The sequence below is a fragment of the Onychostruthus taczanowskii genome, unplaced genomic scaffold, assembly GCF_017590055.1.
Source record: "Onychostruthus taczanowskii isolate IOZ18803 unplaced genomic scaffold, ASM1759005v1 scaffold51, whole genome shotgun sequence".
Lineage (NCBI taxonomy): Eukaryota > Metazoa > Chordata > Aves > Passeriformes > Passeridae > Onychostruthus > Onychostruthus taczanowskii.
The window spans coordinates 2,753,967-3,042,324 of NW_024502680.1; the positions used below are offsets into that span (position 1 = coordinate 2,753,967).

Consider the following 288,358-nt stretch of genomic DNA (forward strand, 5'->3'; position numbering starts at 1 on the left):
GAAACAGTCTCCAGAAATAATGATTTCACCTTATTGGGCAAACTGGAAGACATGGAAACATAGAGACACTCATTCCTGTGAAAATGAAGAGCAAGTAGACTGCTTGTAAAGGAGAATCAAGGGGACAGAAACCTGGGTTGGGGTGGTGGCAGAATGAGCCTCAGGTCCTTTGTGCTGCTCTGTTACTTTGGAAGAATTAATTGGCCTCTATTTCTGGAGCTCTCTCTCTGTATAGGGGTGACAAGAGCATGTGACCAGGGGGGACCAGGACCAGGTGACCACAATTAAAGCAGAACAGAAGTCTGACATTCCCTTTCAGAAGCGGGCTCTCAGCAGAATCTTTCTTTTCCCAGCAAGCTGGTACAAAGTCAAGAGTAAGAGGTTTATCCAGGAGTTCAAACTTTACCTGAAGGTGGTTCTCACCATCATATCCAAGTCTGTGCAGGATGTGGCAGTCCTTAAATATGAAATCCTGATGGTTATAATCTTGTGTGCTACAGTATTTGCCCAGTAGTCTAAGAGGACACAGCTACGAGTAATAATCCATAGATCAGAAAATAGATGGATGCCTAGTAACTTCATATTTTACTAGAAGATTACCATAAGAGGCTTATCCTGGAGTTCCACCTGAAGGTGGTTCTCACCATCATATCCAAGTCTGTGCAGGATGTGGCAGTCCTTAAATATGAAATCCTGATGGTTATAATCTTGTGTGCTACAGTATTTGCCCAGTAGTCTAAGAGGACACAGCTACAAGTAATAATCCATAGATCAGAAAATAGATGGATGCCTAGTAACTTCATATTTTACTAGAAGATTACCAAACTATTCTTTTTCTCCCTTCTCCTCAGCTTTAAACATATTCTGCTGAGGTTTGTCTGGGAGAAGTTCTTCTGTTTATCAAATCTACTATGCCACCTTTCACCCCCTCATGCCCCTCCCTTTAAGCTGCCACAAGTAGAATGTTATTTGTTAGGTTTCAATGTTGTGTCTGTCTCTCCCATTGGCTTACAGGCCCCACAAATAATTTCTAAAAAGCAGCCTTCTCAGGGGAGGCTTAAAATGCTTGTGTTCTTCCTTTTCAAGTTCAATTGCATCGGGATAGTTGAGTTTTTATAATCTCTTTAAAAAAATAATCAGAACACAATTAGGCTGTAAAATAAATTCACATTGTCCAATATATCCCATGTTTGATGTCTTTTTTCAACATGCTCATAAACCAGAATGCAGTGGCTGACTATTTAATGTCACGTGTGATGACTTGAATTTAACACCGAGTCCTTGCCATGATATTTCAAGCTTCATTTAAAAGCTGAGGAGAACTGAGAATCTTACTTTATAGTCTCATCTTTTACTTTAATTCTTAGAGCGAGCTAGTGATGATTTGAAAGAAATATAAGTCATAAAAACAGCCTTCTCCTTCCTGTTTAAACTGTTTCAGCTTTTGTTTTGACTGGACTTTGAGCCAGTGAATGAAAAACACAGAAGAGGAAGTACAGGGGAAAAAAAAAAAAAGGTAGGTAGAAGTGCTTGGTAACTTGAGACTGCAGAATACAGGATGTACACGTATGCAGAGAGAAGGGCTTTGAAAGGAACTGCTGGTGAGGCAGGAAGCAGTCATTGCAGGCTGTCTCTTCCCCATTTCTGAGGGCAGCAGCCGTAGGGTTCTGTTTGCCAGTTAAACATCAAGGTGGTCTCTGACAGTCACGCTGGATCGCAGCAGTTGCTCTTTTGTTACATCCTACACCACCGGTTGTGCTTACTGAGTATCTTCAGCTGGGATCTGCTGCATCTCTGCAACATGAGCTGGGTGCATGCAGCTCTAATAGATGGCACTGAGATGCCTCTTTCTAATGTATTATTGTGAAATACTGACAACTGCTTTTCTCCCTCCTCCCCCTTCCTCTTCTGCTCACTAGATTAAGCAACAATGGCATTTGTGAAGAGTGGATGGCTGCTCCGGCAAAGTAAGTCATGGGTCTTTCTCTTCCTTCTCTCCCTCTTCACTGGGATTTCTTCAGAAAACATCAGAGCAGCTGATGTTGGAGTAATTCCTAGGTTTTCTTAAAACAAGTAGTTCTGTGGGTTGTTTTTGTTGTTTTTTTCCTTTTTACTTTAAGGATACGTCACACAATGACGTGTAATGACGGCATTCCCATGTGACCTTTGGGTGCTCCCAGGATATATTCCTGTTTATATCCTGGGAAACAGGATATAAACATATCTGAGGTGTCTGACTGGCATTCAGCTTCAGATGCTGCTCTGTAATTAGTGCTGTGTAAGTGGGGACTTGAAAACTTTACCTGACACCTCAACTTTGTGTCTTTCAATTAATCATGCCCTCTGCATGTTCCTGCAGCAAGTTAGAACTCAAGCATTAGGTCATACACTTAAAATAAAACCAGCTTTGCTTTGAATTCTACATGAAATATGGCACCCAATTCCCAAGTGGGGATATTGTAATACAGGATTTTGCTTGGCACTTTTGGAATGTTGTTTGGGGCAACTGTGAAGGATTTCTTGGTTTATTAACTTTAGGACAGAAATATTTCCTGATATGTGCCCTCAAGAGTGACTGTCTGATTTTTAAGGTACTATTTTACGGCGTTGGAAGAAGAACTGGTTTGATCTGTGGTCTGATGGCCGCTTAATATTCTATGATGATCAAAGTCGCCGTGATCTAGAAGATAAAATCCACATGCGAATCCACTGCATCAACCTCAGAGTGGGGAATGAATGTCGAGGTAATAATGAAACTTTCAGGATTTGTGTATCCAGAGATGCTTTACAACTTCAGTGCCTGCCCAGCATACCACATAGAGCACTACTGCAGATGTAAACGTGTCCAAAGTGTGTGCAACTTCACTGGTCTTGAATCCCCCACCTTCCAAAAAAACTCAACCCCACCAACTCCTAAATTGCTTTAGAGATACCCAGGGTGTGGTATCACCATGTGATAGGTTAGGTTAGGGTTTGATACTTCCTGTTAAAACTCAGTGAGGACAGTGTACCATGCATGCAGGAGGATGGGATGTTCCCAGCAGGACTGTGTGTCTCGTACAGAGCTTTCCTGGCTAACCACAGTGCTGGCTGGACAGAGAGGCACGGCTAGAAATGGGAAACCTCAGCAGATGTTTTTCCTAAGTTCCTTCTGGCATTTGTTAGTGCTCCACTTGGTGCTGACACAAGGGAAGGACACAAATGCTGGAGAGTACCTGCTGCTAAGAATGGATTGGTTTTGCTGTGAGACACTTGCATTTCATAGGGAAGGTGTTCAGAGCTGCTTACTTTCAGGACACTCTGCAGAGTAAGAACAGGTTATTTCATTCTGGGGCTCATTCTGATGTTGTGGAAGGCAGCTACAACTGGCCCTAGTTTATTTTGTCCAGACTTGCTTAAACTTGCCTCCCTTCTTGTACATGTGCTCATGTAATGCTGTTTATATTCATAACTCATCTCTGTTTTCTCACTCAGATTTCCAGCCTCCAGAGGGGAAGCAGAGAGACTGTTTACTGCAGATTGTTTGCCGTGATGGGAAGACAGTCAACCTCTGCGCAGAGAGTGCAGATGACTGCCTGTAAGACAGCCAGAGAATAATGGCTTTGATGCTTCTCCCTCTTTTATCCTTCTTTATCTCCCTCCCTAGTTATTTTCCTCCCTCCTAACTTTCAGAGAAATGTTTAAAGAAAGTTTTCAAGCAAATAAAAGCAGGTTTTCAGTGACCAACCCAATATATCTCCTAGAAGTTGTCTAGCTCATGCAAACTAACTGCAAGTTAAGTCACTGAAACACTGAAGGGTGAGGAGGAGTAGAAGAATATGATTACTATGATTAATGCAAGACTTGTAGAACAGATTTTTTTAAGCTTTTGCCATTCTTCAAGAGCACATGATGTGGCATTAGCCCAAGGACATCCCAGCAGCAATAGGAGGAATATTCCATGATTGTGAACTCTCAGCTGAACTGGGCTGTGTAGAATTAGGTAACTTCTGTGATCATTGTTTGCCAAGAAGTGGCCATGTGGAGCATGGTCCCAGCCCCGTGGCAGGGGAGGAGCTGGGTGAGGTGTTCCTGCCTCCTGGGAACAGCAGCAAGGCCTCTGCTCTAATCAGCACAGATGCGCTGTTCTGCTGGGGTGCATCTCTTCTCATTACCTCATCCTAAGCAGGATTGCATATTTCCCACCTGTTGTGCTTGCAACAAGGACTCCAAAACTGCATCCATTCCTCCTCGGTTCCTGCCTCCAGCAGGAACTCTGCTCTAATCAGCACAGATAAGCTGTTCTGCATCTCTTCTCATTACCTCATCCTAAGCAGGATTGCATATTTCCCACCTGTTGTGCTTGCAACAAGGACTCCAAAACTGCATCCATTCCTCCTCTTGCTCCTCCTCATTCTTTCTCAGCTCTGCAAAGGCAGTAATTATTTCTTAGTCTTGATGTAACGCTTTTGTGCATTCATTTGAGTTCTCATTAGGCTTTGACACATGCAGTACCTAAAAGTCTGCTCCTGCAGTACCTCTAGTTGCTAGCCTTGTTTGTGTCATTGACCTGAAAGAAAAAGGTGGCATTAATTTTTATCAGTGTTCCACTAACCAATGGGTTTTTATTTGCAGGGCATGGAAAATTGCTCTCCAGGATGCCAGAACAAACACAGTGAGTGTCCTACCTAGACTTTATAGTGATAGAGAAGCAGCACATCAGTGTTCTGTGTGGTCCAGCAGTTTAGTTCTGAAATCATGTTCCATTCTTCTCTGCTACAGAAAAACAGGGTCATGAGCATGATAGTAAAGCTTGTGGGTGGGGAGGAGAATGATTCTCTGGATCACAAACACATCCTTGCAGCCACGTCCAGGCAAATACATGCTGTGTGGAAAATAATGATTTAAAGGAATGATTTCTCTAGGTGGAAGTGAATGTTTGGAAAGCTGGTCTGTGGGCATTGAGGCTGTGGGCAATAAGCAAATCTTCTGCAACCAGCAAAAATGAACTTTTCACTCCTAGTGTTTGTTGCCTCCCAGGTGGGTGCAGTGCTAAAGGAAGCTTACTACACAGCAGCTGTTTGTTAATGTAGATCCATCCCACTGTGGGATGCTTCTTGGCACCAACATGGGGAAGAGTGAAATGCTTGGAGGGGAGTGCAGGCATGCTGAAGAGGAGTGTATTACCTCTGCATTTTCTGCAATTTGTTTTTCCTTTAGGCTGCCTTCCAGAGTACTCTGCAGCTTTCCTTGGATGACTAGGCTGAACCAACCCGAGGTGTTTCTGTTCCAGGGGAAATGCTGTGTTTTGTAGAAGCTTATCTCAGTTTCTGATGGGTCACATAAACATTGCCACTCTGCTGGGGCATCTGTCAGATGATATAACTTAGATTTGTAGATACCCAAAGCAAACACATGTCGTGGCACAACTACCCCAGACATGACTGCCTCTGTCTGCAGCCAGGCTACACTGCCTGTGGCCTTAAATGAGAACTGAAGGATTTGTCCTCATGCAGAGGACACAACACTCATGCTCTGTCTGCTCTAGTTTTAGGGGATTTATCTCACCTGTGTGTGAGATGGTGGCTCCTGGTTTCAGGAAATGGGAACTGCTGTTTTCATGCCTCTGACACTGGTGCCAGCCTTGATAGACGGCTCAGAACGTGGCAGTGCTGACCTTGGTCAGCCAAGGCAGACCCCAAGGCTACTCAGGTAGCCCTCTACACAAATTAATACACGTATTACATAAATTAACATCTTCCAAAGCTATTAAAGATGTCCAATGAGGACTTGGACTAACTGGGGAAGTGGGTTTGAGTCTGTAGGTGTGTCACACACTTTTCAAAAATTCCAAGCATCCAGCAGTACCTCCTAACTTCACTGGAATAGTGGGGTGATCACCTTGGCTTTGAGAACTGTATCATTTACAGGTTTGCAGGCTTGTGCATTGCTTGTACAGAGATCCTTGTGGCAGGGCAGAGCACATTTACTGCTAAGATATGAGCAGATTTCTCAGGTGATGGAAATACCACTTCATATAATATTTTAACAGTGTTTCAAGCAGTCCTTAGAATCTTCACCATGAGTTTGACTTGGGATATAACCATATTATGTCCTCAAATGCCATGATTTCATCAGTCCAAGAGACAATACAACATTTGCTGTTGATTTATTAAAATGTTCCCTTGTGAATTAAAGAATGGGAGCTGGCTTTTCCCTTGGAAAAGGGAATAAGAGCATCACTGTAGATTTTGGATATTAGGGGCAAGAATACAAAGCTAGTGTAAGAAATCTTAATTGTCTTTGAGAACTTATTCTAAATGGACTCAAGTGTTACCACCTCTGCCTCAGAGGTACCACTCAGGTACCACTTTTGGCTACTGCATTTGTTTCCTTTACCTGCTTCTGCAGAAGTTGGTGATACCAAGTCATCACTTAGTGATACAATAACTCTAGGGTGCCAGGAAGCAGCCAGTTTAGTTGTGAAGATTTCTTTATCTGAAAACAGAAAATGAACAGGAGGGTAATTTCTAGATCTGAGGCTCTGGAATTGTGGAAGGAGCCAGGGTGCTTGCATGTACACATATGTGCATATTTCCCTGTCTGTGGCACACACACAAGGAAAAATTTGATGGCTCCTTTCTGTGGCTGATCAGGAATTTGTATTCTCCCAGGTCTAGTCTCCAGGTACTTTCTTTCTGCAGCCTTTACAAGGTACTCACTGCTTTCTTAACATGCAGTGTGGCTAAAGGTTACTTTTTCTTTGGGGTGATTAAGTTTTAATCCTTAGACTGCTCTGTCTGTCTGTAGGAACAGGTGATAACTGCTCGCTCTCCTTGGTGTTTAGGGCTACGTGGGATCTGATGTGGTGTATGATGAGACAGCCATTTCCTCAGCCCCTCCTCCCTACACAGCTTATGCCACACCATCACCTGAGGTAAGAGTTGCAGTCAGGAAGCATTAACATGAGTGAAGCAGCAGGAGCAGCCTCCTTCAAGCACTCACAAAGTGCTCTGCAATGTACTCTTACACCCAGCTTTAAAGTTTTTTCAACAGCAGAGAGTAAGACACTATCAGTCTATTGCTGCTCTTATTTGAGATGGATTTCCTTTGAAAAGGATGAGACACATTTGGTTGGGAGGTGTATAAAGGTGTGGCTGCTCAGAGCTTGAAAAATAAAGCTTCTGAGAGACAGAATTTATTTGGCTGATCTTCAAATATATTGGTTGTGCAGCTTCTAACATAAGGAGGTGTAACTACACTTTGATGTTGTGCAAGCACTGGAAAGGTGTAAGATCAGGAGTTTTAGAAATAGGGTGTACTGGAATAGCCACTTTTAATATGTAAGGATTTTGTACCAAGATGTCACAGCAACACAATAACTCTAGTTCCTGGATACACAGTTCTTTTGCAGTGAAGGAGTAAGCTTTGGCACCAACCAGAATATGTTGGGGAATTCTGGATGTGCTTAGTGATGTGCAGTAATATGTTAGGGGATAGTTTGGAGCACTATTGCTTGTTGCACTAGCTGCTCCAGCCTCTCATTCTTGTTAAGAATGAGTTGTGGTGGAAGCTTCCTCTGTGCAGCCTTCTCTTTTGGAGAAAAAAGTGAAATACAATGAGAAAAAAAAAACGAAAAAAAAAGAGAAAAAATGTATGCTTCTAAAGCATACAGCTCTAGAGCATTTATCTTTAATCTGACATTTGCTTGCAGTGTACCCTCTTGGAGGGCTGGCTGGATTTTTTTGGGATTGGCTGCTGCCTTCCTGGCACTTCTGAGCTCCCCAGAGAGCTGCTGTTGGCATGAGGGCAGAGAGGAGAAGCTGGCAGGGCTGCTGTGCCTCTGCCTGATGATCCAGGCCCTGCCTCTGCTGTTGCCTGTCCAGGAAAGGAAGACAGCAAATGCTGCTTAGGAGTGCCTTTTTTTTTCAAGCAACTGTTCTGAATTCATTCCAGGGAGTAGATTGGCTATAGCAGGACAGCCTGAATAGTTTGGTTAAATTTTAATTACATTAGACACGAAGGCAGATTGAACAGGGTGCTTGATTGGATCCCTAGCAGAGTGCACTTGTGTAACAGCCCTTTTTAATCTCCCCAGGTTTATGGCTATGGCTATGATCAGTACAATGGTGCGTACCCCCCTGTGGGCCCTCAGATCTTCTATGCCTCCAATGGACAAGCTTATGCTCTGCCCTACCAGTATCCATACCAAGGTAATCAGCCACATCCTCCACCTTTCCAAAGAAGCTATTTGAGTCAATATTTCTTGCTTCAGCTCTATTAATCACCATCCTTTACCAGCCACCAGTCCTGCACACAGAGAAAAAAACCTGACCTGGAACTGGAAGCCAGTCCACTCACCCTTTCACAACAAGGGGACTGCAGTGAAATTGCTCTTAAGGGATTTAACCTTCCCAATGTGATCTCAGCATAGTTACATTGCTTTATAAACTCCTTTTGAAGCATACAGCATGTTTCCTAAGGAAATGTATAAGAGCCAGAAGATGTGATTCTGTGATTCAGTACTCCATATTGGGCATTGATGGAGATTTTCATTCATCTGTTGCTTTTAAACCTAGTTTAATTATTTAAACACAAGTTTCAAAGGTAAATTCACTCCCAGAACAAGGTTGTAGCTGGTTCCTTCCCCATGTGCTAGAACTGCTGTAAGGCAGCATTTCAGCCAAATGATATCTTCTGTTGCTCTGTCCAGGTTTGTATAGCTTTAAATCTCAAAACCAGGAAGCAAAGAGTAAAATTGTAGGGTGTGCTTTTAATCAGTCACCTTAATTTAGGGTTAGTTTTGCACAGAGCCCCCGTCCTACAGAAATGGGGCTTTAGAGTCGTATGGTAATAAAAATGAGAAAATGAATTGTTTATGATCTGACTGCAAACAAGAATCTCTACTGAGAATATTTTATTTATTACATCTTTTGAGGGAGATTTTGTTTTCCATTTGGCATTTTTCAGGTTATTTCACTTGCCTTTTCCATTTTTTTGTTATAAGGGAGGTGCATCAGCCTTTAAAGCTTTTAAAGTTTTCTTCATGTAAGTTACTGAAATCCTAAGGTACAGATGATACATATTCAAACACAGAGGAATGTGTGTCCTGTTGGCTCTGAAAAGCAGTAGCTTTTTAAAAACCCAAGAACTGTTTTTAAAAACTTCCAGCAGGCCAAACCCATATGATAACAATGCAGCATCAAGCAGCCATGAGCAGTTTGCAAGTGCAGTGTGTTAAGGTACTGGTTACTGGTTGGGCATAGTAACCAAGGCTCAGTGGTTTCCTTCACCAGAGTCACAACAACTAAACCTTAGGGCTCAGATTCACCACAGCACCTCACTTAACCCTGTCCCTTCAGCTCTGCTGCTCCTTCTCTGCAGTGACATAGTCCTTCTCAGGGGGGAGAGTCATGCATTGTTGAGAGTCAGTGAAAGCCTTTCCTAGTTGTATTTAGTTGGATTACTTAAGAATCTGTTACAAAACACCATTGTGAGATTTTCAAGGATATTTAATCTCCCTGAAATGTCTGGAAGGGAAACCAGTACTGTTATGTTTGCTTTGCAATTAGGAGTTGAATCAGAAAACATGACAGGTGAAGCTGTTACAAGGCTGTTACAGAGCAGGGGTCAGTTGGTGGCTTCTTGAGTCCAAGTTAATTTCTTACTACTGGCTAATCTTCATCTGAACAGAAATGTAGCAGCCGTCACCACCCCACAGATCAGTCCAAGGTGTGAAGGCTGAATTGCAGTAGGCAGTAAATGTAAATAACTGATGCAGTTTCAGACAAATGACTGGCTTGAGACCTGCCAAAGATTTTTTCAGAGGGAGGGGGTAAGGGGGAAGAATTAAACTATTTGCCTTAACTTCAAGGCTGAATCAATTTTTAGACCCATTTCTTACATTAAATCCACAAAGTGAATACAAGTAATTCATAGGGTCTTTGCAGAACAGTGTTCACTATTACATTTGTGATGAGTTTTCCTCACAGATATTAAGCTGTTACAGGGCTAGAAGTGTTGCTCGGATTTAATTAATGTGGAGGCTGAATCCAAGGCAGAAATGTATCCTACCTGTGCAGCTGACAAAATACTAGTATTCATTTGAAGGAGGAAGGTGAAAGAACAGCCTGTTTTGAAATTGCAGCGCATGCATTAAGATAAACATTTCTTTTGCCCTTCTCCCAACAACCTCTTATTTCCTAGGACCTTATGGGCAGCCCCCTGCAAACCATGTCATCATCCGAGAGCGTTACCGTGACAGCGATGGAGACCTTGCACTGGGCATGCTGGCTGGAGCAGCAACTGGAATGGCTCTGGGGTCACTCTTCTGGGTCTTCTAGATTCCCCTTTCCTTATCTCTGTAGTTCCAAACCCCTTTATTGTGTGCAATAATATATTGGCAATGTTGTTTACTGTTAAACTTTGAAAAATGCAATAGTTATTTTTCAGTAGTGACATCTTAATAACTGATTCTTAACTGTCTTAATGAGAGTTTGAAGGCACCATTTAGTTACGTGGTTGGAAATGGCACGTGCTGCTCTTGAATTCTGGTCTCATGTTCAGGATCAACATGAGCACCAGTGTCACGTGGTAGCAGTCACTGCTTTATGAATAGACTGTTATTGTAAACACCATAGGAAAAAAGATTTTTTTTGGAGGGGGGAGGGGTCTAAGGTCTAGTTCAAATAAGAGATTAACAGGAGTCCTGCATTAGTATACACATACTACTGGCTTTTAAACATTCCCTGGAAAAACATAGAGCTCAGCAAAGATTCCTTGGCATTAGACAGTCTGCCATGCTTGAGGTTTGTTTTTTTTTCGTTTTCAGACTTGCCTGCAGATGGTAGTGTGTTTTCTTAGGTGCAGCCCTGTACCTGCCCCTCACACCATCCAGGTGAAGTTGTCTCTGAGAATGTATGAGCAAACCACTAAGAAGCAGCAGCACTCCTCAATTCTTTTATTCTCCCAGAAATGTGAATGACCAGTGGCAAGGAAGAGCAGTGTTTGTTGTTCCAGCTCCCTCTTTATCCTGGATGACTCTTCTCTGGTCAGATGGAAGTACTGGATCTTTAGCTTTGCAGGTGTCTGCAGAAAGCAGCTTCAGACACTGCAGCAGCTGCATTGTTAGGAGCTAGCCATTGTCTCTGCTCCTTACTGCCAGGGCTCTGCAGAGGCTGCAGGAGGAGAAGGAAAACTTGAACAGCCCTTGCTCTGTTGGCCCTGCCAGCCCCTCTGCAGGCAGGAACAGGAGGGGAGAGACAAGCAAAACAAGTAGACCTTGCACACAGGCACTTTGATATCAGCTGCCTTGCAGGGCTAGGATAAGATGGCTGCCTCTTAGCCACCAAGGTTTGCTGAACCAGGTTCCTTATTTGCAACTAATTTTCAGCACAGCTGAGCCTGGGTTTGTTGTATGTACATTTCCCCCTCACATTCAGCAGGTCTCCTCTTCCCTCCATGACTTGTTGAGGAAAACACTCCAAGGAACCTGTCTGGCTTTGCTTGTATGTGTGGTTTCTCTACACAGCATGCTGTCCCGTGGAGTGCAGCTGTTTTGTGTGTGTTACATGGCCTGTTTTAATCCATGCTGAGCTGTGCTTGGCAAGGAAAGAAAGCTCTGAAGAAATGCATGGGCTTTCTTGTTCAGGTAAATGAGGCAGGGTGCCTAAGCTGAGCTCTTATAGTAAGAGGACTTATTTTTATACTTCCACTTTTAGCTTCCTGTATTCGCATACTGGTTTAATGTTAAGTCTTACTTATGCTTCCATTTAGAAGAAGGTTAATTTCCTTATGGTTCACAGGGTTTCATGTCAGGAAAGATGAAAATAGATGAGAACTTGCACCCATATAAATTTAGCTGAAGTCCCAATCTTCTCTATTTCATCCTAAAATTCTCTTGGCTCTGTCCCACTTATTTAAGCAATAGAGGTCCTGGACAAGAGTTTGGGTAGCAGCACTAGGCTTTCATGAGCCTTAGGACTAATTCAAACAAGTGGAATCACTGGAAGTAAACAGACAAATGTCATTGTGGCTGCTTTACTAGGAGTGGCCTAATCCAGGGAAGGTAAACTGCCTTCAGGATGCTGGTTCTGAGCTGTACACCAGTGTGCAAGCATGTCCTTTCACAGGTTAACACAAGCTGCACGTGTTCAGCCAGTCAAACGTACTGAAAGGATGTTCTGGAAGTGCAAAAAAGGACTGAAGTGAAAGTTTCCTATTGCTAGTCCAAACCAAAAGAAATTGCAGTACACTACTGAAGCTCTCTTAGAGACCCTGAGGTCAGAAAGGGATGGAATGTAAGTGGACAAACATGTCTGCCCTTTTAAAAAGCCCTTTAAGAGGTGAGTTTGATTACAGGTCTATGCTGCTGTTTGGGTTGTTCTGCAGAACGCCTCCATCTCCTCCTAATCCTCTGTGATTCTTAACTTGTAAGGAGTGGGGGAGAATAAAACCACTGGGCATCATATGACTTTCTGAATTTCCTAGTGCCTGGGAAAGGATAAGAAAAAGTGAATGAGCTGGGTTTTTTATTTTGGTTTGGGCTTTTTTTTCAGAAGAACAGTTAGTCACAGCAGGGGAACATGTCTTTTGTGTTTTCAGGAGATAACTCTGTCTAGGTCCCTAGTTTCTTCAAGTGAAGTATATAAAATAAAGATTGTTGATTGCAAACCATTCCTGGGTTGAAAACAAAAAAAAAATAGTATTTTTAAAAGTTGAAATTGTAAGTAATTCCCCATTAAGAAAATAACCTTACATTTCTCAATGGAAAAATACACTACAATTAGAAGCCAAAGATTGTAGTTTCAGCTTGGAAACAATAGGTTGCTTTTATACAACAGTCATGAACTATTTTCTATCTCAGAAGCACAGGCATTTAGAACCCAGAAAGCAAGTGTACAAGCTTGTGCTAGAGCCTGAAATCAAGAGCACAGTTATCTCCCTGCAGGTGCTTGTAGCCTTTCTGATCTCACTGCAGAGACAGAAGTGGCAACATCCTGGTGCACAAAGCAGCAGCATGGATTGCCATCTTAAGTCCCTGGTTGCTGAAGCTCAGACTTGCTTCCTGAAGACAGGCCCATGTCTCCTGTTGCTCAGGAACAGAGCAGAGCTTTGGTCAGATGCACAGGAATGTCTGGCTGGATGCACAGTTGTGACTCAATAGCCTTTTTCTGCACTTCATGTATCTGCAGTTGATGTGGGTGATGCTGTGAGATGAAGGAGATGGGATCTGGGGCTTGCAGGGACAACCATGCCAGGTTCTGCAGACCACTGATACCACAGTCATGGGAAGAGGCTGCAGGGGTGGCAAGATAATTTTCAAAGCAGATTGAAATGATTGTTTCTGAATGGTGCTATTCATTGCTCTAATTCCAGTTATATTTGCATAGTACACATTCCTGCTTTGGGCCCAATAATGAAGCCCCATAAAGCTATGGGAGGTTCACAGGTACCACAGTGGCACTGTTTTTGTGCAGTGGACACTGTCAGGCAAGGATAAATCTGTTGTACAGCAGTGCCAGTCTGTTCAGAGTTGAGGAGGTCATGAGTCCAGATGTTCATGTGGGACTTGTTACTTTTGGGATCGCAGTTATGGACAGCTGGACAGAGCCAGGTTTCCTGAGAGCAGGGTGGGAATGCTCAGCTCTCTGATAAGTCTGACCACATTAAAGAGGTCAATCAGGGTTATTCTGAGTTATATGTGAAAACATAGCTGTTGGCTCCTTTTGTATGAATTTGAGGGAGAGCCAGTCTCTTCCAGTGAGTGGGTAAAGGCTTATGGACTAGGGAGGAGGGGTTGGGCAGAGTTTCTGTACAGAACAACTGCACTGACTTCCAGCAAAGACATACCTCCCCCAGTGCTGAAGCACATTCTGAGCAGTGTCCAGATGGAGCTACCCTGCATGTCATCCAAGCCTGGCTTACTTTGTTCTTCAGTGAAGATTCAGTAGGTGATGGAATCAGCTACGCAAGAGGGGTGGAGGAGAAAATTCACACCCATGTTCCTGAGATGTGTTTGTGCTTCTCCTCCTCAGCATAAGACTGTGCAAATCATGGAGGGTAGCATGCAACAAGTTTCCCTTCCAGAACCTTTATGTTCTTGTGCACTCCCTGTCTTTACTGCAGCTTTTACTGTATGTCCTCATTCTCATTGTTAATTTATAGCAAAATAACCATAGCAATAAAAGTCATATTTAGTGTAATTATTTTGTCTTGACGTGTTTACTAGCCTTCATTCAGCACTTCTCATTTAGCTGGAGTGCAGACAGCTCAGGCTGACATACCTTGGGCATCTCAATTGCCATTTAATAAGCATGATGTAAGGTCTGTGAAATCAGCAAAGCAACTCCACACTAACACCACTATACCAATATTAGAATTAAGACCTATTTCTTTCTAATGGAGTTGAAGGCTTTGACTCTGAAGTGTTTAATCCTGGATATATGCAACACTGATCCAGATTTACCATTTGACATTGTGTTATCAACAGATTTGTACTGTTTAGTGTTAGACTAAGCTGCTTGGAGCACAGATGTTGCTCTGGGCAAAATGCTACTGGTTGCTGTATTGGTATTTCCTGTTTATGAATTGCTTCAGATCAGTTGGGTACAATCAATAAGTCTGCTTTGACAAAGATACTAAATGACCACAGCTAGCCCTGCCTCCTAAAGGCAGACAATCTTGCATGTTTGCAGGGAATTAAACTTCTAGTCCAAAGGATCACAGTACATTTTGTAAAACAGTATCCCTGCTCTGTGCACATTTAATTTTTACTGCTGTGGGGTGGGGTGCGGTGGGTTTTTAGCCTCTAAACTGGGGAAGGAATGAAAACAAAACTGCTATTTCAACCCATCAGCTAATGTCAGAGTATGCAGTGCTTTTCTCCACAGCACGCTACGTTGACTGTGCCTGTTTTGTCAGTCAGCAGTTCCATATGATGGATTTACTAGCACATCATGTATACCTAACCCTACACATCCGAACCCACTTGTACTGAAATTCTCTGCACCACAACAAGTTAGGGAACTAGATTTGCTGTGCAAGGCTTAGCAGCTGCACACCTTTCTGAGCTTCCAACAGCTTAGAGAATGGGCTTCGCCTCTGCTCCTGCATTTCCTCTCCTCTTTGTGGTTGCAAAATGCCACTGCCATAATTAACTTTTGGTTGTATTCCTAAAAGCACCTGCATTTGTCCCTCTCTCCTGTTGCAGTTCTACTGCACTGCATTGCAGTGAACTCAGTGTTCCCTGAATTTCAGTGGAGCTGAGAGTGTCCCTCCCACCCCGTATGCCGTGAGCAGTCACTAACCAAAATCCAGAGCTGGTCCCAGCTGGCTGGCACAGGCCCAGCTGGTTTGGAGCTCCCATGTGCCACAGAGCATCTCACTGGGTTTCAGAGTTTTTCATGCATCTCTAAAAGGCTCCAGGACTCACAGGGCATATAAAAGCTCCAGTGTATCTGCATTAATAATTTCAAGTTTAAGAGCCATGTGATGATTTTTAAGGTGCAGGTTGGGAAAGTTTCAGACCAACAATGCCGAGCTTCACCTGACTGACTACGGTGGATGCAATACTGATTCTACCCAATCCTCCATGTACTTTATGTACCAAGATTAGCCATGCATTTTGCAAAGTATGACAGCTAAAGTCAAAAAGAGTGACCCCTGATAAGCCCCCTGGGCTTTCTGGGGCCAGGTACATGGGGGCTGAGGTGAGCTTACCCCAAGCAGCAGCTGCATCTCCTGCCATCCATCAGCTGTGCCCCTGGATGCACCCAGCCAGCAGGCCACAGCCACCTCCCAGGTTTGGAGACCAGCAGAAAGTCCTGTACCTAACTGAGTTTACCCTTCCTGAGCTCATGGATGACACCAAGCTGGGTGGGAATGTTGATCTGCTGGAGGGCAGGAAGGCTCTGCAGAGGGATCTGGACAGGTTAGATCTATCAACTGAGACCAGCTGTATGAGGTTCAGGAAGGTGAAGTGCCAAGTTCTACTCTTACCCCCTGCAGCACTACAGGCTGGGGACAGTGGCTGGAAAGTGGCCCAGAGGAAAAGGCCTGGGGCTGCTGGTCACTAGTGGCTGAACGTGAGCCCAGGCACCTGGCCTGTGTCAGCAATGGTGTGGCCAGCAGGACCAGGGCAGGAATGTTGATCTGCTGGAGGGCAGGAAGGCTCTGCAGAGGGATCTGGACAGGTTAGATCTATCAACTGAGACCAGCTGTATGAGGTTCAGGAAGGTGAAGTGCCAAGTTCTACTCTTACCCCCTGCAGCACTACAGGCTGGGGACAGTGGCTGGAAAGTGGCCCAGAGGAAAAGGACCTGAGGCTGCTGGTCACTAGTGGTTGAATGTGAGCCCAGGTGGCCAAGAAAGCCAACGGCACCTAGCCTGTGTCAGCAATGGTGTGGCCAGCAGAACCAGGGCACAATTTCCCCCCTGTGACCAGCAGTGGTGAGGCCACACCTTGTGTAAATGTGTCCCATTCTGGGCCCCTCAATTCAAGAAGGTCACTGAAGTGCTGAAAACAGTCTAGAGAGGGGAATGGAGCTGGGGAAGGGTCTGGAGCACAAGTCCCATGAGGAGCGGCTGAGGTAGCTGGGGGTGTCTAGCCTGGAGAAAAGGATGCTCGGGGGAACCTTATGGCTCTGCACAACTCCCTGACCAGGAGGCTGTAGCCAGGAGGGGGCCGGCCCTGCTCTCAGGGAACAAGGGACAGGATGAGAGGACATCGCCTTGAGCTGTGCTGGAGGTTCAGATTGGACATTAGGAGGAATTTCTTTCCAGAAATGGCGAGTAGCCTTTGGAACGGGCTTTGCGGCGGAGAGCCTGTCCCCGGCCTCACAGACGACTCCGGCAGCCGCGCTCCCCTCACGCGGCTCCGCCCGTAGATGGCGCCGCGGCCCCGGCGATGGCGGCGCTGGGCCCGGCCCTGCCCGGCGCGGCTCCGCAGCGGGGACGGGCACGGGCAGCACAAGCCGCGGGGCTGCGCAGCCTTTCCAAGCCGCCTGCTGATCAAAAGCAGTTTTTCATGGGTATGCTCAGGCACACGAGTGTAATGAAAGTCATTTCCATGCCAGATTTCCCTGCTCAAATCCCTAGCTGCAGCTGTTTATGATAAAGTGACGGCGTTTTTCTAGTGCGGGAGGTGAAGGGGTATTTGGGCTGTTCTGTCTGTCCTGCCAGGCCAGCGGATGACAGGTCCGGGCTATGGGCAGCCGCCAGGCACGGAGCCCCCCAGAACAGCCCCCCAAACAAACAGGAGCAGCCCCCAAAAAACAGGAGCAGCCCCCAAACAAACAGGAGCAGCCCCGCGGCGCTGGGCAGATGCTGGCAGGCCTTGAGCAGCCTGGCAGGGGCAGCTGGCAGAGCGCAGGAGGTAAAGGAAAGCTGGTGATTGATGATCGGGGATCTGGCTTTTCCCTGCCTGTATTTAACACTGGAAGACGGGCTAGAAGCCCTGGCCTGGGATTAGGATGCTCTGGGTCAGTTTTCCCAGCTCTGTCACAGGCAGTTTGTGTGATGTTGGGAAGAGCCACTTTACGTTGTCACATCTTACTTTTCACTTCCTCAAAAGAGAGACAGCGATGCAAAAGGAACAGACAAGTTCATGAAAAGCTGTAAGCTGTTCCACTCTGTGCATGCACTGAGGACACAGTGATATCGGCCTGGGCTGACATTTTCAGAGGCCTTTGATATGATCATAAAGAACAACAATTAACAGTGTTTAAATTAGAAACAACCTAGGATGCAGAGGGCAAGGGCTGGCAATTCAAGAACAGCACCATGTTTCTTTACACACAGAATATATGACATGAGGGCTGGAAAAGGTTTTAACACATACTGATCTAAAGCAGGCTCAGCTCCATCACCTTGCAGCACATGCAGGAAACCCAGAAGTCCAAGCCCCAGTATGGTCCATGGTGCACAACCTCCCCCTGATGCAGGCAGACAGGGCCAGCAAGACTGAGCATTATTCCAAAGCAGGGAAGGAAAAGTAAAGAAACAGAATTGTCCTTAGACAGATATTTTTTAAAGGAAATGCTAAATTTCAATCCATGTTTCAAGTTCACTTTATCTATCTAGACAGGAAGGATCAATTTAGAAAGTGCCTTCCTTCAATTCACAGCAGCATAAGCAACATCAGCATTTCACTTATGGTGCCATCTTTCAAACCTGTGCAGAGCACAGCAGATGGAGATGCAACTGTGTCATTCACATCAGACCATGCATGACTCTGAGTACATTGATTGTCTGGAACTTGAGTCTTTACAGTACTTCATGTGTTTTTGCAATGACTGGCTGACAAAGAAGGGGAAAAGGGAGACACAGTTGTTCTTTAACTACCCTGAAAAACACTGAGGTCGCCATTTCACTACCAGAAATTTCTCCTGATGTGCAAGTTCAGTATAATGCCATGGGATGGCATGTGGCTTGTAGTGAACCTGCACATGCAGGCTGGTAATGAGAGGTCTGAAGAAAACACATCTGGGCGAAAATCCCTCCCACCAGCATAGGACAGTTTGCCTGGATCTAGAACAAATCCTAGTCCTGATTTCTCAATCAGCTGCTCAGCATCACAAACCACTTGCCATTTCTGTGTGCCTTGGTTTGTAAATGTGACTTAGCCATCTCCCAGTCCCAATACATTTCCTATTCCCAGGAACATGATGAGCATATGGCCTTTCCACACTGGTTCTGGCCCTTTTTACATCTTCCTCATTAAGTCTAGGCAATGCTTTCAATCTCAGACTTGGATGGCTGAAAAATAATCATGAAAAGAACCTTGGCTTCCTATACTCCTCCATAACTTTTCTGAAAGATGTTCAATCATGCCAGCATAATTTTTTTTTTCCCAAAACTTTCTTGAAAGCTTATTCCCAAAGTTCACACCATAGCATCCTGCTGAGTTCAAGCAAAATTGTACATATACAGACCAGAAGAATCCTCTTGAGTCAATCAATAGCTATTTTTTTTTACTGTTTTAAAATTAATTGTTTCAGATGTCACTATTCCAAACCAGGTTTTGTCCTGATCAATACCTTTGACAGCTGTTCAAATAACCTACCAGTGGAACTAATTGCTGATAAAGCTATGCACCTATGCTCAGTCAGGCTAGGATGTGTTTTCCTTATGTAATTGCAATAGAAGACCTCACACGAATTCAACCCATGCCTGCAAAGCACAGCTGCTTTCTGGGATGGGCATATTTCAGTTTAACAGAAAAATCATACTTTGGTGCTTTCTTTGTCCTTACCACAAAAACGAAATCCAGAAATATTTCCATTATTTCAGCTCTGTCAGTGTGCTAAATTGTAGGCACGGAAATAACTGCATTGACTTGAGTGGCATGTACTGTGCACCCTGGAATTCTTGTGTTGTTGGATAGGACAACAGTTTTCTAAAAACACAAAGCTCCCAAGAATACATTAGTAATTTGTGGGGGAGGTGGGGGAAACTCTTCAAAATGCTATGTTTGTCAATATGTGGTGTGAAAGAGGCCAAAATCTGCATCAGTACAAATAAGCAGAACACTAATGAACCCACATGCCAGCCCACTCCCTGGTTTTGCATCTGATGAAGGCTTCCAAAGAGCCATTTTAAGTTAAGGAAATGCCTGTGCCATTAACAAACCAGTCTGCTGCTCCCTTCATCAGAATTATTACCAAATGCTTCAGAAGTGACCCAATCTTGTGTTTTGCAAAGGCATCAATATACTCCTGCATGCACAGAATCACCCACAGATTGTACAGTGGTACAGGGGGAAAGGAAGAAGTTCAGAAGCTGTGGTAGATGGTCTCTGTTACAGACACTGTGGGCAGGAAGGAGAAGTCTTGGTTATGATCATATTCCTGATGCCTTAGGATTTTAGCTTTTATATTTTTCAAGTGTATAAGTCCAAAACTGTCTAAAACTGTTAACTGTCTTCACATTTTGGTCAGACCAAACAATCCCTTCAGGCCTGAAGCTAAAGGACACCTACAGCCTCAGGCATCAAAAGCACAAACAAAAGTGAATTGGGAGGGAGCAAACTGGGGTTAAATGATTTCATTAGCTGAAGATCTAATTGGAGAACCCCTGATATGTAAATGGACCAAACATACAATTGTCTAAAAAACTGGTGCCCATTGTCCACCTTGGGTGCAGCCTCTGGGAGGCTTCTGACTGCCCAAGGTGTGGCTGTTTGAAGGGCTTTAATAAATACTCACTTTATTCTCTGAATCTTGTCTAGCCTCTGCTCTAGGAAGCCTCTCCAAGGCATCATCCCAGTAAACCTGGCTAAATGAGACATGGTGAATCAATTCCAGGGAAGGGAAGTGTCCTGTCCCAGCACTGAAGCAACTGTGAGGTTCCAGATATTGCTGGTATAAGCACTTGCAAGAGCATTTTAGCTGAGATCTCACTGCAGATGAAAGCCTACTTTGTTTACTAAAACTGACCACATTAATATTCAGACCAGAGCAGATTAGTTTTTCTGTGGATTGTTCTCAGAGGACAGCTCTCATGAGGACCTTGCCTGCATTTCCAAGCAGGAGCCTTCACTCTTCTGCTGAGAATTTACCATGAATACAGCAATTTCTTTCCTCTCCTCACACCCCAGAACTGAAAACACCACTCTTCAGTACAAGGCAGACAAAGATGAGACTTGAATGCACCTATGTGAAACAGCAGAGCACTTCAAGCTGCCAGGGACTACAGCCAGCACCTCAGAAGAGAGAGCAATTTTAGTCTTGCAGAGTTAGTGTTAATAAGATTGCTATTTGTATAAAATAGTTCATTTCACACCCTGAATAAAACAGAGGCAGGAGCAGCCCCAAAGCTTGGTGGAGCACCTGTCTGAGTCAAGTATGACATGGTGAGCATGTTCAGAGAAACCAGATACTGTCCACAACACTACAACTGGAGCTCAAGTGCTGGTTCAAGCTCCTGACACATGCACCTTGCAGTCATGGTTTTACAAAATGTATTAATTAGTGTGAAATCTTTCTGCATCCCACTCTCTGCAGAGGTTCTCTTTAGAGTGGAATTTTTTACCTATCCTATATGAAAATTTAGGTAGTTGGGTTAATACTGCAGCAATTGCTGTATCTGAAATAAAACCCGTAATGTAATTCATGTAGAAAAAAAAAAAAAAAAAAAAAAATAATAATAATAATAATAATAATCCAGCTGTCTACATCCAAAATCTGATCCTGTTTCTGTGACATCCAAGTCTTACACTGACATATCATGAGCGGCACACCAAGTGCTTTACTTTGCACAGAAGTATGCTTGGTATGCTACCAAGGTCTGCAAAACTGCAATTACATCAGCCTTTAAATCGAGAACAACGCTTTACATTAAGTGGTACCAATTACAGAGTAAGTACCTGATGCTAAGAAAAGTGACTGTTATATTTATGTGCTTATATAACTAACAGATTGAGCGAGCTCTTGCCCTTTGCTTATCTGTTGAGCTCTTATCATTTCAGGAAATGAAATCTACCTCCACGGGTGATCTCATAAGCCAAGAAATGCAGATTTTAAAGTTAGATTGCTGATAGGCCTCTTGGAATAGGAGCAGTGTGGAGTTCTGTTGTGCTAAAGACAGTGTGTCTCAAACTACTGTGCCTGCACTGAACCTCTTTTCAAGGAATCTGAAGAGGTTCTGAAGGGACTCTGAAGGGAATCATGAAGGGCTGAGGTTGGAAGGCATCTCCAGAGATCATCTGGTCCAATGCTCAAAGCGGGGTCAATTAAAGCAGGTTCCTCAGGACTGTGGCCAGTCAGGTTTTGGCTAGTTGAAGCTGGAGATCCTACAACCTCTCTAGGCAATCCTACTTCAGGATTTAATAATCCTCATATTAAGAGAGTTGTGTCTGTGTTTAAAGAGCTCCTAAAATCAGCAACACGAGCACCTGTGCTTTGCCACCAGCCCGGAGAAGCTACCTGAGCTACTGTGTTATGTCAGTGGCAGTGGCACTTTACCAGTGCAGCAGAATTACAACCCCAGCATGGACCAAGCTGTTTGCAACCCTGGGCCTGTTTTACTTTCTGCACTGAATGAAAACAAATGGCTTCCAGAGACAAGTAATGCATTCTGGCAATATTTTAGACCAGTGGTAGCTCAGCAGAGCTATAAAAGCCTCCAGACTATACAGAGTTCTCAGATTTTAAGTACTGGTGGTCCAGTCTCAAACCACCAGAGCTTCAACCCATCCCTCTTTCCAAAAGATACTTCAGGGGCTGGATTAGCCTCCTGCAGAAGGGATTGAAGCAGTACAGAAGCAACTAAGGTTGTAAAAGCTCTTTAAGTATAGCTAGGGGGTAGGGACCTTAAAATGCCACTCTGATTAACCCATACCAGCTCAGGGCCACTTTGCTAAGCCCTGCTCCATCACAGGAGTATGACAAGCAACAGCACCCACTTCCTCCTCTCAGCTCTGCTATGAGGCAAATCTTGTTTGTTCTGCAGTTCTTTGTGACCACTGGGTATATGACTTTGATACTGAGGTTTTAAACCCTTTTTTTCTGAAGATTGTTTGAAGCAGAAAGATGGTTCAAAGAAGGAGGAAACAGAAGCTTATGTGCTGTGTTGGTTGCATGCCAAGAGTTGGGATATTTCTCTGCAGAGGCCAGCCAGTGTTTGTATTATTGTCAGCAAGCTTTCTGCAAATTGCTGTGCAACTACTCAAAGTCACAAGACACTGAAGCACCAGGACCAGCTCGGTGGTCAGGTCTGTGGCCACGGGTATGCCAGTTCTTTGGAGATTATGGGCAGGCTTTCAAAACAGAGCAGGAGTCCTGCTCTGCAAGTCCCTCCCTCTGCGTCTTAGGTTACAATGGAAGATGTCACCAAAAGTATGTATTCTGTCACCATCTCCCTAAGCTGTTAAAACCAGGTGGGGCAGTGTTCTTTACCTCTTCCATGATCATTCCTGATACCTCCCTCCTGGGGATACCTTCTGTTCATGAGCCATCAAGTCTCATTACATGACTGATAAAATTCCATCATCCCATTGTGAGCCACTCCACCAGGGGGAGGAGCCAGGCATTCCTACCTGGTTATAATCTGAGCTTTGGAACACCACAGCCAGCCCTCACCTACTGCATTCCCAGGGACCAAGAGCTACATAACCACCACTGGACCTTCAGAGGAACACCAGACCCTTCTACAGAATCAACTGAACCACATCTATCCCTCCACCATTTAATGGGACTGCTACCGCCACCCTGACCAACAGGGTGCCAGGTTGTATCCTGACTCTGTCACTTTAAGCCAGTGTTTTCTGCCTTTATTTTTATTTTTCTATCAAATTTTACTGACTTGGAATCTCCCACTGGTTTGTTTTCAAACTAGTACACGCAGCTACAACAGGGACTGAGAAGATCCAAAAACCACCGGGAAAGTTCTGAACATCAGTGTGACACCCACAGAACACCCCCAGCAGCAGGGCATCCTGCAGGAATGATCTACACCTGTTCAGGGAGGGCTGTGCAGGATGCAGGAGGCATGATGGTGGCAGGAGATGAGGTGCAAAGCTGCAGGTGTCCCACTGACACAGGAGGGGCCTCTGAAGCTGCAGAGGCAGGCCAGGCACATGCAGAGTTTGTGCTGTCCTGGACGGGCTCCTGAGGAAGGTACACTCCTCCCTTTGACTTCGCTGGGCACAGCTTTTCCTCACAAACATTAGAGTTGTGTCAGGTTGTACAGTGATTTGTGTTGGGGTTTCAGTTTCCTGGACTATGACATGCATCAAAGCCACAACCAGGCATCCTGGGGCCGTCAGTCAGAGCTCTGAACCACATGTAGTTTAAGATGAGACATAAGGAGAAGGGAAATATCCCCGATGGCCTGTAAAACCAAAATCAGACCAGAATAATAATGAGACCAGAACACAGAAGAGCAAGAACAAAAGGAGACTAGAAAACAGAAATGATCAGTGCTCTCAGAAACAAAAGCACCAGGGGCAAAGGCTGGTGTTGGTCTGTTTGGATGGTGGTCAAGGAAATGAGTCAGCCTCACAGCTCTGCATTTCACATGGCTGGGAAAAACTTTCTTGGATTCTCAGTAGTCTCACTCATCTTCTTCATGTAGGAAACAATCTAACCATCTCCCTCTGCAAGGTTTTTGATTCTTTTATTTGGCTTTCCACAGTTGTAACTCATTAAAAATAAGAAAATGCGAGGTTTGACTGTGGTGGGTGAAGGGAACAGCTGGAGTGCATGTGAAATAGCAGGTCTCTTCTGATCCAGAATGCTGCACCACAGGAGAGCAACATAATGGGAGCTACTAATACAGTACTTTAATGATGAGAACCCCCATGCAACATCTGACTGTGTCGGTATCTATACTTTATGTGCTTTGGCAATTCTTGCTTATAATCCCACCTACAGCTGACACTGTGCTGATACTTTAGTTATAGACTGGAAAAACACAAACTTAATTTGAAATGAAAGGAAGAAAATAATTACCTTGCATAGCAAAATCATTCGACACTGAAGGGGAAATCTGCTTTACTAGACCAGATAGCACTGTGATAGGTGATTAATGGTAGGGTTGCTGCTGTCCTACAGTCACCTGATGCCCAAACTGCTGAGGATATCTCAAAGAAGTCAGAATCTCTGTCCCTAGAAACCATGTCATTAATGCCAGTTTTAGAAAAAGACTACAATCAAGAGATTCTCAGAAGACCAAATTATTTATCCTGTCAAGCAGAGGAACATGACTGTATCATGGATAACTAATATAACTACTATAAATAATACACTTTCAAATTTAGTCTACAAGTCTAGAGGTCCTTTTGCAACTACTAATTCAACAGTCCATTATAAACAAGCTCAGTGTGTTCAGGGCAACAGCAATGAGGCAGCAGTGTCCAAAGTTGGGGCAGGCAGACCACAACCAACTTCAATGCCAGTTCAAAAAGTAAATACAGAGCAGTGGGAACTGCCCTTTCCCCCCAGTGCTAGCCCATTCCTCATCCTAGCAGGATATCAGGAGCAGCAGTGCTCACCTTCTAGTAACCCCATCCAATGTGATGTGTGGTACAACACCAAAATTAAAGTACAACTTACAATAGAAGGCAGTGTTTAGAAGTTTCCTTGTGCAAGAAACTCACTTATCCATTCCTGAGGCTCGCTGGTGGACTTGGGTGTCGTTAGCCTGAAGACTCCGTGCTGATGCTCAGGGGTGCAGATCCTGCACGGGTTAGCTGTAAACAAGTTTCTATCAGGGCTACTGTAGGAAATGCAAAACAGCTTTGCACCAGAATCCAGTGTGGAGAAGACTGGATCCCTCTCAGTCTGTGCTGTGGGAAAGCCCTGACTGAGTGCTTGACTAAACCATTGCCTTTCATGAGCAGCAGACACTGCCATATGTTTTCCTGAAATACTGGCCCAGAAAACTGTGCTTCCTGGTGCCTCACTCAAAACACAGATTGGTCGATGCTGACATCCCTGCTGGGACCCAGTGGCTGCCTCTGTAGGAGTGATGGTAGAGCAAAGCTATTTGGCTTATTTCCCTTGGAAGGGATTTTCTTGAACCTATTACCAGCAGGAATTTCAGTAATGACCCCTGTAAAGTGTATACACATGCATATGACTCATTTTAGCACGAGCTATAGGATGAACCAAATTATCTTATTTTTATGGTTTGGTTGAGAAGCAAGATGAAGATTTACACTCTCCATTACGTTTGCCACATGAAGTTTAAATCACCGTGCAGGACTGCATGCAGACAAACAATCAGTGAAAATCCATGCATGTTCAAAAAACAGCCCTGTATATTTAGCCCGAGTCCTGACACTGCTCCCCTATGAAATAAGTGAAGTAGAAGACCATTCACAGGATCAGTTCTGCAAACATTCTCTGCTTGCAGCAGCTCTCACTGTGAAGCCAAGGCCAGCCTCACATTCCCTGAGAGCAGGGGAAGTTCGAGTGGGTCCAGCCTGGGTTTGGCAAGCTGCAGACCTTTCCCACAGTTCATACTGTGCTATTCACAATCCCACAGTCACTCCTAGGGAAGGCAAGTTACTAAAAGAAAACTTTCTTTATGATCACAGTTTTACTTTCAAAAGTTTTCAGGAAAGCTCTCAATGTCCATTACTCACATGCTTTAGAGGCTGTACTGCTATTGCACAGCTGTCAGCAACAGAATATACTCCAAAGCTGCTTTTAGTAATTCCAGTGTCAGTAGCAGCCCAAGAAAGAGTCAGTTCCTAGTTCCTGGCCCTAATTTGCAATACACTAGCTTTTATCAGTGAGCCCTTTGGTGGTCTTACAGCCCCACACCTGTGCCATCACCTCCACAGCAGAGTCTGAACTGCCTCCATACCATCTGGTAGAAATTTGCTTTCTCCTTGCTGACAGAAACTGTGGGGAGAAAAGTCATGTCACAAAATAAGTTTTTTCATATATATGTATATAGAGTAAGTCAATACAAGCAATTTCTTCCATGATAATTAAATTCCTGAAAGCTCTTTATTAATCATGTTTCCAGAACATGTGATGTTGCAATAAAGGTTTTGCTATGAACACTTTCCAAGTGAAAGGAAAAAAAAAAAAAAAAGGCAGCTGTAAATTTAAACAAATAATACTGCAAAACACCTTATCCAGGTGTGAGTATTAGGCCTGAGCACATTCAGACATTGATTCCTGCCCCTGCTTCCTCCTTTGAGCTGTGAGGTAAGGCCTTAGGAAAGGCTTTACAACAAGAGAAGAAGGATCTTTTAGGGGAAAGAAAGACAAAAAATACCTGGAAGAAGTTTTTTTAAAAAGAAAACCTCAAAAACCCTGCAAAGAGGAGTCAATTTGTCCAAAAGAAGTGTTGCCCTAAGAGCTAAACCAGCATCTTGGAAATGATCTTTAGTTAACATCTGTCTTTTCTTCTGTGGTTTTTCTGCATTTTAGAAAAGATTAAAGGAAAATGACTATGTTAACACTAGGAGACTGTTACTCTGATATTTCCAGCACACATGGAATAAAAAAGGCCCATGAAAGACTCCTGATTTCACAGAGCAGCACTGAGCTAAGGACTGCAGCATGTGGGCCTGTGTGCTCTGCTGGCACTGCTGGTTAAGACCAATCCAGCAGAGCAGCTGTTCAGCCAGGAGAAAACATTTCTTTCTTTATATTTCTGAGGCCCTAGCAATTAAAGCTTGAACACAATGCAGTTCCCACCTTGTGCTGCAGCACTTTCAGAGGGACTGGTGAGCACAGTCACCCCATCTGCACCTGCAGGCTTTGGGACAGACCAGCTCTGCCCATTCCACAGGCAACAACAATAAATTCCATTTCAGAGCTCTGGAAGGTGTGCACAGAACACTGATTTATTTGGATGTAACCACAGTGTTACATCCAAATATACAAATCAGTATTTAATAGATACTGATTTAATATTTAATAAATTAATCAGCCTCCAGTCTTGAGGCTCTTCCCAACACCAGCTTGCTTTAGACACCTGCCTGCACCATGGAATGTGTTTTTACTTGGTTTGAGTACAAGGGGAGTTGGCCAGTAGGAAGGTGTAGCTACTCTGAGACCAAATAAACAGGTATCTACAGCAATACTTTATCTTAAGTTTAAGGAAGGGTAAATAAGTGTTAAGAACAAGATTACGAAAATACCACCTTAATCAATACATTGTGTTCAGTAAAGTTCATAGCTCATTAGCAATCCAATACCTACCACTAAGCCATTTCCCAGCTTCAAAGTCTCAGCTGAGTTTTCCCAGCTTTCATTTAAAAAAATAAAATCTTACTTTATATGTAACAATCCCATGATTTGCAGCTCTCCTTCTCCCTCATCTTTATTGAGAGACTTCCAGTCAGTCACAGGCCCTTTTCCAGACACCCTTTCCTGTGCCAGATCAGCTGTACCATACTTGAGGGCAAATATTTCTCCCTGAGCATTTCAAAGTTCAGCTGAATGGTGTAACCACACTGAAAGCACAGTCTAGCTCACCAAATGCTTCCTCCCTATCTGAGCTTTATTAGTCTTCCTGTAATTCTGCAGAGACTAATTATTTGCTCGGGTTTACAGTGGGTCAGTGGGTTGAGGTTCAGGTGTGGTCAGTGCTACTTTAATAATGCTTCAAATTACTTTCTCAAAAGACAATTTTCCATGCCCTAGCCTGGCATTGCAGTTATTTGGCATACAAAGAAATTCTGGAGAGGCAGTTTTGACACTTTGCTAATATCTACCAACAGAAAATAATAATAAAATCCCCTTTTTACCTTGACTCCTTGATGTGAAAGCCAGATTTCTAAACAATAATTTACAACATTCATTTACCTTCCTTTTAAATACAAAGCAACACAGCCATTGACTGCTGCTTGATGCCACACAGAGCCAGAAGTTCATCCTACTACAGAGCAGTAGCTTCCCAGGGAGCACTGACCACCCAGGGCACTTCCTTCATCTCCACTCAGAGCAAATATTCTGTAAGTTTTCACAGCAGAAGGGCATTTCTCACATGAAAGAGGCTTGAATCTCTGTGTTAAAATACTTGGAAACCCAAAAAGAGGAAGAAAAAGTATTTTAGGAACCCATCCAGCAACCAAGAAATACAATTTGAAAGTAATTCTTAAAACATGTTATTTTCCTCGCTGATGAATTTCCAACTGAATCACACAAAAAGTCTCAAGAAACATAAGAGAGCACAAACAAATCAGTAGACTTCAGGAGACATAGATGAAGAGGGCTTTAGCTTGGAGAAGCTGAAGCTGTTTTATCAGAACAACTGGCAGAATAGGAACACACACAGCCTTTCCTACTTGGAGCTGTGCGTGAGACAGCTTGGCCCTCCTGCTTCCTCCGTCCTTGGGTGGAATTTCTTGGTGTTCATATGCAAACCTCAGCAGTGCAGCATTAAATGTGAGGGGAGAGGCCAGGGCAGGCACCTAGAAGCAACACATGAGCAGGGCCCCAGAGCTTTCAGCCCAGCTGGTTTGTTCTAGTCTGAGTGGTTTGCTCCAGGCTGATGTCCACAGAAGGTGTCCCATCTTCCTCTAGGAATAATTTCTACCTCAAAGGTCTGAGTGCAATTACCAAAATCAGCACTTTCCACAGCTTCCTTCTGGAATAAGACAACAGCACTGGGAGATGACTTGTAGCACAATGTCAAGAATTCCTCTGAACAAAAACATTCCATCTGACAATGGAGGAGGCAAAAAGTAACCAATACTGTAATAAATACCATCTTCAGCCTGACTCCCTATATGCTGTGAGGATTTTCCAACACCCTGTCCAGACAGTGGGATCAAACATACACCAACCAAAGCAAGCTGGGAAAACCTTTCCAGGCTTGTAGCCCTGGTAGCAATTGATGCCTTAGGATTTTAGCTTTTGTTTTCCATGTATTTGTAATCCTGCAGTTCTTTAGTGCATAACTCCAAACTCCACATGCAGTGTGAGCTGCTGCTTTCCCGTTTTGGGCAGACACACCAATTCCTCTCCAGGCCTGGCAATCAAGGACACCTCACTGCCTCAGACCCCAGAGATAGAAACAAAAGTAAGTTGGGGGGAGCAAATTTGGGGTAAATGACTTCATTACCTGAAGCTGTAATTGGAATATTAACCCCAATATGCAAATGGACCAAACTTGTAAAAGTGTGAAAACCTGTGAGCTGTGGTCTATTTTTGGGTGTAGCCCCTGGGGGGCTTTGTCTGCCTGAAATGTACCTGAAGTTCCTTCAATAAATAGAACTGCTTTTTATTGCCTTAATTTTGTCTGGCCTCTGTTTTTACATAGCTGAAAAATGCGTCACACTGACACGCAGGTGAAGGCAGTCAGAAAACCAAAGTCTAATTAATCCCCTGCTCCCACCTGCTGGAGCCTCCTGCTCGGTTCATAATCCACCTTTGCCTCAGGTGTGGAGACCCAGCTCAATTCCAGGTGCCAGAATTCAGCTTCATGCTGTTCTCACTGCTTGCTACATCCTGAGCAGCCTCCCCTCAGACCCCCTCCCTGCTCTGCTCCCTCTCTGCGGGTGACAAAGGGACTCTGGGCTGCTTGGCGGGCCAGCGTCCACTTGTTGGACACTGCGCGCTGCCTGCCATGCCTGCAGGGGTTAAATTCCTGAGCAAGGGACATGCTCAAACCAAGTAAAGCACTCAGGCTGTGAGCAGGGGCCAGCCATGAGCCAAGAAACACCTCCTTGCAGTGGGGGTGGCAGGAGGCACAGCCGAGCCTTAGGAGGTGTAGGAGCAACGGGGTTAGGATGGTCGGGACAGACTGAGATCTCTGAGGGCAGGTCTTGGTACTCGTGGTTTATGGCAAAGGGCCTGGGTGCAGGGGCCCTCCCTGCTGGAGCTGCAGCCACAGCTTGGAGCAGGCCCAAAGAGAGAAAGAGAGGTAAAGAGAGTGAACCAATGGATGAGGGAGAGCACGAAAGAGTAAAAGAGAGAGGATGAAAGAGTAAAAGAGAGCAAAAGAGAATAAAGTTCCCGTTACCATACAATAAATCTTCTCTGTGTTGAATATTCTAATTCTCACTAACCAATCTAATACAAGATACAAAACCTATAGCATTTACATACAGCCCATACTGTGTTACATTTTAAACCCTAAAAACTGCTCTTTGGACCCCTTCTGCCAAGCCACTAGGATCTGCTCTGACCCTTGGGCCTGTCTGCAAGCAGAGGGTATTGTTTCATCAAAAGGGGATTACCTTCAGCTGGCCATACCATTGTTTTCCAGTTGTTCAGTAACTAAGGTATCTCAAAGCTTGCTTTCATTTCAATCTCGCTTATAGTTCCCATATTCTCAAAATCTATTGCCAGGCAATCATATTTATAAGGCTTTCCTGTTTCATCTTCCCCAACACTTGGGGACAGTGTGGCATGAGCTCCATGCCATCTCCAAAAGGCAAAGCTGGGACAGGTGTGCTGTAGCCATCATAAGTACAACCACAGCAGCCCTGTGCTGCCCAAAACCTTGGCTCCTGCTGGGCACTGACAGTGGCACCTCTAATTTGGCCTTAAATGGGGACTGCCTGTTTGCTGTCCTGCACTGTGTCAAGTGCAATGTCCAGGGGGCTGACAGGGGCCTGTTTGCTTGTTGGTTTTCCCAGCTTTTACAGAGATGGGGTAACTGAGAGGTGTTTTAAAAGATTTTATTCCATTATCAGTTTCGATGAAGAGTGAGACATAAGAGATGTAAAACTCAACATCATTTTATCAGAAGCCAGCCCATTTCCTGGTTACAATACCTTACAAATGTTTTTCAGCTTATTAGCTTTTGCCACACAATGCTACTATTACTTCTAACACTAATCACTTATGTTTTTACCCCATGTAATTTTACCACATCTCTCACAATTTAAATTTTCTAAAATACTTAGTCATCTTACAAAGCCATATTTTAAAACTTGTTAAAACTTATGTCTAGTTCAATTTCTCTTGCAACATCATCTCTATTTCCTAAATCAACACACCTTATCTCAGTATTCACATTAAAATGTACAAAACTATGTAAGCTTTCTATTAAGTTTTAAGAATTCTTTACAAATCTATTTCTCACATTTGCTGTCCTCCACTGTGTCACCAAGGCAGTGTCCAAGGGAGTGACAGGGGCTGCTGTGCTGCCTTGTTGTGCACTTGGGAGACAACTGCTGGCTAAAGTGTGGGTGAGGATGGGCAGAGAAAGCCCCAGTGTAAAGACTGGTGGAATAAATAACCAACCCTCAGGTCAGGATTGAAGAGAAAGAGAGAAATGCATCTCTGATTATGTCTGACTAGTTTAAAAGTTTCTCTCTGCACATGCTCTTCAAAATAAAGCATTTCTGAATAGGTCTTGTGTGTTCTGGGGGTGAGGGGGGGAAGAGAGGAGGGAAACCAGGTGGAAGAGAAAAATGCCTCAGCTGACAATGACTGAGAGGGAGAGAATTGCACAGTAACGTGCCATCCATCTACTGGGCAAGATTCATTATTCACAACTCGGTCATCTGGTTCTAAATTTTAAATGTCATCTAAAGTGCTTTTTGAATTCATCAGTTTAAAAGATATTTACTAAGAAGCAAAAACGTTGTGCTGTTGCTCAGAGGCACTGGGGGCTGTGGGACGGGTGTGTGTTGGGTGGTGGAGAGAGCAGCCAGCTGAGCTGGAAATCGCTCATCTGCCATCTGAGGTGGATGCAGGCACGGTGCTGGCTGGCCCTTCAGCTGCCCATGGCTCCATCCTACAAGGTGCTCCTCCTTTCTGGAAGGTATCTCACAGATTTCAGACTGGCACGAGCGAAGAAGGACATCGTACACCTCGTTTGCAGCCTGTGCACCATCACTGCCAGAACCACCAGTGCCCCCAGGACACCTCACACACCCCCTGCCACACAGGGCTATGAACTGATGAGCAGATTTTACATCTGCAGGGCTCTCTTAGACAATAATAGAATCTCAGCCACAAAATGTGGTTAGCAATTAGAAATCAGGCCTGAAAGAAGACACAGTACTGTTCCCTACCCCCAAATGTTGATGTCCCCCTGGCACAGTGCCCTTAGCATGATCCCTCCCACTCTAGTATCTTCTACTCTCACAGTCCTTTCCTCACTAGCAAACCCATGCATATCCTCAGGATATTTAAGCTATGCATTTCGTGGTAATAGCTTTGTAATGGTGTTCATCTGTCACCCATTTTAAATATCCTTGCTCTGCCTACTGACCCATCTCCAGTGGCTGCACTGCTCTACAAACACTGCTGAGAAGTTTTAGAGAGGCACACTTAGGAAGAAAAAGGAGTGCAGGGAAAGAACCAAAACGAAAACTTCCTAGCCCATGCTCAGGGCCACATGACTCAGGTGAAATTTGACCTGACTCAGAGCTGAGATGCAATGCCTAGCTCAGAGAATAGCATCAGTACTTTTGTGGGAACTACATTATTCCCTTCCCATGTCCATGGAGATTGTCAAATACAAAAAATAGCAAGAAGCTTTAAAGAAATCTGGGCATAGTGAACACTGTGTTGGAGAATTGGAATTAGCATTCTAGGGATTCCTCCTCCATTTTGTCTGGCTTTCCTGTCTCTACTGAACCTATTTAAAGCACACTGGCATAAAGAAAGATCCCCACAGTCTTTGGCTAACTCAAAACCCCCAAAATATCCTACAGTTGAGCTTAATTTCTTCCACTATCTACAGATACAAAATTTTGGTTCTGCTTTGACTCTGGGTCAGCATAAAAGATCCTTCCAATTTTATTTGAATCACTTCACTCATGGAATAATAGAATTATAAGGATTATAAAGCAATAATCCTCAGCACTCCGTGGGATCAAAGCAGTATTGAAATATTAAGCAACACTCACAGAAGATAGGTCAGGTATTATCCTCATTTTTCAGAAGAAAGATGGGAAGACATTACTTTTAAGCACAGGGCTTCTTCCCAGGATGATTTATGTTGGGAATCATGTGCCTCAGACCAGCTGGAGGAGGCAGTCCCTCCCTCCTGAGTGCTGTGCTCAGAGCCTCAGCCCTGCCTGCTCCCTCCTCACCTCCAGGGCACTGCTCCTTAGAGCTCTTCCTTCCCTGCCTACTGCAGCATCCACCACTGCTCCTGCCTGTGACAGATGAGTAATGCCATGGTTGACTCTCACAATTAAAAGGCAAATATCATGTATCTATGTTAAGAGAAGTTTTATAGAGTTATAACAACTCCTTGCGTTGCTCTCAGGGAGTGCCTGCGTTTGGGACATTTGGGAGGGGGGGATTGTTACTGTGGCAGCACCTGACCTCCAGTCAAGATGTCAGGAAGTGATCTCCACCACTGGACAGTGAAGAAGGACATGGACAGAACTATGGGGGAGCTAAAGGGTTAAAAGGCCAAACCTCCATTGTGTGATGAGCACATGCTGGGAATGATCCTCTGCTCCCGGTGCTGTAACATTTTCACTATTCAGTCCCCTGTTGTATTTTTGATAAACCTTCTACATTTTTGGAAGTGAGTAGCATTTCTCACAAGCCTTTTTCAATAACAAATGAAATATGAAATATCAGCATCCCAAAGCCTGCAGTCCCTCTCCCACCCACCCTCCCAGCACAAAGTTCTCCCAGCCCTGCCAAGCCCAGCTGAGCTCCATGTGCCAGGAGCAGCTGTGACCACACACCTGCAGCTGCCAATGCCACCAGGCAAAGGGGCCCCCAGGCCACACAATGACCACAAACACGCCCCAGGGTGGGAACTCAGCTGTCCTGCTCTGCCCAGGCCCCAGTTTCCCCACCAGAGCAGACCCTTTGTCACTGGTTTAATGAGTTCTGGTGCCCAAGGCACGTGCACAGGAGCCCCACGCTGCTGCTCAGGGGCCTCAGGTGATGCTGCTGAAGTAAACAAGTGATGATCACAAGAAGGAGGGAGAAAATAGAAGCTGGCCACGGTGCTGCACTGTGTTTACTTAAATAGAACTCTTGAATAAACAAGTTCCAGGAACCAGAGAGCAAGGACTATCCAATTTTCCGCACCGAAGTGCACAAGATCATATGCATTAAGGAAAATAAAGAAATATAGCTGAAAGCCAGATACAGGTTATAGTGGCTGGAGATCATCTTCAGGAGATGAAATATTCCTTAAATGATGAAGACAATAATTCACAAGAATGAGACTCTCCAGTGAATTATGGGAGCCCTCTTCCAGTAAGTTAGAAGAAATGCAATTCTAAGATTTAAACACACTCATTCATCACTGATTGTGCTTAAATAGATTTATGGAGATATACATATTTTACCATTTGTTATATTTTTATATGTGTGACATTTTAGTTCACCTGTAGGTGATACTGGGACATGAAATGCACCAAAAACTTCCCTCCACCCCTCATGTATTACAGGCATAGAGAACGTTTTTAAGCTCAAGGACCACTAGAGCTGGCAAAATCATAAAATAAGTTACAAAGGAAGTTTGATGTTCTTGTGTTGCTTTGGGGATGGGAGAAAAGAAAGCTACTGGCAGATTAACCTTGGAGCCCTGTAAAAACTTTCTGTGACCAAATCCAAGCAGCAGACATTTGGAGAAGTTAACACAATGGACTCCAATTGAGCAAGGTACCTACAATCAAGTCCCTAACTTTAAAAGCAGTATCATTTACTTCAGTGGTGAAAATTCATGTGCACAAAGTTACAAGGTCTTACTAGAGCACTTTACAGACAAATGCACTTCTTCTCACACTGGATAAATTCCTGGCCTTAACAGTTTGCTCAGATATAAATACACATCAGATGTCCAAATATTCGGTCTTTTGACCTAAATTGAGGGCACCTTTTCTGGTGTTTTTCTAAGATTTTCTCTGATTTGCTTTTTTATCTTATCCAGTGATTATATGTAATATCTAGTTTGCAAGGAAAAGGAAGGAAGGAAGCAAACCAAGCCTGGACTGGCAGCCTGGTTCCCAGTGCACAGCCATCTGTGTTGGTACATGCACCTGCACAGGGAATCACCCACTGTGCACCAGTGGCCAGAGATGGTATTTCACAGGTGAGTAAAAATCTCTGAGCATTGATGTATCTGTAATTTGAGGCTAGGGCACTGGCTGGGCTAGAGAGCCCATGTTAATGGACAGAAGGCTGCCACGTGGCTTTGTGCTGCATTTGACACTGGAGCTGTATTCCCTGTTTAGGCTACAGCTCTGGGTTTCACTGCAGCCAGTCTAGCTGTTGAGAAAAGAGGGGCTGCTCTCCCTTCTCTCCTGCTTTGGCAGCCTCCCTCACCCCAGATTGTGAAGTATGTGGTGCATGATCTATCTCACTGAGCTCACAGAAACCTCGCCAACATAAAAATGGCATTTTGTCCTGGATCAGCAAGCTGACCGCTGTGTGTGTGGTCACAGCACTGCTGGACAGGGCAGATGCAGAGCATGGAGTGGGAGGCTCAGACACTCTTCCCCCTCACCTGCTGCAGCCCTCTTCACATCTGATCCAACCTAGCAAATGCCCTAAAGTAGGGAGACCTTTGTCCAGAAATCACACCCCTGACTCACAAATGTCAAACCTATCAGCCAGCTGCAGAGCACTGAGCACTTTTTTTAATATCTGAGTGCTTAAGTTCATAACCTTTGTAAAACCCTTGGGCTTTCCTTTCCAGTGCAGGTGGTTTGCACATGGACTCAAATACGTACTCAGCTAACTGTGGGACTGTGGGCACAGGATCATAGGCACTTTTACACCCACACACACCCCTCAGAAAAAGCTGGCACATCTTTCAGTGCAGGCCAGTACCTCCCTCCACTCTTTCTGACCAGAGAGTTACCCCTGACCCTTGCAAACACACATGCAACTGCCCAAACTGTGCCACCAGACACATCAAAACCCTGTATCCATCACTGCTTTCCACTGACAACCTTTATTGCTAGATGCAGTCTCAGCTAGAGCTCACAATCACGAGAAGATTTGTTTAGCTGTATCTGTATTGATATTTATGGAGTTTGAGGCACATTCTAAACCAGACCAAATGTATTATTTTATTCTTTATTGAATAGTTACTGGTAATGCAAGTTGTCAGGAGAATACATTGCCAAAAAAAAAAATAAAAAAAAGCTCTCTTAATGTTAAATCAATGATTCATTTACTCACTTCATGATTAATTGCAAAGTATTTGGAACTCTAATGACTTTTGTGGATGCAATATCATTTAATCTAAAGGAAAAAAGATCCAGTCTGCATGGCTATACTGATTTTTCTCCTATGTCAGTAAAACAAGGAACTATTTACTTCCACTGCTCCAGGTGCTAGGGAAAGCTGTCAGAATCAATATGGAAGCCTGGATACCTCAGTATGGGAAATTCAAAGCTGTTTTTCTTTTGGAAAGGGGGATCTGTGCCTTTGATGCTGTACAGGTTAACACATGACCAAAACAATGGACTGATTCACACCAATGTGCTGGACAGAGCTGGAATCACAGATATTTAGCCAGGTAAAAACCAGACCACAATCTAGTATGTGCCCCCAGTCGTTTGCAGGCTGACATTGAGTTTAGCACCTCTACAGCTACTACTGTCCTCCTGTGGATCCTCATTTCCAAGGGCTGGATCAGCCCCAAGCAAAGCACCAGCATGGCCAGATGTGAACTTCCAGTGCCAGGAAGCCCTTCCAGATGCAGAGATTTCGGAAGAAAACAGCAGGCCGTGCTTTAGCTATCCCCAGGAGCACACTGGCCCCCAGCACTGCTCACCCATCTGCTCTCTGTCCAGCACTGCTTTGCTTTGCTTCAGTGTGTGATCCCTGTGAGCTCAGCAGGCTGCTCCCCATGGCAGCAGCTGTGGGATAGCACAGCACCCCACTCCTGCCCAGACCCATACACAGGATTTTGAGGAATACACCTGACTCCCACCTGGCATCATATTGTTATTAATGAAGGAATGAGACTATTGTTGGGTTAAAAACAATTTATTGCTCAAATAAACATCAGTCTCAGAGGCCATGAGGTTTAAGACAGCAAGCATTCAGCCACAGCATATAACACACATATAACATTTAAACTCTCAGCTTACTCTGTGCAATTACACCTCTCCATTATAAACCCTTCACCATCTCATCAATGCAGTTTCTCACTTACTTAAGGCATATTCTTACTTACAACTATAGAAACATATCTTTATGATTTTTCTGCCTAACGTCTGTGTACTTTATATTTACATCAATCCAAGCTTCTTCCAAGGCTGCAGATCAAACCCTCCTGTGTCTGCAGATCAAACCCTTCAGTGTTTTATCAATTCCCACATTGGAATGGCCACACAGGGAAGTTTCCTTTGCAGCACCCTCACTGCTCCTGCTGAGCTGGTGGGCACTGCGGAGGCGAGTGAGGGCAGTGAGCCCGTGGCCCAGCACGGCTGCTGTGGGCAGTGTGGCAGTGCCAGGCCCTGGCAGCCACACACTCTGTCCCTCCTGCTCGCCCCGAGCTGTCAGCAGGGCTGGCAGCTCCTCACAGGCAAAGCCCTGGCCATGCTTCAAGGAGAAGAGGGGAAAGCAGGGAGTTTAAGGGATGCATAAAGGACGTTTAGACTGGCTTTTCATGCCAATTTAACCCTTAACATGTAAATGAGAAGCTAATCCATTACAGAATTCCCAGAATGACCAAGTTGGAAGAGACCTTCAAAATCATTGAGTCCAACCCAGCCCCAACCCCTTAACTCAACCCTGGCACCCAGTGCCACATCCAGTTTTTTTTTTTTTTAACACATCCAGGGATAGTGACTCCAACACCTCCCTGGGCAGGCCATCCAGAACTTTATCACTCTTTCAGTAAAAATCTTTTTCCTAATATCCAACCTATATTTCCCTTGGCACAGCTGGAGGCTGTGTCCTCTGGTTCTGTCAGTGCTGCTGGAGACAGAGCCCAGCCCCAGCTGAGCACAGGCACCTTTCAGGAGCTGTGCAGAGTGAGGAGGGCACCCCTGAGTCTCCTTTTCTCCAGGTGAGCACCCCCAGCTCCCTCAGTGCTTCCTCTCAGGGTTTGTGTTCCCAGCCCCTCTCCAGCCTCGTTGCCCTCTCTGGACACATTCATTAATGTGCTGTCTGCCCTTCTGCAGTCTGATCACACCACCAGGAGTGGAGGGCACACACAGAAAGCACCCATGGTGCTGCTCCTTGTTAGCAATGGTTTTATCTCCTGGCAGATCCTGGGGTGGTCACAGCTGGTCCCCAGGGGTGATCCCATGGTGCTCACCAGCTGTGCACGTGGTCAGCAGCATTTCTGCAGGGAGTGCAGAGCTGGAGAGGTGCTTGGAGGTTGGGTCCCCTGCCCTGCTGTAGCAACTGAAAAGTTTCTGCCCATCCACCATTTATGTGGCACCACGTGTCCAACAGGAGACCTTTGCTAATGTGACATAGCATGGAATAAAAATGCTGGTAAGAAAAAAAAAAGTAATACAGGACAAGAAAAGCTGCTTTCAGCAGCAAGGGACTTGACTGCCTCAGTCCAGTCCCAATGAGAGTGGAGAGAGGACACAAAAACACCTGGCAAACTGCAAAGCTTGAGACTGGGACAAGAGCTCCAGCCTTGGGTAACACTCCCCTCACGTTAAATATTTGGCTTTTCTCCTTGGCTTTCTTCCTTCTGGGATTTCAGCAGGGAGGAGGCTGAAAGAGGGGACAGGGAGAGGCTGAGGGCTCTCAGCTGGCCAGGGCGGCTACAGCCCACAGTTTTCCTCAGAACTAAAGACCAGCTAGCCCAAGTGAGAAACAGAGATCAGAGATCTTCTGCACACAGAACATCCTGCACATCCATGCCTGTACATACTCCATGCCACTTTACTTCAAGGCAGGGCTGCTGGGACTTTTCACTGCCTGCCCAGCTCCAGTGATGCCTCAGGTTTCAGCTTTTATATTTTTTAGATTCTGTGCTGCTTTAGTGTGTACTTCTGAGGTTCATGTTAGAGGATTGTATGCTCTTTTCACAGAGCAGGGAGACAAAACAATTCCTGCTCTAGCTGGGGACCAAGGACCAATGATCCAAATCTCAGGCCCAAGAGCGCAAACAGCATGGGCTGGAGAGAGAAAAACAAGCAGGATGGGACTGCATGGGCTAAAGCTGGAATTGGACAATTAACTCCAATGTGCAAATGGAGCAGAAGTGATAAAAGTGAGAGACCCTGTGAGTGCTCGTGCATTTTGTGACCATTTTGGTTCATCTTGGGTGCAGCCCTGGCTGGGCTCTTGACAAGGCACCACCAGGATGGATCCTGTCCAGTGTGCTGCAGCAAGCACACCTGGGGGATGCTGCCAGAGCCTCCACTGGGGTATCAGACATTCTGCCCAGGGTGCATGAGCACAGGAGACCAGATTCCTTCTCAGCCTTGCAGCCTCCTGAAGCTCTGGGGCTCTCCAGGACAGAGCTCAGAACTCTGCCTGCTGTGTTTAAACAGAATAGTCCCAACACACATTGCAGATTGCTTCCAGGAAGGCATGAAATGAGCAATGTTCTGTTTATAAATAGCTCTGTCCCATGTTTGCCCACTGCCAGCCCATGCTGGCAGGTGAGAGGAGCAGCGAGTGAGGACTTCATCTGCTGCTGGAGCCCTGAGCTTGGCACTGCACCCTCTGGCAGTGTGGTGCCACTTGCAAAAAGCAACTGAAAAAATGCCAGACATCTGTGCCCTCACTGTGTGAACTAAAATGGAAAAGAACCAAATACTTTTCTTCACACTGTGATTTATAAAAAGCCCCTGTGTGATCTAAACTGACACACAAAATGACTGTCTCCTATTGATTATTTTTAACCTAATTTAGCTGACACTAATTGTACTGGACCTCTATAATTGTGCACAGCACTTGGATAGAATTATCGTCAGCTTCCTGGGGCTGATGTTATGCCAATATCATATTTGACCCATGTTTGCAAGACACTCAGGCATTCAATGAGTGTCAGAATGTAGGCATTTCCTTTTTTTGGGAGCTTATTTTTTCTTTTCCTTTCACATTTCCTTCCACTTTAGTTACACCACACACAACTGAAAGTATCACAGGTTCTCCCTGCCCACCTGGCAGCTCTTCCCCAGAGCAGTGATCCCATCACCTTTGGTCAGCTGTCCCCAACACTCAGGTTCTGCTCCTTGCAGCCTTGACCAAGCTCACCCCTTCCCTTCTCCAGACATGTAAAAGGGAAGGGAGTTTTCTTATGTGAGGAGGATGAAAATACTGAAGCTTGGGTTTGAGAGGGGGCAGAATCTCTTACACCTCGTAGCAAATTGATCACAAAGGCCTCAGTAACTTCTGGAACGTGGCACTGTGTGGCATTCATATTCTTTGAACATGATTCCCTCACCCAGGGTTTTTCTCCTGGGAAGCTGAAAGGCAGACAGAGGCCTCAAAGAAAAGGAAAACAATTCTTATCTCATTTGCTTCTTCTGTGTTGTGCTCATGTGGAATGTGTTTGCAGATTGTTTACCCACAGGTGAGTGTGCCATTGGATTCTGCTGCGAGTTGTTTTCACTCTTTGGCCAGTCAGGGCCAGGCTGTGTCAGGGCTCTGGAGAGAGTCACGAGTTTGCATTATTATCTTTTTAGCCTTCTTTAAGTATCCCTTCTGTATTCTTTAGTATAGTGTAGTATAGTATTCTTTAATATAATATAGTATCATAGAATAATAAATTAGCCTTCTGACAACATGGAGTCCTCCTCATCATTCTCTCCCCTCGTCGGGGCTGTCTGAATTTACAATAGCACTGAGGTCTCACGTGCCTCATGATGGTACCATGAGGCAGGATAGTCAAACATAGCCCAAACATTTAGGGCTTAATGAAGCAGAGTTAAACTCCATCTGGCAAGCACCAGCAGGAGAGCAGAGACCAGTGAGTCCAAGTGGAAAAGCAGCTCTAAATAAATGATGGCTACACTGGGCTGGAGCTGAGGGGTACAGATGGTGGTCCCAGGTTGGACTCCTCGTTAGGAGCCATGCATTGCTCTAAAAGCATCACATGTACAGAAACAGTGATGCCTCTCTGCATTTTGGTACATTTCTAATTAGAAAGAATTATCTTAGCTGTACCTGCTGTTTCCACAGGTATTTTAGAGCCTAGCACATCTCTGCACTGTAAAGTGGAATAATAAACACTAAGTCCTTGCTCTTACCAGACCTGTGTAACCTCCATCACCTCTCCCAGCAGAATCTCCCAGTTTACCCAGCCCCCTCCTCCTCTCCAGGTCCACTTCAAAGAGATCAATCTTCTCCTTCCCCCACCAGCCCAGACTTTTCAATTACAGCTGTGCTCAACAAGCTGAACTGAAATGTATCTTAAGGCCCTTAACTCAATTTCTTACACTGTGAAGATAGCAAAATGGGGAGACTGTGAGGAAACAGAGGAGGGGAAATGTCTCTATTTCAGTGATTCTTTCAACCCTGTGTGCCTTGTACTTTTTCATTCCAGTGTTTTAAATACATCTACCTGTTGCAGTCACCTGTGAATTGCCATTTACAGGCAGTGCAGTGAGGGAAACCAGTGACTGCTGCTCAGAGTGAACATGGGGAAGCTTTATTTGGGCAGCTTGACCACTTCTCAGTGCATGGCCTGCCATGGGAGAGCTGCTTCATTCAATATAACTTTGCACCACCAGGATATTTCTCTAGGATTCATACAAATAGGATCAGTTATATTTAAAAAAACCCAAAACCAAAAAACCAAAAAAAAAAAAAATCCAAAAAAAACCACCCCAAAAACCCCCCAAAACAAAACCACCAAAAATGAAACAAAATAAAATAAATCACAAAAAAACCACCAAAAAGCAAAACAAAAGACAAGACAAAATAAAACCCCCAGGCTGTTAAATTGACTCAAAAATGTGAAGAAGTGAATCTTGTGCTGTGCCAGGATCTCGGTGTGGGGGTCTTGAGCAAGGGGTTTGCTGCTTGTGGCATCACTACACAAGGGACTGACTGAGGGTCTCCAGGAGCACTGGAATTCAAAGTCATCACCAGGTCCCACACCAGTAGTGACAGAATGTCCAGAAGGGCAGAGTCAGGAAGAGAGAAAGACGCCCTTTTCCCCATTTACTATTAATTATTTATTTTTATTAGAGACCGCTTTTTAGGACAGTATGTTATGCTTCACAAAACCCTCTAAACCCAGATTTTAATCCAAGTCTTTGCCATCAGAGTAGGAGATTACCTTGCCAGGGCTGCAAAGCCTGCAGGGTGAGGCCTTTGGTGAGCTGGGGAGGGGGCACTCATACCCTGGGCTTCCACAAATTGCTTGTTAATGGACAGTTAATTGCTTGCTACACTTAGTGAACCCAAGATTCTGGATTAAAGGAGCAGTACTTACGCAAAAAGTGTTATTAGCCCTCGGAAATCTGAAGTTAACAACACATCCATTCAGCTGACCACTACCTACTGACTACCTTAGCACTTTAGTAGGAGTTGTGTGTCTCCTCTTCATGAGATTCTGGCCATAAAGGATCATTACAGGAAAAAAATGAACCACAGCACATCACATCACATCACAAAATGCATGTTCTCACAATGCTGCATGAAACCTTGTCAGCCCCTCTGCAGTCTTGTGTCAGAGGGAAGTTAGAAAAACCCTAACAACAGAGCCTGTCCAGTTCTCCTCTCTGGAAATAAAAATTGTGCTTATTTTGAAATAATATTTTTTTAAATTTGATATTAAAAGGTAGATTATGATATAATTTCCATCCTCTGCAAAGTTGTGAAGAACCATTTCACTGGCTATAGAAACCAGCCTATGAATATAGATGTATTTAATGAAAATGTGACAATCCTTTTGTAAGGACAACCTCAGCTGATGCTCCTGCATTCTGGTTGGTGGAAGTAATGCCTGCATTTGACTGCAAGAGTGATATAAAGGAATTTTAAAGAGAGCAAATAAATTAAGTAATTTTTATGTTAGTATTTACTTAAGTCCTGAAGATGACTTACTCAGAATGTATTCACATAAATTTTTTGAGAAGGTAGCAAAGATTAATTGAAATATTAAATCAATTTTATGACTATAGGGGAGAATGCAGTTCATCCCCATTTGTCACTGTATTCAATAAAGAACTACAGCTTAAGACTTTGATTTACAAATAGTGGAGCAAAAAACCTGAACACTAGAATACTGCTGGGTGTCTCTAAATTAAAGGATCTGTGTAAAGAAAAAAGTAATTCTTATCTACTGCTCTTAGACTGGCACTGTATGTTATATGTAGAAGATGTAAATAATAAAAAGAACATTCATAATGAGATTTTCAGGAACTTTCAGCCTCAGCCTGACTCTGTTCCCATCGTACTTCCAGCACAAGCAGAGCTAAGTCATGCTCACCACATTTCTACAGCTCACATCTTATTTTCCTGCAGCTCTCATGTTTTATCCTGCTCATCTGCTGCCCTCTGAAATAGCCTGCCAGGCTGAGCCCTGGCTGCAGCTGTGTTTCTTCCTTTGTGCTCAGTTCCAGCCTTTGCAGAGAGGTGAGGAATCCTCTCCAGGATGTGAAGGCAAGGCTCACACTGGACTCAGCCTTCACGGAGATGACAGAATGGTTTAAACCATAAGCTGTGGGCACACTTGTGTTTTACTGCACTGTGCTCTGTATGTGTTGATGGTGTCTCGTGTCTCAGTGCCACCCTACAGAGCAGTTTTGTGTGAAACCATTTCAAAAATTTCTATTAACCTTCAGCCACTTTGGGGCCAACCTGTGGCTGCAGTTTGCTTGCTCTTCCCCTGGGCCTTTTCCTCATCTTTCCCCATTTTGCTACATGTGTATTTAGCTGCTTTACTTGAGCCTTGCTGCAATCCATGAGTTTTCCTGGCGCATTACAAAATTGGGATTGCTATGGATCCTAGCACAGAAAGAATGCATCCAACACCAGTGGCAAAAGCACACAAATTAAGGTCAGAGATAAAACCTACCTAATATTACAAATAGCTGTTAACTTTTATTAATTTGGATGCTCTTTAATAAAAGACAGTTGTCCAGTGTGTCACTGACTGACCTCACATTCAGAAGAGCTGTTTAAGATATACTGAACATACTGAAACACAGCCAGGGATGAAATTTGTGATAAAACAATAAAGATCCTGAAGACCAACACAGCACAAATGCCTTGGCAGAGAACACTGAGCTTGAATCTGGATATTTTCCAGGTTCTCAGACAAAAAAAAGCACCCTGAAAGGTACACAGAATAGAAGCACAGAAATTGATCTTATTTATCAGACACATATTTCCCTGTTCTTGCCACATTTTCCTAATAAATGTTTCTAAGTCTGGCCCTGGTGGGCAATGTTTCTTTTGAAGGGTTAGGTAGATCAATGGGTGCAGTTTTTCAAACACCTCTGCTTAGTTTAAAGCACCTTGGCTGAGCCTGGCTTTGCACCAGTGGGGCAGTCTGCAGCTGGGGTGGATCCATGCAGCTCCATGGATTCCAGACTTTGTTACAGGAATGGACCTGGCCCTCGATTATATCCATGGTCTAAGCTCTAAATGCCTGAGTGAACTTTCCTGACAGCTCTGAGGAAGTCAGGGGAAAAGTCTTTGATGGCAGAAGATTGCTTAACTTCAGTGCAAACCACTACACCTAGAAATGCATTTGAAACAAATAATTCCTGTGTTTTGCCTGCCATGTCACGGTGTTGGCTAATGCAGGGATGAATTAGGCTGGTGGAGCTGTGTGCTCTCAGAAGGTGCTGCTGTTGGAGACTGAGCAACTTCTGTGACGTGCTTAAAACTCATATTTGTTAGCCAGGCTGTGCAGGCAGGTGGTATAGATCAGAAACCCTCTGCAGGGTCAGGAGCTGCCTAGCTGGCCATACACCAGTGATTTTTGCTGAAATGTGGGCTGGAGGGGGGTCTGCCTCCTGAGCAGGCAGCATGTGGGTTTGTGCTTTCCTGGCAAGCCAGGAACAGAAGCTTTGGCCACGCTGACGATCAGCTCAGTCTAAGCACCTAAACAAAGGACAGGTTTCCAAGGTTCTTGGTAATTTCAACACCTGGATGTCGAAGAGCTGATAGTATAGGAGAGTATATTTATTTTAGATCTAATCTTCAGCCAGGCATCCTGCCACAAACGTCTCTCCTTCAGTCGTACACAGATCAGCTTTGAATGGGGGCAGGCTGACAGCAGGCTGACAATTCCAGGCACTTGGAAAAGACTCACATTTCATTTCTAATGACCTGACTGCAAAAGGCTGGCATTATTTTGCCATCAGACTTAATGAGCAAACAGGTTTTTGATCAGCTGTTTTCTCATATCCCAGTGTATGAGTAGCTTATGAGGAGAGAATAGAGAGGTCCCGGTACTTGTTTCTGTCTTAGCTGGATAAACAGATTCTTAGAATCCTGTTTCTACTTGAATATTCAGAACTACAACATTTCATAGTCAATATTCTTCAGCAGACCTCAAGGACACCCCTTGAGTGATTAGAAATTTTATATAAAAACAGTGTAAACAAAACTGTTGTAAAGTCTTACTTATTTCTACAGCTCACCTGAACATATTAATGGTGATGATGCAGCCGTAACATGCACATCACTTTCATAAGCTGTTCTACAAACAAAGGGCAATATTCAATTTCTGAATGAGCTTTTTGTATATTTCACTGCCTGAAGTCTTTATCACTCCTCATGGTATATACTTATTTCAATATGATTGTCTCTTGCATGAGCTGCTAATTACATGGTAGTGAATTACTTTTTGGCCAAAAAAATGCTGTTCCATTACCTTGGAGATCTCAGGGAAAGACAGTAACTTTTATTAGAAGGGATTATTCTGAAAATCTGAACCCATCAATGGGCCTGGTGTTGAAAGCTTAAAGCCTGAATGATTAACTCATGGGATAAAGTATATTCCAGGTTTTTTTATGAAGAAGATAAAAAACCCCAGTTGATTAGGGTGAGAGGGCTCAGGGGACCCTAAAACTCTCCTGACTTCATTTAGGAGCAGAACCCAATAGTTTCTGTTTTATGGGAATCTCTCGGGCAGAGATGGGAGCCAGTTTTCCTGCTCTGTCCCAGATGCAGTCTCACACATCAGGCTGCCCCAGGAGGAGCCACCCCACTGCCAGCAGCTTAGAGGCAGCAGCCCCAGCAGGAACAGGCAGCTCTCTGGGACAATCTGCTCCTCCACAGGAGGGAAAAGACGACCTCAAATCTCTTCAATAAATACAAGCAGCTGGCACTCTCCCTGCTGCTGCTCTATCAGAAAGCTCCAGGTCTCACTCAGGGGAGTGAGGTCAAGGTCACACCATGACCTTGGTGTGCACAGAGCCCCTGGACACAAACACAGACAGAGGGATGAGCTGCCCAGGGGAGCCCCAAAGCACCCTAGAACAACCCCCAGAACAGCACCCCAGAGCAGTCCCCAGAAGAGCCCCACAGCACCCTCAGTACAGCACCCCAGAAGAGCATTCCAGAACAGCCCCTAGAACAACCCCAAAGAGTTCCAGAATAGCACCCCCAGAACAGCCCCAAAGCAGCCCCAGAAGAGCCCCACCACCCTCAGAGCAGCACCAGCCCCCCAGAACAGCCCCAGCACCCCAGCACAGCCTCAGAGAGCAGCCTCAGCACCCCAGAAGAGCATCCCTAGAACAGCCCCTCAGAGCAGCCCCAGCCCCCCAGAAGAGCCCCAGTGTCTAAGAACAGCCCCCCCTCAGAGCAGCCCAGCACCCCAGAATGGCCCCATCCCTCCAGAACAGCCCCCCAGAACAACCATATTCCCCAGAACAGCAACCCTAGAACAGCCCCTCAGAGCAGCCCCAGCACCCCCAGAACAGCCCCTCAGAGCAGCCCCATTCCCCCAGACAGCCGTATCCCCCCAGAAGAGCCCCAGCCCCCAGCAGAGCAGCTGTCCTGGCTGTCCTGGCTCTGCACGGCCCCGTGGGGTGGGCAGGGCACAGGAGAGACCTCCAGGGCTGGGCAGCTCAGGGACATTTCTGGATAGCTGTGCTGATGCTTAGCTCTTGGAGAAATCCTGCTTTAAATCTCTTCTTTGCTCCTGCTCTCTGGGCTGGGTGTGTAAATCCCTGTGAGGGTCTAGCCTGGATCTAAGATATTTTAAATCCTTACTGATTATTCTCCCTTGAGATATTAAGCAAGGTTGAAGTAGACTTGAAAGTGACCATTAATCCTCAGGTTTGGGTACCAGCCCAGCAATAATGCCACTGTGGTGTTCGTGCAGAACAATTCCCATTCATGCCAGCTGAGAATTCAGTTCAGGACAGCAGAAATGTTTATGACACTAACAGAACCCTGTGGGGACACAGCCCACATATAACCACACACAGGATTTTTGGTCTTCATGCATCTACATGAAGCACTATTCTATGTTAACAGTATTTCAACTAAAAATGGAGTAGAAATTTTCATGGAGCGGGTCCAGCAGAGTTAGAAAGAAAAATGAAAATCTCTTCCCTGTCTTTGGCTTAAAGCAGCTCCAACTACATTTTAAAATAATAGCTTGAGATGTAATGCATGGAGAGTATGAGAAATGCTCCTCAGTGAAGTGATCTATCAGAGGGAAACCTTGAATGAAAAGGAGGGAAAACAATAAATCCCCAGAATAAATATTGAAAGGGGAGAAAGAAGGAAAGAGATTTCATTTTATTACATCATTTGATGTCATGAGCATGAACCAGGGAAAAGATTTATTTATTTATGTTTCCCTGAGGGTCTGGTTCTGTAAACAGATGGAAGGAGGGCTGGAAAATCCAAATTCCAAACAGAAAAGGTCAAGGCACAACGGAGCTGTATTTCCAGATACAGTGATATAGTGGCCATAGCTGACACTGGCTTGATTCCTTATTAGATTTGCAGTGGTTTATGGATGGGTTATGAAAATCCCCAATCTCCTGGAGATATGCAGGCAAAGCCTCAGGTTTGCTGCAAAGTGCTCCCCTGGCACAGTGGCACAGCTGGGACTGCCCTGCAGATCTGGCACCTGCATTTGAATTCCCCATGGTCAGTCACCCACAGGTCTCTCAAGAGAGAGAAGAGTCCAGAATTTGGACTTTTAGATTTAAAGAAAAACATATCTGCTAATGTAACTGTTATATAATATTACACACATGTTTCCAGAATTGACATGCCAGAATGGATCTATCCATGTTTTTTTTTTAACTGTCCTATATCAGCAGTAGATGTCAGTTCAGACATCTACTGCAGCAAAATGTCATTTTGAAATGCAGACTTAGGTTTCCTTGGGTTTTGGCCAGAAGAGATGGGCACGAGGTGTGTTCAGTTAGAGCACCAGGCTCTGCTCAGGGCACAGAGCTTTTACAGCTTCTGAATTTGTTGCAGCAGCTCCTGGAGATGCAATCAAACACCACACAGTGGAATTGTCTCTTCAACACCAGTGACAGAGAGATTGCTTTGCCATTTTCCCAGCTTTGCTTTGGTTTTTCCCTACTTTTAAGCCTGGTTACCTGCATCTCTTCTGTTTAAATGCTAAATTCCTTTCAGGAATCTCCCAATTCAGTAAAATGCTAAGCACAGCAGAGCCATGGTGTCAGCCATCATCAGCCATGATCCTAAATGGTGAAGAGTGAGCATTCACAGTGCTGGGTTAATCCATGGACACTGAACCATCCATCAGTTTTGAGGATGTTGCATGATCAGAACATAAGTACAAGGATACATTAATTCAGTCTGTTCTGCTGTGGGCATATCTGAAGTTTCACAGTCCAAATCCAAGAGAACCAAACCATAGTGAAAATGTTTATAAGCAGCTGTTTTCTCTGATCCTCTATAATGCTATTGTGAAGTACTTCTATTAATAAAATAGGTAATAAAGGACATATTGTATAAGAATATATAATGCCAATAGATAACACTTTCATTAGTATTTTATTAGATTTTTAATCATTGTGGTGTCTTATATCAGAGGATATATTTGGTCTCTTGGTGAGTTATTACTGAAGCTCCTCTTGCAGAATATGCTGGAGTTTAAACAACCTCTGCTCTCAGAGCTGCCTGTTGAAATTCTGCTGTTATTTTTGAACAGAATGCTATGTTGGGGTCCCTCACTTTAATTACACAGCTAATAAAGCAGGCAGTTTGCCCTGGGTTAGCCCAGTGGCAAAGCAATGCTCTGGAAAAGGCTCCAAGGCAATGCATCACCTTCTGCTGGGCTGCCCAGAGAGGAGCTGAGGGGCTCTGAAGGGCTTGTGGAGAGCAGCAGGACGGGGCAGCTGCTCCTCTGTGCACAGGGAGAGAGCAGAGCACCTGCACTGCACATCTTGGCTCCCAGCTCCCTGCCTGCTCTCACATTTTCAGGTGTTCTTTCAGTCCAAAGCTTAACTGCTGGGGCTTCAGGAGTTTCAAAGGCCTTCAGACTTGGAGAGCTGTTGCCAGCCTCATTAGGCATTATTTATTAGTAGGGAGGTATCCAAGGGCTTGGTTCAAAGCATTCTGTGTTCAATGGAAGGCTCTCAATGTGGCTTTCAGCAACTGTGGGCTCTCTGTACTAAAAATTGAATAGTAATAAAAGGAGGAAATGGCTTTTGCTATTACTACACCAGTCACATAGACACAGATCATCTTTCACAGTGCTGTCAGGTAAAGTCAAACTACTTCTCTGGGAGATTAGGGATTGATTAAAGTCCTTGCTCTCAGGGATATATATCTGTATTAATCTTGGAATTATTTGCCAAACACCCAAGATCTCTGCTCTGATTTGTGGAATATATTCTGAAAGTCAACACTTCAAATGAGTCAAGATTTTTAAAATTATTTTTATGTTTTTAAAGCAAATGCAGGAGCTGCTTCTTGCCCTGAAAGCAAGCACTGCTATTTTTAACATGGTGCTCTTTTTGCTTTGCAATGTGTGTTGCTGATAGTAGAGAATGCAGCTGGGAAGCTGCAAAGTAGGAGATAATACACTCTCAGACAAGTCCATAAAGCACAAACCACTGCCTCAAACCATGAGGTTTGAGGTCTGACAGGTTAGCACTGACAGCTTCTGCTGTCCAGCCAAGAAAGTCAGGGATGATGGTGAAGCCAGCACTAAATCCACTTCTCCAGCTTCTCGCACTGCACTGTAACGGTTGATCCTGTCCAGGGAGGCTTTTAAAATGCAGCTTTGGGTTGTATCAGAAGCACCAAAATTGGGCTTGCTGTGCCTGGAGTCTGGTACTTAGAGGGTTCTCCACACACCATTCCCCAGACTCCTGGGGATCCCGTGTGCCCTGGGCTCTGGAGCAGGGACTGTGCCTTTTTGTCCTGATTGAAAGATAAGTGTGTATTCTATCAACATCTGTCAGAGCTGGGCAGTTCTCTACACTTGTGCATTGCAGCAGGCAGTGAGGAGATGCAGGGGATGCAGCTGGGCATCCCTGTGCCAGTGGCACAGCCCCTCAGAAGGAAGCAGAGCTGGAAGGGTGTGGAATCACAGCGTGCAGTACAGTACAGACCTCTCCAAGCCCTCCCTAATAACAGAGGTCAGATTTAATTTGGCCTCAGCCTCTATCTGAGATGAGATAAAGAACCACACTATGATTATTTTTCCCAACTTGCCATGCCCGAAGGCAGTCATTCTTTCTCACATATAACAGAAAAGTGTTCTGGATAAAGTGGCTGCAGTTCAGTAAATAAGTTGTGATACATGCTTTCATTTGAGAGATCCAAATTTTCTGGTTTAGCAACCCCTGGCAGAACAATCAATAACTTACACTCTGAGAGTGATGGGACGAGGGAAACAATGAAGATAACAGACTGCAGCAGTGCATCAGAACTTGCAGGGGGTCTGCTAACTTGCTGGGATAAGGATGTTCTGGCCTCTTGCCATTGGAATATTAGGGCTCATTGGCAAGGCAGGGAACCCTTCAGGGGAGTTTGCTGAGACAGAGAAAATCACCAGGGCACAGCTCAGCACACCTTTCAGTCTGGTCAGGAAAAAACTCAGATCTGGAGCACCAAGTAGTGATTAGGTTCAGCCTGCCTCCATTCCAATCCTGTGCAGGAGTGAAGACAGTGTGAGCCCTTCAGAGATGATAAATTACATCCCAGATGAGAACCACAGACCAGAAAGCCCCAGCACAGGGGGAGACGGCTGGAAAAAAAAAAAAAAAAAAAGAAAGGAAAATTCACAGGGCCTTGTCATCAGCCACAACTGCCCAGTTTCCCCCCAAGGTTTCCACCTTGCTGCATAAATTGTGTTTAATAAGCAGGGGAAGAAGGCTGCCATAACAGCAACTCCAGCTCCTGTCTGTTAGGTGCTGTCCAGGCTGTGGGACTGGGGCTGGGAGGATTCTTGGGCTGGGAGCCTCTGCTTGGGGCTGGGGTCATACTGAAGAGGCTGCCAGTGAAGAGGCCAGGAGAAAGTCAGGGTGGTTTGTTTTTCATTTTGTCTCCTAAACCATAATTCAGAGTCAGTTTGAAAGCAATTACTTTTCATATATTTTCTACAATTCCACACTGGCTAATAGCCTATATAGCCTCCCAGTCAAATTCTGTGAGCTGCTGAGACTCTACAACTCAAGCAGAAGTGATTTGGGGGCATAGACACAGAAGAGTTGGTATTTATGATCTTGCCTTAAGGTTCACAGCAGGGCTGAATGTGGCCTGCTGACTTGGACTGTCCAACTGTAAACTAAAGGAGAGCCTGAGGAACAATAATGGAAAAGCCAATTAGTTGATACAGTAGGTAATGGACTCCCTGGAAATAACTGTTGGAATCAACTTTCTTTAAAAGAAAAAAGAAATAAATCTGGGGCAAACTCATGCCTTTTGAAGGCTGACCAAGAACAGAGGCTAGACAGAGTTAAAGAATAAAGCAGGGATTTATTAAAAGGCCTCAATGGATCCACCTTGGGCAGCACAAGAGCCCAGCCAGGGCTGCACCCAAGATGAACCAAAATGGTCACAAAATGCACGAGCACTCACGGGGTCTTTCACTTTGATCAGCTCTGCTCCATTTGCACATTGCAGTTCATTGTCCAATTCCAGCTTTAACCCATGCAGTCCCATCCTGCTTGCTTTTCTCTTCAGTCCACATTGTTTGTGCTCTTGGGCTTGAGATTTGGATCACTTGTCCTTGGTCCCCAGCTGGAGCAGGAATTGTTTTGTCTCCCTGCTCTGTGCAGAGAGCTCACCATCCCCTGATATGAAACTCAGACCCATACACTAAAGCAGCACAGAATCTGAGAAATATAAAAGCTAAAACCTGAGGCATCAAAACCAGAAAGTTCCTAATTTCGCCAGTCACTAAGTTAAAATAATATATATGCAGAGTCTGCTATACAAGAGTGTGATCAGCAGCCCTGATGTGACCAGGGAAGGGTGAGGATGTGCAGGGAGCCTGGCTGGTGTCTGGGAGATGCCAGTGCAGCCCCAGCCTTCCCCTGGCCCTGCTCCATCTGTGCCTGCCCACGGGAGCTCTGAGCCTGAGACCATCGGGGAGCTTGGCTCTTGTGCATGAGCCACATTTAACCAGGCTGATTTCCCTGAAGTTACAGAATCCTGTCAGAATACAGTGGTTTAAATGACTGAATTCTTGTTATTTACTCAGATTATCTACATGGTTGGGTTATGCATCTTGTGCTTTCTAGAAGGGCTGTTGGCTGCTACAGAAAACAAGGAATTTTCACAAGATGTTGATAAATTATTAAAACACCAGCAACTCCCCTCGCTCTCAGGTTTAGAAGGCTTGAAAAATGTTTCCTTCCTGATCACTTTAAACTGCAGCAATTGTTTTTAATGAAGTGATACAACCAGAGGGCCAGAACTTTACTGAGCAGAAGGGGAATCATTCCAGCCCCTCTGCACCAGGTGAAAAGCTGCTCTGTCAGGACTAAGGCTCCTTGTCAGACAAACTTTTTTTTAGCAAAGGCTTCTTGTGTTTGTCCAAATTGTTAGTTGCCATTGCATGTTAAAACTGTTATAAACTCCCTGCAACTCCTTCAATTTGTAAAAATTAAGATGTGTGTATGCAAACATGCCGAAGAAGAGAAGGTGGATGGTGGAGCTTTGAGTGCTGCTCTCTCCTGCCATGAGTGAAGGGAACCCAGTGCAATTCCACAGCACCACAGTGTAATTCCACAGGTCTCTGACCTGATGCTGCTGCCACAGAGCAGACTATGAAGCCAGGGAAATATCCAAAGTCAAATCAGTTCAGCAGAAAACAGAGCAAGTCCTTTATCACCAACAGATAATAAGAATCCTATGGATTTGCCTTAGTGCCTGTTTGTTCTGGGGAATTCAGGCCACAAATTATGGATGATTCCTTAATTGGAAAGGATTATGATTAAAAAATTACAATACTTTTTCTTTAATTGCTTGTAAAAATTCATGGATATTGTTAAGGAGTATCATTTTTCAGACTGCTTTTGGACATTATTTTTACTAGGTATTATTGTATTATTAGTGCCAGCAAAACAGCAGTGGTGTCCTGAAAATGGGCTGGATTCCTCTGGCCAGAAGAAGGCATCCAAGACAAGCTGGACTGCAGAGGAGCTTTCTGCAGCACAGGAGTCTGCCTTCAGTCTTAGGCTAATGAGCTTAACTAATAATACAGTAACTAGATTGCTGGCAAAACATAAATAGTCCTATAATACAATAACACCTAGTGAAAATAATGTCCAAAAGTAGTCTGAAAAATGATACTCCTTAACAATATCCATGAATTTTTACAAGCAATTAAAGAAAAAGTATTGTAATTTTTTAATCATAATCCTTTCCAATTAAGGAATCATCCATAATTTGTGGCCTGAATTCCCCAGAACAAACAGGCACTAAGGCAAATCCATAGGATTCTTATTATCTGTTGGTGATAAAGGACTTGCTCTGTTTTCTGCTGAACTGATTTGACTTTGGATATTTCCCTGGCTTCACAGTCTGCTCTGTGGCAGCAGCATCAGGTCAGAGACCTGTGGAATTACACTGTGGTGCTGTGGAATTACACTGGGTTCCCTTCACTCATGGCAGGAGAGAGCAGCACTCAAAGCTCCACCATCCACCTTCTCTTCTTCGGCATGTTTGCATACACACATCTTAATTTTTACAAATTGAAGGAGTTTCAGGGAGTTAAAACAGTTTTAACATGCAATGACAGCTAACACCTTGGATAAACATGAGAAGCCTTTGCTAAAAAAAAAATTCCCAGACTATCCTGACTGATTTTATACTCTGACATGGTTGGTGTTGATATTTAAGAAGTGGGAGTTCATTGTGCTGGGTGCTGTACCAATAAATGGACATGTGGAGCTTGAAGGCATTTTGCTGTGATTTGAAAGGTTATTAAAATCTTTGATATTCATTATGTAGCTGCATTTCTGTCCAAACTGGATGCAGTGAGGTGTCCCTGTCCCATGTGTTACCTGTCTGTATGCCACAGAGTGACACTGTTCCACAGACTATGAAAGACACACGTTACCACAGAGGCAGGAGCCTTCTACACACACACCCCGACAGGTACAGGACTTCTCCCCAGAGTCTGGATGCAGATTCCATGGTTACTTTCCTGGGAATTGAAGGACAGGATCTCGATGAGTGCCCCACCAACAACTGGATAGTAAGGTATATTGAATCCTAAGGTATATTATTTCTTCCCTAGCTGTAAAATTAATGGTACCTTTAAGCCCATGCTGTATATACCTACTATTAGTCTCTTTTTGTCGTTATTCCTGTGTAATATGAAGTTGTTTTAAATCCTATGTCTGTTGGTTTTGTGTGTATTAATAAATAATTCATTCTCTAACAGACCAAATCAGCCCTTTTTAAAGAACTCCCTGCCCACCTGCTACTGATGACAAAATGGCTGTGAAGCCTGGGTCACCTGTTTTCAGCTGCAAGAACAGCTCCAAATATGCAGGAATCTCCAAATATGCAGGAATTTCCAAATATGCAGGAATCTGTCACGAGTGAGGAAGAAGACACTATCTAGACAGCTCTGCAAGGCACAGGAAACCTGAATCTATGCAGCCTCCTTGTAACTGCCTCACTTTATAATTGATATTTTATTGTTTGCTTTGCAGGCTTGCGTTTATCAATGACACTTTGCTGCATGAAACAGCTGGAAGGCTTCTACCTCCTTTTCCAAATCCTGGGGCAAACTGTGGTGATAAATGAGCCCTGAAACAGCATGATTTATAGCTCTGTAGCCTCAAGGTGCACTGCAGATCCTTTTGTACAAATTAAATCCTGCTTAAGTCTCCTTAAATTTTTCAGGGTGACCTCTCTTCTTCCCTGTCACAGTTTTTGTTATGAATCACTGGAAATCTACCTTCCTTTTTAAAATGTTATTTTAACTAAGGGTCATATATTTCCATTTATTTTCCCTTCAAGTTGCATTGGGCCTCAACCACTGTCAGCTCAAATGGGACAGTCAATGTCTGGTCAAAGAAAACACTGATTGTAAAGAGGAGAAGGCTGATGCCATCATGGCAAGTGCACCCCCATTTGGGGTTCACTTGGGTTAATTTTGGGTTCTTCTTGGGTGGAGCCCTGGCTGGGCTCTTGTGCTGCCCAAGGTGGATCCATTGAGGCCTTTTAATAAATCCCTGCTTTATTCTTTATCTCTGTCCTGCCTCTGTTCTAGGTCAGCCTTCACAAGGCATCAGTCTGGTCCCAAAATGCACGAGCGCTCACGGGGTCTCTCACTTTGATCAGTCCTGCTCCATTTGCACGTTGGAGTTAATTGTCCAATTCCAGCTTTAGCCCATGCAGTCCCATCCTTCTTGCTTTTCTCTCTTCAGCCCACGTTGTTTGTGCTCTTGGGCTGAGATTTGGATCACTTGTCCGGGGTCCCCAGCTGGAGCAGGAATTGTTTTGTCTCCCTGCTCTGTGCAGAGCTCACCATCCCCTCATAGGAAGCTCAGACCCACACACTAAAGCAGCACAGAATCTGAAAAATTGAAAAGTTAAACCTGAGGCATCAGTAATTCTTTTGTCATAAACAACTGTCCCCATAACCAACAGTTCCACAGACTGTCCCACACCCTGAGTGGTGTTTGTTGGCTGCATTGTGCAGGTGGTGCAGAGTGTGTCACAACTCCACTCCCCTGGACCAGAATCTGCACTCTGCTCACATCCAGCTCTTTCTGTGGCCACCCTTCTCAGGGGTGTTTTTCCCAGCTTGAGGAACCTGAGCAGCTTCAGTCTAAATGGTCTTCAGGTCTGGGATTGCCCATCATGAGCGTGCAAACCTTATGACTGTTAGGAAGCGTTAAATATCTCAAAAGTAGAAATGTGGGGCTACACAACAGACACCCTGTTGAATCCCTGTAGGATATTCCAGAAGAAAAGGTGGAAAGGGAGATGAAAGAGAAACAAGGTTTTTGAGGCTGCCAGTTCCTTATTTTCTGTGTGGGGCTGAAGGTGACAAAGAGAAGTTTGGCTGATACCATTTGTACATTTAAGGCAAAGCTGGTTCTGCAACTCAGGGCCTCTGGCCATGACATATGGGAAAAAGAAGGTGATAAGTGAAACAGCCCAGTGAAGTCAGGAGCCACCTTGTCAGCAGGACTTGGACACTCAGCAAGAATGAAGCTGAAGGATGCTGTAATGTTTGTTTTAAAGGAAGATCTACAAGTCTTGACTGTTGTAAACATAAAGGATGCTCAGTAAGGTCAGGATTTGGCCATGGGGAAAAAAAGTGATGCTTTTAGATCTATCAGAAATGCAGAGAATCTCAGTTAATGAGAGCTAGACATTCCACAGTGATATGTTAAACTCGGGGACTCCTAACTAGAACATATGGAGCACATATGGAGCACATGATGGGAACTACAGACTTTAGGAGGACCTCACCAGAGTTCTCATACATTTGAGATACACATGTAATACTCTGAAAACAGATTTTGAGGTAGAGAAAAAAATGGTTGAAGAGCCATTGAGCTTGATGCCCTTATAAAATTGTCCCAGCACTGTATGCTTTTTTTTTCTCACATAAGAAGTGCTTGGTTTCTTTCCCATAAGCATAGGTTATTACTGATGAGTAGCAGAAGTAAAGGAGCAATTCCAAACTTGAATCAAAGCAATCCCATTAGCAGGTGTTTAGCAGGACACTGGTGAATTATGGGCAGCAGCAGTGCATGACTGTGCCGTGGCACTCCTGAAGATAAGGTGTTGAACTGCAATATACCACTGGTATTAGAATAATAATGTTATCAGGAAAGATAGATGGGAAGCATTTGGATGCAGTGGCCAAATTCTCATCTAATTTCCACTGGGTACCCATGGTGCAAGTCATGATAAATGCTGCAGGCCTACATTTCCCAAGGGAAGATTCTGGCCCAGCTCTGCAGACAGCGCAGAAGAGTGAATCCTCTAAGAGGAGGGAAGGGCGTCCTTCTTTCCATGGTGCTGCTCCCATGTCCTTCTCAGACTAGAAAGTAAAGAGACAAATAAATGATGAAGCCTTTCAGTGGATAATAGGTGAAATAAATCATACAGTGTTCTAGGCCATAAATGTACAATCAGGGAATTTTGAATATTTAGCATTTTTGCCAGCAGCCCACAACACATTCTTATGACAGCATAAAATCTTCAACAGAAAGAGAGAAATGGGGTATTTATAGAAGGATAAGAACAACATCCAGTTGAATTTACTATTTAGTTAGTTAGTTACCTAATCATTTGTTTTAGAAATAATACTATTTTGATGACTTGGATGAAATGGAATCTTTGATGATTTGGAATTAGGGTGACTTTTCTTCTGGCAGATTCCTAGCAGTGCCATGCTGGCTATGCAGTGCCATGAAGCTTTAGCCCCTTTAGGAGCTTGGAAGGATGTATTGTGTCTAACGAGTTCCTGTTCCTTGGAGGGGGCTGAAATCCAGTGTGACCTTGACCCTTTCCATTGCTGTTATTTTATTTTATGCTTTGTGTTCAAGTCCAAGCCAGTTTGCATCCTGATAGAAATTTCCAGAGCTCCACAGCACGTTACACAGTCCTTTTTCCATTTAATTCTGCTGTTAAGAGAACACTGTGTGTGTGCCAAGTGCAGAGCTGTTCTCCAAAGCCAACCCTTCCAACTTTGGACTTCACATCCTCTGTCTCCCTCCCCCCATGACAGAAACTTGGGGCTGCAACCTCACGGAGCCAGCAGGGTTAAAATCTGGTGCACTGTGGTAAATATTTGGCAACCAACAGTGACTGCAGGGTTCTGCCTTAGCTCTGCCCTCCTGGAATAATGCACTGCCATGAAACCTTTCCTGAGATTAATGCCTGGACACGCACCTCGGGAAAGCAGGATTCAGAATACAAAGCAGGGAGAGCTCCAAGGTCTCCTTTTGTCTTAGGTTATTTTTGCAAAGAAAAAAAAAAAAAAAGAAAAGAAAAGAAAAAAGAACTGTCAGAATGAATTTCTTGGGTTGTTACATGCACATCACACGGACACTCACTCCAGCCCAGTGCAATTTGGCATGAGTTAAATGTACCATTAAAGTAAAGCCTTAGCTAAAAGGCTCCTCAGTAACTCTCCACCCTTGAAAAGCATTTACCAAACCCATATTATGTTCTTGATTGCCTTGACTGTATTTTCTGTGCTGGTTTTTTTCTTTCAGCTGATTGGAATTCTGAGATATAACAAAACCTTCTTTGGAGTGTGACCTTGAGAGTTGAGCTCTTGTATGCTATAAATAATGAAAAATTAGCTATATAGGCTAAAACAGTGAGGAAAGTATTTTATATGATTTTCAAGTGCTGTAAGCCCAAGAAGAGCTGATGTCTATCAGAGCGTTATATAAATAGTCTTGTAATGAGGAAGAGCATATAAGATCCAAGATAGATTTCTGCTTTTTAATGAGATGGGAGAATATATTACTTCAGAATTTAAAGGCTATTTTTCTTTTTGAAATTCAGATCTGGCTTTATGAATATTTTATTTAAAAAATCCAGATGATGGTAATAAGTTTTCTAATGCTAAGACATTTCTCTTTAACATGTAAGTATATTGTTGACAAGCCTGATTTTTCCAGAAAAATCACTTTAAAGTTACTAATATACATTTTAAAACTAAATTCAATCTCAGCCCATCCCCAGTTTTTCCAGTACTGAAGCTTTCTGCCGCCGTGAGGAGTTACAGTAGAAATTACTAATTGCTCTAAAAGAATAATTGCTCCTACAGTCTCTGCTGGGAACTTGTCACAAGGATAACCTTGCTCCAGACCTGTATTTTTGGAATAAGCTTGTACCTGGCTTGGCACTGGAGTTTCTTCAAAGAGGAAGCACTAGCTCATTTAAAAGGTACCCTCAAATCTGTTCCATGATTGAGATAACATTTTATTGCATTATCAAGTAAGTTTTGCACTGTAAACTTATTAAGCAGCAAGTTTTACTGCTTCATTGGAATTTCATTTCAAAAGGATTTCTCTGGTTAGAGCCTGATCAATACCTGCATTTTGCAGAATGTGAAGATTTCATTTTTATTTGGAAATAGGAGAAATTGCCTCAAGATTAATTTCAGCTGCAGTGGAAGGAGGATGTTGGAACATAGAGGTACAGGATCAGCACCAGCCACTGTTTTGCCAGATGTGAGAAGGAGGAACATATTGAAGATATTTCCCCACTCCACTGATACATTGTGGGTAGATCAGTAAAAATGTTCTCAGCTGAGAGATGCACAGTTCAAAAATGGTTGAGGACAGGCTCATGCACAGAGACACAAATAATCAGCCATTCTTCAGGATGTTCTTCCCCAGGAAGCCAGACTCTAAATCCTGTGATTTTGCTAAAAGCTGGAACGTCTTCTCAAAGCAAGTTAGAAGTTCCAGTTTTCATTTCAATATGCTGTCTCATCACCAAGTGCCCACACAAAGTAAATGTGATGTTTTGTTTCAGGTCAAATATTTCATAATGGATAATTTGCTTGGTCCCCTTTAGAAATGTTGATGTCGTAAGGGAAAAGGAATAATGAATATTTATCTGAAAATAATTAGCCCTTTCCCTAAACAAACAGGAAAAACACCCAGGTGCTGTAATTGCTAAGCTGCTGTTTTCCAACTCTGGTTCTGGCCAGAGGCATCCTGGAATCAAAACTCACACTCTATCCCCCATTCATCCACTGATTTATTACTTGCAGTTGGAAAATTGCTTTTTTGTAAGCCTCTCTTTCCTCATCTAAGAAAGAGAGATGATGTGATAAATCCTTGTGCAAAGCTTTGTAAGTGCTGTTGATGAGTCTTACTATATGACAAAAAGGCTTTTAATAATAATAATAATAGTAATTATTATTATTATTATTATCATTCTCTTATAGTCTTTTCTGCTTTTTCAGCCATTCACTATAACACATCACGTTTTAGGCCATTTACTCACATTCTGGAGGAGCTGTAGAGGTCCTCTTTCCAAAACCACAGAGATTAAAAACTCCTTCAGAAATCTTGGATTTATATGACACACCAACACTGCTGCATTGCACATGATCACCATCAACAATATGGAAGGGAAGATAAAAATCCCTATATTTTTAGGCTTTCAGTGTTGCTAACTAGACAAATTTGAGGTATAAATTACATTCTGTATCCCTGAAAATCTTCCCAGAGGAAAATCCCAGATTTTCCCCGTCCCCCATGGGAAGCAGGGCGTGTTCCTCTCTGCAGATGTAACACAGGGACTGTGCTCTCCTTCTCAGGGAGAAGTGTTTTACTGCCCCTCAGGGAAATCAGCTTTGCAGCCATCCCTGCAGGGCTGACCTGCTCCACAAGGCAGCTCCAAAGCTTTTCTGTCTGGCCTCTCTTGCCATGACAGACTTGCCTTAAGTCAACTCATTAATTGCTTCTCATAGAGAAAAAGTGCTTAATAACCTCTGTTCCAAGCCTGCAGTTCTTTCTTTTCCACTTGTGCTCCTGGAACTATCATCTGGTAGAAATTATCTACAACAAATTAAGAATTTATGTACTTGAGGAAGACGTTGGCTGGAAGCTCATTGGGGGAGGCATTTTCATGGCTTTTTTCAAGGCTTTTTGAATGGGGGCTTTTTCGTTAAACTTTTTCATTTCACCTAAAGATTGAAAAATGTATGAAACAGCTTCTCTGGGGAAGGAGAAATTTCTGACTCTTTAATAAGCACTATTTATCAAAGACAGACAATGTGAGCTGCCTGCCAGATGTAGAGTGCATGGCCTGGAAATTCTTGTGTATGAGCCGCCTCAAGGCTTGGTTCCTCATTTCTCCGTGTGTTCTGCGTGCCACACTCACTTCCCGCTGACACCCACTGGGAAAGCTGCTCACACACACAAACACTGCCAAGGCCACCCCTGCCCTGCCCTCCCCAAAGCAGCCACAGTGCCCCCATTCCACCAGGAATGGCAGTTCCATCAGGAATGGCAATTCCATGAGCCCATGGCAAAGGGGAAACCAATGGCACTCAGTGGAAGAACACCACGTGCCAGGTGACCATTGATGCCTTAGCATTTTAGATTTCATGTTTTCCATGTATTTGTAATCCTGCAGTTCTTTAGTGCTAACTCCAAACTCCACACACAGTGTGAGCTGCTGCTTTCCCATTTTGGGCAGACACAACAATTCCTCTCCAGGCCTGGCAATCAAGGACACCTCACTGCCTCAGACCCTGAGAGATGGAAACAAAAGTGAGTTGGGGGGAGCAAACTTGGGGTACATGACTTCATTAACTGAAGCTGTAACTGGAAGATTAACCCCCAATATGCAAATGGAGCAAACTTATAAAAGTGTGAAAACCCATGATCCATGGTCCATTTTTGGGTGTAGCCCCTGAGGAGTTTTGTCTGCCCAAAATGTACCTGAAGGCCATTCAATAAATACATCTGCCTTTTATTCCCTTAATTTTGTCTGGCCTCTGTTTTTAGGTAGCCCAAAAAAAAGCACCGCCATGACTAAAAATCACAAACATAAGCACACTTGATTGAGTCAACACGGGTTTTAAACCTAGTTTTGTTTAAATTTTCATTTCTACTGGCTGTATAAATCTGTTTCTATCTTTACAGCAGATATATTAATGGAGCTGACTTACAATAGAGGAATGAAACTTTTCAGTATCCAGCCACGGTAAATATTTGTATAGCTCACTTATAATTAAATTGATCCATAAGAGTTTCATTATATTTTGAGAGTCAAGGTCTCACTGTAATGGAAAGCTCCTTCCATGACTATTACATTCTAATCAGATTACTCATCTAATCCCTCCAATTTATCAAGTGCATCAGAATTGATCTGCACCATACAGGAGCTCTTAGTAATTTCTGAGTTTTTTTGGGGGGAGTATTTCTGCCTGCTCTTCCCCAGTTCTTTATTTACTGAGACATAGAAAGAGCACTGGCTTTGTACAAATCTCTGATACCCACTGAAAGGGACTATGAGGCAGAGTCACTCTTAAGCATCACTGTCTTTCTAGACATTAAAGTTGGAAAATGGAACAATTATTTTTGCATTAGCTAGTCACACTGACAAATTCCCTCTGCACCCTCTTCTTGTCATGCCAAAATGAATCATCAGCATCTTATTAAGGTGCCCAGGCTATTCCATAACAGTAATAAAGTGTAAATGTATCCCAATTATTCATTTAATGACTTCATGAATATTCAGTATTAAGAAGCAGTAGCTGAGCTCACTACAGTAGGTTATTAAGGACACATGCTGCATATCCCTTATTATTTCTGAGATGTCTTAAGGTTTATTTTATTCAGATCTGTCCAGTGTTCATAAATGATAATTCACTGGGACAACACCAATTCTGTGACAGGCACCAATCCGTACAGTTTTAGTCCTCTCGTTTACATATTTCTTGGGAGAGGGTCTAATTTGATAATAAAAACAGATTTCAGGGAAAATCCAATTTCTATTTAAGCAGTGGATCGTGGCCCAGAGTGACATGAAGTTAGATGTTTACAGTGTTTTTCACCTGGATACCAAAGCAGCAGGTACCAAACACCTCCTTACACCCACGGGTGGTGCAGGGTCAAGGTTTGAAGAATGAGTTGGCACAAAACTGCTCAGAAATTCAGTTACCCCAGAAAACTGCTTCTATGAAAGAGATGCTCCTCTTCAGGAATGCTTGCCAGGGCGGGTGAGCACAGTGACTGCACACTGATGCATGTGCATGCATTGTTGTCAGTCTGCACTGCTTGGTGCTGCACCTTGCCCTGTGCCCAGCCACCCTTGAGAGCAAAACCTTCTCCACATTTCCACCAGAACCTCTGGAAATCCCTCTGGCCAGAGATCCCTGGCAGTGTCAGGAGAGACTCCCCTGCTTGCAGAAGGCTCACAGAGGAGGGCTGGACAGCCCTGATAAGCTCACAGCCACAAGGACACATTTCTGTTCAAGGAACTGGCTGGTGCCCAGAGCAAGTCTCAGGTGAGGGAGTGAGCAGCTAATCTCCTGACAGAAAATGGAATTGCCAGGCTGGGAGGAGACAGCGAGAGCAGATTTTGACAGAGCAGACCCCTTCTCTTCACTAAGGGGTCTGCTGCTATTGTGGAATCCTGAACCCAGCCCCAAAACTGCACAGAAGAAAATGGGAGCAGAGAGGACATGTCCTAGTGTGCTTAAAGGATAAGGATCAACTCCTGATGGATCTGAGTAGGGAGGAAACAGAGACAGGGGTTCACTCATAGAGCCTGCATTGTTTAAAACACTAAAGGGAAAGCTTCATATCTTCTGCTCAGCCTGTGGCTTATTTTCTCCAAAACAACAAACTTGTGAACAAGTGATCTGAAGGTAGCCTTAGGAAGGAAAGGAGCCAGTTTCTGCAGATTTGGCTAGAGAGACTGTTTGGACCCAAACTGAACCTAAATCGTGATCTGAAGGTAACCTTAGGAAGGAAAGGAGCCAGTTCTGCAAATTTGGCTAGAGAGACTGTTTGGACCCAAACTGAACCTAAATTAAACCTGATGGCTTCAAGAGCAAGAGTGCACTGACCAGTCCTGGAGAGGTGAAAAGCCCAGGGTCTCACAGGTGTAGAAAAGCTCTTTGCCACCAAACAAGCCACAGTACACAGAGAATGCAAAGATGAAAAAAACATTTATAAGCTGATTTATGGTTATTTGTTGGTTTGACTTTGTCAGTCCTACAGATACACAAAAAGTAATGCCTCTGTAATGCTGTAATGCTCTTTCCAAACACGTAAGTTGTCATCCTGTGAAATTGATGCTGGTTTTGGACGAGTTGTCCTTGGGTTTCTATTTTCTGGTTAACTGGAGAAAATGTTATTTTTACTAGGCATGCTCCCATGAGGATGCCTGAGAGTCTTTGAAAGCAAGGAGCAACAGCTCTGGATGCATAGTTTGACTGCATTAGCTTTTATGAAATAATCTTGCAACTTGAGACATGCCAAGGAAGACTTCAAAGAAAATATTTATTTTTAACTCAACTAAATCAGGGAAAAAGGCTTTCCCTACCCCAGCCACATATTCAAAGCACATAAAGTTCAACGTCTACTTTCCTTCTCTTCACGAGAAGTGATTTGCTTTGCTTTAGGCCTCAAATAAAGACCAAATAAAGAGCCCCTAGTATGGTTTGGTGGCAATCTGATTCCATCAAGGTTGCATTGACAATGATTCCATCATTCACCTCCTTGTGCAGACCTCCGGGGGCTCTTTTGTTGAGGAGGGAAATTATTAACTACACTGTGGGAATCATCACAACATCACCAGTGCAAACGGGTTCATAATGAGAAGCTAAACTTTAGGGCCATGCCTTTGCAACATGGATGTTGTGTATCCACAAATGGGGTTTGGCTTTCTAGGATTTATGTTGCACAGAGATCAATGACAGCTTTGGGATGTAAGGAAGCAGGAAAATCTGCTGTAGGCATTTAGGTGCTTAACTGCCATTGTCTTGGTATGCAAATCCAGCTCTAAGGAGTGACTTATCCTACCTAAATTTAGCCATGTAAAAGCAAGCACTTAGTCTAAGTAGTTCTTTAGGTTTATGATTTTGTCAGAGAAAGATAATTCAAGAATCTGATCGCTTTTCCTGTTGGAGGCATTAGAGTTCCAGTGAAGAACACATTTTCATGGTAATTCTTTTACATAAATGCATGAATAAATGTATGTGTGCATATATATTTTTATATGTTTTAAGGACAAAATCTATGCTTTACTCTTCAGTTTTAAATAGGAATGTGCAAAAAAAGCAGGATTAAATCTGAGAAAGTCATCTACTTGCTTGGATGCCATGATACACTGTCATTCAAGGGGCTGCTCATTTCTAACCATCCTGTCCATGACATCTCTCTCTTTTTAAATGATTATGAAGACTGAAAGATTCTGTTCTCTGAGGATGTGCTCTAGTTTTTCGGTAGTTGGGATGTTTGTCATGAGCAAGCTTAAAAGTCAAAGGGTTTAGGTTTTACTGAAAATACTTTACGCTCCTATAAGCTTTCCATGTAATTTATGTGCAAGTGGCTCCAAACACACAGCTGAGGATGTCGTCTGGGAATAGACTGAAATGTTATTTCTGGGATATTGCATCAATGACTTGAGCCTTAACCTACGGGAAAAGGGATGAAGAAGGAGCATGATAAAAGCTATCACTGTGATCAGTTTGGACACTCTGCTCCTACCAGAGATATTTCTTCTCTTTCTGTGCCTTTGCAACCAAGTCATGTTTGCTCCCTGATATATTTGTGCACAACACCAAGCAACAGCGTGAGGAGCATAATTCAAATGAAATATTTCCTAATTATTGTTCCAGCTCCATAATAAATATGTATGGCTGGCTTTTGTGCACGCACAGATGCCCTGGAAAAAGGCTGGGATGCAGAAGTCAGATGTATTTATTACTGAGCTGTTGTCTTAGGTTGGAAATGGGGGTGTGGATTCTATCTCCCTATGTCAGGGCTGGGCAGTTATCCTCTGTTCATGGGGCAGTTTTCTTGATCTCTCCCACAGCCAATCCTCCCTCCAGCAGATCTCTGCTGTCCATGGCCACTGAGTGTCCCTGCATGGCTGATCAAATTCCAGCATCCCATGGGGAGATGCTCCGCCCAGGGCAGGAGCCAGGCATTCCTACCTGGATACAATCTGAGCCGGGAACAGTACAGCAGCCTTTGCCCACTGCATTCCCAGAGGAAGAGCAGGCCCATCTCCAGCAGCCCTGGAGCTGCAGAGGAAAACTGCAGCCTTGTGCAGGATCCCTGCTCCAGCAGAAGCACAGCTGGCACTGCAGGAGGGCTGAGCCCCCATGGGATGGGACTGTGCCACCACCCTGACACACAGGGGTCAGGGCATGTTCTGGCTCTGGCAGTGTTGGGGTTTTTTCTGTTTGTATTATTGCATTTGTATTTTTAGTTTTCCTAGTAAAGAACGGTTATTCCTATTCCCATATTTTTTGCCTGAGAGCCTTTTAATTTCAAAATTACAACAATTCAGAGGGAGAGGGTCTACATTTTCCATTTCAAGGGAGGCTCCTGCCTTCCTTAGCAGACACCTGTCTGTCCAAACCAAGACAGTGAGGGCGTGTGCCACATCACCAGCCCTGCCTGGAGCAGATTCTCTGCACAGAAACTGCTGGAGAGAGGGAGGATCTGCTGGCACAGCCTCTGCCAAGGACAAGAGAAGGAGGTCTCAGCCTCACTGAGTGACAAAGCACTCTGGAATTAAGAACTAAGGGGACGTAGCCATGAGAAGAAGTCTAGGGCACATTAGCTAGCCCCCCAAAACTCAATGGAAGTACTAGTGTATTTAATGGGAAACCAAATGATTTCTAAGGCATTTTGCTGGTTTGAAGAAGTTTTTGGAACTACAATTCAGAGAAGCTTCTAATCTTTCTCAGAGCCTCTTTGTGACAAAATAAAGACAAGCTACTCTGTGGATTTTCTGTTTTCCACAGATTTTTTGCCTCTCATATCCATTCTGTCACTCCTTGGCTGAGACCTGTGCTGCTGCTGATGGATCCTGACAGAGCTGCTGGGATTTACCAGCCACCCTCACTGAGACTTGCAGATGAAGGAACATGGTGCTTCAAAGCAGGGCTTGTTAATCACTTTCACCATCTTCTGTGTGTTGGCTCCAGGGAACAGTGCAAGCACTCCTTATAAATAACCCACACAGGGCAGTTCAAAAATACTGCAAATGAAAGGAGATCTTTACCCACTCTAACATCCTGCAGTGTCACAGAACCCTGCCCAGGGCTCACCCAGGAGATTCAAAGTTCTTTGCATCAAAAGTCCCTACCCAGTCTCAGCATTTCCCACTGACCACTGCGGGCAAATATCCCCAAATTTAAAACTGGAAATGCTGTAAATGTGATGTGCTTCTCCATACCAGCTTTGGGACACACACTGTGGCCAAGTTTTAGAAGCTAGGTCATAGGAAATTAAACAAATCTAATTATTAGAGAGGGCTAGGAGGACTGTGGTGCACATGAAAGTAAAACACAGCTCTGTCTGAGACTGGAGGCACCCAGGCAGGAGTTCCTTCAGGTATTACAGCAAGTTTCAAAAAAATCCATCATCACAAACAGTTTTAATTATTTCCAGCCAAATGCCTGTAACCTTGGCAAAAAACAATTATTGAGCAGGCTATTGATCTAGTCAGTAAATAAATACACTTATGTCATCAGTAAGCTAGAATCCTCCTGGGTATAAAACCAAAATCTTAAGGACGACTAGTTATCTGACATATGATTTTAATTAGGATTTATTGATTAAGGGCTTTTTAAAACAAAGGGACTTTCTTGATAAAAGTCCTAGCACAGGATTTTCTGCAAAGTTAAATAATGTCTGGCTTGCTGTATAACAACCTGTGACCCACATCCTAATTACTTTACTACGGAAGTTTGCTTTTTATTTCAAGAGAAGAATGCAGACAACATTAATTCCAAACACCATGAAAGCTGAAGGCAGAGGGAGAAGGCCTCAGCCATCAGAACCACACAGGGAATTGTTCTCAGGGCCTGGTCCTTGCCTGCTAACCCAGGTGTTGCAGTCAGGTAAAAAAGAGTGACAGGAGAAAGAAGAAAAGCACAAGAAGTTCTTAAATGCTCGTTCTTCCAACGAGCTGGACATGAGATCAACCATAACATCTCTTGGACCTACTAGAGTTCAGTGCTTAAGGACTCTCCAGAAAGTCCCACCATTCCCAGGAGGTGAAGTTGAAGGTTGTTCATGTGTGTGGGCTGAGGTCAGTCTGGGATTGATTTTCCATGCTCTAGGTCAACCTGAACCCTTGAGCAGACTCATTTCAGCCCTGGTGCTACTGTGGATGGCAAAAACACGTCTGGGTCCTGCAGGTGGCAAGGAGAACTGCCTGTGGAGGAGAAGCTCCATCAGAAGAAGATCCATTCTATAATTTAATAATAATATATAATTATTAATAATAATACAAGTATAATATCAATATATCAATATATTCATATAATATACTAGTATAATATATAGTATATACAGTATAATATATAGTATCATATACATATATACAACAATATATACGTAATATACATACATACATAATATACATAATATACAATATATACATAATATACAACAATACTTAAGAACAACAACAACAACAATAATAATAATAATAGTTCCATTATTTTCCATTACATGATTGTTCAAATCAAAGTCCAACTCAGGGTAAACTATATGCACTCACATTGCTCCTACTGTAAACTGTAACCTCCACATTTCTGCAGCCAAGAACCTGGCCCTATTCACCAGCAGCTGAGGCAATTTTCCACACCTCAGGTGAAAGCCACAGCATGCCTCCCCTGCTCTCCCTTCCCCACTTCCTGAGCAGCACACAACATGATATACATACAGCTCTCCCCATCTAAGAAATAGATTGTTAATTTGTTAGTGTTACATTAAAGTTATATCCCCTGAGGAGGAGATATTTTCTTTAAAAGTAACCATTTGTGTAATAATCTTTTATCCACCCCATTCAGGAAGAATCAGCATTTCCTGAGATGCCTGTGGGGAGTCTCACGACTCTGCCTTCCAGGTAAAACTAATCCTGTTTGTTTGTGTCACACAAAAAGCATATGAACACCCAAATCTCTCTGCAGCTCTATTGGAACTATTTAGTCCAGAAAATGTCATTTGACATTTGATTTTTTCGGAAGTATTTAAGGAAAGGGAAAAAAAGAACAAAACTCCAAACCCCTTCAGAGTTCTCCTGATGCTTGAGTGACATAAATATTCACTAGACCATGGGAGACTGCAGTCTAGTTTGTTTAAATTCAATTATGTCATTGTCTGCACCAGAGTGACAGGGGACTAATACATGCAGGGCATACCTGGATGAGGGAGAAGAGGAGCTGGGTGCCTCCCTGGCAGTGCTCTGCAGCATGAAATGGGGCTCTGTGAGCTGTGTGCTTGCCTGATTACTGTGCCTTTAGCAAGTGTAACCCCACGTCTGAATGTCACCAGGAGAGAGTGAAAACCTCACTGCTGTCACTTTAATTTCCTTCCCACTGGGTAATTATAAATGAGACTGTAGGCTGGTTTATTGTCTTTTTCTCAGTTCAGCTGAAACTGTGTAAACATTCCTGACAGTCTCTCACAGGGGTAGCTCCATCCCTCTGCACTGGGGAGCAGAAATGTGGAGCAGCAGCAGAGCAGGGCAGTGACCTCTCTGCAGCTCCAGAGGGGATCAGCCAGCAATGACTGTGTGAAGTCAAAACTGCTTTAAAACCAGAAAAATTATTTTCTTTCAGAACAAACCAGAAGCTTTGATCTCTCCCCCAGCAGAGAAAAACCAATAAATTTCACTTCCAAACCAATTTTTCAATTCTGAAAATGAAAGCACAACCCAAGACTTATCTGAGACCTGATTTCTGGATGTCAAAATCTGAGACAAGTCCAGCAGAAGAGCGGCTCCAATGCTTGATGGAAGTCAGTCAAGCCCAGGGCAGGTTTGGGATTTCAGAGGTTGGCCCAGCTCGGAGGGGACAGCCAGCACAGCCCTCCCTGGGGTCACAGAGCCTCCAGAGCTCCAGTCCTGGCCTGAGGGGCCAGGCAGGGTGTGGGGACCACCAAGGGTCTGCCCCAAGCTGCACAGCGCCCGAGAGATTCCCTGATGGGATGCACACCTAGAGAACTGTGGAAGAGGTTGTACAGTGAGCCAGAGCTCTGTGAGCCAGAGAGAAGTTTGATCAGAGGATCCATGATTACCCCTGAAAGAATTCTCTACCAAGGTTGTTGACACAGAAACCAAGAAAGAAAGAAAGAAGGATAAATAAGAGAAACCTGCAATGCCTATTCCAATGAGCACTTTGTCTCTCCTGACCAATGAGTAAAGTGTAAACTTCTGAGTTCTATAAGAATGGATAAAAAGCATGCCTGCTAGAATAAAACCAGTTTGAAACCTTCTGAAAATGGAGTGTGTTTATTTGTATTGTCTCCATCTCAACTCAGTTTAGACAAACTTGTGCTTTCAAGTTCAGATGCTGTTTCATGGAACAGCTCCCATCTCTGGCCCTTCCCACTCCAACCTGCAGGCAGGAAGGTCAATTAAAGTCTCAGCAGTGACAGTGGGACCTCCATAATAAACAATCTGAGTGTAGCAGAGGCAATTTCCAGCCTGGCCCAGAGCCTGCTGTTTTTCCAGGAGACCACGGTGATCGCTGGCAGCTGCATGGTTTAAAAATTACATTTATCCTGGTCATGGCAATAATAGCTCCTTAACTGCTGGCAACTGGTGTGTGGGTGCCTGGATGCTTTTCTATCCAACAGGTTTGCCCTTTTAAGCAATTTATATGTTTGCTTCAGAGAGAAAACAAATAGCAAATGATAATGCTGGGGAATGGTTGCTAATTCCCCACACCAATGAAATACACCTTTGAATGGTGTTGGCTTCCAACCCATACATAAACCAGCAGCTGACTTATTTATTAGCTCTGAAAAGGAGCTGAGGATCAAAACACAATGATTATTGTCTTCATTCCCTGGGCTGGCTGCTGTGCAGGTGCTGAAAGATATTAAACACACTAAAAAATAGGAATGGGATTGGGAAGGAGTGACCCCAAACCCAGCCTTAACAGACTAAATTTAGCCCCAAAAATTTACACAAATAATTTTTTAACCTCATTGCAAACCACAGCAGCTGCCTCAAATGTATCCTGCAGGAAATGATGGGGCAGAATTATTCCAGCAGAACCTCCTGGACCTGGTGCTGATGGCAAGAGCAGAGACACAGAGTCCATTCTCCTGTTTGCCTTCCGTTTGTCACAGAAAGTTATGAATATTTTAGATTGTCTCGCAAAGAAAACCCAAATGGCATGTGACATTCCAGTTAAAAACCACTAAGCAGTGTGATTTTTGGTTCAAGAGGTGGAGAGAAGATGAAGAGGCAAAGAGGAGTCAGCTGAGAAACGTGAGCTGCGACAAAATGGAGAGTGGCCGTGGTGGGCTGGGGCAACAGCCCTGCCAAGGCAGCAGAGCAATCCTGAGACATCCCTGCAGTGATTCTGCTGCTGGGAGAGGAGGATAAAACCTTGCTGCTGGCTTAAACTGCCGGGAGACTCCTGTCCTGGCTCCTGTCCTGGCATGCACCCAGAGGGTGCAGAAGGGACAGCCCCTGCTCCCCCTGCAGTCACCCACCTCCATCATCACCTACCCCAAAATGAACCAGAATGGCAGAGGTGGCCACAGTGCATGACTCTTAAAGCAGAGAACAGGCAAAAAAAACCCCAAAAGACCAAACCAAAAAAAAATTTCTTTTTTAACTTGGTTCTGAATTAAGAACAGAATAACTCTTTGATTATTACTAGTGCTAGGATTTCTATTCCAATGATTTCCCACAGCTCTCTTATGGGCAATAGGCAGGAGAGAGAAGAAGGAAAAAAAGATAATAACAATAACAAAAAAAGCCAGCACAGGCTGTTCTAGTCATTTCAAAGCACAAAGTAATCAGATGGCCATCTTTCTGAACAGGTGTGATTGGTGAGAGGAAACCAAATGTCTTTGCTTTTCCTTTTTAAATTGTAGGATATAAAATTGTATCCTTTGTTGCATACAGGTGCTCCATCCCCCCTGCTTTAAATCACATATTTATGCTTCTTTCCAAATAGCTAAGGGACCAAGCCTTAAAATAAAAATGTGGACAGTCAGAGTGATTAATACACAAGGTTCCACAGGCTTTGGCACAAAACATTTGCATTACAAAAAGCTGTAAAAATAAAAATTTAGTTTTCTCTGAAGTACCAGAGCATCTTTATTGGAAAACTTTTTTTTAAATTTTTTTTTTTTTCAGCAGTCTTTCTATAAGTTACACATCATCTTTACCACTTTCTCTCCTTGTTTGTCTCTGGGTTGAACTAGGGGCTCAGACAGAGAGATTTTAATAGGAGTGAGACAGCAGGAAGATGCCCATGCAACATCAAGAGGAAGCTTGATGCTGTATGTAAATAATGATCTTTCTTCTCTTTGGGACTGCAGTAAAGAGAATATTACAGAATTCTGTTCCCATTTTGAATGGGTAAATGTGAGGATTATGGACTCCCATCGCTCCCTGAACAGGGGAGGGCACAGCCTGTGCCCAGGTGATGGGGATAACATTCAAATCACACAGAAGCCACAACCAGCCCTATGTGAGCTGCAATTCTGTTCAACCTTTGATTTTTATATTTACAAGAATGCTGCCAAGTTATAATCAGGCAATGTGACTGACAGCAGCACTGACACTGTCACAAAGGTGTGCTAATGTTAAATTTCCTGAGGGAAAGGGGCTGGGTAGGGGGCACGATGCTGGGCTGGGCTGTGGTCTGTGACATCCCCAGGGGATTAATCCAGTGGCTGCAGCCCTTTTCCTGGGCTGTGAGGATGTGTGCCCAGCCCCCAAATGACAGGATTTTATAGAAAAGGTGGGATTTGGTGGATAAATGATGTCTGAGGAGAGAGATGTTCCTGCAGATGTCCCCACAAGAATGAGGGTGACACAAACTCTTGCTCTCTGTGGCCCTGGTGCTCCCAACCAGGGCTGATGGACACTGCAGAAGACCTGCAGAAATGTTTAGTCTCAGCCTTTCCCCCTCCTTTTTGTTAAAAGTACAAATTAAACACCAAACCACACTTTGATGTTGGGTGAACTTTCCCTTTGTTTAATGATCTGTGAGTTTAACTGCTTGTTAACCAAGAGCAGCACTACTATTTAATTCTACAGCTGCCAACCAAACTGGCCTTAATAACAACCTGCCATGGACCTGTCTCCCTCCCTCCCTCCCTCCCATTAGAGGCTGTTCCTTACCAAGAACACACTTTCATCAGGTTGGCTAAAAATAACAGAGTTCACAGCCTGTTTTCTAAAAGCAGACATGATTTCAGAATATATGAAATTTCCATGTGTCTGCTTTCACCTCCCTTACTTTGTATATACTTCACCTATTTCCTGCTGGCCTGTGGTGGCTGTGGAACATGAGTTGCACCACAGGTGGGAAGGACATGGAGTCCTGTTGTATTTTCGGGGTTCCCAGATGAAGGAAGGAATGATGAATCTGACTCCATGTTCTCAGAAGGGTAATTTATTATTTTATGATACTATATTATATTAAAGAATACTAAACTAAACTATACTGAAGAATACAGAAAGGATACAGATAGAAGGCTAAAAAGATAATAATGAAAACTCGTGACTCTTTCCAGAGCCTCGACACAGCTTGACCAAATTGGCCAAAGAGTGAAAACAATTCACATGAAACCAATGGAACAATCACCTGTGGGTAAACAATGTCCAACCACATTCCAAAGCAGCAAAACACTGGAGAAGCAAATAAGATAATATAGTTTTCCTTTTTCTCTGAGGCTTCTCAGCTTCCCAGGAGAAAAATCGTGGGCAGAGGGATTTTTCCAGAAAATATGACTGTGACAGAGTCCAGTCTATTCCTTAAACAGCACAGCCTGGTCAGAGTTGCTTCTTGCCAAAGCCAAAGCTGAGTGCTCAGTCTGAAGTGCTCCCACACTGACCCCAACACATCCAGCCAGACTGTGGATGGAAGTTAATTAAATTTCACCACGACAAAATCCAGAGTTAAGGTATATTTCCGTCACTTTCTGATGTTAAGCTTAATATGAATGTGCTTCATTGCAAGAAAAGGTGAAAAAAGGCTTGAAATCTGAGCCCTGGTTTTCTATGTTACCCACGTTTTTAGTGTTATCAGAATGATTTAAAGAAACCTAAAGAAGCCCACAAGGTGCCAGCTGTGCCAACAGGTGCTGTAAGCACTGCACAAAAGATGTATTTTCAGAGCTGTTGGGAGGTTTGCCATGTTCTAATCAAACTGGTTCTCTATTCCTTTAGAAAAGTTCAGCTTTCCCCTAACCTTAAATTACAAAATTGCTGCAGCAGCCTGCAGAGGCTTTTAAAATAAAATTGTATATTTGGATAGAGAAAGAGGAGATAGAGGAGGGAACCATTTCCATGGGATAGCTTGGCCTTAAAAACTCATTGAATGCTTTGCTTAGGCCAGAATATTGTTCTTTTGTTGCAAAAAGAACAGGTGAAAGGGTGGCATTCTGGTTTTGTTGAGCCCAGTGAGCAGTTTGCCACCAGGATTCAGAGGGCAGGCACTCCTGTCCACCCTTGGATATTTTCAGAGAAATTTCTACATGAAGTTTAGTTGCTGAAAGAAAAAAAAAAAAAAAAGAAAAAAAGATGTTTTGGGTGTCGTCCCCCACTCTGAGGCTTTAAGACCTTCCCAAGCAGTGGCCAACATCAGTAACAGGACAGGTTTCAGAGCTCTGCTCCCCTTCACAGGCATCCTGCACTGGCTGCTGGCTGGAAATGATGCCACTGGTGCCTTGTGCAGGCTGACCTAGAACAGAGACTAGACAGAGTTAAAGAATAAAGTAGGCATTTATTAAAACCCTCCATGGATCCACCTTGGGCAGCACAAGAGCCCAGCCAGGGCTGCACCCAAGATGAACCAAAATGGTCCCAAAATGCACGAGCGCTCACGGGGTCTCTCACTTTTGTAAGTTCTGCTCCATTTGCACATTGGAGTTCATTGTCCAATTCCAGCTTTAGCCCATGCAGTCCCATCCTCTTGTTTTTCTCTCTTCAGTCCACATTGTTTGTGTTCTTGGGCCTGAGATTTGGATCATGTGTCCTTGGTCCTCAGCTGGAGCAGGAATTGTTTTGTCTCCCTGCTCTGTGCAGAGAGCTCACCATCTCCTAATATGAAGCCCAGACCCACACACTGAATCTGAAAAATACAAAAGCTAAAACCTGAGGCATCACCACCAAATGGCTTGGGCTTTCTCAAGCTGCTGGATTTGATAAATGGAACTGGAAGGCCTCCCTGACCACTCTGGCCTGCCACTGGCTGTGCTCCATCCCTATATCCCTGCCTGCCAGATTTCCTGAAGAGCGCTTTCAGCACTGCTCACAAACACCATTACTGAAGCTCAACCTCCTTTCTTTTTTTTTGGCTCCATCTCCCAGGAAAGTCTTACTTGTATTACTTAAATGTGTGACTTACAGAACCTTAAAACAGGAACACTGGTTCAAATATTGCTCCATGTTCTGCCATGTGGTCCAAAGGAGCCTCCTGAAAACCTGAGATGCTACAGAATCACTGAGGGGGTTGGGTTGGCAGGAGCCACCATGGGTCACCTGGTGTCACCTGGTGTCACCTCCTCTTTTAACACCTTCTCCAAAGACCTGCCTGCCAGCTGCTTGCAGCCCTAACCCTGTCAGTGCACTTTGGTAACACCACAGCTCACTGAAGCCATGGCAGCTCTGTGCTGGAGACTCTTCAGGGAACCCCTGGAGCGTTAAAGCCCGCGAGGGATGGGCTCACGTGCAGCCAGAATCCTGTTTATTCTCTGGCTGTCACACCCTGTTCTGAGCTCAGCTCCTGGTGCTCAGAGGCATCACAGCTCAGAGCTGCAGAGTGCACAGCATCCCTCTGCAGACTGCCCCAAAACCTTTTTCTACTGGATCTTAGCTGACTTTAGCTTCCAACATTACTTGTGCTCTGCTCTTCTCTGCAAGATCAGAGGTCTCATCAGCTCATGGTTTTCTCCCTTGTTTTAGCACACAGTGTAATAAAATCTCTTCTCATGTTCTTTCTCTCAAGGTCGATTCACTTCTACCTTCTAAATTCAATCACATTTCAGTCTCCTGTACCAATGACTCTTTTCCTATTCCACTGGCATCTTTATATGGGTAAAACTGCATCCACATGGGAAATGGTCCTGGGAAAATTACCACAGGAAAGATCAACCTCTCCCTTTCTCTGCTGATCCATACTAGCCCAAAACTGGAAATAAAATTGTTCCACACATAACTCAAATGTGGACTTCCTCAGACTTTCACTCGAAATTGTAAAGCACTCAGGTACTTTGTGCTTGTTTTGTCTAGGAAAAAAAAAGGACAGGGTGCCTTTTCACCCAGATGAGCATCCACTTCATAGATTACTTGAGTTCAAAATGAGATTTAAAATAGCTCTCAGCTGTATCACCTATATAAAATTCTCCCATCTTATGCTCAAGGAAGGGAAATATCCTGCTAGAGCAGTTTCACAATTTTATTCAAAGGACTCTAAAATACATTTTTCAGCTTTCCAGAAGTATGTTTTGCTGCTGCTGCTGCAGCTTTCCAAGACTCAACTCAATTACTTGTTAATAAAATCATGGTTTAATAAGTTGGCAGAAAAATTGATACCACTTCCATTCTCTGCCTTAAAACAAATGAAAAGTAGGAAGGAATTGAGCTGTCTCATTTCTGAAATGGGAAGCAGATATTTTTTAAAGTTCAGATCATTACCAAGTGTAATATTCATATAACAAGTTTAACTGACCTTGTGCTATTACTTCTCTGGAGTTAACTTTGTGAGAAATGTATTACAAAACCTAAAAAGAGGAATACTGTTTCAAATTCTCCTGCCCTGCACACCAACCAAAGTGAAAAATATCTCCAGTGGGTCACTATGTGTGTCATTCACGTTCTCTGAACATGATTCCCTCACACAGGATTTTTCTCCTGGAAAGCTGAAAGGCAGGAAGAGAGGCCTCAGAAAAAAGAAAAAGAATTCTTCTCTCATTTGCTTCTCCTGTGCTGTGCTCATGTGGAATGTGTTTGGAGATTGTTTACCCACAGGTGATTGTTCACAACTCTGCTGTGAGTTGTTTTCACTCTTTGGCCAACCAGGGCCAGGCTGTGTCAGGGCTCTGGAGAGAGTCACCACTTTTCATTATTATCTTTTTAGCCTTCTGTAAGTATGCTGTCTGTATTCTTTAGTATAGTAGAATTTAGTATTCTTTAATATAATATAGTATCATAAAGTAATAAATTAGCCTTCTGATAAGATGGAGTCCTCCTCATCATTCTCTCCCCTCATTGGGGATGCCTGATTTACAATAATTATGGACCAAATTTGTGTGGCAACAGGAAGCTGTGCCCACTGCAGGAATTCCCACTGTGCAATGAGAAACCTTGGACCACTGGAACTGACTCCAGCTGGTGCCTTGGAGTGGCTCCCTAGAACAGAGGCTAGACAAGATTCAGAGAATAAAATGGGTATTGTATTCACAGGGAGCCCTGTGGCAGGGCTCCCTGTGAATACAATACCCATTTTATTCTCTGAATAGCATCTGACTCCATGTTCTCAGAAATCTAATTTATTACTTTATGAGACTATAGTATATTAAAGAATACTAAACTCTACTATACTAAAGAATACAGAAAGGATAAACAATCTCCAAACACATTCCACACGAGCACAACACAGGAGAAGAAAATGAGATAAGAATTGTTTCCCTTTTCTCTGAGGTTTTTTTTTTTTCAGCTTCCCAGGAGAAAAAGCCTGGGCAGAGGGATTTTTCAGACAATGTGAATGTGAAAAGTGGGTGTTTATTAAAGGCCTTCAATAGCCAGACCTTGGGCAGCCAAAGCCTCCCAGAGGCTGCACCCAAGATGGATAATGGTCACCAGTTTTTCAGACAATTTTAACTTTGGTCCATTTACATATCAGGAGTTAATTCTCCAATTGCAGCTTCAGATAATGAAGTTATTTACTCAAGTTTCCCCCTCAACTCACTTTTATTTATACTTTCTGGGGCCTGAGGCTGTAGGGTGTCCTTGAGCTTCATGCCTAGAGAGGAATAGTTTTCTCTGAATAAAACAGTAGCTGACAGGCTATGGAGTTTAGAGTTGTACCCTAAAGCAGTACAGGATCTGAAAATATAAAAGCTAAATCCCAAGGCACCCCAGGCAGTGCAGGCCCTGAAGCAACTGTACTGTCCCTGTCCCCCAGCAGGGATGGGGGGGACAGGGCTTGTGCACAGCTTTGTGCAGACCCTCTTATCTGCACTTCATGGGACTGAGCAGCAAATCAGCAGAAAGTCACCTGTCCCCTGTGGCTGTCAGAGGATAAAGAGCCAGGGAAGCAGAGCTGGGCACTCTACTTTTCCCACCTTTTCAGTCCCCAGTGCATCAGGCCTAATGACCCTAAACAAAACGCAGCCCAGGCTGACCTGAAGCTGTTCAGTGCAGCCACTCAACTGCAGTTATTCTTTATGCCATCAAACTGAGAAAAAGCTGTTTACTTGGATGCAGCACCTGCCTTTCCCTTGGAATAGGGAGAACTGAGCTTAGTTCCTGCTTCTGCTTCAGGGAGGAGGAGGACATGTGTACCAGGCAGTTCCCCAGGCAGTTCCAGATTTTGTCTTGCAGGGGGGGGAAGTGAGTCTGTCCTCAGTTACGGGAGCACTGACACAGGGAAGGAAAGAGAATGACTTTCCTAGCCTAGTGCTAGAGACTTGGGGCAGTGCTGTGGGATAGAGCCACTCCATTTTAACTTTTGAGATCTTCTACTGAGGGCAACAGAACCTACAGGTGACTGGAAATATAAACATAAAATATAAAATATAAAAGTCTTATGGCTAGGTGTCTGTTTGGAGTGGAATAACTGCTGAGATTCAGAAGGGAGCTGACCTTGGGCCTCCTGCTGAAGGGATTGCCTGGATGAGGAGCCACCTGAAACACCATTTCTGGTCACCCCACCTGGGCAATGACCTATTCCACCTGCAGAAGGTGTGCAGAAGCGCTCTCAGCATCCCACGGGCTGGCGAGAGGTGAGCTGGTAGGAGAGTGCTGTTGTAGAGACACTGAGCAATATATCAAAGGCTTTTTTTTATTGCTCCATGTTCTCCTTTTTATACAGTTTTACAGACCTCATGTGTGACTCTAATTGGTCAGTATTCTTGCCAATTACTTTATTGGTTAGTAAAAGGTATTTTACTTGTTTATCAAATCTCTCTATTCTTAAATGGTTTACTTGTTTTCTTCACTGTTCTCATGGGAGAGATTTCATGTTTATGCAGGTGCTAGTTATTTTTCACCCAGGAACAGACTGTTGTGTTAATGAACTGCTCACACCAGGATTGTTCTCACATGGGATCTTGCAAAGTGCTAGCTTTGCTTAGAAGAAATGACAGGCCATTGATCTAACAGAGCAGGCCTGATTTTATGAGGCCTTTCTTTTCTATTTTTTCTACCTTCATGCAACAGGAGAGCGTGTAAATAAACATCCTGCAGCCTTGCAAACCACAGATCAGCCTGCTGCCAGGAAACCCAAAGAGACACTGGGAAAGAGAAGGGCAAACACAAGGGAAGGAGAAGAACCTGGGCTAAAGGACAACACTGGCAGAGAGCAAATAAGAGTGAATAAACCATGGATTTTTCCTTGAACCACCTCCTTTGACATCACAGAGGGGAGAGAAGGCGGTGACAGCTTTGCCACTAGGGATAAATTCAGTTTTAAGGTGAGGCCAGGAAAGTTTCTGGATGGGGTTGGAGGGGATGGATGGCAGTGGGATAGGGCTGGACACAGTGACCCAGAAGGTGCTCTTGCCCATTTCTGAGTCGCCATGGGGCAGACTTGAGAGGTGCAAGCTCTGGGATGGGAGTTTCCTTGTTTGCTGCCCTACAGAGAGCCTGGCTGACATTAGATTTGGACCCAGATTGAAAGGGAATCTTTGAATCTAATACTGCAGTACAGTGCTTATGCCCACATTTTTAAAAGGGAAGAATTAATTTGAAATTCTGATCCCTTTTCAAGGCCTATACAGATCTGTATAATAAAGAAATTAGAGTCCTTACATTTGCTTTTCATCACTTTTCCTAAAAACAGGGACAGAAATTACTCTTTTTTCAGTCTTCACAGAGCTGTCAGCCCTGTGGGACAATGACTACTTCCTCTTCAATCTATATAGTGGGACTCTGACCTCTCATGGGTCTGTTATCTCCCACTGTTATTTCAGTATAAAACATATATATGCATATATATTTAACTATATATATCCTAATAACTATTTTCTTTCCAAAGGCATTCCTCTCATAGGGGCAGAGGACAAAAATTAAAAAGAAAATTCAGATAAAGTGCCACAGAGGGAATTAAAAGGGTGTTATTCAGCAGAGGATACACGGTGAGTCCCCTCATTGCCCTGCAGCTCACCTTCCTGCCACATTAGCCTTCACTTAATCTCAGGAAGTGGTTTTATGACAGTCAAAAAAGAATTCTGGACACTGCAGGTAAAATGTTTTGTCTCATCAATATTTTTTTTTCCTCCCAGTGAGTTCTGCCAGGTTTGATTTTTTAAATTATTTTTTATTTTTTTTGCTTTACCTTGTAAGGGCTCAATTATGAATGTGCAGAGCTTAAATGAGGAATTTGAAAAACTTCTTAATATTAAGCGTTTCCAGGAAATAATTTCTAAAATCCTGTAATGCTGCACTTGGATGGTTCAGAAGAGAAGTGATCAACCAACTCAGTAAATGTCAAGGGGAAGATTAGCCTTTACTTCTGATGAACACAATTCAGCAGCCACATCAAAAGGTGCCTTTGCATGTGGAACTAAAAGGACTATTTCCTGCTTTTGCTTTGACTTTCCTGTAGCTGCAAATTTATCTCATTCTCTGAACCAAACCCACCTTGATCTAAAAAGCTGAAAAACCTTTAAAGCCCATTTAACCCCTTGCTGAAGTTGATAGAAGAGTGTTTTGGCTGAGTGTTTCAGATAAGCAATTGCAGAAAGGGGATTTTTACTTTGATTTTTGTTTGGATTACAAGATTAGCCCACCAACTTTGAAAACCACCCAGGAGGAGCCTGACTCTGAATGTCACTTACCTTGGTGTGGATGTTTCTTGCTGTTCAGGAATGTGAAGGGTGAAAGCAAAGCTTGGTGACCTTAGATGTTCCACACAACTACGAACAGTAAGGAAACACTGACAGTCACAATGATACATTCCTTGTCACCTGTGGAAAGCCAGAGCACTGGGAATATTTCTCTGTCTGCCCTGGGGTGCCCTGACCCCCAGGGGAGCACTGACTCTGACCCTCATTCATGGAGAAAGTTTTCTAGACTTCAAGATAGACTAGAATCCACAAAAGTGTGGAATTGATTATAGAGAGTAGTGTCGGCGTATCACCTGGAGTGAAATTTTGGTTTTGGGATTTTTCGTATGTTGAGGATGGAAGCAAGATGGAGGGCACAAGGGGTTGTCCTGGGTTTCTTCTTCATGCTTCTTCTTCCTTCTTCTTCTTGGGTTTGGGTGGCGCTCTATAAGTGGGCAGAAAAATCCACATTGTGGGCTCTTTGGGATCAGTTATTGGGTTAAAAGGGACAATAACCTAGGAGTCAGTTCTTAACAGGATAGTTTAGTCTTAAAAGACCTTGTAACAAGAGATTGTTAGCCATTCTGTGCCTGCTAGTGAAAAGCTGCCAAACTCATGGTTGTGAGGCTGTTTCACTGATAAGAAATAATAAACACCTGAGTCCCAACATGAACTGGAGTCTCCAGTGCCTTCAATCCAGACCCGGAGAAACCAATAGCCACTTTTGGTCAAAAAGGAACTTACACCTCCCTGTTTGGCAAGGAGTTGAGGAGCAGAAGTCCCCTAAAGGCTCCTCTGAAGATGCAGGCACTGAAGCTCTGCCCTGGGTCACGAGCAGAGCCTGGCAGTGCAGGACTGAGCCAGGCAGGACCCACGGTGCCCTGGAGCCAGCAGCCAGCTGCAGAGGCACAGGACAGCAGAAGCAGCACAGGCTGAGGCTGGCTACTGATGCCTTAGCATTTTAGCTTTTATATTTTTCATGTATTTGTAATCCTGCAGTTCTTTAGTGTATAACTCTAAACTCCACACACAGTGTGAGCTGCTGCTTTCCCATTTTGGTCAGACACACCAATTCCTCTCCAGGCCTGGCAGTCAAGGACACCTCACTGCCTCAGGCTCCAAGAAAAGTAAACAAAAATGAATTGGGGGGAGAAAACTTGAGGTAAATGCCTTCATTACCTGAAGCTGTAATTGAAGATTAACCCCCAATATGCAAATTGCCCAAACTTATAAAAGTGTTAAAACCCATGAGCCATGGTCCACTTTTGGGTGTAGCCCCTGGGGGGGCTTTGTCTGCATGAAATGTACCTGATGTTCCTTCAATGAATAGAACTGCTTTTTATTGCCTTAATTTTGTCTGGCCTCTGTTTTTAGCTAGTCCCAAGAAGGCATCACAACCCTGGCATGCACTGACATGTGCTGTTGAAAACAAAACGTCTCCTTTATGGGCTGAAATACTTGATTTACCACTTCTTTCATGTACAGATTTTATGCACAGAGTAGCATTTTAAAAATATTAGGTAATTTATTGAGAAAATATTAATCTATTTGAGTATAATTACACAATCCTCCCTGGTGTCAGTGGGCTGATCTGCCAAGATGAGCATCAGCAGAGCAGCAGGGCAGTGCCCTGCCCAGCCTGGCACAGCCCTGGGATGCCCAGGCAAGGAGGGCAGGGTGGGCTGGGTGCTGGTAACGAGGGTCAGCCACGAGCATCAGACAAGCCCAGAGTGATGAGGGAGGTCCAAAGTCACCCACAGCACATCAGGGCTGGTGGTGAGATGAGAAGGCACAGCCAGGGCAGGAGAGGAGGATGTACAGCCTGTGGCACAGGCAGTGTGTATCTGCAATGTGACTGCAGGTGCCTTCTCAAGGTGGTGAACGTGCTGGTGGTTTCCGTATTCCAACATTCTGGTGGCATCCATGGTGGAAATGAACTCAGCTGTAGCAGAAAGGATTGAGTGATCTGGGAAAAAAATTCAACAATTGTATAAGATTAAAATAAATTTGCTTTTTAAAAAAATAATAATTAAAATGCCAGGAAATTAATATTACAGGGTTTTTTTGGGTTTTTTTTTTGTTTTGTTTTGTTTTTTTTTTTTTTTTTCTTTCCAGTCATGATCACACTGTTTCTGGCACTTACAAGAAGCAGAGACACAAGAAACAAGTTTCTGTTTCTTGCTCATATGTAAAACCAAAGGAAAGGAAAAATGCAATTATGAGATTATAAACTACTTGAGAGAGATATTTCCATGGTAAACTCTTGAAAATCTTTTGTAGCACAGATATTTCAAGGCACTCAAATAGTACTGAGCTCTTTATTTGCCCTATAAACAGTGAGACAGTAATTTCACAATCCGTCAAATGCAGAAGCAAACAAAACCAAACTGCTTGTTGAACCAACAGAGAAATTGACTGTGAACATCACTGATTTTTGGCCTCTTTATTCTATCCTCAAGTGATCCAACACTGTCAGTGTGATCACTGTAATATGTGATCAGTTATTGCCTAGCTGTTTTATAGCAAAACATAAGGAAATCCACGTTATCCTGTCTGTGGGATAGCAGAAAGCTGTGCAGGATCCTGAGGAAGAGTAAATGTTGGTTGTGGAAGTAAATGCGGGCATTAACTGGGCTCCACACACACAAAACCCTCACAGACAGGGACAGGGGAGCACATTCATGAGCACCTACAGCAGATCTATTGACACCAATTGGTGCTTCCTTTTTAAACCATTCCTGACCTGTTCCAGTCTCTGATTTGATAAATGCCCCTTCCTCCACATCCTCCACCCGTCTTGACCCTTGGGTGGAAGATTGTTCCTTTTGGCAAATTAAACATGGTGTGGGTTAAGACATCCTCAGTTTTCCCAAAAACTTTCTATTTGCAGCCATTACAGGTTTTGGAGCTGGTAGTTTGAGCCCTGAAAAGTGAGGGCTGCTTTCCCCTGGCATCAAGGCTCCCATGAAATTTTCATTCCTTTCCAAGTGTGAGGTACCATTCACTCACAAGATGGAGGTTTATCAAAGAAGGGGTTTGTGGCCACAGTTCTCTTCACAGAGAGCAGCAGGCACAACTCTCTCCCAGGATTTTTCCTGGAGAAGGCAGTGAGAAGCTCAGAGAAGAAGAGAAAACAATTCTTATCTCTATTCAGGGCTCCTGTTTTGCACATGTGGAATGTGTTATGGAGATTGATTACCCAAAGTGATTTGTTAACTGGACGCCGGTGAAGGTAATTTTGTTGCTTTGGCCAATTGTGTCAAAGCTGTGTCCTGGCTGTCTTCAGACAGTGTAGTATATATGTATTTTCTTAATATTTTTATATATATTTTCTTTAGTACTATTTAGTATTCTTTAGTATAGTATCTCTTTAGTATGTAATTTAGTATTGTATTAATGTAACATAGTATAGCTTAATAAAGCATTTGTTCAGTCTTCTGAATCATGGAGTCAGAGCACATTATTCCCTACACTGGGGTTGCCCTGCATCAATAAGGGTTAATTCCCCAGAACTATTTTTGTTTAAAGCAAGTCAGTCAAATGTAGAACTAACCCCTGACAGATTCGGAGTAGCTTTACAACACATGAAATTTAAATACAGAAATTTTTATTTAAAAAAAATTCCCATGAGCCAAGAGAGGTAAATTTTGTTGTCAGAAGCTGTAACTAATGCAGCAAAAAATGGGAGAGCCTCAGAGGGAGTGCATGGTCCTTGGCAGCTGTTTAATGGTGCTCCTCTGCTGCTGCGCTCAAGGCTGACCAGCACTGCCTCTGCTCCTGATGTGTCACTGCCTCTGCTCTGTTGTGACTCAGACCCTGACCCTGAGGCAGAGCTAATTGTGATTCACTCACTGGCACCCAGAAAACAGGCTGAAAACTTAAATATTGTAAAAATATTCAGCCTTAGCCTGCAAGATCCTTTGAGGTGAAGTTCCTCCTTTGGTGTCCCTCTCTTTCCCCCTTTCAAAATGACAGCCACTGAGAAACAGAAGGCTAAGTGTCCTTGGGAACACCCAAATCTAAACATGGTTAAATTAACTCTTGAATGAATAATTTCTTTTCTCTGGACTCTGCCTTTTAATTTATATCTTCATAACCCATTCCTAATATTTGTAGCCCCAGTGGTTTCTCGCCCCAAATCTGATGAGCAGGAGCTGATGTTTTATTCTACATGTGCTGGCTGACCTGCAAGATCTGTGAGTGTTTTCCCGCTCAAGGCTTGCTTTGTTGGAATAGTTTATTTCCTGGGTTATAACCACATTTCTTGGAATTTTTTAAAATTCATCAGGAGGATGGCTGAAGCATGAGTTCTCTGCCCCTGGCCATCAGGTCACAGCCTCCCTTCCCAGCTTGCAACAAACAGTCCCAGTGGGGAATGGACCTGTTTGGAAATGGTGATAGGAGAGGAAATAGGTGTCTTTTTTAGTCATCACTTTTTTCATTTACTTCAACTTCCAGAGATGATAAACAGGCCAATACCCCACCAAGGTGAAGGAGCTTTTAGGCTGCCTGGGGTCTGGGTGTTTCTCAGTGGGTTTGGGGTTTCTTTGGGGTCTGGGTGTTTCTCAGTGGGTTTGGGGTTTCTCTGGGGTCTCAGTGGGTTGGGGTTTCTCTGGGGTCTGGCTGTTTCTCAAGGCAGGAGCCTGTGCAGGTGGATCCACAGCAGGGACATGGCCCAGTTCTGCAGGACACTGTCATACCCCCAATGCTGCTGTGCTGGAGGGGAGGAAGGTTTTGGTGGTGTCAGTCACTTCCAGCTGTCCGAACTCCCCCATGTCCATCCTGGGTCTCAAGCTTACTAACAATCAGTTCAACACCTTCCTCTTGCCCCTGGGTCTCTCCCTTTCTCTGGTAACCTTTCCAGAAGTTGTTTTGCCAACCTTCATGCAACAGGAAAGCTTCACACACCTCATCTCCTGAAAGGACTCCCTGAGGCACTCATGAGACAGCAGCAGAGCCCTGATCCAGAGCAGGGAAAGGGCTCTGAGAGGCACTAAACAGAATGGTCAGGCAGGGCCAGGCTGCAGCCTCCTCTGCTCCTCCCAGCCACCAGGAATGCTGGGCTCTGTGGCACTCACATTCTCTGGAAAAATCCCTTCCCCCAGGATTTTTCCCCTGAGAATCTGAGAAGCCTCAGAGAAAAGGAAAACAATTCTTATCTCATTTGCTTCTCCTGTGCTGTGCTCATGTGGAATGTGTTTGGAGATTGTTTCCCCACAGGTGATTGTTCCATTGGATTCTGCTGTGAGTTGTTTTCACTCTTTGGCCAATCAGGGCCAGGCTGTGTCAGGGCTCTGGAGAGAGTCATGAGTTTTCATTATTATCTTTTTAGCATTCAGTAAGTATCATTTATGTATTCTTTAATATAATATCATAAAATAATAAATTAGCCTTCTGAGAACATGGAGTCAGATTCATCATTCCTCCCTGCCATGGGGATCCCTGCAAATACAAATAGGGTCAGCTGTAATCCCCTGTGGGGACTCACAGTGACACTGCCCCAGCCTCACACCTCAGGAAGGGTTTAATGGTCCCAGGACAGCACACACCTGCTCCATCCTCTGTGGATACTTGTGGGAAATGGAAAGATAGAAACTTCCACAGACACTGAAGGGTTTGATTTAGAGCCTTGGAAGAAGCTTGGATTGATGTAAAAATACAACACACAGTTATCAAGCAGAAAAATAATAAACTTATGTTTCTATAGTTGTAAGTAATATGCCTTAAGTAAGTAAAAAACAGTATTAATAGGATGGTGAAGGGTCTATAGTGTAGTAATGTAATTGTACAGAGTAAGCTGAGAGTTTAAATTTCATAATAGAAGCATCTGTGTGTATGTGTGATAGGAGCCCACTGGATAAAAGTATCCACAGAGCAGAAGAAGTGAGGAAAGGCGTTAGGTTAGAAAAGCAAAATAAACTTTGTGGCAACTGTCCACTGGATTAGAAAGTTCTGTATTGTCTTGTAATGAAGAACTTGCGACCACTTTGAGCTGCGGCTGAGTGCTTGCACTCTTAAACCTCACAGCCTCTGAGACTGATGCTTACCTGAGCAATAAGCTGTTTTTACCCTGACTGTGGTGCCATCCCCTCAATTAAAGTGGAGGATCGAATAAATATTAAAACCCACAATAGTTAATCCTAGTTGCCAGAGGACTTTGCTGTCAGCACTTTGGGGATTTAGAAGGGACTGGGTGCCAAAATTCTTCAGGCTGCCTCAACAACATGGTCAGTGTTTAAGCTGGCAGAGCACAGCTCAGACACAGAGCCAGGGGCAGTCCCCAGAGCACCTTGGCTTTGCAGGGCTGCCCCCTCCAACCCTGTTCTCTGCTCCTGCTGCCTCAGATAAACTCAGCTGGAACATGGGGATATTGGCAACAAGAGCTGTTTAGGACAGCAAGCTGATTTCCTTGTCAAAACCACAACTGGACCTCACAATGTCTTAAAGGCCTGCCAAAAAAGTGCCATTTCCCCCTGCTCCATCTAATTTTTAAGAGGGAATTCCCATTTGCTATTAGAGTTTCTTTATATCACATAGAACCTGAGGAAAAGGGGTATGCTTCTGGGTAGCATCTGGTATTAACAAAAATGGAATCAGCAAAAGTGGGCACTGGATCTGCCACCATGAGCAGGATGGAGGGAATGCAACAGAGTAAGGCAACAGAAAGGGAACATAATGAGGAATGCAGATGATAAGTTTAGGAGTTTAATTTTGGTGCAGTGGAAAAGGAGGAGGCATGAGAGAAATGCATTGAAAGGAGGTGGGATGATCTTTGGAGGCTGCTGAAAGATGCCAGCAGAGGGGAGGGAGCTGGGACAAGCAGGAACTCCAGCTTTCAGCAATTTCAGCTACAGAAGAGGAAAAGACATCAATAGAGAAAAAGGAGATGCAGCTGCCCTGGCACCATATTTCCTTATCATGATAGAAGAGAAGCCTTCATACTTATTAAACAAACTTATATTCATAAAAATATCGTAAGCCTTTCAATTTTTATTTTGCCTGTTGTATTTTTAAATCATGAGATCAAAGATTTTTTTCAATGGCAACATAGAAAATTATTAAAGAAATATATAAGGACTGTAAATTAACAACAGAAGACATTTAAAAAAGCTGGCTGTGGAAAACAGTCAAATAGGAATCAGAACAGCCTTTCAGCTGAGTTTAGATTATAGCAAGCAATTTCTTATAGCTCCTTTTTGCTCAACACAACCAAAGTCTGTGAATCAGGCATTTGCCAGCTCAGATCTGGGCTTTGCTCTGCAAAAGAGAGCACAAATTACCAGAGCTACTTTCACAAGGAGTCTGGCAGCTTGCCACAGACAGCAATGTGAGAACAGAATCACTCCTGGCATACTGTAATATTTCAGCTTTTATCACCACTACAAAAGCCTATGAGTTTAACTACCCTTTATCAGCAAACAGCAGTGTTTGAGAACAAGAACTGGACCTCAGCAAACAGGCTTGGCCACTCTCATTTTTTTGGTACCTTAATTCAAAACTATCCCACTAAATCCCACACTAGAGGTGTCCCCCACTTCTTTTGCTTAGTGTAAATATCAGCATGATGTCCTAAATCAAAAACAGCACAGCACAGTATACAAATTCAACTCTCTTTAGTCAGACAACTGCCTTTATATATTTTCATAAAATGTGCTTTAAAACCTAGATGCCATGAATTATATTTCTTTTGATTCATTGCAAATTGATGTTCCATACTTAGAGCATTAGCTCCATTCTTAGCCTTATATATCTGAACAACCTCAAAATGCCTGTGTGTCAGTCTGCTTTCTGGAGTGCATTTTTGCTGGACACCTCTCTAGTGTTTTTGTCTGTTTGTAAAGCTCAGTATATATCATTAAAAGCACTGGCATCTGATGTTTACTTCAAACACAGTGAGGCAACATGAGGCTTGTTCAGAGGACTGCAGGAACTGGATTAAAGAGCCCTCTCCTCTCCTCTCCTCTCCTCTCCTCTCCTCTCCTCTCCTCTCCGACTCAGTTCTGGGGATTCAATGTACAAAAATGCAGCTTTTCTTTGCTACCTACAAATTCTTGTGCCTTTGATCCCTAGGAAACTTTCCTGAACAAAACCCATGGGTGATTTGTTTGCCTCCTAACACAATGCTGCCACAAAGAACATCCAGCTAAGACAGCAGAACAAGCTGTTGCTCTCTCTGCACTCCTGTGTGTCCCAGACCCAAGTCTCCTTGCCCTTTTTACACGTTTATTTGTTGCATTTCAGTTTGCTCATGCTCTCTGGCCTGCTCATGCTCTCTGGCCAGCAGAGCAGCTGTAGCCTCAGAGCCACCTCAGGCACACTTTGTTCAGCCAGCTTTGGCAGGCTGCCTTCATCTCCCATCTCCCAAAAAGAGCATAAAATCTGGGGTTTTTTTTCAAGGAGGTGAAATTGCAATAAACATAACGTGATGATGAGAGATGTGCCAAGAGAGCCTTCTGGGCTGAAGTTGGACACTGAAAAATTAGGTGCATTAGAAGTTCATAAAGGAACATTAATGGAGACAGAAGGGGGAAAAAAGGGGATTTCATTTTCTCTGGCTTGCTGAGCCAGTCCTCATCAGCAGAGGTTTCTGTACCAGAGAGGTGTTTGGTACCAGAGTGATACTTTAGGATTTAAACTTTTATATTTTCCATATATTTGTAATCCTGCAGTTCTTTAGTGCATAACTCCAAACTCCATACACAGTGTGAGCTGCTGCTTTCCCATTTTGGTCAGACACAACAATTCCTCTCCAGGCCTGGCAATCAAGGACACCTCACTGCCTCAGGCCCTGAGAGATGGAAACAAAAGTGAGTTGGGGGGAGCAAACTTGGGCTAAATGCCTTCATTACCTGAAGCTGTAATTGAAGATTAACCCCCAATATGCAAATGGCCCAAACTTATAAAAGTGTGAAAACCTGTGAGCCATGGTCCATTTTTGGGTGTACCCCCTAGGGGGCTATGTCTGCCTGAAATGTACCTGAAGGCCCTTCAATAAATAGAACTGCTTTTTACTCCCTCGATTCTGTCTGTCTCTGTGTTCAGGTAGCCCAGAAGGCAGCAGGAGAGCTGAGCCCAGCTCGGGCTGCTGGCCAGCCTGGCAGAGGGAAGGTGCCTGCCAGGGCTGCTCTGACACAGGGCAGCACCAGCAGCTGCACAGGCTCTGCAGCCCCTTCAAAGCGCTGCTTTCTCAAGAGTTGCAACATGTCAAAAAAGCAGAGATTTAACATGTGCAAAAAAGTTCTGACAGAACTGAACGTCTCTAAGTATCTGAATACACTAAAAAGCTGCTATAAAAGCCCTGTAACTCAGGGACAATGTACCATGAACACAGTGGGTTTTCATGCAAATCCTTAAAACATTACATCTCAGTTTATGCATCATTACAGACAGCTTAAAAAGGTTTTACAGACATATATTTCCATTTGGAAGTGCTAGTAGTCAGCTATCCAAAGAATGATGAGGTAGGAGAACTCCTGGCTGCTTTAGTGTCATTTAGGGATGACATAAATGACATTGAACCATAGAGGGTTTTTTTGGGAATTTAAATAGCTGGCATTAGCAGAAATAGTCTCTATGGTAAGCACAGGATTTTTAACTTTATTTCTTCAAAAAGGAAGTTGTTGCTGTTTCACATTAGTCAAATCTATTTGCATTAAATGCAAAAAAAAAAAAAAAAAAAAAATTGAAAAACCCATGCAGAAAGTGGGAATTCTATTTGTTAAAGTATCAGATATCTGTATAAATGAAAGGGGTAACACCAGCTCAGGAGGGCCAACAGAGTAAAGAAGGCATTACTGAATAGACCAAAGGAAGCTAATGAAGCCTTGGATATGACTGGGGGGATTAATGGTATTTTATTCCCCTCATCACTGCCACTACAACATTTGTCCACTGTTGCTGGTTTGGAATATGCCTGGTTGACCACTTGCATTTAATTCTAATTAATTAATTCCATTAATTTTAATTCCATGGCTTCTGGAAAAAAAAACCCAAAAACTGATGCAGAACTTTGGTCAACAGAATTATGAATGTACAAAGGTAGATGGCAAGACTGAAAGCCAGTCAGAATTTATCATAGTGGAAGGTGAAACAAAAAGACTTCCCAACAAAATGCCACTAACATTTATATTAAAGGGGGGAGAAAAGCCCAGATCTGACATTTAAATATAATGCCACCTGTGTAAAACCTAAACCACATTTTTTACAGGCAGTGGGAAAGCTTCAAGGCAGCTCCCCTTGTCCATTTGTTAACTGTGCAGCCTTTCATCATAAAAGGTTTTACTTTTTTCTGCCTTTTCACATTCTTTAAAAGGGATATTGGACAGTGACTATGCAAAAGGCAAGGCACGAATTAAGTGAGTTGAAGAGGTCTCAGCACAGGTAGCACAGCATCACATTTGATTCTTTTCATGCCCATTTTAATAAAGTTTATCACGATGAACTCCTAAGTCATTACAGAGTATAAAATATGCAGTGCTGTGCTTTGCCATTTAACATATAATTTATCTCCTCGTTGCTGTGATGAAGACATTATTACTTTTTTAAAATGACTTCTTATCAGGCAGGTTCAGCCACATACCACTGGTTTTATTTCAAAACTCTGCACAACAGTCATAATCAGCAACTGATGCCCCATTTATTTTCTTCACTACTAAGAAGAAACCCCAGGCCACTTGTCAGAGTCACTAATCACCAAAGTTACCTGCAGGTGAAAGGTAGGGAAAGGAGATCTCACTTATCACAGACCTTGTTGCCAGGCTTTTTGTCTGTCCTCACCTGGTTAAATGCTTCACACATCCACAGGGTGAAGGGACATTTCTCCAGGTCAGAAAGGCTGCTCCTCTGACAGACTGCATACAAGACAAAGAACTGCACCCTGTCACCCCCATATCAGACCCACCCATTTGTGATCAAACCAGAGTTCATTGTCCAGGTGGATGTCTGATCTTGATCTGAAGTGACTGAGCACTTTAACCTCTGAATACATGGCTTATTTATCTCCCTGTGCAGGTACTTTCATTTCCCTTTAATTTCCAGCTACTGGACTTTGCAGGGAGGGAACAAAGAGCCCTGGGTCAGAAATCTCCTAATGTGTACTTGCAGCTTTCTGCCTCCAAGCCCACCTTGGCAAGGGAACAAGGACTGATGTCCTTTAATGTCTCACTGAAAAGTTTGCTGGAAAGTCCTCTGCAGAGGATAGTGGAGAGTACTGCTTAATGTTCCTTAAACCACTGTAATCCCAAAATCCCTGTTTCTTGGTATTGCTTTTAGTGTGACTCGCCCAGGGGGAGCACCAAACATGGTCAGAAAAGCTCCGTGCCTCAGCAGGCTTCCAATCCACTTCCAGAGGGGGAAGCAGTGCTGGCAGCAGGAAACAATCAGACCAGAAAATGAAAGATGAGAAGGAGTCAGAGCTCATCAGCTGCTGTGGCTTGAAGCATTTTATGGGCATTTTGAGAGAACTTAAGAGTTGAAAAGTGTAACAAATACAAGTTTGTTGCAGAGTGGTGGTGTTGTCATCACCATCACCATCATCATCATCATCATCATGTTTGTTCACAGATTGCTCCTGTACTAATTTTGATGATCACATTTTCAGCAAAGTACAGGCTGAATGACATGAGCTACACAAGCACTCTGACATGTCCTAAAACCAGGGGCAGTGGCTCAGGAGAGCACAGGTGGCCAGTTCAGCACTGGGATCAGAGGCAATTCATAAAAACATACTGTACACATAAAAAAAAATCATCAGGAATCTACAGTTTAAATGGGCACCATGAACTTCATGTAATTTAACTGCCTGGCTGGAAGTCTGAGTGTCTCATCCCATGATGGAAAGTTGGGAAGTGCCTTGAGGACAAGGAGCCAGAGTCCAACTGCAAAGCAGAGGGGATTAGGATAACTGGGGCTAGACTAGACCAGACAGAATGGGGTTCCTCTCTACATCCTCATGGAGTTTAAGATTTCAAAATAATGAGGAAGAGCTTCTTGATTTCAGCTGTGCTGATTTTAGTCCCAGGTGGTGTAAAGGCATATAGATTTTGATGACTCAAAGTAGACAGTTTGTGAGATAAACTAAAAGGCATCACCTTGCTCTCTACAGATAATTTGTTGAAACAGCTGAGAGGTCTCACTTTATGCATCAGGTTTGGCTTTGCAGGAGAGCTGAATTACAAGACCTCAAGAACTTCACGGTCTATTGGCTTGCTCAGCCTGGGAACAGCTCCAGAACCTTCTGGGGGTGCAAACTGCATTTATTCCTCTTCCCACTTCACACACAACAGGCTTTAAGCACTCCCTGCTTTACCAGCTTTTAACCCCCACACCTGACAGATATTTAAGAAACACAAACTTCAGTTGTATCTCCTTCTATAGGCAACTAAGTGGTTGGAAAAAAAAGCCTTCAGTATTAACTTCCTTTTTGCACACTGGCTCTCACCCAAGGGTACTTGGGAAACTGTTCTGTTTGTCACAGTACAGTAACCCAGCACTTTGGGAGTCATAATGTATCATTCCATAGCTTTGGTGGATAAATAGCTGTAATTTTCATTAGTCCTTCCTGAACAAGCTTTCCTAGAGTGAGAGGGTTTAACTAAAAACGTTTGACTTTGTTCTGCTAACTACTAAGAGACGATGAAATGACAGAAATTAGAAGAAAGTCAATCAGTACATTACTCTGTATATGTACACAAATTATATAGAGCAGAGAACAATCATATAGAGCAGAGGAAGGACTTCATTGATAAGAGCTTGTGGGATTTGGTCTCTGTGTGCCTGAAAAGAGAGGTCCCACCTCTAGAGATGCCACCGTGGGTCCCACCCTGGAGGGGCAGCCTGGCAGTCACAAATTCATTAGGGAAGGAGTGGAACTCTCCTTCCTGTGGATGTGAGTGATGGCCAGGTGACAGAGGTGCAGTTGTGCAAGAAATGAAGCATCCAAAACTAAGGTGCAGGAAGGAGTAAAATGCTACTAAGCCTGTGTGCTGTGAACACATGCAGATACCCTTCTGTCAGTGATGCTCTTTTCTCTAAAACAGTAATAACTGTGAAAGAATTCCAGTACCTCATTCACAGGAAAAATTTATAATGTCTTCATTGTTTTCATGGAAGGAGTGATAAAGTTCTGGAATGGTCTGCCCAGGGAGGTGGTGCAGTCACCATCCCTGGGTTTAACAAAGCCTGCATGTGGCACTGGGTGCCAGGGTTTAGCTGAGGTGTTGGGGCTGGGTTGGATTCCATGATCTGGAAGGTCTCTTCCAACCCAGTGATTCTGGCAATTCTGTGAATTCAAGTGCATTTTTCCTCAATTAAAAAGAAAAAGTACACGGAGACGACATGGAAATGAAACACTGGTGAGGTTATAAATTTCATTCTAATATGATTGTTTATTCTCTTAACATGAGTTAGTCCTGCTCTCAGGGACTAGAGCAACCAAAGTTATTCCATCCCTTTCTGAACCAGTATTGAAGGTTTACTTATAAGCATTTTCCTTGGTATCCTTTACTGATCCAGAAAACATCAATTTATGCCTATACAGTGCTGGTAAAACTTATCACCCATCTGTTGCCTCTACACAAAACCACCTTGATGCTAAATGTAACCCAAAGCCTACAAATACAGCAAATAGGAAAAAAAAGAAAAAAAAAAAAAAAAAAAAAAAAAAAAAAAAAAAAAAAAAAAAAAAAAAAAAAAAGAAAAGAAAGAAAGAGAAAAAAGTTAAGTAAAGGCATTTTCTTTCCAGACACGTTTGAAAGCACAGAAAATGGATCCTTCCCCAGCTGGAGCAGATTTCATCTCAAGCATTTGTTATCTGATAGAGCACTGTAATTGACAAATTATCATGGAATAATTTTTGCCACTAAATATATCTTTAGAGATTTCTCAAGTCTTGCTGTGTTTCTAAGGGAATTAATGCAATCTCTTAATATCTCAGCTATCTCTAAACAGAAGGCAGAAGCCCTTGATTAAGTAATTAGTTATGTCAGTAGAAGAAATCATCAGCAACATCATACCTTCTTTTGGTATGAAAGAAATAAAATCCCCATAGACCAGATTTATTGTACAAATGAAAAAAAAACATCATTCATCAATAATTCACCTTGACTGCTTGTGCAGAGGGGGAATGGCTCAGAGCCCCTGGCACAGCAAGTGCTCCCAAAGTGGGGAAAAAGCCCACAAGCAGATGGCACCTGCACACAGAGGCACCCTGAGACCTCCCCTGCTCCTCCTGTGGGAACAGGGGAAGTGTCCCTGCCTCCCTCCCTGCACAGAGTGATAATCCAGAGACTCTGCAACACTGTGTGGTCGTGTTTACCCAATTAACTTCTCCTGGGCCAGAAGGGAAGGTGTGGTCTGGCCTCAGAATCTGTACCAAATGAATTCTCAGCAGGGTAACAGAGCCCTGGGAAGGCATTGATCAGCCAGCCCACACTCACAGACAGGGGGAATCACTCAGTGCTTCCCTCTGCTGAGGAATTCACCAGGAAGAAATGCAGCTAACCTTGGTGGTTTTCTCCATTTGCTTATGGAAAGCATGACAACCACATCTTAAAGGCTGAATCACTGTGAGAGCAGTCTTGAGAACCAATAACATGAAAGGCATTATTGATGGGAGTGGGGTGAGAGAACAGCTCTGCAGCTGCTCTTCCTGCAAGCACAGGGAGCAGCAAACCTGCTCATTTCCTTCCAGGCCAAAAAGGATGCTCAGGGGATACAAACTCCACCAATTCCAAACCAGAACCAGATCACATTGGTTTAGAATCCCTTCTGCTTTCAGAGTGAGTACTGCAGCAGTATCACTTCACTTCTTCTGCAATGTCAGTTTTATTTCCAACCACATAGCAGTTGATAATTCATTGCATATTATTTTGACTCAGTTCATATGCTCCCACACTGTGAACATACTGCAAAAGCAGATCTTCACCTTCCCCTCTGCTTTGTGCTTTTCTTACTTAGCATTACTTAGCCTTACAGAGGCTGTGAGTAGGTTGCTTTCAAAATGCACTTTCCAATGCAATTTCTAATAATTCAGCTCCTGGCCCTGCACACGGACAAAGAATTTGTGCTTTAACATGGCTGCTTCCAAATAAAGCTGTGGTTTGTCTGAGATCAGCTGCATCTGATGATCTGGTCACTGCTATTTTGTAGTCTCATAACAGTGTCATAGCTGAACAATGAACGTTTATAAATCTGATTGTGTTCCTCACAGCATCCTCCAGGAGAAAGTAATACACTAATGGGCAAAGGTGCTGATCTGAACCTGACAGTGTCCCTGAAGTTGGTGGGCTGTTCTCAAACTTGGCTTTGCTGCCATCACCACGAAGTGAGAGGGAACAGACCTGCCTCCTGCTCAGCCATGAACCAGCCTGCCCTGCTGTCATGGTTTGACCCCGAAGTACAGTTTTGGGAAGTTATGGTCAAACCAATCAGTGGCCAAATTTTAGATTGGCACGTGGTGTGGCCACTGGGGATGTAGATACTCCCACTGGGAGCCAGCTGAGGAAACCTCAGAGCCCCATCAGCCCTGTGCTCTGGGAAACCTCTGCTGCTCCCCTTGGCAAAGGAATCCCCAGTGAAGCAGTATCGCCTGTGCTGCAGTTGAAATGAAATGTTATTGACTCCATTGGGCTTTAAAACTTTACATTCTGTGAGTTTCCTTTTCCTTTTTTGCTGGATTAATGCTGCGGGCAGCCTTTCACAGAGGTCACAGTGAGATGGTCAAGAGCACCTCGAGTTCTGCAAAGACCCCTTTTCTACTGGACAGCAGAAAAGAAAAAGAAGAGACAGAGCTGAAATAAACGTTTGTCTAAATTCTGTACTTGGGATATTTTCAGTATGGTTGTGGAATGGTTTTAGAATTGGTTTCAAAGGAACATAAAATGGCTTTGTAATTACAAAATAGATTTGGAATGACTGAAATCAAGTACATGTTCTGAAAAGCATCCTAAAATCTTCTGGCATTACAGAGCCTTAGATGTCTGTTTTATGTTCTATCTTGGGAGCAGATAAAAATCTGGTTTTTTTTCTAGACATTAATGCTTGCTATAAATTGTAATGAGCAAGTTAGCAGGACACAGCAGAGGAAGCATCATCATGCTCATAAAGAAACATTCTGAGCAGCAGCAGGCGACCTTCCTGCTTCAAGAGCTGCTGGGCAGGGAGTACCACAGCAACTGAGGAGAAGCAGGAGCATGGGAATGCAGCCCTGGGATTCAGGGAGGCAGGGAAGCCATCACAGAACAGGCTGAGTTGGAAGAGACCCACGAGGATCACAGAGTCCCCTCCTGTCCCTGCACAGGTCACCCCAAGAGTCAGGGGTACTGTCAAATGAAGAATCATAAAAACAAATTAAGAAGTTATTTGTGTCACCTAACTTCTGTGACCTGAGCAACTCTCAGGTAGTGTTCACCCCTCCACTGAGCCCAGAGGGGACATCATCTTCTTCACCAAGGAGAGTTCAGTTTGATGTCTAAAGCTGATGGTAAAAACTGTGCTGCTGCTGGAATGCAGTCACTTCCTCACACCCCACAGATCTGCAGATGCACACCTTTGCTTCTCACTAATTAATTCCTGCCCTCCTTTGGCCAATGAGTTCTTTTTCCAGCTTAGGAAGAATTTGCAATATCCATGCCTTGGTCATTTGAACCTGATTGGTTTGGACAGCTGATAGGAGAACTGGGGAAGCCCAAGCTCCAGGCCAGGAAATATTTCCATCTGTTTCAGCAGAGAGCCCATTGGATCTTGGTCTCAGTGATTTTATTAGTCAGACTCTGGGGGGCACTAGGATCTCATGATGAAAGGGAATCACTGCTGTTTCCCACACTCGTATTTGCAGCTATTTGGATTCTGAATGTGAAATCGGGGCCAACAGTGATTAAGTTTCAGATGAGTCTCATCACGCTTCAGAATTCCCCTGCTTCCAGTTCCACAAAGTCTCTCTGGACCTCTTCAGCTGGGAAACCAGCAAGGACATCTCAGGAGAAAATTGCTTCTCTTCAGCTCTGAAGCTGAACGTGCAACATGATTTTGTGACGTGTTAAATGCTCGAGAAGTCCTCCATGACCAGCTGGCATAGCAGGAGCAGGGACATGGGCTGAGGAACTGAACCCCAGAGCTGCTCCCTCTGACTGCTTTCCCCTTCCCCCTGCCCCTCACAGTACACTGGTTTAGCTCTGGATCCCAAACAAACCTAGGGAGCACAGGGAATGAGCAGGTTGCTGGTTTTCCCCCATGGCTCCTGCTCAGCAGTGACTTCTCTTCCCTCAGAGGCACAGGGTTGGGTTCATGTTCTCTTAAAATCCTCATCTTGCTCTTCTCCTTAATCATCTCATCTTACAGGGCTAAGCAATATCCACAACCTTGATTAACTGCAAATGAGAAAATTGCTGCTGAAGAGAAGTTCAGAAGACAGGGCAGAAAAAGCATGACTTGAGGTGGGTGCAGAGAAGCCTTGAAGGATGCCTGGAACACCCACACAGTCGTCTGCCCTGCTCACAACACCAACAAGGAACCACTGCCATGAAAATAGCAATAATAAAGAGATCCAATTGCAAAATCCACATTTTAGCCTGCTACTTATAAGGATTATGGGATACCATCTCCTCTCCCTGACTATCTGATACGGTTACCCAAAATGGCAAGAATGGCAAACATCAGCATCAAACATGTGACTTGCAATTTAAGCAACAAAACTGTTTTCATGAAACTCCCTATAATGTAAGGCAAAAATATCACAGAATTTATGGAATTTGTCTATATATGGAGGATTTCAAATGACAATTGCCTGCAAGCAGTCTCAAGACCAAACAATTACAGTGAAATATGTTTAAATAAACCATACTTATGGTTAAATGTACGGATTTTCAAAGAACACTGAAAACCTTGAAAATCTCTTCAAATTAATCACTGCAAATTATTCAGTCAGTTACAAATCTAGTCATCTGTGCTTGGGAGAGTAACAAGCATGTAATTTATTTGTCTGACTCTCACAAAGTGTCCACCCATTCCTTTAAGCTCTATTTTCACCATGCTTTATGGGGACTGTTAGACAGCTCTACAAAAGCATTTTAACATTAAACTGAGCTTCCCAACATACACTGGGCAGAGACCAGAACTTCCAGGTGAAACCCCCAAGAGGGAATATTATGTGGCATCCTTGATAATTGCAGTCCCTATTGTCTTTAATTTCCAGATTAAATGCAGAAGGAGGTGGGGAAAGAAAATCCTTTTCACAGACTGGTATTGTCATCTGAGGATATTATCTAACCGTAATTTATGCTTTAAAACACTTCAGAAGGAACTGATATTTTTACAGATGCCTGAACTCTTATGATCTGTAAAGCTGCCAGCTGTTAATACTCTGGAGAAATAGAAATTCAGTTATTTAAAACCACAAAGAAACAAACCAGAAATCCAACCTACAGAGCATACAAAGAGAATTCTAATTTGACCTTTGTCTTTAATCCAAAGTCAGAAACTCCTGGGCTAAAAATGGGCGAAGTGCAAGACTCAATTTACACCCACTCAGAGGCTGGGAAAACTGATGTGTATGTGAACCTCAGCTAAGTGCACAAACACCCACCTTCACAAGCCTTGGAACAACCTTCATTGTGGAAGGGATCCCCAGCCTGTTGTTCTCTCACAGCTGGAGCACATCTGTGCTGCCCCTGCCACCACTGAGGGCTCCAATTGTTCAGTCTCTGCTTTTGATGCACAAGAAGGTGCCAAAATTTTGCTTGTCCCTCTCTAGAACTATTTTGGGTCCTGAAATAAAGTCGAAATTATCAAGAGCTGGGTTTTGCTGCCCTCCACTCCCCTGGGCAGCCCAGCCCACCACCAATTCTCGTGCAAACCAAAGGGGTTTCTCAGCAGGTGGGGTGTTAGTCAAAATGGGGAAGGGTGACAGTGCTCTGCCCACGGAAGGGATCCCACCCTGCCCCCCGTGACTGTGGCTGCAGGAAGACTTTGTCCCTTGTCCCACTCTGCTTTGATGACGTCCAGATATATCTGATTTTTCCAAGGCTTTGTCTTGAGATTTATCCATCACTGCTGTTATTTTTGTGGGTGCAGCTGAAACTCAACCTCTCTTGAAAGAACAGCCCACTAAAGGAGCCCAAGCAAGCAAGCTCCTCTGCCTCTGTCCACCACACACCCATCCCATACCTGCTCCACATTTTTCTGAGCCTTCCTGTTGTTTCTACTCCCCAAGGATGATGCAAAAGCCAAGTACCACATCCATCTCAAAACCCCGCAGCTCGATGCCTCTTTTTTCTGTCAAGGATAGGAGAGAAAAGCCCATATTTCTTACACCCAAACAACATCACTCTTCAGTAAGCCCAAGCAGTAATTGCCAAGAGAAACAACATTCTCCCAGCAACTCCCACTCTCCATCCTGCACCCAGAGCTCCATGGGTCAGTTTAGCAGGAAACCCGACTGAAATGAAGTGCTCCTGCTTTCCCTGTGCAAGCTCCTGCCATCCAAAGGCTCCTCCCAGGAGCCACTGTCCTGGATTGCCAAGCAAATTGTATTCTATCTGCCATCTGTATGGCAGTTGTCTTCTGTCCAGTGGGCAGTTTTCCTGGTCTCTTCCACAACTGGAGAGACATCTGCTGATAGGAGGCTATTGAGTGTCACTGCATGGCTGATGAGAACTCCAGCATCCCACCGGGAGATGTGAGCCCAGGGGAGGAGCCAAGCATTCCCACCTGGACAGAATCTGAGATTCTGGAACACCAGCATGGCTTTCTCCTCTGGATTTCCCAGAGGAACAGCTGCCTCTTCTTCCACTGGATCTTCAGAGGAAGACTACATCTTTCTACAGGATCCCTGCTCCAGCAGAACCACCCCTGACACTCCAGGAGGACTGCATCCACAATTCCAATTGGATTGCTGCCAACACCCTGACCAACAGGCTGTCAGGTTGTGTTCTGGCTCTGTCAGTGTTGTTTTGGTTTACTGCATTGTTTATTGCATCCTTTTATTTTCTTCCCTCATAAAGAACTGTTATCCCTGCTCCCATATTTTTGCCCCAAAGCCCCTTAATTTAAACTTTATAGCAATTCAGAGGGAGGGGGTTTATATTTCCATTTCAGGAGAGGCTTCTGCCTTCCTTAGCAAACACCTGTGTTTTCAAACTTAGACAGCCACCCAGCTCAGCTCTCCTCCCCCTCACAGCAGTGAAAACAGCAAATCACAAACCTTGCCCTGGTTGCCCACTGATTGCCAACGTGATGCCTCAGGTTTTAGATTTTATATTTTTCAGATTCTCTGCTGCTTTAGTCTGTGGGTCTGGGCTCCATATGAGGGGATGGTGAGCTCTCTGCACAGAGCAGGGAGACAAAAAAATTCCTGCTCCAGCTGGGGACCAAGGCCAAGTGATCCAAATCTCAGGCCCAAGAGCACAAACAACGTGGACTGAAGAGAGAAAAATGAGAAGGATGGGACTGCATGGGCTAAAGCTGGAATTGGACAATGAACTCCAATATGCAAATGGAGCAGAACTTACAAAAGTGAGAGACCCCGTGAGTGCTCGTGCATTTTGTGACCATTTTGGTTCATTTTGGGTGCAGCCCTGGCTGGGCTCTTGTGCTGCCCAAGGTGGATCCATGGAGGCCTTTGAATAAATCCCTACTTTATTCTTTAGCTCTGTCCTGCCTCTGTTCTAGGTCAGCCTGCACAAGGCATCAGCACTGCAGCAGCATCACTTTGCTCATGACCACGAGGAATTTGAGATAAACTCTGCACAAGCAAACTGCAAGCAGATCCTGCAGGGTCCCTCTGGAGATTCCCTTCTCCCCACCTTCCCCTGCTCCAGCTGCTGAGAAACAGCAGCCACAGCACTCCAGCTTTAATCATAGTTTTGTTCACTCTCCACAGAGCAGTAATAAAAAGTTCACCCGGAGGGGGTGAAGAAATACCACAACTAGTCATTCCACAACCAGCCATACATCTGGCCCTTAATTACCCCATGGTATTTACATAATCAACAAAATATTCAACTTGTATGACTGATCATGCTGGAGTAGTGGAACGCATTAGCAAATAAATAGCAAAACACACAAATTTGTCAACAGATGGATTACAACCCAACATAATTAAATGCAAAATAGTTCTGCTTTTAAAGCAATTGCTCATAAATTAGCCTGTCAGCAAATGTATGCAACTAATTGCATGAAAAAAATTAGGCTATAAGACAATATTATCTGCACATAGTCTTTCCAAACAATGTAAAAATGATTGGGTACATTATTAATTGAAAAGAAGTCAAACTGCATTAGTTTAATTGCTCTTTTTTGTGCAAACCTATTAGAATAATTTATACCATATTTACTCCTCTTTACATTTGATGATAGGTATTTAACTCTTGTTTGTAGACTGGCAATGATGATTTTACCTTTTTCTCAGCTTCATAAAGGCAACAAGATTTCTGTTTGTCCATGTCAATGGTGAACTAAGACTGTGTCCCAAAAGGGTGTAAGGAGGATGGCAGCTGAAGCTGTCCTCAGAGATTCAGCCCTTTTTAAATCAACCAGAGGCTGTCACAGAAATCAAAGGTGGCAAGAAAAGCTTGTTTGCAGAGAGGAAAGACTAAAGAACTGTAAAACACATTCTAAAAAAGGTGAATCCATAATGGCATTGACAGCCCTGAGAAAAGCCAATTCAGAGCTGTGAGCTTTCACATCCAGAGCCTGGTTCTGTGACACATAATTAAAGGTTTAATCCCATGATTTTCAGCCCAGGATCTACCCAGGTTGGACCAGGATCCATGGGCTACTGATCAAGAACCTGTGGAAGGTCATACAGATAAACAAGCCTGTTCCCTATAAATTCTCTAATTAAAAAATGACACTTAAATTATTTTTACTTTTAACTCAGCAACTAACCACGCGTGGTCTGCAATGTGGACTTTTTATTTAATTACACAATATTATTAAACTCATAAAGAAGGAGGTGAAGAAGGACCAGCTTCTGTTTCAAAACTTTTATCTTGCTTTATATATATTGTTATATTTTAAAACTTTAAGTTTTCCACCATGTGATTACATACTTCCATTCAAAACTCCACACCCACAATCCCAGTTCTGTCATTCAATTTTGGAACTTTTCTCCACGGTCTCAGGTCAAAGTCAGTGTTCTCTTGGGGGTCAGTGCCTGTCAGCACAGAAAGTCTGAAATTCTCAGCAGCCAGGGTTGCAACATTCCCTCACACCCTCTGGTCAGGAATTGTTATCTCTGTTCTCTCTATTTTCTCCCAAATGGCTGAGAATCACTTGCAGCCCAAGGCTGACAGTCATGGACACAAAGATTGCGTTGATTTTAGGAAGCTTTGCTTAAGCTCTGTAACCAAGAAAGATCTGTGCTGAGTTAATTCAGGTCTAGTGCTGCTACAGATGGGGAGGGCTTCTGCTGGCACCAGAGAAACGACCCCAAAAGGAAGATCACAAGTGTGATGCATTTCATGGACCTAATCAAAACACCTGCAATTTGAGCACAGGTAATGAACTGCTCATTAACAGCTGCTGAACTAACAATCATCCATGTAAATAATCCAGTGACTAATGAATATATTTGAGAGGAAAAAAAAGAAAAAAGAAAGCTATTTACTTATCTTGAGCATATTTCCCCCTCTTTCCTCAACATGAAGTAAAGCTGACAGACAAGTAGGAAAAAACAGAATTGTATGAAGAAATTACCAGTTTGGAGACAAAAACACAAATGAGCAAACTTGTGAGCTGAACCAAAATGGATACACTGACAATCCAACAGAAATTCCCAGGCTGAACACTTTTCCCAAAGCAATGAATCCCAGGGGCTCCTAGAGGATTTTATTTATCAGTTTGCTCATGACCATGAGGTATTTGAGATAAACTCTGCACAAGCAAACTGCAAGCAGGCCCTGGGCACAAAGCACTGCAGGGTCCCATCTGGAAATTCCCTTCTTCCCTCCTTCCCCTGTTCCAATTGCTGAGAAACAGCAGCCACAGTATTCCAGCTTTAATCATAGTTTTGTTCATGTTTCATCATAAAATCATAATGGCACAGCCAGAGGAGATGGAGAATCTGCCTTCAAATTCAGCACCTTGCTCTCAACAGAGAATGAAGCCTTATTCATGAGACTACAGAATATTCACAGCAGAGCTGATCATCTGTGATTGATGAGAAGCTGATTGATGGAGCTGTTGGATGAGGAAAGCAGAGGACAGGAGGGTTTGGCTACCAGTCTGCTGGCACCCTGTGCTCTACACACAGGGGTACATTCAATAATGTGGAATGGAGGAGCTCCCTTAAGCCAGCCCAAGAGCCCTGAGAGCCCCAGCAGAGGGGTTTGGCTCCTTACAGCAGTGTGCTGTCACCTAAAAGGGCAGAACCACACCCTTCATCTTCATATCTCACCATGAACAAGGAGAAAGTAACCTGTTGGGTCAGTATTTGCAGGCAGCTTGAGGGCACCCCCAAGCAACATTGTGGGCGTAGGAATGAGTCTTCCCAATCTCCAGAGAATAAAATTTGTCTCTTGACTGTTTTACCAGGTGAAGTTCAATGGAGCCTGGCATGGGTTGGTAATGAGAAAGTTTATTTGGCATACATACAAGTTGACATTTCTGGATAACCCTCCAGAATAGACTGATAAAATAATCCCAGGTGAAAAAGGCTTGTAATTGCTTGGGTTGGTGATCTGGGAGTCTTCTCTGAGATGTTCCTGCCCTGAAGGAAGGGGAGCACACATGAAGTGGGAGGCCTGTTGGTGTCTGTGCTGTCGGGTTTGGTATGTGCCAATAAGCTGTGGGACTCACTGAACGTGGCTGTTGAAAATGCAGCTGCTGCTGTGCACAAGTGGCACCACAGGATCCCTGAAAACACTTTTAGGTTTCCATATTCCCATCCAGAATCCAACAGAAGCAATTTTTGTGCTGCCCATAGCAAATCCAGGGGGATCTGGAGCTATTACAAAACCATTTGCAGCCCAGCCATATATACTCCCATGTCACCCTCTTCTTTTCAGTTCTTCTAAGCCTTCAGAAGTTTACATTCTTGTAATGAACTTTCTCACAGACTTTATGTAAATAATTAATTGTTTTGCTTGCTTTTCTGGAGGAGGAGAAATTTGATGGACTGTTGGTTTGTCCAGTGTCATTGGAGAGGTGGCACTGTCATCCTCCAATCCACTGTTACTTTTGGAAATCTATCAGTGTTTGAGTCAGAATTAAACTTCTCTCTTTTTTACCTTGGAGATTCCAGTGTCTGCGTTGTTCTATTTCGTGTCCTAGAGTGACACTCCCAAATCCTACTGCAGGTTTGTCATAAAAGAAAGGAAATTTCTCCCAAAATTAGCTTTGGACTTCCCAGAAGGAAGTTCAGATTACCTCCTCCTGCTCTGCAGATTTGGAAGATGCAGCTTGAAAATGATGAATCCAGATAATGGTAATAAATACACAAGTACATTTAATCGGTCTTTGGTATTGCAAAGAATGTCTCTGCTTTTCCTATCTTAAATTTCCAAGTAGTTTTGGAAAGATACAAAATCAAGGCTATTAAAATTCCTTGATTCAGACAATGCAGGGGAAATGGAGAAACTGAGCCAAATGAAAATTGAAAATAAGAGTAGCAAATTTAAACTCTTCACTCCTGGGCTTTTAAGCTTGGAGAATTATTGTCAGCACAGGATTCACCTCAAAAATCTTTATTTCACTCCACTGGAATGATTGCTTACAGATTTTCCAAAGTGAGTGCTTTGCTCCTGAGAAATTTACATTACATGAAGCTTGGGAACATGATCAGAATTTTAACTTAGCTGCTCTTTCAACCTCCTCCAGACCTGCAGGGTTGGGAAGAGCAGAGGTGGACCTGGAGCAGTGTCCATCACCTGTGCCCTCTCAGAGCATCAGGGAAAGGCTGCAGGGTGCTGGGTACAGGGCCACCTGTGCGGTGTGCACTGGTGGAATGCCCCAGAAATGCTCTGACTTTACCCATAATGGCAATGCTCAGAAGAGGAAAAAATTGAAATGCACCAAAGGGAGGCTTCTGTGAGCACTTGCAGTACACATTACCTTTCCAAAGATTTTTGCTTAGGGCATATCCTGTTGTGAACTATTAAGGATTCCTCATGTCCTGAAGGAGGCACTGGGGAACTCTTCAGAACTCTCCCATTACCCACCCAGGTGCTGCTGAGCAGAGGAGTCTCATTGATCCTGAGTCTTCAGAAAGTCTTTGCAAAGCCACAACAGAAAGGGGATTTTTTAGTTTTCCCTTTTCACGTTAGATCCAACCAAATGGTTGGACAGAAGCACAAACTTGCTTCACAGCTGGCAACTTCCAATTACTCTGGCAAATACCTCAGGATGCCTGTTGATGAGAGAGAGGGGGAGCAGAACTGCAGACACCAAGAGCCGTGGCAAGCACTGCATCTGAGACAGAGGAATTGCACTGCATATAAAGTGCCTGCTGAGGCAAAGTTGGGCCCTACTTAGAGAATTTTAATGTACTCAGCAAGTGGAAGACAAATGAACACTCAATGTAGGACAGTGTTGAATTATTCCTGAATTAATAATCTGTCACCATGATATTTTCTGAAAAATCCTCTTTGCCCAGGGTTTTTCTCCTGAGAAGCTGAGAAGCCTCAGAGTATGTTTTGCTGCTTTGGAATGCAATATGGAGATTGTTTATCCAGCATGTGAATTGGTTTTTCTTCATGGCCAATCACAGCCAGCTGTGTGGGACTCTCTGCTCAGTCACGGGTTTTTATTACTCATTCTCTTCTAGTCTTCTGATGTATCCTTTTCTCTATAGTTTAACATAATTCTAGTAGACAATTCTTTTTAATATAATATTATAATATAATAAATCAGCCTTCTAAGAATATGGAGTCAGATTCATTTCTTCCTGGGGACCCTCAGAACCACCACAATAATCGACTCTTTCCCCCCAGCCCCGATTTCAAGCTTTGCTTCACAAGGCTTGCTAAACTTTTACAAGAAATACCACAGAGCTGACAAGCATTTCCAGGCAATGGGGAGAAGATGTGCTGGTAATTATTTGTATTCCTGTAGAGGCCAGGAGCTGTGGTGGGAGGCTTGGAACACTTGGAGCTGTGTGCTGCACACAAAGGGCAGGGACAGGCTCTTCCCCATGTGCTCACAGAGCAGCAGGACATGGAGCAGAGGGGCAGCCAAGGAAACAAGGAGAGAACACAGCAGCAGCCAGAAATTGCATTTACAGCGTGGCAAAGCAGGATTTAAACAGGGGGTGGCACAGAGGAGAATGGCCCTTCCAGATGTGTGAGGCTGAGTGAGCACAGCTGCATCCCCGACTGGAAAGGGGACATTGCCCTGGCAGCGTGGGAGAAGGGAAAATGGGGACATGGAGAGATAGGACAGAGCCTTTAAAGGTAAGGCAAACAGTTAATGCTGGTGGTGGTAGGAAAAAAAACCCAAAAACCCCCCAAAAAACAAAAGCACAGAGCAGAAGAACAGAGAGAGGACACAGAGAGGTTCCACAGCTGGCAGAAGGCACTGGAGGAAGCACTTCAGACAGCTGAGTGCAGGAACCTCTGTGAATGCTGGAGAAAACAATGGTGTAGGAATTCAGGAGAAACCCTGATGGGAGTCAGAGCTGCAGTGAAAAGAAGCCACACCAAAGGTTTGAGTTTGAATCAGCTGTAGCATAGACATTAAAATTTAGAGAAAAGATGGCCAGAGATGGTGTCCAAATGGTGGATCCAAGTGTGAAGGAGAATGGTGGGACTTCCCATGTCAGCTGCCAAAGGAGAGACAGGGGAGTGCTTGTATTATTCTTGGTGTGACACTTCCTTCTGTGCTTTAAGACATGTAATCTGGATGCATGCCCTCAAAAAAAAAAAAAAAAAAAGAAAAAAAAAATCAAGATTTGCCAATGTGGGTGGATAAACCTGTCATTATTAAAATGAATCCATTAACTATGATGCTTTATAAACTCCAGATGATCTCTCTTCTATTATCCCATAAGGAGATTAAAATTTTTCATTGTTGCTTTTATGCAATTTCTTTGTAAAGGGAAATAGCTCAAGGTTAAATTGAAAACCCTTTTCCATCCAATAAAGAGCCCATATTAATTTTCCCTCATCTTAGAGAAAATATATGGCCTTGTGAGACACAAAGGCTCTAAGTGTGCTTCTTCCTAGGCTCCTAGCTGATCTGTTCAATAAAGGAGCAGTGCCTTGGCCAGCCAGCTGCTTTACTGCACTGCTCTGCTGGGGAGCGAGGCTGCCCCTGTCCCTTCCAAGCAGTTCCATTCCATCCCAACAGATAAAAGTGTGCAAAATACATTTTAAATCCCAGGAACAAGAAGTTAAGCCCTCTCTTGCAAATTAGGTGCTTGGTGACTCTGATCTCCCTTTGAATTTACTACCTCCAAGAAAGGAAATAGAAAATAAGAACAATGTTCCATTCCTGGCAGCAGTTTGGAGTATGAATATTGTACGTGGCAGAAAGTTACATTTTGGCCTGTTGTGCAAAAGCTCTGCATTGGATTTAAGCACAATATTTAATACACATGTAATTTAGTAAAAAGTAAATAATATAAAAAGTAAATAATTTACATATAATAGTTATAATTATTATTAATAATTAACATAATAATTTACATATAATTTTTTTACATAAACAATAATTTACATGTAGCATGTCAAAAGTAAATAGTACACATGTATTTACACAAACACACACATCCTCCCACCTGATCTTACAGCTGCAATAGAAATCCTGACCTCTGTATCAGGCAACTGGTATGGCTTTACCCTGACCTGCACAGATAAATTCCAGGCTCTTCAGTTATCACTTCCCAAGAGCCAAATCAAAGCAGTTTCTCACTGCTGTGCTCCCAAGGTGTCATCTGTGCACCTCTCAGCATAAGCCCAGCTCTCCCCTGCTGGTGCCCTCCCTTCAGAGGCTCCAGCCAGTTCCACTCCCATGGCTAGCACTGGGTGCTGCAAGGCTCTTCCACGAGCAAATTGATCAGTGTAGGACAATATACATCTATAATCAGAGGTGATTTTCAATTTTTTTAATGTTTGTAATATTGATTTTCATGGTAGAAATGCTGGCCAGACATCAGCCTGGAGCTCATGCAGCAGCCAGGGTGCCAGCACACCCACAGCCCAGCAGGCTCACCCCAGATCCTGCTGCAAAACCCAGCTTCCCATGGAGGGATGGAGTCTTGGAAAAGCTGCTCCTGCCCACCACAGCTAGCACAGTGGAACATCCACTGTGTTCAGGGCATTCATGGCACGTGGCTCTCACTGGGGACAAAGCTTCCCTGCCAGAAAGCTTTTCCACCTACCAGAGGGATGATTAGGGCTTATGCTGGAATGCAGGTTTCCATTAACAGCCAAGGTAAGTGAACATCAGGAAATTATACAAGGCATCACTTCTATGAGCTGAAAGATTTGTTACTTCCACCCACACAACTGAAGGCATTATTTTAAGTGTTTAAATTCTTAAACCTTATTCTTCACCTATCAAAAGAAATAATCCACGAGAAACTCCTCCCTCCCCCCAGTTCTTGTATGAACCTCCCTAGGTGCCTTTCAGAGGTTTTTGATGGACAGCTTAACTCCTAATTGTCTCTTTGAAGGCTCTTCTGACTCTAAAATCTGCTGGATTGTCAGAGCTGCAGCCAGGTGTGCCGGGGTCAGGAATGAATGCCTGTCCCCAGGACTCTCAGGACACAAAATCTCCAGGCCAGGCAGACAGAGCAAGGATGGACCAGCACCCCAGACCAGACGTGTCCCCCCTGGCCACCACCTCCCAGGACCTCTGCTCCTGTCTTTGCCCTGATGCCTTAGCATTTTAGCTTTCCTATTTTCCATATATTTGTAATCCTGCAGTTCTTTACTGTATAACTCTAAACTCCACACACAGTGTGAGCTGCTGCTTTCCCATTTTGGGCAGACACAACAATTCCTCTCCAGGCCTGGCAATCAAGGACACCTCACTGCCTCAGGCCCCAAGAAATGTAAAATAAAAGTGATTTGGGGAGAGCAAACTTGGGGTAAATGACTTCATTACCTGAAGCTGTAATTGAAGATTAACCCCCAATATGCAAATGGCCCAAACTTATAAAAGTGTGAAAACCTGTGAGCCATGGTCCATTTTTGGGTGTAGCCCGTGGGGGGCTTCGTCTGCCCTGAATGTACCTGAACGCCCTTCCATAAATATATCTGCTTTTTATTGCCTTAATTCTGTCTGTCTCCATGTTTAGGTAGCCCAAAAGACACCAGCCCTCTACCTGATGGGAGCAGGAGCAGTCTGAGGAGTTGCTGAAGTTTTACAGGGCATGATCACTTCTGAGGAGGTGGAGGAACAGACCCAGCAGAACACGAGGGCAAAAATAAAGATAGACATAGCCCTTCCCAATTTTCCTCTCCATCTTTCCCTCCTCCCCATGACTACTGTAGATTGTTTTGAAACAGGTTTGCTATTCATCCACACAACCACAAATAAACCACTCTTGCTCTGCTCACTTACTAAAACATGTTTCCTTTGAAAATATAAAATCCCAAAGCAAAACTGCTGAGGACACCAAGTGAAATAACACAGTTATGTGTCAAATAGTTTATAAACTTCAGACTCTGAAAAATAAAATTATTAAATACAAGGATTCTGATTTTTACCACAAGTCTCTGTAGAAGACTGGGGGTGTTTTACTGAACTAGGTTTTTGTGAGAATTTGATCTGAAGACAAACCATTTTGGGAGACATGAAAGAGTAACCTGCCATCTGAACTAGTCAGAAAAAAATCAATAGGGAAAAATTAAGCTGAAAGCCTTTGCATGAATTGCCAAATGTCATAAAAATATTCTTTCCCACCTACAGATCAAATAAATATGGGAATCTTCTGCCTAGAGATATCTTTCAGGACTTCTATCTCTTCTGCTCAGAAGAACTCAGAGTCCAGCTCCTCCTGCCTACAAATCAAACAACTGCCCTGGAAGTAGCAGGAATGGAACCTGGGTCAGTCTAGAAAAAAAAGAACCTACTTCAGCAACACAGACATGTCCTTTCCTCTCAGGAAGACTCCCACAAGCATTGCAGTACGTGGGGCTTTTTTAAACCCAGACTTTTGTGACAGCCTTCCACAATTTCTTCTCACAGGTGCGAAGGAGGGCAGTGAAGCTGTGCCCAGCCTGGCAGCTTGGCTGAGCACACAGTTACACAAGTAGGGCTTGGTGCTAGCCTGCCACCAGTAAAATTAAGTCTTCAATCTTTTTTCACAACTGGAAGGTGAAATCCCCAGTCAATAATAATCCCAGTCTTCCTTGAGCTATGACCAAAGCTACATATGCCAAAATCTCTGCTCCTTATTTTTTCTCCTCTTCCCCATAGCAATCCTTCTAAAAATTCTATCTTTCAGTTCAAGCTTAAATTTCTCACTTTGAGACAATCCAAACCTCTAGGAGCCCTGTCTGACTGAAGGATTTGTAGTAACTTTGATGTTTTTTAGCATCAATGCTCAGAGGCACTTAAAAGAAAAATTTGTACAGACTGTCTTATCATGTCTAAGCAACTGGACATTAATAATCTAGCAGTAAAATGTAAGACATTTGCTTAGTTTGGAAAATAATGAGGCTTGTATTTAAGATATCTGTCCCTCTCTGAGTTATTAGAGTACAAGGATACATGCACAAAAATCAATCTTAATTGTGCAGAACCAGCTTCCAGCTGGATTTAAGAATACATCATTCTAATTCATTGTAAGCAACAGACACACAGCAAGTGACAAATACCCTGACCAAAAGCACATTTGATGTTCTTTTCCCAAGCAGTTATTTTTTTGGAATCAGACACACTCTGTTAATGAGACGCTCTGCATGTGGGATGTAAGAATGTCTGACCCTAACTCAGCAAAGGACTTGTTCCCAATCCAATTAATGTCTGTGCTTAAGAGGAACCTTGAACTTGGAGGGGATACAGAATTCCCACTGACTTCAGCAGGCAGGAAAGCTGTGGCAAGATGAAGCAGAAGCATCCCAGAGCCCACAGAGCCTCGTAAGGGAAGCACAGCTCTGCATGAATATTGTATTTACAAGGTCCCTCGTGGCAGGGAGGAATGATGCATCTGACTCCATGTTCTCAGAAGGATAATTTATTACTTTATGATACTACATTATACTTTAAAATACTATACTATACTGAAGAATACAGAAAGGATACTTACAGAAGGCTAAAAAGATAATAATGCAAACTCGTGACTCTCTCCAGAGCCCTGACACAGCCTGGCCCTGATTGGCCAAAGAGTGAAAACAACTCACAGCAGAATCCATTGGAACAATCACCTGTGGGTAAACAATCTCCAAACACATTCCACATGAGCACAGCACAGGAGAAGCAAATGAGATAAGAATTGTTTTCCTTTTCTCTGAGGCTTCTCAGCTTCCCAGGAGAAAAATCCTGGGCGAAGGGATTTTCCAGAGAATGTGAGTGCCACAAATGAATCTGCCTCAGATGCCTCAGTGCCTCTAGCTCCATTTGCACCTTGAGGGGAATTACATCACCACTTGTCCTCCTAATCAGTGTTTTTTATCAATTATGCTAATTTCCTGAAACCTATAAAAGCAGCATTCACCCTGTGTGGGTGGACTTTTGTGGACATCCTTCCATAACTGTCCCTCCAAATAAAGATCCACTTTTATGCTATCTTCTCTACTAAAGTTTCTCTCAAGTTTCACTTCCAGGTTGAAAAAGGCAACACTGGCACTGTGACCCTGCCACAGCCCTGACAGTTGTTCCCACTGCCCACATCTGCAAAAGAACAAAGGAAACCAAGCCTCACACCCTGCCAGATGCTCAGGACAGAACCACAGGCTTCAAAAAAAGCCTCAGAGATGTAGCTGACACCTGGTCCAGTATCACATCTGTTTCCTAAACATCCCAGTGCAGCCAGGTCTCTGGATGATGCTGCAAGGCATCAACTCAATTCAAGTTTTGAATTAAGACCTTGGAAACGACAAGACTTTTTTGAACAATGACTTATAATTGTTATCAGACACAACTTATACCCTTTGAATTGACTGGACTTTGCACAGCATTAAAATTGCTGTGTTGTAATATAGCAATGCTTAGTGCGAGCAAAAAAATTCTTTAAGTAAGTAAGAAGCAAATATAGTAAAGCTACGAAATGCAAGGTAGTTAATAAACTACACAGTTATGAAAGTTTCTTTTTAGGTGAACTGAGAGGGGGAATTGTGGGAATCCTTAAAATCAGAGGGTTTTGGGAAAGCTGCAAAAGGCAGGCTTCAAAGACAGCAGAACTGTGATCAGAGCTGAGCAGTAGCCATAAGATAGGTCAGCAGAAAAATTATGTAAGAAGCAGAAAAGGACAAGTGGAACAATGGTCTGTGCATTAACACTTGGCTAAAATAACTCCCTAAGCTGCAGAAAAGTTTATCTAGTGAGATATTAGGAAGTTCTAAGCTTAATAATGGAGCTCTGTGCATTGTGTTTTAAGGCTCACCAGCAGGGATTGTATTTGAAATAAGCAAACATTGTTTTAACCGAAGGGACGTGTGCTTATGGTGGTTGGATAGAACTACTGTCAATGTGCTTTTGCTTTGTGTGATTAGTCAAAAAACTTTTAAAGTAAGTTGTAACATTAAGTTCTTGGTCTGCTGCCTGGGATGTGAGCTCTGGCATCTTCCCGTTGTCATAACCAAGTAATGAGAGTGATGCTGGAAAATAAAAGAGCTCAAAGCATGTTCCTAGCACTCCCATCCCATTTGTGATTTGCACATAGCCCCTGGCTGATTGGGTACTTTTATTTCAGTTCAGGCCACTGATCTGGGATGGAGTGGGAATTCCAGTGCTGTTACTAGTCACCAGTGAAAAGAAGCCCTGACCTATTTTTTTCCACCATTCTAGTTTGACAAGTAAGGGTATAAGGAATTAATTCCAGGAAAAGACAGGAGCCTTTCTCTATTGGAGGAGCTGCTTCAGTTCCTGGAGGAAAATGTAAATTACTCAACATTTTCTACAGCTGCCTTTATCAAGTCCTCCCTTGTTTTTGTGGCACCAGCAAGTCCACTGCCTAGAGGGCCTCAAGTCTAAAGCCAGGACTGGGAATTCCTCTGTGATAGCACAGGACCTTAAGACAGACCACATAATACTAATCCTCTAGAAAAAAATCTATGTACTCAAAAAGAAAAGTACTCTCAGTTTTGAAAATGCAATGAGTTCCTGGTTTTAATTTACTAATAAAATAAAATATTTCTGATTGTTCTCAGGTTAAACACATGCAATAAGTTTTCTGAGGACAGCTATATTTATTAAGTATATCAAGTCCCTAAGTAGATGACATTACTTCATTGTCTGAGGTCCCAGGAATGTGGATTTACCTCTGATTACTCTTAGCTCAGTCCTGTGAGGTACTAAACAATTTTGACTTCCATTTCAGTAGTAGCCAAAAGTGTTTCACCATTCTTAGGAATAAGCACATGAAAGATCCTTCTCTAAATTGACTTAAAAACAGTTTAAAGCAAAATTTTACATTTGTTTTTAATATGAAAAGTTAATTCCTTTAATTAATTCCTTAAGTCTTATATCTCCTGTGTGTTTAGCCCAAAGTGTTTTGACAAGGAGCGAACATATGCTTAAAGCCAAGTACATGCTTCAGTGGGCTACAAATAGAGCTCTTTAAGTTTGAAATAACACATTTTGCAAAGCTCTGCTCCAGAAAACACACTTCAAGGTTTTACACATAAATACTGCACAGATCAGCAGCAGCTCTAACATTCCCATATGCTCCTGTGCACATTTCATTCATTTCCTCTGCTCTTGGTCATTTATATACAGGCACTCCTATCTCACAAAATCATGTGCAGGGGGTTTTCTTTACATCACACCCCATTTTTGGCTTTAGCTGGTGGGAGGGATATCAGAGAATCGAACTGGTACACAATGAAAGGCTTCAGGATTATTAATTATTTTAAATTAAGATCACAAGTTCCAAAATCTATGAAAAGAGAGTTCCCCTTTGGAAGACACAAGCACAGGTGGTTGCTCCTACCCTGACACTACACCCTGTGGAGGGCTATTTCTTGCTCCAAAAGACACAATCTCCAATTATTTATACTTTACTTGCTCCTGAAAAGACCTTTTGTATCTGTCTGAATGCTCTTTCCCAGAAATACCTGCCACCTTACAAAACTCTGATGCTGAGATTAAGTGTATCAGCTTTCTTAGAAGAGCACTCAGGTTGATTTCTGAGCATTCTTAATGAAAGCTCCTTTTCCTCTGTTCTCCTCATAGTTCATTAATTTTATATTTTCAAGTCTGGTCCAAGGCTTTGCTGAAATGAGCAGGAGCATTTGAGATTGCAGACATGGTTAAGGCCAGCGCCAGCTCACGCTTAACTTCTTTTCATTTTTAACAGTCCTTGCCCTGCAGGTATAAAAAGGGAATTAAAGCCATAAGGCACTGCTTCAGATTTGTTCTCTTAATTAGCTGCTGCCATGGTGGATTAATTCCATCTGCAATGTGTTGCCATCTCTGCAGAAGTTTATTGCGGTGGAATGGGGCATTAATGAGGAGAGTGGGTGCCTCGGCAGCCCAGCTGTCCATGAGCTGGCTGGAACAGGATCAGGGCAGATGGCACCCTGAGTCTCACTGGAGGTGAGGAATTCACGTCCCATAAACCTGCCACATGCACTTACTCATCCACTGCAGAAAACAAAGTGCCAGGGCTGCACATCTGCCTTAAAAACAGTGGGCAGTGGATCTGATCATCTCAACGGACTCTTCCTTTTCTCAAGAAATGGGGAGGGTTTTAGCCTTTGAATTTTAAGATGAATTAGAGAGACTAACTGTATTTTCTCCTCTTGTATTTTAAGTAGAGTAATTAAATGTAAATACATTTAAAGACTGGAGGATTTCCTTTAAAGCTGGGAAAGCTGCTGCTGGGACACAGGCAGTTCAGCAGTGAGCTCTGCACGGGGGTCTTATCCCTTATGAATGAGTCTCTGGGATAGTGTCTGGGGCAATATAGAATTTTAATATAAAATTTAATTTTTTTCATTTTAAATTTTAATTTTTTAATTTAAATTTTTAAATTTTTTATTTAAAATTTTAGTTTAAAACCCAAATAGCTCCAGTAAATCTAGGGAACACCAGAGGCATGAAAGCGGTGAAGAACAATGAAGTAGCTTTCTATTTTAGTTATAGGTTGCACTTTCCCCCATGTTTAAAATTAAAAAAAAATTACTTCCTTCTTAATGTCTGCTCCTGTGAAACGTCCCGATGAAGTTATATCTGAATACATCACCTTTCTGTCTCAATACCTGCATTACCTCATTTTACATCTTGATTATTAACAGACATAAATTGTTTCAAAGACAGCAGTGGTTATTCTCTTTAAAAAACAGAGGTGTGCAACTCTCTAGTTAGAGGTTCAATGACTATGACTATTATAGACTGTTTGTGACTGCAAGAGCCTTCATTTATCCCATGGCCTTACCTATAAATGGAGATAATAGACCTTTTAGTGCCTGTTTTGCCTGTTTTAGACAGTCTGTTACCTGGGGCAGGTGCTGCCATTCTCATGCTCACTTAGTGTCTCATATGATGGAGTCCCCGTCTCTGTTGATGCCTCTGTGCATTATTAAAATACAAAGGATGTCAAACAGAAAAAGACATTTAAGTGCTGAGGCGCCATGGGAACAATGCAGGTGTGCAGGCATTTCTCTCCATCCTTACAAATCTGCTGCTAAATACAAAAAAGCTGTCTGTAGCTGTTCTATTACTGTACATAAACCAGAGTCACATCAGACACAGTCACAATGCTGCATAATGCATGCTGGCCACCTTCCAGGAGAGCTACCCTGAAATGGCAGCAGTAACTCTGATTCCTGGTTGCTAAAGGACAATAATAATAATAATAATAATTATTATTATTATTATTATCTTATGCATCATCTAGTATGTTTTTGACTGCAGTTCTGCTCTGCTCCTGTGGCTTCACCTCTTATTCCTTACCAATATCTCTTATTTGAGACCTTACAGCATTATGTATCAATCTTTCCTCTGGTACTACAGAAAGGAGGGAGGGAAGGAGGAACCCATGCATTCTGGAATCTTAAGATGAAGACACTTCAAAAGAAAGCTCTAAGGTCCCACTACTCCACTGGATCTGTGAAAAAGAGCTGGAGAGACAAAGGAGAAGGAAGAGCTAATATTTCAAGGAGAGTGCCCTAATCCCAGGGGATGTAGGATGAGCACAAAAAGAAGCAGCACTGGGTCAGAATGAGGACATCAGAAATTCTGGGAGGAAGGTCTTGGAGCAAAGGAGACATGGCTATGCATAAATCCCTCCTGGCACCCATCCTCTGAGGGAGGGGAGGACAGGAGCAGGAGTCCAGAAGGGCGCATGGCATGCAGCAGCTGAAGCTGCTCTGGCTCTGTGCCAAGCTGGCAGAGGGGCAAAAACTGTCACTGTACTCAACTGCAGCATCTCATGGATTGTCACTCCACTGCCAGGGCTCCTGCCCTGCTCCAGGACCGCAGGGGCTCCCAGCAGAGCCACCTTTTATAGGAGCCCTTGTCGTAGTTGAGGCAGTCACAACACAGAGCAACACTCCATTTTCAAAAGATTTCAAACTGGTTTTATTCTAGCAGGCATGCTTTTTATACATTCATACAAAACTCATAAATTTACACTTTATTCATTGGTCACAAGAGACAAACAAAGTGCTTATTGGGATAGGCAGTTGCAGGTTTCTCTTATTTATCCTTCTTTCTTTCTTGGTTTCTGTGTCAACGACTTTGGTAGGAAATTCTTTCAGGGTAAACATGGATCCTCTGATCAAACTTCTCTCTGGCTCACAGAAGTCACTGTAAAACCTCTTCCACAAGCCCTGGGACATGGCTGGGGTGTTCCACTCTGCCTTAGGGAGCTGAACAGCAAAGGACCTTACATCAGCTGCAGCCCCCCCCAGCACTCCTGTGTCTCACAGTCCGGAGTGGCACAGAAGGGGTTAAACAAACCACATGGCACTCTGCACGTCTGCCCCCAAAGCTCAGCAGGTAGGAATACTCGGTGCACAGTTTTGGAACAGGGCTCTGGGGTCTGTACAGGCACAGAAATTCCCATTTTCTGTCAGTCTCAGCAGCTGGAAAGGCCTCCTGGGCTCTGGTCACATCTTGTTTGCTGAGGTCCCTGTCACTCACACAGGGGGACATCTCTGATGGCCCTGTGACTGAAAGGCTCTCAGCTGGGGTGCCCTGCTGCCCGTGGGGCCAGCCAGGTACCAGATCTATTCCATGCAGGGATGTGCCTTCACACAGCCTTTTATTCCACATTCAGTCTGTGACAAAGGAGCAGCAACTCTGCTCTGCTGACAGTGGCCTCTGCCTTTCAAAGGGAAATCTCTCAGTTTTTTCTCTCTTTCTGATTTTTCTGAGACATTGCACTCGAGTGACATAAAAAAATATCCCAAATATAAAAGATCCTACGGCCAAAGTCAGCCCAACTTCTCTGTATGGACATCCAAACTCAGACAGCCTTGTCCAAGACTTTGAAAAGGGTGAAAACCAGTCCCCAGATGTCTCATTCAACACACACATCTTGTCCAACTAGCAATCAGTTTGTCATAATTTCCTACCACCAAATTCCTTCCTACCACGTGGAAGCATTAAGGGTAAAATCCTGCTGGCAGCCTAAACCTGGTCTGATTGCTGTGTGGCTCTCAGCATATTGTGTCCTGCAGCAAAGATGTTTTTCATCCTGCTCCCACTCCTCCCCACCCCTTACTGTTGAGCCTGAGCAATTATTTTGGGGCTCAGGGTGAGATCCCAGCCCACACACCCCCTCCACAACTGACTGAACTAATGGCATATGGAGTCAGGAATGAAAACTGGAGGAAACCTCTCAACAGCTTTGAGATGAGTTGAGAGGTTCTTCATACAGCCAGACCCTGAAAATTCATGTCATTTCATTACAGTGAAATTAAGATTTCCATTTTTGTACAGTGAGGCTTTGGGATGGCTTCTTTTTAACATTTAATCCTTAACTGTAATAACACAGTGAATGAAAAGGAATAGTTTAAATCAAGTCCTGTCATTAAGGTGAAGAATAATGGTTCTTAAGTTGAAAGAGGTGAAATCCAATTTGGTGATTAAGAAAACTGGCAGAAAAGTTTGATCAAGAACTGTCTCCTTAATGAGGTGGCTGTAGCTAGCTTGTTAGGAAAAATGAAGTTGGCAGGAAGGACTCTGCAGTTTTTTGTAACCCCCTTCCATAAGGTTTTGAAAATCCAAGACTGATCTAAAGGTACGTGTTCTTGTGCAATTTTATACCCTAAATCTCTCCCTTAATAAACAAGCTGTTTTAAAGATTAGACAAATTATTTACCCACTTCTAGTCCACATCTATAACAATACATGATTACAGCTTTGGGGGAACCCAAGCCTTCTGCCTTGATCAATAGAGTTCAGAGCTTCTGATACTCTGTGTGAGTATCCCACTCCTCTGGGGAAATTCCAAGAGTTGCTTCAGTGCTTTAATTTATTTACTTTTACTTTATGAAAAAAACAGCCAAACACAACCGAAAGAAAAACCCCAGGCTACAGAACAATAAATTTGTTTGAATGTAATAATCTCTTTTTCACTCAGTTCTACAAATTACATGACAACACGCTCTGAAATAATAAATTGTTTGCCTTGCTATTGTGCATTAATCTCTGCTAGAAATCATAAACAAATTTTAAGTCATCAAGCATTGGTTTAATTAAAAATTTCCAACTCAGTACTATTTTACTACCCTTTCCTAGCTTGGGCAATAAACCATGGAGTTTTATATGAAGTAATTTTTTTTTTCCCCTTAAGCGAAGGGTAACTTCCTTGAAGCAATTGTGCTTTCCTATTTGTCAGTGTACTGCTTCAGCTGCCTTCTACCCATTAAGGTAAAACAGGAAAAGCTGGATTTGATCAGAGCTGGGAGAGGGAGAAGCAGGAAAAAAAATATCCATTATTGCTTGAGGAATTATTTGAACTCTGTTTAGTTCAGTGGTTCTTAATTGATGGTTTTCAGATCCATGGAGAGCTGTTTCCAGGGGTACAGACTCAAAGAACACCTGTGCCAGCTGTCAGTGGGTCTAAAGCAATTTTTAGAGGTTCTAACAGAATAAGGTAATCCTCCAGTCTGAGCTGAGCTGTACAAACCAAAAATTCACTGAGGAAAGTGGAGAGACTAACAGGCTTTGGATCCATTATTATATGATAATAATATAATTTTCACAATAAATGCTCAATGTCAAAGTTGCTCAGTATCTTAAAGAAGGTGAGGACAGGGAAGGACAGACCTGACTCCCAGGGGCAGCCTGCTAAACACAAACCTGAAATTCTGGAAAACAAAACCAGCCAAATACCTAGCACCAGAACTGGTTTGAAAATATGGCTTAGTTTCTCAGGTTAAGAAAGAAATTGTCTCTGGCAAAACCACGTGAAAACATCTCTGTTTTATTCACCTTTATTCACCCATGTCTTGTGGCATTCACATTCTCTGGAAAAATCCCTTCACCCAGGATTTTTCTCCTGGGAAGCTGAGAAGCCTCAGAGAAAAGGAAAACAATTCTTATCTCATTTGCTTCTCCTGTGCTGTGCTCATGTGGAATGTGTTTGGAGATTGTTTACCCACAGGTGATTGTTCCATTGCATTCTGCTGTGAGTTGTTTTCACTCTTTGGCCAGTCAGGGCCAGGCTGTGTCAGGGTTCTGGAGAGAGTCACCAGTTTTCATTATTACCTTTTTAGCATTCAGTAAGTATGCTTTCTGTATTCTTTAGTATAGTATAATATAGTATTGTATTCTTTAATATAACATAGTACCATAAAATAATAAATTAACCTTCTGAGAACATGGAGTCAGATTCATCATTCCTCCCTACCACAGGGATCCCTGCAAATACAATAATGTCTCTCATAACCAGCACGGCTCATTTTGGTGCAACTTTTACCTTAGCTCAAGCTGTGCCCTCAGCACAATGTCCCAGTGAATTCAGTTCGTTCAAAGGGAGTTCTGGGTTTGTTTTTGAAAGACTGCAACACCAATATTCAGTTTATTCAAAGGGAGTTTTGCATTTGTTTTTGAAAGACTACAACACCAATAGCTCAGTGAGTAGACAGAAAGCAGGTAAGGTTAAACTGTGCACACACAGTGCTCCCAGATGGGGTTCTTGCACTGTGCCCTTCCCTTGGGGCACTCCCCAGCTTGGAGGCAGGTTTTCCACCCAGCCTCTCACAAGTTTTCCCAGAGGACTGCCTCAGCTCCTTCCTCCTTGCTCTACACCCCTGTCCTGCCCAGCCCGGATTGGGGCAGACCTTCTGCAACCTCCAAATAAAAATTTTTGAGGTTTCCAGACAAACTCAGGCAAAGAAACAGGTTCTTCACAGGAGCGTTGCAGCAGCACAAGCTTTGGCTGCTGCTAAGGGTGGAAGCACAAGAACAGGAGCTGGCCAGCAGACAGGGACACAAATCCAAAATACAACTCTTGATAGACTTCTGAGGGTTGTGTTTTCTGTGCAGCTAAATCCAGAATTTGGCCTCTTCTCCAGGTCCTTTGCTCCTAAAGGTCTGTATTTACTTTTAGGGGCAATGCAGTATCAAAACAGGCACTGTGATCACCACTGAAAAAGGATTTTTCTGAAAATTAGTTTTACTTGACTGGTGTGTTAGAACACAGTGGTTCAGGGTTATGTTTGATTGATTTACAGGGCATAAAAGTACACAAGTAATAAATTTTACCTGGAGAGAAAGAAATCCTCATCCTTCTGATCTGATGAGCAAAAAGGTTCCTTCCACTTGCCCCCTTCCCTTCTGTGCTCTAGGTGGGAGAAATCCCTGTAGCCCCACGGGAAGGCTACATTTACATTTAAATAGGGATGTTCTCAGGTGAGTCTTAAGAGGCAAACTGTAGCCACTCATGGGCACTTAATTTATATATTTGATGTGTAGCCCTGATAAAGGAACATCCTTGAAATCATTTGTAAATGCAAGTTCTCAAAGTAGCCTTCTGGGACTGCTCTAAAAGGGAAGCAGCTCTCCCCAGGAGAATCAGTCAGGGCTGAATGGCACTTGCCTGGGGCACTGCCAGGAATGGCCTTCTTTCTTTACCTTCCTGGGACAGCAAACATCACTCTTCTCATTTATTTTCTTCCCTTTGTCGTGTTCCTCCCCAAGTTCTCCCTTATCCTCCTCCTTCCCATGAAATCAAGAACTAAAAAATGGAAGACAAAGGCAACAAGGTTTATGAAAGTTTTTCAAACACGGCCAAAAAATCATCTGCAGAGAAATGTGGGTTAGAGTCACACCTGCAGTCTAATAACTGTCACCCTCCAGAGACGAGTGCTGTAATTGAGCAGCATTGAAATGCCAGTGCTACTTAATTATTTTTAATATATGCCTCCCTTCTGTAAACCAACATATCAAAATCATAAGCATTATGAGCAACACTCAGTTTCCAAATGAGTCTTCTTTCAACTAAAATGCAAAAAGTCAGAGTTGTGTCTCTTGGGTGTTTCTGAAATACCACTATGCTCAATTCAGTGTAAAATCCAGCTGGGAAAAGTCCTCCTAATTTCAGCTTTCTCTCTTTTTCTTTAGTTTTCAGCTGTTATTACACTATGTGGATCCACCTCCTATTTCTTGCTCACACCCTCCAAAAAGGAGCAGCAGCAGCACTTCACTCCATTGTCTGAAGCAGATACCTGCTGCTGACCTTTGCAGAAGAGGCTGCCCCACCTCCCAGCTCACCCCACAGCACAACAAAGCACTGAGAGTTTCCCTTTCTTGTCCTTCAGCCTTGCTCACTTACATATAATATAATGTGCATTTAATTTGTGTTGTCAAAAGTTCCTCTAACTCATGCACAAGGTTTCTTCAGGCCCCAAAATCTTTGGTGCAGAAGGTCAAAGCTGTCTGACAGAAGCTGCTGCACTGTTTTGGGCTCTCCCTTTGTCCACCTTCAGATTAACCTGCAACATTGTGCCCTGGAAGTGTCCAATTGCATATTTCATTAAAGCTGAACATAAGCAAATAGGAAATCAACTCCCTCTGCAATATTTCTGTTTAAGAAAAAAAAGGCAACTCGTTGATCAGCTGGAGTACAAAATAGTTAATTCAAAAAGATAAGGATTTTTAATTTTAATAAAAATTAAAAATCTAATTTTCTTATAAGTTGATAAAATACACTTCAGCCTTTTTCTCTTTTCTTCCTCCCCTGGACTTTCCCTGCCCTCCACTCCTGTGTGCATTTCCTCCCCCTGATCAGCTGAATTAAACTCAGTAAATGTGTACCAGTAACACAGCAACCAGGAAAATCCTTCCTTGTTGGGCAACTGAGAGATGGGACTCCAGAGAAAGGCAGAGGGGCTAAAAGTAATCCAAGCACAAAAAGCCAAAGCCCCAGCAGAAGTCAGCGTTGAATTTGTTTGTTGAAGCCAGAGCATAGAGCTACAGGGTGCTGAAATCATTGAAGTCCCAGTATTGTTTTCACAGTGCAGTTTTATACTGTTACAGCTCTAGCAGTCACATCCACTGTGAGAAACGACTGCTCACTTTTTGAAATTTTATTAAACTTTAATAAAAACTGCAACAAAAGGACTAAATAAGGAGAAATTACAGCACTGGGAGTTCCTGTGACTGCCAGCCACGTGCTCAAAGTGAATGCTCTGCCTTTTATCCTTGTAGCTCCTCCTAAAGTCTTGCCAGTGACTCCTTCCTTGCTGTCCAGGGGTGGAGATCACTTTCTTACACCTTGGCTGGAGGTCAGGTGTTGCCATAGTAACAAGCCAACCCTCCCAAATGTCCTGAGTACCGAGGCCATCCCATGATAACAATGCAAGGGTGAGGACATATTACAGTAACACAACTGTACATCTACACAACTTCTCTTAACATACATTTAATGTTCACACCTTGATTGTGAGAGCCAACCATGCCATTACTCATCTGTAACATCCACTAGCTACAGAACCAGCCTATTGTTTGTGCTCCTTGGCAGCCTTACAAAACTGAGTTTCAAAACCTCTGGTGTCTGCATGTGCTGTGCTTTCTCAGTCTCATGTCTGTGGTCACTCATCTCACAGCCTGTACCTGAGCAAGGCTGGAATATCCTGAGCTGCTGTGCTCCCTGTTCCATCTCCTCTTTGTTTTCCCACACTTCCTGAATTACTGGTGGTTTCAAACACCTCAGGTCTCTGGCTGTCCCTGCAAAGTACCAGAATTGTGTAGAAGAGGTTTTACAGTGACTTCTGTGAGCCAGAGAGAAGTTTGATAGGAGGATCCATGTTTAGCCCTGAAAGAATTTCCTATCAAGGTCGTTGACACAGAAACCAAGAAAGAAAGAAGGATAAATAAGAGAAACCTGCAATGCCTATTCCAATAAGCACTTTGTCTCTTGTGACCAATGAGTAAAGTGTAAACTTATGAGTTTTGTAAGAATGTATAAAAAGCATGCATGCTAGAATAAAACCAGTTTGAAGCCTTCTGAAAATGGAGCGTGCTGCTTTGTGTTGTCTCCATCTCAGCTACGACAGAATTGAGCGTCATTGTGCTCACAAGCCAAAAACGCAAAGACACTGAGCAGTGACAGCAAAAGCCTGGGTGAAACAGGCAATGTCTGCAGCACAGAGCAGGCACAGGCTCCTCTCTGTGGGGTGTTCACTTCTGTGTGAGCAGGGATTCTGTCTGCACTCACAGCACCCAGCCCCACCAGCCCTTTCCTGCTGTCACTGCTGGGACCTGTCAGCTCCTGGACTGTCGCATTTCCCCTCTGCCTCAACAGCCTTATTAAAGCCATCATTTCTAAATGCTGTGGACCTGCCAGAAGTGAGGCTTCACCCCTCCAGCCTTCCCCTGACCCCTGGCAGGGTGCAGCCCCAGGTGAGCACAGCCTCCTGTGCGTTACACCGCTGAGAGCAGCGGAGCAGCTCACACAGAAAGCTCTGGCAGCTATAAACCCATTTAATGCAACAGCAGCTGCAAATGGGCTTTTAATTCACACCAGCAAATGGTATAAATATTAAAAGCAGAATATTAAAAGCACAAACTTGCTGTTGAAGAGAGTAAGAGGCAAATTAAAGTCAGAGCAACACCAAATTCTGGGAAGGAAGCCAGTAAGAACAGAGAAGGAAGGAAATTCACTGCGTCCTTTGGCCTCATTTGTCATGAGAGGTGATGAAGTTAAAGCTTGTAGGAGAGCCAGGGATGAGCTTTTCTTTTGGAAAGATACCTGCAGAGAATCTCTTCTTCCATCCCAGCTTTCCATCCTCTCAACACAGAAGTTTAACAACCTAAATCTAAATGCTTTAAAGATTGCTGTAACAAATCCAGGCTGGGGAAAGAGTGGATCCAGGGTAGCCCTGAGGGGGAGGATTTGGGGGTTTTGATGGATGAGATGTTCACCATGACAGCCTCAAAATCCAGCTGAGTCCTGGGCTGCATCAAAAGCAGCAGCACCAGCAGATCAAGGGAAGTGATTCTGCCCCTCTGCTCTGCTGAGACCCCCCTGCAGTGCTGCACCCACCTCTGGGAACCCCCAATATCAGAAGGATGCAGATCTGCTGGAGAGGGTCCAGAGGAGACCACAAAGATGACCAGAGCTGGCCTCTGCTATGCAGACAGGCTGAGAGCCAGGGTTGTTCAGCCTGCAGCAGAGAAGGCTTTGGGGAGACCTTAGAGTGCCTTCTAGTACCTGAAGGGAGCTGGGGAGGGACTTTTCAAACAGGCATGGAGCAACAGAACAAGGGAAAATGGCTTTAAACTGACAGAGGGCAGGGCTAGATTAGGTAATAGGAAGAAATTAGTCCCTTTCAGAATGGTGAGGTGTTGCAGTAAGGTAGAAAAATCATAGAGAAAGGCTTCATAAAATTAAGTGTGCTCTCCTAAAATCATTGGCTGGCCCTTTGCAAGTTCCCATGTGAAAGCAATCCTGGTGTGAGCAGTTCCTTAACATAACAATCTATTCCTGGGTAAAAAACAACCAGCACCTGGTTGTTTTTACACTTTTAGATAGAAAAATGAAAACCATCTCTCACAACTTTTCCTGCATCGATGGGTTGAGTGACGAATCAATAAAGGATAACTACTCGTTACTAACCAATATAGTAATGGGCAAGAAAGCTCCTGACCAATTGGAGTCCCACATGAGGTCTGTAAGACTGTATAAAAAGGAGTTAAGTGAATAAAGAATGGCCTTTTCCCACCATGAAGAAACAGGAGCCTCTGTGATTTATTCCCATAGTGAGGCCCTGGTACAGGTCACGTGTGACACTGTATAGAAAGGAGTGATGTGATCAAAGAATGGCCTTTTCCCACCATGAGGAAACAGGAGCCTGTGTGATTTATTCCCATAGTGAGGCCCTGGCACAGGTCACCCCCAGAGAAGCTGTGGCTGAAAATGTTCAAGGCCAAGCTGGACAGGTCTTTGAGCAGCCCTGACTAGTGGAAGAAACTATTTAATGAGATTTGCCAAAGTTAAATATGCTAGTGCTTGGGCCAAAGTGGATTTTTTTGGTAACTGTCATGAATTTACCAACCCCTGGACCCCACCCTGTGATGCAGCACAAGGCAAGGCAGGGCAGTGCCTTGGTGTTCCTGTTAGGAAGGATGAACTCACAGGGAGTGCATCCAATTCCTTACTCTCCAGTTTCTTACAGCAACATTTTTTGTCACACTAACAACCTGCACAGTCTGAAGCTGCTACATTGCTTTAGGGAATTAGCTGCTGTTTTTGCTTTATGTTATTAATTAAAATTAGTTCAAAATGTCAGTTTGCTCATAAAACCACAAAATATAATTTTACTTTTGGTTTCTTTGAAAAACTATTTGGTTTTCCAGAGTGATCTTGTGATCTAGCCATTGCTACCTTCAGCCTCTTTAAGAGATAATGCTGTCAGGCTCAAGGCTGTTTCCAGCTGGCAGCACAGCAGTGTTATTATTTCAGCCCTGGATGGCTTTGTGTATTTTAGAAATTCTATTCAGATAGCAAAATTCATGAAAAGAAAAACCACTGAGGCACATACCTACGTTAGCAGAGATGGTAAAGAGTTCTCTGGGAGGATGGAGAGCACTGGGCTCATGGGTGGTACCCTGGAAGTCCTGGGCCATGCCCAGCACAGACTCCAGAGTATTGGGGATGAGTGCTTTGCTAGCAACTCTTAGCCCTGCTAAAGCCAGGTGCAAAGAAAAACCTCAACTCTTTGTGAATGAGGCTCTAAAAGGATTTGGGTTCAGTTGCTTACCCCATATTTTGCTAGTACCAAAGGAAGGGGAATTCTAGAACTTGTTGTTTTTCAACTTTTTTTTAATCAAAATTTTTCAATGAAAAGCTGGCTTAGTTTTAACTTGTAGATTTAAAAGCAGACTAGTGCTCATAAATGCATAACCTGGTGCAGTTTTTCCTGTCAAGAAGCAGGTTTCACAGCTTAGATTTTCAGTGAAAAACCCAACCCCCCAAAAATATTACAGGGGACAAACCAGAAGAAAAGCCATTGTTAAGAAGCTATTAACAGCCAGTTTGAAGCCAGTTTTCTCAGTGGATTCTTAATTACAGAGAGACAAACCACACCAAATAATTCCAGAGGTTGGATTTTTATCAAAAGGAATCCTGCATTAACCCTGAAGAAGGAAGAAAGCAAATGTCCAGCCCCAAAAGTCTGACTGCAGATCCAGCTCCTTCCACCTTTGCTGATGAACCTTTTAAGACCAAAGAGAACCTCAGCAAAACCAGGGATAAATCTAATTGGTTTTTAAGCATATGAGCTGGCTAGCTTTGCCCAGAGGTTGTTAATGAATAATTTGCCCTGCTGAAAGCCAAAAGAGAGTTTATTGCTTAACCCTCTAACTACATTAATTGTAATTAAGTGGTAGCCTGGGAAAGTCTCTTCCCAGCAGCCTGCTGAGGCAAAGCAGAAACTTAATGTTTAAACAGATGATAACCTTGTCATAACTTCTGTCTTGTGCTCAGAGTACAGTTTTAAGCAGTACTCAAGGTATTTTGCCAGCTGATGTTGGTTATTGGCACAGCACCATTGCAGTGCACAGTAGTGCATTCTGTGCTTCACTGTTGTTATTTATGCTGTGGAAGCACCTGGTGGCTCTGCTCAAGGTGAGACACTGTACTATTGTAAATGCATTTACTAGTAAATGCAGGCCACTGACAAAGGAAGGAATGATGAGGAGGACTCAATATTGTCAGAAGGCTAATTTATTATTCTATGATACTATATTATATTAAAGAATACTATACTACACTAAAGAATACAGACAGGATACTTGCTGAATGCTAAAAATATAATAATGCAAACTGGTGACTCTCTCCAGAGCCCTGACACAGCCTGGCCCTGACTGGCCAAAGAGTGAAAACAACTCACAGCAGAATCCAATGGAACAATCACCTCTGGGTAAACAATCTCCAAACACATTCCACATGAGCACAACACAGGAGAAGCAAATGAGATAAGAATTGTTTTCCTTTTCTCTGAGGCCTCTTGCTGCCTTTCAGCTTCCCAGGAGAAAAACTATGGTTGAAGGAATCAAGTTCAGGGAATGTGAATGTCACACTGTACAAATTCACAGGTCTGACAGATGTGCAGTGTAAAACCCCCGGAGCAGGGGCAGGAATGTCTCTCCAGGCCACACAGAACATCCAGGGCAAGTATCCTCCAAACAGCTTCTGTTCCAATCACATCCGGCCCTTGCAGTGCTGAGCCACAGACAGGCAGCAGGAGACCCAAATTCCAGTTTCTATTATGGTTTCCTTATAAAAAAAAATCTCCATTTAGAGCACTGTAATCAACACAGGCACGACAAACAGCCTTTGGAGCTTCCACGGCTCCTTGAAACATTTGGATTGGTTGCTGTGACTTGTGAGGATTTGCCACAGGGCATTTCTCAGCTGCATGGCTGCTCCTCAAGGAAGGTGCTGGCCTTCACCTGACAAATACAGCTCCCTGCCTGACCTGGCAGCAAGAATTACCAACCTCACCTCCTGTTAGGAACGAGGAACAAGAAGGAAAAATTGTTTAGTGTAAATTTAAGGTTAGTGCACCTTACTGGCTTTTAGGGGTCACAGGGTACCAGATAAGCACTCTCTTAAAATGAGCAGCAAACCCCAGGGTTGCAAGGAGGAGAAGAAATGTGTCCAGACAGTTCACTGGAGTTTGTTTTAAAAATTGCATTCTCTGACGCTCTGCCTCTAGCAACGGGGTGTTTTACAGATGGCCCTTTTTGTCCCAGTCCTAAAGGGAAAAAAAGAAATTACATACAGCTCTGGCCACACAGACCAAATTTAGGTATGACTTGGATCCTACTCTTCCACTTGGCGTGATTCATCATAAATGATGCAGTTAATCAATTTTTGTCTTCAACAATGTGAAACCAAACCAAACCCACAGATCCCAAAAACCAGATTATTCATCATGGCTACATGTGAGGACAATTCCCCAAGCCAGCAAAGCTGCACAGGCATAAACCAACACAAAGGAACAAATTTTCTGTTTTGGCACAGAAACAATTCCAGTGTTCTTTGTGACGATGTCTATTAATCACTGTCTGCATAAATGGTCTTGACTCCCTGTCCTACACATGACAGGGATGTCCACCTTCAGATTAACCTGCAATATTGTGCCCTGGAAGTGTCCATTTGCATATTTCATTAAAGCTGGACATGAGCAAATAGGAAATCAATTCACTCTGTAACATTTCTGTTTAAGAAAAAAAAAAAAAGGCAGCTCGTTGATCAGCTGGAGTACAAAAGAGTTAATTCAAAAAAAATAAGGAGGAGAGAAAAAGAATAATCCTTTAAGATTATAAAGGGTTTGTGTCATGCTTAATTTTAATCAATATATAGGGCTAGACAAGGATCATCCTCACAAAGGATGACATAAAAGGATTAGTGACTTCCATCCAGCACAAAACTGCTCAGAGACATGGTTATCACAGTTTGGAATTGTTTCTTCTCCAAATAAGATTTTAAAATTCAAAGGAGATGATAAAGAGAGATACAGGTAGAAAAGGGGTGGCTTTTATTTTTCCTATTTTTCTCAAGATGCCAAGTTAAAGTGCAAGTCAGGAGATTTAAGAATGTTAGTGTAGAGCTTTAGAAAGGTTAAGACCCCACAAAATTTACAAGTCTGCTTCTTTTTCCCTCGTTCAACTTAAATAATTGTGTCATCCTTCATTAAGACAATTTAAAATATGTTTTCTTTTCCTTTCAGGCCTGAATTCTTAGAGTCCACTGCTCAAGTTTCCAACTAGGTTATGCCAGCTAGACTCTTTGAAATGAAGGCTGAGATTCACATGATCGTATAGTTCTCTGGATGAGACTTGAAGGAAAAGGGATAAAAATACACCTGGAGCAATGATATTGTCCAACACAGGCTGCACAGCAGTGAATAAGTGAGCAGAGGCAGACAGTAACAAACTCTGCTAGCTCCTCTTTCATCATCTCTCTCTCTGTGGAAAGTGAAATATCTTTCCTTATGCACAGCCCCTTCTCCAGACTTTCTTGTGTGCTGTAATCACTTCTCTTGTTCCAGTCTCTCATCTCCACATCTTCTTGCCTCTTTTTAGTACTTTGATCCTCTCCCCTTCATTCTCATTCCATCTTTCTGTTTCCTACCATCTCTGTTCCCAAGTTCCATCCCCAGACTCCAGCACAAGGGTATAATTTCTCAGTTTCCTCTTCTGCTATTAGTTAGTTATGCCACTGGTGAATCACCCTAATTGCAAAGAAAAACACTCTCCCCATCGTTTGTGAATTTGGTTTTACAAATCTGATGGAGTGCTAGGAACAAGTATGACATAGACTGAATGTGTAGAAATTAGCTAGCCACTGTGAAGAGCACCAAGGCTGCTCATTCAGACAGAGGCAGGAAATTACAGGGTGAATGTCCCAGGGTGGTGTTTCACAGTGCCACTCACAGCTCACAGCCAAAATGGGATCTGGTTCTGCAGACAGCTAGTGAAGCTGTCTGCTCTTCCATAAATGCAGATACAAAAAGTCTCAACAGATCTGTGTGTGTTTAGCAGAAGAGCAAACAGAACAAAGAGAACTGCTGTGTTCAAGTGAGATGCTTGGCTAAAAAGAACAGCTCTCTCATACCCCAACTCAGTTAAACAGCTGCCAGAGAAGCAACATGTTAGATGATAAATATGGATGGACATTAGACAGAAACTTGTCAAAGTCCTCAGTAAGTTGAATATGGTGGCAGGAGTGGTAAACATGAATAAGAAAGAATGGTAAGTAAGAATGGTGGCAGATGTCAGCATCAGAGCCAGGAGTCCCACATCCCACTGAGCAACCTCCACTCACTCACTGGTAAAATCAGGAAAATGCCATTTGCTCTTCCTTCCAGGGATATTGTTAATTAATTAACTCTTAATTAAGTTTGCAAAATACAAATATCCTCAATTGAAAGAAACTGTAAAAGTGAAATTATGGTTAGGAGGATAAGAACTCTTGCCTGGAGAAAACCTTTGGGTGTATTTTCTCATTAACACTAATGGAAATTAACAGCTTAATGCAAGCCAAGCTGAAAATAAGATAATTTACATTTGCATCTTAACTACATTTGGTTCATTACTTATTTAGGATCACTGATGTGCATGGGAAGGTGAGTCTCAGGACTTCAAGCCATGGTATTTGAGTGGTCCTATAGGCACCAATACATCCCAGTGAAATCTGTGCAGTTGCTATGACAGTCCTCTCCTTCCAGCAGCACACCCAGCAGCATGCAGACCCTTTGCCAAAGGTCACACCAACCCAGCAGAGAACATGAGACAGCCATCAGAAGAGGCCAAAGACCCCTCCAGAAAACAAACTTGGAGACTGCTCAGAAAGGACAAAGGGAGAGAAGCACACGTGGTGTTTACATTGAACTCCAGCACAAAATCACAATTCTGAGAGCTTCTGCTGCACCCTGGACATGTCCAGGTGTGTTGGAGACCCCAGCTTTCCCTGGGCACAGACAGAATTTTCCTTCAGTTACATCCAGCTGCCTGCTCAGTGTTGGCAGACACAGAGCTGGCACCTCCTGCCTTACACCCCAGCCCTGGTGGGGAGGCTCTCCCCCACACAGGGACACAGAAGGCAGCTGTGCCAAAACCCCTGAACAAAAGCAGGGCAGAAGGAGCAGTTTTTGCAGTGGAAGGAGCTTCATTACCTCATGGGAGCTGTTCCTGGGAGATGTCCAATGCACTCCTCTCAGGGGATCAACGACCTCAGCCCACAAACACGAGGGTCCAGCCTGTCATTTCCCACACCAAGTGGAGGAGATGGGGAACCTTCCCACCCCAAATCACAGGTGAACATCCTAATGCTAGACTATGGTGGTGGTTTCTGTCTTGGCCTTTCCTGAAGCCCAAACAATATGTAATGCAAGAGCTTCAACAGAGAGCAAACACAGAGCCCCACACAGAGCCCCAGAGCCTTTCAGCCCCCACTCACGACATGAGAGCAAATGACGTGCAGAAGCCTTTAGCAGACAGGCAGATGGGTGCCTGTTGGAACCCTGGTTACTGAGAATTTCAGACTTTCTGTGTTGGCAGGCACTGACCCCCAGGAGAACACTGCATTTGACCTGAGGCCATGGAGAAGACTTCCAAAATGGAATGGTAGAACTGGGATTATGGGTGTGGAGTTTGAGTAGAAGTGTGCGATATCACAGGGTGGAAAACTTAGAGTTTAAGGGTTTAGAATGTAGCAATATCCATAAAACAAGATGGAGATTTTAGGGCAGAGCCTTGTCCTTCTTCTTCACCTTTTTCTCCATGGCTTTGTGTCGTTTTGTGTAATTAGATAAAAAAGTCCACATTGCAGGGCATGGGTGGCTGGTTATTGGGTTAAAAGTAAAACTAATTTAGGTGCCATTTCTTAATTGGACAGTTTATCCTTAAAAGGCCTTGTAAAGAGAGAGATGGCGCTCCATTTTAGTTTATTAGAGTGAAGTGCTGTAGAACTCAGGGTTTGTGAGAGTGTGACATAGATAAGAACTAAAAAACATCTGAGTCCAAACAAGAAATTCTGTCTCACACATTTAATCCTGACCTTGGCAGAAAAGAAGTTAAGAACCCACAGGTGACCACAGCAGCAGCTCAAAGCCTGAACTCCTCATGCCAGTCTGAGCTCTGTATTTCACACATGAAGCTACTCTGACCTTTAGCCAACTTCCTTTGCCCCGTGGTCAGGGGCATTCCCTGGTTCTCCCATCACAGTAATCAGACACAGCTACACCAAGTAGAGTTGTAAAGGAAACCACCTTTAAATGTAAAGATACTCATTTCCCCTGCATTAAGATATTGCTTGTGTTTGGTAAGATCAGGGGCAGCAAGAAAACTATGAAGTTTACAGAAGCATTGTGCTAAACACAAGGAACAAACCAGAAATGTCAAGGGAAGCCTCCAGAGATTCCCTCCCTCAAATCAAGGACTTTGAGAGAGTTACTTACTTCGTGAAAACATATGAACAGGATTTGATTTTCAACCACTGACAGGGGCTATTATTTTTCCTTCTAAAATGCAGAAATTCAAAGCATATTTTTTGTTATCTGTAGCACACTTTCCATTCTATTTTAATTCCAAAGAATGAGGGGCCAAAACTGTGCACAACAGGAATCATGAGAATTTAGAAGAATGTGTGCCCTCTTTGCCTAATGACATCTGAGGGTACTCAAGAGTTAATATCTTCTGCATTTTCAATTATGGTAACAGCAATTGCTGCATAAGTCAGAGCAGCAATAATATATCTTTTACTAAGGTATTCCAGGAAAGTCACTTTTTTGTTAGAGTGATTTGCCACACCAATTTATGCCTTTACCCTTAGTTAATCTGTCTAAGAAAGATGTCATCTGTTTTGATGAATAAGATAATCACCAGATTTTGCAGGCCGTGATAGACTGATAATGGCAAAAATAACTACTTGTGCTGCCGCACCGAAACACACAGTCACCTGTTCTTTGCTAAGAAAATACACCTCAAGCAAGCTGCGTATAAAGCTGTGGAACAGAGACACTGCCAACACAAACTTCTTCCACCCCCCCTGAGCCCCTTGCTGGGCATGAGCCCATGGAAGCTGTCTTAGGTTGGAAATGGGGGTATGTGTTCTATCTCCACCTGTCAGAGCTGGGCAGTTCTCTAGACAGAAGCATTCCTGCAGCATCCTGAGGGCCAGGTGGGCACCTCCAGGAGGAAACACTTCCCTGTGACACACTGCCATTGATATACTGCTTCTGGGCTTTGTCCTTCCCTCAGCACCCTCCTGCAACAGCAAACAGCTGCACAGCTCTAAGCAGAGTGAAATATCACCTGTCATCATGCTGACCTTTCGGTGCCTGCCCTCCCTGAATTAAATCATGCTCTGCAATTTTGTCCAGATTCTTTTGGGAAACATTTTTGTTTCTAAGCCAGTTCACAAGTTCACTTCCCACACTGGGACAGGGGCCCATATCCTGTGATGACACTGCCATGAAATAGAGGAAATTTTCAAACCTCTTTGTCCTTTTCTGTGCCCAAAGAGGGGGAAAACACCAGCTATATTCCATGAAGCCACATTGGCTTCTGCCACTACAAAGTTTGTCTCCTCTCTCCTTTCTGAGGTGTGCACAAGTTTGCAGTATCCAGATGAGGTTTCCTCCCTTTTGGTTAAAAAAGCCAAAGCTCTGTTCAGACATCTCTCACTGCTTGCCTGTTTATACTGTTCTTCATCAGAAATGTGGTTTTAGGAACTCCTGTGGTATGGGTAGGAGAATGTGAATTCAAATGAGTATTACCCACTGTCTTAAGTGTGCAGAAAATGTACTTATCCACCATTATGATTTTTAAAATCATGGAGTCTAGGTATATTATGCCTGGAATTGGTCTCAAGGAAATAATCTGGAGACAAGAAGAAATTTATGAGATGATGGGTGTTAAAAGAGGGTTATTTGTACAAAGCCACTCAGTTTGCACTCCATAACATAAAGAATGATGAACAAAGAAACACCCAAAGGAAGGGCTACATAAATAAAAAGTTAGCATTTGATACAGATTTACTTTACCAAGCTACAGATTAATTTTACATGTTAAAACAACTCTTCTGTTATATATTAAAGAAACACAACACAACAACCACACCAACAAAAAACCCAAACCCCACAACTCTCCAAGGTCAAGGATCAACCACCTTCCTACAATCACCCTGAAATCCAGATCACAAGCTGCTTTGGAGAGAATTCTTTCCTGAAGAATCTGCTTTATTGTTAAGTTGCTGTCCAAAACAATCTCCTCCTGGACAGCACAGAGCAGAGGTGTTTCAGAGAGAAGAGCCAATTATTTTAGAGATGGTGGGACTGTGCTGATGAGCACAAGGCTATTTGTTCTCCGAGACTGGCCCAAAAGGGTTTTCACTTTGGCAAAAATACGAAAAAAGTTCAGAGCTAGAGAGACAGAGTCTGCAGTAGCAAGTAGCATTTTAGGAAGAGAAGCACTGAAGCTCCAAAAAGGAAGAAGCCATCCCATTCCACAAAAGCACCTCAAAAAACAATCCAGAAGACACAGGGGTAGCCCCTCCATTTCCCAGTATCTTATCACAAGCCAAAGAAAACACTCAAAAACATAGAGGATAAAATATGAAACCTCAGACAGACTTTTTCCTACTTGGATCATCACAAGTGGTGTGCTCAGCAAGGGGGGGGGATGAGGACAGCATCCTCTTCATCACAGGGAATGGCCCCACAGCACGCAGGGAGGACAGAGGCTCAGGGTTAAGCCAGGAAGTCAATTTGGCAGGACAAAGCCAAAATCAGCCAAGTGTGACCACAGACAAGGAACTGGGCTGGGACCTGAGCTTAACTGAGCCCTCCAGAGACAGAGCCCAGCTCAGTCCCAGCTGCAGCTGCAGAAGCAGCCAGAGCCCAGCCTGGGGAGCAGATTGTGGCTCCTCTCAAAGTCAGACAGCCGTGGAGAGGACATGGGCCTGCCACAGAGCTCACTGAGAAAGACAAAAGGGGACACATGCTGGTGGGAGTCAGAGAAACCAGCATGAAGTGTTTTGATTCTGAAAAGGAAGAGAATCCAACTCCTTCCTTCTTGCCACTCCCTTGGGAGCCAGGCTTCTGAGGAGACACAACGAGAAAGCGAGTTTTACCCACAGAAAGCTTTTTGCCTATTTTCTCTGACAGAAAACAGCAGCAGCAGTGGTGGGGAGGCTGGGCTGTGCCCAGGGGAGCAGAGTCAGTGCTGACAGCCCCTCAAGGTGTCTGCTGAAAACACAGTATTTTGCCTAATCATTAGAGTCCTTCCTGTGCCTCTCTCCCCTGCCAGGACTCCAAAGCCCCACACTGCTACTGCAAAGCAAATCCCACCCCATCCTCAGTCTGTCTCCAGCAGCAGCTCCAGCTGGCAGGAGCGAGGGCAGCATCCAAGAAACAGCAGGTGGGACGCATCCAAACCTCGCTCAGTAGTTGGTCTGATTTCATGTGAAAATTCTGCGCAGGTTTTGTAAAGGATTCAGAAAAGGAGCAGATGTTAAAAAATGATTAGTTGTTAAGGGTCACACAGCTCATCATAGCCTCAACAGGTAACTATGTAACATTTTTTCTGATCATCTTATAATGGTCTATAAACATAGACTAGTCATGTTATAAAAATATTAGACCTTTCTTTCTCACTTATTAACTTATTATAAATGGAAATCCTTCGTAAAAGGGACTTTGTACTTATTCAAATCCATAACCTTGATTTCCACTTTGCTTTCTTAACCACCACTTATTTTAATAAAAGGGACATTAACTATTTTGCTTCATTTCTTTTGCTCATTGAGGAGTGTTCAGCTACATCCTTCTTCCTTCCTGTGCAGCAGAGCAGAGCAGGATATAGCACAGCACATTAGGGATGGCACTTACTGAGGGAATTGTTCTTTCTCCCTCTTCTTTGCAGGGAGAAAACAGCTGGTCCCAGAGGTCTGTGTTGGGAGACAGCTGGGAAAGGTAGGCAGGGGCTGCAGGCAAGGACAAGAATCTGCTGAAAAGGTAAAAAAGTCCAAGGCTGTGCCTTGCAGGCTGCAAAATCTGCACTCTGCTGGGATTTGGAAGCAGGTGGTGGCAGCTGAAATCCTCAAAGAGAGTAGAGGCACAGGGAGTAGCAGATTAGCATTAGCAGTGCCCCCAGAGCTTCTGTGTTTTCTGGAGGACTGGGCAGGCTGAAATCACTTCTGTTCCATGAGAATGGGCAAGGAGCACTCTCAGTATTCCTGATGACAGTCTGTGGTGAAATACCCTCCCTCATCCTCTCCACTTAATTTCTACCCTGCTAGCCTGGCACCTGTTTAAACAATAATTTTCCTGCTCAGCCAAGAGAGGGATGTCTCACCAAGGTGGCTTCCTTTGTCACCCTTTACAGCACAAGGACTGGTGTAATAGGGTTCCTCTTCAGAGGCCCTAGATCTGACTGCTCCTGAGTGGAATCTTTGGACAATAGCTCTTTCAATCACTTTCATCCCAGCCTTTTTTCGTTCCCTCCCATCTGCCTTTTAAAAATCCATTATTTCTGTGTTGCTGCCTTTGAACATTTCCTCCTAACTACCTCAAACAAATCCAATGGTATAATGACCATTTTCTCTCAAATGAAGGCTCTATCTTTTGTCACTTAGTGTTCATTTCCAACCACTGCAGCTTCTGATCTTATTGATTGCCTAAGAAAAAGCAGCAAGAAAACAGTCCTGAAATAACCACCAGAAACATTAATCCTTCCCCAGTCATTCTGTATTTCTTAATCTTAGTCAATAGTGGGGCCATTAAAACCCTCCCATGATGACTGTCCTTGGCTCTTTATGAACTGCAGAAACTCTGCATGCCCTGGTCTGCTCTCACTTGTCATCCTGCAGCTCTGTTACAGCCTCTTCCTCATCTCTTCTCATAATTTTTATTCTTCTCTTGCTGTTCTGTTAGAGCAGCCAAGTCTGCTTTTTCTGCAGACCCACCCCCAGGCTCACACAGTGCTTTTACCCCTCCTTTCCTGGTGAAACCTCCCTTTTCCACAGGCTCTGGTTTGTTGCACTGGGAGTGCAGGAACCCTGTTGTGAGCAGCTGTGGGAAATGGATTTGTAGGAAATTCTCAAAACTTGACAGAAGGCTCACACAGTGTGCATCTGTATGCAAACCTTGAGATAAGAAATGCTGACTTAGAAATGCCATGGAATGAGACAGACATTGCTGAGAGACAAATGGAACCAGAAACAAGTTTCAAAGGATGGCCTTGTAAAAAAGACTGGATACTTGGAGAAACAGAACTGTGAAAGATGCATTGTAGTGGGACCCACCAGGGGTAATTTTAGAGAATTGGCTTTAAGGCATTTACAGCATAGCAAAAAGCTGACAGGCTAAAAACCACTTATAATGTGTTGTAATTAGGAAATAGTTGGCTTCTGATTGTGACAGCATGAATTTAACATCTGTATTGTCTCACCCTTCTCATGAGACTGAAAATAAAAATATTAGACATTTCTCTCTCATCTATTAACTTTTTAAAATGGAAATGCTCCATAAAAGGGACTTTTTACTTATTCAAATCCGCAAGCTTGATTTATTATTTTAGAAAGTATTTAGATTAATTAAATGAATATTACTTTAGAACAAAAGTTTTTAAAACACCTCTCAGTTGCCCCATCTGTGGGTCAGAAAAGGGCCTAATCTGACAGGCAGTGTGACCCCCACACGTGGGGGTGTGTGTGCAGAGGGAAGTGCAGCTGGGCTGGGCTGGTGTCCCCCCAGTTCCGAGCACTGAAATCACTGCTGTGATCACAGCAAAGCCTTCAGCACTGTGAGAAGGAAAGGATTCCCACTGCTTCGAGGATTCCCACTGCTTTGAGGATTTCCACTGCCTCATCTTTCCACTGCTGCTCTGATTAAACTTCTGTGGGCAGTGTAGAGCACACAGAAGTTTAATCATGCTCAGGAGGAAGGAAGGCACTTCTGCACTGTGCTTACTCACACACAGCACCTCAGGGACATGCTGGGACCTATTCTCATGTTTTATTGGTTTTGTTGTTTGCAGTGAAGGGATGGGACTATTTTGGGGTGAAGAATGATTTATTGCTTAGATAAACATCTGTCTTAGAGGTTGTGAGATTTTAAAGGACTAAGTTGTTGGTTGTAGTTAAGAGTAGTCACAAGTTTTTTCGTTACAAGGTGATATATAACTTTCTAAATTAATAAATAACTTTCTAAATAGATAACTAAATTAATATAGATTCAATACATATGTAAATATAATATATAATATTAATATTGCTATATAATATTATGAATATATTTCTAAATAGTTGCTGCAAGGTTTATTTTGTTTTTCTAACTTACCAGTTTTACTTACTTTTGCTACACTGTGGATAATTTTGTCTAATAGGCTCTTAACTCATGTATACACTTATGTTTTATTATAACTTCTAAACTCTTAGCTTACTCTATTCAGCCACACTCTTAAATTATAAACTCTCCACTATCTTATTAATACAGTTTTTCACTTAAGGCATATTCTCACTTGTAACTATAGGAATATAAGTTTATGATTTTTCTGTTTAATGTTTGTGTATGGTATTTTTACATCAATCTAAGCTTCTTCTAAGGTTGTAGATTAAATCTTTTAGTGTTTGTGGAAGTTTCTGGTTTTCTGATTCTCATAGTGTTTGGCCAGAGGGCACTCACCATGTGATCAAGGTGGATCAAGCCATTCATATCTGATACCTTTATGCATATCAAGCAATTTCCTTCCAGGAAAAGAATCTCCACTGATATCATGGAGGCTGCTTCAAGAGTAAATTGCTGCCTCAGGTCATCAACTTTTGCCTCACTGACCAATTTCTGGAAAGGCTGCACTGCTTTTTCTTGTGTTCAAATTGCAACATAAGGAGAATACAAAACCTTCACTGTGTTTGCTCTTCACGAAAATGATTTATGTAAATTTGTGATTTTGCGTTAATAATTACAGTTCTTAATTATTTCCTAGTCTAGAAAATCAGACTTTATTTTCTTATCTTCAGAGATTTGGTTGAAATTGCTTTAATAATGAAATCCACTTCTCATTTGCATTCTGTTTCTTCTGCACTCTCATTAGTGATTCATAATTTAGGAGTCAGGAGTGTTTAATGGCTGCCTACACCTCATAATACTGTTAAGGAACAGTGCTGTAATTCAGAAGGTTTGGAGGCTCCCCTCATTCTCACATGTCTGAAAGTAATCTGCTTCATCCAAACTCAGGAGGCAGAAGGATGTGGTCCAAGAACCCCACTGGAAAATATATGAAGTTTCTAGAGGAAATGCCCAGCGAGTATCATGAAACAAAAACTCAGAAGAAGAGCAGAAAAGGTGTTAGGATTTAATGGTAAGCTGGCTGACAGCACCTAAAACTTTTGTCTTGTTTTTTTAGGTCTGGTTGAGCTGGTGTCTCTTTGCATGGTGTCTAACAGGTATACACTGGAGGGGCCAGGGGGTGCTGTGAAACCCTGAGGGCACAGCTGGGAGCTCCTCACCTGCCAGTGAGCAGTCCCACAGCTCAGCAGCCTCTCCCAGCAGCACCCGAGGTGCACAGAAATGAGCTTTGTTGGTTCTTCAAGGTTATTCTGACGATGCCTTCTCATCATTTGACCTTGGGATCAAATTATAACACCCTCTAAAGCAATTTACACACCCAGGCCCTAAAATGGAGCATCAGCATGTTCAGGTCTGTGCTGCTGAGGAGCTCTCTGGGGTCTGCCAGTGCTGCAAAAAGCCATGCATGTCCAGCTTTTCCTCGGGGACTGCCCTACTGCTACAAAACCAGCTGTAATCCCAAGCGCTCTGAGCGTGCACAAGTGGGGCTGTGCCTCTGAGTGATGAATCTTCTGATCTGACAAATGTGGTTTGACAAAACCTCCTGATCCGACCAGTCTGCGTGACAGACACTGAGCACTGAGCCCACCTGGGCACTCTGGGGGAGGTGAGGGTGGCCAGGCCACGGTCTGGTTTTGCTGCAGTGTTTTTAATAAAGCTTGGCCACAAGGAAGGAAGGGCTTGGGTTATTGCATTCATACCCAGGCAGCCAAACACACTGCAGGTGCTGGGAGTTGCACTGCACACTGCTGTGTCTAAGCAGGTGGAGATTCCACAGCACTTGTTTTGCCCACCATATTCCTTATTTCTACTGACTGTCATCCTAAGAAAACTTATCGCCTTATTTTCCCACTCCAGTGGAAGCACTCTCCTCTCTCCATAATACCCAGACTGTAAATAAACTTTCCATATGCAAAGACCAAGCTCAGGAGTTTTCCAGAGACCTTTCCTGTTAAGAGCCTGTCTGCATGGAGGATGGAAGAAGGCAGGACAGAGCTAAATCCAGCTGAAAATTAAATATGCACCGAAGAAGTTAACCTTGATTTGAAAAACACTGGAGGTGATAGGTGGTAAAAACTGGGAGTTGATGTTTACCTCGTTAACGATTTGCAGAGCCAAGAAACCGAAGCAGGTTGGTAATGGTTGAGAATACTGATCACAGTGGGAGTATTGCCTCACTCTTGTGGCTCTTCAGGCATTAAGCAATGACTAAGTCCTTTGCTCAGGGGATATTTGATTCCATTTTTATTAATTAAATAAGTTTAATTTGTTTTATTTATTAATTTAACAAGTTTTTATTAATTTAATTTTCTGAAAATTAAGAAAAGGATTAATTTCTTATTTAGTTTTCTATTAACTCCCATGGGAGCTGGCATTCCACTATTTTTACTGGAGTAGGGAAGACAACTGTCTTCAAGATCTCCTGCTGTGTATTAGCTGGTGACTTAAAGTGTCCCATATCACCCCCTAAAAAAATGAAGAGAAGTGACGTGTTGAAGGATTGCCTTGGTGCCTCCTTAAAAGTGCAGCTAGGTGGGATGTGACACCTTGATTAGCATCCCCTGAGAGTCTGTGAATAGGCACACAGCTCCTCAGACAGGTGATGAGGATGAACCAAGTTTGAGTGTCACCACAGGGAGAAGCATCCTCCCCTCCTAATTCAAGTGGCTGAAGGGGATTCATGGAGAGGATCAGCTCACTTACAGCATCTGCCTGTCCTCACTGCTCCCTCCCCATCTCCCAGCAGCCGGGAAGGTCTGCTGCAATCTCTGAGATGTTCTCCTGCATAACACAGGCCTTGGGTTTGCTCAGGCCATGTCTGGACACTCCATACCTTGCCACAACAGGCAGTTTCAGTCTTCAGTGTACCAGCAGTCACGAGCCCAAGCACACTATTAAAGGGATTTTTTTTCTGAGTATTAGCTAGCACTACTGCTAAATAAATACCAGTCATTTTTAACTTAAGTTTTTAACATATCCACATAAATCCACTGTATCATTATGACTGCTTTTAATGAAGGGATGGGACCATCATTGGGCTAAAAACTGTTTGTTGCTCAGGTAAACATCAGTCTCAGAGGCTGAGCTCAAAGTGGTCACAAGTTCTTCCTTACAAGATAATACAGAACTTTCTGATCCAATGGACAGATGCCCACAAAGTTTATTTTGCTTTTCTAACCTATCACCTTTACTCATTTCTACTGCACTGAGGACACTTTTATCCAATGGGCTCCTATCACATGTACACACAAATGCTCCTTTTATAACATTTAAACTCTCAGCTTAGTCTGCACAATTACAACCCTCCATTATAAACCCTTCACCATCTCATCAATGCAGTTTCTCACTTACTTAAGGCATATTCTTACTTACAACTATAGAAACATAAGTTTATGATTTTTCTGATTAATATCTGTGTATTTTATTTTTACATCAATCCAAGCTTCTTCCAAGGCTGCAGATCAAATGCTTCAGGGTCTGTGGAAGTCTCTGTTTTTCATATCACTGAATTTGGGGTCATCTTCTACATTTACTGTATGAAATTGAGTCTGTTAGCAGGACTGGATCCTCACCTGGCCACTCCCAAAGGGACATCATGCTCCTTTTCCTCTTTTTACTTAAAACCTCCATCTTCCAGAGCCACACTATAATGGGATGATTTCCAGTGCCTTCAGCAATGTCTCAGTGCTGTGTCCCCCATCCTGCCATCCCTGCCAGACCAAAGCTCAGTGCAGCTGCCCTTTGGAAAAGCTGCAAATGCCACACTGGTGACAGGAGGTGGCACTGGCCTGGGAGGTGTCCAAAGGGAACTGAGGCATCCAGCACACCCAGAAGGGTCAAGAAGGGTCACTGGCATTCTCACCTGTGGTTTTTTTTTTTGTTTCTTTTTTGTTAGTGTTGGGATTAAAAGTGTGAGATGGAATTTCTCATTTGGACACAGGTGTTTATTAGTTCTTATCTCTGTTACAGTCTCACAAACCCTGAGTTCTACAGCACTGCACTCTTAACAAATTAAAAATGGAGCCCTATCTTTCCCTTACAAGGCTTTTTAAGGTTAAACTGTCCAATTAAGAAATGACCCCTAAATTATTTTTACTTTTAACTCAATAACCAACCACCTGTGGCCTGTAATGTGGACTTTTTTATCCAACTACATAAAACCACCCAAACCCATGGAGAAGAAGGTGAAGAAGGAGCGGCCTCCACCCTAAAACCTCCATCTTGCTTCATATTTATTTCTACATTCTAAAACCTTGAACTCTAAGTTTTCCACCACGTAGTATCACACACTTCTATTCAAACCACACACCCATAATCCCAGTTCTGTCATTCCATTTTGGAAGTTTTCTCCACAGCCTCAGGTCAATGCAGTGTTCTCCTGAGGGTCAGTGCCTGCCAGCACAGAAAGTCTGAAATTCCCAGCAGCCAGGGTTCCAAGAGGAACCCACTCAGCACAGGGCCCACATCTGTGGTTCCTCCCCCATGGCTACATCAACCCAACATTTTGGGTTTATCCCCAGCCCTGAGGGCTGTCACTGCATCTCCTGCCTGCACAGACACACACCCCACAGAGGGCTGGCTCTGGATGCTGTGCCTCCAGCCAAACAAGGAGCTCTTGGGACTTGAACAGGAAAAAAACATTGTCTTGGGAGCAGGAATCCCATATATTAAGCAATTATATTCAACTTTTAAATTTGGGGGAAGAGGGAAACAAACAAAAACCTCTGCTCACATTCAAACTGATTGCTGCTTTGTTCCTTAGCAAAGAAATTAACATATTGTCTCTTATCTCTTAAAACTGCAACAGTGATCTTGTCTTTTAATTATTTATAACTTCTGAGCTGCCATGACCGTCTGCAAACTTTTTTCAGTACCTTCAGGTTGTCTCTTGGGTCACTGAGAAAATATTGCAGGTCCTCTCTACAGGCACACACCAGCATGGTAATGACTTGGTTGCTCTCAGAGTTCATCACCTCTCAGCCAGAAATAAAACTTAATAGGAATGAAGGTCATCTTGTGTTGCTTCTCAAATATGCCAAGGCATCAAGAAAAAGTAGATTATACAAACTACTATTTTAATCAAGTAAGTTTACAGTACTATTAAAAAACTAGTGTAAGAGGATGCATTTTTTCACAAGCCAATACCAAGCAGCAATTATTAAAGAACTTACATACTTTTAACCATTTATTACAAGATTATTTGTATTTGTCCTCCTTTTGTTTTGTCTGAGTCAGATATCAATTTTTAATTTACCTGAATTTTATTGACACGGATCAATCCATTCCTACTTCAAATTCTTATACAGTAATTCCCCTTTCATGCCTTGAAACTCTCACAGGATTCTAGGAGTTTTGAAAAACAAAACCAACCAACTTAGCAAAAAAAACAGAACAAAACAAAAACAAAACAAAACAAAACAAAACAAAACAAAACAAAACAAAACAAAACAAAACAAAACAAAACAAAACAAAACAAAACAAAACAAAACAAAACAAAACAAAACAAAACAAAACAAAACAAAACAAAACAAAACAAAACAAAACAAAACAAAACAAAACAAAACAAAACAAAACAAAACAAAACAAAACAAAACAAAACAAAAAACACAAAAAAAAAAAAAAAAACCCCAAAACCCAAGCAAAACCCCCTATAATATCAGTCTTTAGTCAGCTCTCTTACAACTACAGGGTGTGAATTAATCTACATCTGCCAAACTGAAGAAGTGGAATTTCTGTACCTGAGGTTTAACACACTCCTCACTGTGAGTGATGAAACCATCACATTCTCATGTGAAGAGGATACATCACTTTGCCTTTCCTCAACAGGGAGATAGAAATATCTGCTGAAAATTGCCTCTTCCATGCTTTCACTGGCACTGTTCCCACTTCCTAGGAATGGACTGCTACAACTGCTACATATTTCTTCCTGTGAAAAGTGCATATTATATGATTGGCTCTTTGCAGATATTAAAAGGAATACTATATGTGTTATGTTGTATTAATTAGTATTTTTCAAGTAGTGTGGTAAATATAGTTTTAGGTTATAACATAATGTTAAAATAGAAACTATGCAATGTAAGATATTTTTTTAATTAGCTCAAGAAAGGGATGAGATAATCAAGAAATTCTTTGCACAGAGATAACAGCAACAAGACACCAAATTCCCCAAGAGAAGATTTTCTCCTTTTTAGAAAAGACCAAATTTCTTCCACCTCCTTGCAGATGTTGAGAAGCCAACAAGATTAAGGGGGGGAAGTTGACAATAACCAGAGAACACCCTTTGTTTGAAAAGAGTTTATGCATCATGTATGAGATATATGAATAAGCAACAGGCTATTGCGTTTAAGAGTTAATCCTTTGTTAGCAGGGGTGCTTTTTTTAGGAAAGCATCTGAACATTGGTAATTCTTTGCTTTTTTATTGTCCTTTTTTGTCCTAACTATGATTGTCCAAATTCATATTGCTCTAATTTGTATTACTATTTTTATAACCATTTTATTACTATTAAACTTTTAAAATCTTAAAACAAGTGATTGGCATTTTTCACATTATGGTTTAATATACCTTCAGCTCTCCACGCCAGGTCTTACAATTTCTTGCTGATAACTTAGATTTCAACTTCTATTACACATTCTTTCCCTGAATCTCCAGTTAATGACTTACAACCCGTCACCTTCCCCTTTCTTCTCTTACATTTAAAACCTTTTTCTGCTTTCCAGCTCCCTAAATCAGGCTCCAGACTGCTGAGTGAAAGTGGCCCTCTTTCTCACTGGGGTGTTTTTTGGAGCTTGTAAGTGGAGCTGAACTGCTTCCAGAGCACCCCTATGTGCTCTGCAATTTTCCTTCAGCTCCTGACCACTACACCTCAAAGTCGTGTGTAATGCCATGAAACAGGCAATGTTAAACCACGCAGGGAATACCCTCTGGCTTTGGACTTGCAGATGAGAAATGGGATCCCATCACATCAAAAACAGCATGTGAAAAACGCCTATTTTATCATTGATTTTTTGCAAATATTAAAATGAATATTGTATGTGTTATGTTAGAAAGTTATGCTGTATTAATTTTCTTAAGTAGTGTGTTAAATATAGTTTCAGGTTATAACATAATGTTAAAATACAAAACTATGCTGTGTAAGATACTTTTTCAAAAGAGAGGAACGAGGTATTCCTACTGAGATAGCAGCCACAGGACATCTAAATAATTCAGAAAAAAGGGATTTATTGCTTATTTATCAGAAGAAACTAAATTCTTCCTGCCTTGCTCAGCCCTGAAGACATCTTAGGACACTGACCAGACAGAATCCTTTGTTTGAATGGAATTTATGCATCATGTATGAGGTGTATGAATATGCAAAAGGCTGCTGTTTTTAAGTGTTAATCCTCTGTTCACGTGTGTCCTTTTACGGGCTTGTTTTGCCCAGAAAGAGGTACCTGGACTGTCCCTAACTCTTTGTTTTTATTGTCTCCTATTGTTCTCATCTCAATTGTTCAAATTTTTATTACTCTAATTTTATTACTATTTTTACAACCAAATAATTGCCATTAACTTTTAAAATTTCAAAACCAAGCGACTGTCGTTTTTCCCAGGGCAGTTTTGCAGTGCCCTCGGCTGCAGGAGTGTCTCCCTGCTGCATGCCAGACTTTGTCGCTGTCACTGGGAGCTGGCAGGAGCGGCAGAGGCGTCTCAGCAGCGCTCAGACTGAAGTGTGCCAGGAGTACCCAGCCTTTTTCACCACTGAAATGACACATGGCTGCTTGAGCAGCGGCCAGCCAAGCTGCTTTCCAATGCCAGGGGGTGGGCTTAGCAACCATCAGCTACTGCTCCATCCCCTGCTCCCTCTGTCAGCGCACGGATTTATCAGCATTCCTGATAATTTCTTTTGAGTTCTTGATGACTCACTAACAGGGAGGGTAATTTTCATATTGAGCACCGATGCTCCTTCCCATTAAGAGCTTTCAAAAAGGGAAAGGATAAGAGCCTCAGCAGCCAAAATCACCTGGGGGAATGTGTTCTGTGTACCATTGCTGCCTGTGCTGCTGTACAGCAGGGAATCCAAGTCAGCTATTAAACTTGAGCAAGGGGGAATTTGCACGAAGCCCAAAGGAACTCAGCTGAATTATGTAGGGTACTCAAGTCATTCAGGCTCTCTGGAAAGTCTCCAGCCTATTGCAGTGAAGGAGCAGAGCATCCAGAGGGGAATGTGCACAGAAGGCAAATCCCACTGCAGAGTGAAGGAGCACAGCATCCAGAGGGGAATGTGCACAGAAGGCAAATCCCACTGCAGAGTGGGCAGAGAGCCTGCACAGTCACACTTGCTCCCAGTGCCAGTGTCCTGTGAGCCCCTTAACAGGGGATAACAGGGATTAACAGGCCCTTAACAGGGATTCCTCCTGGTCCCACTGTGCTGGCTGGGCTCTTTAGGATGCAGACCAACTCTCCTCTCTGTGAACCTCACTGATTTTGCCATCAGTTGAAGGTGGGAGAGGCAGATCTGTTTTGGCAGTTCCATTCTGGTGGCGGTATTTCTGTGCTACAGGTGGGCTGAGCAGATTTACAGGGGAGAGGGGCACGTTGTGGCAGAAGCTCCCACAGTGATCCTGTGCTACCCCTGCCATGGACAGCAGGGTTTGTTCATCACAGAAACAGGAATATCTGCTCAGCTCTCAGGCAAAGACAAGGCTGGTAGGTGAGGGGTGGGTTTCTTAGGCTGTTAACATTGTTCCCAGTGGAGAAATCCCATATCCAGTATCGTGCCTCTCACCCTGTGTTACCTTGAAGTCCTTTTGCTGGTTATCTTTGGTTTCATATCCTACAGTCAGATCTTTACACCTGTGATTGAAATGACCATGGGCAACAGAAATCTCGGCCACAGCCCCTTCTAACAGTCCTTGCAGCCTCAGGGAAAGATTCACACAATAATCCAGGTTGGAAGAACTTTTTGCTTCAAAGCAAGGTCCACAAGGAGATCAGATCAGGTTGCTCAGTGTTTTACTCAAACTAGGTTGGGGAATCTTCAGAAATGGAGATGGTACCCCTGTCACCATGATATTTTATGAAAATCCCTTTGCTAGAATTTTTCTCCTATTCTAGCTCAGAAGCCTCAAAAAAGAAAGGTAAACGATAACTGTTTGATGGCTGTGGAATGTGGTCTGGATATTGTTTACCAACAGGTGCATCTTTGATTGGTCCATGTGGATTGTTTCTACTTAATAAGCAATCCATGGTCCAGCTGTGATGGACTCTCTGAGAATCACGGGTTTTTGTTATTCATTCCTTTTGATTCCTTCCTATTCTTCTCTAGCTTTCTGATGGATCCTTTTCCTCTATTCTTTTTAGTATAGTTTTAGTATAGCATTTTAATATTATATAATATCATAATAAAATAAATCAGCCTTCTGAAACGTGGAGTCAAGATTCTCATCTCTTCCCTTGTCCTGGGACCTTCAAACACAGCCACAGTACCCCCACCCCAGAACACAGGTTCCGTGCTTGACTGTCCTTGTGGGGGACAAGCCTCTCCCCATATTCAGTCAGACCCTCTCTTGACTCCACTGATGCCTGCTGTCTCTTGCTGCCATGCACAGTGAGAGCTGAGTGTGTGTGAAGCTCTTAGAGTCAGAGTGAGTTGTGGCATGGAGGAGAGATGGCAGGAACAGGACAGAAGATTCAAGGATTCAAGATTATGCAAAGCCTCCATAATGGCAAACGCTGCCCACAGCACCTTTGCTTGCACTCAGAGTTTGTAGGGGTGCTGGGATCACTGCTCTTAATGGCAGGGGAAAGAAGTCACACACAGAGGCACAGCTCTGACAAAGCCTGTCTCACAGGGGAAGCACAATCTCATCCTACAAGCTACCCATTAAACCTACCTGCTTCTCCATTCACTCTGTGCATATTGACAAACACATTTTCACTGTTCCCTCTGAAGAGACATGAATTTTGATCTCCACAGAAACACTAAGCACCAGTTTTTAGAGGCATTCCCGCTGAGCGTCACTGCCCTATAAATGCATTAGCACTACAGATTGCAACTGAGCAGCTGCCACTGGTGATACGAAGGAGTGACAGGGAAAGGGGCTGCTCTCTGCAGAGATGTCCCATTTTTGGGCCATCTGATTTTTCTGATTTTTCACTTCAACTGTCTGTTTTTTCACTTCAACTTGCATTTTATAATATTCTTTAAAGATTAATGTACACATTAATTTATATTAAATGTACACATTTATTTATAACTGCATCCATTTATCCCCTCTAACTGCAGCCTGCAGCTCACATGCCCAGCATATGCAGCTCTGCCTGTGCCACCCCATAGGCTGGGAAGGAGCAGGAAACGGCCTTTCAGTTAAACAAGGGATGGCTGTAACATGTAACATGACAAAGTGGTGGTACACAGGCCATTTAAAGCCACATTTAACATTTTAGTTAGCCTTACACCAGGTGGAAAGCACTCATTTGAATTATTAGCAGCAACGGTCAAATTGAAAGAGGAAGGAGAAAACTAGGGAGGAAAACAGGATTTTTTTTTTTTTTTTTTTTTTTAAAAAACAGATAAAAAAATAGAAAACAAGGAAAAAAAAAAGGCTTGTTTTTTTTTTTTTTTTTTTTTTTTTTTTTACAAAGACAGCTAAAAGTATTATTGTTCAGTTTGTGTGTGCTTCTTCTCCCCTCATACAGCTGACAGCCTGGGGGTACAGCTCCAGTGTGAGGTCATGCCCACAGCCTGAGATAACACCACCAGAGGGGAGGGAGCCACTGCCTCTCACCAATGTGCCTTTGGCAAAATTTTAATCACACAAAGTCTGAAATTATTGTTTAATAGAGAGGAACTCAAGGAACTTAAGAAACCTTAGAAAACCAGCATATGGCCTGGTACTGCTGTGGCTGCCACCAAAACGTGGGATCTCCCCTTTCTGTCAGCAAAAGGAGAATCCAAAACCTCGTGTTCAGCCTTTTCTTGCCTGTCTCCATTGGCTGAGTGCCTTGGTGGGGGGTTGAACCAGGTGATCCCCAGAGGTCCCTTCCAGCCCTAGAGATTCCATGACTCTGTGGGTGCTTTTCTGTGCATTTTATTCCAGCACACAGCTCCCCTGCTCGATGCTTTGTCCCAGATCTCCTCTGTTCTGCCCCAGGATATTTTCTCACTAGCACAGTCAAAGTGCAGGGCAGTTCATTTATCTTTTGTTTTCATGTATACATAGATGAAGATGGACTTTCTTGGACTTTCAAATCCCAGACGTGCCCTCATTCCTTTACAGCTTCTTTATGTTGTTGGCTCCACCCAAAATTATTTGCATGGTCAGAGCCTGACCCGCAATAGAGAGAAATGTTCCCTCCCAAACCATCCCACCACTGAGCTCAGCAGAGACAAATGGTATTTTCCCCCTTCCTCCTGCTGAGCTACACAACTTTCAGAGCATTGAAAGAGGCTGGCATATGTAGGCAATGGAAAATTACTCAAACATTCAATTAGTGCTGTGTGTCACAGCACTTTTTAGACCTGCTGACCAAATAAACACCTCACCAGCAGTGAGGATGAAATGGATCTGATGATGTGATTCACTGACATTACACTGGGTTTTGGATCCAGGAATGTATTCATCAAATGTCAGTTTATAAGGACAATATTCCATTTATAAGGACAATATTCATCATGAAGGTGGCCCAAGACATCTTATGAAGGGACTTCCCCTTCCATAGTTAAGTTCTCCTGTTTTGTTCCAGTGGTGGAATTCTGCGCAATTCTGAGTGGAATTCTGTAATTAGTAGGAAGCACAGCACACACCTGGGGTTTACTCTCCTAAACATTACCTAAGCTATGCCATAAATTTCATTACAACAGAACAGCAAACATCAGACATTGCAATGCTTGGGAAAAAAAAGTTAAAAAAGAACAAACAAGATCTAAGGGAACAACATTCTGTAGATTATGAAAATGTGTTTGACTGAACAATCCCAGCTGAAAGCTATCAACCACTGCCAACATACCCAAACCAATTACTGATAAAGCTGCTCTGAAGCATGGATTAGTAAGAACTTGGAGAAACCATCTTGGCACGACAGCTCTCCTCACTCTTTCTCTTTCAAAGCTTGCCAAGGAAATGAACCCATGGAGATGTAATTAAATGCAACATAAAAAAAAACTTCTAGGAGAAAAACAACCATCCGACCAAACAAGGAGCCATATTTAAATCCGCCTTGTTAAACTTTGTAAAAAGTCATTTTTCCTTCCTCTGTCCTCCAGGCTGGTCTCACAGATAAACAATTAAAATTAATGTAGTAATATCAGCAGTTTTTCAGGCTTTTATTTCATTTCAGATTCAAAAGACAAGGGTTCACAAGAGTTTGCCAGCTTGCATCCTTGATAAAGAGCTTCTCTGTAACAATTTCCATGCATTAAGAAGCACAGCAAATATAATTCTGCATTAGCAGGTGATGACAGAGAGGACCTTAAAACCTCAGGAGATTAGAAATCCAGATGTTCCTCTGGCCAGATGTAAGTGTAGTGGTTCTCATGGTATCTGCTAGGGATAGACAAGAGTATTTTAGAACATCTGGACTATTTCAAAGGCTTTTCAAATGAGCAATATAGGGTTCACTAGCTGTTGAATTCTTATGCAAATTATAGTAGAGCAAAAGGAGAAGGGCAATAATGAAGTTTTGTTGATCAGATTTTTTGCCTTTCTTGCCTACGAATATAAACAGCTGTAGAAACACCTACAAATCTGTACAAAAATTTCAGGGGTATTGTCCCATTTATGCTGCTGGTTCTGAAAGATTTTTCTTTTGGGAGAACTATAATTGCATGGTGAAAATGGACCAATGTAATTCCTTAATAATGATTTTTGACAAGAGTGGGGGTGGGGGAGTAAAAGTTTCTGAGAAAAGTTCCAGCTCCTCATGCCTTTTAATCAATATATGTTGATTTTCATTATCATTAAGGAGTATATCAAAGAATATACCCCACTGAAATTTCCTTTCCCTTCAGGGCCGGACAAGCCCTTTTGTGGTCTCTATCAGTGCATGTGCCACTCATTCTGTGCAACCCAGTATCTTGACTAGTGGGACCAAGTTGTGTCCATTTCAAGTATTCCAAAAACTGATGTGGAAGGTTTTTCCCTTTCCTGGGAAGGAGAAACTCAATATATAACAGTCATACTGCATTGAGCTTGCCTTGAAGTGAGTGAAGCAAATAATCTCTTTGAGAATACACAGGAAAAATAGGAGTTCTGGGTGGCTGGGCTTGCAAAAATCACTCTGTCTGCAATATTTAAGTGGAACATTGCACTAATCAGGTAGCAGATTTATAAGGGCAAGAGGGAAGATGAGATCGACAACAAAAGTAAAAATGTGGTTTCTATGCCAGTTCAGAGTAAAAAAGGAGAAGGTCAAGTGAGAGGAAGGTCAAATTTAGGACTTGTGATTCTAACTTTTTTTGTGTGTAAGGGTCTGATTGCCTAATCTCTCACATCCTTGGATAGCACAACAGACACGAGAAAAACATAACAAATTACTTAAAATTCTGCCAGCAATCAGATCAACACAAGCAATCAGACTGTGATGCCATGGATGACTCCCACAATAAAAAGGCAAATATCATTTATATATGTTAAGAGAAGTTTTATAGACTTGCAGTTATGTTTTACCCCCTTGTGCTGTTCTCAGGGGATGGCCTGGGTTTGGGATGGACATTTGGGAGGGTGGGATTGTTGCTGTGGAAATACCTGACCTCCAATTGAGATGTAAGGAAGTAAACTCCACTGCTGGACAGTGAAGAAGGACAGAACTTTGGGAGAGGCTAAAGGGTTAAAGGGAGGAACATCCATTGTGTGGATCAGCACATGGTGAGAAAGATCCTCTGCCCCCAGTGTCGTAATATTTTCTCTATTCAGTCTTCTGTTGCACTTTGACAAGGTTTTAATAAATATGATTTAATTTTTTGAAGTGAGTATCATTTCTCGCAAGACCAACTCACCTCCCTGGGCCTGCTCCTTGCTGCACAGCCATCCCAACAGCAGGACAGCTCTGAGCCAGCCCCAGACCCCTGGCCAGGTGGGCTCCTCTCCAGAAGAACATCCCCACGGATGGACAGCTCAGGAGCTGCCAGTGTCCCTGCTCAGTAGCTGCTTTCCTGCAGACTCACCCAGGGGCACTTTTGGCAGCCTTTGCCCCAGGAACAGCAGCACTGAAAGGGAGGCTGGTTCCAGAGCAGGGAGAGGACAGGGGCAGAGGCTGGTTTGGTGCCATCCCATTGATAGTATAAGGAAAAAAATGTTTCTAAAATCATGGGATATTCAGCTGGGGTTGGAAAGAAACGTTGGGCCTGGTAGGCCCTGGGAAAATGTTCAGGCAGGCCATGGGAAAATGTTGGGCTTTACTGGATCATGCAAAACTGCACCTGTATAATCAGTTAATGACTATGATAAACGATATGATTGTTATATGATAAATGATATCATTGTTTAATGTGATGATTGTTTGGTAATTGGATATGATTATTGTTTAATAGTAACAGGAATCATCAGAAACTATTTTTGGGGGGTTGATGGAGATTACAAGAATCCATGCTTGGATGAGATCAATGTATACAACAGAACAATATAAGTTTAATAACTGATATGTAGGTATATAATGATAAGGGTATAAAAATGTGTTCATCCCAAATCCACGGCGGAGTCAGATTTGGGTCTGTAGCCCTGTTGTAAACAAGGTGCCCTGATGAAGGCAGGAATGATGTATCTGACTCCATGTTCTCAGAAGGCTAATTTATTACTTCATGATACTATATTATATTAGAGAATACTATACTAAAGAATGCAGAAAGGATACTTACAGAAGGCTAAAAACTTAATAATGCAAACTCGTGACTCTCTCCAGAGCCCTGACACAGCCTGGCCCTGACTGGCCAAAGAGTGAAAACAACTCGCAGCAGAATCCAATGGAACAATCACCTCTGGGTAAACAATCTCCAAACACATTTCAAAGCAGCAAAACATAGGAGAAGCAAATGAGATAAAATTGTTTCCCTTTTCTAGGAGGCCTCTCTCACTGCCTTTCAGCTTCCCAGCAGAAAAACCCTGGGTGAAGGAATTTTTTCAGAGTGTGAATGCCACACTGCCCTGACACACCGAGCTCCCCAGTAAAAGCATCTGCATATAATCATTCCGTGATGATGTGTTCCTGAACGCTGACACCAAGGGTGCTGGCTGTGTGCTGCTGGTCCCTGGGACAGATGAGTTGCCCAGCAGGGCAGCAGCAGTGGGGCTGCCTCACCTGGGAGCAGAGCAGCTCTGCTGGCTGTCACCAGCACCTGCCTGCAAAGCATGTGGACTCACCACAAATGGGGATTCTGTCTAGAACAGAAAATGCAAATGAAGTGTTGGAGAGGAGATCTACAGTGAACAAATGTGCTTTGCTGGTCTGCCTTCCCTCCTGTGCACAACGCCATGCTGTCACTCTGGAAAGGCAGCTCTGTGCTGGGGGATAGGGCTGGTCCTCAGGATTTTAGCTTTTATATTTTTCATATATTTGTAATCCTGCAGTTCTTTAGTGTATAACTCTAAACTCCATACACAGTGCGAGCTGCTGCTTTCCCATTTTGGGCAGACACAACAATTCCTCTCCAGGCCTGGCAATCAAGGACACCTCACTGCCTCAGACCCAAGAGATGGAAACAAAAGTGAGTTGGGGGGAGCAAACTGGGATAAATGACTTCATTACCTGAAACTGTAATTAGAGGATTAACCCCTCATATGTAAATGTCCCAAACTTACACTTTTCTGAAAAACTGGTGCCCATTGTACATCCTTGGTGTAGCTTCAGAGGCTTCTGACTGCCCAGGGTCTATCTGTTGAAGGCCTTCAATAAACACCCACTTTATTCTCTTAATCTTGTCTAGCCTCTGCTCTGGGCAGCCCCTCCAAGGCATCAGTGGGAGCATCACTCAGAGCAGCACCTGCGGACGTGAGCACACGTGGATGCAGGCTGCTCCAGGAGGGGCAAAAGGCAAGTGAGTTCTTCTTCTCTAATAAGTTCCTGTTCACCTACATGGTTTTATTTTTTCTTTGTTTTCTAAGAAAACAGAAAGGTGGAACTACACTGCTCACAGCAGCCTGCAGGTTGCTGTCTGAGTCCATCTGAAATAGGATGGCACTATTTCACTACAGGCAAAATTGTGGCACTGTAATTCTGAGGGGTCTCTTCAGGCACAAACTGTCATTGTTTTCTGCATTTCCAGCCACAGAATCATTATCTGGAACTCTAAATGAATAATAATACTTTAAAAAAGCACATAATTATATTTGCCTTATTTCTGTAAATATTTTGTAAGTAGAAATGCTTAAAGCTCTACAATGAATGCCCAAAATGTCACAGGCAAAACCAAATGCAATTGCTTTGTTCCAGTTTTAATACAGTGAATTAAAATAACATTAATTGCCTGCTCTCATTTCAAAATAGATCTGTGATATATCAGCATTAGAGTCAAGTTGACATTTCCCAGTAAATCACTTCTCCAGCTGAAAAATGTTTCAATGAGAATAAGATTTCCAAAGAAATAAATTAATTTGGACTGTGTGTTGTGATTTGGATTTGGTTTTAAATGAAATTTAGAGTTCTGATAAAATTAACTTTTAAAATTCAATTTCAATATCTTGACTAAAATTTACTGTTAATTTTTTAGATTCTTTTAATAACAGAAACATATTAGAAATCAAATTAAAAATGAATAGCTTTGATGAAAATGTATTAACTGTTGTGACCCCCTGCTATTTTAAATTGTTACTGCTTTAGAAGCCCCGTGAAGACAAAATGTAAAAACTGACATTTTGGCATTTTGTACAAAAAAGAGGCACATGTGGATGCAATTGAGGAGACAACATTAGGCAGATAACATTAGCTGAAAGTGGCAATGCTTTGGTCTTTCTTCTGCAAATACTTCAGACAGCTAATCAAATACTGAAATTTGAGCAAGTACTTACGTGCTTTGTTGAGGAGAGTGATTTGAGCACATTCTGAAGGTTAATCATGTACTTCACATGCTTTACTGAATTTATTCATGTGGGTCTGATCCAAAGCCCTTGAAGTCAGTGACATTTCTTTCTGACTGAATTTGTGTATCACACTTTAGAAGCAGAAGCTAATTTCTTTCTCTTCAAAAATCTTTTTCTCTGTAAATAATAATTTAAAACAGTCTAGTACAAGCTATCAGTATAGTAAAAAATATTACCATAGTAATTATTATGTTTAAAAAGGAATACAAATCCCTCATATTTTTTATGGTAGGCATCTCTTGACTTTTTAAATTAAACTTATCTGCACTTAGAATGTTCATGGAGTATAGGGAGCAATTGAGTCAAAATGATAAGTTACTGAATGTAAAGTTTAATTGAAAAACCCCCTCACTCTGTTGACAAAACCTGCAAAGTAATTACATAACAAAATGTGTCTGCTATTTAACCATCCTGCAAGGGATTGGTTTGCTACCAAGCAACAGCTTGTGATCCTGTTCTTGGTACCACATCACCACATTTGACTGGTGAAACAACTCCTGGTTTTTAAAGGGGGACAGGCAGTGAATCATAAATTCCTGCCATTGACACAAAAAACATACCTGGGCAACAGGAATGGCAGGGCCATGGCCAGAGCCATGAGTGCTGCTCAAGCACCACACACCTGGAAAGTCCCAGTGGGGCAAAACCACAGGAACCTTACCCATGCTGTGCTGGGAAAGATGAAAGTTTGACAAGAAAGTTTAACAGATAATTCTGCTTGGCAGAAAGCTCTCTGAATGTAGGACCTGAGAACAAAATAGAGATCGAAGCAAGTTTTGATATAGAAGAATAAAAATAGATGTGTAAATTGAGGATTGCTGAGCCAGTCTTACAGGACAACTAAGAAAGCAAAGGTTATGTCGAGTTGGAAAGAGGTTTTATGACTCAGAGCGAAGGACAAACTGACCACAAACAAAAGGATGTTTTTACCAAGCAGAAAGATGCCGCAGGTAAACAAGACACGTTGATGTGGCAAGTAGAAAAAAAAGGTTTAAGAATTTTCCACTGTCAGAAAACTGAAAAACAACTTCAAGCTTAAACTGTAACGTACTAACTCATGTGATTGGATAGGATTGACCATAGTATGGTAATGACAGTAGTTATGATAGGCTGTAGGTAATAGTAGAGGTGTTGATTGGTTGTTATGTATCAAGATGCTCCACAAAGAAAAATAAATAATGCATTGTAGCCAGAATTAAAGGGGCTTAAGGTGCCTATAAGCTGTAGCTGGCAGCTGTAGGTGTGGCTCTGTCACCCAGGACCCACGGCTGCTGTAACATCTTGGGTACAATAAACTGCATTTTGAAGAGCTGCCTGGAGTCCCACGCCTCTCCTCTCAGGCTCTTACTCTACTGAGTGTTTTCCACACTTCAGGACGCCACAGGAAAAGCCATTCTAATGCAATTCTGCTCTCTTGACTCCGTGTCTGGCCATTCCCCCACAGCCAGGCACGTGAGAAGATGCTCTCAGCTGCTCCTGCAATATCCAGTGCAGCCCAGTTTGAGAGGCTCCTAGAGAAAGGAGAAGCAGACCCCAGGTTGTCTTGATGCTCCTACCAGATTCTGCCTCGAAGGCAGATAAACCCCAGTCATAGCTACATTCCAGTGAACTTGTGCTGAAAAGGAAAAATCATTTCAGCATCAGAAAATCCAGAACTACTCCATGTACACTGGAGCAAAGTGTCTCCTGCCCAGATGAATGCTTAGAAGAAATAAAATTAAGCTCTGAGCTTGCAGGTAATCACATTACACATTACCAGAAAGCTGTTCCTTGCTTAGATTTCATTCAAACACACCAGCTTAATTCTCATGATTTACAGAACTGCAAAAAACTCCCCAGAATTTTTCCACCCTTCTTAATACTCTGGTTTAAATATAACACAGTAAGTAAAGCTGAGAAGCTGGGAAGGCAATTTACTTTACTAATATTAAATCAAAAGAGAAAAAAAAAATCAATTTTATGTACTCTAGAAGGAAAAAGAAAATCAGACTGCTCCTCTATCTTAAATGCTAACTGAAACTATCCCTTGCAGGTATAAACTATCAGCAAAATAAGTCTAAGTTTCTCATCTGCCTTTGGCAAAGCAGAATCACTGTCATTCCAAAGCATCCTGGCAGAAATCACAAAATGCAAAGCACAAAGACGTTACAGAAAAAGTCTAACATGTCAGACAGTTTTACTGAGTAAGTGAAGTCTCCAGAAAGAAATCTCTGCAAGGACAAAAGCAGCTAGTTATGGGGAAGAAAACTTAATTAAGTTCTTAGGGAAGTTCCTGCTGCCTCCCCCATAAAGGGCAGCATGAGTGGAGCCAAGGGTTGCCAGAACAAATCCCAGGATTTCATCAGGGCTTACTGTAAACTTCAAAGCAGCACAAGGCACCCTGGCATCAGGATACTCCCTGAGTCACTACACAGCCACAGCCTGGAAAGGTCATTCATTATCAAAGACTCAAACCCAGCACCATCAATTGCCTCTTGCCTTTTATCTGCTAAGTGAAATTTAGTTGTGACTAGACACAACATGACTTAACCATCAGATATGCCAAAGTGCCCTGAAGGCCTGGGGTACGTTATACACTTGCTGTTGCCATGGAAATAATGATTCTGATTTAAGAAGTGATAGGCAGCAAGCTGTCAGGGTGTCATTCTTCAGCATCCCAGGGGAGCCCTGGCAGTGAATGCTAGGCTGAAATGCCTCCTTGCCATTCCTCTGAAATCTCCATCTCCAGGAAGGCTTTGCTGATGCAGTCATGACTCCACTGTTACATTTTCTGATGCCTTTTGTACTATCATTCTGTGAAGTTTACTGTGGGATTTACTAACACTGATGGCTGGAAAATCAAATTTCTATTTGACACTTTATACAGGCAGCAAGCCTTGGCCCAGGAGATGCAGCCACAGAATAGCTGTGCTTAGAACAGAGATGGTTCATTTCTGCTTTGAAATGTAAAGTGTTGCTCAACAGTGACCTGATAGCCAAGACAAGACTCCACAGTTCAACCAAACAGGAAACAGAGTGACAGTAGGGATTCTTCTTTTGTCATGTTTTCAGATGCTCATTTTTCATGGGCCAGACTCCTACCATGCTGCAATAAATGTGAAATTGTGAGCATAAGGGCCTTGCCATGGTAAAAAGAAATCAACTTCACCTTCTCTCAAAGTATTGCCCAACTGCATAAGTAGTTTTCCTTACTGTAAAGACTATACAGACTATATGCAAATCCTCTTTGTGTACACATTGTTGCCACTTGAAAATCTTATTTATCATTTTCATATTGTCTTGCCCTGGATCCTTGCAGAATCATACATTTTCCCCCAGGTACTTCTGCCATAAAACATTTCACCTTGTGCAAGGCTGAGGTACTGCTGACCACACTAAACAGAGAGTCAATAACTTGCCATTTGGAAAAAAATAAACATCACTGACAGCCCAGAATCTGTGCTACAGAAGGGCTGTTCTTCCTTCCCAAGCACATGGCAGGCTAAGGGGAAAACTTCCAGGCCTCAGCAGCTGAAGATACAAGATCCTGTTATATCCCTAATAACAACATAATTTCCAACACATGAGAAAATGAGTGAACCACTAGGAATGGTTATGCTTTTCAGCCCATTTGATTTCTCTCTTTAAGAACTGGACTGTACTCATCAGTCCTGCTGATGCTGCTGTAGCTGAAACCCCATCAACACTTGCCAGCAATTCCTTCTTTAACACCAGGCCAGATCCTCAGCGAGCACAAATTCGCATTTCTGCTTCATTCTATTTTACAAAACATTGCTTTAGCAACAGAGGAAAGGACAAGACAGGCACAAGAAGCATTTTCCTAGGTTCAGAACCCTGATCTGAAGAGCATGGCAGTGGCTGACAGCTTTCAGTTCCTGCCCCGCGAGGCAAAGGCAGCCCACGAGTCCCGGCCGCGCCTTCCATTGCCAGCTCTTGGATTTCACATCTTAGGATTTTAGCCTTTATATTTTCAGATCCTGTACTGTATGAGTGCATAACTCCAAACTCCAGACAGAGTGTTGGTTAACTGTCTTCACATTTTGGTCACACAAAATAATTCTTCTGGGTCTGAGATCCAAGGACACCCTACAGCCTCAGGCCCCAAAAAGTACAAACAAAAGTGAGCAAACTGGGGGTAAATGACTTCACTAGCTGAAGTTGTAATTGGAGAATTTACCCCTGATGTGTAAATGGACCAAACTTATAACTGTCTGAAAAACTGGTGCCCATTGTCCACCTTGGGTGCAGCCTCTGGGAGGCTGTGACTGCCCAAGGTGTGGCTGTTTGAAGGCCTTTAATAAATACCCACTTTAATCTCTGAATCTTGTCTAGCCTCTGCTCTAGGCAGCCACTCCAAGGCATCACTGTCTCCACAGCTCTGCTCAGCCCTCCTGAAGCCTCTTATCTGGCATGGGAGGCCTCATTCCTTACCCTAAGCAATATTTTCTTCATAACCATCAGGGTCTTTAGAAAAGAGTTTTGTTGTTCACGTTTCCAATTCAGTGTTAAGCCAGCTGTTGAGTTCCTCTGTCTTTATTCACTGGGTATTTCTTGGTAGAAAACCTCAACAGCTGTAAAACCATAGAACTCCCTGGCTTTAACAGAATTTTGTCATTTTGTATCCATTGGAGGCTGGACCTGTCAGGTGAGGATAAATTTTAAATCATTTTAAGGGAAAAAAAAAGAAAAATAAATGACTGGATGACTGGTGAACTATTTCTCCTTTTCTCCAACCTCATGCACCCTGGAGGAAAACTTTAAATACAGAATTATAGCGCACTTAAAATATCTATCAGCAATTCAATAGCCTGTAAAATTACCAGGGCTTTTTCAAAAAGCAAACAGAAGAAAATAACACAGTTCCAATCAGGTTTTCCCAACTACTCCACTGCTTTCCTGTTAGCATCCAATCTGCTGTTTACATGCACAGAAGACAGAAGTTCACATCATGCATTTGAGTAAAGTAATGGCAGAGTACAACAGTATTTGATTCCAGGGCTTTCATCTTCGGTGGTTTATTGTCCCCTCTGTAGAGAACATGATCTGGCTCAGCTGGCTTACTTGGGGAAAAAGGAAAAAAAAAAGCTGTTGGTATGTCCTTTAGCAAGCACTATTTCCTGTTGATATCAAGGTTGTCTGAACTCGTGTTTACCTTTTTAATTTCTAACCATAATAAAAATTGCCTTTATTTTTCAGTGTAACTGTTCTCTGTTGTATGCATGAAATTTTGATTCACCTTCTTTGCACTCTTTTGGCATCTTTCCAAAACACTTGGAAATGTTAAGGGCATTCCATTCAGCTATTTATTTGCTGCAGAACTCCAGAGAAAGGACAATGCAATGTTGTTCCAACCTGGGAGCAAACCAGGGCCTTAAACACTGATGTAAAACATCACTATTCACATTCTAATCCACTGCTCTTCACACCCCTGGCAAGGGAAGGTGCTTGCCCAAAAATCACAGAACGGTTTGGGTTGCAAGTACCTTAAAACCACCTTGTTCCCATCCCTCCCATGGGAAGGGCCACCTTGCACTAGAGCAGGCTGCTCAGGGCCCAGTGCAGCCTGCCCAGCTCCTCAAGGACACAGCCTGCTTTCCCCAGGACCCTGTTCCAGCAGCTCTGGAGATGCCTTAGAGGGGCAAGCACTGTGGGAGCCTCCAGGGGATGCAGAACAGCCATCATGCAGAGATGGAAGTGATGCAAGGTTATAATTCTTCTCCCTTCTATTGCAAATAGGCCCACTAAAATCACAGAATTCACAGAATCCACAGGTTGGAAGAGACCTTCAGGATCATGGAGTCCAACCCTGCCCCAACACCTCAACTAAACCCTGGCACCCAGTGCCACATCCAGTCTGTTTTTAAACACATCCAGGGATGGTGACTGCACCGCCTCCCTGGGTAGACCATCCAGAATTTTATCACTCTTTCAGTAAAAAACTTTTCCCTAATATCCAAGCTGAATTTCCCTTGGCACAGCTTGAGGTTGTGACCTCTGGTTCTGTCAGTGCTGCCTGGAGACAGAGCCCAGCTCCAGCTGAGTACAGGCACCTTCCAGGAGATGTGCAGAGTGATGAGGTCGACAAGGACAGCCACAAACTAGCAGTTCAGTAGCAGACAGAACCCAACTCTAGTAATTTGATTTCATGTTTTGCACTCAAATTGTCATTTTGATGGTTGCTGCCATGCACTGCAATCACTTGTTTCAGCAGAGCAGAGTGTCTGTGCAAATGGCAGGCTGCTCCTTTTCCTGTGACTCAGAAATTTCCTCTTTCTGCCCTGGGGCTCTTACTGAATGGTGGCAGGAGTTCAGACTGTGGGGCTGTGGGACTTTGCCCAGACAGGGGGTTTAGGCGCCATTTCTACAGCAGCACAGCAGCTGTGGTCTGCACCACTCTCCCACACCAGCTTTCCATCCCTCCCCTGCTCCAAAGAGGGTGTGCCACACTCTGGCTGATGCCTCAGGATTTCAGCTTTTCTATTTTTCAGATCCTGTACCGCATTAGTGCGTAACTCCAAACTCCATACACAGTGTTATTTAACTGTCTTCACATTTTGCTCAGACAAAATAATTCCTCTGGGCCTGGGAACCCAAGGACACCCTACAGCCTCAGGCCCCAAAAAGTACAAACAAAAGTGAATTGGGGGAGCAAACTCGGGGTAAATGACTTCATTAGCTGAAGCTGTAATTGGAGAATTAACCCCTGATATGTAAATGGACAAAAACTTATAAAAGTCTGGAAAACTGGTGCCCATTGTCCAACTAGGGTGCAGCCTCTATGAGGCTGTGACTGCCCAAGGTGTGGCTGTTTGAAGGCCTTTAATAAATACCCACTTTATTCTCTGAATCTTGTCTAGCCTCTGCTCTAGGCAGCCACTCCAAGGCTCATGGCCATGGGCTGTGAACCCTCACACTCCTCAGGGCAGTGAATGAGAAAAGAGAGTCACACGTACCTCACAGATGCAGGTATTTGATGGACGAGGAGCATGAGATTTTGTCTTTTAACCTATCATAGACAACCATAAACTTCATTTTTGCTGATTGTAGAGGATATAAATCTTGAAGTAAGAGAGTTTAAATCAGTATTTAAGGCTGGGATTAGGAAGGGGATAAAATGCACTGGCTAAAACTATAAAATAATGAAGCACTAATTTTCTTTTCATTTATAATATTTAAGACAATTCTTATTCTTTTCTCGGCATGAAAAATATTACATAATTGAGACCACCTTGAAAAAGAAGTTTGCAAGCTCTCTTATGAACAAATAAATGTAAAATGATTTTATTTTTATTACTTTATAGTTATTTAATAATAAAATGCAATACAATAGTGACTCAGACACTTCAGGTTACAAGAGAAAGATGAAGTAAAAAAATGCAGCACTGATAATATAGTCATTGGATTTTTTCCTGAAAGAACATTTGCAGATTATTTCAATTTGTCCTGCCAGTTCAAGGACTGTTCTGTCTGATACACTGCTTTTGAGTCTGTGGTGTCAATACTGACGAGATAGTTTAGGAGTCAATATAAAATGTGTTTTAATTCTATGAACTCTGGCAGCCCACTGAATTATTTATGCCATGTCATTTACTTACTACAATTGAGTTTGACACCTCCAGATTTAGTATCACACATAAACCTTCCTTTCTGAGACAATGCTAACTTCACAGCTTTGCAACACTGCTGAGAACTCCAGGTGCAATAAATTTGCTTCACCTTTGGATCTGCAAAGCAGAAGGAATTGATACAGCCCCATGTTATTCCATTTTCCATTTATTTGCTTTTTTTTTTCTTAGTTTAGTGAAAATCACATGCACATTTTAGAAAAATGAACAATTCCAGTTGATAAAAGCCTGGTGGTGATAGCAGCTTGCACAATTTCCTGATCTTCAAGAATATTTTTTTCCTCCTTTTTCACCCACGTAGTGTTTGGGAGGCTCTGCTGTGTGCTGGTCTGGGTTGCAGCTGTTCAGCCACTGGATCCAGGTGATCTGGACAAAGTTCCAGACCTGGCCCTTGCTGGATTACACTAACAAAATCCCCACAATTTTAATACTTTCTTTAGTGAGGAAAAGAGAGTGTGGTGAATCAGCAGAGATATTCCTCTGACACACAGCAGGTGAGAGAAAGGCCAGTGGAAGGAGTTATAATAAATAATAATATATAGAGCTCTGACTTTAACTCTGCTTGCAGTCTCAAACATTGCTTTGGGAAAAAGAACACTCACCAACCATTACATTTCAGGCTCAGTCTAACACAGAATTGAAAAGAACATGTTAACAGAATGTCAGGCTTGCTGCTGCCTTGGAAAAAAAAATGGTATCTGCTGCTCTTGTACTAAAAATGGTTCTACTATTATAGACGAAGCAGCTCAGTATTTCCAGCACTGCTGCAGCTTTAAAAAGCCCTCAGACATTCATTGTCTAGCAGGGCTTAATTGGTACCAGCAAACAGGCAGGCCATTTGGAAATCTGAGCTCCAAGTACAATGTAGCAAACCTAGACATGCTAAATTTAAACGTATTTTTAAAGTGCAGTTCTGAAGTGCTTTTACTCTCATGGAACAGGAGGAATAAAGCCATCCCATCAGCCTTGGCTCTATTGAATGCAAGCACACCCATCACCATCACCCCTGAATTGTTTGGGTTACAAGGAAGCCCAAAGCTCATCTTGTTCCACCCCTGCCATGGGCAGGGACACTTTCCACCATCCCAGGTTGCTCCAAGCCCTGTCCAACCTGGCCTTGGACACTTCCAGGAATGGGGCATCCTCAGCATTTCTGGGCAACTGTGCCACAGCCTCAAGTCCCTCACAAGGAAGAATTTTTTCCTAATATCTAATCTAAAAGTACTCCTATTTTAAAGCCATTGTGCCTTGTACTGCCAGTGCATCCCTGTCAAGTCCCTCTCCACCTCTCCTGTAGGCACCTGCTGCCTTATCAGTTATCTTGCACTTAATGATAAATATAATCTAATAAAGTATTATTTCAGAATTTCTGTATAGGCAGGAACAACAACCACTAAAAATCCTACATTAATTTTGCAGAGAGAACACATGGTTCAAAAATATCTCAGCTTAAAAGCTCTATCACATGTAGTCGCATATGTTGGGTAATAATTAGAACACAATTAAATTGGGCTCCAAAGGAATCTCTGTAATTTTATTTATGATATTAACTTGGAGAATTTTTTCCCCCAGCTGTGTAAAAGACATTAAGGCTATTTATCATCCTGGTAGCAATATGATAGTTTTCTACAGGGGCATATGGAACTAAACTGAGCTCGTATTTTCTAGATATGACTTTTAAAAATCAATCTATTCAGATTTGTTTTCATTTCTATCAAAATTTTTCAGCCATCAAATCTATCACTGCTTTCCTAAATGAGGTACAGATCTAAATTCACCCAGAGTGAGAAGCAGTATTTAATTCCCAAGAAGCACAGGTAGGTAAGAGTTTCAAGATCTAAACAGACGATAAATACAAGGATGTTTCCCTAACTGCAGTCACAGGCTTGAGTCATGAATTTCTGCTAGCTTTCCTTTCTTTATCCACCTTATTTTTTGAAATCAGGCTCTTGCAATTAACTTTTTCATTTATCTTTTCTGTTCAAAACAAAAAATAAATGTATGTTATGGAGTTCTCTTGAAGACACTTTTCTGATCCCATGTGAATAACACAGTTCATTTATTGGAGTGACCCAAATAAGACTGAAGTGTGCATGAAGATTAGACTTTCAAACCCATACATTTGTTGGGATCTGCTACAAAACTGTTCTAAATTAATAGAAATATTTTCTCAGCAACAGCGGTTTGGCCTAAAGAACAGACATACCTTAATCAGGTTCAGTTCAAAAATGGTGACTAGAAGATAATTTTGGTGAATTAGAAACAGCCTTGTGTATTATCACTGCCCTTAATGTCTTTAGCCTCTCAAATCAAGAATCCAATTTTCATGTGCGGTATGCTAAAGTTTTTGGAATTGAGTTAAGACTCTTGAAACTCCAACCAATTCAGACCTGCAGGTAACAGTGGCAGGTTGATGCAGTGACACCCACACCAGCATGAGCTCTGCTGCTCAGCTGATGTGAAGAAAAGATTTGCCCCTTTTCTAACACCACAGGGGTTGAAAGAGCAGATTGTTTCACATTTCAGTGTGGAGGACATGACAACTAGCCCAAAGTAGCTAAGTTCACACTTCCTTTAAAGAGCATATGGATGAAAGAATGCATGTGTGCACACACAAGGGGAAGGGAAAGAGGTCTGATATTGAAATGAGCTCTCACTATATTTCTTAAGTTGCATTTAGTGCATTTCCCAGTCTCATGCAGCTTAAAGACAACATTTTTCAGGTCTGAAAAGCTGTAGCTTTGTTGCTCTTCCTCAAGCAGCTGCACCAACATCTCACCACCCAAGCAGCTCATACTTGAAAGTGCTCTGGAGTTTCTAGAAGATTTAAGCAGTTTTTGTAAAATACATGCCATACACATGACACTGAGCAAAATGATATTATCTTTCCATGATGACTTAATCCTTTCATTTTTATTTACCATGCCAATGTTTGCACTGTAAATAAGTAGAATGAAGCTGAAAGATATGTCAAAGGAAAGGAAACTTTATAAACAAGGAACAAACTTGGATGTGCCTTTGAGGACAGAGGTGTCTGGTAGTTGGGAAGGGAGTGCTGAACTAATGACAGAAACAATACTTCTTAAACAAGATTGTGCTTTTCAGCATCTGTACCAGATGCCCAGGTATAGGGGTCTTCAGCATAAACATTTCTAAAAGTGTAGAGGTACCTGGAACAAACAAAAAAGGCACATGAAAAGCTGATACTCTTTTTTGAATCCCACAGACTTGCAAAACCCACCACTCATTTTAGAAACTTAAGTACATACATTTCTTACAAATGAGTATTTTTAAGACAAGCCTTTACAGGATATTATGTAAACCTCTGAAGCCAGAGACTTATGATGTAAACAATGTCAGACTCATAACAAAATCAGTGTGATTGCTGAAGCTACAAGGAAAAAAAAAATCTACCTGTACAGCCATGTCTCAGATGGGCCTGCTGGTACCTTGTCCTTGCTGGAGCTTCCCTTACCAAGTTTTTAGTGGCAAATTGGCAAAAATTGAATTTGTATTGCAATTTCTGTACTGCTCCCAATACCTACATATGAATTGTCTCCTGCAGTTTGTGTTCTTTTCTCCAGGCTGTGGGAGATGATTTTTGTTTCTTTACTGCAAAAGCTGTGAGAAGTGTTTGGAGATGTAGACAAGGTGAAGCAGGCTCCCTGTGCATTTTGCCACTGGCATGGTTTCCGCTCCTCTGTGCTGGTATTTATTTCAGAAACATGGTTCAGCTCACTACCAGATTTTGCAACCTGAGACAGCTGGAAAGGTCAATTAGAAGAACATATCCTACTATCAAATTCCATTCCATAAAATCACTCATCACGAACACATGAAAGAGGATAATGATTATTATAAATTGGGCATTCAGCTGGGTTTGTGGCTTTGCCAAAAGATTTGTGTAGGAAGAGCTGTAGAGGTGCCAGAAGGCAAAATATGCTTAGAGAAGAATGAATTCCTGCTTGTCCTTCCTGCCAGGCAGACCAGGGCTTCTTTGCCATGGCAAGAATCTCCAAAAGCCCTGTCAGAGGGAATTTCTGCTCTGACTGGTGAGAGTTAACTGCATCAGCTGAGACATTGCAATCCCAGTTTGAGGCCATCTGAGCCTCGAGTAGTTTTGGATGTTCTAGGATATTCTTCCAAGCAGTGTAATCACCATCTTGTAGATTCCATTTTAGACTATTTCTTTTTTAAGCACTCAGCAAAACCTAGAACCCAAAATTCTTCCAAAGGCTTTTTGGATGGAAACTAAAATCTAAACTCGCAATCCTTCAGACTTTTGTACCTGGTACTTCTTGGTAGCTCATCTGAGTTCAGCTGTACTTGTATTCATAAAATAAAACAACAGAAGAAGGATAGAGTGTAAAACAATTTGGAAAGACCCAGAGATAGATGAGAAGACAGCAAAAATCAGAAAGAAATGGAAACTTCAGAGCAAGCTGAGAGACTGCCCAAGCCAGCAGTGAGGGTTGGTACAGGGACCCGAGCCAAAGACCCCAGCACTCAGAAAAGCAGCTCTTTTAAAGTCAGAATATCAACAAGCAGAGGCAATTTTTTTTTTTTTTTTTCCTGGACTGGTACTTAACTTCTGTCCCCAGGGAGAGCAAATTCAGAGCACAGATGCACAGCTCGAAGGGTCTGTAACTCAGCAGCCCAGGTCACACCCTGGTCATTGCTGAAAGAAGGGTGAGGGGTCAGATCCCAAGGGGAGCCCCATCCTGGGGGATTTCCATCCCTGCCTTTGTGGGAGCCCTGGTGGATCCACAGGGAAAGATCTCTGGTAGATCCAGACCTCTCAGACAGAAATTACATGAGATTCTCTACATGAAAAACAGGCTCAGGTTACTCCAGCATTCATTTAATTGTCTTTCTTCACAAGATCAATTGTCTGGGACATGAATTTCAATGATTAAGTTAATTAAAAGTCACATAATCAGAGAATAAGGTAATTTTGGCTGCATTTGCACTTTATAAATAATTGGTAATTTGCTAAACTATGAAAACTGTTCAAAATGCTCTCTTGCATTTTATTACCTCTTTATTCTCCAAGAAACCAGTTACATATTGAAATGACCAAAATAATGGTAAAGTTAAAATAAGATTTGTTATACAGCCTTATGAAATACATCCAAGAAATTTTCAGAAGCCACTCACCCATACAGAAACAACCCTTGCACACATATCTCCACCTTACCAGCTCCAGTCCATGCCAACAGATGAGCTTCCATTAAAAAGGAACACGTGGGCAAGTGTTTACAGGGATGGAGCAGAAGTTTCCCAAGCAAAAAAACCCTTTAAGCTACAGTTGGAATATATGCAATATATCCTTATTCCAAAGCAAATTTCAGTCCAGCTAAAGATTGGAGGCTGGAGAACTGTGACAGTGAGCCTTTGTTTTTTGTACATTGTATTATGGCCCAAATGCTAGCACAGAAGTACTAAGCAGTGTCTCCCTTCTACCTGGCCAAGTGCTGAAATAAAGGTGTCCAGAAAAATCATTGTGTCAGAAAAATCTCAGAAAAAAAAAGGAAATCTGTTTCAGCCTATGTTTCCTGTGAAATCCCCATAGATGTTAAAGCTTAAAAATCTAAGAACCCTTTTTCTCTAAAAGCATTTTCACAGAACATTTAGGATTTTTGTAGTGTAAGAGACTTAGGGTGTATTTGGCAGCTGTTCAGCTTAGTAACTGATGTTATTAGACTATACACAAAAAAAATAAAGAGTGCTAATTTTTCTTTTGGCACAGCCAGAGTTTATTGCATTGCAGTTCATCATTTACAGAGTTTGGAGGAAAATAAAGTATAATGTTCATTCAGGCAATATCAAGAGATAAAAACTGAAGTTGCTGAATTACTAACAAGAACTGAATCAGAGTCAGCAGGAACAACTTTTCTTCCCCAAAGACTTCCTAACAGTGCAATTGAATAGCCATTCAGGTGTAAATTTTATAGTTTCTGGCTATTAACTTGCTTTCTTCCACACATACACACTTCAAGGAGCAAAAAGGAAAGAATTATTGCTGCAGCAAACTCCAGGGGTAAAATGGAATGACTCCTTTCAAGAGCATATGGGTGAAAGAATGCATGTGTGTACACACAAGGGGAAGGGAGAGAGGTCTAATATTTAAAGATTAGCTTCCTCACTGCAAAGCTACGGGAGTTTTTGTTTATTTGTTTGTATTACTAAATACTACTACTATACTTAAAATGCTAAAATACTAAACTTCCCTACTTCTAGATTAAAATAAGCATTCAGTGAAGCCCAACAGTCTTTAATGAGTGACTGGAATAGGTTACCCACAGGAAGCAATTTCCAACATGTTTATATGTGTTTAAATAAAATTAATAGAAAAGAAGAGTAAAGTAAATAAAAAGTACAGTGCATCAGAATTTCCAGTTCAATGAAGTTTATCTTGGAGGAAGTGGTTTTGTCCCAGCTTCCTAGAGTGGAAAAACGCCTTCAATTATATTTTCCCCCTGTTTCTCCTAACAGGTTTCCTTAAATATTTGTGGCTCTAGAAATTCTCCACCTCTTCAGAGGACATATCCATTCTTCTTCCATACATTTTCCTCTCTGTTTGCATGCCAGAATATTAAACCTATTGATGACTTTCAGATTGAAAGCCAAGCACAGCAGAAAACAAGAGAAAATTCAGTTGAGTGATCATCATATCCTGATTTTTGTTCTGCAGGAGAAGTTCAGCCATGTCCCACCAGCCCTAAACAGCACAGCTAACCTGTCCTCAGGTTATGATTCTGAGTCCTAATTATGAATCACTGCTTAGCCATGAACAAGTCTTTATCTTCCAATTCCTTTAACTTCATCCTATATCCAACAAACTGCAAATAATTTATTCTCTTTTTTTTCCTTTAAACAACTTTGTTCAAGTTTCTGTTAGGCTGCTGTTGTGTCTGGATGACCCCCAGCCAGAGGAATGACATGTGGTGAGTAATGATTTCAGAAAGCTGTTCAATTGCTTTATTAAGCTATATTATATTATTATACTACTACTACTCTAATACTATACTATACTAATACTTTTTTTGACCCTTACCAGACAGTCACGACACAGCTTTGACCTAATTGGTCAATCAATCAAAACAGCCATCACCAGTGTCCAATTAACAAATCCCTCTTGGGTAAACAATCTCCACAACACATTCCACATGTGCCAAACAACAGATGCAGCAAGTAGTGAATTGTTTTTCTTATTCTCTGTTCTTTCTCACTGCCTTCCCCAGGATTTTTCCTGGGGAAGTTGTGCCTGCTCTCTCTGTGAAGAGAGCTGCGACCACAGGCTACCCCTTAGTCTTTAAACATGACTAGTTCATTTGTTGTGTTCTCATTTCCTCATTTAGATTTATGAATTATTCTCTTTCACAAATCCAGTTAACTCTCTACCAAGTTCCTTTAAAAGCAGCCAACAGTTCAGAGGACCAGAACATTAAGGGGTCAGATAATTACATTTAGTTCCAAAACCCAAGGGTTACAGGACAGCAAGATACACATTGAGCACATAAGAGAAGCCTTTGGGACATCCAGACCACAAACTACAAAGGAAAACTTCCCTGAGCTGTCTTCCCTGAGCTTTGGTGATAAAAGTTTTGTATTTCTGTGCCAGACCTCTGTTGCTGCTCCGGGATTCAGGCCTGCTCCCATCACTCCTATCTACAGAACACAGCCTGTTTCAGCACTCTGCTCTGGTACTACTGAGCCAGAAATCCTGCAGATCAGCTTACTTTTGTGCTCCCTGTAAATAGTAACCTGGAAATGACCAGCCAATTCTTCTGAGTGCCAGGAAAACAGCTTCAAGCAGAAAAATGACTCAATTTACTCAGTCAAACTGAATTTGAAAGCAGGCTGCCCTGCTGGTGCCTGTTAGGCCACATTGTCCACTTGTTTCAGTTTGTGTGGCACCTGGCTTTCCTTCCTATTTCTGCTCCTTCTGAGTCCACATGGAGAGAATCCTTTATATGGCCACTGCTTAACAAGCACACAGCAACTCATGAGGAAGGTGAACAGTTTTGTCTGTCTTAACCCCACACTTCCATTTTTGGAAAAGTCCTGGTTCTGCCTATACACCGACTCTTGGCACTTTATAAAGCTTTTCTCTAAAACATGCTGAAAATCGAGTCCCTGGATGAATAGTAAAAAATTTAATTTAATAAATTGCATGGTTAACTAGGAAATTATTGGGAAAACAGTTTAAAAAACATTTTTCTCTGATCAGAGAAACAGGGATCTAATAAAAATCTACAGTTACCCCAGCTTGTCTACATTAAAAAAATACTATTGTCGTCCAACATTACATAGTAGATACAGCTATTGTCTTTTTTATAGTGTTGACTGAAGTTAGTGTTTGCACCTTGACTCCCAGCTCAGCTTCTGTCCTGTCAAACAGGCGAACTCTGTGGGAACTTTTCCTTCTCCAGATGTACTGAGCCTAGGAAAAGGCAGAGATGACAGCAACACAAAACCATGGGGTTAAAAGCTGACATGCCCTGCCAAAGCAGGAGGCCAAGGTTGCCAGTGGAAGATAAACAGTTGACATCAGCATCAATGGTTTTCCAATGCCTTTTCCTGGAGCTAGGAGAAACATTCTTGCCTCAAGCTGTCACAGTCACACCTTTCCTTTTGCTGTGACTGCATCTAATAACAGCTCTCTGGAGGGGAGAACACTGCAATTATAACAGCATTAGCACCGTGTTGGAGTGGGCTGCTGCTCTAACACAACTGCAGCAGTGGCCATCAAAGGAAATCATCTGCAAGGGGATGAGCACTTAGGGGCAAAGGTGGCGTGGTAAAAGGAGAGGTCCAGAGAAAGAGCAAACTCTGGCTGCACAGTGTGAGTGGAACTGTCACAGCTCCCATGCACTGCATGTTCTTTGATGACTTTAAATTTTAACCAAAACATGGACAAAATCGACCAAGTTTTAGAAAGTTTCAGGAAAAACATGTCCATAACCTTTCAGACATCTGTTTTGGTTCCTGAAGAGAGAACTGCACAGCATTTCCAGCTTTAATACAAGGCATGAATAACATAACAACCATCAAATGTGCATCAGAGAGATTTATGGCAAGGGAATACTTAAAACATAGATGTTTGGCTGAGCAAATGCGAGTATGATTGGAAGAGAGGAATTTTAAAATAAAGTACCTTCAGTTAGCTGTTTCAGATAACGTACATACAACATTAATATCCAGCAAGGACTGCCAGTGAATCCAGAGAATGTGGAGCAAGTTTTGCACTTCAGAAAGGTCACCTTGACATCTGAAGGTACACATACAGGGCAGTCAGGAAAATGCACCATACCAAAATTAGAAAAGAATCCAAGATCTAGAAGAAATAAGTGTACAGCTCCTAAAGCTTCCTGAGTAGGGAATTGTGTAGTTTCCACAGAAAATAAACCTCCTGCAGCAGTAGTTTAAACAAGCAAAGCTTTAAGAAGAAAATTCTCATCTCACAATGCTGGCATCCATCTCCTTATTTTGCAATCTCTGAAACAGCCAGTACTAAGTTTTATTCAGTATTTTATGCATAATGCCTACGTCCAGCCTAGCTACTTTATCAAACTGCTATACCTGTGGTATGACCTCGGGGGAAGACAGACCTGAGTCTGTTTTCAGACTCCAAGCCAGGAATGTATAGTCAGATATGAGAATTCCCAGTGGCTGTGCCAGGCAGCCATGAAAGAACAGATCCCCAGGGTGGTCTAAAGGCACTGGAGACGGAACAAGCTCATATTGGGACATCAGTTTTGTATCATTCTATTTTCCTCATTCCTGCTGGCTGGAAGATCCACATGTGGCTTGTAGAAGTCTCCTACATAATCTCACCCATAATTCTCTGGATAATTAATTACCCATGTCCTAAGGATACAGCCTGGCAAATTGGGACAAAAGAAACTGCACTGAAGCCTCCCCATGTCATCACTGCAAGCAGAGGGAAATTTGAAATCAGCTTGTTTTTCTAGATGGAAAAATGTTGATTCTTTAACTTCTTTTCTACCTCTGTCAAGGTCAGGATTGAAAGCACTCAAGATGACAGTTTGTGTTCATACTCAGGTGTTTATTATTACCTATCTATATCACAGTCTTGCAAGCCATGAGCTCTGCAGTATTCACTAACAAGCTACAAAATGGCCTCATAATCTATCTGCATAAGGTCTTTTAAGATAAACTGTCCAACTAAGAAATGACAACTAAATTAATTTTAACCCAATTACCAACAACCTGTGGTTCGCAATGGGGACTTTTTTATCCAATTACACAAAACCACCCAAACCCATTGAGAAGAAGGTGAAGAAGAAGGACCAGCCTCCACCCTAAAACCTCCATCTTGCTTTATATATATATTACTATATTCTAAACCCTTAAACTCTACATTTTTTACCATGTTATATTACACACTTCTATTCAAACTCCACACCCACAATCCCAGTTCTCTCATTCCATTTTGGAAGCCTTCTCCATGACCTCAGGTCAAATGCAGTGTTCTCTTGAGGGTCTGTGCCTTTCAGCACAAAAAGCCCAAAACTCTCAGTAACCAGGGTTCCAACAGAAAAAGTAACTGCTTACTCCTATACTGCTTTTAATGCTGAAAATAGTAATCTGCTCTAATTGATGAAAGCAGAGAAATTGGCAATTTTAGGGCCTTGGCAGGCATTCTGTGACAAATGCTTATATCAAAACTCATTAGTGTTAGCATATAATCTATATGAATGGTCTTTGTGGCAATGATTAATTGGTGCAGGTCCTCTAGAAAGATGGAACTTTGCAAAGTACATTCAAAGTATTCCCTGATGGATTTAAATATAGGTGCCCAGTAATCCAAAGTAGCAAGGGAAATCACACAAGAGAAAGGAATCACAGGAAATTGTTTTGGATAAATAAAGCAGGGCTCAGAAAGAGGAGGAAGTGCCATGCACAAAGTCTCACCTTCCCTGCAGCAGTTCCCTGGGACTGAGCACTCTGGGGTGTGCTCTGCCCCTCTTTCCACTTCATTCCTCAGCTGAGAAGTGTGCTGGCCAAATTTCACCCCCTGACATTAACAAATCTCTTCTTTGGGCAGAGGGGATAACTCTGAGTGCCCTTTAGCTACACAACTCCCAGTACAAAACAGAGTAAAATGAAAAGACAGAAAAAAGACCCAACCAAAACCACCTCCAATGAGCATCAGAGCAGAAGTAACCAGATGAGGTCCAAAATTAGGACCTACCCAAGTCAGTGAATTGTAATGCCACATACAATATCAAAGCAGGGTTTCCTTTCTGGTGTGTTATTCATTAGTTGTAATCCTCCTGAGAAGCAGGATTGATTTTTGGAAACAAACCTAATAGACCTATTTTATTGGAAGTACATTTACTGAGCAGGATTGGGGCTGCTTTGGGATCAGTTCCTGGAAGTACACATATTATTGTAACAGCTTCTCAGTGCCTAGCTACTAATGGGCTGGATGTTCTCCTGGGAAAGTATGTTGAATAATTATCTCAGAAAAGACAATGCAATGGAAATGTCATTTCAGCTTCCCCCACCCTCAGACTGCAACAGGGAATATGAATTTTCTAAAATGATACCACAGTGAATTTCCCATTTGTGAATTTCCATCCCTGCCCCAAATCTATGTGTACTTTGGAATATACTTTTCTCTTTTTTTTAAGATGACTGAAAAAAATATATTTAGGAAAAATGACAGGCAGTGAAACTCTCTCCATTGCAAACAGTAATATAACACTTTCCCAGTATTTCAGTTTGTACCTTATTAGGTCGTTACTGTCTTCAGGGATACATTCCAATATAATGTTCCTAATCTCCCCAAACTGGCTAATTCTCCCCATGAAGAAGGGAACTCTTTACAGTCATTGCCCTGAGCAAATGAAGAATAAAAAGGGGGACAGCAGGGAACAATTGAGCTCTATTCTTTTGCATTATTTTCTCTTCTGAAGTATCTCCTGAAAACCAGCCCAGCTGCCTAAACACTTTGAAATACATGTTGTATTTAGATGCACAGAAAAGCCACTGCTGAAGGTGTCCAGAGGCCTCTTCTGACCAAAGTACCACAAGTGTAGGTGAAGAGGATGATGGAGGCTGTACCCTGTGTGACAGGGCTTTAACACAGAGATGCTTTGATGGAGAGGACACTGCCACGTGCCTGGGTCTGAAAATATGAAAATACACCCAAAACCTGGCCTAGATGGTGGCTTGGCACATGCTCACTCTGCTCTGGCAGACTTGTGTTGCACAGAACATCACGGGAAGGGTTAGAGTCCTCATCTTCTGTTCAGCCTCTCCCTGAATCTCACAGCAAACTGCTTAATTACCTCTACAAGAAAAAAAAAATAAAAAAAATAGGAGTTTAAAGCATGTTCCCACCTGCAAAGGGCTATGTTCTGTCAGAAGGGGATTGTACAAAAATAGTGCTGAAGGGATTTAATATACAAATCCATAGATAGAGGACAATGATAAATAGAATAATTCCATAAAAATATTAACAAATAAATACAACAGTCTAAACTTGGTAATAGGATCAGCACACAAAACCAAACACAAAATCAGAGCAGAACACAAAACCAAACTTAGTCAGCTGGGGGCATGGGAGGAAGAGACAATTAGAGGAATTTCATCTATGAAAAGGTGATTGAGGGGGAGAAGGGAAGGGAAGGGAAGGGAAGGGAAGGGAAGGGAAGGGATAAAAAGGAAAAGAAGAAAATAAAGGAATAAACCCCAAAACCCCTCATCAACAGTGTCCCACTCAATAATCCCTTTGGGATATTTGCTCAGCAGCTTTTCTTGGAAGGGAGCTCCTTCATCTCTTCATCATCACAGAATATCTTGGTTTGACTCTTTTTAAGGGTATCAGCTGCAATAGGCAGAGCTGTGAGTGACCCAGGTTGTGCCAAAGGAAAAACTGTGTCCATTACAATTCCAAAGGCCATGCTCAGGGGGAAGTAGTGACCCGCTGGGATCTCCTGGCATCTGCCAGCAGTGGACCCTCTGTCCTGGCAGAAACCTGCAAGGGTTTCTCATGAAAACATTCAGACAGCCACTCCTGAGAGTGGCCACTGGCTTGAGCCTTCCAGTGAGGAGCAAAGAGCTCGTTCTCCTAAACACGCAAGGCATGGAAAGAAAGACCCCTTTCCTCCTTTTTCAGTGGCAAGGGTTCCCTGCTGCTGCTTCCAGAAACAATTAATCATTTAATCACATTAAACACAGTGTTGGAACAAGCTGACTCACACCTGCTGAACCAGGGTGACAGACAGGGTTTTGCATCATCACATCTCATCCCTGAGGAGTTTCACAGAAACATGGAAGGGACCTCTCACAGCTGAGATGCTCTCCCTGCTTTTAAATAATTGCGAAAAAATAGCAGTAATTCTAAACTGTCCCAATTTTTAACATGCCTAGATTTCAGTAAGATTTAAGTGGGAGAATGATGATACATTTGAGTTCTGTTATGTTTGAGAGTAATTTATTCTTAATTTCAGAGCCTGTTTTCAATTGATGCAGAAATTATTTCTTTAATGAAATCCTGATACTCTTGAGGAGATCTTGATACCCTTATGGGTCAACACCTTCAGAACTAAAAGGAGATTCTTTGTTCTTGGCATGGGAAAAAAGCCAAATTTCCTACAAATTACAAAGGCATTTTTTGATTTTCAGTGTTTCAAGCAACACTTCATCATTTAATAATGTCACATAGAGGTGTCTAGTAGGGAAGTGGATGTCAGAATATTCTTTCCTACTGCTTTAGAGGCTTCTTAGTTTTATTTCTCATTTGATCGATTGGCAATAAATTCACAGAATCACAAGGTTGGAAGAGACCTTCAGGATCATTGAATCCAACCCAGCCCCAACGGCTCAACTAAACCCTGGCACCCAGTGCCACATCCAGGCTTTGTTAAACACACCCATGGATGGGGACTCCACCACCTCCCTGGGCAGGTCATTCCAGAACTTTATCACTCTTTCAGTAAAAAAGTTTTTTCCTAATATCCAACCTATATTTCCCTTGATGCAGCTTGAGATTAAAATTAATTAAATTTAATTAATTAAAATTAATTTCCCCAAGCCAAGCCCAAGTTTTATCCATGACAGTACTCAGTGAGTGATCTCTGAGATCCCTTTTCCCAGCCCAGGAGCCTTTGGTTGTATTTTCTGGCCTCTGTCCAGCTGAGGAGGGGCACAAGAGAGCAGCTCAGGTGGGCACCTGGCATCCAGCCAAGGGCTGCACACCAGTCCTGTCCAAAAGACCTGCAGGGGTGGGATACTGCACCTCCAGGTGGAAATCAGTGCATCCAAATTATGGCAGTCCTGCCCTGACTGACACAAGAATGTGTGGCTCAAATGGACTTGATCCAGAGCACAGCTCCTTGTGATTTCTAAATCCCAGCTAATGAATAGATGAATAGCTGGGGCAATGTGAATCCTGCTGTGGTGTCTTGTAATGGATCGGTTGTGTTGTCTGAAATATGGTGGATAGGATTATCTGCCTGTATGTTTCCTGAGTCTCTCACAAAAATTGTGTTTCTCAAGAGGCTCTTTCAAATAGTCACGTTTCCAATAATTCACAAAGAGGGTGAGGCTACAAGCTTTTCCCCCAAATGGGTTTCAGCATATCCATGCTGCTCCATTGGATATGAGTGCAAAGGATGTTTGAACAAACTCTGCTTGAGCTGATCCCCCTCCTCAGCTCTCTACAGCCAGGAAAAAGCAGAGAAAGAGTGAAATTTACACCCTGTTGTTGCCTTCTCTCTGTCCTTCACAGTGGCATTGCTGCAGCCTCTTTTCTCCAGGTGTCCTGCCAGAAAGTTCTGGAATTTGCTCCCAGTTAAAGGGAACAAGGCAAGAACCAGAAGCTTTGCAGGAAACCATGGGAACATTTGGCATTGCCCAGAGCCAGAAAGTGGGGTGGGAAAATGTGCCATGGAGTGGCAGCCAAACAACAGCTTAAAACTGAGGAAAAGGATACTTCAAATGGAATGGCAGCTGCTGCAGTATGTCCCCATTGCCACAAGAACCCCCTCCTAGGACAGCCATGAAAAAGAACAGGTAAATGACAGCCTAGGCCAAAAAAGCTTTTGTCCATCTGGTGATGGCAAAAGGACTAAATGGCATATAGAACCCCTCTGTGATTATCATGGAGAGTCAAATAACAATGAAATAGCAAATGACAACGTGCTGTGCTTCAGTGTTCCCACTAATGAGTAATTTCAGTGTTTTCTGCAATACGGTTCAGGAAGTGCTCAAACACAAAGCAGTCAGACCCAAAGTGGTGGGCAGGTTTCAGTGGTGAATACAACCCAAATTCTCCCACCAACTCCAACCCTAAACTGCAGCTGCCAAATGGAAAGGGCTGTCTAGCACTGGTGAAAGGCTTCAATCTGTGATACAGATGATTAACATCCATTACTATCTATGCATAACTGTGATATAAATGTTCAAAAAGCTAAAACAAGCAAATAAATAGAAATGTGGCCATAACAAAGGCACAAGCTGCATTTCTGTTTATTTGGATTTGGCACATTTTGCACTGATTTTAGAATCATGGAAACATACTGATTTTGCAGCATGTTTGCACAATAGTCCCCTGCAGACTCTCCTGCCAATCTCTGAAATTAGTAACAAGCCACTATTACTAATATAGGAGCAAGGATTCATATTTCTGTGACATCTTCTGTCAAAAACTCAGAGAAAAGATGTATTTAGAGCCATGTATTTCAGACAAGTTCATAATTTAAAACAAAACTGACAAAAAATGCAGACTAAAAACAGAGGACGCTAATCAGTTTTGAGCAGGGGAGACAGAGACAGGTACAATGAAAATCATCTTTATTTAGGTATCTGTAGCCACACTGTGTTTCAGTCACAAGAACAGCAGAATCTAAGTATTTGTCCTCAGAACATTTTTTACATTATATTCAGATCATATATATATATATAAATACATAATATATTTTATTATATTATTAGATTTATTATATTATATATTTATTATAGATTATTTTATAATATATATTATATAAAATGTATATCATAGAAATAATATATATAATAAATAGATCTTATAATATATATTATAATAATATAAGTTGTCCAATCTGATGCACTTTGGAGACCTCCCAGAAGACAAGGACACACTATTTGTGACAGACTGACAGCACTGAACACAGGCACTTGTTAGTTATTCCCACCCAAAAGCTCTCCTGGAAAAGGACATGACTTTTTCCCACTCTGACCAGAGGGCAAAATCTGATACAGAATTGTGTGCTGCATGTGAAGGTTGGAGGAGAATACATTTTACTTACTCAGTCAAACTGTGTGAAAGGGTATTTAGGGAAAAGAGTTGCTGTGTGTAAACATCTATCTTCTGTCACTGGCATTTAAATATGGATATTTCAGGAAGTACACATATTGTCAGAATTCCAAACAATCTGCTTCTACAGCCTAGTTGTGCGTGGTAACAATTAATCCACAAACAGCATTTGCATTTAAGATTATTTTCTTCACAAAAATGACACAGTGACACAGGCTGCATGCTAGTTCTGACTGTCAAATCTGGGAGTACATTAAAAACAATTCTTGGTTGCACTTCTGAAGTTTCTGTTACTTCTGGTAATAAATCTCATTGTCCTTGTGGTTTCTGCAGCATCCACACATGACAAATGAACACAGATTGTTCAGAGAGGTTTGCCAGCCCTGAGCTTCCCCACCAGCTCCCCTCTCAGTTCCCTGATTTGCTGCAGATTTCACAAGGAGCTGTTGTGGCTGGGGAGGGGCTGGGGCAGAATGTCAGGTTGTGTTCTGACTGTCAGTGTTGTTTTGGTTTACTGCATTGTTTATTTTATTTTTTTTAAATTTTCTTCCCCAATAAAGAACCATTATTCCTGCTCCCATATTTTTGTCCAAGAGCCCCTTAATTTCAAATTTATAACAATTTGGAGGGAGGAGGTTTTCATTTTCCATATCAGGGGAGGCTCCTGCCTTCCTTAGCAGACACCTGTCTGTTCAAACCAAGACACCAACCATTAAGGACAAATCCAAAACACAGCCTCCTATCAGCTGTTAGGAAGAAAAGTAACTCTACCCAAGCTCACACCAGCACAGAGCTGCAGGTATCTCCAAGGTCCTACTCCACAGGTGTGCAGGCTCTATGTTGTTTTTGCTCCTGTTTTGCACACACAGAGTCCTCCCTGACTGCAGGAGCAGTCTGGGGCCCATTTCCTTTCATCACCACATTATCCTCAGGACACAGTGTGCCATCAGCCTTGGTCATAAAATCATATTCAGAAGTCATTTGGAAGGATTTGGAAGCAAAGTCAATAATGGTGATGATGCCTTATGATTTTAGCTTTTGTATTTTTGCTATATTTGTAATGCTGCAGTTCTTTAGTGTATAACTCCAAACTCCACACACAGTGTGAGCTGCTGCTTTCCCATTTTGGGCAGACACAACAATTCCTCTCCAGGTCTGGCAATCAAGGACACCTCACTGCCTCAGGCCCCAAGAAATATAAAATAAAAGTGAGTTGGGGGGAGCAAACTTGGGGTAAATGACTTCATTACCTGAAGCTGTAATTGAAGATTAACCCCCAATATGCAAATGGACCAAACTTATAAAGTGTAAAAGCCTGTGAGCTATGGTCCATTTTTGGGTGTAGTCCCTGGGTTAGTTTTGTCTGCCCAAAATGTACCTGAAGGCCCTTCAGTAAATAGAACTGCCTTTTACTCCCTTAATTTTGTCTGGCCTCTGGTAGGTAGCCCTGAAAAGGCATAGTGACAACACAAATCTCCTTGGGATATTACATATAAATTGTGGGAAATGCAAGCAGAGAGCTCCCAAAGCCTCGAGCATACAAGCTCAAAGTTAGAGATGAACACAATGTTTGACCTAAGACCTTGGAGAAGGCTTGAAAGTTTAGAAAAGTGAAGCAGACACAAAGTAAGAATAAATATTTGTAAATAAATATTGTATTAAATATTTAAGCAAAAATATGTTTTAAGCAAGTAGAAATAAACCTCATGTAAGCAAATAAATATTTGTTAAGCAAGACAGTAGAAAATTTTAAAGTCTAGCAATAGAACTCGTTACAGAGTTGGCAAAAAGTAGAAGATACAACAATAAGTTTCTGTAGAGTTGTATGATTGGACAAAAAGAGATGCATTGTGGCAAAATCGTGTAAAAGGCAGCAATTAATGATTGGTTTATGACAAAAAGGGATGCACTGTGGCAAAATCGTGTAAAAGGCAGCAATTAATGATTGGTTTGTGAAGATGCCAGCGAGCCTTGTGGAAGTAGCTGATTGGATAACAAATATATAAAAGACATTGTAACTAGAATTAAAACTGCTTCTGGTGTGTTGGATGTACCAACCTCACAGTCTCGTCCTTCCATGAGACTGATTCTGCAACAAACCATCTTTTACTCACCTCATCAGTCCACCCCGTCTGCTCTATAGCCCAAACAATAAATATTGCAAAGAGACATTCCTGACTGAACTAACATGGAAACAATTAGGAAATGAAACTATATCTACTGAAATGTGATTCATACACATGGCAGGAAACAACCTTAACTTTACATACATCATCAAGGACTCAGAGTCACTACTCCCCCTCAGTCCCTCTAAGTAATCAGATTAAATTAGCAAAAGACAAACTCAAAACCAGGCTTCCCTCCTGGAACACAGTCAAGTATGGAAGTCCCTGCTACAGGGCACTGCAAATGCCATAAAGCTTACAGGGGGTCAAAATTAACTGAGTATATCAACAGAAATGCAGTCTAATTTAGAACTGGAAATATAATTTCTGGTCTGGAAAGGCCAGAAACTGCTGGAGGCTGGGAGATGGTTTGTGTTCTCTTTCAGGCTTCAACCACTGGCCACAGCCAGGGAAAAGGACTGGGCAAGACAATCTTTGGCCCCATCTCCTGCCTGCCACCATTCATGTCTTCACTCCTAGCAATCCCCCTGAGCAAAACCAACATTCTCTTCCCCCCTGTAGGTCTTCCCCTCTACCTTCCTGCAGTTCTATATTCACTGTAAAAGGCATAAGTTCAACAGGTTCTGGCCAAGGAAACTCTCCTATGATTTACAAATCCTCACCAAAAATCCATTACCTGCATCAGGTTCTTTCACACCCACTCCCTCTCTTTGCATGAGGTTTTGTAAATGCGCCCATAAAGGAAACTCTCCTATTTTGCTTACTCACAAAAACAAGGTATAGCAATCTCTCATTTTCATTTCCCAGCTGTCTATTTTCTGAGGACTGTTAATAATTATAGTAAGACACATTCAGCTTAGAACGTCTAGTTCATGTAAGCTTTAAACTGGCATTGCTGCGAGTGGGATTTCACAGACACTGCTCAGCCAAGTGGCAGCACGCAAAAATACCACACTTAGCCCTTCTTGACAAAGCAGATGTAGTATTAAGTAATTTGAACACTTAAAATAAATGTTATTTTTCAAAAGATAGCCCTGTGACGGAAAAAGACGAGTTCTTAAAGGAGTAGGTGGAGATTTAGCTGTGCATTTCCTGCTGTCATTAGCACAAGTTATATGGTTGAATCCCCACATAATGCTTTGGAAATACAGCTGTTAATATGCTTCCACTGAAAAGCTCCAGTGATGGCAGGGTTCTGCCTGCCTGCAGGCCCATTCCACAAAGAGTGAAGGAATCAGGTAATGATCAAGCTCTTCCTGAGCCCTAGAAAACGTGGAAAACTCTGACTCCCACCATAGTAGGTCTAGGCCAATTTCTCAGAACAATTTTTTAGTTGTTTATTTTAATAGCCAAACCAGAGTTACATCACCTGAGCAGAATTTGTTGGGCTAATGAAACGTTGCAGATTAGGGCTAAATAATTTTGCTAAGGAGGGGTCACAGCAGAGATGTGTTGACATCTCTTAGGGGAGCATGTTCTCCCACTCCCTGTTCCACTCTGCACAGAGACTATCCCAGAGCTTCATGGCTTGAATCATGACAGATACTCTGCTTCAAGCAGCTCAGGGAAGGACAACAGGGCTACAACCACTCCTCAGCCCTGCCCTTTGCTGAGGAAGTTCATAAGAAGAGGAGAAAAGAAAGAATGAAAAGAAAGCCATGAAAAGATAATATTTTTGCAAGCAATCCTGGAATTTCTTTTGTGTCCACTGCAAGCATAACCAGTCTTGTGAAATGAATGGGACAGGCCAGCTTGTTCCAGGCCACTGCTCTGGCATGGAAAGGCACAAAAATCCCTTCCAAAGCACAATAAAGAAGAAAAGAGTGTGGCAGCCACACCTGACAGATCCTGCTGCTCCTTCTCCAAGTCAGCTGGCTTCCAAGTGAAGAGGCAATGAAAAGTGTCAAATGTCGTGGAGTGCTTTTGAAACCACAGTAACAGGACAGCCCACCTCAGCCATTATCTTAAATAACACTAGCAGGAGCTCAAACTAAATGAAAATAAATGCATTCAGCTAAGCTCTGTCCTGCTGCCAGCCTGCTGCAGAAACACAAAGGATGCACCAAACACAGGAAAAGACACTCAGGGTCTGACTGTAGATTTATCTGCCTGCAAACTTTACTCTTCAGTGGCTAATAACAAATTTTTACCTCTCCTTCCTTAAGAAAAACTCCTTACAGAATGTTTATTTCCCTGCTACACACTCCAGGAATCAGCAGCTGAGGGATTTCTAGAAGCTGTATCCAGACCCTCAGGCTTCTTGTCACTGATGGGAGCTCTCATCCCTGAACCTGTCAGTTGTTTTTCTAAATCCACTTCCAGTCCCCTCTACAGCCTCTGGCAACATTCCAGAGCTATTACAGTGCAATGTATGACAAAATGCCTCCTCCTAGCTTGTTCCAAACATGTTTATGTCCTTGCATCGGGGCACTTTCTGACTTCTGAAAGGTAAGAAACTGTGTAATTTCACCACCCCTCCTCTCCACAGCGCTTGTGACAATGGAGATGTTTGTCTTAGCTTCATCCTCTCACTCCTTCATCTGTCTCTGTCTGTTTACAGCCTAAAACAAACCCCATCCCTCATTTCTGATGCACTACTCTGAGCTGACTCCACTGTACCCAAACCTGTAATGCTCACATTTGTAGATGAGCCCAAGAATTGCAGTTTTTTGATTCAAACCAACACCTCAACTTCTCTGATTCCCAATATCAAACCACTCCTGAAGGCTGAGAGTAGAGCCCAACCTCAAACTGCCCAGCAGAGCAGCACTGACACACATTTGGGGTGAGAAAAAAAAGAAAAAGAGAGAAGGGAAGATCTCCTAGGATGGCCATGCCACCTCGCTAGAGAATGATATGATTTCAGAGGAGCTGGACTTCAATTCCAGGCTATCATCAGCAACTCAGGGTCTGTACAACTATACAACATCCAAGACAAGATCAGATCACCTCATTTTAGCAAACTGCAGAAGATCAACTCACCTGAAGGCACCAGTCCCTGTCCAGGTGAGAGGCAGTGGAAGGCTTGAGCTGTTGACAGCCACTAACATGAAGTAGGATCACTTCTCTTATAACAATAATTGTGTCCTTGGAATCCCTGGACAGCTCTATCTGTCACAGGGACCTCACTGTGGGACCAGGGCCAGCTTCTGGGTATTACCTAGGAAAAGGAAGAAATGTGGTTTTTAGAGAGTTTTTAGGAAAGTTTTTTTTTAACATTCCTTCTAAGACATTGTAATATTTTTAATATTTATGTTAAAATATATATTATATAAAATAGAAAAGAGATTATATAAAATATAAAATATAAACCTTATATTAAAATATTATATTATTTTTAAGTTTCTCAGGCATTCTAATATTGAATAGATACATGAGTTGTAGCAGTCTGTCCCTGATCTCCCACTGCCAGGTAGAGCTTAGTCACACATGGGCATCTGAGAGAAGAATGGAAAACATTCCAGCTCCATGATTCTGCAGATGGAAATCATAGGCAGCTTCAATGAGGAGGGAATTCAGTGTGTGCCTGAGTGACAGTTTTGGGACTGCACTTAAAGAGCATTGTCTGGGTGGGAACGTACTTCTTGAGTACTAAGTGTCTGACACATTGCAAGTGTAAAAAAAATTAGGCACCAGTAATATTCAATCTAGTCCAGATTGCAAGAAAAACTCTTGTTATTTGCAAAGTGACTGAAAAGTCAGAATTTTTACTGCATCAGTGATTCCTGTGGGTTAAGCAAAAATATAGAAATGGAAAATGAAGTACATGGTACAGCAGTACTGAAGTGGTAGTGACTTAATAGTAATACAAAAACATAAAAATGATTGTTCTGATTTAATGGTAGAATTTTTTACATTGCAGTTCATTGCAGAAAAAGAGCAAAAAGAAAAATTGCACTTGGCATCTTAGCTTGGGTTGCAGCACTGATTTAAACAGAAGGCTGTCATGGCTAGCTACAATTTTATAGAAAACTGACCCAGAATTATTTCTTGAGGAGCAGGACCCTCAAAGGAAATAACCAATGGCATCACACTCAAGTGCAAGAGACATCATTTCTCCCCACCACAAACCACTCAAAGAGACAACAACACGAGCTGGCTTAAGTTTGAGATGCATCCACAATAAGAACATGGTATATGAGCACTGTTTGCATAAGTATACTACAGACTGCATGAAATTTGCATTAATGAATATAATTTTACAGATGGAGTTAAATGTTAATATTTACCAGTGCAAATACCTCAATAAAAATTAGGTGCCTCTGCAAAACAGCTATTTCCTTAAAACAGTGCTTGGAGTTTATAAGTTCTTCTCAAACAGAACTTGTTTAACATAACAAGCCTGAACAGAACCCACCTGGAGGCCAACTACTCTTGATAGCATAAAAAAGAGAAACATTCCAATTAACGGTGAACAGGCAAACTGAATAGGGCACAGTAAGCTTTATGCTTTTAAAAGATCACTTTATAACATCCAGGTTTGTTATTATGATTACATCAGTTTCTTATTCTAGTCTCTTTTACTTGATTTTGTCTCCAAATTTATTGATTTACTGATTTTATTTATTTTATTGATTTATTGAGCAATAAGCAGCTTTCAGGATATTGGTCTGAATCAAGGAATCCTAATATGTTTTCATCAAGGAGATTATAATCCCAGCTCTGTCCAAGACACTCTGATTAAATGCCAGGACAGAAATGGCTTTATTCTGTAAAAACATTTTTCTTAAAACAGCAGCTCTGACCCCTCCTGAATCCCCCCACTACTATTATCTTTATCTTCCCCATTAATTTGCATGGGGAGAATCTTTAAAGCAGCATAGGCATCAATTCCAATTTTCTCTGCAGTGCACACAGGATGAACTGCTACATTTCTGGTACAAATATTTGGAAAAGCCTGTTACAGCACAGGAGAGACCAGCTGATAACAACAGCACCAAAAATTCTGTGAATGTGGAGCGTATTTCTGTTTGTAAATATGGATTTACTCTCCATTTCAGCTTTGCACTGCTAGGGGCACACACATAATACATACATACATGTAACACACTGAGAAAATATAATGTATGTGAATTATTATGCATATAGATAGATAGAAATTGGGAGAAATATTAGAACTGTGTCTGTGATAGTATAAACTTGAAAAAGTGTGGCTGGATGAATGGCACATGTGCACTGTCCAGCTGACATTCAGGCCATCCTGCACAATTTGGAGACCCTAAAAGCATCCTTGTCCCTAGATGGTGCTATTCACTGCACAAACGAGGCAACCTCAGCTCCTTACCAGCACCTAGGGACAAAAATTGTTTCTTGGTTCAAAATTATAGAAGCTGAGTACAGATATGAGTAATGCTCATTGTGTATGTTTGCCACGTGCCTTGAACCCTGGGCCCACGTAATTTCTGTGGGATATAAGAACAGGAATTCCATTAAAGCAGCACCAGTGAAGCCAGGGTCAGGCACTGCCAGCAGGGCTTGTGAGGAGGAGCATTTGCAATGTCCTGGAGTGTGGAAGAGGTTTTACAGTGACTTCTGTGAGCCAGAGAGAAGTTTGATAAGAGGATCCATGTTTACCCCTGAAAGAATTTCTTACCAAGGTCATTGACACCGAAACCAAGAAAGGAAGAAAGATAAATAAGAGAAACCTGCAACCGCCTCTTCTAATGAGCACTTTGTCTCTCATGACCAATGAGTAAACTTAGGAGTTTTTAAAGAATGTATAAAAAGCATGCATGCTAGAATAAAACCACTCTGAAGCCTTCTGAAAATGGAGTGTTTCTTTGTATTGTCTGTTTCAGCTATGACTGCCTCAACTACAACACTGGATCAGCTGCCACACAACATTCCCCAGCTTTAACAGGAAAGTGCATTACACACCCGTTCAAAACCCATTTTTACTGGTTTTACCCTGTCCTGTATCCCTCAGGGCCATCTCCTGGGGCAGCTCTATGGGCCAGGCATCCTGGCAGAGCTCAGAGTTCGTGCCCAGCCCACAAGCCTGGAGCCCACGTGGCCGGAGCCGTGCACACAAACAGAGCGAGGGGCAGCACTGGCACCAGCTGGGCACCTGCCCCACCAGGGCTGGGTGCCCTGTCACCCTGCCCTGCCACCCAGACTGCCTTCAGCCCCAGCAGTGCAAGCTCTCTGCTCTCAGCTCGCATCTTTCCCACCACGTTTAGGTCAGCACAATTTTATAAGTGGTTGAGGAAAGGGCAGTCGTGGAGCTGAGCTGTGTTAGGAACTGGATTTCCTTCTGCCTGCTTCCAGAACTTCAGGTTTGAGCAACCCATAAAATCTCCTAGGGTGGGATTCAAAGGCCATTGAAGTTAGGAGTTCCCCTATTAATCTGAAATAGGTTTTATAGGGGACATTTCAACTCCTGTTCTTCCCCCATAAGGTGAGAATGTGCCTATGACTGCATAACAAAGAAAAAAAGTTTTTAAGCATTTCAGGCATTGTAATATTTTTAATATTTATATTAAAATATATATTATATAAAATAGAAAAGAGATTACATAAAATATAAACCTTATATTAAAATATTATTTTTAAGTTTCTCAGGCATTCTAATATTGAATAAATAGATACATCTAAAAAAAATTACACATCTATTGTACTTTTGTTCTGATTCCCTGCCTTTATAAAAGGGCAGCTATATCTGGCTAATTGCTTAGGTCTTTGAGTCTCATAAATGTAGTATTCTAGCATCTCGCAAACATCAACATTTCTCTGCTGGGGTTTTTTAGGGCTTTTGAAAGTGATTAGATTGACAGCATGGGCTAGTGAGTGTCTTAGCACAGGCAGATGAACTGCACAAATCTCTTCTGATACACTTCACATCAGATGCCCAGGCATGAGTTTCTTAAATAGAAAACAGCAACTGTGATGATCTGTTGACAAAACCTGAGGTGATGTTGTGCTAAACAATTGCCCTCCATGGCCCAGCTGCCAGGCTGGCAATCCTAATTGGAGCTATAACAATATAGAAATTCTTTAACCCACTGAACTTTCTAAAGATATTCACAGACCTCTGTTCTGGACTTTGCTCAGGCATGTCACTTGTCTTTACATGTTGGTGTTTCCTAAAAACCCACCCTGATTTTGGAAACCTCCTGAAGGTTTGTCACTGAAGACATGAGCCCCTGCACTCCTTGAGCAGGTTTGAAAACTTCTGACTCAAGTTATAAACTTGTCACAAAATATAAAACTCTTGATGAGAGCTGTTTAAAAGTTTCTGAAATAAAGGGTACCAAATGTTAAGTGCACGAAAATGCCAAAGAACTGAATTAGATGAGACAGTGAAGGAGTAACAACTTGGAAGAGAGAGTAGGATTATCTTTGCAAGGTAGCAGAGGGAGTGCTTCATGGGGATTACACAAATTTAGTGTGGAGGAAAGATCAGAAGACAGAGATGGTCATGCTCCTTGCAGCTCCCTGTTTGTGGAGAGATTTGGGTGGAAGGACAGACAGAGGCTAACAAAAAAGCCATCACCCAGCTGGCAAATCAGGCCACAATGATTAAAAAATCCCCAAATGGACAGGTTTCATTTCAATTTCAGGAGGGAATCAAAAGGAACGTCCCTGGCTCAGTGGTTAATCCCTAGCAGATTTCAATTTCCTGCCTTGGAGATTCAGGGCATTAGGCTTCTTCAAAGGAGAATTTCAGCAGAAGTGAATGTGTTCTGTCCCAGCTTCGTTCTTGACAATGCTGAAGCTTTCCTGGCTCTGTGCTGCAGATTTCAGCCCCTCTTCCCCTCTAGAAAAACCCCAAACCAAACATCCCCCAAACAATCATGCCATTTCTCTTTGGGAAATACCTTACCCTGAAAGTTTCTTGACGTTCAAAGTCACAGACCATGGCAGTGAGACCTTTTCCCAGGAAGTGCCTGGCACCATTCCTGGACAATGTTGTCAGCTGTCCCACAGTAAGCCCCACCCTGATGCTCCAGGATTCATTTTACATACAAACATACACATGCAACCTACGGCAGCTCTAAGCCCTCCAAAAAAATCCACAATAATAAGCTCTTTGCATATTGAAGGTACTTATTAATGTCATGGCCATGACACAATATTAATTAGATATTAATAGACACCAATGAGAGAGCATTTTAAAATACCCAGATCACTGAGGAGCCTAAATTTTAGACTGAATCAGGCTGCTTGAAAGGCCACCCCTACTACAGTCAGTCATTTAGCAAGTGATACTGAAAGCAAAAAACTTCTCCTCATTAAAAGAAGCAACTGGAATCCTTTTCAGTTTTATCCCTGAGAATTAGTTTAGATGCCACTCTCCCTGCCTTTGACTGAAATCCCAGACTTTAAAGGAATACCATGATAATTCCTTGCTAAGAGACAATGGAATTCCTCCATAATTGCACATTACATGCATCCACATTGCTACAAGATAATTTCATTAGGTCTGTTACTACACTGAATACCAAATACAGAATGTGGGGCCAGAGATCATTTTTCTAATCAGAAGTATCAGACCTCTGGAACTTTCAGAGAATAGGGCTATTAAAACGTAAACAGTTTCTTTGAAATTTAAACTGCCATTTTCAAAACCAGATGTTCTTCTTGATCATTCCCCTGCATAGATTTCCAAAAACTCTACTCGTGATTGTTAACTGCAAATCAACTGGATATTAGCCTCAAAAACTCTTCCTACAACAGTTTCATTAGAATACACAGCTACATTTTATCAGCACCTTCGATGAGGTGGTTTAAAACTAATAAATCATAAATTTTGTTATAATGCATGCACATTTCTCCCAACCAGCCTAAAACCACATATTGTGATAGGGCAGAGAAACATCTGCTATGACCTAAAAGCACTGGACAACCTGGAGAGAAAACTGTGTGCCTGATAATTTAACACATCCGCGTTAAAACCACAGAGCTGAAAGTTGCACAATATCCACATTATTCATCTCTTCAGTGAGATGGGAGAAGTCAGGAGGAAAACTTCCTATTGCCACGGGAGAGGGAGGGCTCAAGTTCTGGTTCTGGGGTCAGCAGTAGGTTCTGGCAGCAGAAGAGGCATCAGTGTACAAATGGCACCCAGCAGGTATTCTCCTCCAAGTAGGAATTTTCCAGCTGAAGAGGAGGGTGGATGGGCAGGCTGTGTACCAACAGCTGATGAAAAATGAAAAAAATCCAAGGAGATTTCTTTTATTAAGTGCCCCAAGACTCTAAAATCTGCCCCAATAATTCTATAGGTCACACTAAGACATGATTCTGGCTCCCTGTTGCTTTTAGGCCATTATGTGTGTTATTTAATATCATCTGCAGAGCAATAGTTCTTTCAAGTTTTGCTTTTGTCAAGCACTGCTTTTCCTCAGCCATTCAGTAATTACAGCCTTTGAAAGCACTTCATCAAGAGTGACTTTTTATTGCTTAGCTTCCCCAGCAGTGGAAGAACTGAGCTCCCAGTGACCTTTGGTCTGATCCTTAACATTCCTGCTTCTTCCAGCATGGGCACTTCTGCAAAATGAGTCTTTCCTTGTGCCTGTACATAATATTTACTTTAAAGGAGAAAGCTTTGATATGGGTCCACAGTCACCAGTTTTCTGTGCCTCAAAACCAACTTGAACCCCAGTCTCCATGGTAACAGATACCACCAGTGAGTCCTAGCAAATCTTGGTTATTTTTGTGGAGAAGATGAACAGGGAAACCATAAGGTTTCTATGAAATCTCTCAGTACTGCCAGGGTTTTACTTCTTCTTTAATCCCCAGTTAATGGGGTGCACTAAAGGATGCTATGCCTACACAGAGCCATGTCTAAATAATATTATCCTTCCTGTACTTTCTTTATAATGCCAGAAAGCCAACAGCAATTCCCCCAAATCTTTTATCCCATTAAAAACTGATCAAGACACACCTCTGACTGTACTCTGTATATTATAGATGGACTTCACAATTTAGAATAAAAACCTCTGACTTGTTAGGACTGGCAATTTGCAGTCCTGTGAGCTCTCATTTAATGAAAATCATCCAGGAAAAAAAATCTGTCATGTGTTAAAGACACCAAGGTTATCCCACAAAAACGCCATGCAGATTTTTTTTTTTTTTTTCTGATAGTGACTCTCTTATGGCTGAACCATTGAAGCAGTTAGAGTATGGTCCCCAGACTTTACTGGGGGGGAAGAAAGGGAAGCCTTTCTACCACCACAGCTTTCCAGCTGGAAAAGAACCAGCATCAAGGCACCAGGGTAGCCTCTCACCACTCTGAGGAGCTGCAATGCCAGCCCCAGGTAGAGATTAAGCAGGTTTCTGAGCTACAGTCAAAACCTTTTTTTTTTACTCAGCCACACAAAACTCTGTAGCAGAATGCACTGTTTCTTTTTTTCCTTTAATTTTCTTTAGAGCCTTTAAAAATGCAGATACTTTCAATGCTTTAGAAAACCCTGACTATAAATGAAAGTTTTACTTAGAAGAACATATGTTCTCATTTGCTTTTAACTGTATATACTATCAGTAACTGCAGGGTAAAATTTAATCAAGAATTATATTGCTGTGTCTAAAATCTCACCATCCAGCTCAGCCCCAGCCAAACAGACCAAATGTTAAACAGCCCCTGCATGCCTTGAAGTCTTGTCCAGCTAAGTGGCACCTCAGCCATTTCTCCAGAATCAGTAAATTCCTGGTACAGCTCTTTGTTTGCAGAATTTCCTGCTGGTTTTGAAGTACCTGTCTCTTTGAAAGCATCACAGTGGCCCTCAGATATCCAGTTTCCTCTCCCAGGCAGGGATTTTTGCAGTACACTCCTTTTTCAAGGCATCTCCCCACAGAACAGGCTGTGGTTACACTGCCAAAGGCAGGAGGAGACACAGGATGAATCTGCCCATCTGATGTTTGCCGCTGGGAAGAAATACAATGATCCAAACTCTGCAAAACTATTAATTCCCCATTTGAGATCTCCAGCACAAGTTTAATAAAGGCTCTCGGACTATGCTGTGGCATTCACTTTCTATGAAAAATCCCTTTGCCCAAGATTTTTCTCCGGGGAAGCTGAGAAGCCTCAGAGAAAAGGAAAACAATTCTTCTCTCATTTGCTTCTCCTGTGCTGTGCTCATGTGGAATGTGTTTGGAGATTGTTTACCCACAGGTCATTATTCTATTGGGTTCTGCTGTGAGTTGTTTTCACTCTTTGGCCAATCAGGGCCAGGCTGTGTCAGGGCTCTGGAGAGAGTCACCAGTTTTCATTATTATCTTTTTAGCCTTCTGTAAGTATCCTTTCTGTATTCTTTAGTATAGTGTAGTATAGTATTCTTTAATATAATATAGCACCATAAAATAATAAATTAACCTTCTGAGAACATGGAGTCAGATTCATCATTCCTTCCTTCATCGGGGTACCCTTCAAACACAATACTATGCTACATAATTTATATAAATTATACCATAATTTATATGGTATTCTCAGGCAGAATTCTCTGCATTAGGTTCTTCTTGGCTTGAAAAGTACAGGAACAAATCCTAAGGAAATAAACTCTAAATTGAGAGACATTGGGACTAACTACTTGGGGGGGCTTTCCAGAGTGCCTGAGGCATTCAGAACTCAGAATAACTAACTTTGAACAGTTATTCAAGGAAGAAAAATAAAAAATTATTACATAGAAAGAAAAGAGGGGAAAAAAGAATAAAAAGAAGACAGAAATAAAATTATATGTTTAAAACTTGACTCACTTTGGAAAGAGCAGCAGAAACAAACAGGAACTTATGGAAAACATTGAAGGACCAACAAGATTTAAGCAGCTTCTACAATACTTTGTCTGTTTCATTCATTTAGACTGTAAATTCTCGAAGCTAAATCCCTTTCCTTACCACACATCTCTCAGCATTGCTCCTTCCCACTGGAAGTCACCAGCCTTGGATGGAACACACTGAAGAACTACATTCTTCAGCTTGAACTAATGGAAAGAAGCCCAAGAAAGAGATGTTATCTTTACATTCCCACCTTTGGAAAAAACACAGTTTTCTTCTGCTTCCATGTTAACAAGTAGGTTCTGTTATTTCTTACTTTCTTTTCAAAAGCTTGAAACTCAGCCACCAAGGGTATAAAAGAAAGATGCACTGATGAATGTCTTCCAGATTGGCAGGCAAGAGAAGAAATGACAAGGAATATATTGCTTAAATAAACACTTATTAAAAAAGCCTTTGGTTGGTAAATTGAAATGTTTGGGTAAGGGCTGTCATATCTGCCCCAAGTCCATTCCTATGATAAGCAACACCAGTCTTCCTGATTTGAATTCAGTTAATGACAATGCACAAGGTTTTTAATCTAAGTGCCTCATCCATCATTTCCAGGCTACCTGAAGGTGCAGTCAGAAGAAGAGAAGAGATGCCATTAGAGCAGATGTGTTCTATATTGTCCTTTTAATGTACACTCAGCTCATTAACTTTGATTGGTGTCCTAGTGTGGGTCAGCTTCAAAACTATTAACATTGCAACCCTTTTCCTGACGTGCACCAGACCTATCAGTCATGTTATGCTGCTTTTTATAAAGCAAAGATTTATGTCTTTGCACCTATTGTTTGTTTTTCAATCCCTCCCTTTCTTTTATGAAGCACACAGAAGGATCTGCCAAGGTCTGGCACAGTAAATAGGGAGGATCCTCCTGTGATGACCACAAGAGCATTTATTTCACCTGGTTCTAACAGGGAATTTTTGCTTGGGCTTTCCAGAAAAATCATAAGAGAGAAACCACACTGAGAAGTCACCAGCTTGCTTACTGACTGGATGGACTCTGCTGATCTGCTTGCAAAGGTCCCACTGCTTCTGAGTCTAGAAATCCTCCCTCACATGTGTTTGGACTCTCCAGACCATCAATTCTGCTGATTTCTCACAACATTTTTCAAACCATTCCAATACAGCCCTTCATCTTCACCCAGTTAAACATGATTCAATCTGTGCCTTCCTGTCAGGTGAGTATTTCTACTGAGTTTCTTTGTGAGAGACATTAAACAAATGAAAAATATAAATAAAGCCCAGCACAAGAGAATCTTACTAATTTCTACTCGCTGACTTGGGCAACTTGATTTTTGCCTTTTCTTTTCCTATTGCCTTTGTACTTCTGGCATTTATTTCCATGTATTTATCATCTTTAGAGCACAGCCTTCCTTGCACTTTTCTAAATGCACTAATTTTCAGGAAAATACCACAGCAGCTTACCTGAAAAGCTCATATTAGTGCAAGCAACAAACAGAAATATGAATGGATGAAAGCCAGAAGCAACATGGTCCCAACTCCTTCGGATAATTAAGGGCCTTTTGTACTTTAGCTGCATATATTCAGAAGTGGCTGCATGGAGAGCAGTTTAAAGACACAAGCACTGTGGGACTGCTGGGGAGCTCCTGCTAAAAGCACTGAAAAACCTTCTGGAGAGAGCCAAGGTTAACTGAGGCACAGGATGTGCAGAGGTCACCACGTGTGAGTGTTGGAGAGCTCCCTCTGCCTCACTCAAGTCACCTGAAGTGTGCTCCCACTTCCATGCATAACACTTCTCCAAAGGCTGCAGTTTGAGCGGCTACAGCTGAAGTGGCTCAAAATAAACCACCATTTTTTATCAACGCTTTATTTCATATTCCACCATGTTAAACAATCCCTTCTCATGGCTCAAGCCAAGAATTAAGAACACTAAAACCAAACATACCCAGTGACAGTGGCCAATTTTCAGCTCATTCTGAAATTTTTTTCAACTAAGGTTTTTAAGAAAGAATTGGTCATTTAGAGACAGTACAGACTCGATGGCACTTACAAGCAAAGAACTCAGATACTTAGAGTCAGATAATTGCAGGTTCCAGAAAATGTACAAGGATGTAAGCAGATGGCCATGTCTCAGTCTCCCTCTGGCTACTCCAGTTTTATTCATGCAAAGCTTTATCACACAATTAAAAACACATATATGAGGTCTTCCACTTGCCAGGTATATATTTAGGTAAGGACAAAGTAAGGTCAGTAAGAACAAAGAGATTTTGAAAAGAGATGACAGGGCAGCTTGAGTGTCTACTGTGAAATAAAGGGTGACAAAAAGCTCCCAGATTTCTGGGGCTGAGGGGACACACACAAGCCATATTCCCTGCCACCTGCCCGTGACAGCACACAGAGGAAGCGGTTCAGGAGTCAGCACACCTTGACAACACCAGCTTTTAGTGCCTCAAAGGAGCTGCTTCTTCTTTGGCTCCCCCTTTACAGCAACTGCTGTGCCAAAGACTGACTTCATAATTATCCTGCATTCATGGGTTTTTTCTCCTCTCTGACTACACACAGAAAACTGGCTGTTGATTAGAACTTTATTCAAGCGTCCCTTGGTATCCAGCTCATCTGAAGCATGAGAAGGTAATTTAATTTTCACTCTTCTAGTCCCACAAGCTACACTCTGGGGGACAATAGAAAAGGAAGCAGTCTGTGGGTCTCAGCTATTCTCCTTATTAGCTTAGTGACACAAAAAAAGAGATGAACTATCCATGAATGCTGCCTTTCCCGAGCCAATTCTCTTCAGTTTATTCTTTCTGTACACCCAGGAGACTAATTTCAATTGGTTAGGAGTTTCTCACTTTGAATATGTCACCTTGTAGTGCAAAAGTAGCAGTAACACAGCACCACAGCTTGTCTCTAAAATATCCCAGCCTTTCTTTATTCAATGTTTGGCTAAAGAGATCATAAATCCCCGTTTTCACCAAACAAAAAATAGCTCATTTAGTAGTGAGATGGAGGGAAATGCCACCAAAACCAGACCTTATGAAATGCTAGAGATAAAACTCATTTTGCAGAGAGAGGGCTTGGCACAAAAGGTGCCAGATTCACACAGAAAACAGGCAGCAGATGTCTCAGTTCACTACCACAGAGGCAATGGTGAAAGAGGGTAAGGGGCCCCAGAAATGAGGCTACAAATCTTCTGCTCTCATTTATGTTTGACAGAGAGTGAAGCACATTTTATCTGCCAAGTCATTCAGGAAATGCACTCCTGTGGATGTAAAAAGGAGAACTGGCTTTGCTGCCTATAGAATAAAATTGGTGTTTGCTAAAAGAGAAGCTCAGAGCTGGGTAAGCCCTTGCCTGTGTTCAACAATCCCAGTGTCCATGTTTCCTGCTGAATCCTACTATATTTCAGTTCTGTACTTAAAACTGGGTTTTTTTCCATTCTCAGAAAGTTGGAAGGATGTTTGTTTCAAACCACTGAGTTAAGCCTCTGAGACAAAGTTGGGGGTTTTGAAATGTTCTTGCAGTCTGTGAAAACTCTCTCAGAAAAGGATCAGGCCACTGCTGGAGTGATGCAAATTGTGTTAATCCTGCTCTGTAAAATTGCTGCAGCATCTTCAGAAGGTGCATTGCTGTCAGTGATTACAGGAACTGAACTCTGGTTTGCTGCCTTCTGGGTTTCAAGTGCTGACTGACAAGACCATGCAGGTAAATATTAATCAGCAGAAAGCAACTGTTGTTGAAGTGCTCTTGACTTAAGATGTAGATAACAACTGAGGAGACAAACCTGATGTTTACTGAAAATTAGAATTGTGCATGTTTATAAAAAGTGTCAGACACAACTTCATAACAGCACTGCCTTGAAACAGAGTTTATATTTTTTTCAGCTTTCAGAAGTCAGCTCAGGAACTTCAGGCAGCACACGAAGGGGAAGTATGAATAAAGACAACAAACTGAGCTCTAAAAGCACCTGCAGGATGACCTCATATAACTGCATTATGATTTTTAAGCCACACCTTCAGCTGAAAGCTGCCCGTCACTAATGAAATCAATATTATTAAGTTTGGTTCACCTTACCTCAAAATCTGTCCCCGCTTTGCAAAATAAACCATGACAAATTCACCAATCTGCATAATAACTGAATAATTAGCTAATTAGCATGAAAGCAGATATCCAGTGATATATGCCTATACGTCCATTAGCAGCAAGCATTTCCTGATTCAAGTGACTGAAAGAAATCCCAGTTTGATAAATAAAATAAAAGCAACTTTCTTTTCCCTTTCAAGAGACTGAACAGGAGCAGATTTCAGGAAAAAAAATCAGCAGTGATTAACCTAAAATAAAATGCCTGTTCAAAAAGACCAGCTTAAACATGTGATGATGAGGAAGTTAATTTCCTGAAATTTATAGGTTCTTGTAAAACCTATAGATGCACATCATGAATTAGATTAACTTTATTTTAAAGTGATATTGTGCAGAACGAAGGAGCTTTAGCTCTTTAACATCTTTTGGGCTTGCTGCTTAGTATTGAACAGGTTTTATGGGCAGAAAAAAGAGCCCACTAATTTAATGTCCAGTCACTCACCTCGTCTTTGGTGACTGCTTAATATAAAGTGTGTTATTAACATTATTAAAAACATCAAATACAAAGAAGTGGACTCCCATGTTTTAATTTCCTTTTCTAGCTGTAAATTTTGGCAGCTACCAGTTGGCTGGCTTCCCACAAGCTAAAATCCTTTTTTACTCATACCTGCTCCCCCAGGAAGTGTACTGCCTAAATCCCCATTTTATCTTTTCCCCATGATGTTTGATATTGTTTGTAAAATGTGCAAAGCACAAACTCAAATTGAGACAGTCCCACCTAGCCCAACCACTCACCCTCTTTTCTGCAGGGACCACTATTGCAATATTCTGTGAACTGCAACACAGTTCTTTACAAATGCACACTTCAGACATATTTTGTTCTGGTTTTCTTTGCTGAGTCTTGCCCTGTATTCAGCCCTAATGCATTTATTGGGCATGAGATGCAAACTTCAGACAGCAAACCCCTGTAAAACCTTAATGAGATAACCCAGAATACTGAAAGTTGGCAGCTTTTTTGGATTATGCGTCACTTCTACTTATCCTCTTAGCTGACATGGCTTCTGTAAAGGTGTGACAGGCCAGAAATCAGCTCAGATTCCAGGTGTCTGCAATGACAGCCTGAACAGCAGTGCCTGGCAGTCCTGTAGTGCATTCCTGATAAAATCAGCTGACACTTCTGTGCTGATTTCAGTGAGATCCAGGTTTCATGCTACTGGTGGCTAGCATGATTTAAGCCCTGGGAGGGTCCTGAGCTCTCACATGGCTTAGCAAGTTGCTCTGATGTATGGTCACTACAGCAGCTGCTCAGCTGGAGCCAGATGGATTAAGATCCTCTTTTCTCTTGGGGCAAATCTCAAGCTGCAGCAAAGGAAGTTTCAGGTTGGATATTAGGAAAAAGTTTTTCACAGAAAGAGTGATAAAGTTCTGGAATGGCTGCCCGGGGAGGTGGTGGAGTCGCCATCCCTGGTGTGTTTAACAAAGCCTGGATGTGGCACTGGGTGCCAGGGTTTAGTTGAGGTGTTGGGGCTGGGTTGGACTCCATGATCCTGAAGGCTTCTTCCAACCCAGTGATTCTGTGAAATTTGGGAGCCCTTTTAAACTGTGCACTGCTCTTCCTCTGAGCATGGGACAGCCCAAGCAGAGCTAAGAATGCCTGCACCCTAAAGCTCCCATCACACCTGCACTTGGAGCACATCCCCCCATTTTGCTCTGCCCAGGAGGATACATATTTTTGGAAAGATTTGGTAAGACTGATATCCTAAGTAGATTCCATATCCCTGTCATTTACGCAAAATCCCTTAAAGTCTGTTCTGCAATTCCCACACACAATATGTTTTGTGCTTAGCACCTTTTAAGCACAAAGCCAAGCTCTGGGAATTTTTCAAGCTGGAAAGATGAGACAATGGGCAACCAAGGAGAGAGCCAGCAAGAAGTAATGGCATTTGTCAAGGTCACCCAATCTCTCAGTGCAAATGTTGAAAGAAAAGAGAAATTATGCCAGGCCCACCTGATACTGATCTTCAGGCTAGTCCAGAGCCATTCAACATTCCATTGGAGACAGAGTGCTGGGGACACCACTCCTTCCATTTCCTAACTTCAGGAGTTTAAGAAGTATTACCCTTTATACACAAAATCCTGTAAGAGAATTCTCCAAGGTTTAAAAAAAAAAAATCCTCTAAGAGGGAAAAATGCAAAGATCTATCACAGCAGCAAACCTTGTCAGATTAATGAGATACCTCTGTCTGTAATACAGTCAGGGATTTCAGCTGGATCACACTAATTGCCATTAAATGAAATCATCAGCCTGCTCTCTACTCCAGACTGTATGGCAAGCCTGACAATGAATATATTCCCACTGAGGAAAGCAAATGACAATATAAGGACAGAATGGAGCAGAATAATTTCCATTGCAAAAACTATTTCCCAGCCTATGAAATCACCAACTCTGCACTAAACAGAGATGATTACCAAGTGCAGTGTGTGCTCATTTATGTTGGTCTTCCAGGAATTTTCACTGCACACAGATGTGTTACTAAGAGATTTATGGTCTCTGAACATGACAGCAGCACAGACCCATATTTGGGATGATAATTCAGATAATATGGGTTAAGACCCATATTATTTTAGGATTATTTGCAATTCTATATTTACTTAGATATACCAAATATTAAGCAGAGTTTTATGGAGAAAAGATTCAACATTTGGACAGAATATGCAATATTTGACATGACAGTAAACTGCACGTTAGAGATGCAAGTTTTGCTATAACATTGCTCACCTTTCCAGCCCACATACTTGGCATTCTCCTTCAGCTTTTTGTGTGGCACTGGTGCCAACTGAAGGTACAGTGAAATTCTCAGACAGTCTTGTAACTAGAGGGCAAATTTGGGGCCAAACTGGGCCCAAGTCAAATGAGGACCATGGAGATTCTGTCTTAAGAACTTTCTTAAAAGTTTTAAATCAGGTGTGACTTGTCTTTGCCACTGATTGACTTGGGCCCATGGCAGCTGACAGCAAGTCACATCATCCCAGATTTCAGAACTTGAGTATCCAAAAGGAAACTGAGGCAAAGACTTCTGTGCTCCATCTACAATTCCCACATTCACATATCAAGTCCAGGAAAAGTCTACTAGAAAAATACTTTGTACCTTAAATGTCAAGTGGTACTTCTGTATCTTTTTAGAAACATTGAGATCTGATCAGATCCCACAGGCCAGATGTACCTGCATGCAGGTTTTTAGAGACCCAGTGAATTTCTAACACAAACTAGGTGAACAGATTTGGCATAAATGTTGCAACATAATTAATTTTTTTTAACTTTCGTTAATAACAAGCAAAAAAAAAAAAAAAAAGATGTTTCAAACCTATTTTATAAAATATGGGTTAGAGCAGTCACAGACCTTTGCTATACTTCCAAAGAGCCAGATTGTGAATTGAGGACAACTGTGCCTGGAGTAAAATAGACATTCTCTGGACAAAATGTACATCTGATTCTTCACCCTTGCTGGACAATATAATTTTCTTACTTGAGCAGCCTGCAGTTTCCAGAGATAAAGAATGCACTGAGACTTGGAGCAGTTGAACTGACTAATGGAGACAACATCAGTTTATTATTCTTTGATTATTTGTGCACATTTTTGGTATTCTGCCATTTGCACCTAACACAAACAAGAAAGAACCAATCTGCTTGAAAAGGAGATGCTTAGCATGTCCAGCTCTCTGAAGAGACTCTGGACTTATCCTCTTGATAATAGAAATATTCTCTTGGAAGGAATACATGCATACATATGACTCTCCAAAGCTCATGAAAACAGTGGAATCTACTTCACCCACTGTGGGTTCTCTGGACATTTCTCTAACATTTTCTCTAACATTTCATTAGCACCAGCAGGTGGGTCAGTAAGCCAGCTCACCTGGAGGGCTCAGCTAGCAAGCATGCTACTGTCGCCGTGATATTTTCTGAAAAATTCTCTTTGCCCAGGACCCTTCTCCTGAGAAGCTGAGAGACCTCAGAGAAAAATGTAAATAATGATTATCTGATTGCTTCTCCTTGTGTTTTGCTGCTTTGGAATGTGGTAGGTGATTGTTTGATTGGTCTCATGTGAATTGTTTTAACTTAATGACCAATCACAGTCCAGCTGTATCAGGGCTCTGGAAGGAGTCACAAGTTTTCATTATCATTCTTTCTAGCCTTCTGATGTATCCTTTCTCTATTTTCTTTAGTATAGTTTTAGTATAGCATTATAATATAATATAATATAATATAATATAATATAATATAATATAATATAATATAATATAATATAATAATGCCTTCTAAGAACATGGAGCCAGATTCTCATCTCTCACCTCATCCTGGGGACCCCTGCAAACTCAACATGCTACCTCTGATGAGAGGCAGCTTCCCAATCATTTCTGTAGTAGTCCTGTTATTCCATGAAAAGCGTACCTAGAGAAAACAGCATTGCAGGGATTCCAAATCAGTGGTCTTTGGTAGGGTGAAAACTTCAATGGCAGGCAGTGCTGAAAGATTTGAAGAAACAACAAGGGCTTTGGTTTGCAGTTCACTATTCCATTTAAGATTTGACAGTCTTGAGAGATAAGAAAACAGAAAAGAAGGTAAATGTGACGAGAAAGCTCAGAGAAAACTTAACTTCCATCTTTCTTTCAATGAGACTAACACCCAATGAGAAGGAAAATCAAATACCCTTTCTCAAAAGAAGAATCTGTATCTTGTAGGCAAATAGTCACTGGGAATGGGATCCTTTAGAAGATTAGGGATTGTTTGGCTTTAAGGCTTTCTGTGCTTTGTTAGTCTTCTCCTGTGTTGGTCTGCTGTCAACACAAAACTCATTCCAAGCCTTTGTTTCTTCTATCTTCTTTTCTGCCCATTGTTCACCAACAGTCTCAGCATCAGCAGCATGCATAAATAATGTTACAGACTTCCCATTTCCCTTCAAATACATGAGCTGTAAGACTTCATATGCTTTTTAGCTGATGGCACTCAGTGCAGCAGCTCATATGTAAACACAAAGAAACATTCCAAATACAATCAGAAACTACATTGTAAATGCAAAACAAATGTAAACACCTTTAAGAGCAATTTGTTGTTCATGATGCTGAGGGGCACCTGAACAGTCAGAATATGCAAGTCACAAAATCATATGCTCTTCTTTTGATCTATTTGGACTGTGAAATTCATGATTTTAAATGAACAATTCCATGTTATCATGCTTCTAAAAAATTTAAAAGTCAATGATATGGATCAAATGCTTTTAACAAAAAGAAAAAATAAAGCCCCTTCTGATATTTGGTAGCTTGTCAGAAAAGGTCAAGTGGTCCATGCAAATAAAAAAAATCTATAAAGACACCTTCTGCCAGTCCCTAAGCTATTAAAATTTAAAGATAATGAACCAGGGCAGTTTTTTGCCTTCCTTATCAATGTGCAGTTTTGTTAAAACCTTGGTGTTGTCCTGGTTACTGCAACTGTGGGCTTCAATCTGGCTTCTTGCAGCTGTCCCCATTAAAATATTAAAAAAAAAAAAAATCCTGCCTGCTTTGATTTATAGCTTGTTCTAAGCTTAGTGAACTAAACTCATCAAGTCTACTATCAGCTGACCAGTTCTAGAGGTCTCATTTTACATTGTCTTTTAGCCCAAGGTAGAAACTTCATTTTGCTTCAATAGTTGGATTTTCAGTCAGAAAAAAAATCCATGTACCATGGATTTTTACACTTTGTAGTCAGCAGAGCTCAGCCTGTTCATCTCTGTGCCTCCATGTGCCCCCTGTGCTGCCATGTGCTCCTTTGTGATGCCACATGCCCCTCTGTGCCACCGTGTGCCCCTTTGTCCCTCCATGTGCCCCTTTGTCCCACCATATGCCTCTCTGTGCTGCCATGTGCCCTTTTGTGCCACCATGTCCCCCTCTGTGCTGCCATGTGCCTCTTTGTCCCTCCACGTGCCCCTCTGTGCCACCGTGTGCCCCTCTGCTGCCACATGCCTCTCTGTGCTGCCATACGTCCCTTTGTGCTACCCTGTGCTGCTTTGTGCCTCCGTGTGCCCCTCTGTGCTGCTATGTGCCCTTTTGTGCCTCCATGTGCCCCCCTGTGCCACCATGTCCTCATTTGTGCCTCCGTGAGCTCCTGCAGGCGTGTCCCCAGCCCGCAGCTCCACTCCATCCCATCTCTGACCCAGATAACTGCAAGGTGTTCACAGTCAGTGATTCCTGAGGGAAAGACACCCTCCAGAGGCACCCTCCCAGCTGAATCCCTGCCAACTGGGCATTCAGCAATCCCTCCCTCTGTGCTGCTGTGCCCTAACAACACAGAAAATCAAAACCAGCTTCTCTATCCCATCCTCAATCCCATACACACAGCCACGGAAACATTTGGGTGGCAGGAGACCTCCAAGACCACAGAGCCCAGCCTCTGAATGCTCACACGCTGCACTGAGTGCCATGTCCAGCATTTCCTGAGCATCTGCAGGGCTGCTGGCTCCACCAGCACCCTGGGCAGCCTGTTCCACCATTCCATGAAGGAATTTCTATCCCATAGTGTGGTAAAACAACATGTTCCATGAAGGAATTTCTATCCCATAGTGTGGTAAAACAACATTTTCTATGAATGAATTTCTATCCCATAGTGTGGTAAAACAACATTTTCTATGAATGAATTTCTATCCCATAGTGTGGTAAAACAACAGGTTCCATGAAGGAATTTCTATCCCATAGTGTGGTAAAACAACAGGTTCCATGCAGGAATTTCTATCCCATAGTGTGGTAGCCCCATAGTAAATTCTCCACTGCAGATGTTCTCTTCAGGATTCTCCAGGAGGAGGAGGACGAGGAGGCTGATTTGTGCTGCCTCATCCAGCCCCAGAGGGAGGGATGGAGAGCAGTGCTTGGCACAGGCAGAGGTGTCTCAGGCTGCTGGCACCCTGCCCTCTCCGTGCAGCTGTTCTTCTGAGCTCATCCCACACCAGCACCTTCCCAGGCGTGGGTCCAAACCACTTTGGGACCATTGGTTTGTGTTCAAATGCAGGTGTTGGCATTGTAATGACAGCCCAGAGCACGCTGAGGGACACCACCAGCCAGGAGCCCAGGACACACTGCCCAGCCCCTCCACAGGGAAAAGCACCTCCAGAGCTACTCCGGACACTTTGGGCTTGATGTGCAGCAGAAAATAGGGATTTGATCAGCCTGAGCTGAGTCCATTGTACTGGCATTTTCATGTGCCATATAGACACAAAAAATCCCCTGTAAGATATATGTCAGTGACATTTGCAGTGTTCTGAAGTTTAAGTCACCAATTATTCAGCCAGTCCCTTGTTTATTGCCTCAAAAGCCCACCAAGGAAAGGTGAAAGGCTAACCAATGAAAACACGGAATATTAAAAAGGTTAAAGTGCCTTAAAGGTTTGTGGTTTTGCTACTGACTACACTGAGGATATAAATGATGTTGGCTTGTTCTCATGACAGTGACAAGAAAATGGGACAAATACCTGTTCTTGTGGTAAAAACTCTACAGGAAATCAAGTGTTGCAAATTTAACTCTTCCTGTTTGCAATCTGCAGGGTTTCTCCTCTTGAGATATACCAAATGTCATAATCCTGGTGAGAGGATTCAACAGCCCTTCTCATAGATGTAGTTTTAATTTTGAACATGTTATTGGGTAGCTGAATGCCATATTATCTATCGACTGTGGTTAAACAGATACAGCAATAATGCATTCCCATCTGACTCTCTTTGATCATTCCATTTTTGTTTCAAAGCTGGCACAGAACAGCTGCTTAAGGTACAGAGCTCAAAAGACACTCTAAATCTAAATGATGGACCCTTGATGAGGCACAAAGCCTGCAGGACTTGCTCCCTGCAAGGAACACACAATGCTCAGACTGCAGATTATTATTATTATTATTATTATTATTATTATTATTATTATTATTATTATTATTATTATTCACTCACATAGGAAAGTATATTGAAACTAATTATCTCAACTACTCCTTAGGAAAACAACCTTAGAGATTTTGTCTGCTGAGGACAGAAAAATTGTTTCATTAATATAAGTCCTGTGGAAATTAAAGCAAATGAAACAAATGTGGTGAAGTTTTCCAAGAATTTTGATGAGATTCAGTTGTGCTTTTTCCTGTCAAAAAAAAACAGAAACAAAATAAGTTCTAACAGAAACACAAGATTGTTACTTACAGTTGAATAATTTCCATTTAATTACATATTTAAGATTAAATATTTAATGACTATTTCATTCATATTCCAAGAAGCAATATCATGTGCTCCTACCAACTTAGCAGAAAATGGTAAAAAACTGTAATCACAGGCTTTGGTAATGTACTTGAAAGTCACTTAACACTTGACTGATTACTCTAACCCTACACCATACCAATGTTAAAGGGATTACAGGTAATGAAAAGAATTAAAGAATTAATTTTCAGTGAGAAATCCTGCTGCAATGTGAGAGCTGTAATGACAAACTGATGCTAATCAATGCATTTTATTCCATCTTAAAAGGTCAGCAGGTGAAAGACAAATTAAAAGATGCGAAGAAAATTATGGGTAATTTTTCAAAGTACTTTGATTGTTAGTATGATAGGTCCAATCAGAGAGATTAATTTATAAACCAAAATATTTTATCCTAAAACGTATTTTAGCCCTTCTTCATATTTAACAATAGAGGACAGAGAAGGCAATCCATGCACTAGAGAGCAGTGGGTTCATTCTAAAAGCAATGCATTTCCTAAGAGTGAGCAGCAGTTGAATGTATTGCCTCTAAGTGCTGCTGGAGGACCAGTAAGGTCACAGCACAGAGGATCTGACAGATGTTTTTAGGCTACTACACAGCAGTGCTGGAGCAACTATCAAAATATTGTGGCCACCCCTCATGCCCACATTTTCAAAAGAAATATTTTAAATATGTGAAAAGATTTTGGAGAAGAAAACTGCATTCAAAGGCTGGGTTAAAATCTTTGGGGAGAAAAGTGATTAAAAAAAGATATGAAATAAGCTTAGGGGAGAAAAAGATCTGCTACTGAAGAAATCTCTAATTTTGTCAAAGGTGAAATAACAAGAAATTCTAGGAGGAGGTCATGCCTGACAAATGCACACTGCTTCAATAGTGGGGGTAATTAACTAGTAAAAAAGAAATAAAAATGAACAAAAATCTGGAAACCATTGCTTGATTCATGTCTTCTCAGCAGGAGTCTGGAAGCTGGGCAGAGACAGATTACCCAGTGTCATCATGACTAGAAGATGTAATATACAAAAAAGCTTCTTCTGATGTTCAACTCCATGGAAGAGAAAAATCATTTAGCGAAGACAGGGGCTATACAAAGGATCTTATAATTGTATGAAGCAATTTTAGAGAGCAAGTGTGGATTACACACAACTATAGCATGCTTTTAGAGCAGAGGTAAGCCTGTACATTTTCCTCTCAAACTGGTTTTGATTAAATTAACACACTGCATGAAAGGAACAGTTTTCTCTCCTCTAAAAACAACTTTCACATCCTGAAATTGCTCAAGCAGCGAAAAACAAAGAATTAGGGAGTACAGCTAATATAACACATCCCAAAAGTCAGCCAGCCACTCTCAGCTTCCTGATGGGCACTGACCTGCCCTGCCAGGTGGAGTGTCAGCCCAGCTGGGTGAGACATCAGTCAAGGCTGCAGGTGGAGAGGATGAAGCTTCTACTTCAGCTTTTCTCCAGAGAAGTGCTCCCATGTGGGGAATGACTGAGGGAGCTGAGGGTGCTCACCTGGAGAAAAGGAGACTCAGGGGTGCCCTCATCACTCTGCACAGCTCCTGAAAGGTGCCTGTGCTCAGCTGGGGCTGGGCTCTTTCTCCAGGCACTGTCAGAACCAGAGGACACAGCCTCAAGTTGTGCCAAGGGAATTATACAGGTTGGATATTAGGAAAAAGATTTTCACTGAAAGAGTGATTAAGTTCTGGAATGGCTGCCCAGGGAGGAGGTACAGTCACCATCCTTGGGTGTGTTTAACAAAGCCTGGATGTGGCACTGGGTGCCAGGGTTTAGCTGAGGTGTTGAGGCTGGGTTGGACTCGATGATCTTGAAGGTCTCTTCCAGCCTGCTCACTCTGTGAATTCTGTGAAGATGCTGCTGTGTTGGGAGCCAGGAGAGATGACCCCTAATTCAGCTTCTCAGCCCCCAAAATAAAAGCCAGCTAGATGGGGTCTACTGCTACAGGTCTTTTGGGCTACCTAAAAACAGAGGCCAGACAAAATCAAGGCAATAAAAAGCAGTTCTATTTATTGAAGGGCCTTCAGGTACATTTTGGGCAGACAAAGCTCCCCAGGGGCTACACCCAAAAATGGACCATGGGTCACAGGTTTTCACACTTTTATAAGTTTGGTCCATTTGCATATTGGGGGTTAATCTTCAATTACAGTTTCAGGTAATGAAATAATTTACCCCAAGTTTAATGAAGTTTAATGAAGTAATTTACCCCCCAACTCACTTTTATTTTACATTTCTTGGGGCCTGAGGCAGTGAGGTGTCCTTGATTGCCAGGCCTGGAGAGGAATTGTTGTGTCTGCTCAAAATGGGAAAGCAGCAGCTCACACTGTGTGTGGAGTTTGGAGTTATGCACTAAAGAACTGCATGGAGTGTCACTGCTGCTGCCACACAGAGCCCACCCACTCCCAGCAATTTCAGGAGTTTAGGTCCAGCATTCAAGAGGTACTGAAAGGCTCATTTGCACCAGGTTTGACTGAAGTTACCTCTTTAAAACAGGCATATTTTATCTTTATAATATCCAGGACCACAGCCTTACCACTAAATGCACTATTTTACTCAGCACTGAAATCCCTGTTTAATTAGAGATTTGGAAAACAGATTTAAATTCTCAAACATTATAAAAAACCTGACATAGGCTCCAAAATCAGTTAAATGTGACTATGTTAAATGCTGCAGTATCTTTCAATATTGATTACATCATTATTTATGCCAAGGCATATCTGCAGAAGGCTGAGAACTTAGGAATACTCCACAAAGCCCTCCATCAGTCTGTCAGAAGTCTGTAGCTGTCTCTCATGCTCTTCTTTAGCAGAAAAAGTCACACATCCTGTAAGGCACCCACTCATCACTGGTTGTGCCTGACAGGAGGTCTCTGAGGAGCTGATGCAGGGAGGATCCAGATCCAGATTCCCAGAACCTGCTTTGTCCAGAGGCACAAAGCTGCATAAAAGGCATTAAATGCACATGGCCGAACTAGAAGAGAAAAGCACAGGAATTATGCAGGTTTACAGTGTCTCAGAAGAAAGGTTTCAAGGGTAAAATCACAAGTTTTCCTATCACCAGCACAGCACCTGCTGCTAAATGAGCATTTATTTTTGTGCCCAGTGGTTTGGGCTGTGGTAAATGTGCTGGCTGGGCACTCACCATCAGTGTGGTGAGCTCTTCACTATGGGGAGCTGTCCTGTGCTGTGCTGCACTGCATCATTTTCATCAGTGCCCTGTTGCTTTGTCAAGCATGCTAAAACACCAGCTCTAAGCTTTTCCTGAGCTCTGCAACTCAAGTTATAGTGTGCACACAGCACAGGGAGCAGATATCCAGGTACACCTTCATCTGGTGTGATGGGAGTGAAGATAGCTTCCAGCGGACAGCTCATCTCTGTAGCAGAAGATAATTCACAAGTCAAGAAAAGATATAGAGTTTTTCCTTACTAATGAAGAAAAAGCAGAAGTTAACACAGGTCAGGTCTTGGTATGTCTAAGTGAATGCTGTGCATGTGGATTCATTTCAGCCAGGGATATCCCCAGGCTCTCTCTGGAGTTCTGGATGCTGTGAATTTGAGACACTTTCTGTGCTGACAGACTGAATCCCAGGAGATCACTGCATTTAACCTGAGACCATGGTAAAAGCTTCCAAAATTGATTGATAACACTGGGATTACGGGTGTGCAGTTTGATTAGAAGTGTGCAATATCACAGGGTGGAAAACTTAGAGTTTAATGTTTTAAAATATAGTAATATATATAGAGAAAGTTAGAAGTTTTAAAACAAAAACCAACAACAGACAAGCAAGCTTCATCAGCTGCAAAACCTCATTCACTATCACTCTGAAATCACACAACTGCAGCTACTATAAATCCACTGCACAAGTGTCCAGGGCAACTTGGGTGGAAACACTACTCCTCAGGAAATGAAAACTTAAAATAAAAGATACAGCAGATTGCACCATTAATTGGAAAACATTGTTTGTGATAGTAGTCTAATTGGTAAAGCTCTAGACTAGGCATCTGTCTGTGGGTTTAATTTCCACTTCTAAAGCTAGTTTGTCTGTGTACCTCAAAAAAAAAGGCACCTTAATGTGCAGCTACTGAAGTTTCACACACACATCCTGCTAAGTGTGCAGGAACATTTAAATGAATTAATGTGAGCCAGTGGATTTGCAGCAAAGATTTACATGATAACCCACCAAACCAAGCATGAGAAGCACAGTACTGGTCATCAGTTATTAGAAGTCTTTTTCTGCACAGCATCCAAAACTCTGGACCCCACAGGGATGATCAGCTCCCCAGTGTGTGACAGGCTTTTTAACCTCTCATGTCTCTGCCTTCTGGATTCTGCTCACACAGAGCCCAAGCACAGAGCAGTGGCCCCACTCTTACTGCAATCAGCAGCCAGAGGAAAGCTCTTCAAAGCTCCGTTCCCCCTCATTCCTCTCATTTGCCTTGTCCATGGAGGTTTGAGGCTCTTGAGGAAAGATGTTCTATAAGATTTTATACTCCCTAACTGCAGCCTCAGGTACGAAACACACTCTTCAAACACAACCTATGAATACACTGTATTAACCTTTCACTTTACACCTTGATTTAACCTCAAAGCATAGCACTGCAGTGTGTATATTTGTGTATATTAATTCAGTTCTCATTCACAAGGTAAACTTTCAACTTACTATTTGCTCAACCCAGTCAAAGACAGACACATTTTAGTGAGGGTAAATTGATGAATGACACAATTCAGAGACCTTAAAGTAAGAAAAAATTAATCTACACAAGTGAAAGGTATGCAGTTACTGCACTTGGAAAGCTTTTTGGTCAGCACCTAGAGAGCTGATGTGTACATGGCAGGAGACTGGTAAAGATGTCCTGAACTGAAATCCTGTGTGCCACACTCTGGCACTGTGGGATGTCCCTTGGCTCTTTTGCAGACAGAGAATAATGGGTGCTGAAAAGAGAACAAACAAAAAAAGAAACACGATTTGTGTTGTACACCCAACATGTTGGAATTTCTTATTTATAATATTCTGGACTGCAAGCCAGAGATGTAAGGCAAAAGCACACACTGGGGGGTGAAGTGTATCTCGTGTTTTGCAATAAATACATGCAACCAGTGCCAATTTCCCATCAATGGACTGCTCCAAAATCCATGTAAAGCAGTGATTTGGAAAGGAAGCTCATTGTCTAAGTACAGTATTCTGGAGCTGAGGGTTTTGAGTTTAATTTTGGGAAGCTAGGTAGATGACTTGGGTCTGAACTTTCTCTACTTGTATTGCAAATCGATTTCTCACATATTAAATTTACTACTTAGTTGGAAAGTTGCTAAAAGCAACTGAAGGTAATGAATTCTCCAAGTCATTGCTACCATTGTTATCTATGATATAAAGGAGGGTTTTAAGTGAGTGTAATTAAAAAGCAGATGTCAAGGCTTGGGTAGATCTGTAACATGACTGAGCTGGGAGTGAGGCAGCCCGTGACCAACAAGCTGAGAGAGTCAGCCACTGCAGTCAACACTGGAACTTGTAACATTAAAACCACTTCCTCCTGTAAACCCAAAAAGATGGAAACATGAACCAAATGCAATTAGTGTGATCTTTACAGTGCTGTCAAAAAGCAAACAGTGCTGCAAGTCCCACTCCAGCTACAGCAGTGTGAGGATTTCCCTCTCCAAAGACCTGAGTGGTAAGAGCTGGGTCCACTTCTGCACTTTGTTTCACATCTAGATGTGCCTCCAGGGAACTGTAATTCAAGTAACTTTTATCAGTTTCAGAAGTCCCACCTGGCTGATCCCACACAGGCATCAGTAAGATGAGTGTGTCAGGAAAAGAGAGAATGGCAAATGAGGATGGGGGCTCTTAATGCCCAAAGCTTTATCCATGAAGATTCAAGATGTTGGAGGAGAACTTTCAAGACCTTTGGGAAAAGGTCAGGAAGACTACACCAAGCAATGACTTCAGCAGAACTGGTGCTCTTACACATATGGCTTTCACTTTGAAAAGGGAAATTTTCCCAGTGACAATGATAAATGGAGTTTCAGGTTTGATATTTCTTTCCCTGCAAGTAATTGGGTCTTTCAAAGAATACAAGGGACTGGCAAAAGAGATGCGTGTTTTTAAATGATTTTTTCAAAATTCTTCTCTACCTGGAAGCAATGAACACCCACCTGGCTACACACTGCACTGTACTTCTAAACCCTCAGCAAATAAAACCAGTGCTGTGTTGACTGCATAAATCCCACTTTTACTAGAGCCAGGCTTGCTTGTGCAAAGAGTAAGAGCACAGAACAAACTCAAAAGCCTTCACATGGCCTAGAAGGTGGGATTGAGAATATAAAATATAAAATAGAAATATATTAAAAATATATAATATATATTCTATAAATATATTAAACTTATATTAAGTACAATTAGATCTTTTATATATTATATATATTTATAAAATATATTTATATTTTATATAAATTTAATATATTTATATAATATCTTATATATTATACATATTCTATATAAAATATATATAGAATATATACATAACTAATTTATAAATATAATAGAAATTTATATTAAATATAAATATAAAATTCTACTGGGAAAAAGGAAGAAGAGAGATTAGAGTAAGAAAATACTAAAATATAATGACACATTTATTTAATTATTTGTACTCACACAATAAGAAAAGAAAGGAAATGAAATAATACTGTGGATACCCAAAGTCCCCCTGTTCTCCACAGCATCCCACCAAGGCCAGCACAGATAACAAGGCATATGCTGATCAATAAGATGCTCTCAACCTGCTCATTTATGCATTAATGAAATGTGTGCAGCAATTCACTCAGCTGATAAAGGTTCCCACAGGGGACTATGTCCAGGGGAAAACAAATTATCCAAATGAACGGAAGGGATTAGAGGAGGAAAAGAGCTGATGGAGAGCAGCTAGGGGAGCAGTCAGAGCCCACAGCCTGACTGCCCCTTTCATCCCTGTGCACCCCCTTCCTCTCCACAGCTCACAGGGGGGAGAGAGCAAGGAAATATCCCAGCACAGAGCTCTCTGGACACAGAAAAGCAGCCTGGGTTTCACCCAGTCTGACCCCTTTATGTGAACAGTGTGCTGCACGTGGATACTTCTCTTTAACCCAACAGGAAACATTCCTACCAGCAGCTACTTAAACAGTGCCCAAAGCCTGGCTCTGGCTTTAGAAAGCACATTTCCAGTGCACCTGTGGCATTAAGGCCACTTGGGAAGAAGTCAGGCTGGGTGCAGTGGCTGATATCACTGTCCATGGCCTCTGTAACAGCATCAGGTCAAACTCCTGAGTGCACAGAGCTGCTGTGCAGAGCCCTATGCTCAGCCCAGAACCTGTGATGCTTTGTTGGGCTATCTAAAAACAGAGGCCAGACAAAATCAAGGGAATAAAAAGCAGTTATATTTAGTGAAGATCCTTCAGGTACATCCAGGGCAGACAAAGACCCCCAGGGGGCTACACCCAAAAATGGACCATGGGACACGGGGTTTCACACTTTTATGAGTTTGGGCCATTTGCATATTGGGGGTTAATCTTCAATTACAGCTTCAGCTAATAAAGTCATTTACCCCAAGTTCGCTCTCCCAAAATCACTTTTCTTTTACATTTCTTGGGGTCTGAGGCAGTGAGGTGTCCTTGATTGCCAGGCCTGGAGAGGAATTGTTGTGTCTGCCCAAAATGGGAAAGCAGCAGCTCACACTGTGTGTGGAGTTTGGAGTTATACACTAAAGAACTGCAGGATTACAAATATATGAAATTATAAAAGCTAAAATCCTAAGGCATCAGCAGCACCACATCCCCAGAGCTCAGGAAGGGCAGCCCCACCCTGCTCCACTTTCAGTTTGCTTTTTGCTCTCAGCTCCTCAAAGAAACCCAAACCCCAACCAAACACCTTACTGCCTCCTCCAGCTTCTGCAGAGCAAATGAGCCTTTGGAGCATTTAGAGGAGCAGAGGATTTTTCAATTAGCAGCACATATCCTGAATTCATTATGGCACAAATACCTTTGTGCAGCATGTGAGGGAATCACATTGCTGCTTATGTAGGATATGGATTTTTAATACAGTGATTTGGTACTGAGGAAGCTGCAATTTGCTATTAGAGATGTCATGGCTTCTCACAAATGAGGTCAAGGTCAGTAATTCTGGTCACTATCTACATTCCAGCCAGGTTTCTGCTTGCTTCAATTTACCCTGTCATTGCCTGTGACAATTGGGTAACTGTGCTGCGAAATAGCATCATTTTACCAAAAAAACAACTGCTCCAGCACTGACTGGAATAATGATGTACTGAAATAACCTGTAAAAACTACATGGCAATGAGAAGCTCTTTAGAAGCAGACGACCTTATTATAACAGAGCTTGAATATCAAGTTGCCCTAAACAGCTGTGTAAGGTACATATAAATCTTATGTAATGCAAAGTCAGTTTCAGCTGAGATCAGATATAGGAAATCTGCTTGTGTAGGCTGTCCAAAACAGCACAATTCATCTCACAACAAAAAAAAAAAAAAAAAAAAAAAAAAAGGAGAGAAGAGCAATGCTCCCCATCTTTTCCTGATGGAGCATTTTACAGCACTGTAGGTGGACATATTAGAGGTGGAATTGTGGGGCTTGTTGTCCCTTTTAGAGAGCTGTGCTTAGAAATGAAGGGTATCAGATGTAGGGAGGGAGGACTCATTTCTAAGCTGCATCATGAATGAGTTTTCGTGGCTTCCCAAAGGAGAGAAATGAATCTGAGGACAGAGGAAAGCAGAGCAGCTGGAGTTACCAGGAAGGCACTACTGGGACCAGCAAAAGGGAATTTGCTGCAGTTTCCCATCACTGAGTCTGTCCCAATTGACTGAAAGATAAGGCAGCAGCTCCATTAGTGTTTTATAGAGTTCACAAATCAATGTGAAATTCCATATGCTTTGCTGAGACACCAGCACAAACGTGTTTAGGGGTGTTTATTCACATCTACAGGGTGTGTGTAAGTATACAGGGAGATGGAGCCCCTCCTCTGCATCCCATTTGCATGAAATCAAACAAAATTGATGTGGTATTTGGCCGGGGATGTAGGAGGATTCGCAGAGCCATGCCACTGAACTTGTCAGCTAGAATATTTCATTCTGTTATTGGAAATCATTATTCTCACTCTCTAGAAATCTCCCTGTATTTTGAGTGGTTTGTGAAGCAAATGGAACTGCACCAGTAAAGCCATTCAGAATATAAAGTGTCACACCAAAGATGCAATGTATCTTGAGAATTAAACATTGGTATTGAGCTCCTTGCCAGGTTAATCACTCTTCTGCCAGTAGTTGTATTTCATCTTTCCAAACTCTGTTAACACAGGTACACCTTCCTTCAATAATCAAACATGGAGAACTCAATCTGTTTCAATGTTTCTGAAGGAAACTCATGACTTCCAGTACTCACAAGTAACTTGTAGTGACCCCAGAAAGGGAAATTCCCTTTGTTTCACTCTCCCTGTGCTGATCCAGTAATGCCTGCCTGGTAATTTCAGCCCTTCTGGCTTTCACTCTCTGCTCGTTTTAAATACTGGATTAGGATCAGGGAGATACACGGAGCCAGCAAAGATGGGCAGTGCAACACAGCCAAACTCACAAAATAGATATGTACCTTTAGGCACTAGGCAGAGACATGAGATTAAAACAAACCTAAAAATTGTTACAGAGATGCCTACTCAGATTTTTCCCAAAATCTTTTCAGTCTATCCCCATATGAATTCAAAAGATGTGTTCATCTCCTAGAACACTTCTGGGGGAGCATTTTCATGAACCCCACACTGATCTGCAGGGCTGGGCTGGACACTTAGAGCAGAACACGCCTCTGTCCTGTCACAGGCAGCATCCTGGCTTAAGCTCATAAGCTTTATCATCTTACCTTGATGAAAGGTGCCTTTAATTTACTATTATTAATTATTCATTAATTTAATCACTGGTGCAAGCAGCACCAGTGCATCTAAAAATAAGCACTTAAACACAGAAAAAAATTTAAAATTCTGTATTTCTATTTCTTTTTTTAATAATGCTCAAGCTTGCTAACAATATGCTGCAACACAATAGAAAATTGTAATTTATAAAATAATGTAAAATCTAGCTGGTCTGTAGGAATAAGATAAGGGCTGTTTATCAACAGGAATAAAATGACTGAACTTGGAAATAAGATGGTGGGGATCCTTCATTTTCAGGCTGCACAGATGCAATTAGCAACACAAAGAAGGTATTCAGCATTTCAAAAATCTTAGTGCACTGATGCATCTTACTAAAACTATCTACAATGAAAGGCTCTGCCTCAGCATTCTATTAATTTTAAACACAGAAAATTTAAAATTCATCTAAAGTGATGTACTCTAAACAAAGTTGATCTGTTTAAATGATGCATATATTCTTGGTGCTTGCACACAAATATATATGCTAGTACTTCCCTGTGATAAGATTTCAGTCATTTTTATTTTCTATTAAATATCTATGTAATTGACACCAACATTTTTTATCTCATTTCCTTCAGCATGCACAGGCATTTATAGCTCTGTACAAATACCATCTGAAGTGAGAATACAAAATAAAGCCTTTTCTCTTAATGTGAAAATTTAAAAACTCTTTCTATAATTTATTTTCTCATTTCTTTTCTACCAGATTGTACTTGCATTTAGTATCACTTCAGCTGAAGTATAAAGTAAATTTCTCACCCAGAGACTCCATCTTCAGGAGAAATGTCTGTTTCCAGGCTTTGTACAGCCTATTTAACATTTTTCATATTAAATCTATCCTAGATGAATCCAGTATATTGCTCAGCAGTTATTGAAATTTATGAACATGTTTAAGCCTTTTCATACCGCTGTTAACCATTATGATTGCCTCCTTTAAATCTCTCATTTTATAGCTATCACTTCAGCAGGCTGTGTTGGTGACATTCATGAATTTCTCAGATCACAGCCGTGCCTGTACTTCACATTTTGGGATAGAGTTTTGCTTCCAAAGCCATTCCTATGCTGTCTGTTGAAACTCTGCTCTAAAATCCCAAACTACTGCAAGAGCTGTGTGAGGAAAGGCAAGTCTGCCACCAGGACACTTGCACTCACTTCCCAGAAATCTGCATTATTTGCTGGCCAACTTGTGAATTCCTGCCACAACCCCTCACCAAACACACAACATGTGCACCCAGAAGCAGATTACGTAGGAAAAACCAGAGAGGACTTGCCAGCTAAGTGGAAATGTCTCCCTTTCTCTCCCCATTGAGGGTTTTTTACAGCTGGAGCAAGTTAATCCAAATTGCAACAGAAAAGAGAAGCTCAGGTGAAAACAATTCTGTAACCAAGGATGCAAATTCAGGCTTGCCCGAATATCAGGGCTGGAAGAAGAAGGCTGAGCTTTCCACAACACAAAGTCCTAGCTCTGCTCTCACTCGTGCAGCCCAGGCCAGAGCTGATGAAGGCAGGAGCGATGCACTGAACAAGAATGCTTCTCCTCTCCCCGTCTCCCCCAGGCTTTAGGGCAGAAACCACCTCAGCACAGAAAAACATTCTTATAGCTAATCCTGCAGAGCAAACAGTCAGCATCTCTCTCTTTATACAACTCAGAGTTCCCAGCAAGAAAACACAGAATTTCTATGCAAAAGCGATAGAGAATCCAATAGTAATTATTGGTGAGGGTTTTTTTGTTTAAATTTGTTCTAAATGCTAGAGCTGTTTTACACCAGGGGTGTACCACGTCGATTCCTGCCTGAGGACTTGATTCAGACCTCAAGGCTTGAAGAGTTCAGTGCAAAGAGAGTTCCTTACTTGTGGAGTAACACACAGCCCTCTAGAAATGCTAACAACTCTGAACACACTGGCTTTAGGCATGATTTATAATTCTTCCCAGCCTCGCTATCCCTTACTTTAATGCTTAATTTTTCCTGGTTATAAACAGTGGTGAATCAGCGCTGAAAGAAAAACTAAGTCTCAAATTTATTTTTAAAAGTTAAATCACATACTAACAGGTCTATCCCATTAATTGCTAATGATATTAAAACTGCACTATTTTTCATGAGAACATTTTCCATTTTTTCTTGTTATGTCACACATACCTGGTAAAAATATTTGGTAGGCACTGATGTTTAATTAAAACAAGTTTTAATAAGGTAATATTTTTCTCCCAGATTCCTTGCAGGAGTGATTATAATTTGCTCCAGCTCATTTAACCACAGCTCAGCAGAAGGAAGCAGCAAAGACCCTGCAGTGAAAGGACAGAGTGCAGCTGCTCTGTTCTGCCCAGACTTGGAAGGATGCTCATTTTGTTACTCTTTAAAAGTGTATTATTTATTAAAGTGTATTATTTATTTGCTTTAGGGGCAAATAAACTGGCAGAAGTATTTGCTGAGTTAGGCAAACACAAACATTTTTACCAGTTTCTGTTTTCCTAGATGTGGTCATTTCCTGAGTGGTCCTTTCACAAAAGCAAATAATTTACTTAGATGTCAGAAGGTGCACCTTTTGAGGAACCTTTATGGACTTTAGGACTTCTGTTAAGCCTTAAAAAGGAAATAAAAAGGTCAGCAAGAGTAGACAGGTGACATGCTATTTTTAGAAACCAGCACCTTGCTTCAAATTTCAGCAGCAATCACAATGAAAGAACAAACTTACTACAATTTCCTGCTATATCCATATCAAATATGGGATAAGTTAAAGCTGTAATTGCAAAGTGCAGGTCACTGTTTTGAGAAGTCATCCACTTGGGGCTGCTCCCCATGGAAACTGAGGACTGATAAAAATAAATGTGGAGAAAAAATCGCCCCTTGGTAACCACTTAAAAAGTTTTCTAATTGTACTTAGTTATTGAAGATTGCTAAATACAGCATGCAGACAGGCACTTGGGGCTCAAATCTACTTTAAATACATATTTAAATCAAACTTTTGTTTAAATACATTGGTATATCAATGGCTATGGGCTGAATGCACTCATTAGTCTGATTTCTGAATAGAAAACTTCTTGTATGAAACCCCTAACCTACTTGTCAGCTAGATGGGAGCTATAAACACCATTTGTGATTCTGCTTCAGTAGAATGTTATGTTTTGCAAGACCCTGGCCACCTCCACTTCCCAATCATCCAGTCCCCATACTCAGCATGAGATCATTGATTGCCAGTGGAGTCTTTCACTAATTTTGACAGAAAGTTTCTTTTTGCTGGCAATCATGGATCACAAAGCATTTCTACTGTACATGGGTTCTCCAGCACCATAAATGCCATCTGATTTATATCTTCCTGTGGGAAATGGATTTGTAGAGAATTCTCAGAGCCTGACAGAAGGCTCACACAGTGTGCATCTGTGTGCAAACCTTGAGATAAGAAATGCTGACTTAGAAATGCCATGGAATGGGACAGACATTGTGAAGAGAGAAAAGGAACCAGAAACAAGTTTCAAAGGATGGCCTTGCAAATGAGACTGGATGCTTTGGAGAAACAGAACTGTGAAAGATGTATTGTAGTGGGACCCACCAGGGGTAATTTTAGAGCATTGGCTTTAAGGCATTTACAGCATGGTGTGACTAAAGCTGATAGGCCAAGAAATGCTTATAATGTATTTAGGAAATAGTTTGCTTGTGATTGTGATGAGTGAATTATAACATCTATATTGTCTCACCCTTCACATGACACTGAAAATGGAAGTTTTTAAAGCACCTCTCAGTTGCCCCATCTCTGGGGCAGAAAAGGGCTTAATCTGACATCTTCCCATGTGGAATGATCCAAGGTATTTTACTGCCTTCTGGTGCTGAAACAGAATTACAATCTTTGCACACAGGTACAGCCAAGGGTTGGGTTCAGTCAGGTGCTGCAGCACACTCCTAAATCTCCATGGGGATGTTAACATCTTCAGAGGGCTTGCCCTGCCACCAACAGATGTCCTGCATCCAAGCTGTGACACCTGAGTGACAGAGGAGGGGAACAGAGGCACAGACTGGAGCGTGAGTGCTCCACCCCTGGGGACAAACACGGGTACCAGGCCATCACAGCAGGGATGCCATCCCACGCCCCACGGTCCCTCAGCCGAGCCAGCAGCCCCTGAGACACCTTCAGGCTGGCCAGGCAGACTCCTCCTGCTAAAGGCACTGCTGATTCACCAGCCACGGAATGAGCCCAGCGGCTGTGTGAGCATTCTCACATGGTAAACAACGAAAATGGGGTTTATGTGTAATAATCGTAGAAGCACAGAAATCTATTGAGTCTTTCCAGCTCAAAATAGCTTGTTTTACTCAACATCAGGAAAGGAAGGAGACTTACTTTACCATGTCAATCACAAACCATAAGTTATTACATGCCTGTTTGATTTTCCAGGTTAGTATAATTACATGCTGTTGCTTCTAAATACAATTTAAGGGAAGGCAGGTATCAAAAAATACCCACACATTCTGATTCATTGGTATGCCATGCAGCCAAAAACTTGTAGAAGCTGTTAATGATACATGAATTATGTATGCTACAGCTCAATATAACATTTGGTGTGATTTAAACAGCATGAACTTTTAGTGAAAGTCATTTTGATTCTGTGATGTATTACACTTCCAAAACCCTTAGCAGGAGGTGGGAATTGAATGATGTTCTCTGAAAGCTTTTATTTGTTAAGCATACACAATGCAGCTGCAGCTAGATCCTAAATAATGGCAAGAAGCAAAATGCAAGACCTGATATAAAATTAGGTTGCTGCACAACTTGATTGTGAGGGTGTCAGTGGGGGAGTGGGAAGCAGGAAAGGGGGAAAAAAGAGACAAGAATCACCATTCCTCTTTTTTATCTGAAGCAGCTGCACTTCCAACTAGCCTGGCAATACTTTTTATTCCAGCAGTGATCACCTGAACATTTCCTCTGCAGCACCAGCCTGCTGGCTCTCAGTGCCATGGCCAGGCTGCCAGCTCAGTACGGAGCCAGGAACCACCAGGTGAAAAAGCCATCCAGGGGCTTACAAGAAGTGAAAAAGGGATTTGCCTAAGTACATAACTCATTTAAAAAAAGTTAAATGTGAGAAAGAAGAGAAATTAAAATGCGGATGATCTTTAGTTTTATGTTCTCTTTAAGATGCCCAAGATTGTCTGGAAATAATTTAAATACATCTGGACATGACAGCAGCCATTTCTGCTGCCCAAGGAAAGCTTTAAGCAACAACCCATTTCTCACATAAGTATCTTCTACAATCCTTCAGAGGAAACTATTATTAAGATTTACAAAACATGTCCATGGAGAAAGATGCTTCTTTTTAAGCTCTATTACTGCAAACTGTGGGTTTATTGCTGTGGTATTATAAAACAGCCTTTTCAGCACACATCCCAAAACAGGGACACATTTTTTTTAAACTTTAAATATTTTGAAGTACAGTAGTTTCTCTCCTTACTGTAATATTTTGTAATTTCTTTTCAACAGCATTTAGCATTGACCAATCTAAATTTAGATTGGTCTTTAATGTATTAAAGAGAAACTTGTCACTGACATGGTAGTAGGTACAGGAACAAATCACACTTTGAAAACCTTGCCTTGGAACTAGCAGATGAGGACAAAAAACCAAATTCTGCCCCTGTTTTATGAGTGGAAATATAAGCAGTCTCCCTCAACATAATTTTAAAAACTTGCAATTTAGCAGAGAAATAAGTGAGATCTCTGTCATGCCACTCACTAGCTTCGACAAATAATCTACCTCACTGTACAAAAGCTTATATTTGCTCATAAAATAGGATCATTGTTTTAGGGTTGAGTTTGAACATACAGAGGGGTTTTCTCACTAAATTAATCCCTTCTTCTGGAGACAGAAGCATAAATGTTATGATTTTCTTGCCAGATATTTATAAACTGCCACACAGCAAAATGCCAAACAGTATCAGTTATCTCTCACACCAGCCCCTAACGAGAGCAGCCTCTTTTAATCCTGAAAACAAGCTAAAGCCAGGCAGCTCCTGTGGTTTTTTGTAAGGGATAGCATTGCTTCAGAATAACCTCTAGGAGTTAACCACTGAGTACAATCTGATCCAAACAACATCTACAATTATCTGTCTACTGGAAACATGATTATAGTCCCAAAAGACAGAATGGCACAGAACCTTACTCAATAAAATGAAGTGGAAAAATAGTTTAGGTCTGAGCTCCCTGGGCCTCAAAGAGTTTGGTACCTAATGCCTTAGGTACACACTCCAGAAAATCTTCCAAGATTTTTTCCAGGCACACAAAGCATCAATTGAAGGATTAAAATGTGCATACAATTACTTGCTCTATGCACAGAAAGAATTACAGAGAAGGTTTATAAAACCAAATCAATATGAGCACAAGTAGATGTCAAAGAGAATCAGAGTAGTTGGTTGTACTGTTCAAAGAAAATAGAAATTCATCTGCGCGTGCTTATTCTCACCACACTGGGTAAAGGTTTCAGGCTTCATTTTGTGCAAAGCCATATTTGCAAGGAGTGGTAAAGGCATGAGAGCACCTGGTCTGGAGACACAATTATTTCCCATAGCAGAGTTTCTGTTTTGCCACAATCTAATAATCAGAATGTCAAATCAGGGAATAACGTGTTCTGACTCCATGATTTCAGAAGGCTGAACAAAAGCTTTGTTAACCTATAATATATTACACTAATACTATGTTAAAACTATACTAAAGAAAAACTCATTACTGTCTGAGACAGTCATGCCTCAGCTTTGACCCAACTGGCCAATCAGGCCAAACAACCATCAGCAGAATCCAATTAACAAATCACTCTTGGTAAACAATCTCCATAACACATTCCACATGTGCCAAAGAACAGGAGCAGCAAGTAGAGATAAGAATTGTGTTCTCTTCTCCCCCTGTGCTTCTTGCTGCCTTCCCAGGAATAATCCTGGGAGAGAGAATTGTGTCTCTCTCTGTTCAGAGAATGTGAATACCACATCAGCAGATAGAACTTTTCAGATACAAAGCTCATGCTGCACTTGCCTGCTTCCAGACAGCAAGAAAACCAACTCCTTATGGAAGAATTTTCAACATCTCAAAAGCTTTCAGGGGCTGTATCCCCCGTGACACTGTTTATGGACTCTGAACTGAGGAAGCTCCTTCTGTTTCAATGATGGGTCACTTTCTAATCTGAACTCATCCAAAGAGAATCAAAACTGTCATTGCTGATATGCTGGTCCTCTCTAAGAGAAAAACAATTGAACAGTAATCCTCAATCCGCTGCAGACTAGTGCTCTACCTGCCATTCTGAAACAACGTGCCAATTAGGCTTTTGGCTTTTTAAATTAATACATTTGTATTCTGACCATGGAGAAAGGAAGGTAATGAAAGATTCATAGGACACAAAGATGACAGTAGTAAAACTGATTAGAAATTGCACTGTTTGCCAGGGTGATTCACACAGTGCATGCACCACACACGTAACTTGGAGCCTTCTTTTATTAGAAGTGAACCTTGTTCACATTGGCCAGACTTCTTCAAAAGTTCCCTCAAGTTTGTGTTAAAACCCCTGATTTTAAACAGATATATATCTCTGATACATATATGGTCATAGTATATAGTCACAGATATATAGTCATTATTCTTTGTAATGACTTCAGCTTTTTCAGGTTAGCTCATTAAAATTTGCATGTTGAGTTAGAGACCCATTATCCTGAAAAACATCAGCCTCATACTTAATTTTAGAGATCCTGTAATAAAAGGCAAATGAAGTGTGTGATTTTTGAAAGGTGTCCTTGTACAGAAAGCATTTTTTCTCCCCTGAGGGCAGTGGAGCAGAGGGCACAGACAGCTGCACAGAGCCAGAGGAGGTGCTGGTAAGGGATGTGATCCTCCAGACTCTGCAAGACAAATTCCAAACCTGTATTCACAAAAGCAAAACTTCAACACTGTTACCCTAAAAACAGGAAAAAAATATTCCTTTTGTCCAAGTGTTGATGCTGTCAGTTCACTCCAGGCTAGGATGGCACCTGTCAAGGTACCCAACACACAGAAAAATCCACCAAAAAAAAATATAGTCTTGAGTATGGCAGCATTCCCCACCAGGCCTCTTGAAAGGATGGATTTTTTCTTTGTTTTGCTAAGTCATAGCATTCTAAACATAACATACTCAGTAACAGCACGTGAGATGCAGCAGAGGAAGGGGCCAAAATCATTAAAAATAGAGACATTTCATCTGCAGCAGCATACAAATGTGACTCCTGCCATGGTGGGTTGTTAATGTGAAAGCAGTCACAACTAGGCAAAAAAAGAGAAAATTATTTCATTGATTTTCCTTTCTCCTAATACAAACCATTTTTGCAAAAGCACTCGCTTCAGAAAAAAAAAAGTAAAAGACACTTTCACTTGCTTTTAAAAAAGGAAGAATTGGAGTTTTGACATTTTTCCTCCTGCATTTTCTTCTTATTTGTCTTAGTGCAATAAAAATTCTGCAGGAACTGTGTTTCCTTCCCATTCTCCTTCCCATTCTCCTCCTTCTGTCTCAGCTTTTCCATTTTCAAAGCTTTGCCAGCTTCAATAAGTTAGTGGCAGAAGGCAGAATTTCATTTCCCTTTTGTCCCTGACTTTTCCGAAGCTGGAGAAGTTTTGTAATGTATGTAGGAGAACGGGGAGAAAAACCTCTCATCTGAATCCTTTGGTTTGTGTTTTGAAATTCTGTTTCTTTCTTATTTATCTAAAACTGAAGTTGAGAAAGATCTGTTAACTCAAAAATTCGTGTGTTGAGATTTGGGTGGAGGAGAAACATGAGGGAAGCAGCAGAGCATTCGCTACAGTGCAAAGCCAGGGAAAAACCTCACCCAAAGATCAGGAAAAGGCATTTCTTCTTGCTCCCATCCTGTCACCAGAGGTGCAAATGAATATCACCTGTGCTGTTTGAGACATTGACAACAACCTGGAAGAGTTATTAGATGTGAGCCAAGTGTCTGAAATTAGAGAGGAGGGAAATTCCTTCTCCTGCTTCCCCTATGGTAGTGGGGAAAGACAGATTTTATTACAAGGGTGATCTCCACTCACCCAGGCATCTGTTTGTCTGTTTTAGGAGAGGATAAATCTGACTTTGAAGGTGTCCCTGCTCTCATTGGAAATTGAAAGTAAAAATCTAAGTTGATATTGATGAAGTTACCCAGAGCAAATCCCACCCAGGGTAAATCCCACTTACCCAGGGTGGCAAAATGAAGAGAACACAACAATATGCCAGAAGCCTCCCTGCCACGGCCAGCTAAGTATTTCCTCCTGGGAAAAAAACAACAGCCACAACAACAACAACAAAAAAACACCCCAAAAAAAAAACAAAACAAAAAAAAAAAAAACAAAAAAAAAAAAAAAAAAAAAAAAAAAAAAAAAACCCAAAAAAAAAAAAAAAAAAAAAAAAAAAAAAAAAAAAAAAAAAAAAAAAAAAAAAAACCCAAAAAACCAAAGGGAATTGAGTTTGCCTCTAGCTCTGTTCTGCATTTCCCTGCTGGCTGTTAATGGGAATGCTTTCAGGCAGTAGCTCCACTGGGAGATCATCTCAGGGGAAAGGATGGGGAATGTGCTTCTTCCCAGGCTTCAGAAAAAATTACTTCTAAAAAAAGAAGCTTATTGGATGTATTGGAAATGTAAAGACAGTCAGGAAAGTCTACTGAAAGCTTTGCTCTCCCACTTTTCTCTTAACATTCCTTCCACATTCTCCTTCTCTACTTCATTCTATAGCAGGACAAAAACTGAAATAAACCCTGTAAGCCCTTAAATACATCTGCTTTTCTTTTTTCTTGTTTTTTTTTTATTTTATTTTCTTTTATTTTTTTTTAAAGACAAGTTATCAGAATTAAATCCATAAATTTCAATGCTGTGGAAAAAAAAAAAATTGCTCTTCCTGCCATCCATAGCTGGGGCACAACCTGCATTTCAGAGCTGGGTGGTATGGGCTGGCAGCAGCAGGAAAACACACTCAAAGAGGCATTCACACACCTTTGTGCTGCCCAGGCCACTGGAACTGCCCTTGGACTGCTGACCCAGAGCTGCCAAACAGAGCAGCAGGTCACAGAAACAGCAAGGATTGAGAGCTGGAGAAGCAAAGCTAGCAAGTCTGCAGGTGAAAACTGCTCTCATGCTGTGCCTGGGGCTGAATTATGTGGAGAAAAAAAGGCTACAAAGTGCCTGGAAAGTGCAAAAAAATTCCTCATCCAATTGTAATACGCTGTGTCTGTGCAGCAGCATCTCAAAGCTTCTCACACAAAGTGCTCTCCAGAGAAAACAGGGCAATCCCAAAGCCCCACGTGCTCTAATGCTGAAGTCAATCTGATGAAACCTGAAAACACTGTACCAAATAAAGGTCAGTGTGTCAATAAATGGAGTATGAGGGGGGCCCAACCAGGTGTCTTGCTTGACAGAGGCTCCCCCAGAGCCAGGGTGGGGAGAGAACTCCTGTCCTGGCAGCCCTGGAGCAGCAGCAAAGCTCCCACACAGCCAGGTGACACGGCCTGGTGTCCCCCAGAGCTGCACAGTGACCTCCTGCTGAACCTTCCCTTGGGGTTTCCAGAGAATAGCACTGCCTACAGCTCTCCTCTAATAACCTGTCTGGAAAATCCCAATCTTTTCCCACCCCCTTTCTTTTTCTATTTACATGGAAAGGCAGAGAGCATTATGAGAAAACCAAACACAAACCAGAGTAAGATGCTGTGGGAAAGCATTGGCATTCTTCAACATAATGCCAAGGAATTTATAGGCTCCTGTGTTTGGAAAAATGTTACACATCTCCCAGAATAAAAGGTTTTTCCTTCATAGAGACGTGGACAGCATTGACCAGTGCCACATAAAGGTGCAAAGAAGTCATAAACTGATCTGGAGATGATGGTATTTCTTCTGAACTCTGGAGAAAAGCCAGATCTGCATCTCTCCCAGCCAGGGTGATGCCAGGAGTGACACAGCTCCAGCCCCAGGGAAAGCCTGGCAGCACTGCACCCATCACCTCCTCTCCAGGAAGAACCCCACACCTGTCCAGGGCTCCCCAGGGACTCCTCAGCCCCTGCTGCAGGTCACAGCTGCCCAGAAAGAACAGATTTCTGTTTCCAGAAACTCAAGTGAGCAACTCTGGCCCCTGGTCTTTCAGCAGATGGGCAATTTATGGCTCTCCCAAGTAAAGAACAGATAGGTTTTTCCCAAAATATCAGAGAAGTAACAGGCTGCACAAAGGGTCTCTCATTTATTTTTTTTTCTTTGCTATGAACACTTTTTTAAGCACAATTGCTGCACAGATGAGAAAAGAGGGGCATTATGGTATGTTGCAGCAATTAAATGCTACCAGTAGCTTTTCTCCTGTGATACACATCCAAAGCATGGCCAGGCTTTTTTGGAAAGCAAGAAATCAGCCTCCACTGGTAACAGAGAGCCATTCTTAATGTCAGAAATTCTGCAAACTGCAGTTGCTAAAGATTTAGCCTTTTTTCATATCAAAAGATGCTGACCTAGAGTTTGCTAGTTAGGAGGGAAAAGAGAGAAACCCGAAAAAGCCATAAAAAGTTTTGTTCTCATCTAAACAGGCATAAAAAGTCTAAGCCTCAGATGATGCATCTCAATTAATCTTGAAGTAAATGCTCAAGAAACAGAGGAACAAACAGCCTTTAGTGGAAACACACAGCCTTTAGCCTTAGATGCAGCAAGAGACTCTTCTCACTGCCCCCTGCCCTCAGTGCTGCTGTTGTCCCCACAGCTCAGCTGTCCCCTCTTGAAACCCTGGATGCTGAGAATTTTAAACTTTCTGTGCTGACAGGCACAGACCCACAAGAGAACACTGCATTTGACCTGAGGCTGTGAAGAAGCTTTTCAAAATTGACTGATAGTGCTGAGATTACAGGTGTGTAGTTGGTTAGACGTGCGCGATATCACAGGGTGGAAAACTCAGAGTTTGGGGTTTTAGAATATGGAAATAAATCTGAAGCAAGATGGAGGTTTTAGGGTGGAGGAGGTTGTTCTTCTTTACCTTCTTCTTTACCTTCTTTACCTTCTTCTTCCTTCTTCTTCACCTTCTTCTTCCTTCTTCTTCATGAGTTTGGATGATGTTTTGTAGTTGGGCAGAAAAGTCTGCATTGCGGGCTTCCAGGGATCAGTTATTGGGTTAAAAGGGACAATAATCTAGGTAATCTAGGTATACTTTCTTAATTGGACAGTTTAATCTTAAAAGACCTTGTAACAAGAGATTGTTAGCCATTCTGTGCCTGCTAATGAAAAGCTGCCAAACTCATGTTTTCCAAAAACTCATTTTTTGCCAAACTGTTTTACTGATAAGAAATAATAAACACTGAGTCCCAACAGGAACTGCCATCTCAAGTGCCTTCAATCCAGACCCAGAAAACCAATAGCCCCCACAGCTCAGCTGCCCTCCACAGCCTCCCATTAATGGGCACAGCAGCTCCATCAGGACCACAAAGGGCTCGTGGGGATGGGACCAACAAATCTGCTCATTTGCCCCAATTACCCCCAAATTGCCCCCCAAATAATTGGGGGGACAACACTTTTCAGCAGTACACACAGAACCTTTCTGTGCTGCTCAACAACACCCCTAAAACCTCTCCTTGTAGTGAACAGCTGCAAAAATAGCTGTGCTGAACAGTGTTTGTGTGTAAGGGCTGCACTAGCTTCTTTCTTACAGGGAGCACCTTGTTTATAGTTTTGTTTTTATTTCCTGTTTAAAGTATTAACATATTACTAAAAAGGCTATGCAAAGCCAGTTCACCAGAAAAAAAAAAAAAGAAAAAAAAAGCCACATAGATAATAATAACCATCTTGTTCCTGAAATTAGGTATTTTGTATGGATTTGCAGCATATTTCAGCAGTAGCTGATGCTGGATTAGTTTTGCATTGCAGTAATTCTGGGGCACAGCAAGGATACACACAGTGTAGACAACTCAGTTTGGATTCAGGAAACAAGATTAATATTCCCATCCCCACCCAAGGCCCAGTATAGGGTTTTACATTTCAGGTTTTAATACCATGCCCTCTAAAAGTACAGACGGAGAGCATTGCTTTGTAGAAACCTGGCAACAAATTCTGATGAGATAATGAAAATTACTCTGAGCTCAAGTTAATTGGGAAATTTGGGAAAGAAACATGGTTGCTACCAAAGGAAAATTTAGATCTATGGAACAGGAGATTTGGCTGGGGGTGACAAGGGATTAGCTGCAAGGGTGGGGAGGAATGAGAGAAAGGATTTTCTCGTGGCTGAGGCAGCCCCTCTTGTGCCAGAGCACCCAGGTTATAATCCACACACAGATTAAAATATACACACAGATTATAATATACACACAGACTACAATGGCTACTCCAAGTTGCTACAGACCAAGTGCAGAGTTTTCCTCAGATTTCCTGCTGATCACCTTGCTCATTCCTGGGCATTCTGAGAGCCCCAAGTGCTCCCAGCTGCAGCTGGGTCACTGCACTGCAGGCTGGCAGTGTCGTCTGAGCCACCACAAGTCACATCAAATTAAGCAAGCAGAAATGAGCTGCCTTTCCTTTCTTTTTTTGACTCAATCCGAGTCCCAGCTCTTCATCTGGAGAGGGAGCATGCCCACCATCCTGTCACCTCATGGACATGCCGAGGAGCAATTAGCATTCCTGAAACACTCATCTCAAAATGATGAGTACCACAGAAAAGCCCAGGAGGAAATCAATACTTCTCTAATCAGAACAAGGTGTGAATAGCATGCAATAAATAAAGCAGAGCAGGAGCCATCTCACAGAGAGGCTTAAATGAAGGAAGACAGGCCATCCTCTGGATAGGGGCAGCATTTATAGGCAGGAGAGGCAACCAGATGAGGCAGGAAGCACACTCCAGCTCTTGCAAGTGCTGCCCTTTGCACCCTTGGTAATGTTTGTGTGTGGATGAGACATTTCCTACAAATCCTGTAAAGCAGAACTGGCAGTTGGATGGCTCAGCCCAGGCAGGACCTCTGTGAATGGCACCAGCACTGCTGGGCTTCTGTCAGGGCTTCACTGCTAATGTCAAAGGCAGCAGAGAGCAAAACACTGCGGTTCTTTAAGAGCAGCTGGCAAAGGCTTAGTGCAGAAGGAAGAAAAGGATGTGGTCAGTGATAGGGGGATGACAGCTCCTGAAGGAGCAGGAGCAGCCTCCAGGGACACCTGCTCTGGACGGAGGATTTGCTTTGGAGCCAGGGGAAGGGGAGGGATGACAAACTGGGAGGCCACACAAGACTGGTGCCATGGGTTTGGGCCCCGTGGCAGCAGCAGTTTCACTGAGGCTCTCCCTGCTGATGCAGAGCAGAACCACAGATGCCAAGTGCAAGTGCAAGCCTGATGAAAGACATTTCCATTGAGAATTGGTTTTCAGTTCGCAAGCACGCTGAGAGACAACTTGATCTATTTGTGCTGTGCTGGCAATAACCACATTCTGAGATGATTTATGTGCTCCTAATACTGGTTTCATGGGAGAGCACGGGCCAGGAGCTGCAGGTTGATGTCCAGGCTCCCAGAACCCACTTGTTTGCCAGGGTCAGAACATTATTCCAAGTCCACAACTAAGACACAGTTCAGCCAGAGTGTTGTGACAGTAGTAAGTTCCTTCTGCAGATGCATGCACTGCTCCAAGAGAAATGCTGAGCGTCTGCAGCTTTTTTTAAAAATTTCTGATAATTTTAGAAAAGAAACAGACACATAGGAATGGAGGAGCAGAGACACTCCCAGTTAGCTCACAGCACAAGAATTCTCTTGTTACTGTTCCTGGTTTCCATTCAGACCCAGAAACTGCATTTCACGTTTGCTCAAAACCAGAACAGTTGCCTAAAGCCAGGTCACATGGTAATCATGTTGAACAAGCCTTGATTTGTTGTACCTTTGGGCTTAGTCTCTCCTGCATCCAAAGCCCAAAAATTCACCCTCCTCAAGCCCATGTGTCTTGTGTTATACGTTAAAATCCATATGGAATTCACTAATTAGAAGCATATGCTCCGTGGGCAGGCACAAAGCTAATTATGACACAGAACACATTTCAAAGTATGAAGCTTGAGAACAACCATCATGGGGCGTGCTTTAAAGGTTTGTTACCTTTCAAAAAGCAAAGCAGGGTTTGAATACTTCTGGTTCAGAACAGGATGAAGGTGTGTGCATCCCAGCAAACCCTACTGCAGAGGAGAATCGTGTTCAGAGTTCAACCCCTACTACACAGAGCAGGCTGAGGGTGGGAATAGAAACCCCTTTATTTTCATTTTATCTGCTTCTCAGGCTGCCTAAATGTGTCTGGGCATTTCACAGGAACGCTTTCACAGCAGGAACAGCAAACAGCTTCCCACGTGTTCCAGGGGAAGAGGGAAGACAGCTACATCTGCAGAAGATGAAGTTCCTGATCTGTTAGAATCAGCTGCTGGACACTTCAGTGGTCTGTGAGACTTTGGGGCTATGTTCTTGCACCACAGAAAAACCCACCACTGCTCTGCACAAAACTAGAGGCCTCCAAGTGGTCCAAGGAGTAACCAAGTTCTCAAGCAGCCCCTAGGAATACTCTGTCTCCTCAGAAGATGAATGGCTGCACAGCTGGTTCTTGTACAAGCTGGTATTATCTTCACAGAAACTGATTTATGAGGAATGAAATAATTGCATTTTGATTTAAAATCTGCAGTACTTCAGGTACTGAAATTCAAGGGGAACATGTTGTGGGATGCTGCAGAGCTTACACCATGGTATAGATTTGTGAGTGTTTGAAAATCAATTACCATTAGCAGAACAACAAGTGCCAAGTGCTGTTCAAGTGTATTTAACTTGAAAGTTCTATTGGGGAATTGGGGATATTATATAGGAACTCATCTTCAGAAGACAAACCCTGTAATTCCTGATTTACTTTCTAGTATTTCCAATTCAGTGACTTTCTCTTTTTGTGGGCTTTTGTGTGGCTTTTGGTTTATTAGTTTGTTTTTAACAGGGATAGAACACAGAGCCATGCCAAAAGAAAAAACAACAAAAAACCAAACAAAAAACCAAACAAAACCAACACGAAACAAAAAACCAAAAAAACCCAAAAAACCCCAACAAAGACGAAAAAAACTAACCCAAAACCAGCCAACCAACCAAAAAACCCACGAAAAAACCTCCCACAGGAATGACAGAATGACAATATAAAATGTTAGAAAACTAAATCTAATAATGTATTGTTTTCAAAGAAACTTCAGTAAATATGATGATTTTTTTATCGTCAAAAGGGTGAGTTTCTTGCCCCTGAAACATTTTAAAATTCTCTGATCTGTGCCTGTGTGCTGCTCCCACATCTGCGCAGGCAGAGCCTTTCTCATGATTGTGGAAGGGCACATTCTGTTGGTTGGACACCACACAAAACCTTGCAGGACCTGGATTCAACTCTCCAGTCTGCTAAAACTCCTGCAGGACAAGTTTTTGAGTTCCATTTTCGGCTACACACTGGAGGAAAAGGAAGCAATATGTTTCTGGTTTAAGTGATCTCATGTGAGGTGCAGCAAAATGCAGCCAGAGCTCTGGTGCTCTCCTGGCCAGCCTGTCTCTGCAGCTTCAGCTCAGATTTCCTGATCCCATAACTAATAAGCCATGTTTTGTAAAACTAAGGCTCCACTTAACATCTGAAAGTCAAGCCAGATTTGTTTTGATGCCTGGATAAACAATTCTGACCAAGTCATGTCAGGATCAAAGCCAGATCAGTCTGCGGGCTGGGATAGAAACGAGACCAGTCTGCACCAGAGCCAAAGCTCCTCTGGTACAATTCCGTTACTTTGTGCTGCTTTGTGATTAAAATTAGTCCAAAATAAAGCAGGTAAGGCCAAAATAAAAGGAGCACTTCTCAACTTAACTGTGTTTTCTTTAGAGGTAACTCTGTGTGTCACCAGCTGGAGGTTCACAAAGGAAGTGCTGGATGCAAAAGCCATTCTGCTTGAGGCCAAGGGAAATCTGCAGTGCCAACAAACACTACAAAGGCAGGGGTCCACTAGGGTGGTATTGCTTACTACACAGTAGGGAGCAAATTCTTCTTCCACTCATGCCAACATAAATCCAAGGAGTGCTGCTTCTGGGATTTGTTTGTGTTACATTGCTCAGAGAAAAGGGCAGGGTAGCTGGAGCAATTCTGTTCTCTGGTTCTCTCTTGTCTACAGCTACCACGTTTTTATGCATCCTGACAATGGCAGCATCTGAAAGGGGGGCCAGGTTCTGCTACTTGCTGTGGCATTCACATTCTCTGGAATTTTTCTCCCGAGAAGCTGAGAAGCCTCAGAGAAAAGGAAAACAATTCTTCTCTCATTTGCTTCTCCTGTGCTGTGCTCACGTGGAATGTGTTTGGAGATTGTTTCCCCACAGGTTACTGCTCCATTGGATTCTGCTGTGAGTTGTTTTCACTCTTTGGCCAATCAGGGCCAGGCTGTGTCAGGGCTCTGGAGAGAGTCACGAGTTTTCATTATTATCTTTTTAGCATTCAGTAAGTATCCTTTCTGCATTCTTTAGTATAGCTTAATATAGTATATAATAAAATAAAATTTAAAAATAATATCATATAATATCTACTATAGTATATTAGTATATCTAATTAGTATATCCAATATAATATCATAAAGTAATAAATTCTTCTGAGAACATGGAGTCAGATGCTTCATTGCTGCCTTTGTCAGGGCATTTCCCTGCAAATACAATAATTTGCTGTTTCACTGTCACCTTAGGATATCAGAGTGGCATCAGGAATCAGACTTAATCAGTTAACTTGATCCTCCCCCATGTTAAATTTAAAGTATTTCCTTAGACACCCTGCATTTTTGTTTTAACCAAAAATGTGTATTCCTCCCTTTGTTCTAACCCGTCCTGGTTTTGGCTGGGATGAGAGTTAATTTTCTTCATAGTAGTGGGTACCATGCTGTTCTTTGGATTTATTTTGACAATAACGTTGATAAGACACTGATGGTTTTGGTTATTGCTAAGCTGAGCTTATCCTGAGTCAAGGATTTCTCAGTTTTCCGTGATCGGCCAGGGAGAAAGTGCAGAGGGAGGGAGGGAGAATGACCAGGACACCTGACCTGAGTGGGAGATTCCATGCCACATTCCCAGTACCCAAACTGGGAGGAGCTGGCCAGGAGGCACTGGTCCCTGTCTGGGGACAGGCTGGGCATTGGCCAGCAGGTGGTGAGTGCATCATTTCCCTTACTCAAGTTTTTCCTCTCTTTTTTTGTCTCCCTTTCCATTACTGTTATTATTATTATGACTCTATTTTAATTATTCAACTGTTCCTACCTCATCCCATGGTGTTTCCTTTTTTTTTTTTTCCAGATTCTCTTCCCCACCCCACTGTAAACCACATCATAACCTTTATTTCTGTTCATGCCAGCCCAGCAGGAGACAGAAAGCAAGTGAACACCTGTGAAAATACCTTCTTGCTGCTGCTACCATTGGTGCCAATTCCTCCCTTTTTACCCTTCCACTAAGTGCCCAGCTGGCTCTCCCTCTCAGGGAGCAGCTCACAAGCTGTTTGACAGGGAGGTCATAACATGCAAGTCTGAATTTATGCAGTTCCTCTCCTGAAGGAAATTAAGGATTCCAAAGTGAGAAAAATCCTGCTTATCTCAAGATGCTGTTCTGACAGCACAAAAAACATGCCCTAGCTGATATCCACTGCTTCCAATTGCCTCTAAAAGTTACAGGCATCTAAAAATAGCCAGCTACCTAATCCTTGTGATGTTAACAATCCCCATCAGAAAGCAGTTCCTGAGCAATAGCTGTGCTCTGATGGTTTTGTCCTGCTCCCACCTCTATTCTGCCTGACACAGGAGTGAGACAGCTCTGCCCTTCATCTTGCCACGAACACAAGTATTGGAATTAATGCTCAGCTGTTCTGGGTACTTACAGGTAATGCTGGGTTACAAAATAGGCTACTGGAGATCTAATTCCCTTTGTCACTCCTGCCAAATGAGAAGGCAATCAGTCTCTGGGCTTCTTAAATGCCATCTGTCCTCCATGTGGAAACAGCTGTCCTAAAGCAGAGAACAACCCTGTGGATGTAACCAAGAACACCTTTCATATTCAACAGGACAGGTTCCATACCACAGCCAATTCAGAGCTCCAAGAGGCAGCTGTTAAACCTTTATTTTTTCCAGTGTCTTGGTGCAAATGAAGAGATACTCAAATAAAAAAAAGAATTTGGAAATTCAAAATAATTCCAACATCCCGTCAGCCTTCCCCAGAAAGGACCTGTTGTAGGACATGGGAATACAGAATGTGGGAGAATAACTTTATGGCACTCCAACATAAACTATTCCACCATTTAATGGCCAAGTAGTGGTTTGACTGGAGCAGCCTTCAGGTTTATTCTCTGCCTAGAATCACCTGCCCTGCAGCAAGCATCCATTACAAGTGCTGAGAATATCTTATGCTGTAAAAGATGAAGTGCTCTATTCTGCTTGTATTGTGCCTTCTCTTTGCTGCACTATTTCTCATTGCAAATTCCCTGAAAATCTATTCCAGTGTGATATTCTCAGGGCCCTTTATGGCACTACAATGTTAGCTGCAAATGAAGCCATTCTTTTCTTCTCCTCCCCATCCCCAGCCACTCCAGTCCCAGGAGGAACAGTCTTCATGCTGCTTGTCTGTGAGTTTCAACAAAAAATAATTCACTGCATGAATTATAACTCCTTGAAGCTCAGAGTGAATCCTAAGGGCAAAGTCTATCACCAGTAAATGACACATCTGAAAAGCTGTCCCAGAAGGATTACAAACTATCCTGTGATTTTAATCACACCTATGTATAAAAGTTACTTTTTAATTTCCTTTTTCTGCATAACTGATCTTTGCATTTTTATATTCATTGCTAAGGAAGCTTCCAGTGTTTCATTTGCAAAGCTGACATCCACCGCATGTCAAATTGAGAGCTGGCTTTTTAGAATGCACATGATTACACTTTATTCCAGGATTTTCTTACTCCTTTATTGGCCCCCTCTAACAACATTCTCTCCATACCTGTTCTTGCACTTACCACACCAGCTAAGCATAGTTCCTGAATTATTGACGAATCGCTTTCTATTATGAACATGCATGAAACAGTTGTCTAGAAATTATCAGACTACTATAAATGAGTATTTTAACCAAATAGCCAAGATGTCTTGAGATCAAACTTACTGCATCAGCCAATTAACACTTATGAGAGAGCTTAACAGAAAAATCCACTGTCTAAAACCTACCACAGCAACACCTTTGCAACACACACATTTGTACTTAATGTCTTTCATACAATATCTAGACTTTGTGTAGAAGCCGTCAGTTATGTTTACAGGGCAGCTTCAGCATTTTCCTTCTCCTCATCACCAGAAAAATATCTTCCAAGGAAAGAGATAAGTTTAATATTTCTGTCAAAATATGGTTCATATTCAGTTTCTGCAAAATCTGCACTCTAATGGTGAGAATAAGACACCAGAAGAAGCAATATCATCCACCTCCAATGTAGATTAATGTTTGAGATTACACTTCCTTTGCTCTTCTGGGCATTGAGAAAAATTTGCTTATTTCTCTGCTCTATAAAATTGCTAAGAGAGACTAATTGAGTAAGCTTTCCTAAAAACAAAATACCACCTATGATAAATATGAAAGTAGCAGCCCACTCTTAGAGTATCTATTTTTACTTCAGTGTAAAAATACACAGGTACAATGGATCACTGACAAGCAAAAATTTCCTTATCATTAATGAGACATTGGACTACTTAAAAAAACCCCAAAAAAATGTAGCCTAGACTGTTCTATATATGGAGTTTCCTTTCCAAATTCTTTCACAGATGAAATTCAGTTAAGCAGATACCCTGGCCTGAAATTTAAAAACCCAGAGAAACAGAACATGATCACTCCATTCTCCCTCCACAAAAACCCCCTCACCTCACAGCAATTAAACAAAGAACTGCAAAAAGCATATACAGGGAGAATAATTGAGTATGAGTTAAAAGATGATAGAAACAGGTAAATTCTAATAGTTTTGGGGAAAGTATTGCCTCTCCAAAGGCTTTCTTCACACATCTGCCTTACCTCCACAGAGCACAGGCTAAGAACAGCTGCTGAGCACAAGCTATTGGTACAAATATTTTGTTCACAAGAGCTTCCTTTGAATAAAATCCTCCCTTTTAAATGAAATGAGCAACAATAGCACAACAGTCAGAAGTATTTCTAACAGAAGAATGAACCAGCATTGGAATCTTAGGATGAATTTTTTGTAAGCAGACCCAGATCGAGATATGATTGTGCAGCTCTCAGGACTGAGCTGTGAGTATGATGGGGTAAAACAAAACCCTTTTCAGCCATCAAGCTATCTTGACCCATTTGTTCCCATTTGTTTTTGCAGACAGGACAGAAGGAACACTTTTAAAGAGTCCTCTACAAACAACTGGTGGTTTTCTGCATCTCTATTAAACTTAAAAAAAAAAAAAAAAAAAAAAAAAAAAGTCAAGAAACGTAACACTAAGAGAGAGAGAGCTGGTAAATCTGAAGGGAATCCAGTTTGGAGAAAGGGTGAAGGATGCTGTAAGGAAGGGTCTGCAATCTGACTGGAAACATGCTCATGTTGGTGTGGAATTTCACAGAATCACAGAATTACTGAGTTGGAAGAGACCTTCACGATCATCGAGTCCAACCCAGCCCCAACACCTCAGCTAAACCCTGGCACCCAGTGCCACATCCAGGCTTTGTTAAACACACCCAGGGATGGTGACTGCACCACCTCCCCGGGCAGCCGTTCCAAAACTTTATCACTCTTTCAGTAAAAAACTTTTTTCCTAATATCCAACCTATATTTCCCTTGGCACAGCTGGAGGCTGTGTCCTCTGGTTCTGTCAGTGCTGCTGGAGACAGAGCCCAGCCCCAGCTGAGCACAGGCACCTTTCAGGAGCTGTGCAGAGTGAGGAGGGCACCCCTGAGTCTCCTTTTCTCCAGGCTGAGCACCCCCAGCTCCCTCAGTGCTTCCTCTCAGGGTTTGTGTTCCCAGCCCCTCTCCAGCCTCGCTGCCCTCGTTTGCTCTGCCCCACTGGAGATCAGAGGGGCTCCATCCTCATAAAACACAAAAAACACTCACAAAACCTTCAGTGTGGCTACAGCTCCAGCAGGACTGAGCTGAGCTTTACAGAAATGGCCAGATGAAGGTGCTTTTTAAAGTGCCAAAGATGAACTGACATCACAATTTGGAGTAACAGTCAATACGTGAATCAATTTTTATCTGACAGTTTTAAAAGTGTAAAGGAGAAAAAATATGATTTTCTACTGAGCTCCCACAGAAAAATTAAACAAACAAACAAACAAAACAAAGCCAGAAAAACAATAAAAACCCCAAACCAAGGTGCCATTGAACTGTTTCATAGTGGTCCCAGCAGCCATTCCAACCAAGCCCCTGGCAGCTCTCAGGGCAGCTGTTTCACATTCCCCTACAGAGTCTGGAGGGTAAGGTCACACTGACATATAGAGAGCATCAGACACCCAAATCTGCAATTTGTACCCTCAAAATAACACTTGTACACACATAATTTGTATGTGTAAGGGCAGATTTGCCACACACAGCTGCATCTAAACATTTTGCTTTTAGTCTGAGTGTTTTTCAGAAATAAGGATGAGTAATGCCCAAGATGAGATGCTGGCATTTCAACAAAATATTGATTACCTATCACAGTGTTATTTCCAACTAATGAGAAGGTCAATTCTGATGCAGGAAAGAAGATGTGGAGACCTGTTTTGCCTCTGAATAATACATGGTGCATGATGACAGACCAAGACAGTAATGGTATTAGTAATCACAGAAGGCCAAATATCCAAGTTAAAATGAGAATATTTGGTCTTGTTTTTGAATATAGGAATGTTAGAAAATCTAAAGTTTACCCTAGTGTCTTGTGAAAGGAAGACTATTCCTAATATTTGTCTTACGGCATTAAAAATTAGTGTTTATTTCTCACCATTCTACCTCTCAAGTTCCTTAATAGTCTCAAGGATACTGACTTTTACAAATACAATCAATCAGAAATATTTATATCTAAGCATTCTCAAATGAATGCTCCCAGAGCATTCATTTGAGACATAAACCCTCAGTGCATGTGCTTCAAAAAATCCCAGTTCATCCAAATCACTGCAGCTACAGGTGATGGGGGAATATCTGCAATTATCCACCAGCACACTCAGCCTCAACAGACTTCTGGACAAATATGAACAAAATCCACCCAGGCCTTTATCCAGCTGGAAACCACCAATATTGAAGTCAAGCTATAACCTTTTAATTAGCTCAGAGTCATCTTTGATTCATCAGACACAGACCCCAATTTGAAGTTCATTTCCTGATGATTCACAGGACAAGCAGTTTTTCATCCAGCTAGGAAAAAAAGTCCATAGCATTTATATCCTTAATAATTCCAATTTGAGTGTTTCTGGTTGATGGGATGGAAAGCAGGTATGGAACCTGTGTGGTTCCATTTCAAAGCAGCTCAGTAAATGAAAAATCAGAGGGCACTTCAATTCAGAAGTCTGGTGGCTCAAGTGGCCACCCACACAGCTTCCAATCTGCCCTGATTGTCAGGGCAGGAGAAGAAGCAGAGACACAGTGGAGCAGCTTTATCTCAGTCTGTAAAACTCCACGTGAACAGCCCAATTTCCCTGCTGGGGACAGCACTGGAAGAGACCAGACATGCCAGGCAGCTTCCAGAACTCTGTTTCATCACCACTTCCAAACAGAACACAGCAACAGGAATTATTTTAATTTATAAGGGTGCTGCTATCAGCAGAATTTTAATGGGAACAGTACCTGTAAAATATTCTGTGGATATGTCTGGTCACATGTCCATGCATTTGCATACATCCCTTCTGCACTCTCAGGACACTCAGCCTGGCTTTTCTGTAATTACCAAGGATTTGGGCTAATTGCAGAACAGTTCTGCAATATGAAGTACTAGCTCTATAATTCTTCTTGGCTAAACTTTCTCCTCTCATATTGCACTGGTGGAGGCACATGGATAATGAAGCCATCCTGACTGCCAGGGCAGATCCAGCCATGTGTGCATCCAGCTACACCCACAGATGGGAGCTCTGTTACGTGTCCATTTATGTCTTCTCATCCAGTGCACTTATGACAGGCATAAAAAGTACAGGATGAAGTTTAGATACTGAGAAGTTGAAGAAAAGCTAGGATAAAAGCCTTTCAGGAGACTGCAACTCCTATTCCTCACCACTTACAAACAGAACAAAGCAACAGGAATTATTTTAATTTATAAGGGTGCTGGTATCAGCAGAACTTTGATAGAAGAAATACCTGTAAAATATTCTGTGGATATGTCTGGTCACATGTCCATGCATTTGCATACATCCCTTCTGCACTCTCAGGACACTCAGCCTGGCTTTTCTGTAATTACCAAGGATTTGGGCTAATTGCAGAACAGTTCTGCAATATGAAGTATTATCTCTATAATTCTTCTTGGCTAAACTTTATCCTATCTTATTGCACTGGTAGGAAGTTTCTCCTATCCTACTGCACATGGATAATGAAGCCATCCTGACTGCCAGGGCAGATCCAGCCATGTGTGCATCCAGCTACACCCACAGATGGGAGCTCTGTTACTTGATCCATTTCTGTTTTCTCATCCAGTGCACTTATGACAGGCATAAAAAGTGCAGGATGAAGTTTAGATGCTGGGAAGTTGGAGAAAATCCAGGATAAAAGCCTTTCAGGAGACTGCAGCTCTCCAGTGCTGCAATAGCTCAGGAGCTGGACTTTACACCCAAGCCCTTGGTAGCACTTAAAAATCACATTTTTACAACTGAGGAGTCTGGGTGGACATTGATATAAATGCTGCTTTGCTCTCTAGCTAATTGGCAGCCAGGTAACAGGAGGAAAGGTTTTTGTCTGGCCAAACCCTAAGGCACAATATTGTCCTAATGCATAAAGAGCATAGAGTTATCCCAATGGGAAACAGTTTTACTACTTGAAATATTCCAAGAGTCAGTCTCAATCAGTCAGCTGAAAAGTGGACAATTACCAGAGAAAATAAAGTATATGAATCACCTGTATTTCAGGGCCTTCCTTACCATTTCATCCTAAAAAGGTGCAAGCTGAACAAAATATTCTTAAAAAAATCCTATTAAACCTGTGAGATTTTTGTGCAAACTGGGATCATCATTCTCACAAATGAAGGATAAATTTCTACAAGCATTTGTGGGTAGCTTAGCACAGAACAGAGCTAAGCACAACCACAGAGATGATGGCAGGGTTTGCATCTGAGTTGGATGCATTTCCAAAAGCAGCCCTGGGCAGAGGTGCAAAGCAGGTGTCCAAATTCACTGGGTTTTGCTCAGCTGGACCCCAGCACTGCAGAACTGTAGGGACACGATGTCACAGCCTGCATCCCTCCAGAGGAACACAAATGAACACAAACAAATGAACACAAACGTCACAGTGAAATAAACCTATGCACACTTTTTAAACTGCATCACTACCTTTATACATAGTGCTTCCACTGCCTGTTTTTATGCCAGATTAAGGGGTTTTTTTCTTTGCATTACTATGTAATGAATTTATTCTGCTGTTCTGTTGCTCTAACCAGTAACATCTTGATTATTTTTTTTTCAAAATCTCCAGACCACCGAAGCATCTTCAAGACATAGAACAAATTTATTCTGCTTGGACAGCAAAGGTTAAGAGACTCCCCATTGATCAGAAAGTTCCTTTTATAAATCACTAAAGGATCACCTGATTCAGCACAGCTCTGTTAGTGGCAACACTCTGAGCACCTTTCCAAAGAAAGGCTGACAGTCTTGGAAAATTAGCCAAGGCTGATGAGCTCTCTTAAAGAAAAGAAACCTTATGAATAGCTGCTACACAGCTGTGGCACCTCTGCTTGAGAATAATGATGTGGGAAATCACTGCCTTTCCACTAACTCCTCGTGACAATCCAATGTATTGAATGATTTGGAGCCCACTTGAAAATACCTTACAGGGTCTAAGGTGGGTAAATGGTTCAACGCAGAACATTATATTTTCTAATAATAAAGTATCACTCTTCACTTAAAGATAATCTAGATAAATTATTTTATTTTGTTGAGCTCAAAACTCAAGGCCTAATTCTGGAAAACATAAGGATATATTAAATAATTAATACAGAATGCTGACACTGTGCAATAAATCCTCTGGCAACTTTTAGAAATAAGCTTTCACCAAGAAGTTTTTTTTTGTGGCTTTTTTTTTTTTAAACAGTTGCTTGAAAAAAATCCCCACCACATATTTTAGCAAATGATAAATGAACACGTATGAAGGGAGGAAAGACTGACAGCCAAAACAAGCTGTGCTTTAGGGAAATGACCTGACTGGATACTTGTTTTGATTAGCCCCATCAGTTAGGCCCTCTGAATACTTAAAAACATGCCTGAAAAAGGATTAAAGTCTCAATTTCTTATAAAAGACAGCCCTGCAACTGTGTGTAAGTGACAGACACATTCTCCATCAGGAGTTGCAGAGCTGGATATAGAAAAAGAACACAAAATGTACACTTGTCATCATATTTTTAAGATACTTTAATAAAAAAAGCCCTAAATAACCTCTGCTATGAAATTAGAAGGAAGTTACTCTCTATTATCTGATGGAAAATTCTCTACTTTTGAAAGCATTCTGGAAAATGACTACAACTTGACAGTAGAAACCTTCCTGTGAAGCTGTGTGCTCCTCCCATGTATGTAAAATCTCTACTGCTCTTCACAACGTTTTACCCAGGAAAAAATGGTGTGATCTTTCCATGCAAATGAATATTTGAATTTACTTCACTTAAGACTTTCCAGAGGTACACATGAGTTGCATTTATCCAGTTCTGTATCTAAAATGTCAGATATTTTCACTAGTCAAAATATCTTGAAAACAACTTCAAAACCTAAGAGGTGTTGGCTCGTTTTAATTTAGCCTCTAAGCTAAAGCTGAGGACAGAAGAAAAAAATATCCTAGAAGGTATTAAGCTTCCAAGTGACAGAGACTTAAAATTAATTTATCCCATCTTCCCAAATTATAATTTAAAGTAAAATACTGTACTACTAAATGCTAGCCAAATTTTAAAACAATTCAGTCTGAAGATAAAATCCCTTTTTTATGGAAAGGGATGTACAGAGATTTGACTAAGATGGGCACTTCTGCTACAGAACTCAGAGGTTTTTTGGTTCTTTTCCCCCTGTTTGTCTGATGTTCTGGGCTAGGTGGAGCCATGGAACCGCAGTGCAGGAGAGAGGCTTCACCCACAGCTTCTGAGGGGTCTGGGTGGACACTGACAGAAATGCCAGAGCAGCAGCACAGCTCCACACTGTCCACTCACATCCTGACACTGATGCCTTAGCATTTTAGCTTTTATATGTTCCATGAATTTGTAATCCTGCAGTTCTTTAGTGTATAACTCCAAACTCCACACACAGTGTGAACTGCTGCTTTCCCATTTTGGGCAGACACAACAATTCCTCTCCAGGCCTGGCAACCAAGGACACCTCACTGCCTCAGACCCCAGAGATGGAAACAAAAGTGATTTGGGGGGAGCAAACTTGGGGTAAATGCCTTCATTACCTGAAGCTGTAATTGAAGATTAACCCCCAATATGCAAATGGACCAAACTTATAAAAATGTGAAAACCTGTGAGCCATGGTCCATTTTTGGGTGTAGCCCCTGGGGGGCTCTGTCTGCCCAAAATGTACCTGAAGGCCCTTCAATAAGTATATCTGCTTTTTATTCCCTTAATTTGGCTGGCCTCTGTTTTTAGGTAGTCAAAAAAGGCAGCACACTGCCATATAGATAGCAACCACTGCCTTTTCTTCCCAAACCCAAATGCCCACCACACACCAGATGTTGTCTCCCATCCCATCCTCTATGTTATTTGCAGGATGCCCAACAAAGGCACGAATGATGAATCTCAGAATTTCTTTGTTCTCAGAAGGCTAATTTATTATTTTATGATACTATCTTATATTAAAGAATACTAAACTATACTAAAGAATACAGAAAGCATACTTTCTGAATGCTAAAAAGATCATAGTGAAACTCGTGACTCTCTCCAGAGCCCTGACACAGCCTGGCCCTGATTGGCCAAAGAGTGAAAACAACTCACAGCAGAATCCAATGGAACAATCATCTGTGGGTAAACAAACTCCAAACACATTCCACATGAGCACAACACAGGAGAGCAAATGAGATAAGAATTGTTTTCCTTTTCTCTGAGGCTTCTCAGCTTCCCAGGAGAAAAATCCTGGGCGAAGGGATTATTTCAGAGAAAGTGAATTCCACAGTCCTCCATCTTCCCTTCTCCCCACCTGACCTGTGCCTTTCTGGACTGCAGGGATGCTGTGGGTGCCCCAGGGACAGAATCCCACATGGCCAAGGCACTACCACAAAATGAGTTGTGTCACTAAGGCCTCTCCCTTGGAGGGATTTGCAGAGATGAATCAACATTATTGCAGCTGGTCTAGGCTTAGGGAAGAGCTGAGACATGAAAATTATGTGGATACCTACAGGCATCCATTGGGATTTGGGCATTAACAATGTCTGGCTCAGTACAATATCCACCAATATATCCAGAAACACCAATTCAGAACAGCCAGCACGTGGCTCCACCAAGAATATTAGAATACTAGAATATACACAGCATATTCTAGTTAATATTTTTGAATACAACAGCAAATATTTCAATATAGATGTAAATAAATTTATATAATATATAGTTAAATAATATGGTTAATAAAGAAATTATATAGTTATATTAATATAACTACAATTAATAATAGTATATATGATATAGTTATATGCTATTATAGTACTATAACTATAATAATGTAGTTATATATAGTTAAATAAATTTAACTGACTCACTATGTAGTGGGCTGATATTTTCAAAGCACCTGGAAAACTAAATTGTGTTCCTCACACAGAGGAGAGGTTTTGAGAAAAATCTGCCCCACTTTCAATACCACATTCACAGCAAGCTCCTTATGTTTCAAAAAGAATAATTTCCAAAGCTCCATATTACCTGTGGGATCCTGGAACAAAAAAACATGTGAAGCAAGTTTATTGTAAGTGGCTTGTCATGTTTTTGAGGTATATTTAGACCACTATTCCTTGCACTTGAAAAATGAAAATATTAAAATATATATGTAATTGTAATAGTTGTCAATTCACTTACAATATCAAGCACATTTTAAAAATCTGTTAATGACTATTTATTTGGCATGAATAATTTTCATTAAGCACAGAGAATTGAAAAATAAGGATAAATGTTGTTTACAAAACTGCTTTCCATGACATCATATGTATTGCTTGGCAGTGAAGAAAAACCATCGATTTATCCCCATGACCAATTCTTTGCCATTTTTAAACAATTGCAGACAACATTTTGCCTTTATATTTTTGTTCAAGTCAAAGCATTTCACGGTTATTTTGAAGGGCACATGATGACTCACCTGATATTTGAGAAAAATATTATTTCTGAGTGTCTCACCTGAATTCCACCACCTCTGAGGACCAGCACTGAGCCACAGGAAGGAGGAACATCAGGAAATGCTCAGTTCTGGCCTCTCACTGTCCCATTCTCAGCCCAAAACCACATTCCCTGGCTGATGTGCTCCAGGCCATGGTGAACCTCTCCATAATAACACCCAAAAAACCCAAAGAATTGCAATTCTTGTCAGGGAACTGCACTCTAAACCTACAGACAGGGATTTGTAAAAAGCCTGAAAGCAATGGACACAAGTGAGCTGGAGGTTTTAGTTGTTTTAGCACAAAATTGCTTTTCCCTGTAGCTGGGCTGAAGGAAGAAAGAGTGAGCACACACAGGGAAGGGTTCTCTGCCACAGAGAGCTTCTGAAGCCTAAATCAAATCCCAAATCATTTCTAAATCAAATGAGATGGAAGCTGGGATCCATGCCATAAGTATGATACACATTTGTGCTTAGATTTCTAATAACAGCTTTATGTGAAGAGTGGCCAGTGATTTTAGTAGCCACTGATCCCTGATATCCATGACAAAAACATGAAGCACATCTTTGCAGCCATGAGGGGAGGCAGGGCACACAAAACCGATGAATATAAGTTTTCAGCAGCTTTTGATGATGGATCAGAAAGGCAACTTGGCAAAAAGTGCACCTACACACAGCACAAGTACCTATTTAGGATATTTAAAATACCCTCTGCCTTCAAATAAAGCAGATTGAAGTGAAGCTGAGCAGCACAGGATGTCTGTTCCAGCAAAAACTTAATTTAAAGCAGCGGTTTCCACACCAGATGAGGTCAAAGCTCAGCTGTGCTTCTGCATGATCTAGAACCAAAGGCAGCTTTCAAAAGGCAGGGACTGGGGATGGGTCAATCTAGAAATACAGCAGGATACCAAGACAAATTTCTGGGATATAATTTTCCTTCTGGGATATAATTCTCTTTCTCCCAAACAATGAAAGTAACAGTCCATGGATTTAATTCAGTGATACTCAAGATCCTCTGAATGTTCAGCTTATCTGAGAGTGTAGCTGTGACTGAAGTTTATCAATTTACATCAAGAAAATGATGCTTCTTTCTCTAATGAGCCCAGGAAAACATAGCTACAACCTTTTTAATGGCCAGGACAAACTCCTGGGGACTCTGCTGGGAAGTTGCTAGTAAGAAATGATCACTTTTAATACAAAACCAACCACTTTCATTCCAATCCCACCTTTTGCAGCACTGTAGTTCAGCACCCTCTGCTCAGGAGGAGGCCTGGGTGGTGCCTGACCAGGAAATTGAGACTGGAAAGTTAAGCTGCAAAGTCACAAAGACAAAAACAGCTGAAGTGGGTGACTCCAAACTGTTCTGCTCTGCTTCCCCCTGTAAGCTCACAGTTTGCTAAACTTCTTAAATCATTCCCCTCATGCTTTTTTAATCAGTTCTTCTTCCCATTTGTAAATGTTGCCCACAATTCCTTACAAGTGAAGAATACACACTTACATATAATTAAGATTTAATCACTCAAAGACATAAACCAGGACTTAATTTCACTGGCATAGGCATTTCAACAGCAACAGGCAGCTCCAAGCAACCTTTGGGATCCCCTGTACTGATCTGTATGCAAACATGGTCACAAAGAACATCCAGAACAGATGGGAAACACACCCAGATTAAGTGATTTCAAGAAATACTTGCACTGAGCTAAGAACTAAGCACAGATCTTGCAAGTCCCAGGTGCACATCTTTTCCACAAGATCATTTATTCTCTGTCAACAGAAACTTCTGTGTGCACCAAACCCAAAAAGTGGAAGATGAATATCAGCCTGTAACTCAGGTCCTGGGCAATAAATACAAGGTGTGATTTTATTTCTTAAAATAAAGTATTAATTACACAGGTTATTTAAAGATAAACCGAACTCTTAAAAGAGCTAATAAAGCAATTACTGATTTATAGAAATAGCCCACTAAGTAACTACACTGCAAAAACTGTGCTTGAACAGCACCCACACAATTTCTTTCTGGAACATTTTCCTACCCTGAGCTGATGTTTCACCCAAAATTCCTGAAGTTTTGGAGAGTTGAAATTCAAGCTTTCACAGTATCTTTCTCATAAAATTGACATCTCTCTGTGTTTCCATCTGGATTATAGGTAACCTTATTCAATAAATTCAGGCCACCTAGATCTGCCATCTGATTTTGTGGTAAAAATCATCGAGGTGCTACAGGTCAGCCCATTGCTGGTCTTCCTTCCCACGCATCTTCTGCCTAAGGTGAGATGAGCAGACATGTGTTGATTAAAAGAATTTGATCCTGAGACTACTTAACAGGTATTTTTCATTTCTAACAGCTCATTCATCTGCTGCAGAGCCTGGTTCTGCCACTCTCACTCCTACTGAGTTTGTTTTTTCTGCAGAACAGTCCCCTCTATTGTGGCAGTCATATCTTCTGGAAAAATCCCTTTGCCCAGGATTCTTCTCCTGGGAAGCTGAGAAGCCTCAAAGGAAAAGGAAAACAATATTATCTCATTTGCTTCTCCTGAATTTTGCTGCTTTAGAATGTGGTTTGAGATTTTTTTACCCACAGGTGATTGTTTCATTGGTTTCATGTGAATTGTTTTGACTTAATGGCCAAGGTGTGTTGGACTATGGAGTCATGAGATTCATTAGTATCTTTCTAGCCTTCTGTAAGTATCCTTTTTGTATTCTTCAGTATAGTTAGTATAGTATAGTTTAGTATTCTTTAGTATAATATCTTAAAATAATAAATTAGCCTTCTAAGAACATGAAGTCAGATGCATCACTCCTTCCTTCGTCTGGGAACCCCGCACGTACAAAAATCTATTCCAACGAGATTGTTTGCAGAATAAAAGACTACTCAGTGAAAAAAAGCCCAAAACATACCTGAACACATAAAGGTTCTCCTATCTGTCAAAACATTTTTTCAACAATTCCTTCCTGTGGTCTTTGGGAGCGATGTTCAACCCAAGGCATGTGAACCACCAGGTAACAAATCATCCCCTGCTGTTCATTACTAGACACATCTACTTCCAGAAACAGAAGTACAGTGCCATTACAGAATAAGGCCAGCTCTTTAAACATTTTAAATTTGACTAATTCTTCCACTGAGGTCTTTCTTAAAGCCTCCTTTTTTATTAATGCCTTTCAACCATTAAAAAAAGAAACTTAATGCAAGGAAAAATCTGTGGATTAATGTTAAGCCCTTTTTTCTGCTATTAGGACTAAATCTTCCTTTTCCTCACGTATTTTGCAGGCAGTCTTGCATTTTTTCTTTACCTGTGCAGACCTGTTTGAGAGCTTTTTAAATTCTTCTTGTGGCACAGAGCCAGGGCAGTAACAGCACACTGGGGGGAAACAACTGTCTCCTTCATCCACTCACTGATGTATGTTTGTACACATTTTATTGGTGTCATCAATGTTCTGTGCACTCCATCACTGCCTGTGCAGAGGTGGAATGGGGAAAGCAGCAGGACACGTGCAGTTTAAGAGATAAATTACATATATGCAGTAGTTTAAGTACTGCCCTCCCTTAAGATCCTCACTCTCAGCTTGGAGTGATGAGAATATGTTGAACAATTGGTGTGGTTTCATAGCAGAGCTCAAATGATTTTACACTGTGCATCTACGGCCCCATAAAGTCTTCCTGAAGTTTTTACAATGTTTATATGAATATTTAACATTCAGCAATGCAACACTGTTTTACAACTTTCCTACCTGACTTAGTGCTTGCTGTTTCATTTTGGCTACTATATTGCTGGTAGTTCTTATTTGCATAAAGTTGCTTCACTAGAGAAATAAAGATGTATTTCAACTGAAACAGCCTGGAGTAGGAATAATTTTTCTCTTTCTTCTGCCTTGTTTCCTCAAAAAAAAAAAAAAAATCTTGAATTGCTTGAAAACAGAAGCAAAGAAAAAGACAAATTCCTGGTAAGAAACAAGCCTTGTAAGAAGCACTTTAAGTAAATACCCTTCAGGGCTACCTTTCTTACTGAAAAGTTAAAGAAATTATCATGTAATGAATACATACAATCTAATGAATTATTAGGTATCTAAACTATTTCTTTAACTTTAGTGATAATCTTCTACAGCTAGGTTGCTAATAATGATCTGCGCAACACTATCCTTATCTGCTGCATCCAGATATCTCCTTGGCAAGAAAAAGGCAGCTACCAGACTTGCATCTTCCTGAAGGGGCAGGATATGGACACAACTGATTATGACTTGGACTGAAGTAACACTCTATTAATAACAGAAATTAAATGCTTCCTAAGTTTAAGACTAGTTGGTTGTAGTTTGGGTTTTGTTTTATTTGAAATTTCTCCACATTTATTTATTTTACTGTACTCACCTTGACCTACTATTTCCTACTATAGCATGGAAACCAAGCTTCAACCCACAGTGACATAACCCCAGCTTACTGCATAAGCCCAACATGGAAGATTTTACATGTCCAGATTAAAAGAAATCCCCAAATCTACAGGCTGTTACCCACAAACAGTTCTGGTAACCACCACATGCAATGGCAAACATGCTCTGGCAGCAGGTGTCTAAACTCTTATTCCTCTAGCATTGTTGCAAGCAGGAATAATATTAAATGATCCTAAGCTGCTGGTTCTTGTGGTTCTTGGCTTCTTTTCTGCCTCTGTCAAGGTCAGGATTGAAGCGCTCGAGATGGTATTTCATGTTCAAACTTAGATTTTTATTATTTCTTATCTGTGTCAGAGTCTTACAAGTTGTGAGTTCTACAGCATTCTGCTAACAAGCTACAAAATGGCTAACTAGCTTTCTCTACAAGGCCTTTTAAGGCTAAATTATCCAATTAAGAAATTACACCGAAATTATTTTCACTTTTAACCTAATAACTAATCCCTCATGTCCCACAATGTGAACTTTTTTATCCAATTACACAAAATCATCCAAACTCATGGAGAAGAAGGTGAAGAGCAAGGACCAGCCTTTGCTTTAAAACCTCCACCTTAACTTTATATATATTACTATAATCTAAAACCTTAAACTCTAAGTTTTCCACCCTGTGATATCACACACTTCTATTCAAACTCCACACCCACAATCCCAGTTCTGTCATTCCATTTTGGAAGCCTTCTTCACGGCCTCAGGTCAAATGCAGTGTTCTCCTGGGGGTCAGTGCCTGACCGCACAGCAGGTTAAAATTCTCAGCATTCAGGACTCCAACACTGAGTCACATCTACACAGCACCCACGGCTTGGGCACAGCAGCAGGAGCAGGTTAAGGAGAAGGAAGACACCTCCATCTTCCTCTCCTCCTCCCCTGCTTTCAGGACATCCGTGTCTGAGGATGGATAGTTTTTCTGGAGTCAACAACTGACCTAAACGTAAACAATTTGCTTTAACACTGCTCTTGCAGAGGGTTTTCCCAAGTCTAAAAATGTTCCTTGAAACTCAAGGTGGAAAGAGGCACTCCCCTTGATTCATTAATGCATTTCATGACAACCTTTGGACACAATCCTGTCCCTTCCTCTCAGGTGAATGAGCTTTCCCCTCTTTCACTTGTGCCATGGTGCCCCTTCCAGAGGCTGCATTAATCTTTGGAGAGAATTTCTGTTCCATGATCAGTGCTGAGTTTTGGGAGGGGCTGGCAGATAATAAATACCATCCTGTCTTCATTTACCGATGATTTGAAACATCTGGTTCTTCCCAATATCAAATATGCACCACAGAAAGAAGCATAAGGCAGAAACACGTGAAATATAAAACTACTATGCAATAATACTTTGAGGAATGTATTTAAACCCACACACAGCTGTGTCTTGCTGGTGTAACATAAACTCACTTTTTCTCCTGTTATCTCATAATTTCCCTCAGATTAGACAGGACCTTTCTGAGGGAAGCAATGAGGTGTTCCCAGACTGCAGCTCTCCAGTCTCCTTCACCTTGTTTCAATGTCACCAAGTATAAAGCCCCCAAGAAAGCTGAATATGTACAAGAGGTAGAAAGGAAAAGTTCAGCTTAGCTGCATTACTCTTTTGTACTTTGGAAATGATTACTGGATTTGTTGGAACTATTTACAGAAAGCTTAACTGTAAGCAATTATTAAAGTATCTTAAGAAAGTTCTCAATTCTAACTGATCAGAAATCCAAATATTAATCTGCAAGGACAGAAACAATGCTGTGGAAGTCAGGGGGTTTAATTTTAACCCAGTGATTTTGAAGGCACTGCCAGGCAAGAGGATGTAGCACATCACTGTCCTAAACCAGGGACATTTTTAATTTGCTGTAGCCAGGGATAGGGGAGAGGAAATCAACTTGACCAATGTACCAGGTGATGGAGAACCCACCCTCCAGGTGGGTTCAGAATATCACATGCTGAACAGTTCCAAGTAACAGCTAAAGACCATGCAGAGCTTTTTGAAAGCAAAATGCAAGCAAAATACAGGTCATTCTAGTAATTACTGCATGCATTAGGTCATTGTGTAGATAATACTACTGGAGAAACCTTCCTCCTCCTGCTCATAAATGACAAGATAACCTGAAACAAAAGAGGTTTGTCAGTCTTGTAATATCAATTACACATGAAAATTATATCCTTGTAACTGCTTCTCCTTATGTAATGCATTATTAACACTGCTGGTTTGATCACTCTAACACGGTAGAGAAATAATTTAATAAGACTGATTGAGGCAAGGAAAAAAAAAGTATATCTTACAAGCAGAAGTTAAAGGTTGCTACTCTGATTTGCTGCTCAAAATGTTTGAGAGGATGTCAAATGAGTTCTAGTTTTGGCACATGAATGCTATTGCTCTGCAGAACCCAGATATTGATATAAATTTAGCTCCAGGCACAGGTACTTAAAGATACAGTAGGAGATTGTGATCATCATATAATACAAAATAAAGCTAAATTAAAAGCTGGCCCAATGCATTTTAATGTTGAGATGTAATGATAAAGCACCCATGGGTTTTACCAAAGAGGTCTATAGGGAAAGTCCTGGAAGCAATCTGTGCAGTATTTATGAACTAGGACACTCAACAGCTGATCACCAATGATTGCTACAGGTTTACTAAAGCCAACAAGAACCTCTTGTCCTCCTGCACTACAGGAACTCATTCATTCACTAGAGCTAACAATGACAGTGACAAAAAGCTATGACTTCACCAGCTGACAAAAAAAAAGGTGGCAGAGCCAATTCAGAAAGGTTTCCAGCAGTGAAACACAGCACACTGCAGCAGCCTCCTCTGGGGACACTCCCAGCTGCTGGGAAATACCCAAAGACCTCCAGTTTGAGTGCTGGGGAGAGGAATGCACAAGGTCAGCAGGAGGCACTGATGAGGTTTTAGTTTTTATATTTTTCAGATTCTATGCTGCTTCAGTGTGTGGGTCTGGGTTTCACATTAGGGGATGGTGAGCTCTCTGCACAGAGCAGGGAAACAAAACAATTCCTGCTCTAGCTGGGGACCAAGGACAAGTGATCCAAATCTCAGGCCCAAGAGCACAAAAAATATGGGCTGAAGAGAGAAAAACAAGCAGGATGGGACTGCATGGGGTAAAGCTGGAACTGGACAATGAACTCCAATGTGCAAATGGAGCAGAACTGATAAAAGTGAGAGACCCCGTGAGTGCTCGTGCATTTTGTGACCATTTTGGTTCATCTTGGGTGCAGCCCTGGCTGGGCTCTTGTGCTGCCCAAGGTGGATCCATTGAGGAGATCCTTTTAATAAATCCCTGCTTTATTCTTTATCTCTGTCCTGACTCTGTTCTAGGTCAGCCCTCACAAGGCATCAGCGCCAAGCCAGCCCTGCCTGCTCTGGGATGGTTCAGCACTCCCACACGGGAGCACCACTCTGCCATTTCCCCATCTTTCAGCCTCTGGAGGATTGGAACATCAATAGATACTCTTTGTTCTCCTACAGCACTGCCTATCCTCATCCGCCCTCCTCAGCAGCCCAGCATTTCACAGACATCTGCCCTGCTCTCCTCACTCAGCCTGTCCATGAAGCAGAGGGACCTTGGCATCTCCCCTCTCCTCCACACAGCCTGGTCAGCAGTGCTGAGCTCCTGTCTGCACTTCCCTGCTCCAACACACCATGGCAGGAATTCTGTGCCCTCTCCTGCTCCCTTCAGGCAGTGCACTCCAGGAGTGGCATATTGCCTTCTCTACTCTTCCCACAAGTAACTCTTAACATTCTGTTATTCTCTTGCATGCTACACAAGCACTGAGCTGACTTTTTAAGAATTACCCCAAATTATTCAAAAATCTCTTTCACAAGCAACAATGGCTGATTTAAAACCCATTAACACATGCAGCTAGCCAGGACAGTTTTCCTCCAGTTTTGAGTTTCATCTGGCATTGTATTGTTCCTTCATGGTGTTTTCTACAACTCTTGACACTCACAGCATCAGTGTCATTTCAACACTCTGGAATAACTCAGACTGTTTCTTCCCTACTTCAGTAAATTTTCCAGGTCAGTTATGAGCACGGTGAATGCTGTAACTCTTAGTTCCACTAGTAATGAAATCTGGTCAGTAATAACTGTATCTCTCTGGAGCAGTTAACCTGTTTATTTACAATGGATATCTAGATGACATTATTCTATAAATCCTTATTTTGGAACAGCCTGGATGCTTTAGAAACCTTCAGTGAAAAGACTTTTTTCAAGCTTTTGGAAATACAAATACCACATCAAGCAGATCTTTTTTCTCAATGTGCTCATTCAAAGAGCTCTAACAGAACAACAATACTTCATCTTCTTTTGCAAAGAGGTCATGATTTTTTTTCTACTGATATTATATTCATTCATAGCCAGGAAATGTTATCATTTTCACTATTCATAAAAGTATCTATTGGCTTAATAAAAATTGCCAAAGGTGGCACCTCTGAAAAAGGATACAATCTCTTTTATCACTGGAATACTGTGATGAAAGCTCTATGGGAAGCACAGAATGACTCTCCTATTTGCATAATCTAATAAACAGAGATTGTTCCTTGAAATAAAGCAAAGCTTCTTAGAAAACAGAAAGTGTAATGAAGCAGGCTCTTGATACAGCACATGCAGATTTTGCAGTGCAATGAATGAAGTTCTTGTCTCTGCAGTGGAGCCCATGGCTTGCTGAAGGGATGAAGCCCTGTCCAAGGTGCAGGTGAGTGCTCCAGCTTTTACCACGTCCTGTCCAGCTTGCTTTGGGCTGGTCAGCAATACTCCCACTCCAAGCCTTCATTGGCTGGATTTACACAGCTCCAGTTCTGTCAGATCAAATGCTCCTAAACCACAGCCTCATGATGCAGGAAAGCTGTACCCAACTCCTAGTCATTCCTCATATAACGTGTCACACTCCTAGGTACCAGATAAACCTGGGCAACAAGTGCCACATGAGCACCTCCCAGTCAGCCATCAACATTCCCAGCCTTTTCCCACAGGTGAAATACATCACTGTTGGTGTTACCATTTATCACAGAGACTTTGTGATTTGCCCCCCTACAAAGAGCTACTGCACTGCTTCCCTGGCTGCCATTTATGCCTAATATCAGGATGCAGGGCACCATAACCTGCAGGAAATGCACAGTTTAGTGCCTGCACTAGTGTTTCAGACTGGCCCCCTTTAATCAATGGCTAAAGGAACAGAAGTGTTCCTACTGGTTATTACAGACTTGCTTTTAAAGGGCTCACAATACTTCTCTAAAAAAAAAAAATAAATGTTTCAGCCATTTGTTCTGACTCATTTCCAAGAGCAGTGCTAAAATAGGATCTAAGTACACTTAATTGTGTTCAGGACACTGGCAGGAGGAATGACAATAGTATGATAAAATTAACACACAGCTTAGGTCAATCATTACTCAATTTTCTGAGCTGGTGTTCTCCATGTGCTGAGTAACAACTGACTTCATTTGTCTAAAATGGATCTTTAATAAAGCAACTGTTTTACAGAGCTATTTTTTTACTGGTGCTCCTGACACATGCAGAGGGGGTGATTTTCAGATAACCCTTCCATTCTTCAGCTCCCTCACAGATTTACCATATTCAAAAAGGACAAAGTGCTACTGAGGATTCTGCAGGGTCTCCCTATTTCTACCATATAAAATACACTTAAATCCTTTTTTCATCAACTCTTCATGATAGATAGCTCCCACCCTAGAGAAAGGATATGCAATACCCTCACTCCTCCAGTAATTAGAGACACTATTTCCAGTATTAATATTTCTTACCCTGTTTGTAGCTGTTTGTTTTGGATTTTTTTTTTTCCCACCAGGGGCTGAAATACAAAATATCAGCACAAGGGTGATGTAATTAATGTTTTTCTTTCTGTTCAATCAAAGTTCAATCCCGTGCTCCTTGAAAAGCCTTAAAACCACAGCAGCTCTTGGCTTCTGTTTTTGATCTCCCTGCAAGAGAGTGACCACTACCAGATTCATTAAACACAGCTTGATGATTGCCCCCTGCTCAGGCTTTTTCAGCACTCTGCATCCAGAGTGAGCTCAGGTTAATCCTGCCATTGCTCCCACTGTGCAAACAGCTCTGTCTGCTGGGAATGTGCTAATCAGGCTCCATAGGGCCCATCACACACCATAAACACAACAGCAGGCTGAATTTACCAATTTGCTTTCCATTCCTGCTGTTCTCTTCCTCTTCTGACTTCCAGCTCCTGTTTCCACTTGAAACAAAACACTTTTTCTGGCAAGAACGGGTATATCTTAGAGAAAAAAAAACCCAAACAGTCAAAACCAATTCATTGCTAAGCATGCCCACATTTTAGAAACACCTGATTCTGCAACTAGCCTCAGTCCAAAAGCACCACTATCATGCTCCTCCTGTCTCTTGAAACACCAACATTTACAGGACTTTCCAAACCTCAGTGGCAGTGCCTGGCCTCCAGGCCTTTCATTTCCTAGCTCTGGTGATTTTTAGTTAGCACTCAGCTCCTTCACAGCCTGCAGCCATGCCTGTGCTGAGCTCAGCCTCTGGAGTCACCACAAAAACCTCAGTCCATCACTGCGGTTTTTGTCAATATTCACACTGGATGCGGCACATTCACTCTCTTTGATAATCACTGGGAAAAAAAGAAAGTTAAAGGTTTACCTCAAAGCCAAACAAAATCTTGAAAGGACAGGATCCTGTTCCCTCATGAGAGATGAAAAAAGGCTCCAAGATACACTTCCCAAGCACAGGAAAGCCTGGTTCTGCAAGCTCATTACAGCCTAGAGATTGTGGAGGAAATGCAAGCACACCTGTGTGGAATGGCACTCAGTCAGGCATGTCCAAGGTTAACTACACAAGGAATTCTCTTTTCAAACTGAAATACATTAATGGATGCAGGGACAGTTGGTTTTAATTTGAATAACTACACATATGACTCCACTGGTGATCTACAGAGCAATACCTGCTTACTGGTAACAAGCATGGCTTACTGAGGATTCCTCTACCCAGCCCACAGATCACAATTTTCCCTCCCAAAACAGGAGCTGTTAATGCAAAAAAGAACACCCTGTATTTCCCATCCTTTTTATAACATCGACAACCATTTGGGCATCTTCTACTTTCTGTATTGCACTTACCTGGATGCCTTCCTCAGACATACAAGTGGAAAACTGAGTTTATTTTTTTATTTTTTCTCCTTACTAAATGTTGAGTTTTTATTTTCTTTTTGCTAGGGTTGGGATTAAATGTGTAAGATGGTATGTCTTGTTTGGATGTAGATGTTTATTAGCATTTATTTGTGTTATAGTCTCACAAACTGTGAGTTCTACAGTACTTTACTAACAAACCACAAAAGGGAGATATATTTCTCTTTCTATAAGGCTTTTTAAGGATAAGTGGTCTAATTAAGAAATGGCACTTAAATTATTTTTATTTTTAACTTAATAACTACTTGTGGCTTGTAATGTGGACTTTTTAATCTAATTATACAATACTAAAACTTATGAAGAAGAAGGACTAAGTTCTGCCTTAAAACTTTCATTTTGTTACATATATAGTACCATATTCTAAAACTTTAAGCTTTAAATTTTCTACTATGTGATATTACATATTCTATTTAAACTACACACTTCTAATCTTAGTTCTACCATACAGATTTGGAAGTTTTCACTACAGTTTAAGGTGAAATGCAGTGTTCTCTTGGGGGTCAGCACAGAAAGTCTGAAATTCCCAGTAAGCAGGGTTCCAACAGAAAAGAGACCCAAAAAGGTAGCTCCTCAAAATCCATAACTGGATTTGCATAGCTTTAAATATTCCATACTCCCACCAAAGAACACAGGCCATCCATGTTTAAAGAAACTCACTAAGCACAGAGCATGATGAAATTTCCACAGTTTACAAGCATATGCTGATAGTTCTACAGTTTGCCAAAAACAAGTGTTGAGACTGGTAGGGAAGGATTGACAGCAACATCTACAACAGCCACATCCACTGCCAGCACTTCAGAGTCAGTTTAGTAAGCACTTCAAAAGATACAACTCTGTTGCACAAATAAATGAGTGACACATTTTCCCTGTAAAAGCTGAGGAGAGAAATGTCAAGACAGAAACACAAATATCTGACTTTTCAAAGTCTGTATGTTTTTTAGCACACTAAACCAAGGATGCATTACCAATTTTGCAGAGAAGTATGATGACAGATGTTACCAAGACATTTCAATTATTACAAAAAAGGGAAAGCATGTTTAAGTTTCTTCCAGCCAGAAGTCTGAAACCCTAATAAGCATTTTGTTCAGAACTTTGTTGATTTTCACTGCTTAAGTGAAAAAGGAGATAAAGACAGAGTTTTCTAGCAACCATGCTCATAAAACTACATACAGCCCTCCTTTATCAACTTCATACATGTAGGTGTTACATGCATAAAAGGGAACAGGTACAGATTTATTTCAATAAATGGCATTACTTAGGGATTCAGGGTAAGATTTCAGAGTTCTTCAAAAGCACCAAGCTGGAAACTTTCCCTCTTTGAAAAACCCCATACCTTGATGAATGGTACTGTCTTCTAGCCTTGCTGATACCTATCTCCTTGAGCTGAGGACTGCAGCAACTAGGTAGCATGGAAACGAAAACCTTTCCCATGTCTTTTTTTCTTTTCCAGCTGAATATCATAGTATGAAATCCAAACACAATCCATCTCTGCTAGAAAAATGTAACTGGACTGCCAGATGACTTCACAGTTTAAAAGAGCCTTCTGAAAGGAATTTATTCAGGTCATTCCATCCCAGAGCAATTTGCCCTATTTAAGCAGAAAATTAATTTATTAAAAATCAGAAATAAGCCTTGATTTGACTACATTTGCTTCTCCTTATGTTACAAATCTGGAAGTGTCAGAGGCAAAGGCATTCACAGATAATGTGATGCTAAAGAGCCCTCAGGACTGGAAACTCCCTGTTCTGCTGTTCCTGCCTGTGGGACAGCCACTTAACCCCTTCTACTGTCATCACTTTGGAATTCCCACCTCCAAAGAGCTTGCTTTCCTAGGGATCTGGTTAAGATGTGATAGGAAATCTCTCCAGGCTGGCACAGCCCTGGGAACAGCGCCTGTTAGTGAGGTTTCAGGCATGAAGGTGCAAAAGGGTCTTAGCTTACAAAATGTGGGTGGGTGTGTATTCTATCCCCATCTGTCAGAGGTGGGGCAGTTTTCTTTATCTCTCCCACAGCCAATCCTCCCTCCAGGAGATCTCTGCTGTCCATGGCCACTGAGTGTCCCTGCATGGCTGATCAAATTCCAGCATCCCACTGGGAGATGCTCCGCCCAGGGCAGGAGCCAAGCATTCCTACCTGGATACAATCTGAGCCTGGAACAGCACAGCAGCCTTTGCCCACTGCATTCCCAGAGGAGCAGCTTTCTCCTGCCCTGCATTCCCAGAGGAAGAGCAGGCCCATCTCCAGCAGCCCTGGAGCTTCAGAGGAAAACTGCAGCCTTGTGCAGGATCCCTGCTCCAGCAGAACCACAGCTGGCACTGCAGGAGGGCTGAGCCCCCATGGGATGGGACTGTGCCACCACCCTGACCCACAGGCTGTCAGCTCCTGTTCTGACTCCGTCAGTAGCTGGTTTTTTTGTTGTTGTTATTGTGTGTGGGGTTTTTTTTTGTTGTTGTTTTTTGGTTTTGTACTATTGCATTTGTATTTTTAATTTTCCTAGTAAAGAACTGTTATTCCTATTTATTTCTGTTCCCATATCTTTGCCTAAGAGCCCCTTAATTTCAAAATCATAATAATTCAGAGGGAGGGGGTTTACATTTTCCATTTCAAGGGAGGCTCCTGCCTTCCTTAGCAGACACCTGTCTGTTCAAACCAAGACAACAAGAAATCTGAGTGCAATCAGGGCAGAACCGAGCCCTGGCTCACCAGGGAGGTCCCAGTCAGTTGCAAGGTGATGCCATCTAGCAAAAGCCCCAGAGGGAGGATCTAGGGCTCTACAAGCCTGTCTGTCTGACCTTGGTGCTGGGGAAGGTCTTTTCCAACCTAAACAATTCTATGATCCTAAATGCTTGAGAAGAAGGTGAACTGGTTTTGTCTGGAAAAAACTAATAGTGACTTAAGCAATTCAGACAAAGAGGAAGCCCTACTGCAGGAATTAAAATCCACTCACTATTATTTGGTTTTATAACTGTTTGGAATCCAAGTTTATTTACTCCATGTTGCAAACTTCAAATATATCTTGGAGACATATTGGGAAAGATTCAAAATTTGATTCTCTAACTGCCAGTTCTTGAAAACTGAGAGTAATAGTGATTCCAATAATTTATTTAAATGAAGGTTTAGTCAGTTCAGGCAAAGCCCACTGATGTGCCAAGGAAGCCATCTCCTCTCTCTGCTGCTCTGAAAAGGAAGCATTTCTGTGATCCAGGACATGACTTTACAATTGCTGTGTGCTTCCAGGCTCACCCACTTTTGCTGACTTTTCCTTCTGGGCATTTCAGAGTAGTATGTGCAAGTGGGTTATGAGCAACTTGAACTGTAAAATCCTTCCTACAGCAGAAGCAGACCCTGGAAAGATGAACAATGTCTTTCTCACCACAGTGGGCCTATTGCAACAGCCACCAGGCTCTGACCTCTCAGACAGAGCCTTGATCTAACAGCAGAGCTCTCACTCTGCTTCCTTCAATTCAGAAAGCTGAGCAAGTATCACAATGTAGGGAATTAATAGCAAAACCCTGCCAGCACAGCTGTGCCACAGCTAAAAGTGCAGAAGCTTTAAATTGCAGCTTCCTTAAATACAACACTCAAGATACTCTGTTGTAATTAATGGCCTCATCTGCCTACAAATGTGTCCCTATTTTTGCAACTAATCTCTCAAATGCAAGGGAAATAGATGTTCTGCACACAGAGGTGCTCTGGTTGGTAGCTTTGGGTCCAAAGTCCCACTGACCCTCCATCATTATCAGTGCAGCTTCAAGTGCTAGATCTGCCTGTTCACCTGTGCAATTTCTCTGTTGCAAATTTCCTTACCAGATGCTGTATATTTACTGGGATGTAGGTAAATTCAACAATAAGGGTGTTTAATAAAAACACCAACTAAGAATCTCCCCGAGGAAGCTGCTCTAGAGCTCAGGACTGCCTTGCCTGCAGCAGGGAAAGAAGGATCAAAAATAAGACAGAATCCCTTGGGAACTGACCCTGTGCCTGGGGTCTCTACACAGGAGATGAGGCCACAGGATCATAAACAGCCTGCACAGAGAAAAATCAGGTTTGACCAAGGGACTGTTTTGTTTCAGTTTATTCTGATAACCCCAGGAAAGGCCCTGAAATCATGATGAGAGTGACAAGTAGTTCAGAGAACAGAGTCAGGATTGAGCTGTTGCTGGCTTCGGCTTCTCTCAGGGGACCAGCAGTCAGAGACAGAGCACCCAGGGCACAGGGCAGGGGAAATCCCAGGGCACCACACACCTCCAGCACACATCTGTGTGTGGCCTGACCAGGTCACTTGTCCCCTGATGCTGACACTTGCAGAGATTTTTTTTTTCAGCAAAGTAAACCCTGTTCTCCTTTGATTCACACCTGTGAATTCTCATACCCCACTGTGCTGTCTGGCCCTTTTCTTTCTTGCAAGGCACATTATCCTGTATCCGTGCTGCATTTCTGTCTGGGGTGTGCTTTCCTTCAAGAAGGTTATGGGTGTAAATGTACCTGAGAAAATAAAGCTTTGACACACATGTTTAAAGAGTATTGGAGTCCAGAGCAATACTAGGACAAACCTTGAATATTCCTAATTCAATCTCTTCAGTTGTTCTGTGGTCTTGCAAAATGTCCAAGCTTCAATCTACTTCAAGCTAGGTCAAGAAACCTGAAATCCTTACTGGAGGGATATTCCATTAGCAAGAAACATAGGAAATGAATGGGAATATTTCCTTGATAATTCCATGCATTTGTTCTACAATATTAGCTTTGTTTTAGTAACTCCCCAGTTCAGCTTCCTCACAGGAATAATTAAATACTTATTTTTAGCATGTTGAATCAAGGCCATTTGTCTAGCATTCTATATTACTGAACAAAAGCAAGTTGAAAAACAGCAAATACCTCAAAGTTTGCTCATGTGGGTTGCTGCTTTGGAGAAAAAAAAAAAAAAAAAAAAAAAAAAAAGACAAAAAACAGGACAGCATACATCCTCAAAAATTACCACAGATACACTTGAATTCCAGGCTGTGCTATGAGCTACACACGTGTTGTTCTGTAGAGACAAGTAGAGGTCAGGGATCTGCAAACCCCTGACTGACCACGTGCTAAAGGGGCTCTCCCCTCTGAGCTGGATCTCTGTGTGCTTCTCATGGGACAGATCTTCCCTCATGCTGCTGATGTTTTAGGATTTCAGATTTTCTGTTTTTCAGATCCTGCACCGCATTAGTGCATAACTCCAGACTCCATACACAGTGTTAGTTACTGTCTTCACATTTTGGTCAGACAGAACAATTCCTCTGGGCCTGGAACCCAAGGACACCCTACAGCCTCAGGCCTCAAAAAGTATAAATAAAAGTGAATTGGGGGGAGCAAACTGGGGGTAAATGACTTCATTAACTGAAGCTGTAATTGGAGAATTAACCCCTGATGTGTAAATGGACCAAACTTATAACTGTCTGAAAATCTGGTGCCCATTGTCCAGCTTGGGTGCAGCCTCTGGGAGACTTCTGACTGCCCAGGGTGTGGCTGTTTGAAGGCCTTTAATAAATACCCACTTTATTCTCTGAATCTTGTCTAACCTCTGCTCTAGGCAGCCACTCCAAGGCATCATGCCAAACTGGAAAAGATAGTTTTTGCTATACTGAGTAAAATATCTCTGACAAAGAAAGGTAGCACTTGGTGCTACTATGCGTGCACACTTGCAAACATGCAGTCAGGCCTGAGTAAGCACACTCATGGCTAAACATCCCAGTGAAAGCAGATGAGCTGTTCGGGGGGAGACATACAATCCCTAGGAATGGAGACATCATCCTCAAAAATATCTCCTGATGATCTCACTCTTTGATTGCTCCCTGGGGAGAACAAGTCAGGAGTTAAAATTCCATGTGCTATTTTCAGTAACTGTACAGCTAAATCAACAGTTCTATATTCAATTTCTTTGCATTCCTAGTTCTTTACAGGGAATTTGAGAAACTTATATTCACCTACAAAGAGAGCTCAAGGCCAAACTTCCCAGGACAGGGACTGGACTTCAGACTGGTCATGAAATGAGATTGAGCCAACCCTTCCCTCCTTACCCAGTACTCCTGTGTTACTTCCACCACTGTAAGTTAGTAAACACAATTTCTATTTCTATGAAACACAATATGTAATTGTATGCATACAAGTTTGGAACAATGCCTCCTACATAAGATCCCCAGTCCAAACCAAACCCACTCATGCCAAGCACACAGCTACACTTCCTTCCCTTAGTGTGGGCACAGCCACATAAATGTAACCAACTGAGGGATGTTTATAATTACAAATCACACTATTGTGTATTTACGTAATAGCTCTGCCATAGCTGCAATTTTTACCTATAACCATTTCAGAATAGCTTTTGATTATCATTGAAGTCAAACAACCAAAAAGATAGACTAAAACACTGAAAAAACAATTTAAAAAATTGTGCCAAACCTGATAACTGAAGCATAATCAGTGGAGTAATTAATGCTTTAATTTCATAGGACCATAAAATGGTTTGGCTTGGAAAGGACCTCAAAGCCCATCCTGTTCCAACCCCCTACCATAGGCAGGGACAACTTCCACTGTCCCAGGTTGCTCCAAGCCCCATCCAACCTGGCCTTGGGCAGTTCCAGGGATCCAGGGGCAGCCACAGCTTCTCTGGGCACCCTGTGCCAGGGCCTCACCACCCCCAGAGGAATTTTTTTTCCCTTTATCTGGGAGAGGCCCATACAGTCCAACAGACTAAACCAGCAATTACAGTAATACTATTTCTGCTGAAAATTAAAGTTGTTTCAAACAGACTACAGGAACACAAGCAATAATTACAGAAACATACAGCGGAAGAAAAAACAGATTAAACCAAAATAGCATCAGGCAAACATGAAACCTGTGATCCCTCAAGGAGCTGGAGCAGAGGCTGGATGGAGAGCAGAGCCATAAAGTGCAGATTTACTGAAGTGCCTTCCTTGCTGTAGAAGCAAAAACTTCAGATGCAGCCACACTTTGAGCAAGAGGCAAAGCAGAACCAGGGAGTGATTATTATTTAACCTTCAAATTATGTTTGAAATGTGAAGGAAACAGTCTCTAGTTGGACACCAGGAAGTCCCAAGCACCCAGCAGAGATCTGAGCTGCTCTTGCCAGGGAGAGTGAGGTGCTAAATCAGCAGTTCTGTGACACCTCAGCAGCATTCCTCACCCCAGCCCTGCAGAGCTGTGACACTGCCAGACCCAAAGCTGGAAACAACTCACCAGTGGTCAGCTTAAACACAAACACAAAAAATACAGACCTGCAGCTGGACAAAACCATAATTAGAGGTAATAAAGTGAAGAAAGAAATAGCACCTAACACGTGCAAAGCACACATACAATAATTGGGATCTAACCCAGTGCTGTGGGTTGGTGAAGGAAGAGAAAAGTTTAACAATATCTTGGCAAACAAATAAAACCAATACAGAATCCTAGAGGAAGGAAAGGCAAACCAAGTAACACAGGAGTTTTTACTCCTCCTGGAATTCCAGCACTGCTATGGCTACAGATATCCCAGAGGAGCAGTGGATAGGGGAGCACAGCACCCAGAAAAAGAGCCAAAGACAGTGTCTGTCCTTGTGTGCATCACAGTTTTAACTTCAAGGTTATTTTTTATTGCAACAGCTAGATCTACACTAACAATTTGTCTCTCAAGAGTTCACTTACAGTAACAAAAATCCTTGCTTTTACTTGGAAGGTGGGGATTTCTCTGTGCCCATGAACAAGTTTTTAAGTATTTGAGATAGAAACAGTGGAAGTCTTTGATAGGAACACATTAAAAGAACAAACCAAATCACTCCCTCCTTGCAACTATTGTGCGACTTCCACTATGAAGGCAGAGTTGCTAATAGCATTTTCTTCTTTTCAGAGGTGTCAGTTGAAAGCAACTGTGATATCCTCTCTTGCCTGACTTTATACTAAACCAATGTGGACAAAACCTTTCCTAAACTCCTTTCCATTTGCTAAGGGAAAATTAGAGAAATTTTCTTAGAAAGCAGGATCAATATATACAGCTTTGTCAAATGGCAAGATGGCAAAATATCAGTGAAGCATATAAACAACAATGAAGAAACTTAGGCTGGCCCAAAGGTACAATTAGAAGGGAGAAAGGAGGATGGGTGGTAACCAAAGCCTTTCAATAAATGGGAAGCATTTGGCACTCTCAAGAAACCCACTGTGATCTCTGTTCCTCGAGAGTTTTGAAATTAGACTCATTAAAAGAGAACCCTCTTACACTAGCAGAGAAACAAATTACATGTTCTATCCTCTCTAGTCCTGACTTCTCTTCCTCTGAAGTGTTGCATTGAGACATTGAATTAATATAGTGTGTGTTCACTGAAGGCTGCAAATTTTCTGCTTTGCTGCTGCACTGCTTGCAGCTCCAACATAAATTTAACCTCTGCTGTAGTTACTGGCAGGAGAGCTGGGACCTGCTCCACATTAGCATGAGAAAATACTGCACCATTCTGGCTCCTACACAAAGTGCTGTGCTGTCACCACTTGACTGGCCAGAGTTCAGCTGTCATGAGCTGTAAATCTACAGCTAAGTTTAGACTTCAAACATTTGCTTTAGTTTACCTGATGCTTCAGGTTTAGCTTTTATATTTTTCAGATTCTGTGCTGCTTTAGTGTGTGGGTCTGGGCTTCACATTAGGGGATGGTGAACTCTCTGCACAGAGCAGGGAGACAAAACAATTCCTGCTCCAGCTGGGGACCAAGGACAAATGATCCAAATCTCAGGCCCAAGAGCACAAACAACTCGACTGAAGAGAAAAGCAAGCAGGATGGGACTGCATGGGCTAAAGCTGGAACTGGACAATGAACTCCAATGTGCAAATGGAGCAGAACTGATCAAAGTGAGACACCCCGTGAGCGCTCATGCATTTTGTTTGGCCTGGCTGGGCTCTTGTGCTGCCCAAGGTGGATCCATTGAGGCCTTCTAATAAATGCCTACTTTATTCTTTAACTCTGTCTAGCCTCTGTTCTAGGTCAGCCTTCAGAAGGTGTAAAAAGTCCTGTGTAAATCTAAGCTATTTGCTAGAGATTCAGGGTGCCAGAGGGACTCTCATGCTCAGCAGAGACAGCAGCAACTGTTCCACTGACCAAAGGCCCCAGGAAAAACTTCACTGCTCAGTTCCACAAGAGGTCTGTACAAATAAACTTATATTTTTAAGCAGCAAAGAGCCTCCCCAACATGATCAAGTGGTTTATAGCACAGAAATAAGTCCAGGACCTTTTGCCAGGGATGAGGAATGAAGCAGTGGTTTAGAGTGCCAACAAGAGGTCTGCACAAATAAACTTACATTTTTAAGCAGCAAAGAGCCTCACCAACATGATCAAGTGGTTTATAGCACAGAAATAAGTCCAGGACCTTTTGCCAGGGATGAGGAATGAAGCAGTGGTTTAGAGTGCCAGCTTTATTCCCATCTACCCATCACAGCTGCTTCAGGGGCAGAGTGCAGCAGGATGCTCACAGCAGCACCCACCCATGTAAGAGTTACCTGTCAAACCCCAGAGCTGCCACTGAAGGTTCCTGTGCCAGCCCTGCTCACATTTCCATGCCAGCCCATGCCAAGGCTCTGCAGCCACTGCTGCCAGCAGAGTCAGCACTCCTAGAAAGCCAGCTGGAATTACAGAGCAGGCTTCACTTTGATGCACTGGCATATTTTAGCATCCTCTCCTGTGTGTTCCTCAACCTCTCTGCCTGAGCCTGTGTGATAACACGTTTTCAGCAAAGTGTAATAGTCAATGCCAGCTGAAATTAACCCTGTTGTTTCGTTATACAACAGCAATAACCGTTCATCAGACAAGAAACTGAAATTTAACTTTTCTCTACAAAAATCTTATCTCACAAACCATACATTGGCATTGGAGAGCCACCTTTAAAGCAACCAAAAAAAGAAGGTCCAAGTTAAAATAAAATCATGAGCTACAGTCTCTGTTGAAATTATCATTAACTAAGTTATCATCTGCTAATTCATGCAGCTAATCCAGACCTCTCTGCTAAAAATGTAAAATGGCCTTTTTGGTGGAGAAGGATAAAACTGCACTGACATGGCAAAGAACTTGAGAACTGAAAATAATTCAAAACTCCTGAGAGCATCTCTTAACTCTAGTTTCTTCTTTTAATAGCTACAGGATCAGGTTTTGTTTAAAAACAAAACTAAGCATTTCTTGAGGAAATTTGAGGTAGGAGCTGAGATACATTAGATCAAATTTAATAAACCATGACGATTAAAGAGTTTTATTCATTTAATAAAACTCCATCTTCATAACATCACATTTCTTTATAATAAGCATAATTTAAATCTTCATATTCGATGTGCTTGGAAAAAAAACTCTAAAAATTGTGGCAGATGTATCAACCCAAAAGGTTAACACTAATGACTATTGAAAAAGCAGTTTAGCCCCATTTACTGCCACCATGACAAATATGACAGGTCTGCAAATGAGCACATTGGATACCTAATGTTAACATCCATGTTCTGTCAGGTCCTCCTGTGGCTGATCAAAATGTAGCTTTGATTGCTGTGACTAATAAATAATCCAGGTTAATAAAATTGCTGTATCCTGTAATTATGACAGTGTGAACACTATCTTAATTCTAATTGTTCCAGAGCCTCGTCCATCAGTGACGAGCAACACTTCACAAGGTTCACAGGAGGAATAGACCCAGTGCCCAGCCAAAAACTTGCAGAAATGATCAGCAACCCTCAGGAATGCTCCCCTTTGCTTCATGGCATGCAGAACCACAGTCACAAACCAATTTTTGAGTGCAAAATGTGCTCAGATTTGGCTTCCAGTCATCCACAGTGTGAGCCACAGTGCCAGACTTGGGATGAGCACAGCAACCTTCCATGGTATTTGGAAAGATATAAAACAGTTACTGGGATACACAACTAGTTTGCCAGTTTGAGACTTTTAGCACTGGAAATGCAACTGCAAGGCTGTGTATTGTCCTGCTTGCAGAGATATTGCTCCCTGTGATGGCACTGACCCAGACCTGACACCTCAACACCCTAAAACCCAATCATGTTTCCACATGTGAAAGGGTCAGCCCTGCACTTGCTGTGTAGCCATGTAAATTCAGTGAAAACTACAGAATTCAGGCTATGGAAGGTTTCTCTGAAAACAGAATGAATGGTACCAACAATCACCTCCTCCAGTTTCCATCCCAAATAAATGGATCCATGCATTATGCTGGGGTTTCTCAGTTTGAGCTGGAAAAATCCCACAATGTGTTAAGGAGTTAACTGTGAGGTCAAGGGAGAGTTTTACATGCAATTGTTCTGAAACCCCAACCTTACCTGCAGTGTTTTCCACCAATTCTGACACTCTTGGAATGTCAGAGTTCAAACGGCCACAACACACAGAGTGCCACCATGCAATTCCAGAAGACTTTAAGCATTTACCCATAGAGAGCAACACCTCACCACTTCAGAGGGCTGCAAGGGGCTGCCCTTTTTGTTCTTTGTCCCAGCCTTTTATCCCCTCATGCTGATGCCCTGCCCCTGTGTGCCCTCTGCTCCCTTTGGTGCTGGTCAGTGCCCCTGGGCACTCCATGGCTCATTGCTGTCAGTGCTGCTCACCTGCTGCTCACAGCTGTGCCACTGGGGATGAGGCTCAGCCCCACCCCAATCACCACAAACTGTGGAATTTAGTGAAACTTTTATGTTGATGGAATGGTAGTTACAGGGAAATGAATTGTCCCTTCTCGGTGTGGGATGTAACAACTAAACAGCGGCTTTTGTCCTTTATTTCTGTGCCAAGCACGTTCCCTAAGTCACACTTCTTAACGGTGCCAGTGCAGTAGCAGCAGAGCTCAGGCAGTGTTTGCTTCCAAGAGGAGCTGGAGGAGAGGAAAGGAGTCTCTCCCCCTTTCCTGGCCCTGCACAGGTGACTGGGTGTTGATCAGACCAGTGGCTCCACTGCACTTAATTGTTAGTTTTGAAAGTATTGCTACTCCAGTGCTAATATTATGTATTCCTCCAGAGGATTGAACATCATTTCAAATAACAAAATGATGCAAAGGGAGTCTCTGCTCTGTCAACAATGAAGTTTTAAAACCCAGGGCAGCATTACCATGCACACCCAATGCACAGCACAAGCTCCTGAGCGTGAGGGCAATACAAAAAACAAAACTACTTCATTACCTGCTTGTCAAAGCCAGAAGCCAAGACAAAAAAATGGAGATTTGAAGACACAGGCACAGGGACTCTGACCTCAGCAGGAGACTGCATGGCAGGAAGGCACCAAGACTGTGCAGAACTAAGGCTGGACAGGCAAACTGCTTCATTTCATTATCATCCAAGGAGGAAAAGCAGAAAAAAAACAGGTAAAAAATTGTAGTGCATTCCAGCAGGGTGGTGAAGGTCAAACTCTGCAAGAGACAATGCATTCTAATGAATATTTTTCTCAACTCTTGGAAGATTAGGTTCAGCACATCTTTAAATCCCACCAATATATTAAACTGCTCCAAAAAAAGAATTCATCAGACATAAAAACTATGGGAAAAACCGTATTTTGTCCTAGCAGAGCTTCCAAAGTGTAAATATTAAAACAAGTCTTAGGTAGCTATAACCAGAAAAAAATAGTTATCTCATGGAACAGGAACTATCACTGCAAGGAAACAGAGTTAAAGTCAATACTATTCCCATAAGAAAAACAAATATTTCTAATTTGTGTTGACAACGACTACAAAATCTCTGCTAATGACCAGGCTGCTGCTTTAAAAGCTAACACAGCTGGGAGGATGGATTAGATCTGTGCCAGGGCCCTCTGAACCTCAGGTGAGGGAGGGGTTCCATACATTTGTCCACTCTCCGTGCCTGGGGTTAGAGCAGGACAGCTGCTCCCATTGTCCACTGTCCAAGGGCAGTGCAAGGCCAGCCCCAGGGCAAATCCAGAGAGGTGGGTACACATAAAAAAAAAAAAAGTAAAGAGCTAAAAAGAGTGTTGAGCAATGATGCAATACAGAAAAAGCCAAAAATAACAATGATAAAAATGAATTCCCATATTTTTACTCTTATTGCCTGTGCTCCGTCAGACACGGGGCAGAGGCAGGAATTCTGTACAGGCAAGAGCTGTGCTAAAGTCTGTCCTGGCCCTGGGACAGGTGTCCCCTGCACTGCTGTGTGACACCTGCAGTGCAGAACTGCTGCAAAGGACACAAACCAGCTGGGAATGGGAGGGCAAAGAGCACTGGGACTGCCCCTTTCCCAAGTGCTCCCAAGGGATGGGTGCACTCTGAACCCTTTTCAGGCCTGCAGAAGGCAAGGACTGAATCTCAGACTGTGAAGTTGCATTATTAACACAATTAACATTCAAACAGTTCCTTTTTGTTACACTAGAACAGACGGGAATCTGGTGGAGGAAAATTCTCCTGGTTTTTTCAGCTGCCAGTTTTTCCTCCTTCAATGCACTAAGGAATGCTTTACCTTCAGATATCATAGTTAGCAACACAATGTAACTAAAGAAGACAATTTCAAGAACTTGTGAAACCAACATTTCTACTCATTAAATAAAACCTGAAAATTTTCCAGATTATTCTCCAGTAAAAATTATGCCTTCTAAGGTTAAGTCTGCAGAAGAGGGCATAAAAATGATTAGTGGATGGGAACACACTGTGAGCATAACAGCTGATCATGCCACTCCCTAACAAAAAACCCCAAAACTTTAAGTCACACGCAGTACACACAGTATTCCCAGCTGGCATGCTGCCTATAAAATATGCTGTAGGTCTTCCAAGCCACAGATTGTGAAGATGGACAGAAAGAAAAAGAAGGAAAGGATGAGGTAACAGCGCAAATGACCACAGTATATAATTTATTTTATTTCTGTGTGACTATGCCCAAAGAACTTGAACCTAGAGTGACTTGTGGAGAGGAAACACCACTCTGAAGTTCCCAGGCTCTCAGCTCTCTGCTTACCCCCACATTAAGCACATTCTGCCATTTCAGCATTTAGTTATTTTAATCTTTTTGCAGTCTCTCAGCCTTTCCCACAATCTGCCTTCAGGGTGGGACCATGTTCAGAGCAGCTGTGAAATAAACTATTATTTTCATATTGAACTGTTTTAATCTCTTTCAATTTTTCCTCCTTCACTACAGCACAGCTCTTCAGCTGTTACTTCTCCATTCAAAAGCAGGGAGCCACATCAGATAATTAGAAAAAGGTTTACCTGAGGGCTTTCCTGGGTAATTTACAGCTTGACTAACCTATAAAAAATTATAGGGAAATAAGGCTGTGGTACCTAAAAGTAATGGTTGTTTGTTCAGTTCAGCACTACTTAATTACTCTTCCTTTACTTCAAAGCAGAAAGGAAATAATTTATTCTTCAAAACATTTCATGAGCTAATATAAAATAATTGACTTTGAAAGAAACTGTGAGGACAAAAAAAGTGAAATTCTTAGTATGTTAAAAAGCAATACTAACATAAAAAACTCAATCCCTCTTCTGTTTTACAGACATAGGATAGTGTCCCCTCTAAGTAAAGTACAGGAGTCTACTAAGTACCTGAGGTTAAAGAAAAATAAATGGCATTTTGGCTTAAAAAGACTGATAGGTTTGTACTTAACAGGTGGTTATTTGGGACAGCCATCCTCACTGGAACCCACTAAGGACTGACAGCCATGAAGGAAGCTCAAACAGATTCAGGATATCACATACTTCTACAAACATGCTTCTGAATGAGTTTCAAACCTCAGAGAGTTTAAAAACCTGAAACTATTTTAAACCTAAAAAGCACCTTTCCCCATTTCTACCACAATTAGCAAATAAAGTGATATATAATAAAGGAAATATATACTATAATTTGGCCTGTGTGCATTAAAAATCCAACTTTCTGTATTGCAGCCCATGAACTTGAAGAGACCACATGGAGGAGATGGCTTATAGTGAGATATTGAACCAGTTTCTGGTGTTCTTTTACTCTTTTATTGTTGGCCAAGAGATACTGTTTGATACAGAGTAAAACTGCAGCTGCACTGGAAACAGGTGCACATATACACATGTGTATGTGTATGTGTATATATATGTATAAAATATATATATTAAAATATGTATATTATATATATATAAACATATATATATATATATTTATATATGTAATTATATATATATACATCAGTCCAGTGAGGTGAGCTCAAAATGAAAATTTTAAATGTAAATCCAACAGTAAGAAATTGGAATACAGGATTCTTTAGCCCATAATAAAATTGTGATCATTTTGTTGCAAAGAAATACATTCCATAAAGGCATTTGATGTAATTCCAGAGTGTTGTAAATGCTGCATCTGACCCCATAATGGCCATTTTCTGCTCAGACTGAGCAGAAAAGAGGGACAGTAATACAATATACAGCAAATGCAAGAGAAGTAGATGCCCACCAGGAACAAGATCTAGTCTTTAACTTGCCAGCTGTACTAACTCCACAGTCACTCTAGTTTTAAAACATACTTTATGTCCTCAAAAGCAAAGTACTCATGGTGTATACTAGGGAAAGAAAAATACTCTGTTATTCAAGCTGAATTTTTGAGCTGGGACACCATCTGGACAGAGATGCTCTGTCCAGACCTAACTTCCTAACAAATTCATTTTGCCCATGTGGCCAACATACTTCTTCCTTTTCTTGCAATTTGAATAACCTAGTTCACTCCAGAAACATTTTTTCAAAGTGAATTTCCAAGTGAAAATAATCTGCCCAGAGAATATTTGTGTGCTTTTCCAAAAGAGGCAGAAAAAATCTTCATAGCACAACTTTGGATTCCCTGCTGCAGTACAGAATGCAGAGTTTGCCAGCAGCCTACAGAAAGGTATTTATTGAATACATTGAGGAGAAGGCAAACAAAACTCATTGTTATTCCTCAGAGAGAAAGAAGATTAATTTATTTAATAGATTGCTGAGTTGCCAATCCACACCTAAGTGCTTCCTCTCTCCTTCTCCAGCTCCTGTTCAGCTGAAACACTTTGCTTCTGCCTCTTACTCTAGCTGCAGCCTGGTTTTTGTTTGTGCTGGGGGGTTTTTTACAGGTCTTCTGTAGAGGTAATTTTTTGCCTTCTCAATGCAAATTCTGCAGTTTTGAAGAAGGAACAGGCTGTGGAGGGGACAGCAGCCAGCTTTGGACCAGATCTGTACAGATGTTTTTTGGACTTTTGTTTAATGAAACTTATATAAAAACTGTGCCCCCTCTGCCTCTTGAGTCTACCCTCTAGTTTTTCCATATATATTTTAATAGCACCAGAGGAATCAAAGACAGCTTGGCTCCTGTGAGTTTTATTGAGACTGAAAGACAGAGGAAAAAAGCTTGTAAGTGTTCAGCCTGGAAAAAACTTCCCAATGCACCTTCCATGAGACACCCAGAAAGAACACTTGAGCTGTGGAGGAAGCAGCATAAAAGGCATCAGAACCAGTAGCTGTCAACCCCATGACACATCTTTAAGAAAAATGGTTTTCAGGTATTTCTGCAAGCACAAGAACATAATTTTGCCTCTCTTATTACAGCTCTTCCCAACTGCACATCACTTCAAAGGGATCTGTAACACTTACTGGCACATCTGAGTTATTTCCATTGAAGAATGGCATCTGAAAGATGCTGAAGTGATGATTTCACACAAACCTTGAACACAGGAACAGTGTGCAAGCACAGCAGAGTCACAAGCACCCTGCAGATATTCCTTAACCTTCTGCTCAAAAAACAACTGTAATTAGCAGAGATTTGTGAAAACAAGGGTACAGAACTGAAAAGGCTGAAGGAAAGGTTGAAGCCAGTCCCTCCCTCCCACTGCTGAAGACTGAAGCTGTCAGAATACATGGAAAATAAAACTGTTCTAATCCAGGTATCAGGAGCAATATTAAAAATAAATAAATGGGTCAAATAAATAAATAAATAAATATAAAGTAATAAATAAAATGGGTCAAATAAAAAATAAATAAATGTGTCAATGGGTCAAATTGACATGCTAATTTCAGGTTTCACCTCAAGACAAGCCTGAGGAACATGGCAGATTGTGATGGCAGATCACAATTATTTTGGAACAGGTTTGGCCATCCTCCCACTCCTGTCTCTTGCACCAAGGGAAAGAAGGTAGTCAGGAAAATGCCAGGAAGCTCAGTCTGACCTAACCCTGATCTCCTGCCACTCCCCAGCCTACCAAGGCAATCCTCACCACTGGGAATTAAACTGCTTTCTTTAATTTAACTGACAGACTGAAAACCTGACAAGTGGGGACCTCATGGAAGTAAACTTATCTTCCCCTCCTACTCAGTAAACGTGTTCCTGGTGATCAGAGGGGGAGAACATTGGTGCTTACACACAGCCTCAGCTCCTGGAATGCTCTCAGGCATTCTTGGGGATTATCAAGATCCTGGATGTAAAACTATGGGTACCTTTCGTCTGGTATTTGAGCAATCAAGGATTCCATTCATTACTGCTCTGATTCAATGACCTTACACACATAATCAATGGCTAAACTGATAAATAGGAAAACTTCTTAAAAATCTATTTCTTGAGTGCTGGAACTAAATGTTTTGCTCTCGATGGCTGTAATTTATAATTTAGTGACAATAACATTTGTTCCAGCTGTTCAGACCTATTTCACTCAGGAAAGAAGGAAACATACGGTATTTCCAAAGCCAGACACTACATTTGAATTGGGAACTGCTAGATTTATTTATCATATCAAGTTATTACCTAACTCAAAACAATCTGAAAGCATTTTTAATGTTCATTATTAGAACACTCATCATGGGAGTTACAAGGCTGGAGTTCTTTAAGCCTTCAGAAATAACAAAGTGCCAGGAAAAAAAGTGCCAGAAAAAAAAGTAAAACAAACTAGTAGCTGTTAACATACCAGGGCATAATTTTTTCACATGGCTAAGTAAATTCCTGCATTTAATTGGAATGATTCATGCCATTTATGTTCTAGAGCAGTGTCTTAGCATTCAGTTCACATGTCACTGTACCTGATCTTTCTGGATCTAATAACATTTCGAGTGTTTCTTATTTTCATTTCCACTTACAGCTAGCAGGGAGTACCTGCCTAGGTGTCCCAGCAGTTCTAGAGATCAGGCACACAGCAGCACACTCATCTTCTGAATTAGTAATCCCAACCCAGGCAAAGAGTAAGAGCCTTGTGAAACTTTGTGAACTATGTGAAATCAGTGTGAGGGGCTGGACAGAGATGTTTGGCCTTAAACCTTCAGTTTGTGTTGAAAGGTCACAAATCAACAGTGAGGTTGCTCCTGTTTGAGGGAGCCCACTGTTCTGTTCTGAAGAATCTGCAGGATATTGTAATGGCTACTGGGGAGCTTGCTGCATTTCAGTGTGGATGCCTGGAGGCCATGAGAGCCAACACTAAGTATTTCAAATTGGTTTAGGTACTTGATAAAGCTGGAAGGGTTTATGCCTGGTCATGGTGCAGCATGTGTGGCCAGGGTTTGACCTGAATGCTCAAGTGTCCATCTCCTGTGGTGAACAATTCAACTGGTTTCCTACTGACATGGGAACACACACAACTACTTGGTACTGCACTTGCAGAAGTCTTAAATTCCACTTGACATGACGTAGTGTAATTTTGTAAGAAGATCTGTGTCCTAATCAGAAACCACATCATCCACCTTACCTGAGAATCTTTAAGTAAAGGGAAGACCAGTGAGGTACTGAAGGATATAATCAATATGGAAGTCCAATACTACAGCCATGTATCCTAAAAATGAACTTATTCACACCTGCACTAAGTTAGCTGTGAGGCACTCAGCAGTGAAAAATTTCTGATGTTTTTCAGTATAAATAAAACTTACTGATTCCACAAAACATTCTTTCCTAAATCACTCTTCCCAAGACTGAGATTCCCAACACCCCTACCTTCAGATAACACACCATTCCTAGCAACTTCCATGTGTGGACATGTACTCTCCTTAACCTCTTTAGTCTGTATCCATACCATGCTCTTACCAGACATGAAAGGTAAGAGCATGAAAAGACTCTTCAAACAAAAATTGCAATGCTTTCTGAGATTTCTCTTCCCCTCTACAGTTGCATATAAAGGGTCAGTATGTTCTTTGTAATTTAGTCTTTTGTTGCTTGGAATGCAAAAGCACAGACTTTTTCAAGAGGCTGGCCATGACCCAGCCTTAGCTGAGTTGTTTTAATATTGTAAAACATATGGGACACTCTCACTTTTATCTTTTGGTTTCTGTAGTCTTTTAGAATTACTCACAACGTTTTGATTTTCACAATGCTGCTGAAACTGAAACACAATCACTGCAAACCCAAACAGGCTCTTCCCAGTTCATTGCCTGGGGCTACAGTTTCCTGCTTCTGAATCCCTGTGTCCCAGAGAGAGGCAGCCTGGATCCCTGCCTTGGGGTCCAGCTATTCACCCTGGCTGTGGAGGTGCTGTTCAGACCTTCACCACTGTCCCACACACATGGAGTGGCTCTGAGCTAATGACAAAACAAATTACTGCAGGACCCTTAAAAACGAGCTGTTGGTCAGGATAAGCAGCTGTCAACCCAACTGCCTGATTTCTGACTTGGAATTAGCTCTAGAGAGGAGAGACAGAGATCCTGATGGGAGTCCAGTTCTGCTGTGAACACTTGCAGCCATGGTTTCCCAAATTTCCTCAAGCCAAACATGAGACAAGAACAGAGGAGACAGAAGGGCTCCCACAGCCCACTGTGCAGCCTCTAGCAGTGGCCAGACCAGGAGCTAGGAAGGGACAGAACAGGTCACACAAATAGCAACACTTACCCTGACCCTCATTGCTTAATTTCACATCCCCCAGGTCTTGTTCTGAATTAGAAATATCAAACTCTACTTACGCACTCCATGCCACATGACTTCATAGCCTTTATTACCACTTTTCTCAAGAATCTCTTTTGCATGCTGAGGGGCCTCAGCCTCACTGCTCATTTCTTTTACAGAGCACATTCCAAGACTTCAAAGAGCCTTGCTGTCTTCTCACTGCTTCATCCAGTTTTGGTGTATTTGGGACTGGACTGGCACCAAAGGAACCACAACTGCATACAGTATTCAGGAGGCAGAAGTTCTGTGCATTGATATTAGCACACAGAGCAATTAATGCCTCCTCAAGTTGCTCTCTCTTGTTGTCCTGACAACTCTAATATTTGAGATACTCTTGGATCATTCCTGAGCCATGAGATGGCATTTCTTGTTGGAACCCAGGGCACAGACAACATTTCTCTGCCTGCCCTGAGGGGTCCTGACCCCCAGGGCAGCACTGCCTTTAACCTTCACCCATGGAGAGGACTTCCATGACTTTGGGATGGATTGGAGTCTACAAGTGTGTAAAATAGATAATACAGAACAGTGTAGTTTGTCACAGGGTGAGAAATTTAGAGTTTTGGGATTTTAGATAGGAGGCAAGATGGAGGATCTTGGGCATTTGTTACTATGAGACATGAAAAAACACAATGCAAACACGTTGCTGTTTTCAAGGTAAAAGGGAAGTTTATTTTCTGACTCCAACATTTATAGATTTCTAAAAGTGACAGTGGATTGGAGGGTGAAAGTGCCACCTCTCCAATGACACTAGACAAACCAACAGTCTATCAAATTTTTCTTCTTTTATAAAAGAATGCAAAACAATATTTATAGAAAGCGTGTGAGAAAGTTTGTTACAAGAACGCCAACATCAGAAGGGTTAGAAAATTTTAAAAAATCAGGGTGACAGGCATTGTCTGAGCTTCTTCTTCATCTACTCCATTTTCTGCAGTGTTGGTGCCACAGGGTGATTGGTTGTGGGAAGCCACAGTGCAGAGGATATGTGAACAGACAAAGAATTAGTTATTGGTAGAAATGTAGAAATAAAGTACATTTTAAGAGTTAATTGGATAAAAGAGCTTTAAAAGACCTTGAAACTGTATATCTTGGGACCATTTTTGCTCCACTTTCTGGCACGCTAAGTCTGGTGCAGACAGCATGCTGAACTTCTGATAAAATAAAAATAAACAGAAACTTGAAGACCAAAAAAAGTCCCGTGCATCTCTCAATCCTGGCACAGAACTGATAAAAAGAGGTTTTCTCCCATCAGGGGAGCCTCGGGGGCCCCAAGGGACAGCACACTCTCACAACTCAAGTTCTTACCCAAGAAACAGTGCAGAGCACATCCAGTTCTTCCCCACTCTGATTCCCTACTCCCCTTGTCACCATGATATTTTCTGAAAAATCCTCTTTGCCCAGGATTCTTTTCCTGGGAAGATGAGAAGCCTCAGAGGAGAAGAAAAACAATAATTATCTGCTGCTGTGGAATGCAGCAGGTGCATCTTTCATTGGTCCATGTGGATTGTTTTTACTTGATGACCAATTGTAGTCCAGCTGTGTCGGACTCTCTGTCATGAGTTTTTATTATTCATTCCTTTCCTTCTAGCCTTCTGATAAAATCCTTTCTTCTATTCTTTTAGTATAGGTTTAGTATAGCACTTTTTAATATAATATAATAGTATAATAAATCAGCCTTCTAAGAAATATGGAGTCAGATTCATCTCCTCCCTCATCCTGGGACCCACGCACATAACCACACCCCGTATCCAAAGGGACGTATCACTCTGCTTATCTACACAGTCAGTCTGCATTTCACTGCCCACTCACTCAGGTTCACTGGGCTCCTATAGAATTTTTCCATCATCTTCAATAATTCAAAGCTATTGAGGACAGCAGTGAACAACAAGTACTCAATTCTTCCCAAATCATTTATGCATCTGCTGCCTACCGTGGGTCCTGGAACAGATGCATTTGCCATTTCATTAGAAAAGCTTTGACATTTGCACAGACTGACTACTCGTTACAAAAACCAGGCTGACTCTTGTCTCTGTAGCCTGTAATTCCATTCTCAATCCACCATTGTCTAGCAATTTCTTCTTGTGCATATGCCAAGCCCATCAGCCTGTGCTTTCCCTTAGCACATTTCTAGAAAGCCATATCCCATTTGCCATCTTTCAGTCCTCAGGTACCAGAGTACTTCTATGGAATATCACAATTAGTATTGCTATATTGTTCTCGAATTCCTACAGGAAACTTGGGTTAGTAAATTACTTGGCAACTTCTATTTGATTCATAAATTCCTCTACCAATTTGTCAATTTGAAAGAGACTTCCTGATGAATTCTTCTTTAAGAAGTGCACCAGCACAGGAAAATGCCATTTCTTCACAATGAGCAACAGATGCAAAGAATTCGTTTGTCATTTCTGAGCATCTACCAGCCCTAGAGGTTTTTCTGGCAGGCTCCCTGATCCTGATGTTTTTGAAGATTTATTTTTTACTAGTTGTGATGTCTTTTCCAAATGCTCCTCTAACTCCTTTCTTCCAGTCCGCCTTGTTGCATTTCTACATTTAAGCTGTCATTTTTTAAAAATCCTGAGTATTTTGCTCATTTAGATAAAGGTTTTGGCTTTTAGAGAACTCTCTCTTGCTTTCAACCATCATGCTGCTAGTAAGCAATGACTCTTCCTTTCTGTAGTGTTTCTCACTATGTGGGAAACATTTATTCTCTGCCTCCAGTATCACATCCATGCAATCTGTAACTTCCAGCCTCCTGTCTAACAGGCTGGCATGAGCTATTTCCCCATCTCCACACACCTCATGGCTGCAACAGATTATTTGGCTTCTGTTTCTCCTTCACAGACCCTGGAACTAATTAAACTATTTCTGCTTTTGGACCGATGCTCTGAACCAGGTTTGGGTGTTATTCAGCACTAAGAGGAACCATTTTTGGTTAGAAAAGTAGGACTTAGGGTGTTGTGATGGGGCCAAAAGTGAGAAGAGTTTTCACATTGCAATAGGGCAGCTCCAAATGTTGATAAGACAGACAGTGGCTCCCTTAAACTCTGCAGGGCAGACTGTACAGCCTGACTCCTGTGAGCATGGCAGGCTCAGCTCTGCACAAGCAGGGTGACCCATTAATTAATTATGGTGACCCATAATCACCCCTCAGGAAGGGTGGTTATATTAGAGGAACTTGGGTTAAGCATTCAACTCTTTCCTCACTAATACATAAAAAAACCAGATAACCTTCCAACCACTGTTTCTGTGGATTTTTGTGTCATGTTAATTTGACTGAAGTTGACGTAGTTAAGGCAATTTTGAAGATGCAAAAGTAACTTTTTAAGCCCATCATGCACAGCTAAGCTCACTTCCTGCACAGCCTGAGGCAATGCCACATCATGCAGCATAAGAGTGTTTGCAAGAGGAAGCCCAGGAATATGAGACTGTCCTGACTCTCAAGATGAAATTTCTATTTCTGTCTCTGCCACAAACTTGCTCTGTGACCTTGAGCAAGTCATCAGATCTCCCTGACTCATAGGAATATCTCTGAAAAAGGGTACTGCAAAGCTTTAATATCTGCAGATGATTATTATACACATAAATCCTCATAGCCGCTTTCATCACTATTTTCATCGCTTGCTATTTCACTTTCATTCCAGAGATGAAGCAGAAAGCTCAGTGGAAATACACAAAATACTGTTTCAGAGGAAAAAACAGGGACTACGTTTGCTGTGCCCCCAGGTTCTGGCAGACAAGGGTGCCTCCTCCCAGGTCACTGTGAATATTTGACACTCCACTGCAGCCATCAGAGGACCTGAACCCACTGAGGACATAGCTCATTGTGCTCACCACAATTCTGGGCCACACAAAATGAGGAAGAGACTGAAAAAGAAGGATACTGCAAAGCTTTGATATCCACAGAAGGCTTTAAAACACCTGCTGTTGTAAGGAGAGCACAGCTCAGGTAATAGGCACAGGAATGGCATGGAGGAGGTAATCGTGGTGTGGCCAGTGATGCCTGTTAGTCCCAGTCAGCTACAGAGCACACAGCTTCTTGAGACAGCACCTTCCCACCCACTGTGCCAAACTGCTTCCTGCCATCATTTAACCTGGTCTTTCTCAATTTAAATTCCAAATTGACTTTTTCTTTTTTTTTAATTTAATGATCTACATTCCTCAGAAATAATAACTAGCAGTTGTAACGCTTGAGTTTATATTTTCCAGGTCACTTTTATTTCATGCTAGCAAGCAAAGGACAACGCAAAGGGAAGGCATAGGAAGCTCTGCTCTGGAAAGGATTCTGTGAGCTGTGAGTGAACTGACTTACAAATAATAATGTAATAATGTAAGAAATAGCTCTTGCCATGGCTAATGTCAACATTACCTGCCTTCCAAACAGCCAAGCACAAATTCTGCTTCTGGTTATTGAAGCCAGTGCTAAGCTGCTGCCAAGGCTTGTTGTACACAGCCATAATTGCCCACAACATCCCTAGCCAGAGGGATCATCTAACACTGAGGGAATTGGATATTTGAGATAGCACCGAGATACAAAATACAAGCAGGAGCTCCATGCAGCATCATCAGCTGTTACAGTGAGAACAAAGACCAAAATGCTTGTGACCTTACACTTACTGCACTCATAAATCCCTAATGAGAAGCAGCACACTGAACACTGATGAGCTCAATTCCAGCTGGGGAGGGGGAGAGAAGGAGACTTTGCCCACTCTGAAATTCCTGTGCAGAAAATCTAATGGCATCTCTGTGGCCATCAGCTCCAGAAACCATTCTCCAGTCTTGTGTAGTACACAAAGGCTCACAGCAGAAAGAGATTCTGCCTTTGGTTGTCTTTCAAGGCTTCCCTGGCTGAACATGGATCTTCTTTTTACCTCCTCGTTCACTGCTGTGATATCCACCCTCTCTGTTTGCTGAGACTGAATAAATCAAAATGAAAGTTCACATTCCTAAGCCCCCAATATATTATAAATTCCCCATGCTGCTCAGCAGCCTACTCTTCCAATCAGTGACTTTGCTGATCTCTCCTGACTCCACATATATGTAAGAAGATTAGAAGCAAATATAAAATAATCTTTAATAATAGATTTTGTATGATAAGTAGGCATCTTTAAACATATTACAGGAATGAGAAAATATCGCTCTTCTACTACTCAAATATTTATGCACATACACCCCTGGAGTTCTGCCCTACTTTACCCCACACATTTCAGCAACATGCTTTTGTCAAATCTACTTATTTTGGCCATATTTACCCATACAGAACCCACACATTTCCTCTGACATTCATAATAAAACCAAGTATTTGACACTGTAATGATGTAAGTAACAGCTCCAGCCATGGCTAATGTCAACATTACCTGAGAGCCACCAGATGGTGCTGTTAAAGACGGTACATAAAGTCATTTCAAGCTGATCATTTAATGAAAATTTTTACAATAAGACTTTTTTAAATGGTCTTAAAATTCCATGTTTATTAAACCAGCAAGGTTCCTACTGTGACATTGTTCTAGAAGGGAAAAAAGTCAGTGCTGAGGGCAATAGAGCCCATTAAAGCAGGAAATCTTCAAGTTTCTAAGGAGTTAGACTGTGCCTCATCTTTCAGGCCTCTGACCACAGGAAAGAAATCATCACAAGCCTGAGAGACAGACACTCCCAAAACAGCCCGGGCAGAGAGAGGGGCTGCCTGGCATCAGCATGCTGGATATTCCCTGCCTTCAGCTCACAGGACAGGAAAGTGTCCAGAGAGTGTTTGAAGCTCTGCGCAGCTGTCTCTGCAGGATGGGAAGGTGCTGCTTTCCTTGCTCTTTATAAATAGGAGCAAGCAGGTTCCACCCCTCGTGTGCTCCTCCTGGATGGCAGCTCGAGGAACTCTGGGTCTCTGGGGACTGGGGGGATGATGATGACAAGGATTTTAACAAAATCATTTTGGAGAATATGTATGCCAATTCTTCTGCTTCTTTTTTCTGCAAGGGTCGGGAATAAATGGGTGAGATGGTATTTCTTGTTGGGACTCAGATGTTTATTAGTTCTTATCTATGTTACAGTCTCACAAACCCTGAGTTCTACAGCACTTCACTCTAACAAACTAAAAATGGAGCCCCATCTCTCTCTACAAGGCCTTTTAAGGATAAACTGTCCAATTAAGAAATGACACCTAAATTATTTTTACTTTTAACCCAATTATCAACCACCTGTGCCCGCAATGGGGACTTTTCTGTCCAGTTACACAAAACCACCCAAACTCATGGAGAAGAAGGTGGGGAAGAAGGTGAAAAAGAAGGTGGAAAAGAAGAAGGACCAGCCTCCACCCTAAAATCTCCATCTTGCATTATATATGTTACTCTATTCTAGAACCTTAAACTCTAGGTTTTCCACCCTGTGATATCACACACTTCTATTCAAACTCCACACCCACAATCCCAGTTCTGTCATTCCATTTTGGAAGCCTTCTCCACAGCCTCAGGTCAAATGCAGTGTTCTCCTGGGGGTCAGTGCCTGTCAGCACAGAAAGTCTGAAATTCTCAGCAGCCAGGGTTCCAACATACAAACATTACCCTGAATTGATTCCTGGAGCCCACATTCCTAACCTTCCAGGTGTTTGCTCCCCTTCTTTTCACACATTTAGACCATCCTGCCCAAACCCTTCGCTGAGGAGATATGGGCATGCCTCCTGCCTCATGGCTTCAGCACCCTGCAGGACAACAGGGATATGAATCCACACTCTCAGGCAGGTGAGGCAGGTGATTTCAGCACACTGTAGAAGCAGGAGGCACGGGAAGGCTGGGAGTGGCCTCCCTGCACAGCCCAGCTCTGAGCTCCACAGGGCAGGGACGGGGACAGGCACCCGGAGTCCCCACCTGGGGGGATTGGGGTGCAGCCCTCCAGGCCTGCCAAGGGACCAGCACAATTCCAGGTGCCCAAGATTCTTGTGTTTAAATCCCTTCCAGAGGTTCTATGCAGACATCCTCAGAACAGCAATTTAAGCACCTAAATTCCAGCCAGATCTCATGCCAGTGCTTATTTTGGGTTGTGTTTTTGTCACTTTAGAACATAAAGGTCTATATTAAAATATATCATTTTCCAAAGCCTGGAATTTATTGTCCCTCACCCAGTTATTTCAAATTGACTAAATTTCTACCTTTTTGCCCCCTTGACTAACAAAATAACAGATGTGAATATTTCATGAAAAACAACTAGGTCATCCCCTCTTGCACCAGCATTATCAAATGACTGCAGACTGAATCAGACAATTGCAAGCTGTGGATGTGAACAGAACTATTAGCAAGCCCTGTGCCAAGGAAATCTAAAGTGCATGGATACAAAATAAACACAAGACTGGGAAACTGCCTTTGCTAGCATGCTAGATTTTAAAATTATGTAGGAGATGTAATCATCTGGGTTTCCAAACAGATGACATGGGATACAAAGTTATGCAGTAATTTAGCCACAGAACCAGCATTCATGGTGGTCATGAGGACTGGCCAGGCCAGGTCAGCCAAAACACCAAGAACCCTGTGAGAGTTTGCTCTAATTTGTGGTGGGAAGGCTGCCAGCAGCTCATGGCTGTGTGTTCAGAGTGTGTGTGGACTGTAACACACGTTCTTCCCCAGCTGAAGGCTCTACTGGTTGTGTGAGGTGTGATGTACTTGAATGGATTCCATCCCTGGATATTAACAGTTTAATAATGGTTCTGTGAATTAGCATTAAATTACAGAGAATGTTACAGAAGGGGTTCTAATATTTACATGAGTGCCTAATGAGTTCCCCATAATTAACATAATTGCAGTGAGTCACAGAAATTAATATCCAACCAATTATTTTAAAGAGCTATCGAATCCACGTTGAGATTTTTTGAAGACACCTTCCCAATAACAAGTTTTTGAAAAGCACAGGTCCTAATGCTGCCACGAACGCTCTTCAGGGGTGAATTACATTGCAGGATCGAGGCCTGGGTCCTCCCTGGAACATTAAAATAAATTCATTTACCCAATTTTAAAAGCATTCTCGTCATGTTTACTCCTAAAATATTGTAACATAAAGAAGAGAACCTATGAAGTTCTATGTTCTCTCTTAAGCATGACTGAGATAAACTCAGCAGGGACAAGTGACACAGGTCCATAAACAGCTTCTAGTGGCAACTAAAAAGATCCCACCAGAAGCAGAAAAAAAACCCCAAAAAACCAAAACAAAAACTGCTTGAAGCTCCAGACAGTTTTATTTTAGAAAGCAGGAAGATTTAAAAAAAAACAGACAAAAGAAACCTCTAAACCAAACCAACCAAAAAACCCCAAATAACCAAATCTCAGAAAAAACCCGACACCTAAATCCAACCCAGAAAAGCAAACAAACAAAAAAGCCCACGAAAAGCTGTTTTTACCTGAAGGAATCTTTAACATTTCTTCATGCTCATTTCTATAAGCAGATCCTGGGGAAGTGCATAGACCTGGGGCCCCTCTGTGAGTCAGGTGGGCACTGTACTTTCAGCAGCCATGTCCATGTTCCAACAGCAGCTTAAGGCCTTTCTCCCCATCTTTCCAAATATTTTGTATTTGGAGATAGATGACTGGGTTTGTTACTTGTTTCTTTAGAAGCTCCATCTTCAATCACAAGACAGACAATGTCCTTTGCTCCTTTGCTGCATTATGTTCCTACTTGCACTGCTGTTCCCTTTCCCCATAGCAAGGCCTACACTAGAACTTCTGAGACACAAATTTTCAGGGGAGCTGAAAGATCAAAAGGTTACCAAAGCCAGTCTTATGAATGAAGGGATAATTAATCTCACATCCTCAGCCATCTCTGCTATGTCTTCCAGCATTGGATCCAGCTCTGCTCATGCCAAAGAGCAATTTAACATTTTGAATAGTGCTGGAGAAGACCAGCACAGAACCATCTCTCTTCCTCCCCACAAAACCCATTGGGAGCTATTTTCAGAGCAAATAAAATTTGTCAGCAGCCCACCCAGGAGCACACTGCAGTTTGAGACAGCCTGCCCTGTGGGAGAGCAAGCAAGAAGGCAGCAAGAGAAGCTCTGACCTTCTCAGACACTTCCAGCACACGGGTCAAATGCTGCTCCTGTGGCACAAAGCTAAAAATTATCTTTGTGAGAGGTACCAACCTTCTGAAGCTCTGCTGGACTGGGCTGCTCTCCCCTCCAACAGGCTCAGCACAGCTCTGCAGCACGGCTCACAAACACACCCCCAGGGGAAAAAACCCTTCAAAAACCTTCCCTTTTTTATCGGGGAAAAAAAAAAAAAAAAAAAAAAAAAAAAGCCCTTTGGTTTCAAAGCTAAAGGGTCCTTTGCTACCTACCTCCCCTAAATCTGCAATCAAATACTTCCCTGCTTGAGGCAGACAGTGCAGCAGGAATTTGGGAAGTGCTTGTCAGAGAAAGGAGTGCCAAAAGCATCCCCTGTTAGTTGATTGTACTTTCTTGAAATTATCTCTTCCCCCCACCCCATAAAAGTGTCTTACTCCTTCCAGTTCTTCTCCATCAAACTGCTGGGATGGCAGTCTAGCTGGAAACGAGAAATAGAGGAGAAAAAGTATCTGGAACATGTAGAAAACACTATCCTTCTCATCTTATCATCTTAAATATTTTTTACCTTTTATTTCTTGCCAATTTCCATTTACAAGCACAAAACCTAAATTAACCACCCTAAACTACTCAATGGCCTCCTTCACAGCAGTTGTGCCAGTTCTGTGTCAGCATTCTCTGCACATTTGATTTGTCTGCTGCAGCCAGAAATGTTACATTATTCTGCTGCTACTGGTCTCTAAGACATTGAGCCCTGCCACGCTTTGCCTTAATGATTTCCCAGGACTGAACATGCTCCACACCACTTATCTGTCATGAAACTGCTTCCCAAACTCTCTTTGAGCACGTTCCTTCTCACAAGTGAGCATTTCTTTATTCTTGTGCTGTAAGACACGAGAACTGGATTTTTTTTACGTGCCTCCATTATGATTTCTTCTGCTCAGGTGTGTACAAAAGACAGGAAAAGCATTCACAGAAAATGCAAATCCAGGTGATGCTTGCAAAAGTAGCCAATTTAAGACTTTGTTGCAACACTGGTGTTTTTAAAAATGGGTTTAACAGCATTCAAAACAGCAGTCAGGTTAACAAATCTTTAAAAGCTCATAAAATAATGATAAAAATGTTAGTGTTAGAAGACCAGAAAGTCATCCCACAGTTTACACTTGGATGTAGCCGCAGTCTGGAGTAGAATTTGGGCAGGAAATCCATTCTCTTGGGGCAGTGGCTGAGGTCAGAGTTGTGGGTGGGTGGGTGAACAGGGACTTTAATTGTAAGAAGCCCCAAAACCAGTTTGTTCTGCCTCAGACAGGGTCCAAAACAAAGCAGTGGGCATGAGGTACATTAGGGAATAAAAATTGGTATGAGCACAGGTGTACAGCACGTGATCCAACAACACTGCAGTGATCCACCAGCTTACACCCCTAAATACAGCAACAAAATACACAAAATTGGCCCCTCTGCCCCAAAACCCCCCAGGCATGCTGACCAGCAGAACTCCTGGCCACACTGAGATCACAAGCACAAGTTTAGGTACAGCAAAAGTACCTAAAGTACCTTCAAAAGTAATCTCTTAAACCCAAAGCTCAGCCAATTCTTTTAGCACTGACCAAGAACAAAGTTGCTGTGCTTTTTCTGCCCAGGTCCAAGTGCCTTC

At 42.3% G+C, this 288,358-nt stretch overlaps 1 protein-coding gene across 4 annotated transcripts in view; it reads left to right on the top strand.

The window, feature by feature from the left end:
- Positions 1–10,614, top strand: part of PLEKHB2 (pleckstrin homology domain containing B2) — a 12,166-nt gene extending 1,552 nt beyond the window's left edge. For 2 of the 4 annotated variants that reach the window (XM_041416197.1, XM_041416200.1), the window contains exons 2-8: positions 1,920–1,967; positions 2,592–2,744; positions 3,475–3,577; positions 4,615–4,654; positions 6,827–6,916; positions 8,078–8,192; positions 10,186–10,614. In XM_041416197.1, coding sequence (XP_041272131.1) covers positions 1,931–1,967; positions 2,592–2,744; positions 3,475–3,577; positions 4,615–4,654; positions 6,827–6,916; positions 8,078–8,192; positions 10,186–10,322 — 675 coding nt within the window. In that variant the 5' untranslated portion in view covers positions 1,920–1,930 and the 3' untranslated portion in view covers positions 10,323–10,614. Of the gene's footprint in view, positions 1–1,443; positions 1,517–1,917; positions 1,968–2,591; positions 2,745–3,474; positions 3,578–4,614; positions 4,655–6,826; positions 6,917–8,077; positions 8,193–10,185 lie in introns of those variants that run through there. The other 2 variants (XM_041416199.1, XM_041416198.1) reach the window with 2 other exon arrangements.
- The last annotated feature ends 277,744 nt before the right edge of the window (positions 10,615–288,358 follow it).